Source organism: Onthophagus taurus, chromosome 1 (assembly GCF_036711975.1).
Source record: "Onthophagus taurus isolate NC chromosome 1, IU_Otau_3.0, whole genome shotgun sequence".
Classification (NCBI taxonomy): domain Eukaryota; kingdom Metazoa; phylum Arthropoda; class Insecta; order Coleoptera; family Scarabaeidae; genus Onthophagus; species Onthophagus taurus.
This window is the reverse complement of record NC_091966.1, coordinates 41242819-41531176: the sequence shown is the minus strand read 5'-3', so window position 1 is coordinate 41531176 and position 288358 is coordinate 41242819. Positions and strand designations below refer to the sequence as shown.

Below are 288358 nucleotides of genomic sequence, written 5' to 3'. Positions count from 1 at the left end.
ATTTTCGATTTAAAATTTATTTTTCTATCTGGAAACGACCTTGGATATTCTGAAAAAGTGATCTCAACGAATTAGGAGGTGAAGAAATAAAAATTAACCTGAAAAATCGAAATTCTAATTTGCATTTTCGAATGGTTTATATTAACAATTAACTTTAAATAAAAGCGAATAAGTTAGGCTTGTAAAAAAATGATTTTTAAATCGAAACTAAAGAATAACATTTTTTCATATTCACCTTCATTTTTGAGATATTCGCCTTGAAAGTTTTAATTTTTACAAAAACACACTAACATTGATTACTTTAAAAGAGAATATCTCAAGAATGAAAAACAATGGGGTAAAATGTTACTGTTTATTTTCGATTTAAAATTTATGTTTCTATCTGAAAACCACCTTGGATATTCTGAAAAAATCTTCTCAACGAATTACGAGGTAAAGAAAAAAAAATTAACCTGAAAAATCGATATTTTGATTTGCATTTTCGAATTGTTCTTATTAACAATTATCTTTAAACAAAAATAAATCAGTTAGTCGTGTAAAAAAATTATTTTTAAATCGAAACTAAAGAATAAAATTTTTTCATATTCACCTTCATTTTTGAGATATTCGCCTTGAAAGTTTTAATTTTTGCAAAAAACACCAACATTGATTACTTTAAAAGAGAATATCTGAAGAATGAAAAAGAATGGGGTAAAATGTTACTCTTTATTTTCGATTTAAAATTAATCTTTCTATCTGAAAACGACCTAAGATATTTTGAAAAAGTCTTCTCAACGAAATAAGAGATGAAGAAATAAAAATTAACCTGAAAAATCGAAATTTTGATTTGCATTTTCGAATTGTTCTTATTAACAATTATCTTTAAACCAAAAACGAATAAGTTAGGCTTGTAAAAAAATAAATTCTAAATCGAAATTAAAGAATAACATTTTTTCATATTCACCTTCATTTTTGAGATATTTACCTTAAAAGTTTTAATTTTTACAAAAAATACCAACATTGGTAACTTTTAACAAGAATATCTCAAAAACAAAAGCAAATACGATAAAATGCTACTCTTTATTTTAGATTTAAAATTTAATTTTGTACCTGAAAAATATCTTGGAGATTCTGAAAAAGTCATCTCAAAGAATTAGGTGATAAAGAAATGAACGATAACGTCAAAAATACAAATTTTGTTTTGCTTTTTTGTAATTAAATTCTTTAACAATCAATTTTAAAAATAAGTTAGTTATGTAAAAAATTAATTTTCAAATCGAAATTAAAGAATAACATTTTTTCATATTCATCTTCATTTTTGAGATATTTACCTTAAAAGTTTTAATTTTTACAAAAAATACCAACATTGGTAACTTTTAACAAGAATATCTCAAAAACAAAAGCAAATAGGATAAAATGCTACTCTTTATTTTAGATTTAAAATTTAATTTTGTACCTGAAAAATATCTTGGAGATTCTGAAAAAGTCATCTCAATGAATTAGATGATAAAGAAATAAAAGATAACCTCAAAAATACAAATTCTTTTTTGCTTTTTTGTAATTAAATTCGTTAACAATCAATTTTAAAGAAAAACAAATTAGTTAGTTATGTAAAAAATTAATTTTTAAATCGAAATTAAAGAATAACATTTTTTCATATTCATCTTCATTTTTGAGATATTTACCTTAAAAGTTTTAATTTTTACAAAAAAAACCAACATTGGTAACTTTTAACAAGATTATCTCAAAAACAAAAGCAAATACGATAAAATGCTACTCTTTACTTTCGATTTAAAATTTAATTTTGTACCTGAAAAAGATCTTGGAGATTCTGAAAAAGTCATCTCAATGAATTAGGTGATAAAGAAATAAAAGATAACCTCAAAAATACAAATTTTCTTTTGCTTTTTTGTAATTAAATTCGGTAACAATCAATTTTAAAGAGAAACAAATTAGTTAGTTGTGTAAAAAATTAATTTTTAAATCGAAATTAAAGAGTAGCATTTTTTTATATTCATCTTCATTTTTGAGATATTTACCTTAAAAGATTTAATTTTTACAAAAAATACCAACATTGGTAACTTTTAACAAGAATATCTCAAAAACAAAAGCAAATAGGATAAAATGCCACTCTTTATTTTAGATTTAAAATTTAATTTTGTACCTAAAAAATATCTTGGAGATTCTGAAAAAGTCATCTCAATGAATTAGGTGATAAAGAAATAAAAGATAACCTCAAAAATACAAATTTTCTTTTGCTTTTTTGTAATTAAATTCGTTAACAATCAATTTTAAAGAAAAACAAATTAGTTAGTTATGTAAAAAATTAATTTTCAAATCGAAATTAAAGAGTAGCATTTTTTTATATTCATCTTCATTTTTGAGATATTTACCTTAAAAGTTTTAATTTTTACAAAAAATACCAACATTGGTAACTTTTAAAGGGAATATCTCAAAAATAAAAGCAAATAGGATAAAATGCTACTCTTTATTTTAGATTTAAAATTTAATTTTGTACCTGAAAAAGATCTTGGAGATTCTGAAAAAGTCATCTCAATGAATTAGGTGATAAAGAAATAAAAGATAACCTCAAAAATACAAATTTTCTTTTGCTTTTTTGTAATTAAATTCGTTAACAATCAATTTTAAAGAAAAACAAATTAGTTAGTTATGTAAAAAATTAATTTTCAAATCGAAATTAAAGAGTAGCATTTTTTTATATTCATCTTCATTTTTGAGATATTTACCTTAAAAGTTTTAATTTTTACAAAAAATACCAACATTGGTAACTTTTAAAGGGAATATCTCAAAAATAAAAGCAAATAGGATAAAATGCTACTCTTTATTTTAGATTTAAAATTTAATTTTGTACCTGAAAAAGATCTTGGAGATTCTGAAAAAGTCATCTCAATGAATTAGGTGATAAAGAAATAAAAGATAACCTCAAAAATACAAATTTTCTTTTGCTTTTTTGAAATTAAATTCGGTAACAATCAATTTTAAAGAAAAACAAATTAGTTAGTTATGTAAAAAATTAATTTTCAAATCGAAATTAAAGAATAACATTTTTTCATATTCACCTTCATTTTTGAGATATTTACCTTAAAAGTTTTAATTTTTACAAAAAATACCAACATTGGTAACTTTTAACAAGAATATCTCAAAAACAAAAGCAAATAGGATAAAATGCTACTCTTTATTTTCGATTTAAAATTTAATCTTGTACCTGAAAAATATCTTGGACATTCTGAAAAAGTCATCTCAATGAATTAGGTTATAAAGAAATAAAAGATAACGTCAAAAATACAAATTTTGTTTTGCTTTTTTGTAATTAAATTCGTTAACAATCAATTTTAAAGAAAAACAAATAAGTTAGTTTTGTAAAAAATTAATTTTCAAATCGAAATTAAAGAATAACATTTTTTCATATTCATCTTCATTTTTGAGATATTTACCTTAAAATTTTAATTTTTACAAAAAATACCAACATTGGTAACTTTTAACAAGAATATCTCAAAAACAAAAGCAAATAGGATAAAATGCTACTCTTTATTTTCGATTTAAAATTTAATTTTGTACCTGAAAAAGATCTTGGAGATTCTGAAAAAGTCATCTCAATGAATTAGGTGATAAAGAAATAAAAGATAACGTCAAAAATACAAATTTTGTTTTGCTTTTTTGTAATTAAATTCGTTAGCAATCAATTTTAAAGAAAAACAAATTAGTTAGTTATGTAAAAAGTTAATTTTCAAATCGAAATTAAAGAATAACATTTTTTCATATTCATCTTCATTCTTGAGATATTTACCTTAAAAGTTTTAATTTTTACAAAAAATACCAACATTGGTAACTTTTAACAAGAATATCTCAAAAACAAAAGCAAATAGGATAAAATGTTACTCTTTATTTTAGATTTAAAATTTAATTTTGTACCTGAAAAAGTCATCTCAATGAAGGCACTTTAGGTCCATAATAAATCAGTCCCCACAACGTAAAAGGGTTTTGATCCTGTGCATGTATACCTAGTTAGAAAACAGAATCAATCAATTTCCTTTCGAGAGTACGCATGTTTACGGAATCTGACCATAGAAAATTTACATAATCCTTTTAAATTTATATTTTCTCGACTCGTTTCCGCTGTCGCGGTTGTCGTTTTCGCGTTGTGCCCGATTCGTTCGTTCCCATCAAATCGACGATTACATATCGACGACGTATGCAAAAGCAAAGACCCAACAGATAAACGTCAAAGCTATTCAACTAGAAAATTTATTACTCATTTTCTTCCAAATTGTGTTTTCCATCAATAACCTCTCCTCGTTATCTTTTCCTATTTAACTGTCTGTCTGTCTACATTGAGCAGTTTTGATGTTTCACGAAAGGGAAAAAAAACTAAAAAGGGGACCAGATCCTATGCATACGTAAATGCGGGAGGGAAAAGGGAAAGGGGGTCGAAAAGGCGACGGCGAAGGAGGCTCAAGGGGGTGCGCCCGGTATTAAAATTCGCTTTGTTTCGAAACTCAATCTCGCGATACGCGAGACTTAAGCGCCAGGCCCGGTCTGCCGCGAAATTTGACGGGCGCCTCGCCCATCTTATATATTTCCAAGATCCGGTTTTAGACTTGGTTGTTACAGAATTTCAAGATTCATTTTAATAAGAAAGAAATGAATATCATTATTAAAATAAACCCCTCTTCACTCTCCACGAATCCATAAACATTTAAAGTTGTATCTAGTTATTTTAAGTCTTGGTATGTGTTGTTCAATTTACCCAGTTAATATCGAAGCGTAATTTCGGCATCTGGATTGTGTTAATGTTACTCAACATAAATGTGTTTGTGTTTTGTGCGGTTCGGGATAAAAAAATTGTAACACAAAACCGTTACAACTAAAACACCAAGAATAAAGTAAATAAATATGGGTTGAAATAAAATAAATTTCGATTTAATTGTTACAAAGTTTTGAAATTCGCCTTTTATTTAGCAAAAAATTATATATCATTTAATTTCATTAATTAATACAAATTGTACAAACTCATCGTAGTAGTACTATTAATACGATAAAATGATCAATGAAATATATTCGAGAATGATATTGTGGCGCCACCTTTAAGTAAATAGATGAATTATTCAAGTTATATGGTGTTATGTATTCAGGGTTGGGCAAAATTTTGGGGTGCGTTCATAAAGTGAAAGCTCGAAAGCTTTATTTAAATAAGAGTTTTTAAATTAATTTAAGTTTATTTCGATTAATTATCAACTTTAAAGGTGAATGTGAATGTTGGTCGTGTAAAAAAATGATTTTTAAATCGAAACTAAAGAATAAAATTTTTTCGTATTCACCTTGAAAGTTGTAATTTTTGCAAAAAACACTAACATTGATTACTTTAAACGAGAATATCTCAAGAATGAGAAATAATGGGGTAAAATGTTACTCTTGATTTTTGATTTAAAATTTATTTTTCTATCTGAAAATGACCTTGGATATTCTGAAAAAGTGATCTCAACGAATTAGGAGGTGAAAAATCAAAAATTGAAATTTTGATTTGTATTTTCGAATGGTTTTTATTAACAATTATCTTTAAACAAAAACGAATAAGTTAGGCTTGTAAAAAAACAATTTTTAAATCGAAACTAAAGAATAAAATTTTTTCATATTCAACTGCATTTTTGAGATATTCACCTTGAAAATTTAAATTTTTGCAAAGAACACTAACATTGATTACTTTAAAAGAGAATATCTCAAGAATGAAAAAGAACGGGGTAAAATGTTACTCTTTATTTTCGATTTAAAATTAATTTTGCTATCAGAAAACGACCTTGGATATTCTGAAAAAGTCTTCTCAACGAATTAAGAGGTGAAGAAATAAAAATTAACCTGAAAAATCGAAATTTTGATTGGCATTTTCGAATTGTTCTTATTAACAATTATCTTTAAACCAAAAACGAATAAGTTAGGCTTGTAAAAAAATAATTTTTAAATCGAAACTAAAGAATAACATTTTTTCATATTCACCTTCATTTTTGAGATATTCGTTTTGAAAGTTTTAATTTTTGCAAAAAAAACACTAAAATTGATTACTTTAAAAGAGAATATCTTAAGAATGAGAAACAATGGGGTAAAATGTTATTCTTTATTTTCGATTTAAAATTTATTTTTCTATCTGAAAACCACCTTGGATATTCTGAAAAAGTCTTCTCAACGAATTAGCAGGTAAAGAAATAAAAATTAACCTGAAAAATCGAAATTTTGATTGGCATTTTCGAATTGTTCTTGTTAACAATTTTCTTTAAACAAAAACGAATACGTTGGGTTTGTAAAGAAATAATTTTTAAATCGAAACTAAAGAACAACATTTTTTCATATTCACCTTCATTCTTGAGATATTTACCTTAAAAGTTTTAATTTTTGTAAAAAATACCAACATTGGTAACTTTTAAAGAGAATATCTCAAGAACGAAAACAAATAGGATAAAATGCTATCCTTTACTTTCGATTTAAAATTTAATTTTATACCTGAAAAAGATTTCGGAAATTCTAAAAAAGTCATCTAAATGAATTAAGGAACAAAGAATAGAAATATAATCTCAAAAATTCAAATTTTGTTTTGCTTTTTTGTAACTAAATTCGTTAACAATCAATTTTAAAGAAAAACAAATAAGTTCGTCGTATAAAAAAATAATTTTTAAATCGAAACTAAAGAACAACATTTTTTCGTATTCACCTTCATTCTTGAGATATTTACCTTAAAAGTTTTAATTTTTGCAAAAAACACCAACGTTGCTAACTTTTAAAAAGAATATCTCAAAAACAAAAGCAAATAGGATAAAATGCTACTCTTTATTTTCGATTTCAAATTTAATTTTGTACCTGAAAAAGATCTTGGATATTGTGAAAAAGTCATCTCAATGAATTAGGGGATCAAGAAATAAAAGATAACCTCAAAAATACAAATTTTGTTTTGCTTTTTTGTAAATAAATTTGTTAACAATCAAATTTAAAGAAAAACAAATAAGTTTGTCGTGTAAAAAATTAATTTTCAAATCGAAACTAAAGAATAACATTTTTTTATTGTCATCTTCATTCTTGAGATATTTACCTTAAAAGTTTTATTTTTTACAAAAAACATCAACATTGGTAACTTTTAAAAAGAATATCTCAAAAACAAAAGCAAATAAGATAAAATGCTATTCTTTATTTTCGATTTAAAATTTAATTTTGTATCTGAAAAAGATCTTAGAGATTCTGAAAAAGTTATCTCAATGAATTAAGAGATAAAGAAATAAAAGATAACCTCAAAAATACAAATTTTGTTTTGCTTTTTTGTAATTAAATTTGTTAACAATCAAATTTAAAGAAAAACAAATAAGTTAGTTATGTAAAAAATTAATTTTCAAATCGAAACTAAAGAATAACATTTTTTTATTTTCATCTTCATTCTTGAGATATTTACCTTAAAATTTTTAATTTTTACAAAAAACACCAACATTGGTAACTTTTAAAGAGAATATCTCAAGAAAGAAAGCAAATAGGACAAAATGCTACTCTTTATTTTCGATTTAAAATTTAATTTTGTATCTGAAAAAGATCTTAGAGATTCTGAAAAAGTCATCCCAATGAATTAAGAGATAAAGAAATAAAAGATAACCTCAAAAATACAAATTTTGTTTTGCTTTTTTGTAATTAAATTTGTTAACAATCAAATTTAAAGAAAAACAAATAAGTTAGTTATGTAAAAAATTAATTTTCAAATCGAAACTAAAGAATAACATTTTTTTATTTTCATCTTCATTCTTGAGATATTTACCTTAAAATTTTTAATTTTTACGAAAAACACCAACATTGGTAACTTTTAAAGAAAATATCTCAAGAACGAGAGCAAATAGGATAAAATGCAACTCTTTACTTTCAATTTTAAATTAATTTTTTAATTTGAAAAAGATCATTGGAGATTTTAAAAATGTAATGTCAACGAATAGGAAATGAAGAAATGAAAGGTATCCTGAAAAATTCTTATTTTTATTTGCGTTTTGAATAGTGCTAATTAACAATTATTTTTAAAGAAAAACGAATAACATAATTGTATGAAAAAACGGTTTTTAAATCGAAACAAAAGAATAACATTTTTTGATATTTATCTTTATTCTTGAGATATTCCCCTTGAATGATTTAATTTTTACAAAAAACATCAACACTGCTAACTTTTAAAGAAAATATCTTGAAAACGAAAGCCAATACGAGAAAATTCGACTGTTTATTTTCGATTTAAAATTTAATTTACTATCCGACAAAAATATTGAAGATTCTGAAAAAGTCTAGTTACAACGATTTCGAAGATAAATAAACAAAAGTTAACCTTAAAATTTAAATTTTAATTCGCTTTTTCGAATGGTACTAATTAACAATCATCTTTAAATAAAAACGAATAAGTTAATCAAGTAGAAAAATAATTTTTAAGTCGAAAATAAAGAATAACATTTTTTCGTATCAATCCTCATTTTTGAGTTAATTGTCTGAAAAGTTTTAATTTCTGTAAAAAGCCTAGCATTGATTGATTTAAAAGGGAATATCTCAAGAATGAAAGTCACTAGGATAAAATGTTACTCTTTATTTTCGATTTAAAACTTAATTTTCTATCAAAAGAAGTTAACATGTTTTGAAAATAACATTTAGACGAATTAAGAAACGAAGAAGAAATCAACGTTAACCTCAAAACATCTTAAGAATCTTAATTTCTGCATGAACAAAAATCACTACGACCAAATATATGCTTGTTCTACTTTGTAAATTTATTTATTTCGATACTTATTTATTTCATCCAAATGTGAAACCTTAAACTATGAAACGATCAATTAATTCCGAGAATACCACATTACCAAAGACATTGATGTCTTGCCACATTTTGCTTGCGCCCATACAAAAAAATATGGAAATATTAATCGATATTCAAATTCATTAATATACTGATTTTGAGCTGTTGATGTAATGCATCGTATTACAGCTTAATAATCTTAAAATGCTTAGTCACCTTCGAGATACTGGTGTCAACAGCAAGTCGTTGAGTGTTAACATGAGCATTTACCGCAACGTATTTATCAATTTTCTTCACTAATTGCGGTTGCTCGGCGACTTCCTTGCTTGAATTTGCTTTGCGAAGCAGCCGTTATGCAAAATTTACGAATATTTATTACAAAAGTATAAAAAATTCCAATGAAGTAATATTTCTTCTTGTGGAATATTTTTGAAAAACTTGGACGTGACCTTCACATAATTTTACAAATAACTTACCTAACAACAAATATGACTGTGATCAGATTTATTGATGACCTTGTAGTGTTACTTTACGACTTGATTTAAAAGTTTTAATCTTACAGCATTTACCAATTTCGTAAGCATATGGTACCAGGTGCAAGCAATTTTACATTTTGCATCAACTAAGCACTTTATTTATCCTAAAATAGTAATAATAAAAATATTGTAAACCATTTTTAATCAATTTCCGTCCATATCAGATCCTTCATCATACGAAATTGTTAGTATCGTCAGTTTTGTGTCGATATGGTACCGAGTTGTAGCGCCTCGGTCGCAAATGACCTTGGCGTTATTAGGCAAAATCGTTTATTTTGCGTCGTTGAAGATCAATTAAATGCTTAGTATTCCAATAAGGTAAAATTATTACTGAAAATATCAAAAATCTTACAATTTTAACCGATTATATGTCCATATCAGATAGATATCAGGTTGTAGCGCCTCTGTTGCAAGCGACCTTGGATTCATAACATGAAATCGTGTAAATCTAATAAACTACTATTTGTTATTGAAAATGTCATAAATTCTATCATGTTAAGAACCTTTGTGTCGATATAGGAATGGAATGTAGCGCCTCGGCCGCAAGCCGTTTTTGCTCAAAGCATTCTGATAAGTAAGTATTTATCGTTAAAAACTTTTAATGAATATTTCAATAACCATCATTGGTAACTTTTAAAGAAAATATCTCAAGAATGAAAAACAATGGGGTAAAATGTTATTCTTTATTTTCGATTTAAAATTTATTTTTCTACCTGAAAAACATCTTGGATATTCCGAAAATTTCATCTCAATGAATTAAGAGATAAAGAAATAAAAGATAACCTCAAAAATTTAAATTTTTTTTTGCTTTTTCTAATTAAATTCATTAACAATCAATTTTAAAGAAAAATGAATAGGTTAGTCGTGTAAAAAAATGATTTTTAAATCGAAACTAAAGAACAACATTTTTTCATATTCATCTTCATTCTTGAGATATTTACCTTAAAAGTTTTATTTTTTGCACAAAACACCAACATTGGTAACTTTTAAAGAAAATATCTCAAGAACGAAAGCAAATAGGATAAAATGTTGCTCCTTATTTTCGATTTTAAATTTATTTTTCTACCTGAAAAACATCTTGGATATTCTGAAAATGTCATCTCAATGAATTAGGGGATAAAGAATTAAAAGATAACCTCAAACATTCAAATTTTGTTTTGCTTTTTCAAATTGAATTCATTAACAATCAATTTTAAAGAAAAACGAATAAGTTAGTCGTGTAAAAAAATGATTTTTAAATCGAAACTAAAGAATAACATTTTTTAATATTCACCTTCATTCTTGAGATATTTACCTTAAAAGTTTTAATTTTTGCAAAAAACACCAACATTGGTAACTTTTAAAGAGAATATCTCAAGAACGAAAGCAAATAGGATAAAATGCTGCTCCTTACTTTCGATTTTAAATTTATTTTTCTACCTGAAAAACATCTTGGATATTCTAAAAATGCCATCTCAATGAATTAGGAGATAAACAAATAAAGGATAACCTCAAAATTTTAAATTTTGTTTTGCTTATTGTAATTGAATTCATTAACAATCAATTTTAACGAAAAACGAATAAGTTATTCGTGTAAAAAAATGATTTTTAAATCGAAATTAAAGAATAACATTTTTTCATATTCACCTTCATTCTTGAGATATTTACCTTAAAAGTTTTAATTTTTGCAAAAAAGACCAACATTGGTAACTTTTAAAGAGAATATCTCAAGAACGAAAGCATATAGGATAAAATGCTGTTCCTTACTTTCGATTTTAAATTTATTTTTCTACCTGAAAAACATCTTGGATATTCTAAAAATGCCATCTCAATGAATTAGGAGATAAACAAATAAAGGATAACCTCAAAATTTTAAATTTTGTTTTGCTTATTGTAATTAAATTCATTAACAATCAATTTTAAAGAAAAATAAATAAGTTATACGTGTAAAAAAATGATTTCTAAATCGAAATTAAAGAATAACATTTTTTCATATTCACCCTCATTCTTGAGATATTTACCTTAAAAGTTTTAATTTTTGCAAAAAACACCAACATTGGTAACTTTTAAAGAGAATATCTCAAGAACGAAAGTAAATAGGATAAAATGCTGCTCCTTACTTTCGATTTTAAATTTATTTTTCTACCTGAAAAACATCTTGGATATTCTAAAAATGCCATCTCAATCAATTAGGGGACAAAGATATAAAAGATAACCTCAAAAATTGTAATTTTGATTTGCTTTTTTAAATTGAATTCATTAACAATCAATTTTAACGAAAGACGAATAAGTTATTCGTGTAAAAAAATGATTTTTAAATCGAAATTAAAGAATAACATTTTTTCATATTCACCTTCATTCTTGAGATATTTACCTTAAAAGTTTGAATTTTTACAAAAAACACCAACATTGGTAACTTTTAAAGAGAATATCTCAAGAACGAAAGCATATAGGATAAAATGCTGTTCCTTACTTTCGATTTTAAATTTATTTTTCTACCTGAAAAATATCTTGTATATTCTAAAAATGCCATCTCAATCAATTAGGGGACAAAGATAAAAAAGATAACCTCAAAAATTCTAATTTTGATTTGCTTTTTCAAATTGACTTAATTAACAATCAATTTTAACGAAAAACGAATAAGTTATTCGTGTAAAAAAATGATTTTTAAATCGAAATTAAAGAATAACATTTTTTCATATTCAGCTTCATTCTTGAGATATTTACCTTGAAAGTTTTAATTTTTACAAAAATGCCCAACATTGGTAACTTTTAAAGAGAATATCTCAAGAACGAAAGCAAATAGGATAAAACGCTACTCCTTACTTTCGATTTTAAATTTATTTTTCTACCTGAAAAACATTCTAAAAATGCCATCTCAATGAATTAGGAGATAAACAAATAAAGGATAACCTCAAAAATTTAAATTTTATTTTGCTTATTGTAATTAAATTCATTAACAATCAATTTTAAAGAAAAATAAATAAGTTATACGTGTAAAAAAATGATTTCTAAATCGAAATTAAAGAATAACATTTCTTCATATTCACCCTCATTCTTGAGATATTTACCTTAAAAGTTTTATTTTTCGCAAAAAACACCAGCAAAGGTAACTTTTAACGAGAATATCTCAAAAATAAAAGCAAATAGGATAAAATGTTACTCTTTATTTTCGATTTAAAATTAATTTTTTAACCTGAAAAAGATCTTGTACAGTCTGAAAAAATCGTCTCAACGAATTAGGTGGTAAAGAAATAAAAGTTAACCGTAAAAATTAAAATTTTGATTCGCTTTTTGGATTGGTACTAATTAACAATCATCATTTAAATGAAAACGGGTAAGTTAATCAAGTAGAAAAATAATTTCTAAATCGAAAATAAAGAATAACATTTTTTCGTATCAATTCTCATTCTTGAGATATTTGTCTTAAAAGTTTGAATTTCTGCAAAAAGTGTTGATATTGATAGATTTAAAGGGGAATATCTCAAAAACGAAAGGCACTAGGATAAAATGACACTCTTTCTCTTAGATTTAAAATTTAATTTTCTACCAAGAAAACAAGCACAAAGCATTCTGATAAGTAAGTATTTATCCTTAAAAACTTTTAATGATTATTTCAATAACCTTACAGCTTTGAAGCAATTTTGTGACCATCTGAAAGCAGATAGCAGCGCCTCGGCACCATACGACCTTGACTTAATCAGACGAAATCGTGCATTTTGTCTCCTTTAAGATCAATTTAATGTTTAGTACTCCAATAAATAGTTATTTAATTTTTTATAACGTTATAAATCGAAATATCTAAAATCCTATAACATTAAACGATTTTCGTTTATATTAGGTTGGTATCAGTTTGGAGCGCTTTGGTTCATACGAAATTCTCTCATTATCTTACGCCATTGAATATTAATTAAGCACTCAGCACTCTAATAAACAAGTATTTGTTTAAAAATGTTAAAAATCCTGGGATTTTAAGCAATTTTGTGTTGATACGACACAGGATTGTAGCGCATCGGCTGCAAGTAACCTTGACTAATTTAGAACTTAAACTAAACTGTATCAGAATTTGAATTTGAACCGATCTCTCTCTCTCTCTCTCTTCAGCCATCAATTGTACACTCCTGGACGAAAGCTTTTTCATACCTTTCCATATTTCTCTGCTTTGAAAACATCTATTTCTCGCAAATCTTTTTATGTCGCCCATCCATCTCCTTGGGTGTTTGCCCGTACAACACTTTGATCATCTAACGTGGTTTTGCAGAAAGCTCGTTCCTGAGCTTTCTGCATGACTTTCATATGATGTTGTTTTCAGCATATCTCGGTTTCTCAGTATGCGTTTTAATTTACCTATGTCAATTGTATTCTGCGCTTTATCTCGGCTGTCTGATTTTCTTTGCCCATCTCGACGACTTGTCTTTGATAAATATATTTCTCTACACTTTCACGAATGTTGCTAACTATTTTTTTTTGTGCCAAAGGTCATCTTTAGCCTTACTCCACTGGCCACTGTATTTAGTTGTGTTAACATATCTGATAGTTCTTACATATTCTTGGTCATTATAACGATATTATCTATCGATGTTAATCACATCTTTAGTTTGATAGTGACTTGAAGTTGTTCAGGTGCACTGAAAAAATCTTCAAGTGCTAAACATTAATTTAATTGGATCTTCCTTTATTTTAACTTGAAATGTGGCGTTGGCATAAATGTGTTTCAGGAGGTTTGTGCATTATGAGTCAGTGCTTGCAGGAATGCATCGGTTTCAAAGTTATGGAATGCTTTCTGGAAGTTTACGAATGCCAGATGTAGAGTTATGTTGTATTCGGTTGCCTTTTCTATCATTGTTCAAATTAACTTAAATATCAACACGTGTAATTTTCGTTTTAAAATGAGTAAAAAACATATTAAAACATTATGTAATGATGGTAAAAGTTGTTGAAAGGAAAAGACAGCATTTTTCAAGGATCTAAAGAAAATTATTAACCAACTTGCGGCACCCACAACTAATTATTCATTCCCTTCACAATGTTAATATGTAATTTAGTTTATGGTAATAACAATATTTCAGAAAAAAATCTAATAATAATAAAAAATATTATAGTATATATTTTGATTTTCTCCTTTAAATGAATAACTGAATTAACGTATTAAACAAAGCGAAGAAACCGACCATTTTGGGTTTGATATGGCATAAAATAAAGTAAATTTATTAGGCGAGTGCCCCATTTAATAACACAGTAAAAGAGGTGGGAGTCTCTCGACATAACAAAACCCGAGCATACCTCAAATAACCGTCGTGGGTTTCACGGTCCCGCGATCCTGAAACGTTCATGTTCGCGTTCTGAACGATTACCGCCACGATAAACACGCCGTTTCGTTCGTTGCAATTGGCCGGATCAGTTATCAGAACTCCCCTTCTGGCTTTATTATTCCACCTATCAGAAACGAATACGTCTTGTTGGGCGAAAAAAAATTTGGATCCTTGAAACCAGATTAGTTCTCTTTCACTTGATTCAAAGACTAGATAATTTATAATTTAACGTACTTAATAGTTATCTCATTTTTTTGCTTATATTAACTTTTTTTGTGATTTTGAAAATGGTCAAAACCGCGTATAAATCATGGTGTCGGTGGAACAAAAACAGGATGTGGGGTTTTAATTACGTTAACCGGCGATAGGGGCAAAGCAAATGCAAGAGAATGCAAAATCCGGGAAAAGAGCGAGAAGAGGGAGTGGATATACAACGAAATGCAACTGAGCGTATGACCAAAAACAATCTGTACATTTACAGACTGTGAAAAAAAAATACAATAATGTTCTGTATAAATTATTTATGATGATTGCGATTAAAAATATTTATCTCAAAAACTAAAAGGAATTTTTAAAATTGGATTGCACCATGATAAAATAGACAATTATATTTATAAGTGGTGAAAATTTCATAACAATATTCCAAGAAATGGATTTTTCACGAATTTTTAGATGTAATGAAGAAAAATTGTTCATTTTGACAAATTACTTAATATTGGTCAAATTAAAAACGTAATAACTCAAAAACTAAAAGTTATTTTTAAACATGAGTATTACCATTAAAAAGGTGACTCTTTTCTTTATAAATTGACTGATATTCAAATCAATTACATGAGAAATAGGTTTTTTTCAAAGATATTCAATAATTGATGATTTCTGAATGCATGATTACAATTAGAGATATTTATCTCTGAAACGGAACGAGATTTTCAAAATTGGTTTTCACCATTACAAAATAGACAGTTTTCTTTATATTTTGTGTAAGTTTCGTAACAAAATTCCGAGAGATGGATTTTTCACGAATTTTTAAATGTAACGAAGAAAAATTATTAATGTTAGCAAACTACAAAAATTCGTTCTATTTAAAAAGAATATAATTCAAAAACTAAAAGTGATTTAAAAAAATGAGTATTACCATTATAAAGGTGACTCTTTTCTTTATAAATCGTCCTACATTCAAACCTATCGCGTGAGATATAGATTTTATACGATTTTGTAAAAAATCATCCTCTAATTGATGATCTTTAAATGCATGATTACGATTAAAGATATCTATCTTTGAAATGAAATGAGATTTTCAAAATTGATTTTCACCATGATAAAATAGACAATTACATTTATATGTGGTGAAAATTTCGTAATAATATTCCCAGAAATGGATTTTTCACGAATTTTTAGATGTAATGAAGAAAAATTGTTCATTTTGACAAATTACTAAATATTGGTCCAATTAAAAAAGTAATAACTCAAAAACTAAAACATGTTTTTAAATATGAGTATCATCATTAAAAAGGTGACTTTTCTTTATAAATTGACTGATATTCAAATCGATTGCATGAGAAACAGATTTTTTCAAAAATGTTCAATAATTGATGATTTTTGAATGCATGATTACAATTAAAGATATTTATCTCCGAAACGGAACGAGATTTTCAAAATTGGTTTTCACCATTACAAAATAGACAGTTTGCTTTATATTTTGTGTAAGTTTCCTAACAAAATTCCGAGAGATCGATTTTTCACGAATTTTTAAATGTAACGTAACGTTAACCTTGATACCACAAAAATTCGTTCTATTTAAAAAGAATATAATTCAAAAACTAAAAATGATTTTTAAAAATAAGTATTACCATTATAAAGGTGACTCTTTTCTTTATAAATCGTCCTACATTCAAACCTATCGCATGAGATATAGATTTTATACGATTTTTTAAAAAAATCATCAATGATGATCTTTAAATGTATGATTACGATTAGAGATATCTATCTCCGAAGCGAAATAAGATTTTCAAAATTGGTTTTTACTATGATAAAATAGATAATTACATTTATATGTGGTGAAAATTTCGTAATAATATTCCAAGAAATGAATTTTACACACATTTTTAGATGGAATGAAGAAAAATTGTTCATTTTGACTAAATATTGGTCAAATTAAAAACGTAATAACTCAAAAACTAAAAGTTATTTTTAAACATGAATATCACCATTAAAAATGTGACCCTTTTCTTTATAAATTGAGTGATATTCAAATCGATTGCATGAGAAACAGATTTTTTTCAAAAATGTTCAATAATTGATGATTTCTGAATGCATGATTACAATTAAAGATATTTATCTCCGAAACGAAATGAGATTTTCAAAATTGGTTTTCACCATTACAAAATAGACAGTTTTCTTTATATTTTGTGTAAGTTTCATAACAAAATTCCGAGAGATCGATTTTTCACGAATTTTTAAATGTAACGTAACGTTAACCTTGATACCACAAAAATTCGTTCTATTTAAAAAGAATATAATTCAAAAACTAAAAATGATTTTTAAAAATAAGTATTACCATTATAAAGGTGACTCTTTTCTTTATAAATCGTCCTACATTCAAACCTATCGCATGAGATATAGATTTTATACGATTTTTTAAAAAATCATCAATAATTGATGATCTTTAAATGTATGATTACGATTAGAGATATCTATCTCCGAAGCGAAATAAGATTTTCAAAATTGGTTTTTACTATGATAAAATAGATAATTACATTTATATGTGGTGAAAATTTCGTAATAATATTCCAAGAAATGAATTTTACACACATTTTTAGATGGAATGAAGAAAAATTGTTCATTTTGACTAAATATTGGTCAAATTAAAAACGTAATAACTCAAAAACTAAAAGTTATTTTTAAACATGAATATCACCATTAAAAATGTGACCCTTTTCTTTATAAATTGAGTGATATTCAAATCGATTGCATGAGAAACAGATTTTTTTCAAAAATGTTCAATAATTGATGATTTCTGAATGCATGATTACAATTAAAGATATTTATCTCCGAAACGAAATGAGATTTTCAAAATTGGTTTTCACCATTACAAAATAGACAGTTTTCTTTATATTTTGTGTAAGTTTCATAACAAAATTCCGAGAGATCGATTTTTCACGAATTTTTAAATGTAACGTAACGTTAACCTTGATACCACAAAAATTCGTTCTATTTAAAAAGAATATAATTCAAAAACTAAAAATGATTTTTAAAAATAAGTATTACCATTATAAAGGTGACTCTTTTCTTTATAAATCGTCCTACATTCAAACCTATCGCATGAGATATAGATTTTATACGATTTTTTAAAAAATCATCAATAATTGATGATCTTTAAATGTATGATTACGATTAGAGATATCTATCTCCGAAGCGAAATAAGATTTTCAAAATTGGTTTTTACTATGATAAAATAGATAATTACATTTATATGTGGTGAAAATTTCGTAATAATATTCCAAGAAATGAATTTTACACACATTTTTAGATGGAATGAAGAAAAATTGTTCATTTTGACTAAATATTGGTCAAATTAAAAACGTAATAACTCAAAAACTAAAAGTTATTTTTAAACATGAATATCACCATTAAAAATGTGACCCTTTTCTTTATAAATTGAGTGATATTCAAATCGATTGCATGAGAAACAGATTTTTTTCAAAAATGTTCAATAATTGATGATTTCTGAATGCATGATTACAATTAAAGATATTTATCTCCGAAACGAAATGAGATTTTCAAAATTGGTTTTCACCATTACAAAATAGACAGTTTTCTTTATATTTTGTGTAAGTTTCATAACAAAATTCCGAGAGATCGATTTTTCACGAATTTTTAAATGTAACGTAACGTTAACCTTCATAAACCACAAAAATTCGCTCTATTTAAAAAAAAATATAATTCAAAAACTAAAAGTGATTTTAAAAAATGTCTATTGCCATTATAAAGGTGACTCTTTTCTTCATATATCGTCTTACATTCAAACCTATCGCGTTAGAAACAAGTGAGATATACGTGAGATAGTAATAGACGATCTTTAAATACATGATTACGATTAAAGATATCTATCTCCGAAACGAATTGAGATTTTCAAAATTGGTTTTTACCATGACAAAATAGACAATTACATTTATATATGGTGAAAATTTCGTAATAAAATTCCAAGAAATGGATTTTACACACATTTTTAGATGAAATGAAGAAAAATTGTTCATTTTGACAAATTACTAAATATTGGTCAAATTGAAAAAGTAATAACTCAAAAACTAAATGATATTTTTAAACATGAGTATCATCATCAAAAAGGTGACTCTTTTCTTTATAAATTGACTGATATTCAAATCAATTGCATGAGAAGTAGATTTTTTTCAAAAATTTTTAATAATTGATGATTTTTGAATGCATGATTACAATTACAGATATTTATCTCCGAAACGAAACGAGATTTTCAAAATTGGTTTTCACCATTATAAAATAGACAGTTTTCTTTATATTTTGTGTAAGTTTCATAACAAAATTCCAAGAGATGGATTTTTCACGAATTTTTAAATGTAACGAAGAAAAATCACTAATCTTGACAAACTACAAAAATTCGTTCTATTTAAAAAAAAATATAATTCAAAAACTAAAAGTGATTTTTAAAAATTTATATTACCATTATAAAGGTGACTCTTTTCTTCATAAATCGTCCTACTTTTAAACCTATCGCGTGAAATATACGTGAGATATACGTGAGATAGTAATAGATAGTAATCTTTAAATGCATGATTACGATTAAAGATATCTATCTCCGAAACGAATTGAAATTTGCAAAATTGGTTTTCACCATGATAAAATAGACAATTACATTTATATGTGGTAAAAATTTCGTAATAATATTCCAAGAAATGGAATTTTACACACATTTTTAGATGGAATGAAGAAAAATTGTGATGAAACCATTACAAAGATGACTTTACTTTATAAGCTCTCTTACTCGAAACTCTCTTACTTGCTGTACATTATTCTTAGCATTGTAGTCTATGATAAATGAGAAGTATGAGTTTTCATCTCCAATTAACCAATTAATAATATTTCCAACACAACCCTTTAATAATTGCTTGAAATCCACCAAATTAGTATTTCCAAGTCCACAAAGTCGGCTTTCACTGCATAGATGACACAAGATTCCAACCATTCGAATCTAAGCTAAGCTACTCGAATCCAATCGAACCTTGTTTTTTTATTATTTGGTCGAATTATGTTGGGTTTCAAATCATTTCGCAGTAGTTGGTATCTTTCTGCCACCTCACTTATGCCTGACTCCTCGCACTTGGGAGTTTCTCGTCATTAGATTTACTATTTATTTTTCACAAACAACAATCATTTTCAATTTTTCAGTATCATTTTCTTCACAAAACCAGCTCATGTCGTTGAAAGTCTCTTCCCAGTCTCTTCTTATTCTGTCCAATCTCCTTCTTCTGTTTCTAGACTCTATTCAGTCTATTTGTTCTATTGCCACTCATTGTTCAATGTCTAGTTCTTTTCAAGCTTTAATATTCTCTTCCCATTCTATTAACATCCTGTACATTCTGTTTCTTCTCCTTCCAGTGTCCATTCAATATATATATTTTTCAATTACCAGTCTCTTTCCGGTTTCCTCGTGTTCTGCCCACTCAACTGCGTCTCATTCCAGTCTCTATTTAGTATCTATATTCTGTTACCAGTCCTCATTCTCTGTATATTTTGTCGTAATTGAGGGTCCATAAGGTGTCACCCACTACCGATGTCTGCGGTACTCTGCAATTCATGGCTGAGGATTCTTCTTATAGGTGTTATGACTGTTACATATTGTAGAACTATCTTAATTTCTCCTCGGAGTATTGAGTTAAAGGTTATTTTGCTTAAGATGATGATATTGAAACTTACGAGATATCCTTGAGTGCTGGAAGTAGATAGTTAGAAGTGTCTCTATTTATATGGTGAATATAAATATATATAATGGTGAACTATATATAATGGTGAACTTAATTATTCCACACTCATTACCTCATAATGTTGTCATCATCCCATCATTAAGCACTTATTAACTCTATTAATGAAGATAAGCTTTTCCGGTTGAGAAGACAACAAAAAAAAAGGTAATCTAAATTCGATCGATATCTTTTTTGCGAATTGACTACAAAAGATTATTTGTAGTTATCAAAACGAAGAAACATCATCAGTCATGTGCAAAGCGGGAATACCAAGAAAAGAAAATTCCAAAACGAAAATAAAAAAACAATCACGCATAATATTGCAATTCATTTTCCCATATCTGGCGGCGTAAATCGTTCGTACACTTGTATACGCCAGCATCTTAACATTCGATCCTAATACCAAAACTGGTTGCAAGAACTTGGTTACATCTCTTGCTAGAATACCAATCGAAAGAAATCGTTAGTTTTTTTAATAAGGATGATATCTGTAAATAGACAACGACATGGATAAATATTAAAACCTAATACCGTCAGTTACCGACGGTAACTGACAGTTTCCACTCAACGAGCTCGTACCTATCGATCGTTATCTATCACAAAAGGTTAATATATCTTTCAATAAATGTCGCAGCTCGACCCAGACGACGACGTTGTCCTGGGCACACCTTTCGCCTAATGACGTGTGGCAATTTATTATTATGCGCTCAAGAACCGTTTAACGCATTGACAAAGAGTTATTAAAAAAGATTTTAAACATCTATATTATTTTTATAGAAAAATGGGTTTAATTTATGAAATTTTCATATCTTATCAAGAACATCAACGAGTGTCCTCTCGTGCTCTTCTCCTCTGTTAATTAATAGCGAGTCACGCTGCATTGCAGGTGCTGGTGGAATTAATCAACTTAATTCCGTGGAACGTCGCACCACTATCTGACGTTGAGATAAGCAGAAACGTCCTCAACTCTAAATTCAAGACGTACAAGAAACGATTCATATAGACTTGGAAATGTTCTTTGAAAAACTAATTAATTAAATAATCAAATCAATTAATACCGGATAATTTCAACGCAATAATCATAAATTAACTCTTAAAAACATCAAAGAAAACAGCGATTATTATTAAATAAATCTTTTTAAGTTCCTTTTGATACGGTCCTGTTGAGTTGGTAAAAATAAAAACCGCAATGGTGTTGATCACTGTTTACATTACACCTGACCCGGTGTTATAAATCACTCATACAATTGTAAAATTTCCATTGTATGTATGTTCTCAAGAAGAGAACCGACGACGGTTTTTAAAAGAAGAGTTTCAGGTTTCTTAATCGTCTCGTACCTTCCGTTCTTGGAATGCAACGAAAAAGGAATCCGCCGTCAATGTAATTAAGTCGTGATTCATCCCGTTATGAATAATTTATTTTAATAATAAAAGAAAAACGCGTCGTACCATTAAAAATTATTATAAATTCAAGAAAATAATGAATATGTTAAATAAATCCCTAAAATTTTAATATTCAAAGGATATCCGTGTTTTAAAAGATGTTATTAATTGAGGATTAAAGGCTTAAGCTTATCATGTTGAGATTATTCTTGCTTACATTGAATATATTTTGGTGAGGATTTAAAGGATTTTTATTAATAATTAAAGTATAATGAAATTCCTAAATATCATAGATGAGCGGTGGCTATGGGCCACCCCACGATACAATTGAGAAAATCCAACGCCCCCGCAATCAACTCTCCATTAAATAATGCACTTCATTTTTGTATCACTATCGGGACAGACTTAATACATGTTTTCTTAATTTATATCCACCCGTTTAGTAAAATTGAAGAATCCATATTTAACATGGCCTCACTGCACGACAAATGTCTCATAATTGGTGACTTCAATCCGAATCCAACCAAAAGGAAACACATAAGACAATTCCTGAATATGTCCAATTTCGTACAAATCACGACTCCTCCCACGTACGTTATGGAAAACAATCCGAACTCTACTCCTGATCTACTGTTCTGCACAAGAAACATCCGCGGTCTAATTACACAGGTAGAAGTTGTTCCGGATTTATGCTCCGATCACTTGGGCATTTTAGTTTATGTCAACGTCACTAAACCTGTTCCGACTTTAATTAAAAACTATAAACTTTGCGACATGGAGACAGTTAACTCAATAATGAAAGACTTCATAGAAGCACATCAGACAATCACAGTTGACACAATTTCAAGGTTTAACAAATGTCTTAAGGAGTCGATAGACAAAGCTAGCCCATCCAGAACCACGAAACACCACAGTTTTCCGCTACCTCCATTTATTATCAGACTCATCAAGGAGAAAAGACGCCTATATCGAGACTTCAGGGTATATGAAGTGCCTGAGTTGAAAAAGAAGTTTAATGAGTTCAACAAAAAGATACAGAAACTAATTCAGCAATACAGAACGGAAAAGTACATGGAAGCCTGTGACAAAATAAAACTGTGTAAAGGAAGAAACTATTGGCACGAAATTCGAAAACTATCAAGATACCAAAAGACACCTGGAACGGAGGAGCTCATTGATCCTACCGATGGCGGTGTGCACTCCAACCCTGAAGAGATTGTCAACATACATGCTGACTACCTGGAAGGTGTATTCACCTTTACCGAGGATGTTTCGTTTTGTCCCCAGAATAAAAACATTATAGATAATTGATTTTTGACACCGTTCGAGACACCCGAAGATGCTCTCATGTTGGAAGACGAATATTTTACTCTTCTTGGACAGGAAAAAGATACCGCTCCCGGTTATGATAACATCACAAGGAAACTGCTGAGGAGTCTAGATCTTAACATCCATGGCTTTATCAGAAAAATAATTAACTTTTACCTTACGACTCAGCATTTCCCGCGCGACTTGTAGACGTCAATTATAACTTGTATTCCCAAGAAGGATTCTTCTCTATCTGATCCAGCCAACTATCGCCCCATCTCACTGCTCCCCGTAATTGGAAAACTCTTCGAGACGCACTTGAAGAACAAGCTGCTGGCTGCGGTATCAAAGAAAATTCCGCCTTACCAATTTGGCTTCCAATCCGGCAAATCAACGTCCCAGCCACTAACTATTCTGGTTTCCAACTTCCAGGCGGCACGTTTTGTAAAACTGAAATCGGCAGCAGTGTTTCTGGACGTCCGAAAGGCCTTTGACTCCGTGTGGCACAAAGGATTGCTATTTAAACTGGATAAGCTAAAAACGTCATACTACCTTCTAACCTTGATAAACCAATTCCTGTCGAATCGCTCCTCCATCGTGAAGTTTAAAAATCACTTTTCCCACAGCTTCTCCGCTCAGCAAGGCCTTCCTCAGAGTTCGCCTATCTCTCCCTCTCTATACAATTTATTCTGCCACGATCTTTACAACGACAACCCAGACGCCTTTAACCTCACTGCATACGCACTACTTTATGCCGACGACACAGCATTGGTCTCGCACAGTAGGGATATCACTTCCTCGGTCCGTAAGCTACAGACGCTCATAAACGAAACGGAAAATTGGTACCGAAAATGGCGCATCCTACTCAATCCCACAAAAACACAATTTTTTGTCCCATTCCTCTCACCCCGCGCTCCCTCTCCCACAATTACAATCCAATCAACGGCAATCTCCGTCTCACCAACCTGCAAGTATCTTGGCATAATACTTGACAGAACGCTTAAGTTTTCCACTCATGCAACCAAGGTGAAGATGAAAGTAAAGACACGCGCCAAACACTTTAAATCTCTCTCGTTCAGCGGTCGCGGAATCTCTACCTCATGTGCCTCGCACATCTACAAGACCATATGCAGGCCCATCATAGAATATGGATCAATACTGCTAAGCAACGCACCAAGAAGAACGAAGTACCACCTGGAAGTAGCGAAAAGATCTGCACTGAGATCCATCACCCGAATTAGGAACCCCCGTAATCCCCTCTTTAACCCTAGCAATGATCTGCTATACCAACTTACCGATATACCCCCTATCCATACCCGTCTTCAATCTTTGTCCGATAAATCCATTCTAAATTTTCCTACCAACGCCTTGCAACACACGCTTATATCGCCTCAATTACTCCACCCTCGCAACAACCCACCTCTTCTCTTCCAAAAACTCCTGGCCGTCAGAGAAGACTGAAGCAAGCCGCCGACTACAAAAATCACGGGCAGAAAGACCTTGGTCGGTAGCCCTATTCTCACCCCTTAACTTTTTTATTTTTGTTGTATATACATATAGATATTTTTATTGTTATTCTTATTTTTTTTTATGTAGTGGGTACAGAATAAAATTTGTTTTCTTCTTCTTCATAGATGTCTAAACATATTGGTTCTAAAGTCAAAATATACAAACAGTTGGAATTAATAACACTTCAATGTAAATATCAAACTATTTTAGACTAATCCCAAATGGAAGTCAACCTGATTATCATTTGGGTGTCTAGATTAATTTAGGTTTCATTTAGGATTGAAGAAAATTTCAAATCAATGCAAAATCTCTCCTAATACAGTTCGCTCACCCCTCCTTTTCTATGATTTTCTTTTATGGCTCATTTCCTAATGGAAGATGACTCACAAAAGAGATTGCAAATTAACATAATTGTGGTTGTGCCTTATTTGCAGATGATAAACAGAGAAAATAGTCATTGAGCAAGTCAGTCCATTTTTGAAATACCAACTCCTTCCAGGTACTGTATTATGATCCTTGCCATGTGTGATCGTGTATATCCTGCATTAACAGAAAACCATTGCCAACAAATCCAGTATAAGACATCACACATGCTCTTCTATGATCTGTGATACGTATCATCGTGTTGTTAATATGCCTCTGTCAACCGTAACGAGAAGAAGCCTCAGAAGAAATTCCTGTCCAAAATATTACTGAATCGCCCCCAAGTCTACGTCTTACGTGAGTTGTAGTAAGTAAAGCTCCTATAGCTGGATTGCAAGCTATCAAACCACATTCAATTAACTTTTGTCGAAATACTTACCGCTGCTTCCTCAAGCTTGCTTCGAAGCATTTCGGATGAAAAAAATCTCTACAATTTTTCCATAAACTTCCCCCGGTCTTTTTTACTACATGGAAACGAGCATATGTGGTACATCTGTTTAAGGTTGAATGTCCTACTTGAAGTGATTTCAAACGGTACAGTATTAGATGTGGTTGAGAATGACCTTGTTGGTTTACTCGACTTCAGCAAGTAATTTAATCCTATTGATCATGGCTTGTCTCGGAATGTATTACTTATTCTGACACTTTTAGGCATAAACTTGGATATCACCTGATGGTTGTAAACTTGCCGATAGAGAATTTGATTTTCATTATGAAGATATACAGATATTATATATTATATTATATTATACAGATATATTTCTAAAAATAATCAAAACTGATTTGAGGATCCTCAAAACAGGATCAAAATCCTATCATATACCATCAAAAGAATTCATATTTACGAAATATTTGCTTAAAAGTAACCAAATGTAAATTTTTTTAATCTAATTCCCACATACTTTCATGCTTTCATCAATAATTGTCTCATTATCTATCATCATGCTCCTTGATATCTCACAATATCTTCTCAATATCGCTTGTGGTATCTTTGGTATTTTGAAATATAATTTGTTATCTCTAAACACCGCCATTACTATCCACGAATATCGTTCTTGATTTAACTCAAAATTGTCTATGGCAGTCAATCTCTTTCATAATGTAATGCCTAATATTTCCCAAACTTAAAGATTTTTAGACTAGAGTCTTTTCATTGTAACTTGTCCTTACTACCTACAATCCTATCAATTTGTGCAGTTACAATAAAATTTTGCTCTTGCAAGTTGGCATTCGGCAAGCGCAAATTTTGATACTTTTTTAATATTAAACTAAACTCCAGACAAGTTCCAGACTATTACAGATTATGATTACAGATTACAGATCTTGCTGCTTGGAATATGGAAAGTGCAATTTTTAAAATTTTTTTAATGTTGTTAAAATGTCAAAAGAATCTTTTCAGTGTCATTCCAAACTTCTTACAACCTAGAATCAAATAATAAAGTAAGTGCGATTAAATACCAATGCTCCACAAAAAATAACGCCGGATCCACTATCATACCGATGCATCTGGAATTCGTGGAGCATTTAAGGTATGTTAGAGACAAAGTAACAGATATGCTCGGAAAATGGCAAACTTATTTTGGAGAAGGTAATGATGCTCAGGTTGTTGAATGGTACGAAAATCTGGGATTCAAGAGGACCTAATCTGAGTTAAAAGTGTTAGGCATCCCGTTGGCAAAATTAATTTCTTGAAGGATCCTTGTGGAAATATCACCAATTATTAATTCAAGTATCCCCTTTTTAATGCAAAAAGCCGTTTTGAAAAATCACTTTTAGTTCTTGAGACATAAATTTGTGAAAGAATCGAAAATTTTTTCAAATTTTTAAATTTTCGCCGATTAAGTTTTAAAAATTCGTATAAAATCCATTTCTTACAATATAAGTATGAACATTTCCCAAAGTGTTAATAAAAGTGTCCCCTTGCCAATGAACCAACCCGTTTTGAAAAATAACTTATAGTTCTTGAGAAAACAGTATTTGAAGTTTTGATAAAACTTTCGATGTTTTACAATGTACATCGATAATTTTCAAAATTCGCTATAAAATTAATTTCTTGAAGGATCCTTGTGGAAATATCACCAATTATTAATTAAAGTATTCCTCTTTTCAATGCAAAAAGCTGTTTTGAAAAATCATTTTTAATTTTTGAGAAAAAAATTTTTGAAATGATCGACAATTTTTTAAAATTTTGCAATTTTCACCGATTAAGTTTTAAAAATTCGTATAAAATTCACCTCTTGGAATATGAGTATGAAAATTTTCCAAACTGTTAATAAAAGTGTCCTCTTTCCAATGAACCAACCCGTTTTGAAAAATAACTTTTAGTTTTTGAGAAAACAATATTTGAAGTTTTGATAAAATTTTCGATGTTGCAACTTTCATCGATAATTTTCAAAATTCCCTACAAAATTAATTTCTTGAAGGATCCTTGTGGAAATATCATAAATTATTAATTAAAGTATCCCCTTTTTAATGCAAAAAGCCGTTTTGAAGAATCACTTGCAGTTCTTGAGAAATAAATTTTTGAAATGATAGTAAATGTTTTCGAATTTTACAATTTTCGCCGATTAAGATTTAAAAATTCGTATTAAATTCATTTCTTGGAATAGGAGTATGAAAATTTCCCAAAGTGTTAATAAAAGTGTCCTCTATCCAATGAACGAACCCGTTTTGAAAAATAACTTTTAGTTTTTGAGAAAACGATATTTGAAGTTTTGATAAAATTTTCGATGTTGCAATTTTCATCGATAATTTTCAAAATTCCCTATAAAATTAATTTCTTGAAGGATACTTGTGGAAATATTACTAATTATTAATTAAAGTATCCTCTTTTCAATGCAAAAAGCTGTTTTGAAAAATTACTTTTAGTTCTTGAGACATAAATTTTTGAAGTAAACGACAATTTTTTCGAATTTTACAATTTTCGTATATTAAGTTTAAAAAAATCGTATTAAATCCATTTCTTGGAATATGAGTATGAAAATTTCCCAAAGTGTTAATAAAAGTGTCCTCTTTCCAATGAACCAACATGTTTTGAAAAATGACTGTCGGTTTTTAAGAAAACAACATTTGAAGTTTTGATAAAATTTTCGATGTTGCAATTTTCATCGATAATTTTCAAAATTCGCTATAAAATTAATTTCTTTAAGGATCCTTGTGGAAATATCGCCAATTATTAATTATAATATCCTCTTTTTAATGCAAAAAGCCGTTTTGAAAAATCACTTGCAGTTCTTGAGAAATAAATTTTTGAAATGATCCATAATTTTTTCGAATTTTACAATTTTCGCCGATTAGGTTTTAAAAATTCGTATAAAATCCATTTCTTAGAATATGAGTATGAAATTTCCTAAAGTGTTAATAAGAGTGTCCTCTTTCCAATGAATCAACACGTTTTGAAAAATAACTTTTAGTTTTTGAGAAAACAATATTTGAAGTTTTGATAAAATTTTCGATGTTGCAACTTTCATCGATAATTTTCAAAATTCGCTATAAAATTAATTTCTTGAAAGATCCTTGTGGAAATATCACCAATTATTAATTAATGTATCCTCTTTTTAATGCAAAAAGCAGTTTTGAAGAATCAATTACAGTTCTTGAGAAATAAATTTTTGAAATGATAGTAAATTTTTTCTAATTTTTCAATTTTCGTCGATTAAGATTTAAAAATTCGTATAAAATCCAGTTCTTGGAATATGAGTATGAAAATTTTCCAAAGTGTTAATAAAAGTATCCTCTTTTCAATGAACCAACACGTTTTGAAAAATAGCTTTTAGTTTTTGAAAAAACAATATTTGAAGTTTTGATAAAATTTTCGATGTTGCAATTTTCATCGATAATTTTCAAAATTCCCTATAAAATTAATTTCTTGAAGGATTCTTGTGGAAATATTACCAATTATTAATTAAAGTATCCTCTTTTTAATGCAAAAAGCCGTTTTGAAAAATCGCTTTTAGTTCTTAAGACATAAATTTTTAAAATAATCAACAATTTTTTCAAATTTTGCAATTTTTGAAAATTAAGTTTTAAAAATTCGTATTAAATCTATTTCTTGGAATATGAGAATGAAAATTTCCCAAAGTGTTAATAATAGTGCCCTCCTTCCAATGAACCAACCCGTTTTGAATAATAATTTTCGGTTTCTTGGAAAACAATATTTGAAGTTTTGATAAAATTTTCGATGTTGCAATTTTCATCGATAATTTTCAAAATTCCCTATAAAATTAATTTCTTGAAGGATTCTTGTGGAAATATCACCAATTATTAATTAAAGTATCCTCTTTTTAATGCAAAAAGCCGTTTTGAAAAATCGCTTTTAGTTCTTAAGACATAAATTTTTAAAATAATCAACAATTTTTTCGAATTTTGTAATTTTTGAAAATTAAGTTTTAAAAATTCGTATTAAATCCATTTCTTGGAATATGAGAATGAAAATTTCCCAAAATGTTAATAAGAGTGTCCTCTTTCCAATGAACCAACACGTTTTGAAAAATAACTTTTAGTTTTTGATAAAACAATATTTGAAGTTTTGATCAAATTTTCGATGTTACAATTTTCATCGATAATTTTGAAAATTCGCTATAAAATTCATTTCTTGAAGGATCCTTGTGGAAATATCACCAATTATTAATTAAAATATCCTCTTTTTAATACAAAAAGACGTTTTGAAAAATCACTTTTAGTTCTCGAGACATACATTTTTGAAATAATCGACAATTTTTTCGAATTTTGTAGTTTTCGCCGATTAAGTTTTAAAAATTCGTATTAAATCCATTTCTTGGAATATGAGTATGAAAATTTCCCAATGTGTTAATAAAAGTGTCCTCTTTCCAATGAACCAACATGTTTTGAAAAATGACTTTCGGTTTTTAAGAAAACAACATTTGAAGTTTTGAAAAAATTTTCGATGTTGCAATTTTCATCGAAAATTTTCTAAATTCTCTATACAATTAATTTCTTGAAAGATCCTTGTGGAAATATCACCAATTATTAATTAAAGTATCCCCTTTTTAATGCAAAAAGCCGTTTTGAAAAATCACTTTTAGTTTAGTTTAATTCGTATTCGGCTTTTCGCAAAATCACTATCCGTTCCATCACTAGTCTTGAAGCATACCACGGTGATACAAGAAGATAACAATTGGAAGAGAAGGAAATCAAAAACCCTAGTTTTTGGCCTTAAAAAATGAATCGTATCCTTAAAACAAGAAGTCGGCGTCTCATTAAATTTTAGTTTATAAATTTTTCAAAATTTAGTGTTTTATCTTCATTATAAATGTTAATTGTTCTCATTTTTAAATATATTTCAATAACGCTTTGTAACCTCAATTTTCGCCACGTGCTCAAGAAAAAATATTTTTATCAGGTAATAACTATAAATACATACTAATAATAGGTAATTTCTTATTATTCAATATTTTTACATTTTACTTTTTATTTTTGTACTTTTAACTAATTTTGTAAATTCCGTAGTTGTGTCTGAAGATGACTCCAAGTCGAAACACGTGTAACACATAAAAATAATAAATTTTCATACGATTCATCTTTTAAGGCCAAAAACTTGGGTTTTTGTTTTCCTTCTCTTCCAATTGATATCATTGCATGTATGTGATATACATTTTGACTGGAGAAGGTATTCTAAGCGTATTTTGCGTGAATATATAGAATCAGAGAGCAGAGAGAAAGTACGACATATGGAGATGAATGCGGGTAAAGATAAAAATTGGTAATAAATAAGTCTTGATATAGTAACTTGATATATTATTTAATATCAAAAAATTAGAAACATCTAGTTTCTAATAAAAAGAAAGGAATAAGTATCCTGAAGAATTCTTTTGGCGTGTAATTTATCGACATTAGTATAAGCTGCCGTGGCTCGTATAACGACTATAATTTGCACGAAGGGTTACCATCAAAAAATTTACTCGAGTTAACGTCGACGGTGTTATTATGTTTCTCGCGAAAATTTTACAGATGTTTCAACCCCGGTGATTATGGTATTAAAAACATATTAACCGCTCCGTTACAATGTAACGTTTACCGACTGATTATTATTATTGTTCAAAGTCAAAATAGATAAGTAAAATATTCCTCGTCCCATTTTTTTTTCGTTGCAGATGGCTAATTTAGAATAGTAAATTAAAAAATGACTCCGGGAAGAAGAAATTTTTGAAAGGGATTATGAGTACGTGTAAAGTGATATTAAAATATCATCGCATACATCATCTGACGTACGGCAAGCCATAAGTCATGCGAGAGCCAGATCTTTGTGGCGGCTTTTCGACGTTAACTGAAAAATGCGCTCAGAAATCTCACGCTGTGCCATAAATACTAATGAACGTTCATGTGCCGCTCCGGTCCGGACGTCATATAGTTTTTTTTTTCTTTTTTTTCGGTCGTTTTTCGACCTGTACCAGACAGCGTACGGCTTACAGCTGACCACTGTATGACAAACCCACCTCCGACAACTGATTTATGGCAACATCATCCGAACGTCCATCGACTCAATAAGATAAAAATTCGAAAATATTCACTAAATAGAAATATTAAAAGTGAATTTTTATTTTCGAATTAAATAGATTTATGTTTTAACATTCTATTAATACACCTCGTCTCTTAAGACAATAAGCAATAATTCAGTTGGGGTAATAGAACGTGGATTGCACCATAAATCTCATAAGGCTGAAGTATTTAAAAAAAAAAAATAAAATAAAATAAAGAACGAAGGCGGGTTGTTTATTTAGAGTTTATAATGTCGTGTAATTTATTTACTACAAGGTAAACCGTTGAAAGATTGTTCCGATCGAAATCGTTAAATGTCAGTGCACAGGAAGGATAATACCAAGTAAAGATAATTCCTATAAAAGCTTATTTTTAATTTAAAATTCAAAAAATAACTTGTGATTACCATTATTATTTTGTAATTGCAAAACATGGTTAATAATAACAATAATGGATTGATAATAGTGTTTTGGTTTACGGAATATATAATAAATAACAAGGTAAATGAGCACTTTTAATTTCTTTTTTGAAACTTAAATGATGTTTTCTATAATGCTAATTGAAACATATAAAAAATTAAGTAACTATGATAATAAAATTAATTTTGTATGACCTGCCTTAACATATTTTAAATTCTAGTTACATATTTATTAAATATGTATTAAAAATTCCAATTATGGGTTGTCATTAAATTGATTTTTTTAACATAATGGTAAGTTAAACCTCTTTTCTGCTGGATGATGTGTTGTCACTATAATTCCAGACTTAATATTAAAGTCCAGACAAGTTCCAGACATTTGTTTTAGTAATAGTACTATTTTAGACATTTCATCAATTTTTGACATTTTTTTAAAGTGTGGGCTCGATTTAGTCTAAATCGAAACTTTTTTCTGCTGGATGATGTCTGAGCATTGTAATTCCAGAAATAATTTTAAATTGTGTAATCTGAGAAGAGTAATTTTAGACATTTGTTTGAAGTATGGTGTCCCCTCAATACAATTCCATATATTTCCTTAAAGTCTGGAGTTTTTCCAGTGTAATTGCAACCTTGTTCTTAGTGTTTGCAATTCTATCAAAGCAAATACAAATATTTTCTTGCTATATCTTCTCAAAATAAATCCTAGTGTCTTTCCATTGTAATTACAAATGTCTCCTCATTATCTAGAATCTTATCAGTACTATTACACATTTTTTCTTGCTGCTTGGAATATAGAAAATGCAATTTTAAACCTTTTTTAAAAGTCTGGAATCCTTTCAGTGCAATTCCATACTTCATTTTTGCCATTAAATTGCTTTTCATCAATTTGACCTCATATGGAAAAATTCACAATTTTTTAACATGCGAGCTTTGCCTACAGCAAGTTGAACCTCTATTCTGCTAGATGATGTGTTGTCACTATAATTCCAGACTTAATATTAAAGTCCAGACACTTGTTTCAGTAATAGTATCTCCTCAGTACTATTTTAGACATTTCATCAATTTTAGACATTTTCTTAAAGTGTGGGCTCGATTTGGTATAAGTCGAACCTTTTTTTTTTGCTGGATGGTGTCTGAGCATTATAATTTCAGAAATAATATTAAATTGTGTAATCTGAGTCAGGAAATGTTACGAAGTGAGAAATCAATGCTCAATAAAGGAAGTGTAGTGTTTGTACTGTTTTTGCAATGAGTTAAATTTCTGTTATGTTTTTAATAATTTGTAAGTAAAATGGATTGTAATCGTGTAAAAATTCTACTTCTTGTACCGGAAGATATGGAGTGGGATCATTTTCATCAGATAGGCTAAATGTCTTTTCAACTATATCAAGTGTCCCCTCTCCCTTATGGACATTTAGGTGAGCTTTACTCTAAAACCATGCATTCATCATCAATTCAATTTGAGGGAAAAATTAGCTGCAAAAAAGACGGAGAAAAAGGAATATGGATAATAAATAAAGGGAAAAAGACTTTTCAAGGTACATAAGAAGGTTTGGCTTCATTGTTTTGGTTGAGGTGTCGTTTAATTCTTCTACAACTCATGGAGAACAGTTAAAGAAATAAAGTTAGATGAATACGAATGAGATAGTTAACTTGCCAAAAAAACAGGGAACAAAGAAAAAAGCAAGTCGTCAGATTACTATTGATGTTGTGGCGGTTAAACCTATGTCATAGAAATGTCAATGGAAATGCAGAGAGGCACTGAAAAGGAAATTAGAGACTAATAAATACAATAAGGCGTAGCTGGAAACAATAAATGAGGTTGGAACAAAATTTCTAAATCATTGGGATCCTAGTAAGGTTCTAAATAATTTTTTTTTAATGATGAATCTGCTAATATTTATGAAATGTACGCATTGTAAAGGAAAGCAAATTTATATAAAATACAGATATATTTAAATATCTAATGAATCCTGATTTAGACAAAAAAGAAATTGTGGACGACCAAAGAAATGAAGCAGGAACCATTAAAACCCGAGTCTGTTTCGAACTTATATTGAAAACTTAGATGGAATGTTAAAGATGGAGCATGATTTCAGCAATAGGGGCAGTTGGCAGTAGTATGAAGAAGTAGTGGAATGGATAGAAAAGATACACTCATTGGTGAGTGCGCAAAATTTGGCGATGGTGACAAGCAAGGCTATGAAGTCGAATAATTCACAAACCTGCGTTTTGGACCAATTATATATTAGTGACGACCCAGTTCCAGTTTCTCTAAGTTTATTTCTTATAAGAATTTTATTGTATACATAAAATTGTATATAATGACATGTTTACATTTTTTTACATCATTGAAATATTATTTGCACCCTCTACCTTCCTCCTCCATTTCCACACCCTCGGTTCCTCGGTCCAATCACCGCCTTATCCATCTCTTGCCCTCATCTCCCTCTCTCAAAATCTGCTTCCTGTCTATACCTCCCACTATCCACACAAAACCCCTATTCTTCCGCGCCACCACCATCCCTTTATCTTCTCACCCCCACAACCCATCTCATCCACCGCTTCCCCTCTCCAAGATCTGCCCTCGGTCCATCTCCTCCTCCCTCAACTCACTGCACCCATTCAACATATACTCCAACGTTTTCCATTCCTCCCTGCACAGCCTACACTACCTCTCCTCATCGGCCATCTAGTATCTGTTAGCTCTCTCCTCGTTTTCACAACGGAACCTCGCCACCAACTTCTTCCCTTCCTCATCTCCTTCCAATAACAAGTATCTAGGCAGCTCCTCCGTAATTATGTCCCTATACCTTCTCTCTTTTATTTGTGTCCTTCTTTCCTGTCTCTGCACATCTCAATCTCTATCTCTCAACTCCCTCCACATCTCCCTACCCACCCTTCGTCTACTATTTATCTCAGTTACCGAATAATCCGCTCTTCTATAATAGTCGTCTCTGTCTCTTTTCTCATATCTGACCTTTCCCTTTCTAATTTTCCTCCAACACTCCCCCAAGATCCTGCAGTTTGGCCTCCCTTCTATTCTTTCTTCATATTTCACTGTCCTCCTGCCCGCCTCCACTCTGACCTTATCCACCTTTACCTTTTCCCTCACTATATACCCCAGTGTTTCTCTCGCCACCCCAAGCACCCATCTCCAATATCTAGCTTACTCGTCCTTCAGCATTCCCTGCTCCTTCCATCCAAACATAATCTTCCTCGTTGCTACATTCCTTCCAAAGACTCTCTCTCCATAACCCTATACTTGTCCCATCACCTTATTCGCCTTTTTTTGCCATAGCTTTCACATACGACTCCTCCCTGTTATCCTCCCTAAACACATACCCCAGGTAAGTATACTCCCTAACCTCCTCGATCTCCTTTCCCTCCCATCTCCAGTTTTCCGTTCTTTTTCTCCCACCCTTATTATTATTATTATTATTGCTGCCGGGCTGAGGAGAGTGGCCCCTCTCGTTACCGCGACCTATAAGATCTATTGTAACTTTAACCCTCCAAAGGTTTAGGGCAAATGTAGGTCCTTAATGAACCTTAGTATTGTCCTGAGGTCTTGAACTTTTATGTCGGTAGGTAACAGGGGAGTTTTACCGAAGATGTTGTGTCTTAAACGGCCTCTGGCGACGCAATTGCACAGTATATGTTCAGCAGTTTCTGACTCGTCGTTGCATAGTCGACAAGTTTGGTCCTCAGCTTGTCCAATGTGGAAGAGGTGGTATTTTAAGGGCGCATGGCCGGTCAGGTAGCCTGAGAGCGTTCTTAGATCCCCTTTGCTGAGGCATAAAACCTCTTTGGTTTTGTTTTGCGACGGAGTCATCATACTCGTCGCTTATCTGTGACCTGGAAGATCTTTCCAGCGTAAGGCTATCTTTGAAACCTCCCAGTTGTTGATTATTTGTTTTAGGTGGCTTTTTTGTAGTCCACAACCAGGTTGGGGTCCAATGAAGGGCGTGTTTGCTGCCTCTTCGGCCTCCCACCCTTACAGAACTTCATCATCTTTGTCTTCTCTACATTCAGTTCCAACCCCTTCCTCCTAAAATATCTTTCCAATGTCTCTACCTCTCACCACCAACTCTCCCATCTGCCCCTTCTACAATCTCTCTTCCAAGTTCGCCGTATACAATGCAGAGTTAGGTTCAGCGGACATACCTGCGTCAGTCCTTTCGTCGTCCAGAACACGTCGCTCAGCTTATCCCCCACTTTTATCCTAGCCCTAGTCTCCATGTATATTTCCTTCATTCTCGCTATTAGGTATTCCGTGATCCCTCTCCTCCCCATCTCTTCCTACAACTTCCCCCTGTTCACCTTATCAAAAGCCGCCTTCAGATCAATAAACAGGGCGTAGTAAACAGAGCTCTCTATCTGCCAGATGCTTCAGCACATACACGTTGTCGATTGAGAGATTTTGCCCATCCGGCAAAATTCCCCCCAACTCCATCTCCTCCTACAGTCTTCCCAGCAGTAGTTTATTTCTTATATTTCCAGCTCCTTTCCAATGACCTATGTGTTCATTTTCTTTCTTCTATGATCAATCTGTTTCTATATTCTTTAGCATAGTGTGTTTCTTCTATTACCAGTCGCTTTCCAGTTCTCTTTTTTCTGTCCAAAAATCTATGATCAGTATCTATTTAATGGCTGCTTTCTATTACCGGTTTTTTCCCAACATCCATCGTTTTTATCTAGTCTCCTTCTTTTGTTTCCAGCTTTTCTTTAGTTTCTATCTTCGGTCTGTTTTCAGTTTCCCAGCTTTCTGCACAATTTAATTTTTCTCTTTCCAGCTTCTGTTCAGTGTCTCTCTTCTATTACCAATCATTTTCTAGTTTCCTTTCTTTCTGCCCGGTTATTGTCTCCTATTATCAATCTCTTTTCAATTTTATTTAGGCCCACTTTTACCACCTCTTGATAAATTTAACTGATGTATTATTAAGCTATTTTATGTGAGACAGTGCATATGCATAGTTGTTATATGAAATTCCTGTATATTTAGAAAATTTAATATCAAGCTTCTCCATGAAGTTAGTTGCAATTCCAATCAATGAGAATTGTTAATTTGGTTGCATAACTTTTTTGATCATTTTATATATGTTATTAGGTAGTACAAAACAATTTTGATTCGATCGTGTTCTCATAACAATTTGCGTGCTATGGAACCTTATTTTTTTTGTCCTTTTCGTTGGAATACGTGTGACGGCGACTATCGGGTTCCTTAATCGGAATCGTGCAGAACGGGGGTGTACCGGTTAGCTTGGAGACTTTGACATTATTCTAAGCTGACGTAACGCCACCAGCACTTTCGAGAGCATACCAATGGGCAACACACACACACATAACATAATAAAACCGCCACGAAACGGAATGTCTATAGAACCAAGTCGTAAATTTAGTTTAACGCTCCCATAACTTTTTTTTTATTTTTAATGTATCGACCACAAAAAAAAATCCTTGAGTATTCAAGCTTTTACGTAATTTTTAGTTTATGCACATTTTTTTTTTTTCAATTTGCATTGGAAAATAAAAACAAAAAAAATTCCTAAAGCGTTAATTTTTTTATACGCTTTGAAAACATTAAAAGAGAATAAAACACTCGTTTTTATACGAGTGTATATCGTGTGGCATCTCCATAAAGATACCATCACCACTTCCTCCATTACCGGCGGCGACCATAGATCAAAAGGACACCAAAAGCGGTGGCGGTGGATGGTGTTACGTGATAATTAGGTTCCTTTTTTAGTTGTACGCGTTGTCTCCCTTGATTTGCATTTATTTTAATTTTACGATCATTTTAATTCGTAACGCATTTTGAATCGTGGGTGCTTTCACAAATTAATTTAAAAAAAACTAACCATAAGAAAATGGAACTGTTACACACTGTCGTTATATTAACATTATTCAGTTTGATTATACATACATACATTGAGTGTCTTTTACATAAGTCGAGAATATAACAAGATTTGCATACGATTTTCGATTAATAGTTAGCTTCTTACGCAAAGCCGGTGGCAACATTAACTGCCTCACTTGAGTCGTAAACATAAATGCAAACGCCTTCGGCGTTGGTTCTTAGATCAACATACACACCTCTGAAGAATTCGAAACATAAATTTTCTTTTAAATAGAACACGAATTAATTTTTCCTCAATTTAAATCATTCCGGTTAGTTATATTAATTTAATGTATTATTGTAATCTATTTTCCCACAGAATATAAATAAATTATTTAAGAAAATGTGTAACGTTCACACCTTATCATTCGGTATCATCGAAAGAAAGAAGCGGTTCTGGTTCTTTGTTCTTGGTACTCTCCCTATATACCAAGACTAAGTACGATCTCATTAGTGAAAGAAAATCGCAGATGAAGATTAAAGTCAACAGACCGAGGGCCGAGCCGTTTACAGCTCGGAACCAATAAATCATCGAGTTCGCAATGCATTAGACCGAACGAACGAACCACAAACAACACAAGTAGCTCCACTCACGGCGAGAGATCCGGCGACGCTAAAACATGGCAAGTGGTTATAAATCCGGGCTATGCAAATCTTGCCAATTAATCGTATGAAAGCGTTATTGTGTCGAGTAGAATGAATTAATAGTGATATAGCGTTTTTTATTTCGCAAACTCTCATTTTTCTTTTGCCTCTCCTCTTTTATTAACTCGTTAATTAGGGCGACCGCGGTGATTTTATAAATGCGATCAGCACACTTATTTATGTTCATTTGTGGCGGAATAATAGCGTTAAAGAGACAGGTGATTTACATTTAAATTAAAAATTAATTAATCCTGTGGTTTTAGATGTATGATGGCAAAAAATTAATCAATGTAGGAGACATTTATGATATTACCATACATCAAATTCAAAAATAACAAATGTAATTCTAATTAATGACAAAGATACGTGAATAATTGTGTCTATAGTAGACGCCACGAGAGCTGGCAGTAAATCATCATTTTCCGCTCTTACAAATGCCATACATAGTTCACAAACCACTAGAGAGTAATGTGTGTTAGAAAGAGATAGCATTAGTTTAATATGTCTGCTGTACAATTCAAATGGCCACGTTGAAAAAGTACGTCTGTTCTTTTAAGGGATGTAACTCTATAATAATAACCTCAAATCGAAACGTCTTGTGAGCGTTGTCATGAATCTGTCAGTGTTTTCACAAGCCGAAAATGTTTTCTTTGAAAGGAAAATCATTAAATAATATTTTTGACAATGTTTGACATATAACCTCCATTACTAACATAACCTACATTTAAATGTACGTGGTGAAATAATCTAAGTCATACGTCCATATCTTGATTCATACCATTTCTAAGCATCTGTCACTGCCAGCTCTCGTGGTTTCTACTATATAAATATTTTCTTATTTATGTACCAAGGTTGTGAAGTTAATGGTGTTTGCTAGTGATGGAATGATGGCCATTATGATTATAATTTCCAGTGCATTTCTGAAGTGATACCCTATATTGCCACATTATTGCGATATTTGAATAAAAATGAAATTACTAAGAAAACTGATAAGATATGTCAACTTATTTGGATCCAAGATACTAAAATGAACTGTTTTGATGCTGATTTAACTAACGAAGCAACTCTAAAAATAGGATCCTTTAATTAATAATAAAGAATTTTGAAAATTATCGATGAAAATTGCAACAAATATTCAAATATTGTTTTCTCAAAAATTAAAAGTTATTTTTCAAAACGTGTTGGTTTATTTTAAAGAGGACATTTTTATTAGCACTTTGGAAAATTTTCACACTCATATTCCAAGAAATCGATTTTATACGAATTTTGGTCCAGGGTAATATTCAGCGATGAATCGAAATTTGATGTATGTGTTGGCGATTACCGTAATAATAAATGCGTAATTCGCAATAAACATGAGGCATTTCATAAAGATTGTTTAAAACGTTGTGTAAAATTTCCGAAGGGAGTAATGATTAGGCCTGGATGACAACATCAGGATCCTGAACGCAACAAAATATCAACAAATACTACAAAACAGCATTAGATTGTTCATTAGACAAAATTGTTGTTAATTGTTTAATCAAATGATATTAATTTGAAAAATTTATTAAAACAAAATAATCTGTTTAATTGTTGTTAATTATATGTATATAAATTCTATTATGTCTCAATATATAGTTGTTAGGGTTCGTATTTCGTACACATCTCGATATTTATGCATCTAAGAGCAAAAGTGTAAAAGAGCAATATTGTTAAGAATAAAGTTTGCAACAACTTTTATACTAAAACTTTTTTTCGAAACCGTTCCGAATCCAACGTTCTACTGACAACAATGTGTAAAAGCAAGATTTCATATAATTTTCACGTTTTCGAATTTTTCTCAATATTCATGCATCTGGTTGTGAGAGCAAATATATAAAAGACCAATATTGTTAAGAATAAAATTCGCTACAACTTTTATACTAAAACTTCTTTTCTAAAACGTTCGAATACCATGCTCTATTATCAATAAGATGTAAAATGACGATTTCATCGAAATCTCAGCTTTTCGAATTTCTTTCGCTGTTTATGCATCTGAGAGTCAAAAAAAGTATTGTTAAGAATACAACTTTTATCTTCTCAGAAAAATTCAACACTTTTACTAATAATATGAAGTACCATGGTCGCTTCGTTGACGATAACTTAATAATCCATGAAGCTCATCATTGAAAAGAGGACAGTCTTATTAACACTTTGGGAAATTTTCACTCATATTCCAAGAAGTGGATTTTATACGAATTTTTAAACCTTAATCGGCAAAAATTGCAAAATTTGAAAAAATTGTCTTTCATTTCAAAATTTATTTCTCAAAAACAAAAGTGATTTTTTAAAACGGCTTTTTGCATTAATATGATGATACTTTAATTAATAATTGATGATATTTCCACAAGGATACTTCAAAAAATTAATTTTATACCGAATTTTGCAAGTTATCGATGAAAATTGCATCATCGAAAATTTTACCAAAACTTGAAATACTGTTTTCTCAAAAACTAAAAGATATTTTTCAAAACGGGTTGGTTCATTGGAAAGAAGACACTTTTATTAACATTTTGGGAAATTTTCATACTCATATTCCAAGAACTGGATTTTATACGAATTTTTAAAACTTAATCGACGAAAATTGCAAAATTCGAAAAAATTGTCGATCATTTCAAAAATTTATTTCTCAAGAACTGAAACAGATTTTTCAAAACGGCTATTTGCATTAAAAAGAGGATAGTTTTATTAATAATTGGTGATATTTCCACAAGGATCCTTCAAGAAATTAATTTTATAGCGAATTTTGCAAGTTAGCGATGAAAATTGCAACATCGAAAATGTTATTAAAACTTCAAATATTATTTTCTTAAAAACTAAAAGCTATTTTTCTAAACGGGTTGGTTCATCGGAAAGAAGACACTTTTATTAACATTTTGGGAAATTTTCATACTCATATTCCAAGAACTGGATTTTATACGAATTTTTAAAACTTAATCGACGAAAATTTCAAAATTCGAAAAAATTGTCGATCATTTCAAAAATTTATTTCTCAAGAACTGAAACAGATTTTTCAAAACGGCTATTTGCATTAAAAAGAGGATAGTTTAATTAATAATTGGCGATATTTCCACAAGGATCCTTCAAGAAATTAATTTTATAGCGAATTTTGAAAGTTAGCGATGAAAATTGCAACATCGAAAATGTTATTAAAACTTCAAATATTATTTTCTTAAAAACTAAAAGCTATTTTTCTAAACGGGTTGGTTCATTGGAAAGAAGACACTTTTATTAACATTTTGAGAGATTTTCATACTCATATTCCAAGAACTGGATTTTATACGAATTTTTAAAACTTAATCGACGAAAATTGCAAAATTCGAAAAAATTGTCGATCATTTCAAAAATTTATTTCTCAAGAACTAAAACAGATTTTTCAAAACGGCTATTTGCATTAAAAAGAGGATAGTTTTATTAATAATTGGTGATATTTCCACAAGGATCCTTCAAGAAATTAATTTTATAGCGAATTTTGAAAGTTAGCGATGAAAATTGCAACATCGAAAATGTTATTAAAACTTCAAATATTATTTTCTTAAAAACTAAAAGCTATTTTTCTAAACGGGTTGGTTCATCGGAAAGAAGACACTTTTATTAACATTTTGGGAAATTTTCATACTCATATTCCAAGAACTGGATTTTATACGAATTTTTAAAACTTAATCGACGAAAATTGCAAAATTCGAAAAAATTGTCGATCATTTCAAAAATTTATTTCTCAAGAACTGAAACAGATTTTTCAAAACGGCTATTTGCATTAAAAAGAGGATAGTTTTATTAATAATTGGTGATATTTCCACAAGGATCCTTCAAGAAATTAATTTTATAGCGAATTTTGCAAGTTAGCGATGAAAATTGCAACATTGAAAATTTTATCAAAACTTCCTATATTGTTTTCTCAAAAACTAAAAGATATTTTTCAAAACGGGTTGGTTTATTGGAAAGAGGACACTTTTATTAACACTTTGGGAGATTTTCATACTCATATTAAAAGAACTGAATTTTATACGATTTTTTAAAACTTAACCGACGAAAATTGCAAAATTCGAAAAAATTGTCGATTATTTCAAGAATTTATCTCTCAAGAACTAAAACTGATTTTTCAAAACGGCATTTTGCATTAAAGAGAGGACACTTTAATTAATAATTGGTGATATTTCCACAAGGATCTTTCAAAAAATGAATTTTATAGCGAATTTTGAAAGTTATCGATGTAAATTGCAACATCGAAAATTTTATCAAAGCTTGAAATGTTGTTTTCTCAAAAACTAAAAGTTATTTTTCAAAACGGATTGTTTCATAGGAAAGATGGCACTTTTATTAACACTTTGGGAAATTTTCATACGCATATTCCAAGAAATGGATTTTATGCGAATTTTTAAAACTTAATAGGTGAAAATTGCAAAATCGAAAAAATTTTCGATCATTTCAAAAATTTATTTCTCAAAAACTAAAAACGATTTTTCGAAATGGCTTGTTGGATTAAAAAGAGAATACTTTAATTAATAATTGGTGATATTTCCACAAGGATCCTTCAAGAAATCAATTTTATAGCGAATTTTGAAAGTTATCGATGAAAATTGCAACATCGAAAATTTTATCAAAACTTCAAATATTGTTTTCTCAAAAACTAAAAGCTATTTTTCAAAATGGGTTGGTTCATTGGAAAGAGGACACTTTTATTGACACTTTGGGAGATTTTCATACTCATATTCGAAGAACTGGATTTTATACGAATTTTTAAAACTTAATCGGTACAAATTGCAAAATTCGAAAAAATTGTCGATCATTTCAAAAATTTATTTCTCAAGAACTGAAAGTGATTTTTCAAAACGGCTTTTTGCATTAAAAAGAGCATACTTTAATTAATAATCGAAAGTGATAACAGCTACAGTTCTGTCAGTAATGAATGTGATGATGAATTACAAGCGAAGAGAAGAAAATTAGACGAAACTGCAACAAGAGATTTTATATATCGTATTGGGATTGTTACAATGAGGTTGCTAATGATAAATAAAGTTGTATTCAATAAAAAAAGTCCTATTGGGGTTGAACTTGATTATTGTCTGCAGTGTCCAACACCTAAAAGGGATACTAATTCCTGTGAAATTCGGCCGGATTTCTACTGTTTATTAAAAGCCTGTAACATTCTTTGGAGGTCAATTTCTGATTCCTCAGAAAACATATCTTGGTAGCGACTGGTGATTTTAGTCAGATCACGATCCAAAGGAATAAATGGAACTGATTTGTCTGCCAAGTTGCGGTAGGGTGTGTTCTACATAGATTTTACCAGGATATTTTGTGCTGAATTATAATTTCCTGCTAAAGAGATTTAAGTATCCCTCTTAGATTTTCCTTACTTTCTAAGAATTGTAAAGATCTCAATAAAAACAGTCTCTAAATCTTGCATTTTGATAGTTTAAGCTATGTTCAAGATCAATTCAGTGATTATTTTAAATGTTCTGTTATACATAATTATTCACAAACGTCAATCTTAACTCTTTATCTTAAACGGTGAACGGTTAAAAACAAAGCGCTTCGTTTCAATTTATACACGTCGGCGATTTCTATCGTTTTAAAATCGTGGTGGAACGTTTCAGCGTGGTGCCTTTGGTCTCTAATCAGCGCGAATATCGACTGATCACGATTCTTCGCTACTCAACTTGAAGCCGCTTATACTTCCTTGCGCAACTCCACGTAAAGATGCATTAAGTACCTTTTATCGGTATGTATAAATAAAACTTCCTTTTTTTAATTCAATTCGAAGACGTTTTCGTTTAGAAAACTAACATTATGCAAAATGTAAGTTTTCTTCGGTGTTGTAACATGATAAGAGAGGATTGTCGTGCGAATAGCATCGTCGTCGTCGTCCGTCGTCGTGGTTGTAGTTTCTAAGTAGCTATGCGTTATATTCTGATCGTACGTCATAGAAAAGCCAAGACGTAAAGAAGTGTCTACTCTAAACCCGGAAAAGAGTCCGGGTTGGCGTTTGCACGCACGGCTCGGCACGAAGGTACTTATGTTGGCGTCGCGAACGAAATAAATGATGGTGCTTTAATCGGTACCGCAATATATACAGGGAAACCATTCCAAATGAAGATGCAACAATTACATTATGTTAGAAAGATAATGAGATAAAACGTTTTGAAAACGTTTCATTCTGTTATACAGTGCGTTTCAAAAATAACGGATAAATTCGATAAAATTATTATAAACAATTTATGAAAAAATCGCTGAAACGGGTCTAAAGATCAGGGACTAAGAACGGAACGAAAACGAGAACGAAAGAACGAAATTAACCGAATAATTTATAAGAACGAAAACGGAAACGAAAACGAAATTTTTATTTTTCGTTCATGATTGAAAACGAAATAAATAATTTCGGTTACCGGTTTTAACCGGTTTAATGACACAATATTTTTGTAACCTACTCCTAGTAGACATATCGGGGATGCAAGGGTTTTCTATTCACAACTTCGTTGAAGAGTCATCTCTAGAGTCAACTTCAACAGAAGATGAAATAGAGCAATTTTTAAAACAAAAAGAAAATATTTCACCGGCGAGACGATAACAACAAACCGCCCAGCAACAAACTTTTTCCTTTATATCTCCACCTACTTCTAGGGCCCATATCTTTGTTATTTAGAAAGATAGCGAAAAACTAAGCACACGGTTGGAAAGCTTGGTCTTTTCTCTATCTTAAACCGAGTTTTCGTCCGCCGATATGTTGATAATAAGAGCAAGAAAAAATAAGAAACGTCGCGCTGCATTCAATTTACCTTAAAATTACCAAACTTCATGGCCTTGTGCAGGCGTTACCAGATGGAAATTCAATAAATGGTTTACATATTCGGAAAGAGCTGACCTTGGACTATCTTATTCCGAGTTTTCGTCCGTCAATATTCGTCGGCGTCTGTAAAAAAAACGGTCCTGAAAAGGAGCCTACAGTTGGCAACAAACTTTACTTTTGTATTTCCATCTATGTACTTTTAGGACGAATACCTTTGTTATTTATAATGCTAGCGGAAAACTAAGCACACGGTTGGAAAGCTTGGTCGTTTCTCTATCTTAAACCGGCTTTTCGTCCGCCGATATGTTGATAATGAGAGCAAGAAAAAATAAGAAACGTCGCGCTGCCACGAATTTTTGCCGCGGCTAAACCACGCTTGGGTCAATAACTCTCTTGTATGACGGGGAGAAAACTCTAAAACTATATTCATCTTATGGGAAATTTTCTGCTCTTTTCATCGGTATATAACACATCTCAATCACACGTTTGCACAATCGTTTATCAGCCCAGCAACAAACTTTTCCCTAGTATTTCCGTCTACTTTTCGGGCTAATATTTTGGTTATCTAGAAAGATAGCGAAAAACTAAGCACACGGTTGGAAAGCTTGGTCGTTTCTCTATCCTAAACCGAGTTTTCGTCCGCCGATAAATAAGAGATATGAGAGCAATAAAAAATAAGAAACGTCGCGCTGCATTCAATTTACCTCAAAATTACCAAACTTCACGGCCTTGTGCAGCCGTTAACAGATGGAAATTCAATAAATGGCTTATATATTTGGAAAGAGCTGACCTTGGACTATCTTATTCCGAGGTTTCGTCCGCCAATATCTATCAGCGTCTGTAAGAAAAACCCACCTGAAAAAGCCCCTACCGATAAAAACACGCAAATATTTCTTGCACTAATAACTTTCCTATTTGACAGGGAGAAAACTTTACAACAATATTCAGCTTATGGGAAATTTCCTGCTCTTTCCAACGATGTGTGACACACCGTGATCACACGTTTGCACAATCCTTTTTTCTGACTATGAACTACCTAAACCACGAATTTTTGCCGCGGCTAAACCACGCTTAGGTCAATAACTAACTCTCTTGTATGACGGGGACAAAACTCTAGAACTATATTCATCTTATGGGAAATTTTCTGCTCTTTCCAACGGTGTCCGACGCACTTCGCTTACGCGTTTGCATACGCGTTTTTTAAATTGATGAACTGAGTTAAAATGCAAAGTTGGTAACGTTACCAGATTCAAAACCATCAAAACACAATTCAACAATTCGAGTCTAAAATCACTCAAATTCTTCCAGATTCTGATAAAATAGGTGTAACATGAAATAATCTTTCCTTTTTGAACAGTTTAACATGTTTCTAAACGTAAAACTAAAACTAGAACTAACACTAGCACTATCACTAGAACTAACACTAGACCTAGAACTAGAAACTTTCGGGTTCGCTTCCAACTTGTTTTCTGAAGAAGGTTGCAACATGGCACCCGAAACGTCAAAAATTTTTTCAAAAAACGCACGGCTCAACCCGAATGTTTCTAGTTCTAGGTCTAGTGTTAGTTGTAGTGATAGTGCTAGTGTTAGTTTTAGTTTTAATAACACCGGCCGTGAAACCCTTCGTACTTATATGTTTTTAAACGGTTTTAAATAAATTAAGAGTGAATGAAAAATTATCAGTCAACATGAAATGAAGTTAGGATTCTCTCTCAGGTAAAACTTTGTTCCAATTTTTCCTTCATCATATAAGAAAGTTAGGTTAAGAAGTGATTGCGTTCTGCTACCTATAGGTTGTCTTTCAGGTGCGTTTCTTTTACAGACGCTGGCAGATATTGACGGCGTCTGTAAATGAAAATTCGAAATAAGACAGGCCAAGGTTAGCTCTTTTCGAATATGTAAACCATTTGTTGAATTTCCTTCTAATAAGGGCTACAAATTTTTCGCTATTTTTCTAGATAACGAAAATATTGGACCGATAAGTAGACGGAAATACAAGGGGAAAGTTTGTTGCTGGGCTGAAAAACGATTGTGCAAACGTGTGATTGAGATGTGTTATATACCGTTGAAAAGAGCAGAAAATTTCCCATAAGATGAATATAGTTCTAGAGTTTTCTCCACGTCATATAAGAGAGTTATTCACCCAAGCGTGGTTTAGCCGCGGCAAAAATTCGTGGCAGCGCGACTTTTCTTATTTTTTTTTGCTCTCATTATCAACATATCGGCGGAGGAAAATAGCGGTTTAAGATAGAGAAAAGACCAAGCTTTCCAACCGTGTGCTTAGTTTTTCGCTATCTTTCTAAATAACAAAGATATGGGCCCTAGAAGTAGGTGGAAATATAAACGAAAAAGTTTGTTGCTGGGCGGTTTGTTGCTATCGTCTCGCCGGTAAATATTTCTTCAAAATCTCATAATACAGCAGATATTCGATGGTTGTTAGATCGTTATCATGAAGAACCGCGCGAAAAGCGAGATACGTCTTAAAATATTGGGCAGCAAAAGAAACGTCATCAAATGAATTGTATAACGTTGCAAAACAAATTATTGGTTTACCTATGACACAAGTGAGTGTTGAACGAGCATTTTCAGCACTGAAATATATTTTAAATTGTCAAAGGACGAATTTAAAAGAAAATTTATTGGAAGATGTCTTGCTTCTTAGATTAAATAGTTACAATTAATTTTTATATAAATATATTCATATACAGGGTGTATCTGAATGACTGCAACAAACTTCAAGGGGTGATTCTTTAGTGAATTTTAAGGGTACTTTGATATATGAACCATGGGCGACTTCGGCTCCCCTAAGGAGCTACACCCCTCCAAAAATGGCGGAAAATTTTGGTTTAATTCTTTTTTCTCAAAAACCATAAACGTTAGTAAAATGAAATTTGGGGAATATGTTTAACTCATAATAGGGCACGTTTTGACCCTATTTGTACTTTCAACTTTGCATTTTTGCTAAAATTTTTTTTATGCAGATGATAAATACATTAGAAAAATTTTACATAGGTAGATGAAAGTATCCTAAAACTTTTTTGCCTCTCTAAAGTTTTTCCAAAAACGACTAATTTTTGAGAAAAAAAATAATAAAGCAAATACTGCCCGTTAAACAACGGGGTTGTCGATCAAAAGTTGGAATGAAATTTAATGAAAAAATCTTAGTAGGCTTTGCAATCTTTGTCAGAAATATTTTTGACGTTTAAATGTCAGTGCTTTTTTACTATTATTATTGTTTTTCAAATTAATTTTTAAATAAAGTTTTATCACATTTACGCTCGTTCACTCGATGTTTCAAAATTTTAAATAAAACAAATAATAGTAAGAAAACCACTGATATTTAAACGTCAAAAATATTTCTGACAAAGATTGCAAAGCCTACTAAGATTTTTTCATTAAAAATTCATTCCAACTTTCGATTAACAACCCTACAACTTAACAGTTAGTGTTTACTTAATTATTTTTTTTCTCAGAAATTATTAAATTTTCGAAGAACATCAGAGAGACAAAAAAGTTTTACAATAGTTTTATCATTCTAACTAAAATTTTTCCAATGTATTTATGATCTTCATAAAAAAAATTTAGGCATAAATGGAACGGAGGTGGTTGCGTTTAGTAGTTCAGAAGGGTAGGTTGAAAGTACAAATAGGGCCAAAACGTGCCCTATTATGAGTTAAACATATTCCCCAAATTTCATTTTCCTAGCGTCTATGGTTTTTGAGAAAAAAAAATTAAACCAAAATTTTCCGCCATTTTTGAAGGGGTGTAGCTCCTTAGGGGAGTCGAAGTCGCCCATGGTTCACATATCAAAGTACCCTTAAAATTCTCTAAACAATCATCCCTGAAGTTTGTTGCAGTCATTCAGATACACCCTGTATACTAAAATTAATAATTATCCTGTGATTTACTTTAGAATATATCTTTAGTTTAATTAACTAAAACTTTTATTTATTTTGGAATGCTGAATTATTCATATATATTTTTACTATAAAATAAATATGTTAACAATTTTTTTCTCTTATTTTTAATTATAATAACTTTATTTACAAATAACCAAAAATTAACCATGACACAAAATTTTTAAATAAGTAAAAGTTAATTGAAATGAAGCAAGATCAGAGAGAACAGAAACAAATATTATATGAAGCAAAAAAAATCTGTCACTGGTATACCACTAAACTGCATAGCAGTTTGTGCGTGGTTTTCAAGTAACTAAATTTAATGGGAATAAATGAAAGAAACTAAAATAGATTCGTGCCTCTCCAATACAGAAACGGCCCCAAACAATTCATTCTAAATTTTATTTTTAATATTCATAAAAAGCAAAAATGCCATCACCACTTAAAGTGCAGTTGATTGAAATTTTTAACATTTAAGTTTTTAAAAGCATAAATTTTATGTTAGTTATTTTTGTTAAAATTATTGGTAATGATTACATGGCAATATTTGATGTTTGTTTTTTAAATATATGATCGTAGTTAGTAATAAAAAAAAAATAAATGACTGTATTTTGTTGATTGAAAAAATATATATATCGTCGAAAGCTTTTGTAGAGAGAGTTAATTATTACAAGATAAAAGAACCTTTAAATTACCAACAATTAACAGGTTATGGGCCCAGATTCCAGTCGTTAAATTAATAATAATAAATTTCCGTAACCTTAAAAATAAAAAAAAAGGATTAAAACATGATGCAATCGACTAGCAAGACGACCCAAATAGAACAATTAAATGGAGAAAACTATTACAATTGGAAGTTCCGGATGGAAATAATTCTAGAAGAACAAGGGGTTCTACAAATGGTCAAAACAGTAATTGATCAGTCTAAGTTGAATGAAACAGAAAAGAAAAACGACTGCAAAGCGAAGTCGCTAATAGTGCAAAGTGTAGCGGATAGCCAGTTGGAACACTTGCGAGAAAAGGTAACAGCATATGAAATGTGGAAGGCATTGGAAGAATGTTTTCAAAAGAAAGGTTTGCCAGGGCAAATGTTTCTCAAGAAGAAAATGTTGGCAATGAAACTGAAAGAGGGCGAATGCCTAAATAAATTTATAAATCAATTTGAAGAAGTGTTAAGACAATTAAAATCAAGTGGAGCCGTATTGAAACATGAAGATATAATTTGTAATTTATTGATGGCGTTACCCACATCGTTTGCAACAATTGCTACGGTTATTGAAAATTTATCATCCGAAGAATTAAAATATGATTTTGTGAAATCGAAACTGTTATTGGAATATGAAAAACAAAAAATAATAAATAATAAAAATAATTTTGAGAACAGTATAGGAAATAACCAGATGGCATTTATCGCGGACAAATCATGTTACAAATGTGGGAAGCGGGGACATTTTAAAAAGGATTGTTGGTATAATAAAGGAAGGAGCAGTTCCGAGATACGAGGTTCAAACACAGGATACTTCAGGAATCAACGAGGCAGATATATTCGTGGGCAAGCACCTGGAAGGTACTCAAGAGGAAGAGGTTATGGTGATCAAGCGAGAAGTTATTATGTCAATAATGAAGAAAACATTAATAACAAAATGGAAGCTGATAATAAAGTTCCTGATAAAAATGTATGCTTTATGGGGGAATTGGATACAAATAAACAAGCAAGTGGGACGGATTTAAAATTCGTTATAGATTCAGGTTGTACTGATCATTTAGTTAATGATAAGCAGGTATTTAAAAATCTATTAATGTTAAAAAATCCAATTAGAATAGCAGTGGCGAAAAATAATAGTAGTTTAGATGCGGTAGGGATAGGAAATATATCAGCATATAGTGTTATAAATAATGAAAGAATTTTGTGTAACATTAAGAATGTTTTATATGTTCCTAATTTAAGACAAAATCTATTATCGGTTAAAAAGTTAGAATCTGGGGGTATAAAAATAATTTTTGAAAATGCTGAGGCAAAGTTATATAAAAATAACAGATTGATAGGCATAGGTGAACGAAAAAAATTATATGAAATAAATTTTGAAATCATAGAGGGTGAATGTTATAATATTCAAAATGATAATAACGAGTTTATAAAATGGCACCGTAGATTTGCGCACTTAAACTATTTAGGTTTAAGTAAATTAATAAAAGGAAATTATGTCAATGGGATAAATAACAAAATACCAATAGAAGAAATAAATTTTTGTGAACCTTGTATTGCGGGCAAAATGTCTAGACTACCGTTTAGAACACGAGCTAAAAGTAAACGATTGTTAGAGATCATACATACGGATGTTTGTGGTCCTATAACACCAACATCTACTGATGGTCACAGATATTTTGTAACATTTATTGACGACTATTCACATTTTACAATAATTTATATGATAAAACATAAAGGAGAAGTATTTGATAAATTTAAAGAATATTTTCAATTGACTAGGTCAATGTTTGGAATGAGAATATTTAAACTTCGGTGTGATAATGGAGGGGAATATATTTCTAAAGATTTTAAATTGTTTTGCAAAAATGAAGGGATAATATTGGATTATACAATACCATATACACCAGAACATAATGGAGGTGCAGAAAGAATGAACAGAACATTGGCTGAAAGAGCTAGAGCAATAATGTACGAATCTAAAGTACCGAAACAGTTATGGAATGAAGCATTGTTATATGTAACTTACATTCTAAACAGATGTCCAACAGAATCATTAAAAGATAAAGTTACCCCTGCAGAGATATGGTATGGTAACAAACCGGATGTAAGCAACATTAGAGTATTCGGGACTCTAGCGCTAAGTCATATTCCCAAAGGAAAAAGAGATAAGTTTGATTCTAAGGTAGAAAAATGTATAATTGTAGGATTTGCACAAAATGGATATAGATTATGGAACATAAAAGAAAATAAATTAGAAATAGCGAGAGATATCAAAGTTGATGAAAATTGTTTTCCTTATAATAAAGATATTGTAAGAATAAACATAAATGAACATATAAACGGAGGAAACGAGGAGCCGTTAGCAAACGAGTTAAATGAAAGTACTGAAATGAAAAAGGAAAATGTATCAGTTGAAGATGAAATAATAAATGATAGTGGAGAAGAAAGTAATATAAGAAAGAGTAAAAGAGTAAAAAGATTACCAGCATGGCAAAAAGATTATGAGTTATATGTGGCATATGATGCAATGAATTATGTAGAGGAAGTTCCAAAGGAGTATGAAGACATAAAAAAATGTGAAGACAAGTATTATTGGTTAAAAGCTATGGAAAGAGAAATTGATTCAATAGAAAAGAAAGGTACATGGAAAGAAATAGAAAAACCTAAAAATGCGGAAATCTTGAGAGCTAAATGGGTATATACTAAAAAACCAATGGAGGCAAATATAGAAGAACAATATAAAGCTAGACTTGTAGTCAAAGGTTGTGGACAAAGAAAATCATTTGATTATGAAGAAATTTATTCACCTGTAGCAAGGATGTCCTCAATAAGAACAATACTAACAATTGGAAATCAATATGGATTTGTATTTAGACAGTTAGATATAAAAACAGCGTTTTTAAATGGAGAATTAACAGAAAAAATTTATGTATATCCACCAGAAGAAGTAACATGTAAAAGAGGAAATGTTCTAAAGTTAAATAAATCTCTATATGGTCTCAAACAAGCTGCTAAGTGTTGGAATAAGAGAATTAATGATTTTTTAATAAAAATTGGATTTATTAGATCAATTAATGAATATTGTTTATATACTAAAGGCAATGCTGCAGATATTATATTTTTAATTTTATATGTTGATGACATAATTTTGGCTGGAAATAAAATAGATAATGTTGAAAAGTGTATAAAAGATCTGACGAATGAATTTGAATTAAAAGATAAAGGCAATTTGAAATACTTCTTAGGATTAGAGATAGATTATGATATAAAGAAGGGAATATTGAAAATTAGTCAAAGAAATTATTTGTTAAAAATTTTAAAACGTTTTAATTTTGAACACTGCAATTCATGTACAACACCTATAGATCCCAAATTGAAACTAGAAGTTAAAGAAAATGAACATTCAAAACAACCTGTCAGAGAATTAATAGGATGTTTGATGTATTTGATGTTAGGATCAAGACCTGATATAAGTTTTGCTTTGAATTATTTTACAAGATTTCAGGATAAAAATCAAAATGATGTTTGGAAACATATGAAGAGACTGATGCGATATTTGAAAGGAACAGTAGATTTTAAATTAACATACAAAAGAAATGTTGAGGAACTACCATTTAAATGTTATGTGGATTCAGATTGGGCAAGTGATGAGTATGACAGAAAATCAGTTACAGGATATTTGATACAAATATTTGGAAACACTATACTGTGGGTAACAAGGAAACAAAATAGCATAGCAATGTCAACTGCTGAATCAGAATTAATTGCTTTATGCTCAGCAGTACAGGAATGCTTGTGGTTTAGAAAATTATTAAAAGAACTAAATATAAATTATGATTATATCAAGATATTCGAAGATAATCAAGCATGCATTTCAATTATAAAAAATCCTGAAAACAATAAACGCGTGAAGCATATTGACCTGAAATATAATTTTATTCGTAACCATTTAGATAAAGGTGATGTAGTTGTTGAACATGTGAGTTCAAAAAATCAATTAGCTGATATATTGACAAAAGGGACAAATAAGTATGATTTTGAGTTAAATCGTAACAGATTAGGTTTATATTTATGTTAAATATTAAAAGTATGATATTATGATAGTTTATTAAGTTAAGAGAGTGGAGTAATCATTAAGGAGGGGTGTTAAAATTATTGGTAATGATTACATGGCAATATTTGATGTTTGTTTTTTAAATATATGATCGTAGTTAGTAATAAAAAAAAAATAAATGACTGTATTTTGTTGATTGAAAAAATATATAATTCGTCGAAAGCTTTTGTAGAGAGAGTTAATTATTACAAGATAAAAGAACCTTTAAATTACCAACAATTAACAATTTTTGCCAGCTATGATTAAAATTATGACAAATGACTTATTTGTCAAATATAAAAAAAAATTAAAAAAAGCATGTTGGCATACTTTTATTAGAAAAATAGTAAAAAACCGGTTTTAACCGTTATTTCATTTCGGTTCACGAAAACGAAAACGATATTTTTTGGGTGTGAACGAAAAGAACGAAAACGAAATTTTTCGTTTTCGTTCTGATCGGAAACGAACAAAATACTTTTCGTTTTTAGTCCCTGGTTTGAACACCTTGTCACATTTCGATGACCAATAGAATTTAGCGTCCTCCCTGAGTAGACCATAAATAGGTGCCAATTTGCTAGACACATTCGGTAGGAACTTTTGATAATAATTCACCAGTCCCAGAAATGTTCTCACCTCAGATACATTCGTTGGTTTCGGACAGTTTATAATGACTTTTATTTTGTCTTGAGTAGGATAAAGTCCAGTTCTATCAATTTTATGTCCCAAGTACGTTATGGAATCCACAAGAAATTGGCATTTCTCCTTTTTCAAATGTAGTCCATTTTTAGTCCATTTACCTTTAACTTTTGAAATACCATTTCCAAATTATCAAGAAATTTTTCTTTACTCTTTCCTTGGACTAGTATATCGTCGAAAAAAACACACTACCCCGTTCAACTCTTGTAGGATTTGATCCATAATTCGTTATCACACGTTAGGAGCTATTTTTACTCCAAACATTAACCGTTTGACCTTGTATGTTCGTAGATGAGTACTTATTGTCTGCAAAGCTGCACTTTCGTCACTAACTCGCAGATAAGCTTGATTAATATTTAATGTGCTAAAGAATTTTCCTCCACTCATCTTGGCAAATAAATCGTCGATTCTTGGTATAGGATAATTATCATCTTGCAGATTTTCATTTATTGCTACCTTGTAGTCTGCGCAAATTCTCACACGATCATCTTTGTTAACAACAGGAACAATAGGGCTTCCCCAAGCTGAGTATTTTATTTTTTCGATTATTCCTGCGTCCTCCAATCGTTTTAATTCATCTTCTATTTTTCCACGAAGGGCTTATGGTGTAACACAAAAATAGGTGTATCTTCTTATGCTATTTTAAAGTCACACTTAATGTTAGGTATCTCACCCAATTGTGGTTGGAAAATCTCATTATACATCGAAATAAGCGTATTAACGTCTGATTTAACGTTTGATTTACTGTGGATAATGCTGCTCCCGTATCCACCTCCATAGTGCATGGTTTCTTTTCAATTTGTACTATAATCTTGAATTTATCAGAATGATTAATTCCCTGAATTAAATTGACTGTGTTTAAGCAGTTTATTTCCAGTCCTTCATCTGTAATTTCTTTTTCTGTTTCTTCTCCGGTTTCTAACATCTCGCTTTTTCTTGAAACATACCACCGCGACATGACCATCTCTACCACATGCTTTACATTTTAAGTTCTTCTCCTTGCACACTGCAGCGAAATGGGTAGATTTTCTACATCGGAGACATTTTTCTTTTCTCATCTCGTCAAAACTTAAATTGAGTTCTTAAATGAGTATTTATAGTTGGCTTTTTACAATGTTCGCATACGAAATTACAATTTGCACAGAGTCGCTTCAATTCAGGTTGAAAACTTGAAATAGATTCACCTTCTTGTTGTATTCTACATGTAAATTTGTATCCTACTGATATATAACAGATTCTAAATAAATGTGTAACCTTCCAATCACTAAACCGAAGAACGTGATTTACCGCTATTGTCAAGTTTTGAACGTGAATTACTATAAAAGGAATAAGTTCTCATTCGTGAAGTTTAAATTGAAATAAAAACCACCATTTCTCCTTTTGCATCAATCAAGTTGGCATATTCTTGCAAAAGAACAATCACTTCCAATAATTTTCAATTATTCCAACTTTCATTCGTTTGTACCTTCGGGAGATTAAATTTGTAATGTTTATGAATTCAATAATATTATATTTTATATTATAAAGGAACGGTTTCGTGAGAGTGCACTCCATTTATGGACCGGAGAGAAGGGATCGGGTGGCATTCCGTGCCCAACCTCGAACGGAGAATCGGGGCAACGCATAATTTTCTATATATTTACTGATTACTTCTTAAATAACAGTAAAACTTGGACTGGTATTCATCTCCGTGATATAAAGGGTCGTGCAAACGTACTTTTGCGAAACAGTCGGTATGAATTATGAGTTGACGGCGAGACGCAACGGAACTTGTACTTTTTAAAGATTAAAACTCTTGGAAATTAAGTGGTATGCGACTCTGGAATCTTGGTGTTCGTTATTCTTTCACCTCTGGGATCGTGGGATTATAAACCTATGCGAAGTTAGAAATTTTTTCTGACTAAAACGCCAAAATATTGCAAAGATACACGAAAATAACACAAAAATTACTTTTTTTTAAGTGCTCATAACTCGTAAATGAAGTATTTGATTATCAAGAACTATAAATCATTCGAATTGCCATAGTTTCTTCTATCGAAATTACGAAATGCCCGATCTCAATTCATTCCCATTAATCTTGTACAGCCCTTAGAATGAGACCGTGTTCGACCTCGTTAGCCCATAATAACTAAAAACTTAGTTAATATAAGCACGGGTTGTAGCAAATTTTGTTTCTAACAATATTGCTCTTTTACCCTTTTGCTCTCAGATGCTTAAATATCGAGAAAAATTCAAAGTGGTGAAATTTATTTCAAATTGTGGTTTTACAAACTATTATAAAATAAAAGGTCAAAAAATTCCGAAGAAATTAATTTATTTGTTCTTAACTACCGATTTCCGAAAATACTACTTCCGTCTTCAGGTTCGTTGCTATAAAAACATGATTAAAACAACTTAGATTCAAAATTTAACAAACATGGTACCACGTGGTTCAAAAATTTTTGATGTTAAAATGATTCTTTTCTGAAAATTCTCCAAGCATTCTTAACTGTATCAACTACATAAACTTTTAATACTTTTTTTAATATCTTGTATCAACAGCTGTTGAAAAGGAACTGGTATGCGAAATTTTGGACTGGTTTAAAGCGCAAGATTTTCGGGAACAGCTTTAGATTGCGAATTTCAATTTATAAAAGGAATAAATAAACGATATTTGATATTATTACTATATTTAGATAATTCCATTCTGTTTCTATATCTTGTTGTAAACGTTTTGTATAAATGTAACACTATAGCTATTATTAAGACCCAGCTTTATTATGTATTTTATTTCTTTGTTGAAATATTGTTCATTCATGGGGATATTGATGGCTCCGTCTATCATACATCTAAAAACTGCCTCCTTATGATTCTTGCTATTGTAAGAGTTTTTCGGAATGATAACATCGGTTGTAACTTCTGGTGCATTTCTAAAATAATACCCTACATTGCCACATTATTGCGATATTTCAATAAAAATGAAATTAATAAGAAAGCTGATAAGATATGTCAACTTATTTGGATCCAGGGTACAAAATGAACTTTTTGATGCTGATTTAACTCACGAAGCAATTCAAGAAATTAATTTTATAGCGAATTTTGAAAATTATCGATGAAAATTGCAACATCGAAAATTTTATCAAAACTTCAAATGTTGTTTTCTCAAAAACTAAAAGTTATTTTTCAAAACGTGTTGGTTCATTGGAAAAAGCAGACTCTTATTAACACTTTGGGAAATTTTCAAACTCATATTCCAAGAAATAGATTTTATACGAATTATTAAAATTTAATCGACGAAAATTGCAAAATTCGAAAAAATTATCGATTATTTCAAAAATTTATTTCACAAGAAGTAAAAGTAATTTTTCAAAACGACTTTTTGCATTAAAAAGAGGATACTTTAATTAATAATTAGTGATATTTCCACAAGGATCCTTCAAGAAATTAATTTTATAGCGAATTTTTAAAATTATCAATGAAAATTGCAACATCGAAAATTTTATCGAAACTTCAAATATTGTTTTCTCAAAAACTAAAAGTTATTTTTCAAAACGTGTTGGTTCATTGAAAAGAGGACACTCTTATTAACAATTTGGGAAATTTTCATACTCATATTCCAAGAAGTGGATTTTATACGAATTTTAAAAATTTATTTCTCAAAAACTAAAAGTGATTTTTCAAAACGGTTTGTTGCATTAAAAAGAGGATACTTTAATTAATAATTGCTAATACTTCTACAAAGATCCTTCAAGACATGAATTTTATAACGAATTTTGAAAGTTATCGATGAAAATTGCAACATCGAAAATGTTATCAAAACTTCAAATATTGTTTTCTCAAAAACTAAAAGTTATTTTTCAAAACGGGTTGGTTCATTGGAAAGAAGACACTTTTATTAACACTTTGGGGAATTTTCATACCCATATTCCAAGAAATGAATTTTATACGAATTTTTAAAACTTAATCGGCGGAAATTGCAAAATTCTAAAAAATTGTCGATCATTTCAAAAATTTATTTCTCAAAAACTAAAAGCGATTTATCAAAACGGTTTGTTGCATTAAAAAGAGGATACTTTAATTAATAATTGGTAATACTTCCACAAGGATCCTTCAAGAAATGAATTTTATAACGAATTTTGAAAGTTATCGATGAAAATTGCAACATCGAAAATGTTATCAAAACTTCAAATATTGTTTTCTCAAAAACTAAAAGTTATTTTTCAAAACGGGTTGGTTCATCGGAAAGAGGACACTTTTATTAACACTTTGGGAAATTTTCATACTCATATTCCAAGAAATGGATTTTATACGAATTTTTAAAACTTAATCGGCGAAAATTGCAAAATTCGAAAAAAATTTCGATCATTTCAAAAATTTATTTCTCAAAAACTAAAAGGGATATTTTAAAAGGGTTTTTTGCATTAAAAAGAGGATACTTTAATTAATAATTGGTGATACTTCCACAAGGATCATTCACTTTGGGAAATTTTCATACTCATATTCCAAGAAATGGATATTATACTTTATTCTAGTATTATATTCATTGAATAACTGTAGTAACTGTTCATATTGTTATTTCTTCGTGATGATCAACAAATCATCTATATATTTAGCTAGTAGAACTGGTTTTATATTTGCTTTTTCAAGCTGAGTGGTTAGTAGATGATTCATTACTATTCCACTAATATTCACGCTTAAATTTGATCCCATTGGGAGGTCAACAAATTGTTTGTAAAATTTATTGTCGTATTTAAAGTAACTGTTGTATAAACATAACTTTAATCCTTTTATATATAATTTTTTATTCTTAATTGGGGTGTGATTTTCAATTTTATGCCAATGGTATATTTGTAAATAATGATTCGGCATCAAAACTAACTACATCGTAATCACTGACATTTTCAATATTCAAGTTATTTAATTTATTTTTTAACTCAAAATCATTATTATGGTTGAAATCATCCAATGATTTGTTGAAGAATTTCTGTAACGCGCAAGTAGGGCTATTTATGTTGTTAACAATTAGTCTTAATGGTTTGTCATTTTTATGAGCTTTTAATAAGCCACGTATTCTAGGTGTAATGAAATGAGTCGAGGCCAGCCCTAGTTTCTGTATTTTGTCGATGAAACCATATTTCTCAAGTCGTTTTAGATAATCATTTATCTTATTGATTAAGGGTGCACCTGGATCAACACGTGTGGCTCTATATGTGTTTTTATCACTCACCAAAGAATTCATTTTGTTCTCATTATTTTTTATATATTATTGTAATTTGTTTAGACTTGTCAGTTTTTATTAAAATTATATCTTTATGCTTAATGAGAAATCTTCTCATCTTTTAATCCATGAGCAGTGTGTTATTTCCCTGCGAAATTATCCTTATAATATTTGATTGATTTCACCCTGTATATCGAGAAAAGTACGAAATACTGAAAATCAGACAAAATCTTGCTTTTACACATTGCTGTTGGTAGAACACTGGATTCGGAGCGGTTTAGAAAAAAAGTTTTAGTATAAAGTTTGTAGCAAACTTTATTTTTGACAATTTTGTTGGATTTTTGGCCAACAAACGTAGGAATACGAAGGTTTGATTTTAAACGCCATTCTGATTTTATTACAACACAAAGCGCAAATTTTTTCAGAACCATTGGATTTGTCAGTCTATAATAAAGAAAGGTGTCTAGAACTTTGTTCCATTATCATATCTAAATTGAACATTATTGTCGTTCTGGTATATCATCCACCAAATGGAGATAAACAAGAGTTCCTTGATAGGATGGAAAGCATTCTTGATTACCTGACAGAAACTCAACAACACAAAACCATATTTATTATGGGGGACTATAATGTTTGTGTAAATGAAAAATCTAACGTGAGTGATAGATTAATGGCAGTAATGGCTGAATATGGTTTACGACCCGTATTCGACAAACCATCCAGAGTAGGAGGAAAAAGATGCGTTGATAATATCTTTGCACATAAATTTGTGGAAATATATAAAACAGATACAATTAATTTTCATTTGGGGGATCATTTGGCGCAATCGTTGGTATTTTCACTGCCAGCCGGTAAGAAAATACAAAAAATAATCCAGTGCAGAAAAATAAACGAAAAAACCATTTGCAACTTTAAACATTTATTAAAACAATGTGACTGGGGTGCTTTAAATAATAAAAACTTAGATGCTCAGGCAAGCTACACATTTTTTCACACCACATTTACTACAATGAAGCTTTTCCAAAGGTAAGTGTGAGAAAATCTACTGATACCATAAAGATAAAATGGGAAACTGATAAGTACAAAAATTATTTGGATGCCTTGTACACAGTAATTGATGTGATGAACGATGAAAGACACAAAAAGTTATACAAACACCTGAAAGAAGAATATAGAAAGCATGTTGATCAAGCAAAGAGAAGTGCTATAAGTAAATTATATTTATAACTCAGATAATAAAATAGCGACGGCCTGGGAAATAACAAAGAAGGAAACGGGAAAAATAAATTGCAAGAATGAGGAAAACTGCCAAATATGCTGATGATATCAACAACTTTTTATCTAGCACATCAACCATGATTACAAACAGCATTGGAAATCCAAGTATCGATCCAGCCTCTTTCAAAAATCAAGACATTATAAAAATAATAAGATGTTTGAAAATAACAAATACAAAAGATATATATGGAGTGTCAGTAAGGCTACTTAAAGAAATAAACGAATTAATAATAAATCAACTAACGGTGGTTATAAATAAATGCTTGGTTGAAGGAATTTTTCCAGAAGAACTAAAATTTGCCAAAATAGTCCCAATAAAGAAACCTGGAGATCGAAATGACTGTAGTAAATATCGGCCAATTTCTATCTTGCCAACTATGTCAAAAATTATTGAATCGATTATAAAGCAGAAGATTATGACGCATTTAACCGAGGAAAATATTCTAACAAAATATCAATATGGGTTCCAACCTCAAAAATCGACAACTACAGCTCTCCTAAGTGTTCTACAATTGATTCTTGACGGTTTTCATTTTACACAAATTGTTTTCTGCGACTTGACCAAGGCATTTGATCTGGTGGATCATAAAATTTTGATAGAAAAAATAAGTGCGTATGGAATGAAGGGTGGTATAAAAAGATTACTCAGTTCCCACCTTGATCAGAGATACCAACAAGTTCATTGGAAGGGAAAAATATCAAAATGGAATTGTGTCAAGGCTGGTTTACCGCAGGGATCTGTATTGGGACCAATATTGTTTCTGTTGTACATTAATGATTTGCCTGGCAACATTCAAACGCTGATGATACGTCCTTTATAAATTATGGTGGAAATATAACCGATTTAAAACTTAAACCTTCAGAAACATTAAACGATACTAAAAGATGGTTCAAATTTAACAAACTTAAACATAATGAGGAAAAAACCAAGGTGCTGACCTTTTATACAAAAATGAACGATGATGTGACAAATAAATGTGCAAAATTTTTGGGTATTACGTTGTCAGAAACTTTAACCTGGACAGAGCATATTAATGAACTAAAAAAGAAACTAGCAAGTTCGTTGTATTGTTTAAGGGTTGTGACCAAGAATTTATAATAATCGATATCTTTAAACTGCAGAAAAAAACGGTAAGAATTTTAAAGGAATTCAACAATCGGGAAAGCTGTAGAACAATTTTCAAAAAATTAGGAATTTGAACGATACCCAGCTGTTTCATACTAACCTGCTTGACTCATATTCATACTCAGAAACACCTATATACACGAAATGCAGATATACATGACTACCATACCAGACACGGAAATGATATTCAGGTTCCGTACCATAAGATAGAAAAATCCCAGAATTCTTTCAAATATGTTGGCATAAAGTTATACAATCATCCGAAATAAGATCATTAAATAACAATCAATTTAAAATTACTATAAAGAGAATGTTATTGGAAGGCGAGTTCTATTCGGTGCAGGAATTTGTAACTAAATTAGAATCAGGAAATACCAATTATTTGTTTATTTGAAGAGTCTAATAAAGCGATGTTGATATGCGAAATGTTTACATTATGTAATATAAATATTTTTTTTTCTTTTGTATTATATTGACGGGAATAATGTATTATACATGCTTATTCAATAATAGTTATTTATATTACAAGTGGGCTAAAAACATAATTACAGTACGAGTGTGGAGAATGTAATAACACGAGTACTGTAATTATACTCTAGCCCACGTGTGATATACAGCATTTTATCTACGACTGCTAAAAATTACTAAAAAATCAATTTCTTTAAAAAGTCTATTTAATAATAATAATAATAATAATCGCTTTATTGCCTCACAAAAATAAATAAATACAAGAAGAAAAAGTACAAAAAATCGCAAATAAAGAAAAAAGATTATAATATAATAAATACAAAATTAACTTTTAGAGGCAATCTCATGGTGGAGTTCAATTACAGTGAATTGGTCTTCCACTACACCATGTATTACTGTGCAACTCTTTTATACAATTGGCGCATAATACTTAAACTAATACGTATTCTTGAAAGTTCAACATAGTTTAACACATAACCGACTCACCCCCGGCCGCACGGACCACGCACACGCTGCGCTGCCCACGCCCCACAAAATGATCATTGCTTATTGAATAAGTAATCTTTATATTTGTTTTTAAAAAGTTTTAAGGATGTACTACAAAGATGTGCTGGCAAGTGATTAAAGAAATTTGCTATACGGTATGTAAAACATGATTTATAAAATTCTGTCTTATGAGCAGGAGGTGTTAGCCTTCCCCTAAATCTAACATTGATGTTATGTACATCTGAACGGAATGTAAGCTTGCTGTAAAGATAAGGCGGTTTTTCCGTTGCAATAGTATTATAAAATAAGCATGCAGAGTGAGCGAGTCTCCGATTACACATATTTAGCCAGTCTGCTGTATGCAAGTATGGTGATACACTCTCCCATCGACGCAACCCAAACATAAAACGTATACACGAATTTTGAACCTTTTGAATTTTATATTTTAGTACCGAAGTTAAAAAGGGAGAGTAAAGAACATCTCCGTAATTAAAAGTTGACAATACCAAAGAATCGCAAAGCAACCTTTTTGTTTTTAAATTTAAAAAGGATCTTTGGGAGTACAAACATTTTAACTTAGCATAAGCTTTTCGCAGACAGCTGTTAACATGGTTACTGAAAGTAAGTCGCTCATCAATAAGCACACCCAAGTTCCTCACCACCCCCTTCAATTCGAGCCTCTCTCCCCCAACACACACCCCAACTCTACCCCGTACCCGCTCTTTCACTTTCGTTGGACCAAAGAGTATAATTTCTGTTTTTTTTGGATTTATAATTAAGTTGTGACGCCGAGATAGTCCAATTATAGCCTCTAAATCCTGATTTAACTTTCGACATGCATCGTCGACTTCATCAGGAGAAAAAGATATACTCAACTGAGTATCATCGGCGTAGAAATGTGGTTGACTGTATTGTATGCAACTTATGAAATTGGCTGTGTATAGTGTGTATAGCAAAGGCGACAAGACTGAACCTTGCGGGCATCCGCATCTTGTAGGAATAAACTCCGATCTAACCCCGTCCATTTTCACCGCTTGTTGTCTCCCCGAGACAAAATCCGTAACTAGAGCCGTCGAAGAATCATCCAGACCATGATACTTTAGAATTGCCGACAAAACGGTGTGGTTAATACGATCAAAAGCTTTGGAATAATCCAGAAGACAAACTAACGTCAGATTTCCTCTATCAGTCTGTTCAACTATATCGTCAACAATGTTCAAAAGTGCAGTAACACAACTAAATCCAGCACGAAACCCAGATTGAGTTGTCGGTAGTAAATTATTTGAAGATACGAAGTTATTAAGTTGGTTAAACATAACCTTTTCTAAAATCTTGGATAAGACTGGTAGTATACTTATGGGTCGAAGATCTGAGATATTAACAGGTTCACGCACCTTAGGTAGAGGCAAAATTAAAGCTGACTTCCATGGGATAGGGAACTTACCACTAGCAATACACTCATTAACAATATGTGTCAGATACGGAATCAAATGAGGAACTGTCAATTTTATAACTTTTGCGTTTAAATTATCCCAGCCCATTGCGTTATTTCTTATGCCACTTATAATTTGTACGACATCAAGGTCCTTGACAGACTGAAATGAAAACCCGCACGATGGTCTCCCAGCGTTGTTATAGAAACTACAAAGCTCATGATCGATGTTATTGCTTGTAGAGGTAACGGAATTGACAAAAAAGCGGTTAATTTCATCTGGGTGACATAGGTGTAGTGGCACAGCATCAATTGTTTTTTTAGGTATAGCAAATTGTTTCAGTGCCAACCAGGGATTTTTATTAGTGTTAATGGATAGATCTAAATATGCATTTTTTTCTCTGTTGATGGCACCATTTACATAATTGCGCAGGTCCTTATAAAAAACCCACTTCGCCGTGGTATTACATTTTTTAAAGTCTTTCAGAGCTTTATCTCTCAGATTTTGCATTTCAATAATTGTTGGAGTTATCCACGGCGTTGCAGGCCTCTTAAAAGTACACCTTTTCAATGGCGCATGCCTATCAATTATCTCCACTATGCCTTCTGTTAGAAACATAACCTTATCGTCAACATCTATCATATCAAATATGCTATAAAAAGGAAAATGACAAAGATCCAAATAGAAACTCTCATAGTCGAAATCTTTAAAAACCCTAACCACCTTGGAAGTAGGCAGTTTTCTAATTTTTTCCACTTTCAACTTACACCATGTTAAGTCATGGTCTGATAGGTGGTGAACCTGAATTACACCGTATGATTCGATCAGATCAGAGTCAGGGACACATATTAAATCTAAAAGCGCCGAACTAGTAGCAGTTGTTCTGGTTGGGGAATCAATTATTTGTACTAAATCAAACGTATCCAACAATTTAATTAATTCCAACGTTGAAGGACTGTCAATACTTAAGAAATTTATATTAAAGTCGCCCATCATGATTACAACATCATTCATGGGTACTATACGGGATAAAGCCGTTTCAATTTCCGTTAGAAACAAGGTACAATTTAATTTAGGAGGTCTGTAAACCACACCCACAGCGTAGGACTTTTTATTATATTTGAATTTAACCCATAATTGCTCCACATCGCCGTCAACATTAATGAGTGAGCAAGCAGCAGATGCTCTTATGTACAGCGCCACACCCCCGCCCCTGCCAACCCTGTCCCGTCTGTATATATTATAATCATGTATACTCACTAAATCTGAGGTAACTTCGGGAGAGAGCCAGGTTTCCGTTATTCCGACAATATCAAAATCGTTAAGGGTTATTACAGAAGCAACCCCGTCGAGGGCCGGTAACAGCGAGCGCGAGTTTAGGTGAGCCAAGGTGAGTTTCTTACTCGTCATTATTTAGTACACTAATTCTAAGTTGAACAATCAAAAAAAAAAGCAATAATTGCAATATTGTAAACACATAAAAACAAAAAGAATAGAGCAAAAAAAAACCAAATTAATCTAATTTGTAAGTGGGACGTAACTCGCACATTACATGCGTAAAAAGAAACTATGAATGAAAACAATATTAACAACAAAACGATCGAGTACAAAAAAAAAAAAAAATAATAATAATAATGGTATTACTCAAATTCAAATCTATGAATTTCATTCGTTCCATTTACCTTATAGTATAAATTACCTCCCAAAGACCACACATTTCTTTTTCCATGTTTATCACCCAGAGTTTTCAATTGTTGGACCCGACGAGTTGTCAGATCTTCTCGTATAACTATTTTTGAACCCTTCAAATTCCTCTTCTTATGTAAAACTTCAGATTTGAACTTATATGTAGAAAACTTTACGATAACAGCGCGCGGTCGCTTATCGCTTTTTTTGCCGACACGATGACAGACATCAATATAATTAGGTGTAACATTAACCTTTAGTTTGTTTATTAGAATATCGGTAACAGCTGTTTCGATATTCTCGTTCTGTATTTCTGGCATTCCAAAAATTCTAATACTGGTTTTTCTCGAGTATTGTTCAAGTGCGTCGATCTTGTCGTCGACAAGTTTCCTCAAGGACGAGTTTTTCTCATTTAAATCGGATACTTGTTTTTCAAATGTTGCAATCTTTGATTCATACTTATCAATAATACTTGTTATCCTCATTTCCACTATTCCTCCAATTATAGAGGAGATTGAATTAATAAAGGAATCCTTCTTAAATACCTCTAGGATAATTTCTTCCCATTCAGCCAACTGGGATTTAGTAATAACCATTTCAACCACAATTTGCTTCTTGTTCCCTTACTTCACCCCTTCTTAATAGAAGAGTATGACTAAATATAACAATTTCTTTCGAAGCTTAACCGGTAAAAACTTTTACTTTTAAGAGCTACGACACCACACGCGTCTACTCATCCGCCATGCCAAAACAGGAATTTGACATTTATAAAAATATTTTGAAATGATTGTTGATAATTTTGAATTGTCAGTTTCAACAACATGTTGTCTCATCTGGAATAAGTGTTTCGAAATGTAAAAACATAATGTTTATAATAAATAGTATTGCTTCTTTGTAAGTAGATAGCACTTTTTCTTTTGTATGTTGCTCGTTTCAATAAATTAAGTCTGTTCTGATTAGGCTAAAAATGCATTACGTAATGAAACCAGTGCGGTAATGAACTTCATTACGTAACTCAAATCACCTCAAATGAGTGCGGTAATGATGACTTATCCAAGCAGTCGTAAATAAATATTATTATTGCTCTTTCACACTTTTGCTCTCACAATCAGATGCATGAATATCGTGAAAGATTCGTAAAGGTGAAAATTAGATGAAATCTTGTTGTGTTGTTATAAATGTTGTAGAAACGAATCAAAATATCGTTTTTAATTAAAAAATGTATGATAACTTTTAAGAGATATTAGTATAAGATGGGGTGTTGCGCAGGTGGTTTATGTATAAATACGTGGGTTAGCGGCGGCGACAGGTGTGGATCATTTTAATTGATGCCGAGCGATGTGAGCAACCTTTATATGGAAGTGCACATTGCTCGACGGCAGATGACCCATTGGAAATACAGAATAAAAAGTAAAAGAAGGACACCCCCGTCGGGGACACAGCTTATTATATAACGTGCGTACGTTGTATACGTTATTTTCGTGCTAGAGGCACCCGGTGGGCTTCTCATTTAACGGACGTCCATACTTCATTAAGACCTATGAATATGGAAAGTAACATTTCGTTTCATTTCTTCTTTTTTTTATGTAGCACTCGGAGAATATAAAAGTAGTTGTGGACAAAAATTTATTCCATATTAGGGATAACCCACCTTTTATATTTAAATTTTTTGTATATACTCGACTTCAAGACTTATACGAACAAGAATACATTATTATTACGTCAAGTTGGACAGTAATATTTCAACGCCACACGTTGTTCATCGTCACAGGAACTCGTTCGCGAACGTGTTGCAACTGCAAGAGGTCTTTTGTAGTTTGCACGTGCCGCGATCCGGAGATAAACCATAGATGGCTGTCCGGTAATAATAAAAATTGAGCAAGATGTTATAAGATATCATCTCCGGGTGCGCAAAATTCACCTTCATTGGCCATGTCGGGTCTTGGAGAAAAGAAAAATTACCGATCGGTATCTAAATGATTTTTGGGCGAACGCAAAATTTGTTATTCCGTGTTCGCGAAAGGATACAAATGGAGACTCCCCAATAAGAAACGAAGCGAATGGAGGCGTTGCCGAAACGAGAACGAGATGTGCGCAAGATATACAAATGATCTCCTCCTTTTATATACCGAGAAGAAATTGGTCAAGCTTTATTTGTATTTTTTTACCCGGCTATTTCTCTTAAAAGGTGCGAATTAAAAGTAATTAAGATCAATGATTTTACTCGAATCATTTTTTTTTTCTTTCAATTTGAATTTTATCTCAATTTTAGATACATATTTTATTTTTAATAATATTATTTCAGTGTAAAGTTTACGAAGCATAAATCAGTAGTCGCGTAAACATTCGCAATTACCGCTCCACTTCCTCTTTAGTTATCACTTGGCCGAATCTTGGACGATATTCTACTGGTATACGAAAAGGGATAATTAAGCGATGGTTAAAAGGAAGATACGAATTTTCGCCGAGCAATTAATTACCATTTACGAAACGAAACTTCCCCTTCGTTTCTCTTTATAATAATTCAATTTATACATCCGCTACACGATTCTGACAACCATAAATTTTTTTTTCCCAATGATAACATAAAATTAAAACTGTCTAAAGGTATTTTAAAAAAATGTTAAAGAGGTATTTAATTAAAAACTGTCAAATAAATATTACATCTGTTAATTAGCTTAATGTTAATTATGTTGATGTTGATAAAAATGACAGCCTCTATTTCACCTCAATACTTTTTGTCTCATCTTGGTTGTGTTCCATCTCGGTTTTTTGCATCCAATCAAACAAGACTGTGTAAATTTAGCACTACGAACCAAGTATAGACACTAGCTCTATCACTAGAATTAACACTAGACTTAGAAACATTAGGATTTAGCCGCACTTCTCTGAAGACGGCTAAATCCGAAATGTACAACACTGGAAATTTTAATTAACTTAAAAGCGGCAAAACCTAATCCGAGAATTAGATACTGGTTGTAGAAAAGACTTGAAACTGCTAAGAGAAGACTGCATTTGATGGTAATAGACAAAATATTGCTTATATAAGACTACTTACTCTTTGTAGAAGACTAGATACTGTTAGCAAAAGACTAAGAAGCCTGCATCTATTTGCAGTAGATAAAATATTGTTAATTGAAGACTAGGTTCTGCTAATAAAAGACTAAATAGTGCTTGTAAGACTACGTACCACATAGTAAAGAGTACTAATCGCTTGCAGAAGACCACTTACTGCGTATGGTAGACTAGATATTGCATGTAAACAGTTAGATACTGCTTGCAGATGACTAATAGTGCTTGAAAAAGAGTACATACTGATAATAGAAGACTAGACTCAATGAAAAAAGATTAAATACTGCTGGCAGAAATCTGAAAACTTCTGGCAGATCACTAGATATTCTTAATGTAATACTGGATGCTCCTCATAAAACGTCATTGCACGTAAAACACTAAATACTGCCAATGGAACACAAAATTTTACTAATATAAGAGCAGAAATTGCTTGTAGAAGATTATTTATTGCTTCCAGATTATTATATACAGGGTGATAAACATAAGAACCGACACAGAGCAGGGACATGTAGAGGACAATAAATTAAGATGATTTAACGTAATTTTTTACGTGTCTTTTTCATTTCATGTGGAATTTAATTCTAAAATTTTTCTTACTCGTATTATTTTTTAAAAAACTTTGTCGTTTTCATAAAAAACTTAAATAACTAAAGACACGTATTTCGTAATGTTATACGTATTGTACGTCAAACTTGACAAATAGGTTATAAAGTTATTTGACGACAAGGTTTTCTCCATCTTTTCTCCATCACCTTTCATTCTTGAGTTATGATCGATTTTAACACCAAAAGTACCCAATTTTGACATTTTGGGGATTTTCTCTTTATCATCTGAAAATCATTACATCTAAACTAAATTTGTTTATGGATGATGTCTTCTTAGTTGACAATAAACAACTTATTCCTAAAAAACTTTTCTCCATCACCTTTCATCCTTGAGTTATGATCAATTTTAATACTAAAAGTACTCAATTTTGATATCTCGGTGATTTTCTCTTTATCATTAGAAAATCATTATAACTAAACCAAATCTGTTTATGAGTAATGTCCTTTTAGTTCATAATAAACAATTTATTTGAAGTATACTTTTCTCCATCACCTTTAATTTTTGAGTTATGATCTATTTTAATACCAAAAGTACTCAGTTTTAACATTTTGGTGATTTTTTCTTTATCACTAGAAAATCATTATACCTAAACTAAATTTGCTTATGGATGATGTTTTTTTAGTTCATAATAAACAATTTATTCCTAAAAAACTTTTCTCTATCACCTTTCATCCTTGAGTTATGATCAATTTTAATACCAAAAGTACTCAATTTTGATATTTCGATGATTTTCTCTTTTTATCACTAGAAAATCATTATAACTAAACCAAATCTGTTTATGGATGATGTCTTTTTAGTTCATAATAAACAATTTATTTCAAAAAAACTTATCTCCATCACAATTAATTTTTCAGTAATGATCGATTTTGATAACAAAAGTACTCAATTTTGACATTATGGAGATTTTCTCTTTATCATTAGAAAATCATTATAACTAAACCAAATCTGTTTATGAGTAATGTCCTTTTAGTTCATAATAAACAATTTATTTGAAGTATGCTTTTCTCCATCACCTTTAATTTTTGAATTATGATCTATTTTAATACCAAAAGTACTCAGTTTTAACATTTTGGTGATTTTTTCTTTATCACTAGAAAATCATTATACCTAAACTAAATTTGTTTATGGATGATGTTTTTTTTAGTTCATAATAAACAATTTATTCCTAAAAAACTTTTCTCTATCACCTTTCATCCTTGAGTTATGATCAATTTTAATACCAAAAGTACTCAATTTTGATATTTCGATGATTTTCTCTTTTTATCACTAGAAAATCATTATAACTAAACCAAATCTGTTTATGGATGATGTCTTTTTAGTTCATAATAAACAATTTATTTCAAAAAAACTTATCTCCATCACAATTAATTTTTGAGTAATGATCGATTTTGATAACAAAAGTACTCAATTTTGACATTATGGGGATTTTCTCTTTATCATTAGAAAATCATTACATCTAAACAAAATCTTTTTATCAATAATATCTTTTTAGTTCATAATAAACAATTTATTCCTAAAAAACTTTTCGTCATCACCTTTCATTCTTGACTTATGATCGATTTTAAAACCAAAAGTACTTAATTTTGACATTTTGGACATTTTCTCTTTATCACTAGAAAATTATTATGTCTAAACTAAATTGGTTTATGGATGATGTCTTTTTAGCTCATAATAAACAGTTTGTTCCTCAAATTACGTACAATTTCACAGCCGACTACTGAATTTTCGATGATTTTAAGTAGCATTAACAAGATACGCGTCATTAGTTTTTTGAGTTTTTTATGAAAACGACAATGTTTTTTAAAAAATAGTAAGAGTAAAAAAAGTTTTAGAATTAAATTCCACATGAAATGAGGTAATAATGTTTTAAATCCACAAAAAGGTTAAAAAAATCTGCCAAAGTTTAGGGAACCATCACCCTTAATCAACCCTTTGAAATGCCTCAGTTGGTCTCTACTTGCTACCAATTAATACCCTCGGTACACTCATAACGTATACCAAATTTGGTTTTTCTAGCTTAATGTATTACGAAGATATTCAATGTTTTAAAAATTTAAAACCCAACTTTGAAGGCCTATAACTCCTCAGGGGTACAACTTGGTATAGAGATAAGTTGCGAAATCATCTTAATTTATTGTCCTCTACATGTCCCTGCTCTGTGTCGGTTCTTATGTGAATCACCCTGTATAGATAGCAGAAGAGTGGAACTCCTGGCAGAACACTAGAAACTTGTTAGTTCTAGGTTTAGTATTAGTTTTAGTTTTAATTTAATAAAAATATGCAACACTATCACTAGAACTAACATCTGACCTAGAACTAGAAACATTCAGGTTCTAGCTCTAATGTTCGTTGAATAACGTCTCGCAAAACGGCTAAACCTAAATGATTCTACTTCTATGTCTTGTGTTAGTTCTAGTTTTTCATTAGTACAAGTCAGCAAAACAACTAAATTACAAAGTAATCCAATTGGAAAATAAATCAATGAACCTACGCCATCTACAAGGTAACATCAATTCAAAGTAAGTCAATCAAACAAGATAGTAACTCAACCACAAAGTAACACAACCCAACTTTAAAGCTATTCACCTCAAAGTAACAATCCAAAAATAAATCAATAAAACACATAAACGACTCAAACGCGAAGCAACTCAAATATAAAGTATCCCAAAGCAAGTTCCAAAGCGATTTTAAAGCAACACACACCAACTCAATCCAACAAGGTATCATACAGAATATAGCTTCAAACTTACTCAAGTTCGAACTAAGTCAACTGTAATGTATGGAAACTCATCAGCAAGTCAATACCAAAAGCAGTTAATCACAAAGTAAACCAATTTCAAAGTAAATCAAGCCAACCCGAAAGCAATCAAGTAACAAGATAAGTCTACCCAACAGTAAAGCAATTTCCATAGAAAATCAACCATAAAGCAACCCTGTTTCAAACCAACTGATCATCAAAAAAAAATTAACTTCAAAGTAAATGAATGAACACCAGAAGCGACTTAAATAAAAAGTAATTTAAATACAAAGTAAGCCACTCCAATTCCAAAGCATCTCAACGTGAAAGTAATTCAACTTCAAAGTAAACGTTAAAGCAATATAATGATGCAGCAATTCAAGCATATAATAACACACACAACATAACTCTAAAGCTACCCAATTTTAAATTAAGTTAATTAGAATGTAAGCTATCCCCAAGTCGAAGTAAGTCGAGGCTAATACAACTTAACCATGAAGGAGCTTAATTACAAAGTAACCCAAAGCCAAACCAACTTAACTTCAAAATGACTGGATTTCGAATCAAATTCTGATGTAGTTTAATACAACATAATTTAAGTGCAAAGTAATCTATTGCCAAAGCTAATCAAATATAAAATGATCCATTCCAACTCCATTCTAAAGCAACTCCCAAAGCAACTCTAAATCAATATAAAGGAAGGTCCATTTAGATCTTTTTAAATCATATGTTATTTTGACAGTGATCTCTCTTTCCCGTATAACTTTTTTGCCCTTTGCGTCTCCTACGACTTCATCTTCCCACCTTTTATGCGACTTTCCCGCCAGTCTTTTTCCATAAAATTAATTGTTGGTGTATTGGCCCACCTCAATCTTTGCAACTTGTAGAATTCGTAAAGCCGAAAACTACTTTGGTTCTTTTACATAAGTATGATTTTCACAATAAGTTGCTGATCAGAATAGTAATCAAATTTTTTGACAAGCACAGTGAAGTAATAACAAGTATGGGCATTCTATGATTACTTGTTTTAAGTGTGCAAAAAATTAACTCTAATTTTTTTTGACAAACTTTCTTTGCCACACCTAGTTTCAACATATGTACCGCCACGATCTGGTTCCATAAAAGTGGTGGCAATACACCTTCTTAAAAACATCCTCTACTAACAGCTTTACCAAAATTTAGCCTGAATATTTCCAAATCTCTTTGTAACAAAATTTCTGCTCTTCACAAATTTCTTTATCACGCCAGTCAAATGCAGTCGTTTTGTGGTTACTATCTTGCTGAATAGCTATAAAGTAAAGTGTTGAGAAGCTTATCGTTGATGCAATTCATTTTTAAGTCACTTAATCGCTCTGGATTTAAACCCAGAACCCTATTCTCCTTATCTGAAGTAAAACTCAGATTCAGGACTTTTTTAATACTTTTAAAAATTGTTTTCACCGCCTCTTTGAAGTTACTAGGCTTAGCGAGTTGAGGTTACATCATGGATCAGCTTCCACTCGGATTGATTTCACTGATTTAAATTTATCCATATGAGATTTTCATATGGTTTTTCTTGTATATTAAATTGAAAAAAAAAAGTATATTATAATTTATACTATATAGATAGTCAACAATTTTGACATGTTGAGGATTTTCGCTTTCTGCCTAGAATATAATAATATTTGAACTAAGTCTGGTTATGAATTATGTATTTATGGATTATTATAAACAATTTATGTTCAAAATATATTTCTCCATTGGCTTGAATTTTTGCGCTATAATTGCCTTTTTATAACGAAATCTATAAAAATCAACAATTTTGGCATTTTAAGTATTTTTAGTTCATAACTAGAATATAATAATATTTGAGCCAATTTTAGTTATGAATTACGTTTCTTTGTTTCATTATAAACAATTTCCATGTACAATATTTTACTACTTCAGTTTTAATTTTCGAGATATGATCAGGATTAGTAACCTAAATCAACAATTTTTGCAATTTAGAGATTTTCACTTTTTATTTAGAATATAATAATATTTGAGTTAGATCTGGTTATGAATTATGTATTTATGGATCATTATAAACAATTTATGTTAAAAATATATTTCTGTATTGGTTTGAATTTTTCGTAATTGTCTTTTTATGACAAATCTGCAAAAACCAACAATTTTCGCATTTTAGAGATCTTTAGTTTATAACTAGAATATAATAATATTTGAGACAATTCTGGTTATGAATTATATTCTTTTGTTTCGTTATAAACAATTTCTATGTAAAACATTTTACTCCATTACTTTTAATTTTCGAGATATGATCAGGATTAGTAACCTAAATCAACAATTTTGACACTTTTTAGATTTTCACTTTTTATCTAGAATATAATAATATTTGAACTAGATCTGGTTATGAATTATGTATTTATGGATCATTATAAGCAATTTAAATTTAAAATATACTTCTTCATTGGCTTGAATTTTTCGTAATGATTGTCTTTTTATAACAAATCTGCAAAAACGAACAATTTTGGCATTTTATAGATCCTTACTTTATAACTAGAATATAATAATATTTGAGATAATTTTGGTTATGAATTATGTTTCTTTGTTTCCTTATAAACAATTTTTATGTACAACATTTTACTCCATCATTTTTAATTTTCGAGATATGATCAGGATTAGTAACAAAAATCAACAATTTTGACAATTTGGAGATTTTCACTTTCTATTTACAATATAATAATATTTCAGTTAATTCTGGTTATGAATTATGTTTCTTTGTTTCATTATAAACAATTTCTATGTAAAATATTTTACTCCTTCATTTTTAATTTTCGAGATATGATCAGGATTAGCAACCTAAATCAACAATTTTGACATTTTGTAGATTTTCACTTTCTATCTAGAATATAATAATATTTGAGTTAGATCTGGTTATGAATTGTGTGTTTATGGATTATTATAAATAATTTATGTTTAAAATATATTCCTCCATTGGCTTGGATTTTTGCGTTATAATTCCCTTTTTATGACGAAATCTACAAAAACCAACAATTTTAGCATTTTAAAGATTTTTACTTTATAACTAGAATATAATAATATTTGAGATAATTCTGGTTATGAATTATGTTTCGTTGTTTCATTATAAACAATTTCTATGTAAAACATTTCACTCCATCATTTTTAATTTTCGAGATATGATCAGAATTAGTAACCTAAATCAGCAATTTTGACAATTTGGAGATTTTTACTTTTTATTTAGAATATAATAATACTTGAGTTAGATCTGGTTATGAATTATGTATTTATGGATCATTATAAGCAATTTAAATTTAAAATATACTTCTTCATTGGCTTGAATTTTTCGTAATGATTGTGTTTTTATAACAAATTTGCAAAAACCAACAGTTCTCGCATTTTAGAGATCTTTACTTTATAACTAAAATATAGTAATGTTTGAGATAATTCTGGTTATGAATTATATTTCTTTGTATCATTATAAACAATTTTTATGTAAAACATTTCACTCCATCATTTTTAATTTTCGAGATATGATCAGAATTAGTAACCTAAATCAACAATTTTGACAATTTGGAGATTTTCACTTTTTATTTAGAATATAATAATATTTGAGTTAGATCTGATTATGAATTATGTATTTATGCTTCATTATAAACAATTTATATTTAAAATATACTTCTTCATTGGCTTGAATTTTCCGTAATGATTATCTTTTTATAACAAATTTGCAAAAACCAACAATTTTCGCATTTTAGAGATCTTTACTTTATAACTAAAATATAGTAATGTTTGAGATAATTCTGGTTATGAATTATATTTCTTTGTATCATTATAAACAATTTCTATGTAAAACATTTCACTCCATCATTTTTAATTTTCGAGATATGATCAGAATTAGTAACCTAAATCAACAATTTTGACAATTTGGAGATTTTCACTTTTTATTTAGAATATAATAATATTTGAGTTAGATCTGGTTATGAATTATGTATTTATGGATCATTATAAGCAATTTAAATTTAAAATATACTTCTTCATTGGCTTGAATTTTTCGTAATGATTGTCTTTTTATAACAAATCAGCAAAAACCAACAATTTTCGCATTTCAGAGATCTTTACTTTATAACTAGAATATAATAATATTTGAGCCAATTCTAGTTATGAATTATATTTCTTTGTTTCATTATGAACAATTTCTATGTACAATATTTTACTCCTTCATTTTTAATTTTCGAGATATGATTAGGATTAGTAACCTAAATTAACAACTTTGACATTTTATAGATTTTCACTTTCTATCTAAAATATAATAATATTTGAACTAAATCTGGTTATGAATTATGTATTTATGGATCATTATAAACAATTTATGTTAAAAATATATTTCTCCATTGGCTTGAATTTTTAATTATGACTACCTTTTTATAACGAAATCTACAAAAACCATCAATTTTGCAATTTTAAGTAGTTTTACTTTATAACTAGAATATAATAATATTTGAGACAATTCTGGTTAGGAATTATATTTCTTTGTTTCATTATGAACAATTTCTATGTAAAATATTTTTCTCCTTCATTTTTAATTTTCGAAATATGATCAGGATAGTAAACAAAATCAACAATTTTGACATTTTGGAGATAATCATTTTCTATCTAGAATATAATAATATTTGAGCTAGATCTAGTTATGAATTGTGTATTTATGGATCATTATAAACAATTTATGTTGAAAATATATTTCTCCATTGGCTTGAATTTTTCATTATGACTACCTTTTTATAACGAAATTTACAAAAACCAACAATTTTGGCATTTTAAGTATTTTTACTCTATAACTAGAATATAATAATATTTGAGACAATTCTAGTTATGAATTATGTTTCTTTGTTTCATTATGAACAATTTCTATGTAAAATATTTTACTCCTTCATTTTTAATTTTCGAAATATGATCAGGATTAGTAACCAAAATCAACAATTTTGACATTTTGGAGATTTTCATTTTCTATCTACAACATAATAATATTTAAACTTGATCTGATTATGAATTGTATATTTATGGATAATTATAAACAATTTATGTTCAAAATATATTTCTCCATTGGCTTGAATTTTTCATTATGACTGCCTTTTTATAACAAAATCTACAAAAACCATCAATTTTGGCATTTTAAGTATTTTTACTTTATAACTAAAATATAATAATATTTGAGCCAATTATAATTATGAATTATGTTTCTTTGTTTCATTATAAACAATTTCTATGTACAATATTTCACTCCATCATTTTTAATTTTCGAGATATGATCAAGATTAGCAACCTAAATCAACAATTTTGACATTTTGGAAATTTTCACTTTCTATCTAGAATAAAATAATATTTGAACTAAATCTGGTTATGAATTATGTATTTATGGATCATTATAAACAATTTATGTTAAAAATATATTTCTCCATTGGCTTGAATTTTTCATTATGACTCCTTTTTATAACGAAATTTACAAAAACCATCAATTCTGGCATTTTAAATATTTTTACTTTATAACTACAATATAATAATATTTGAGACAATTCTGGTTATAAATTATGTTTCTTTGTTTCATAATAAACAATTTCTATGCAAAACATTTCACTCCATCATTTTTAATTTTCGAGATATTTAGCAACCAAAATCAACAATTTTGACATTTTAAGCTTGATATTTCTTGAGATATTCATACGGTTTTTCTTTTCAATACCTTTATAACTAATTATAATTTATTGTAGTCTTGAGATTTAAGCATCAACATCATCGAGGTTTATTGCCGTAATCACACTTTTTATTATACAACGTACATGGAAGTTTATTTATCACCACTTACTTATTAGCATGAATTTTATTGATATTTTCAATGTAATTTAAAAAAAGGAGTGTTTATATCGGTAGTAAAATGTAATCTAATTGCTAGAATGAGGAAATGAAATAGTAATTCCCGCAGACAATGATTTATGCTTAACTCATCGAAACCGCACGTCCCCATTATCGAAATTAATTACTGGCTCTAGGATAATCGCGGATGGTTAGGTAGTGGTTTAGTAATTGAATCCGGTGAATCATCTCTGCCACGGATAAGATCCCGGTTCGAGCAATTAGCCAAGCGACGGCGGCATACTTTGTTCAATACACTCCCTTCTATGTGCTAAGTATTAACACGTTAATCGGCTTTGTTAATTGGTCGATTGGCGGGCCGCAGGAATTCGGTTCGAAGAAACCAATTCGCTTCCTCTATATATATCTCACTACAATTATCAGCCGACTACTGGTTTAAATTTCTTCGGGTAATTAAATATAACAAGACCGCAAAGTACTAAAATATCATTTCTAAGAACTCGATTTTGTAACATCTTCTTTAAGGACGAAAATTTTTTTTAATCCCATTAAGTTCTCGACGCTTTAAATTCTTAGTTTCCTTTTGCATGTTTTGAAAATTATAGTTCTTCTGCGAAACGTAAACACTTCCCCAACGGCGTAATTTTAGATATATCAGTCACGGGACATCGGACGATAGACGGTGTCGTCAGGTAACTCTTTAGAAAGAGGAAGTACAATTTGCATGTATGAATGTGGGCAAAACGCCATAGAAAATAGCGGTTACCAGTGAGTAACAAGCCGGTGTTTACCTGTTTTTTCCTTCCACTTTATAAATATTCCATGAATAACAGAGTCGAGACCCTGGAGCGACATAGCAACAACAAGCAATCGTGCACTTAGCGACATGCACCAGTCCGGTTCAAAAGCGTTTTTCTCGTATTTCAATAAAAAAAAAATTCTGTTTCACCCATAACTTTAGCAGAATGCACGCATAATGTGGGTGAAAAGGTGTGTTTATATCGCTACCATTTAAATGTGTTTGTACAGCTGCTTATTTAAAAAAAAATTAAATTAACGACTTTTTTATATTTGTTAATGATCAGATTTACATGCTACAATTATAATTAGGTTAAAATAAATCGTTTCATAGAAAATTACTGGTTAAATACATTTTATTATAGGGGTATTATTAATAAGTGGTAAATTTTTCGTAATACCATGTATGAGTATTAATAATAGTAAGTGTAGTTTATTGGATTTTTTTTGAAAGTGAAGTGATCGGCCATTACAATTTTTTCCTTGGTTTCTAAGCGTTTCGTACGGTTTTATACCGCATCGAACGATACCATACCATACCAACCGCGTGCAGAACGCGTCACTCTAGGCATAATGAATATATGCATGACACGCCAAGTATAATAACCGAGCCTTTTAAACAATAGCATGGGCGGGACTTTCGTCGTTGTAGTCGTAGTCGGCGGGGCGTTTTGGAACGCCTTCTGGCCACCGTCACGACGGAAGTAACAACAAAAACTAAGAAGGGAAAAAGAAAATAATACTTTAATAAGAATTCATATAAATAAACATATATTTATTTCGTTAAATTATACGGGTGCCCACGACGAACTGCGTCGATCGATATAGGAGAAACTATGAGTAGTATCTTTCTGAAAATTTGTAGGCGCACTTAAGTCGATATGCCCAACTCACCTAAAATATTTTCAAGACTGTCGCACTTCCGGTTATACCGGAAGTAGACAACAACTTCGTTATTTTAAATGGAACCACCTATATATTATTACATATTTAGATTCTACGTCCGATTTTAATTAACTTTTACTTAAACATCTTATATAAAATTCTTACCCGTTTCTGAAATATTTACAAATTTATGTAAAAAAATTACCTATGCAGGCTTGTATGTTATGTGTATTTCTGCTAACACTGTTAAGTATTTGTTATATCTGATGAAAGGAATTTGAAGAAGAGACTATAGCTTAACTTTTGGTAACTCATATGTTATCCTACTACATACAGGATGTTCAAAAAAAGCTGCCAAATATTTATATAAGAAAAAGCGAAAAACTCAAAAAAATTAAATGGAAACCATATATTTTTTTAATTGTATCTGAATCTACATTAAAAATAAAGGTAACTTTATGTAAGGTTCCCTATATCTAACTATCGCCGTTTCTTTGTAATTTTCGTTTTAAAGAGTTTAAGATTATTCAAAACAATTTTGTGTCAAAGACGGCCATGACTACCGAGAAACAAATGAAGGTAACACAAATGTCATTATATCATTTATAAAATTCACTATGCCCGCACGTTTAAATTATACTAATGAAGATTATCTAAATCTATTTATTATTTATGGAGAATGTAACAAAGTTTTAACAAGAACATGCGATACATTTGCTGCTCGATATCCGCGAAAACGGAAACCATCCCCGAATACCTTAAAACAAATAATTCATAACTTCAACATTTTAAACAATCTCCCGAGAAACAAATGAAAGTATGACAAATTATGTATTAAGTAATTTGTATTTAACGTACTAAGTATGAGAAAACTAACTCTACTTTAATAAATGTTCAAAATTTTTCCCTTGAACTTCTAAACATTTTTCGCATCGCAAGATGACTTGTTGATAGTAGCCTTTCTCAAAAAATCTGGATTTAAGTTATTGAACGCATTTCGCACTCTTTCCATACAATTTTCCTGAGTGGTCAATGTCGTGCTATAAACTTGATTTTTGATAGTACCCCATATAAAGTAATCTAAAACCGACAAATCAGGTGATCTAGGTGGCCACAAGAAAGGTCCATTATTAGCAATCCATTGGCCATTAAATATATTTTCGAGGAAATTGCTAACTAAATAGCCGTTGTGCGGAGACGCTCCATCGTGTTGGTAAAAAATTTGTGTTAATTCAACCAGAGGTAAATTTTCTAAATAATTAGTATCAAAATTTCGTAAAATGTTTAAATATCTTTCGCCTAGAAAAAAATTAATTGCAGCAATTAAAATTAATTGTAAATTATTCGTTATACCAATTATTTCTTAATTATTTACCATTTAGATTTTCCTCATAAAAATGCAACGCTACTACTCTATCGTTTCTTATAGCGCAGTAGACATTGAATTGCCAGCTTCCTTGAAAATTACTCGTCGTAAATTTGTGAGGATTAGAATCACTCCAATAATGCGAATTATGTCTATTAAACAAACCATTTTTGGTAAATTTTGCCTCGTCAGACCAAATAATATTGTCCAAAAATTGATTATTTCCATAGTGTTCAGTTAAAATAAATTCACAAAAATTCACTCTTCTTGCGAAGTCAGTATCTCTTAAATGTTGCACTATGGAAATTGAATACGGATGATACTTATGTTTTTTCAAAATTCTGTGGATTGAGCTTTTGGAAAGTCCAGATTCTTTTGAAACTTGTCTGAGAGATATTGTCGGATATGCATAAATATCCTAAAACAACGATTTCCACATTTTCATTATCTACAATAGGCTTCTTTTTGAGAACTTTTCCTTTTACGGAACCATGTGTCTTGAAGTTATAAATTATTTGTTTCAAGCAAATGTATCGCATGTTCTTGTTAAAACTTTGTTACATTCTCCATAAATAATAAATAGATTTAGATAATCTTCATTAGTATAATTTAAACGTGCGGGCATAGTGAATTTTATAAATGATATAATGACATTTGTGTTACCTTCATTTGTTTCTCGGTAGTCATGGCCGTCTTTGACACAAAATTGTTTTGAATAATCTTAAACTATTTAAAACGAAAATTACAAAGAAACGGCGATAGTTAGATATAGGGAACCTTACATAAAGTTACTTTTATTTTTAATGTAGATTCAGATACAATTAAAAAAATATATGGTCTCCATTTAATTTTTTTGAGTTTTTCGCTTTTTCTTATATAAATATTTGGCAGCTTTTTTTGAACACCCTATATGTAGTAGGACAACATATGAGCTACCAAAAGTTAAGCTATAGTCTCTTCTTCAAATTCCTTTCATCAGATATAACAAATACTTAACAGTGTTAGCAGAAATACACATAACATACAAGCCTGCATAGGTAATTTTTTTACATAAATTTGTAAATATTTCAGAAACGGGTAAGAATTTTATATAAGATGTTTAAGTAAAAGTTAATTAAAATCGGACGTAGAATCTAAATATGTAATAATATATAGGTGGTTCCATTTAAAATAACGAAGTTGTTGTCTACTTCCGGTATAACCGGAAGTGCGACAATCTTGAAAATATTTTAGGTGAGTTGGGCATATCGACATAAGTGCACCTACACATTTTCAGAAAGATACTACTCATAGTTTCTCCTATATCGATCGACGCAGTTCGTCGTGGGACATCCTGTACATATCCAAAATGATAACCAGAAAATCAGAAATTTGGTCGCCACCAAATCAGAAACATCATCCTGATGTAAAAAGATTGCAATTGGGAATAACATCTCATGTATTGAGGTCTCACAAACATATAAATAACACAATACAAATACAAATAACCTAAAGTTTCTCGATAAGGCACTCAAAATCAAAGGCAAGTGGGCGGCAAGTATTTAAAATCTGGAAATAAAGATCACTCTTGATACTATAAGGCCCACTACCGGCGAGACGATAGCAACAAACCGCTCAGCAACAAACTTTTTCCTTTATATTTCCACCTACTTCTAGGGCCCATATCTTCGTTATCTAGAAAGATAGCGAAAAACTAAGCACACGGTTGGAAAGCTTGGTCTTTTCTCTATCATAAATCGTCCGCCGATATGTTGATAATAAGAGCAAGAAAAAATAAGAAACGTCGCGCTGCATTCATTTTACCTCAGAATTACCAAACTTCACGGCCTTGTGCAGCCGTTACCAGATGGAAATTCAATAAATGGTTTACGTATTCGGAAAGAGCTGACCTTGGACTATCTTATTCCGAGTTTTCATCCGTCAATATCCGTCGGCGTCTGTAAAAAAAACGCTCCTGAAAAGGAGCCTACAGTTGGCAACAAACTTTACTTTTGTATTTCCATCTATGTACTTTTCGGACGGATATCTTTGTTATTTATAACGCTAGCGGAAAACTAAGCACACGGTTGGAAAGCTTGGTCGTTTCTCTATCTTATTCCGAGTTTTCGTCCGCCAATATCTATCAGCGTCTGTAAGAAAAACCCACCTGAAAAAGCCCCTACCGATAAAAACACGCAAATATTTCTTGCATCAATAACTTTCCTATTTGACAGGGAGAAAACTCTACAACTATATTCAGCTTATGGGAAATTTCCTGCTCTTTCGCTAGTTTTTAGTTTTGCGCTATCTTTCTAGATAACCAAAATATTGGACCGAAAGTAGACGGAAATACAAGGAGAAAGTTTGTTGCTGGGCTGAAAAACGATTGTGCAAACGTGTGATTGAGATGTGTTATATACCGTTGAAAAGAGCAGAAAATTTCCCATAAGATGAATATAGTTCTAGAGTTTTCTCCCGTCATATAAGAGAGTTATTGACCCAAGCGTGGTTTAGCCGCGGCAAAAATTGGTGGCAGCACGACGTTTCTTATTTTTTTTGCTCTTATTATCAACATATCGGCGCAGGAAAATAGCGGTTTAAGATAGAGAAATGACCAAGCTTTCCAACCGTGTGCTTAGTTTTTCGCTAGCGTTATAAATAACAAAGATATCCGTCCGAAAAGTACATAGATGGAAATACAAAAGTAAAGTTTGTTGCCAACTGTAGGCTCCTTTTCAGGGGCGTTTTTTTGACAGACGCTGACAGATATTGACGGACGAAAACTCGGAATAAGATAGTCCAAGGTCAGCTCTTTTCGAATATGTATACCATTTATTAAATTTCCGTCTGGTAACGGCTGCACAAGGCCGTGAAGTTTGGTAATTTTGAGGTATATTGAATGCAGCGCGACTTTCCTAATTTTTTTCGCGCTCTCATTATCAACATATCGGCGGACGAAAACTCGGTTTAGGATAGAGAAAAGACCAAGCTTTCCAACCGTGTGCTTAGTTTTTCGCTAGCGTTATAAGTAACAAAGATATCCGTCCGAAAAGTAGATGGAAATACAAAGGTAAAGTTTGTTGCCAACTGTAGGCTCTTTTTCAGGAGCGTTTTTTTACAGACGCCGACAGATATTGACGGACGAAAACTCGGAATAAGATAGTCCAAGGTCAGCTCTTTCCGAATATGTAAACCATTTATTGAATTTTCGTCTGGTAACGGCTGCACAAGGCCGTGAAGTTTGGTAATTTTAAGGTAAATTGAATGCAGCGCGACGTTTCTTATTTTTTCTTGCTCTTATTATCAACATATCGGCGGACGAAAACTCGGTTTATGATAGAGAAAAGACCAAGCTTTCCAACCGTGTGCTTAGTTCTTCGCTATCTTTCTAGATAACGAAGATATGGGCCCTAGAAGTAGGTGGAAATATAAAGGAAAAAGTTTGTTGCTGGGCGGTTTGTTGCTATCGTCTAGCCGGTAGGCCCACTTTTACCATCCTCCTGATAAACTATCTAGAGGATAGTTGCCATGGTTACGGCGATTTTAAGCGCACTCGTTGGCTAAGGCTCGTTACTACCATCTTCTAATTAAGCTATCTAAGGGATTATTACCAGTAGTAGTACATGGGTTTATCTATAAGATAAATTTAACTAAAAGATGGTAGTAATGGACCTAAGAGCTGGATTTATCTATCGGATAAATTTATCAAGAGGTGGTTGTTAACTTTAACTAATGGTTAGCGCAAAAGTCGGCTTTTACCACCATATTTACCCCGTTGATAACGCTAACTAACAGTTATTTTCGGTCTATCCTTAACTATCGGTTTGGGGGTCGGGTTAAATATTTACCTCATTGATAAACTCGGTTCAAAGTATTCTTAACCAGATGGCGTAACATAAATCTAACCTAAAATCATAATAAACGCCTCAAAACTCCATAATAGTGATTAAAACGGTGTTATTGTCGTGTTATAACAGTGTTACACAGCGATAGAATAAAAACTCATGGATTTCGAAAGGTTTGAAATTGATTGGCAAGAAATCTTGGAGAAAATTAATTATCTATTTTCTATTCGGGGTGGACGCGTAATAAAAAACAGAATAGACCAATATCAAACTAATGAATTTATTAAAAGATTTCGATTATCAAAGGAATGTGTTTTCACCACATTTTAGCACAAATTGATAATGACATCAAACCACGAGCGAGGAGGTATTATACAGTTTGTCCCCGGATAGGTGAAACGACTCTTATAAAAGGTAAAATTTTTTAGATATTAATTGTCATCTTTTGGGGTTTAGCCCTGCTTTATTAACGACTAATTTTGAACATATTATCGATTATTAAAAAACAAGTGAGCCTTGACAGTGAAAGAAAAACTCTTTTTGTGGCAGGTAAAGTACCTTTTCTGTTTACAGTACGTGAAAGTGTTACTAAGAAGTTTTGTTCAGAATGAAAAACTATGGGCATATGCAAATTTTCGGATTGATCGGCCTACTTTGAAAAAATCCATATCAAACAATTTTATTTCTAACAAAGACTGCCATGGAAAAACAAAATTGCTTTCCTGTCACTGTTAATCTCTCAAACTGTAATTTAGTAAACTTAAAGTGTTTTTTAAACAGAATGTTAACATTACAGGAAAAAGTTTACGTGATTCAGTGTTATGGAACCGGGAAAAAACCGATTATTGCTTTATTTTGTGAAAAATTTCCAAATACTGCAATTAAAAGAAGTACTTGTTGGCGTTTAATCAAAAGATTTCTTACAGCAGGAAGTATTCACTCTAAGAAAAAAAAATTATGATGAAACTGATTAACTATGATCAACTGTTTTCCTTTGTGGGCGAACACACACTTAATTTCTTGTGAATATTTTCAGAACGGTTTGTTTATTTCTCCCTAATAATCTGAATCTCAAAACAAAAAGTCGTAATAAGGTACTATTGACGAAAATAATAAACAATAGGTTTTATCAAAGTAGGCTGATGAAAATTTGCATATGGCCATAACTTTTCATTCTGAATAAAATTTCTTAGTAAGATTTTACCATACTGTAAACAGAAAAGGTACTTTACCTGACACACAAGAAGTTTTAGCTTCAGTATCAACTCACTTGTTTTTTAAAATTTGAAAATATGTTCAAAATTAGTCTTTAATCAAGCAGGCCTGAACCCCAAAAGATGACAGTTAATATCGAAAAAAAATTATATTTTATAAGAGTCATTTCACCTATCCGGGGACACACTGTATATGTATACCACCTAGTTTTTAGCAATAGAAGAATTAATAATTAATTTTTTTTTAGAAATTCTGCAATCCCGGTTTCAAATAGATTATTGCTTACTTTAAGATTTTTTTGCTACAGGCAACATGTTATTGGATGTAGCTGACTTTTGTGAAATCAGCGAATCATTAGCTTCAGGTCAATAATAGAAGATTAGTGGTTATCAATTATTTTCGGAACTTATAAAAATAAACTTTATAATTATAAAAAATAATAAAAAAAAAACCTTATTTACAATAAATATGTACATTATTATTATTTAAATATTGTCAACAAGTATTTAAAAAATAGATTAACTGTCTTTTTCGTTTCTCAATTTTTTTATCTCCACTTCTTTTTTCAATTTTATCACTTCCATCTCTTTCCTTCTCATTTTCTAACATTAATGTTGTTAACTCTAATCTTTTCTTTAATAACTCATTACAGGTATCGTGGACAGCTTTATTGGACACTACACCATATAAAGTAGATCAATTTTTTATAAATACATAGTAGGTTAGTTAGTATTTTGATTGTACTTTTACTTTTCCTTGTTGTTTGCAACACTTAAATGTTATTTTCCACATACTAACGTGGCTATTTTTATTCTCGAGGACATTTTTATGATCCGCCACCAAGTCAAGTAAAAGTGTTATTTCTTCAGGTTAAAAATTTGTCCCCCGAATACGCTTTTCGGGCTGATTTGCGGTTTTTATTTTTTCGTGATCGTTAATTGCCACTAACAGAACTGACAGGGCTGACAGGTTTATGAGAATTACTCACGAATTACCGACCATTACCGACGGACAAAGGAGATAGAAACCTGTAATACCACAGTCATTATAATATTCCCCTAGATTTTTACGTTAACTACTAGATAGCCTATCCAGTAGTTAGATCGAAATGGTAAAAGTCGTTTCGCAGTTAACTAATAGATAAACATTATCAAATAGTTAGACTAACGACCAGTTTAACTAGAGGTGGTAAAAGCGGGCCTAAATGGTTTATCCAGTAACGCTAGAAATAGTACCGGCGCGGCGCACAGTGTTAGCAAGTTTGAAATTACCGGCCATAACGTGATTTTACTAATTTTCAAATTAGTTCAAAAAACATTTGATTAATATTCAGAAACGATTGTAATAGTATATTAAAAAACAAGTTTCGTAAGACACATTTGAAATGCACGAATTCAAGTTGAAAAACGAGTTTTTTAATGAATTAGTGCTTTAAGTCTTATGAAACGTGTTTTTATGCTATTTTTTGTAATTCGCGTTTTTATCCTTTTTTTTTCACAAAAATAAAATAAATTTTGACAATGTAGGGAAATAGGTATGTAGCAGTTGGTAACACCGTAACACTTGAAAATAGAAATTTGAATTGACAATTAGAAACTGTCAAAACACAAAATGTATTCACCTGATAAAAACGTTTCATGTACACCTCCCAAAATAGTAAAGTATTCGATACTAAGAACGTGTTTAAACATCCATAGACAAACATTGTCACATTGATAACTAGAAAAATTAATGACCCAATGTCACCAACTTGAACTGGTTCCATAAAATGTTACTAAAATCTCATTACAGCATGGGATGCTGTAAAGAGTCTCATTACAGCACCCGTTTGAGTACTGTTATAGCTTTCATTACCATCGCGAATTACAAAAAACAGTTTATACCGCTCCGTATACCAAGAATAACTAAATGTTGGTATAAACACTAGAATAAACGTCTTACAACACCGGCGTTACAACATAGCATAAGTAATGGTATACGGCGCAGGATAGCTATACCGTGCAATTCAACGCGAATAGCTTATACTATCTGTTTGACGTTGATTATAATCAATCAGACGTAATAATTATTGTATGAATAATGTTTCTCAAACCCAAATGTTTCTAGTTCTAGATCTAGTATTAATTATATTTATGACCACTGACATTTATATATATTTATACATATCTCGAAAATTAAAAAAGGAAGAAGTAAAATATTTTACATAGAAATTCAAACCAATGGAGAAATATATTTTGAACATAAATTGTTTATAATTATCCATAAATATATAATTCATAACCAGATTTAATTCAAATATTAATATATTCTAGATAGAAAGTGAAAATCTCCAAAATGTCAAAATTGTTGATTTAGGTTACTAATCCTGATCATATCTCGAAAATTAAAAGTGAAGGGGTAAAGTATTTTACATAGAAATTGTTCATAACGAAACAAAGAAACATAATTCATAACCGGAATTATCTCAAATATTATTATATTATAGTTATAATGTAAAAATACTTAAAATGCCAAAATTGTTAGTTTTTGTAGATTTCGTTATAAAAAGGCAATTAGAAAATGAACGTTCATTACTTGCAACGGTTATTGGTAGAGTAATAAATGGAATAAAAACAGATACAGCTTCAGTAAAACTAGAACTTAAATCGGAATATTTTACTAGAACTAGTTCTAATGATTCCTTAATAGTTTTCAAATTAAATAATTCAAATTCAAAGGTTTTTTTGAACAGAACGAGCTGAAGAGCAAAATCGTTGTGATATTTTTCTTGAAGGCAATTTGCGTTTGCTATAATTTGTGTGTCGCTTTAATGACTTAGGTCTATTACTACCATCTTTTAGTTAAATTTATCTTATAGATAAACCCATCTACTAGCCAATCAGAGCGCGTAAAATAGCCGTAACCGTGATAATAATCTCTTAGATAGCTTAACCAACAGATGGTAGTAACGAGTCTTAGTATTTGAGGATGAAGAAATGAAAAAAGTTTGCACACTTCCGATAATTCAGCAAATCGGGATTCAAGTTGCTAAACGACTATATCCACAATTCGAGAGAAAACAGTAACTCTAAAAATTTTCTGTAAAAATGTATAATGGTATTTACTTTACGCATCACTGCCTGTTATAGTTATAGTTATAGTTAGCCTTTTTATACTTCTTTTATCTTCATTAATAGTGGTTCAAAACCCAAACCCTCGCCCCCCCCCTCTCCGCGGGGGCGTGGTTACGCCCCTAGAATTTGTTAGTTCTAGTTTTACACTAGTACTGTTATTAATAATTGACTATCTTCACAAAGCAAAAAATATATTATATGATGACCAAGTTAATTCAAGCCAATTAGACATTGGCTTGAATTTTTCTTTATGATTGCCTTTTTATAACAAAATCTACAAAAATTAACAATTTTGGCATTTTAAGTATTTTTACTTTCTAACTAGAATATAATAATATTTGAGCCAATTCTGGTTATGAATTACGTTTCTTTGTTTCATTATGAACAATTTTTATGTAAAATATTTTCCTCTTTCATTTTTAATATTTGAAATATGATCAGGATTAGTAACCAAAGTTAACAATTTTGATATTTTAGAGATTTTTACTTTCTATCTAGAATATATTAATATTTGAATTAAATCTGGTTATGAATTATATATTTATGGATCATTATAAACAATTTATGTTAAAAATATATTTCTCCATTACCTTGAATTTTTCTTTATGACTGCCTTTTTATTACAAAATCTACAAAAACCAACAATTTCGGCATTTTAAGTATTTTTACTTTATAACTAGAATATAATAATATTTCAACCAATTCTGTTTATGAATTATATTTCTTTGTTTCATTATGAACAATTTCTATGTAAAACAGTTTACTCCATCATTTTTAATTTTCGAGATATGATTAGGAGTTGTAACAAAAACCATCAATTTTGATGTTTTGGGAATTTCCACTTTCTAACTAAAATATAATAATATTCGAACAAGATATGGTTATGAATTATCTTTCTTTGTTTCATTATAAACAATTTCTATGCAAAATATTTTACTCCATCATTCTTAATTTTCGAGATATAACCACGTGTAACAACCAAAATTAACAATTTTGATATTTTGGGGATTTTCACTTTCTAACTAGAATATAATAATATTTGAGCTAGAGCTGGTGATAAATTATGTTTCTTTGTTTCATTATAAACAATTTCTATGTAAAATATTTTACTCTATCATCTTGAATTTTTCAAAATATCATCAGGAATAGTAACAAAAACCAACAATTTTGATGTTTTGGGGATTTTTACTTTCTAACTAGAATATAATAATATTTGAGCTAGAGCTGGTGATAAATTATGTTTCTTTGTTTCATTATAAACAATTTTTATGTAAAATATTTTATTCTATCATTTTGAATTTTTTAAATATCATCAGGAATAATAACAAAAACCAACAATTTTGATGTTTTGGGAATTTTCACTTTCTAACTAGAATATAATAATATTTGGGATAATTCTGTTGATAAATTATGTTTCTTTGTTTCATTATAAACAATTTCTATGTAAAATATTTTACTCTATCATTTTGAATTTTTGAAATATTATCGGGAATAGTAACAAAAACCAACAATTTTGATGTTTTGGGTATTTTCACTTTCTAACTAGAATATAATAATATTTGAACTATAGCTGGTGATAAATTATGTTTCTTTGTTTCATTATAAACAATTTCTATGTAAAATATTTTACTCTATCATTTTGAATTTTTGAAATATCATCAGGAATAATAACAAAAACCAACAATTTTGATGTTTTGGGGATTTTCACTTTCTAACTAGAATATAATAATATTTGAGCTAAAGCAGGTGATAAATTATGTTTCTTTATTTCATTATAAACAATTCCTACGGAAAATATTTTACTCTATCATCTTGAATTTTTGAAATATGATCAGGATTAGTAACAAAAACCAACAATTTTGATATTTTGGGAATTTCCATTTTCTAACTAGAATATAATAGTATTTGAGACAATTCTGGTTATGAATTATGTTTCTTTGTTTCATTATAAACAATTTCTATATAAAATATTTACTCTATCATCTTGAATTTTTGAAATATCATCAGGAATAGTAACAAAAGCCAACAATTTTGATGTTTTGGGGATTTTGACTTTCTAATTAGAATATAATAATATCTGAGCTAGAGCTGGTGATAAATTATGTTTCTTTGTTTCATTATAAACAATTTCTATGTAAAACATTTTACTCTATCATCTTAAATTTTTGAAATATCATCAGGAATAGTAACAAAAACCAACAATTTTGATGTTTTGGGGATTTTCACTTTCTCACTAGAAAATAATAACAGTTGAGCTAGATCTGATTATGAATCATGCTTTTTTACTTCATTATAAATAATTTCTATGCAGAACATGTTATTCCATACTTCTTAATTTTCGAGATACAATCAGGATTAGTAGCAAAAATCATCAATTTTAACATTTTGGGGATTTTCACTTTCTAACTAGAGTATAATAATATTCGAACAAGATATGGTTATGAATTATCTTTCTTTGTTTCATTATAAACAATTTCTATGTAAAATATTTTACTCTATCATTTTGAATTTTTGAAATATCATCAGGAATAATAACAAAAACCAACAATTTTGATGTTTTGGGGATTTTCACTTTCTAACTAGAATATAATAATATTTGAGCTAAAGTTGGTGATAAATTATGTTTCTTTGTTTCATTATAAACAATTTCTATGTAAAATATTTTACTCTATAATTTTGAATTTTTGAAATATGATAAGGAATAGCAACAAAAATCAACAATTTTAATGTTTTGGGGATTTTCACCTTTTATTTAGAATATAATAATATTTGAGCTAGAACTGGTGATAAATTATGTTTCTTTGTTTCATTATAAACAATTTTTATGTAAAATATTTTACTCTATCATTTTGAATTTTTGAAATATCATCAGGAATAATAACAAAAACCAACAATTTTGATGTTTTGGGGATTTTCACTTTCTAACTAAAATATAATAATATTTGAGATAAAGCTGGTGATAAATTATGTTTCTTTGTTTCATTATAAACAATTTTTATGTAAAATATTTTACTCTATCATTTTGAATTTTTTAAATATCATCAGGAATAATAACAAAAACCAACAATTTTGATGTTTTGGGGATTTTCACTTTCTAACTAGAATATAATAATATTTGAGCTAGAGCTGGTGATAAATTATGTTTCTTTGTTTCATTATAAACAATTTTTATGTAAAATATTTTACTCTATCATTTTGAATTTTTGAAATATCATCAGGAATAATAACAAAAACCAACAATTTTGATGTTTTGGGGATTTTCACTTTCTAACTAAAATATAATAATATTTGAGATAAAGCTGGTGATAAATTATGTTTCTTTGTTTCATTATAAACAATTTTTATGTAAAATATTTTACTCTATCATCTTGAATTTTTCAAAATATCATCAGGAATAGTAACAAAAACCAACAATTTTGATGTTTTGGGGATTTTTACTTTCTAACTAGAATATAATAATATTTGAGCTAGAGCTGGTGATAAATTATGTTTCTTTGTTTCATTATAAACAATTTTTATGTAAAATATTTTATTCTATCATTTTGAATTTTTTAAATATCATCAGGAATAATAACAAAAACCAACAATTTTGATGTTTTGGGAATTTTCACTTTCTAACTAGAATATAATAATATTTGGGATAATTCTGTTGATAAATTATGTTTCTTTGTTTCATTATAAACAATTTCTATGTAAAATATTTTACTCTATCATTTTGAATTTTTGAAATATTATCGGGAATAGTAACAAAAACCAACAATTTTGATGTTTTGGGGATTTTCACTTTCTAACTAAAATATAATAATATTTGAGATAAAGCTGGTGATAAATTATGTTTCTTTGTTTCATTATAAACAATTTTTATGTAAAATATTTTACTCTATCATTTTGAATTTTTGAAATATCATCAGGAATAATAACAAAAACCAACAATTTTGATGTTTTGGGGATTTTCACTTTCTAACTAGAATATAATAATATTTGAGCTAGAGCTGGTGATAAATTATGTTTCTTTGTTTCATTATAAACAATTTTTATGTAAAATATTTTACTCTATCATTTTGAATTTTTGAAATATGATAAGGAATAGTAACAAAAATCAACAATTTTGATGTTTTGGGGATTTTCACCTTTTATTTAGAATATAATAATATTTGAGCTAGAACTGGTGATAAATTATGTTTCTTTGTTTCATTATAAACAATTTCTATGTAAAATATTTTACTCTATCACCTTGAATTTTTGAAATATCATCAGGAATAATAACAAAAACCAACAATTTTGATATTTTGGGGATTTTCACTTTCTCACTAGAATATAATAATATTTGAGCTAAAGTTGGTGATAAATTATGTTTCTTTGTTTCATTATAAACAATTTTTATGTAAAATATTTTACTCCATCATTTTGAATTTTTGAAATATCATCAGGAATAATAACAAAAACCAACAATTTTGATGTTTTGGGGATTTTCTCTTTCTCACTAGAAGATAATAACAGTTGAGCTAGATCTGATTATGAATCATGCTTTTTTACTTCATTATAAATAATTTTTATGAAGAACATATTATTCCATACTTCTTAATTTTCGAGATACAATCAGGATTAGTAGCAAAAATCATCAATTTTAACATTTTGGGGATTTTCACTTTCTAACTAGAGTATAATAATATTCGAACAAGATATGTTTATGAATTATGTTTCTTTGTTTCATTATAAACAATTTCTATGCAAAATATTTTACTCTTTGGGTGATTTTCACTTTCTATCTAGAATATAACAATATTTGAGCTGTATTTGATTATGAATTACATTTCTTTATTTCATTTTAAGTAATTTTTATCTAAAATATTTTACTCCATCATTTTTAATTTTCCAGATTAGTAACCAAAATCAACAATTTTGACAGAATTAAACGAAGAATATCGCCATGTAATAGCTTTTCCGCCAATTTATCTAGTATCCATTGGATACTAGAAACAGCCATTAATTCTGATTTTAAGATCATGAATCTCAGTTAAAGACGAAGTTCTCCTCCTTTAATGGGTTGTTACAAATCCTAGCTAAGATTACAATGAAGTTGCTTCAAGGATGCAAGAACGCTTTTCATTGAGAAATGTTTAAAAATTTACATATTTTGATTTTACTCCAATTGAATTGATATAGAAATAGTACGAGGAAGTCGAAATGGAATCGTTCTGGTTGAGTATTCCCATGAGATATGGAATAATAAGTTGGTTTTGACGCAATAAAAAGACGTGGGAACGGTTTTAAACGTATTCCGAGTTGTATTACATTACAAGTGGCCAGTGATATTGCAGACCTAGATAATGCCCGGCGGTGGACGCGCGCTCGTTATTAATTAAAATTGATGACCTCGTGAAATTAACACGCCCGAAGTGACCCGATAATTAATCGCCCCCGTTAACATGCTGCAAAAGCGCGTCGGCGCCAGCAAAATACTGTAATTCTAACGCTTCGAGCCACTTTTCCCAAGAAATATTAACATTAATTAAATTTACACATACACATTTATCAAACATTATTTTCTGAAATTAAATTTACTACTCGGATCGGCGTAAAAATGTCACTGTCTTACGTTCACTTTCAATTTTCAAAGTTTCTTGTAAAACCTACGTTTGGCATTTAAATCTATTGTCCACCTCCATTGTTCGCGCAAAGCGGTTCGGTGTCAATTATAAGAGATACGACAAAACGAAGAGTTTTAGTTAGCAGGAGGTACTAAATCAACCGAGACGACAGCTACACCTATTGTGTTGCAATCTTATCTCCTGGTAAATTAATTAAGGAGCAATCTGCCAATGGAGCCGGCTTGTACTATGCTAATGAACTCCGTGTACACGATTAACTATTATCGGAGCGAAATTGCCAAAAAGAAAATTTATTTTGACCTTACGTTTAAATTTAACTGTAAATTCGGTTGGTCGACTTCAAAAGGTGGAAAGATGTCGTCGACAGTTTCTTGGCAGATACACAAAGACCTTTTCCGACGCGAGGACACCGCCTGGTTATTAAGAAGGCGATTTGTTGCCTTTATTACCCGGCTGGTTCACATAATTTCAGACTAACAACTTAATACGAACGCTTGGTTAATGCGTTTTGTCAAAGGGTTGCAATTTAGCCCTTAACGATCGTTATATTTATATCTTTCTGAATCATTTTATCGTCATGATTAACACTACAAAAATTTCTTTTTGTTGCAATTCTTCTTGTGATCCATTAGTATTTCGTTCACGCTCGGTCCGTTCAAACGCATCAATTATTAACTCGGACAGTGCATTTAATCGCGATCCATTATCGTTTTGACAGCTGTTATCAATCAACGCGCCGAACGGGTACAATAGACGGGCGTAGCAAGACTTGTTTATAGCGGTTGCGACAAGCTGAAGAGGAAACCGCAATGGTCCGCAAAGGGAGGAAGAAGAAGAAGAAGAACGCCCGGCGAAACGGTTCGCGATCTAATTGATTGTTGGCATGTGATTTATTGTCTAATGAAGAACGAAACGGGCGCACGTTTGTGAACGAAGATCGTCGATGCTGCAGGACTAGATAATTATCTTATCCTACTGCTGCTGGTGTACCCTCTTCCTCTTCAAGAATGTCGCCTGCCATGTTATTGATTGGTCTGTGTCCACTTGGTCGATTGATGCAGGAGATTGCGGTTTATTTATACCGAACACAGGAGGTCTTATAACTTATACAACACGATCAGGATTTGTGCACCAACAATTTCACTCTTGTCATCGTTTTTAAAAAAAAAAGATAATCTTTTATTTATTTTAAATATAATGTAAACAAGTAAATTGATGGGTATCGATACATTTAAAAGAGAAATGAAGAGGTAACATCGGTTGAAAATCAACTAGGGACACATCCGCCTACCCTTATCAGATAATTACCCTTATTACCACCGGTTCCAGTCCGGATGCCGCGAAATCTATTAATTATTCGAGGACCGGACAGGTGATCTATATATCAATCATGCGGCTTTCGCCCGGACGATGCGAAACATTTATGACCTAAGACTGCGCCCAGTTTCGCCTTAACCTAGAACTCGGAATGCTCCACTCAATCCGTCATAATTATACTAATCAAACGCCCAAACTATCATTAGATAGCAACGTTTTGTATAATCGACAGTTGATGGATCGCGATTGGTTCGGTGGAACCCGTTCACTTTTATTAGATATATTATAATCGATTATTACTATTATTATTGCTACTTTTCACCTGTGTCGAAATTCCATCTTGTTGCTGCGCATACATTCACTTTAATAAATCAAAAATAATACGAAATTTAACTTTATTAACTTATATCTACTGTATTTTTAAGAATCATGATATGATATGTATGTTAAATTATAGTTTAAAGTTTCTAGTTCATGATATGATATAAAAATTATATGATAATATTATTAAAATTTCTAGGGAAAAGTTATTTAAGGAGAAATTGTCAAATTTATAAATAGAAATAACACAAAATTTTTAAAACATCATATCAACCGTATTGTTAAGAATCATGATATGATATGTATGTTAAATTATAGCTTAAAGTTTCTAGTTCATGATATGATATAAAAATTATATGATAATATTATTAAAATTTCTAGAAAAAAGTTTTTTAAGGAGAAATTGTCAAATTTATAAATAGAAATAACACAAAATTTTCACAACATCATATCAACCGTATTGTTAAGAATCATGATATGATATGTATGTTAAATTGTAGCTTAAAGTTTCTAGTTCATGATATGATATAAAAATTATATGATAATATTATTAAAATTTCTAGAAAAAAGTTTTTTAAGGAGAAATTGTCAAATTTATAAATAGAAATAACACAAAATTTTCACAACATCATATCAACCGTATTGTTAAGAATCATGATATGATATGTATGTTAAATTATAGCTTTACGTTTCTAGTTCATGATATGATATAAAAATTATATGATAATATTATTAAAATTTCTAGGGAAAGGTTATTTAAGCAGAAACTGTCAAATTTATAAATAGAAATAACACAAAATTTTCAAAACATCATATCAACCGTATTGTTAAGAATCATGATGTGATATGTATGTTAAATTGTAGCTTAAAGTTTCCAGTTCATGATATGATATAAAAATTATATGATAATATTATTAAAATTTCTAGAAATAAGTTTTTTAAGGAGAAATTGTCAAATTTATAAATAGAAATAACACAAAATTTTCACAACATCATATCAACCGTATTGTTAAGAATCATGATATGATATGTATGTTAAATTATAGCTTTACATTTCTAGTTCATGATATGATATAAAAATTATATGATAATATTATTAAAATTTCTAGGGAAAAGTTATTTAAGCAGAAACTGTCAAATTTATAAATAGAAATAACACAAAATTTTCAAAACATCATATCAACCGTATTGTTAAGAATCATGATATGATATGTATGTTAAATTGTAGCTTAAAGTTTCTAGTTCATGATATGATATAAAAATTATATGATAATATTATTAAAATTTCTAGAAAAAAGTTTTTTAAGGAGAAATTGTCAAATTTATAAATAGAAATAACACAAAATTTTCACAACATCATATCAACCGTATTGTTAAGAATCATGATATGATATGTATTTTAAATTATAGCTTTACGTTTCTAGTTCATGATATGATATAAAAATTATATGATAATATTATTAAAATTTCTAGGGAAAAGTTATTTAAGCAGAAACTGTCAAATTTATAAATAGAAATAACACAAAACTTTCAAAACATCATATCAACCGTATTGTTAAGAATCATGATATGATATGTATGTTAAATTGTAGCTTAAAGTTTCTAGTTCATGATATGATATAAAAATTATATGATAATATTATTAAAATTTCTAGAAAAAAGTTTTTTAAGGAGAAATTGTCAAATTTATAAATAGAAATAACACAAAATTTTCACAACATCATATCAACCGTATTGTTAAGAATCATGATATAATATATATGTTAAATTATAGCTTAATGATTTTAGCTTATGTTATGATACAGAAACTATATGATAATATTATTAAAATTTCCATGGAAAAGTTGTTCAAGGAGAAATTATCAAATTTATAAATCAAAAATAATACGAAATTTTCAAAGAATCATATCAACCGTATTGTTAAGAATCATGATATGATATGTATGTTAAATTGTAGCTTAAAGTTTCTAGTTCATGATATGATATAAAAATTATATGATAATATTATTAAAATTTCTAGAAATAAGTTTTTTAAGGAGAAATTGTTAAATTTATAAATAGAAATAACACAAAATTTTCACAACATCATATCAACCGTATTTTTAAGAATAATTATATGATATGTGTGTTAAATTGTAGCTTCAAGATTTTAGTTTATGATATGATGTAAAAACTATATGATAATATTATTAAAATTTCCAGGGAAAAGTTGTTAAAGGAGATATTGTCAAATTCATAAATCAAAAATAATACGAAGTTTTCAAAAAATCATATTAACTGTATTTTTAAGAATCATGATATGATATGTATGCTAAATTGTAGCTTAATAATTGTAGTTTATGATATGATATAAAAACTATAAGATAATATGATTGAAATTTCCGGGAAAAGATTATTAAAGAAGACATTGTCAAATTTAAAAATCAAAAATAATACGTAATTTTCAAAAATTCATAACGACTGTAGTTTTAAGAATTATTTTGTGATATAAATATTAAAATGCAGCTTAAAGATTGTATTTTATGATATGATATAAAAATTATATGGTAATATTATTGACATTTCTAGGAAAAAGGAAATTGGCAAATTTATAAATCATAATTAATATGAAATCTTCAAAAAAATCATATCGACTGTATTTTTAAGAATCATAATATGATATATATGTTAAAGTGAAGCCTAAATATTCTAGTTTATGATATGATATAAAAACTATAAGATAATATTATTGAAATTTCCGGGAAAAGATTATTAAAGAAGACATTGTCAAATTTATAAATCAAAAATAATACGAAATTTTCAAAAAATCATAACAACTGTAGTTTTAAGAATTATTTTGTGATATAAATATTAAAATGCAGCTTAAAGGTTGTATTTTATGATATGATATAAAAATTATATGGTAATATTATTGAAATTTCTAGGAAAAAGGAAATTGGCAAATTTATAAATCATAATTAATATGAAATCTTCAAAAAATCATATCGACTGTATTTTTAAGAATCATAATATGATATATATGTTAAAGTGAAGCCTAAACATTCTAGTTTATGATGTGATATAAAAACTATAAGATAATGTTATTGAAATTTCCGGGAAAAGATTATTAAAGAAGACATTGTCAAATTTATAAATACGAAATTTTCAAAAAATCATAACGACTGTAGTTTTAAGAATTATGATGTGATGTTTATATTAAATTACAGCTTAAAGATTCTAGTTTATATGATATAAAAATTATATGATAATATTATTAAAATTTCTAGGGAAAGTTATTTAAGGAGAAATTGTCAAATTTATAAATAGAAATATAACAAAATTTTAAAACATCATATCAAAACCGTATTGTTAAGAATCATGATATGATATGTATGTTAAATTGTAGCTTAAAGTTTCTAGTTCATGATATAATATAAAAATTATATGATAATATGATTAAAATTTCTAGGGAAAAGTTATTTAAGGAGAAATTGTCAAATTTATAAATAGAAATATAACAAAATTTTCAAAACATCATATCAACCGTATTGTTAAGAATCATGATATGATATGTATGTTAAATTGTAGCTTAAAGTTTCTAGTTCATGATGTGATATAAAAACTATATGGTAATATTATTGAAATTTTTAGGAAAAAGGAAATTGACAAATTTATAGATCATAATAAATATGAAATCTTCAAAAAATCATATCGACTGTATTTTTAAGAATCATAATATGATATATATGTTAAATTGAACCCTAAATATTCTAGTTTATGATATGATATAAAAACTATGAGATAATGTTATTGAAATTTCCGGGAAAAGATTATTAAAGAAGACATTGTCAAATTTATAAATCTAAAGTAATACGAAATTTTCAAAAAATCATAACGACTGTAGTTTTAAGAATTATGATGTGATGTTTATATTAAATTACAGCTTAAAAATTCTATTTTATGATATGATATAAAAACTATATGGTAGTATTATTGAAATTTCTAGGAAAAAAGAAATTGGCAAATTTATAAATCATAATAAATAAGAAATTTTCAAAAAATTATATCGACCGAATTTTTAAAAATTTTAATATGACATGTATATTTAATATTAATTTGAAGTTTAAAGTTTTTAGTTTATGATATGATATAAAAAATATAAGACAATATTATTGAAATTTCCGGGAAAACATTATTAAAGAAGAAATTCTCAAATTTATAAATCAAAAATAGGACGAAATTTTCAAAAAATCATATTAACTGTATTTTTAAGAATCATAATATGATATGTATGTGTTAAATTGAAGCTTAAAGATTCTAATTCATGATATCATATAAAAACTATAAAATAATATTATTGAAATTTTCAGGAAAATATCATTAAAGGAGAAATTGTCAAATTTATAAAACAAAATAATACAAAATTTTGAAAAATCATATCAATTGCATTTTTATTATTATTATTATTATTTTTTCTAAAAGATTCTAGTTGAGTTTAAAAATTATTATCTCAAAAACGAATTTAGATTTTAAAGATAGGGTTGGTTCATGATAAAATGCACATTTTCCTCTATAAATTGCTAATATTTCATCAATCTTTGTCAACTTTGCCAAGTTACATTTCCTTTTAAGACGATTTTAAAGTCTGTGGAATATAGATAGCGTGTCATTTGAGGTGATATACTTTACAACTGTAAAATTGCACTACAAAGAGACGATTTTGAATAGTTATTTTTTTGTTCTTTCTTGTTGAGAAATCTTCGTAGAAACCCGGACGTTTGGTACACATTTTCTCGTTATCGCGAAACGCAATTACACGGAGACCCCGTAATTGTCAACGTTTGGAGACATAGTAGACGCGAAGTGAATTATATGTACTGCAACTTCGTTATGGGCCCTCATTCCGCCTTAATGTTTCCGTGTCGTGACGCGAAATTATCGGGTTATTATTTATACTATAGTATAGTAGACCGAGAACGGTACGGTTTACAGTTATGATATCATCTTTGTAATCTTTGCAATGTAATCAGTATGTATGTATAAATAGTATTGTAATAAAACAACAAGCTTCAAGTAGGTAGTTTATAAGATATATTTAGAAGTTGGATCATTTTTATATTGCATCAAGAGTTCTCATTTAATTTTTTTAAGGAAGATTTTACAATCTCTTTCGTGATAGCGATCTCGAAGCAACGTGGTCCGCCGTAGGCAGCAAATCTAACGCAACTTTAGCGATAGTAAACGATGTACCGCAGTCGTAATTCTAATTGCTGCAGCTCAGCACTTTGTGTGTCGAAATATCGGAGTTTATGAGGAGTCGAGCCCCGACGTTTCTGCAATCGTTTCGGCATAATTGTTTTGTAATGAGATAGCGGTCGGCGTAAGTGAAGGTGAGCGTGTTATTGCAAATTCTGCAATTTCTGTTGGTAGGCTAAACTTTTACGAAATTTTCATTTTAATCGTAATATCCAAGATTAGTAACCGTGGAACAAAAACAAAATTCGATTTATGAAAATCAATAGTTATCAATTTAGACATGTTGCGATGAAGTTGTAGAAAAAATTTCAAAATCTTTTTCGAAACCTTTTTCAAAATTGATGTAGTCTAACAATAGTTCATTTTAACCGGTTTTTGGTTTTGTTAAAATTGCCCGTTTTGGGCGTAGTGTTGGAAAAAAGATTTTAGTAAAAGAAGAAATATGGCGTTCGTTTGTCCCGAAAAATGTGAGAGGCGGAAATCGCTCCTTGGACAACTGAAGGACTTGGTGAATAACATCGATGACAAATGTTGTACTCCATGTATACCGTGTCCACCGTGCGTACCACCAGCCCCTCATAATCCCGGTCACGAGGGACCAGTAATTGAAATATACGATCCTTTACCCAAAGCTTGCCTTCCTGTTTGCAGTCCTCCTGGTTGCCCACCACCATGCGGACCGTCTGGAGATTGTCCACCACCTGGTTCGCCGTGCTGCCCACCACCCGGAAAAATGGAACCTGTACCGATGATTTACCCACCTCCTGGACCTCCACCGTGTGTACCCCCTTGTTTACCGATTTGTACTCCGACGCCCCCGCCATGTGTACCAGTTTGCAACCCAAATCCAGAACCACAACCTTGTGTACCATGTAACCCACCGCAAATGATGGTGTGTTATCGATTACCACAGAAAGGTATTGATTTGAAAGGATGCAAATCGAGAGAATTACGAGCCAGTATTTTGTACATGTCTTGCGATTGCATTAAGAGAAATGGATTGCAAGATGATTGCCCCAGATGGGAGTGTCACGGAGCTTGCGAATGCCTAACCTTACCAGATCCGAGTTGTTGTCCCGGGAGATGCGCAATAGTACACCGAGATGGACCATTTGTACATAGGAAGAACGGATTGGAGGAATACCAATGCTATCCTGCTTACGTCAAGATGCCTGGTGGTCCTTCACCATGTTCTCCACCGATTGTACCAGCTCCTGGATGTCCACCAGGCGGTCCATGTGTACCTTTAGTTGCGAAACCGCCTTGCCCACCACCAATTTGTCCCTGTCCACCTCCCGCATTACCAATTGGAAATGTTATCCCTATTATGCCTGGTTGTCCCATGCCATGTTGTCCACCGTGTTGTCCTCCTTGTTAAATGTTAATATGTCACGTATGTCTATTGTAAGTAACTGTGGTGAGATTTATTTGCATTGTGAAGGTGTAACAAACGAAGCCATACCAAAAGTATTTAAAAGATCAATGTCATTGTGTTTTATGTATTGTGGTCAATAAAAAAATAAAGAGGTGTAAAAAATTTATAATTTTGTTTGATTTCGTATTAAATTTGTTATAATTTATAATAAATAATTCTAGTTAAATAATCAAAATATTTCAAAGATTGTGTTGATTAATCTGTTTGATCTTTAATTGTAGCTAAAATTATTTAGGTTGACAAGATTTACTTGATTTCATCGCAGGAATTAAAGTGTTAGTAAAACTTAAAATAAAATCATAAAAATTCTGATTGAGTTCAAAAATTGTTATCTCAAAAACGATTTGATATTTTCAAGGAACAGTAGGTTCATGAAAAAATACATATCTTCCTATATATATCGTTAATATTTCATTAAGATGTCTTAAGAATTCGATTTTTTAAAAACCTTAGGCAAAAATTGTGGTTTTCGCAAAATGACAAAAATCCTGGTTGTGTTAATTAATTATTATCTCAAAAATGAATTGAGATTTTCAACTCCGGTTTTGTTCATGAAAAAGTACACATCTTCCTCTATACCTCGCTAACATTTCATCAAAATATCTTAAGAATTCGATTTTTCATGATTTTTTTAAAAACGTTGAAAAAAATTGTATTTTCGCAAAATGACAAAAATCCTGGTTGTGTTAAATAATTATTATCTCAAAACCGAATTGAAATTTTCAACTCCGGTTTTGTTCATGAAAAAGTACACATCTTCCTCTATACCTCGCTATCATTTCATCAAGATATCTTAAGAATTCGATTTTTCATGATTTTTTTAAGAACGTTGAAAAAAAATTGTATTTTCGTAAAATCACAAAAATTTTAGTTAAGTTCAAAACTTATTATCTCGAAAACGAATAGAGATATTCAAGTACGATTTTCTTTATGAGAAAGTACACATCTTCCTCTATAAATTGTTAATATTTCATGAAGATATCTTAAGAATTCGAATTTTTATAAACCTTAGGTAAGAATTGTGTTATTCGCAAAATGACAAAAATCCTGGTTGAGTTAAATAATTATTATCTCAAAAACGAATTGAGATTTTCAACTCCGGTTTTGTTCATGAAAAAGTACACATCTTCCTCTATAACTCGCTAACATTTCATCAAGATATCTTAAGAATTCGATTTTTCATGATTTTTTTAAGAACGTTGAAAAAAAATTGTATTTTCGTAAAATCACAAAAATTGTATTGGATTTCAAAACTTATTATCTCAAAAACGAATACAGATATTCAAGTACAGTTTTCTTTATGAGAAAGTACACATCTTCCTCTATAAATTGTTAATATTTCATCAAGATATCTTAAGAATTCGATTTTTTATAAACCTTAGGCAAAAATTGTGGTATTCGCAAAATGACAAAAATCCTGGTTGTGTTCAATAATTATTATCTCAAAAACGAATTGAGATTTTCAACTCCGGTTTTGTTCATGAAAAAGTACACATCTTCCTCTATAACTTGCCAACATTTCATCAAGATATCTTAAGAATTCGATTTTTCATGATTTTTTTAAGAACGTTAAAAAAAATTGTATTTTCGTAAAATCACAAAAATTTTAGTGGAGTTCAAAACTTATTATCTCAAAAACGAATAGAGATATTCAAGTACGGTTTTGTTTATGAGAAAGTACACATCTTCCTCTATAAATTGTTAATATTTCATCAAGATATCTTAAGAATTCGATTTTTTATAAACCTTAGGTAAGAATTGTGGTATTCGCAAAATGACACAAATCCTGGTTGTGTTCAATAATTATTATCTCAAAAACGAATTGAGATTTTCAACTCCGGTTTTGTTCATGAAAAAGTACACATCTCCCTCTATAACTCGCTAACATTTCATCAAGATATCTTAAGAATTCGATTATTCATGATTTTTTTAAGAACGTTGAAAAAAAATTGTATTTTCGTAAAATCACAAAAATTTTAGTGGAGTTCAAAACTTATTATCTCAAAAATGAATAGAGATATTCAAGTACGGTTTTCTTTATGAGAAAGTACACATCTTCCTCTATAAATTGTTAATATTTCATCAAGATATCTTAAGAATTCGATTTTTTATAAACCTTAGGCAAAAATTGTGGTATTCGCAAAATGACAAAAATCCTGGTTGTGTTCAATAATTATTATCTCAAAAACGAATTGAGATTTTCAACTCCGGTTTTGTTCATGAAAAAGTACACATCTTCCTCTATAACTCGCTAACATTTCATCAAGATATCTTAAGAATTCGATTTTTCATAATTTTTTTAAGAACGTTGAAAAAAAATTGTATTTTCCTATAATCACAAAAATTTTAGTGAAGTTCAAAACTTATTATCTCAAAAACGAATAGAGATATTCAAGTACGGTTTTCTTTATGAGAAAGTACACATCTTCCTTTATGAATTGTTAATATTTCATTAAGATGTCTTAAGAATTCGATTTTTCACGATTTTTTAAAAATGATTGAAATAAGTTGTTAACCTCGAAAAATCATATAATTTCTGGTTGAGTTCAAATATTATTATCTCAAAAACGAATTGAAATTTTCAACTGCGGTTTTGTTCATGAAAAAGTACACATCTTCCTCTATAAAGCGTTAACATTTCATCAAGATATCTTAAGAATTCGATTTTTCACCATTTTTTAAAAACAACACCAAAAAGTTAACTTCGTGAAATCATAAAAATTCAGCTTATGTTCAAAAATTGTTATCTCAAAAACGAATTGATATTTTCAAGGAAGAGTAGGTTTATGAAAAAATACATATCTTCCTATATATATCGTTAATATTTCATTAAGATGTCTTAAGAATTCGATTTTTTAAAAACCATAGGCAAAAATTGTGCTATTCGCAAAATGACAAAAATCCTGGTTGTGTTCAATAATTATTATCTCAAAAACGAATTGAGATTTTCAACTCCGGTTTTGTTCATGAAAAAGTACACATCTTCCTCTATACCTCGCTAACGTTTCATCAAAATATCTTAAGAATTCGATTTTTCATGATTTTTTTAAGAACGTTGAAAAAAAATTGTATTTTCGTAAAATCACAAAAATTTTAGTGGAGTTCAAAACTTATTATCTCAAAAACGAATAGAGATATTCAAGCACGGTTTTGTTTATGAGAAAGTACACATCTTCCTCTATAAATTGTTAATATTTCATCAAGATATCTTAAGAATTCGATTTTTTATAAACCTTAGGCAAAAATTGTGGTATTCGCAAAATGACAAAAATCCTGGTTGTGTTCAATAATTATTATCTCAAAAACGAATTGAGATTTTCAACTCCGGTTTTGTTCATGAAAAAGTACACATCTTCCTCTATAACTTACTAACATTTCATCAAGATATCTTAAGAATTCGATTTTTCATGATTTTTTTAAGAACGTTGAAAAAAAATTGTATTTTCGTAAAATCACAAAAATTTTAGTGGAGTTCAAAACTTATTATCTCAAAAACGAATAGAGATATTCAAGTACGCTTTTGTTTATGAGAAAGTACACATCTTCCTCTATAAATTGTTAATATTTCATCAAGATATCTTAAGAATTCGATTTTTTATAAACCTTAGGTAAGAATTGTGGTATTCGCAAAATGACACAAATCCTGGTTGTGTTCAATAATTATTATCTCAAAAACGAATTGAGATTTTCAACTCCGGTTTTGTTCATGAAAAAGTACACATCTCCCTCTATAACTCGCTAACATTTCATCAAGATATCTTAAGAATTCGATTATTCATGATTTTTTTAAGAACGTTGAAAAAAAATTGTATTTTCGTAAAATCACAAAAATTTTAGTGGAGTTCAAAACTTATTATCTCAAAAATGAATAGAGATATTCAAGTACGGTTTTCTTTATGAGAAAGTACACATCTTCCTCTATAAATTGTTAATATTTCATCAAGATATCTTAAGAATTCGATTTTTTATAAACCTTAGGTAAGAATTGTGTTATTCGCAAAATGACAAAAATCCTGGTTGAGTTAAATAATTATTATCTCAAAAACGAATTGAGATTTTCAACTCCGGTTTTGTTCATGAAAAAGTACACATCTTCCTCTATAACTCGCTATCATTTCATCAAGGTATCTTAAGAATTCGATTTTTCATGATTTTTTAAAAACGTTGAAAAAAAATTGTATTTTCGTAAAATCACAAAAATTCTAGTGGAGTTCAAAACTTATTATCTCAAAAACGAATAGAGATATTCAAGTACGGTTTTGTTTATGAGAAAGTACACATCTTCCTCTATAAATTGTTAATATTTCATCAAGATATCTTAAGAATTCGATTTTTCACCATTTTTTAAAAACGACACCAAAAAGTTAACTTCGTAAAATCATAAAAATTCAGCTTGTGTCCAAAAATTGTTATCTCAAAAACGAATTGAGATTTTCAACTCCGGTTTTGTTCATGAAAAAGTACACATCTTCCTCTATACCTCGCTAATATTTCATCAAGATATCTTAAGAATTCGATTTTTCATGATTTTTTTAAAAAGGTTGAAAAAAATTGTATTTTCGTAAAATCACAAAAATTTTAGTGGAGTTCAAAACTTATTATCTCAAAAACGAATAGGGATATTCAAGTACGGTTTTGTTTATGAGAAAGTACACATCTTCCTCTATAAATTGTTAATATTTCATCAAGATATCTTAAGAATTCGATTTTTTATAAACCTTAGGCAAAAATTGTGGTATTCGCAAAATGACAAAAATCCTGGTTGTGTTCCATAATTATTATCTCAAAAATGAATTGAGATTTTCAACTCCGGTTTTGTTCATGAAAAAGTACACATCTTCCTCTATAACTCGCTAACATTTCATCAAGATATCTTAAGAATTCGATTTTTCATGATTTTTTTAAGAACGTTGAAAAAAAATTGTATTTTCGTAAAATCACAAAAATTTTAGTTAAGTTCAAAACTTATTATCTCGAAAACGAATAGAGATATTCAAGTACGATTTTCTTTATGAGAAAGTACACATCTTCCTCTATAAATTGTTAATATTTCATGAAGATATCTTAAGAATTCGAATTTTTATAAACCTTAGGTAAGAATTGTGTTATTCGCAAAATGACAAAAATCCTGGTTGAGTTAAATAATTATTATCTCAAAAACGAATTGAGATTTTCAACTCCGGTTTTGTTCATGAAAAAGTACACATCTTCCTCTATAACTCGCTAACATTTCATCAAGATATCTTAAGAATTCGATTTTTCATGATTTTTTTAAGAACGTTGAAAAAAAATTGTATTTTCGTAAAATCACAAAAATTGTATTGGATTTCAAAACTTATTATCTCAAAAACGAATACAGATATTCAAGTACAGTTTTCTTTATGAGAAAGTACACATCTTCCTCTATAAATTGTTAATATTTCATCAAGATATCTTAAGAATTCGATTTTTTATAAACCTTAGGCAAAAATTGTGGTATTCGCAAAATGACAAAAATCCTGGTTGTGTTCAATAATTATTATCTCAAAAACGAATTGAGATTTTCAACTCCGGTTTTGTTCATGAAAAAGTACACATCTTCCTCTATAACTTGCCAACATTTCATCAAGATATCTTAAGAATTCGATTTTTCATGATTTTTTTAAGAACGTTAAAAAAAATTGTATTTTCGTAAAATCACAAAAATTTTAGTGGAGTTCAAAACTTATTATCTCAAAAACGAATAGAGATATTCAAGTACGGTTTTGTTTATGAGAAAGTACACATCTTCCTCTATAAATTGTTAATATTTCATCAAGATATCTTAAGAATTCGATTTTTTATAAACCTTAGGCAAAAATTGTGGTATTCGCAAAATGACAAAAATCCTGGTTGTGTTCAATAATTATTATCTCAAAAACGAATTGAGATTTTCAACCCCGGTTTTGTTCATGAAAAAGTACACATCTTCCTCTATAACTTACTAACATTTCATCAAGATATCTTAAGAATTCGATTTTTCATGATTTTTTTAAGAACGTTGAAAAAAAATTGTATTTTCGTAAAATCACAAAAATTTTAGTGGAGTTCAAAACTTATTATCTCAAAAACGAATAGAGATATTCAAGTACGCTTTTGTTTATGAGAAAGTACACATCTTCCTCTATAAATTGTTAATATTTCATCAAGATATCTTAAGAATTCGATTTTTTATAAACCTTAGGTAAGAATTGTGGTATTCGCAAAATGACACAAATCCTGGTTGTGTTCAATAATTATTATCTCAAAAACGAATTGAGATTTTCAACTCCGGTTTTGTTCATGAAAAAGTACACATCTCCCTCTATAACTCGCTAACATTTCATCAAGATATCTTAAGAATTCGATTATTCATGATTTTTTTAAGAACGTTGAAAAAAAATTGTATTTTCGTAAAATCACAAAAATTTTAGTGGAGTTCAAAACTTATTATCTCAAAAACGAATAGAGATATTCAAGTACGGTTTTCTTTATGCGAAAGTACACATCTTCTTCTATAAATTGTTAATATTTCATCAAGATATCTTCAAAATTCGATTTTCCGCGATTTTTTAAAAACAAGTTGTTAACCTCGTAAAATCATAAAAATTCTGGTCGATTTCAAACATTATTATCTCAAAAACGAATTGAAATTTTTAACAGCGGTTTTGTTCATGAAAAAGTACACATCTTCCTCTATAAATTGTTAACATTTCATCAAGATATCTTAAGAATTCGATTTTTCGCCATTTTTTAAAAACGACACCAAAAAATAACTTCGCAAAATCATAAAAATTCAGGTTGAGTTCAAATATTATCTTAATGAAGTACACGACGACCTCTATAACTCGCTAATTCGTCAAAATATCTTAAGAATTCGAAAAAATTATCTTCATAATAGTAAAAATTCTAGGTGATGGTTTTTTTTAGATCATTTAGATCTAATTTTGATTAAATGATAATCATTCCAATTAATTTATTCTTATTAAAGCATTACATGTTGTTTTATTTTCTTATCCTAACAAAGTAAAATTACATATTTCCCGCCATATACTTATTCATTTCCTGCACATAAATATTTTGCTGGATATATTCCCTAACACTTTCTATCTGCCACTGCCAGTTGTGGTACCAACTCTCAAAACTCTCAACATCCGCAAAAGTTTGCATCTTCTCATTCAACTCATCACTGTACCTTTGAAAGCAATCAATAAAATGTTGATTCTCATAATATTCATGATCGCAATTCCCCGCTTGCGTTTTAAAAACAGTTTCGCTTATATTCGGGGTATTATTCACACTTTTTTCATGATAAGATGAAATAGTGTTATTCTGATTCGAACTCGATTCGGTATTCGAATATGTATCATCATCATAATAATTATTTAAAGATAAATTTTTTGTTTTTCGTTGTTTGGAGGATTTATATCGTTTTTTTGGTGATTTCACAAATGTAATCACCTCCTTGGGGGGTTCTTCATCCAAAACCGGTTCAACATTCAAATCAACCCCAAGAACTTCCGCCCAATTAGGCGCATTAGGTTTAGTGGCATAATCATAACTAAGTTTAAAAATATTTTCAATACTTAATTCTTCAATTTTATTCGAAGCATTTAATATTTGAGATTCATTATAAGCGTCAAAAGACTCGTTCAAGTTTAAAGCTTCTTCAAATTTATTTATGGCTATATTGTTTTCTTCATCAGTAATGTTAACTTCACTTAACATTCCTGCAGTTTTAAAAAGGCTCACATTTTTATTACAAACCTCATCAGGTTCTGGTGGTGAATTAATTTGATTATTTTCGGTTCTTTTCCGCTTTTTTCTTGGATCATTTTCGTTATTAGAGATATTAGAAGGGGTGGTTAATAAGGTTAAAAGTGATTCTAACTCAGGAGTGGCTTCTTCAACTTGATCTGTATTTAATTCTTGTTTTTTATTACTTTTACATTTTTTTGTAACATTCGACGTTTTTAAATCAATAACTGATGATGCCAATTTTCGATTTTCTTCTGCATTATTAACAGCGACCAAACTCTGCTCAAATTCCAACCCCCTACCATCAAAATTGATCAAATCAGACGGTAAATCCCCGTGATTTGGTAACCTAGCAATTAAAAAATTCCCACCAGCTATAGTCCCAAGTAACTTCTTTAAACTTGTTAATTCTTCTTCTGTGGCTATTGTAACACAAATTCCTTTAGCGCCATATCGCCCTGCTCTCCCCATTCGGTGTAAATAAGTATTTGCTTCATAAGGGACGTCGTAATTAATGGTTAAATCAACATTGGAGGCATCAATTCCTCTTGCTGTTAAATCAGTGGATAATAAAATCCTGCATTGTCCCCTTTTTAAAGCCTCCATTGCGAATAATCTTTGACTCTGCTTTTGATCTGCAGAAATATACAAACTATTCCAACCATGGCGATTTAAATGATTACAAACGCTTGCAGCTCTTGTTTGATAATTTGTAAAAACCAAACATTGAGTGAACGAAATTTGGGATAATAACCGAATTAATTCTTTGCTTTTTATATCTAATTGATGAACTATGTTTAAATTTGTTTTAACAACATCAACAAATTGTTTTATTCCAAGTAATAAAGGTGATTCTGTGGAGGGTTCCACCAATGTAGGAGATGACATGCATTGTTCTAAATAATCTTCAGTTTCTTTTGATAAAGTTGCACTTACAGCAATGGTTTGTTTACAAGTTGGTAATTTTGAAGCAATTTCTTCAATATCAGCCCTCCCATTTTGAACAGTGAGCTTATCAACTTCATCCAAAACAAATAATTTCACCTGATTAACATTTAAAACACCAATTTGGATGAGGTGTCGAACTCTTCCAGGTGCCCCAACAGCAATATGACATTTTTGAGCTCTCTTTTTATCCTCCTCAATAGGAAGACCTCCAATAAAACACTCAACAACCAATCCTTTATATTCTGAACCTAAACTTTGAATAACAAGTTGAATTTGAACCGCAATTTCTCTTGTTGGTGCCAATATTAATACTTGAGCACATTTTTTGTTTAATGTTAAAGCTTCTAATGCTATTAAACCAAACACCAAGGTTTTTCCAGTACCAGATTTCGATTTTACAATTAGATCTGCAAAAATTAATTTAGAATCGATTAAATTAAAATGAATTGATTTACCAAATCCACATTTTCCTATGGGAATTGCTTTTAGTTGTATCGGAGATGGAGTGTGATAACCGTGCTTTTCTAATCCAGATAATGTCGCTTCGGATAAAAGTAATGCTTTAAAATTTAACTTTTCCTCGATTATTACATCTTTCGTTCGTTCTTTTTCCTCTAAATTGTGTGCTTTCGACATGATTTCGACTTTTAATTTTTTAACGGACACAAATTCATAACAACATAACCTAGGAATTTTATTTGACAGTTTTCTTTTTAATCACGTTGGTAAACCTGTTTATTAATTTTAATTTAAAAATATTTATTTATTAAATTATAACAATATTTTAATTACATATCGTTTTAAATTAAAGTTGATTGTTCTAAATAATATATAAATATTAGTTGAATCGGCTTTTCTAATCCAGATAATGTCGCTACGAAGCGTTGCCAACCAAATGTCGGTAGAATCAATGGTAAAAAATCGGTAAGTTCAAATACAAAGTTAGAAAGTGTTGTTTGGTAAAAGTTTATAAATGAATTTATATATAGGTATCCCATATCTTCCGCATCTGAAGACCCTTACAAAGTTACCTTGTTGAATGTTTGAATAGATACGAAAATATGAAAATTTGATGAATTTGTTGCGCTTTCAAGTTATTAAAGGTAACACTTGGGAATCGGAGCTTGCTATATGAAAACTTTTATAACAAAAATTGTTGCAAATTTTATTGTTAACAATATTGCTCTCTTGCACTTTTGCTATTAGATACGTCAATATAAGAGATAGATGCGAAAATATGAAAATGTTATGAATTTGTTGCTCTTTCAAGATATTAAAGGTAACACTTGGGAATCGGAGCTTGCTATAAGAAAACTTTTATAACAAAAATTGTTGCAAATTTTATTGTTAACAATATTGCTATCTTGCACTTTTGGTATTAGATGCGTCAATATCGAGGTAGCTGCGAAAATATGAAAATTTGTTGCTCTTTCAAGATATTAAAGGTAACACTTGGGAATCGGAGCGTGCTATACGAAAACTTTTATAACAAAAATTGTTGCAAATTTTATTGTTAACAATGTTGCTCTCTTGCACTTTTGTTCTTAGACACGTCAATATCGAGATAGATACGAAAATATGAAAATTTTATGAATTTGTTGCACTTTCAAGTTATTAAAGGTAACACTTGGGAATCGGAGCTTGCTATAAGAAAACTTTTATAACAAAAATTGTTGCAAATTTTATTGTTAACAATAGTGCTCTCTTGCACTTTTACTCTTAGATACGTCAATATTGAGATAGATACGAAAATATGAAAATTTTATGAATTTGTTGCTCTTTCAAGTTATTAAAGGTGACACTTGAGAATCGGAGCTTGCTATGAGAAAACTTTTATAACAAAAATTGTTGCAAATTTTATTGTTAACAATATTGCTCTCTTCCACCTTTGCTATTAGATGCGTCAATATCGAGATAGATACGAAAATATGAAAATTTGATGAATTTATTGCACTTTCAAGTTATTAAAGGTAACACTTGGGAATCGGAGCTTGCTATACGAAAACTTTTATAACAAAAATTGTTGCAAATTTTATTGTTAACAATATTGCTCTCTTGCACTTTTGCTCTTAGATACGTCAATATCGAGGTAAATACGAAAATTAGATGAATTTGTTGCTCTTTCAAGATATTAAAGGTAACACTTGGGAATCGGAGCTTGCTATAAGAAACCTTTTATAACAAAAATTGTTGCAAATTTTATTGTTAACAATATTGCTCTCTTGCACTGTTGCTCTTAGATACGTCAATATCAAGATAGATACGAAAATATGAAAATTTGATGAATTTGTTGCACTTTCAAGTTATTAAAGGTAACACTTGGGAATCGGAGCATGCTATAAGAAAACTTTTATAACAAAAATTGTTGCAAATTTTATTGTTAACAATATTGCTCTCTTGCACCTTTGCTATTAGATGCGTCAATATCGAGATAGATACGAAAATATGAAAATTTTATGAATTTGTTGCACTTTCAAGATATTAAAGGTAACACTTGGGAATCGGAGCTTGCTATAAGAAAACTTTTATAACAAAAATTGTTGCAAATTTTATTGTTAACAATATTGCTTTCTTGCACTTTTCGTATTAGATGCGTCATTATCGAGGTAGCTGCGAAAATATGAAAATTTGTTGCTCTTTCAAGATATTGAAGGTAACACTTGGGAATCGGAGCGTGCTATACGAAAACTTTTATAACGAAAATTGTTGCAAATTTTATTGTTAACAACATTGTTCTCTTGCACTTTTGCTCTTAGATACGTCAATATCGAGATAGATACGAAAATATGAAAATTTGATGAATTTGTTGCACTTTCAAGTTATTAAAGGTAACACTTGGGAATCGGAGCTTGCTATAAGAAAACTTTTATAACAAAAATTGTTGCAAATTTTATTGTTAACAATATTGCTATCTTGCACTTTTGGTATTAGATGCGTCAATATCGAGGTAGCTGCGAAAATATGAAAATTTGTTGCTCTTTCAAGATATTAAAGGTAACACTTGGGAATCGGAACGTTCTATACGAAAACTTTTATAACAAAAATTGTTGCAAATTTTATTGTTAACAATAGTGCTTTCTTGCACTTTTACTCTTAGATACGTCAATATTGAGATAGATACGAAAATATGAAAATTTTATGAATTTGTTGCTCTTTCAAGTTATTAAAGGTAACACTTGAGAATCGGAGCTTGCTATGAGAAAACTTTTATAACAAAAATTGTTGCAAATTTTATTGTTAACAATATTGCTCTCTTGCACCTTTGCTATTAGATGCGTCAATATCGAGATAAATACGAAAATTTGATGAATTTGTTGCACTTTCAAATTATTAAAGGTAACACTTGGGAATCGGAGCTTGCTATACGAAAACTTTTATAACAAAAATTGTTGCAAATTTTATTGTTAACAATATTGCTCTCTTGCACTTTTGCTCTTAGATACGTCAATATCGAGGTAAATACGAAAATTAGATGAATTTGTTGCTCTTTCAAGATATTAAAGGTAACACTTGGGAATCGGAGCTTGCTATAAGAAAACTTTTATAACAAAAATTGTTGCAAATTTTATTGTTAACAATATTGCTCTCTTGCACTGTTGCTCTTAGATACGTCAATATCGAGTTAGATACGAAAATATGAAAATTTGATGAATTTGTTGCACTTTCAAGTTATTAAAGGTAACACTTGAGAATCGGAGCTTGCTATGAGAAAACTTTTATAACAAAAATTGTTGCAAATTTTATTGTTAACAATATTGCTCTCTTGCACCTTTGCTATTAGATGCGTCAATATCGAGATCGATACGAAAATATGAAAATTTGATGAATTTGTTGCACTTTCAAGTTATTAAAGGTAACACTGGGGAATCGGAGCTTGCTATAAGAAAACTTTTATAACAAAAATTGTTGCAAATTTTATTGTTAACAATATTGCTCTGTTGCACTTTTGCTCTTAGATACGTCAATATCGAGGTAAATACGAAAATTAGATGAATTTGTTGCTCTTTCAAGATATTAAAGGTAACACTTGGGAATCGGAGCTTGCTATAAGAAAACTTTTATAACAAAAATTGTTGCAAATTTTATTGTTAACAATATTGCTCTCTTGCACTGTTGCTCTTAGATACGTCAATATCAAGATAGATACGAAAATATGAAAATTTGATGAATTTATTGCACTTTCAAGTTATTAAAGGTAACACTTGGGAATCGGAGCATGCTATAAGAAAACTTTTATAACAAAAATTGTTGCAAATTTTATTGTTAACAATATTGCTCTCTTGCACTGTTGCTCTTAGATACGTCAATATCAAGATAGATACGAAAATATGAAAATTTGATGAATTTGTTGCACTTTCAAGTTATTAAAGGTAACACTTGGGAATCGGAGCATGCTATAAGAAAACTTTTATAACAAAAATTGTTGCAAATTTTATTGTTAACAATATTGCTCTCTTGCACCTTTGCTATTAGATGCGTCAATATCGAGATAGATACGAAAAAATGAAAATTTGATGAATTTGTTGCTCTTTCAAGTTATTAAAGGTAACACTTGAGAATCGGAGCTTGCTATAAGAAAACTTTTATAACAAAAATTGTTGCAAATTTTATTGTTAACAATATTGCTCTCTTGCACTTTTGGTATTAGATGCGTCAATATCGAGGTAGCTGCGAAAATATGAAAATTAGTTGCTCTTTCAAGATATTAAAGGTAACACTTGGGAATCGGAGCTTGCTATAAGAAAACTTTTATAACAAAAATTGTTGCAAATTTTATTGTTAACAATATTGCTCTCTTGTACCTTTGCTATTAGATGCGTCAATATCGAGATAGATACGAAAATATGAAAATTTTATGAATTTTTTGCTTTTTCAAGTTATTAAAGGTAACACTTGGGAATCGGAGCATGCTATAAGAAAACTTTTATAACAAAAATTGTTGCAAATTTTATTGTTAACAATATTGCTCTCTTGCACTTTTGGTATTAGATGCGTCAATATCGAGGTAGCTGCGAAAATATGAAAATTAGTTGCTCTTTCAAGATATTAAAGGTAACACTTGGGAATCGGAGCTTGCTATAAGAAAACTTTTATAACAAAAATTGTTGCAAATTTTATTGTTAACAATATTGCTCTCTTGTACCTTTGCTATTAGATGCGTCAATATCGAGATAGATACGAAAATATGAAAATTTTATGAATTTTTTGCTTTTTCAAGTTATTAAAGGTAACACTTGGGAATCGGAGCATGCTATAAGAAAACTTTTATAACAAAAATTGTTGCAAATTTTATTGTTAACAATATTGCTCTCTTGCACTTTTGCTATTAGATGCGCCAATATCGAGGTAAATACGAAAATTTGATGAATTTGTTGCTCTTTCAAGTTCTTAAAGGTAATACTTGGGAATCGGAGCATGCTATAAGAAAACTTTTATAACAAAAATTGTTGCAAATTTTATTGTTAACAATATTGCTCTCTTGCACTTTTGCTATTAGATGCGCCAATATCGAGGTAAATACGAAAACATGAAAATTTGATGAATCTGTAGCTTTTTTAATTTATTAAATTGAATCGCAGCGTGTTACAAAGAAACTTTTACAATAAAAGTTGTAGCAAATTTCATTGTTAACAATATTGCTCTCTTGCACATTTGCTCTTAGATACGTCAATATCTATTTTGGCAATATTATATTTTGAACCGTTTTCAAATTAGGCAAGGGGTTTACTTATGACGCGTACTGTATATAACAACGATCTGGCAACGTTGCTCGAGCGACATTGCCATATCGTTGGTATATACTTTTATGCAATATAAGTAAGGTATTTCCATAAGGTACAATTTTTGTTGCAATTCTATTGATTTTAAGTACGATGTGTTTCATAATACTTTGTTAAAATTTTGAAAATCGGTAGATTATCTTCTATATCGATAAATCTACTGATAAATCGGTAGGGTTGGCAACTGTTTTATATATTTGATATTTAGTATTAATATTTAGTAACACTTAAAATAAAAAACACCTAGTCACGATAACCGTTTATTTCATAACCTCTTTCTAAACTCCCTTTACATACTTATATGTCTAAACTAACTTAAATGGTAACACAGTTGCCTATCTACAACATCCCCCTCTTTAGTCTCATTAACGATCTCAATACATTTCAAAGTCTCTAAATCTTTCTGGTAGTCGTCTTTCTCGTTTTGGTACATTGTCTCTTTTTTGTGATTCTATTTTAGTCATATTCGTGTTTTCTTGATTGTTCATTTCACTTGTTTTGACACTATCCTGAATCTCATAATTTGATTTCATCTCTGGTTCATTCATTGATTTTCTCAAAAATTGACTATTTCTTCTAAATATATTATTACTCTCATCCTTCACCAAATATGATCTTGGATATTCTAATTTCTTTTCTATTTGTGCTGGTACCCATTCTTTTTCGTTTCTCATTATGATATAATCTCCTTCTTTAAAATCTAATTTATTTTTTGCTGATTTGTCATATTGTTTTTTATCTTCTTCCCTTTTGTCTTGAATTTGTTTTTTAATGATATCATTATTTTTTAGTTTAGGCATTAGTTGTTTATTCAAAATCGGTAGCTTACTTTTCAAATTTCTAGACATCAAAATCTGAGCAGGAGTTAAACCAATATTTATAATTGGTGTATTCCTATATTCCAGTAAACTGTATTGTAAATCGCTTGTTTTTCTTAGCATGTTCTTAGCAATATGTACCGCTTTCTCAGCTAAACCATTTGAACGTGGATAATGTGGGCTGCTTGTTTTTATTTCAAAGTTCCACATTTCCGCAAATTTCTTATATTTGTATGAATTGTATGGCATGTTATCAGAAACTACAACATCTGGTATTCCATGAGTTGAAAATATTCTTTTCATATTATCTATAACACTATCTGCTGTTTTGTTCGGTAATGATAAAACTTCTAACCATCTAGAGAAATAATCAATAACAACAAGGAACGGTTTTCCTGCAAAATCCAGTATATCTGTTCCCAGTTTCTTAAATGGTCTATTTGGTATTTCATGTGGTATTAACTTTTCTTTTGCATTTTTTGGTAGATATCTTTCACAAATTTTGCACTTTAAAGTATAATTTTCTATATCTCTGTTCATTCTAGGCCAATACATAATTGTTTTTGCTTTTGCAATAGTTCTTGTTACTCCTATGTGTGTCTTATGTAATAACTCCAACATGCTTTGTTTACATTCATTTGGTACTATTAATCTGTCTTCTAAAAATAGTAAACCATTTTCATATGTGATATCGTGTTTGTGTGGCCAATAATATTTTAATTGTTTTGGTAACTTTTTATAAACAGGCCAACAGTTTGTTGTATATTCAATCAATTTCTTAAGATCACAATCATTTTTCACTTCTTCTTGAAATATTTTTCTCTTTTCTTCTGTAATGTTTAAATGCTTTTCTACTGAATGTACTAAATCAAATAGTTCCTTATCATCAACTACAACTTCATCCTTGATATAATTTCTTGATAATAGGTCTGCAATATGTAAGTTCTTTCCAGATGTATATTCAAAATTGAACTGATATTTCAGTAATTTAATCCTCATTTTTTGTAGTCTTGGTGACACAATTTTCGTTATTTCCTTCTTAAATATCCCAATCAATGGTTTATGATCATTTATGATTTTTATTTTTTTGTTATAGACATAGTAATGGAATTTTTGAATTGAAAAACATACGGCGAGCATTTCTTTCTCAATTTGTGAAAATTTACTTTCATTTTCTGTCAAACATCTCGACGCATAACACACTGGTTTTCCGTCTTGCAACAAAGCACTTCCCAATCCTTTACTTGATGCATCACATTGTATCGTTATATCTTTTTCAGGGTCGAAATTTTTTAAGACTGGCTCTGTCGTTAATATTTGTTTTAATTTTGTCAAAGCTGATTCGTGTACTGATAACCAGTTAAATTCAGTATCCTTTTTTAGTAATTCCCTTAAAGGCTCAATGATGTTGCTGTAATTCTTTATAAATCGTCTTAGGTAATTTAACATTCCCATTATTCTTTGCAATTCTTTTATGTTTGTTGGTGCTGCTATTTTATTTATGGCTTTCACTCTATCTATATCCGGTTTTATGCCTTCTTCACTAAAGACGTGTCCTAAATATTTCACTTTATTTATTTTATATTGTATTTTATCAGGGTTAAATTTAATATTTATTTTCTTCGCTCTTTCCATAACCAATTTTAAAATTTTATCATGTGTTTGTAAGTCTTTTGTCGCAATTAGTATATCGTCAAAATATACACAAACATTAGGAATATTTCCAAAATTCTTTTCCACCAACATTTGGAAAAATTCAGGAGCACTGATGATTCCAAAAGGCAATCTATTAAACTTATAACACCCAAAATTAGTCGAAAAGGTTGTCAAATCCTTAGATTTATCCTCCAATTCAACCTGGTAGTACCCATCCTTTAAATCCAATACCGTAAAATATTTCTTCCCAGACAACTTTGAACAAATATCCTCTATAGTTGGAATAGCATAATAATTTCTTTGAATTTCTTTATTTAAGTCTTGTGGGTCTAAACACAATCTTATTGATCCATTCGGTTTTTCAACAATTACTAAATTATTTATCCATTCCCCCGGACTTTCTACTTTACTAATTATTGTTAATTTCTCTAATTCTTGTAACTTTTTCTGTAATCTATTTCTTAATCCTAATGGTACTCTTCTCGGTAACTTTATAATAGCTTCATAATTTGGTTTTAGTACTAATTTACACTTTTCTCTAAATTTACCTAACCCCTTAAAGTTTCCTATGTTTTCTTTTACAAACTTATCTTTTTCACATTTACTATTTTTATATGTAATTTGATCTAATTTTTTAATAAACCCTAAAATTTGTGAACTTTCACACCCTAGCAATGGAGACGAGTCGACATCTACAACAATAAATTTCAAAATTTCCTCTTTTCCTTCTCCTACTTTACATTTAAACTTAACGTAACCAATAGGTTTAACTTTAGTTCCCCCAAATGCTTCTAATGTAATATTTGTATTTTTAATTTCAACATTTACAAAATACCTTTTTAATACTTTCAACGGCAAAATATTTACCTCCGCTGCACTATCTACTTTAAATCTAATTTCTACATTATTTAACAATATTTTTTCATACCAAACATTAACACTATTTATGTCTTTTTTAATACTTATTGTACTTATCCTAAGAGATTCTTCTTCATTACTGCTATTTTCATCTTCATTTACTTCTTTTATCTTCTTCACTCTGCATGATTTTGCAAAATGATTTAGAAATCCACATTGATTACATTTTTTCCCATAGGCTGGACATTCCCTTGGACCATGCTTCTTTTGACATCTTCGGCACAAGAAACTTTTTTCTTCATTTTTCCTTTCTCTATATTTTCCTTTAATATTCTTTTGTTCCTCATTTTTCTTTATTATTTTATTAACTTCAACATTTTTCATATTCTCCACATGAGATTTCGTGATTTCAGCAGTTCGACATTCTATTTCAGCTTTTTCAAGAGTCAAGTCCTCACGACTTAATAACTTTTCTTGCAAACTTTTATTTGATACACCTAGAACAATTCGATCTCTAATCAGAGAATCTTTCTGATCTCCAAATTCGCATGACATTGATAATTTCTTCAATTCCGTAACAAAATGATCGAATGTTTCCATCTCTTCTTGTTTTCTATTAAAAAACTTGAATCTCTCATATATCACGTTTTTTCTCGGACTCGTATAAGCCTCAAAGGCATCTATAACTTTCCTGTATATTTTCCTTTCTTCATCTGATAACCTTAATGTGTTAAATATTTCCACAGCTTCCTCTCCAATAATATTCAAAAGTATAGCAACTTTCACTTCATCTGATTTCCCATCTTTGCCTGTTGCCATCATATAAATTTCGAAATTTTGCTTAAACTTTTTAAAGTTTTGGCTAAGGTTGCCTTCGAGCACTAAGCCACATGGAATTCTTGCGTTTTCCATTTTAAAATTTATTTATAACACTTTATTCTTCTTGAATATATATCTTCTAGTATGACTGCGCCATGTTTTATATATTTGATATTTAGTATTAATATTTAGTAACACTTAAAATAAAAAACACCTAGTCACGATAACCGTTTATTTCATAACCTCTTTCTAAACTCCCTTTACATACTTATATGTCTAAACTAACTTAAATGGTAACACAGTTGCCTATCTACAACAGCAACGCTGTCGCTACGGATAAAAGCAATGCTTTAAAATTTAACTTTTCCTCGATTATTACATTTTTAGTTCGTTCTTTTTCCTCTAAATTGTGTGCTTTCGACTTTTAATTTTTTAACGGGCACAAATTCATAACAACATAACCTAGGAATTTTATTTGACAGATTCTTTTTAATCACGTTGGTAAACCTGTTTATTAATTTTAATTTAAAAATATTTATTTATTAGCTTATAACAAAATTTTAATTATATATCGTTTTAAATTAAAGTCAAAGAAGACATGGATTCTAAATAATTTTCACTATCTTTAGTTAATGTTGCAATTATTTTTTGTTTCTATATTGGTAGTTTTAACGAAATGTCATCAACATTTTGATCAATTTCATCCAAAACTAATAATTTAACTTGATTGACGTTTAAGACACCAATTTCAATTAGATTTCGTACTATTTTTGGTGTTGCAATCGCTATATGACATTTTTGAGCTCTCGTTTTATCCTCTTCAATTGAAAGCTCTCCAATAAAACATTTCACAGCTAAATCTTTATGTTCACAGCTTAAATTTCCAATAACATGTTGAATATGAATAACTAATTCTTTCGTTTGAGCTAATATTAACACTTGAGTACACCTTTTATTTATAATTAAAACTTCCAATGCAATTAAACCATAAACTAAGATTTTTCCAAAAGATGATTTAGATTTTATAATAGACTCTGTAAGATAAAATAAAACTTTGTAATCATTTTTTATGTAATTTTTGATACTTACCATGTTTATCTTTTCTTATTAGAATGTCTTTAAGACTATCTTTTTCTGTAAAATTGTATGATATGGACATGTTTATGGGAAAATTTTGACGTTTTGATTAAATCAGATTTTCTCACTATTTCGAATGGGATTTCCCCGCTCTAAAGAGAGGAAGCAGAAATGGTGTGATATTCAAAATAACGTAATACTTGTACTTTCACTAATTAAGTCTTGCTTACTAATGAACAATTGAGAGTTAGAACACTTTGTTTCTAGGTAACCATTGCTTGAAAAGATAAGGCGTTAAAAGCAAGATTATGATGAAAAATTTAAGGTACTATTATAAATTTAAACTTATTAATTAAAAATAGTAAATATTCAAATATTGATCTTTATTTTTTTGTAATTAAATTACCAGTTTTTACTTAAATAAACAACTTAAATTTTCTATTAATAGCAAATAGTTGCAAATTTGATAAAAAAAGATTTAAAAAAAAAAACATAAAAAACCTATCGAATTCTAGCTACTTAATATCTTACTAAATTAAGTCATTAATATTAAAAACGAATTGATTTATGCGGTTGCACTCATACTTTTAAACATATCCCCTGATAATAAACTATCTAACGCTTTTTGAACTGAAGGATCATTTAATAAAGGTGTCGGCCCAGACGTTGTTGTTGTTGTCGTCGATGTTATCAAGCTCGGTTTTGGAGAATCCGTATTTGGTTTATTTAAAATATTCATAATCCTGTTTTGTAACTCCGCCTCTTTACTATTCGCTTCAACTTCCGGTTGATTAGTCGACTCGACGCCTTCAAAAGTTCTTTGCAACTCTCGACGTTCGTTTAAATACTTTATAATTCGATCGTATTGTAGACAGGTTATTTGTCTATTTTCAGCTAATAAATTAAAAATCATCTAAAAAGAAAATAATAATTGAAAAATAAATTTATGACAAGTAATGTTTTGTATTACTTGAACAGCTTCGGGATGTTTTTCTGTTAAACTCACAGCTGGACCATCAGTTTCAAACTTTTCTCCCCGCATGTAAGCATCGAAATTTCTCGTTATTAAAATCATTGCGTCTTCGATTGGCATATTACGATGCTCTAAAATTAATAAAAATGAATGAAGACATTCTAAAATGATGACAATAATATTATAGAAGTTAGAGATTTGTCTAATAGCAATAATGATAATATGGTATTAGAGATTCTGTCAAATCCTGCTTTAAGCAGTGCTTTTAAAAACGGTGATGATGTGGACATTGTTACAGTGGTTGCTAAAAGCGAAGAAAAGCCTTGTACTATGTCAGAAATACGTCCAAAATCTGTAAAATCTAAAAAGTAAAGGTACTTTGAATAATTACATTGATAAAGCTATTGTTTTTCAAAACGGATATCTTTATTGAAAAGTAAAGATCTTTCTTAATACTTCTACGAAATTTCAATTTAATTTTCCAAGAAATCGATTTTTCCCAAAGTTTTAAATTTTATCGAAAAAAGCCGAAAATCTCAAGAATTGTTGCCAACTTCAAATATTCATAGTTCCGAAACTAGCTGTTATTTTTGAAAACGGATAGCTTTATTGAAAAGTAGACATCTTTTTTAACACTTCTACGAAATTTCAATTTAATATTCCATAAAATCGGTTTTTCTCAACATTTTAAATTTTATCGAAAAAAGCCGAAAATCTCAAGAATTGCTGTCAACTTTAAACATTCATATCTCCGAAACTAGCTGTTATTTTTCAAAACGGATATCTTTATTGAAAAGTAGACATCTTTCTTAACATTTCTACTAAATTTCAATTTAATTTTCCAGGAAATCGATTTTTCCCAACATTTTAAATTTTATCGAAAAAAGGCGACAATCTCAAGAATTGTTGTCAACTTCAAACATTCATATTTCCGAAACAAGCTGTTATTTTTCAAAACGTATATCTTTATTGAAAACTAGACATCTTTCTTAACACTTCTACTAATTTTCAATTTAATTTTCCAAGAAATCGATTTTTTCCAAAGTTTTAAAGTTTATCGAAAAATACTGAAAATTTCAAGAATTGTTGCCAACTTCAAACATTCATATTTCCGAAACTAGCTGTTATTTTTCAAAACGGATATCTTTATTGGAAACTATATATCTTTCTTAACACTTCTACGAATTTTTAACTTAATTTTCCATGCAATCGGTTTTTCTCAACATTTTAAATTTTATCGAAAAAGCCGAAAATCTCAAGAATTGTAAACTTCAAACATTCATATTTCCGAAACTAGCTGTTATTTTTCAAAACGGATATCTTTATTGAAAAGTAGACATCTTTTTTAACATTTCAACGAAATTTCAATTTTATTTTCCAAGAAATCGATTTTTCCCAACGTTTTAAAGTTTATCGAAAATTACTGAAAATCTCAAGAATTGTTGCCAACTTCAAACAATCATATTTCCGAAACTACCTGTTATTTTTCAAAGCGGATAACTTTATTGAAAAGTAGACATGTTTCTTAACACTTCTACGAATTTTCAATTTAATTTTCCATGAAATCGGGTTTTCCCAAGGTTTTAAATTTTATCGAAAAAAGCCGAAAAAGAAGAAAATGCCATTACGCAGACCATTGCTGAGTTCTTTTTTACATGCAATATACCGTTCAAAGCAATTGAGTATAAATACTTTGTTAACATGATTAGAACTCTAAGGCCTGCATACGGAAAGCTGATTCCTAATAGGAAGACTTTAGCAACACGCCTTCTTAATGATATTCACAATAAAATAATATCATCTAGTCATTTTGAAAGTGAAACCGTTGTTTTCATTGATGAATGGAAGAACAGTTCAAATAATACTAAAATAGTGACTTGCAGTTTGAGTACAGTCTATGGTGAGTATACGGGTGTCCCTAAATATCCTTTCAGGACTTTAAGCAGATTTTACCCCCTTGGGGGAGGTGGGGTAGTACTAAAAAAATGTGGCTAAGGAAGGTATGTTATAATGGTAAATAATCACCAAGTTTCATTCTCCTTCCTTTACAATACATTGCAAAAAAAATAAAATCCCAAATCAAAGGGTGATTGACTGTAGGTCCGCGAGGAAGCCTCAGTCGGCTTCCAATTTTCGCCAAGAAATCACTCCTTAAAGTCTTGAGAGGTTATTCAGGGACACCTGTATATTTTTCAATTAAAGCACTTCTTTGGTGATTATATAAGAAACATTTGTAGGCCCACCTGAGAAACATCTCAGAAATTATGTAAACTAATTTCAAAAGCCATTGATTTAGCCAAGGATATGTATAAGACAAAGGTTTATGCTGTGGTGTCAGATAATGTAAGTGCCATGGAAAAAATGGGTATGGATATGAAGCATTCTGCGTGGTATAGCCACACCGCCAATTTATTTCCAAAGGATATATTTGACGTAAATTGCTGAAATAAAGTTACGATGGTTTTAAAAGAATTCAAAAGATCAGACTTGGAGAATGTTTTGGTTGATTAGTTTTAGAATTCAACTTCCATGCGAAACGCAATGATGCACTTATAGGGACAATATATATATATATAGGACAATTTCAAGTGCTTTTTAAAAACCTTCAACACATACGAGTAGCTGCTACTGATGCCATAAGCAGTAAAACATTAAACAAAGTGTTCTATCTATTATCTTTGATCAGGTACCAGTAATCATATCATTTCAAAGTTTCACAAAAAACCAATAAACCACCACCAACATTGATAACTGGTAAACTAAACTGGAAAACTTTTCGTGAAACTCTAGATTATATGCATAACAACGAACTATCAAGAATTAAAACCATAAAATCCGCACTACGAAGATTCCGAGAACTTCCAGTAATATTAACAAATAACCAAGCTGTAGAATGGTCAAATGGATCTGTTAAATATCTTGGAGTATATCTCGATATCAGACTTCACTGAGGTTTTCACATTAATCAAAAACTTAATGAGGCTAATGTGCGATTAAACCAACTATACCCTCTAATAAACCGAAGATCACAATTCAAAATAGCGTGCTCACTTTTACTCTATACGTCACTACTAAGATTCACTCTACATTGTTCACTTATGTCAGTTGTGTATGGTCAAATATCTCAAAAAGTAATCTCCATAAACCACAAACGTTTCAAAATAAAATTCTAAGAATAGCAACAAATGCAACATGGTATATTAGAAACGACCAACTTCATAAGGAACTTAATACTCCAAAAATAATTGATTTTATCAAAAATCTTAGAGAAAAGTTCATTAAAAATTTAAAAAACCACCCTGTATGTGAAAAATGTAGAACAATAATTGTACCGCGTTATGCATCACTTGAATAAGCGACATTTTATCGTTTTTAGAGATTTTCATGCTGTCTGGTAGATAAAGATATCTCAAAAAACCAAAAAGTTCGAACTTTCAACTATTAATTTTGACATATTTGTCAACTTCATAAAAAATCCTTTAAAATGAGTCCAAACTCGACATATTTAACTTTGATATTAATGAAGATACAATCACTTCCGGTTTTAAACGTCAATTTTGACATATTTGTTATCTTCAATAAAAAACCTTTAAAATGAGTCCAAAGATGACGCACTTATCTCAAAAAACAAAAAAGTTTGAATAAAAAACATTAAATCAGAAGTTAGCAACAATCAAGAAAGCAATTTAATTTTGAAATATTAATACCAACCTTAATTTTTGATTTTTTTTTTATTATATTTTTTTATTTAAAAATTAAAGATGTATCAAAATGACATTGACATTTCAAACCGGAAGTTGACCATAACTTCATGTTGTGTTTTTACTCACTTTAAAGGATTTTTAATGAAGATAACAAATATGTCAAAATTGAGGTTGACATTTTACACCTGAAGTTAGTTATCATATAATAGACAAATGAACAACTTCATGGTGTTTTTTCATGATGTATTCTTTATTAAGAAACTTTCAGGTGTTAATGTCAACTTTAATTTTATTATTATATTCATAATCCTTATAAAATAACCTTTAAAATGAGTCCAAACATGACGCACTTATCCCAAAAAAAAAAACAAAAAAGTTTGAATAAAAACCATTAAACCCGAAGTTAGCAACAATGAAGATAGCAATTTAATTTTTAAATATTAATACCAACCTTAATTTTTGATTTTTTTTATTATATTTTTGTTTTTGTGACAAATATTAAGACATTTTATAAAAATTAAGAATATATCAAAATGACGTTGACATTTCAAACCAGAAGTTGCTTATATCTCGAGTAATATTGGAATTAAACGTATCATGTTTGGACTCATTTTAAAGGATTTTTCACGGCGATTACAAATATGTCAAAATTGACGTTGACATTCTTAACCGGAAGTTGACCATCACTTCATTAATATTGAAGATAAGTATGTCGTGTTTGTATTCATTTTAAAGGATTTTTAATGAAGATTACAAATATGTCAAAATTGAGGTTGACATTTTAAACCTGAAGTTAGTTAGTTTAAAAAATCGATTAATAAAAAACGATTTAAAAAAAATTGTCGATTTTTAAGCCACATGATGATTCTTGAATTTTTCCCAAGTTTCTTAATATTCATTTTGTTAAAAAATAGCGTTTTCTAAATTTTAGCCTGTATACTTGTAACACTTCGTCCTTAATTTCATTTTACAACTTTTTAAACGTCAATTTTATAAATTAGTAACTAATAATCTGATTTCGACTTTGATATGTGATCTTTTTTAACAAAACAAAAATATTAAGAAACTTGTTTGTAAAATGGATAAGCGAGAAATAGAGATATGAGAGATGTTAATCTATTTGTAGAGTCTCTGAAGATGGCTAAGGGCCGAAACTAGTTAGATTTAAATTCTATATAAATTAGAAACCAGTTGAAAAGTACAAAATCAAACTCTACATAATTTTCTTCAAACATTTTTACATGAAACATCATTTTGAGTCTAGTATTTGTGATTAAATTTATAAAACATACAGCCATTAACCCCAAATATTTTGTTTACATCTTTTATCTTGTTGATTTTTCTTGCATTTCTAGTTTTAATATTAATTTTGGAAAACTGTAGTATTCTTGTACATTGTTCATTTGTACATTTGTTCCAATTGGGAACAAAAAAAATAATGTTTTTACTAATACTCAACCATATTAAACATAATAAACCAGAAAAATTTTTTTTTTCTCATTTTCAATTTACCTTGAGGGATTCCATGTAATATATTTAAAGTTAAACTTCGATTTTCTTCATTTTGAGGCATTATTAACATTGCATAAAGACAACCTCGACTACATATATTTGCAAGAACTCTTCCAAGTGGGACATCTTCATTTGGAAATAGAAGATCAACAATTAAACCTAAAGATTTTAATCTTTGTTCAATATATTCAGCATACTCCCTAAAAAAAAATTAATTTATTTAAATTTTAGATTAATTTAAATTTGATTTAATTTAATTACGTTAAAGTTTTAGAAACAACAATAATTTCGCAATCATTTTTTTCCGGTGCATCCATTAAAGGAGGTGGCACAAATCCACTCATTGGCTGTTGATATTTATTAGGTTCTTCAAAATAGGGCATTTCCCCAAAATTCCCGGATTGTTTCCAATCATTATTTCGATTATTCCAATGTTTTCGTTTATTTCCTCTTTTATTATTGTTTTGGTTAACTCCTTTTTCATTCATCACTTCTTTATCTTGAATTTGTAATCCTTTTGGAGGAGGTGGAACCATTTCTTCATTTGGTTTATTTATATTTAGTTCTGGAGGTTTTATAATTGGTTGTTCCATTAATGATGGGGGTTGTTGTTGAAATTGTTGTGGAATATTCCCTTGGTTTTGACCAAAAGGTGGTTGACCTCCAAATTGTCCTGGATGTGATCCAGATTGATGTGGACCAATTTGATGTGGTCCACCTTGATGTGGCCCACCTTGATGTGGCCCACCTTGATGAGGTCCACCTTGATGAGGTCCACCTTGATGTGGTCCACCTTGATGTGGTCCACCTTGATGGGGACCAGCTTGATGTGGTCCACCTTGATGGGGACCACCTAGATGTGGTCCACTTTGATGTTGTTGATTTTGCATACCTTGATTTTGTTGTCCCCCTTTATTTTTTCCCTCATAAACTTGTCTAACAATAATTTTTTTGTGATGAAATAAAGTTCCATGTTCCGCGCTAATCGCAGCTTGAGCTTGAGGTTCGTTTTCGAACTGGATGAAAGCAAAGCCTTTTTGTAGGAGCATACCGAGGACTTTTCCATATTGCCGGAATTTTTGGTCCAAATTGTCGGGGACGACCGTTTCGGAGAGATGCCCCACATAAATTCTCGCCGCCGCCGTATTTGGATCTTTCATAAATTGCTTATCAGTCCTGTACATCTTAAAAATGTTATTATTTTCTTAAAACAGAAATGTCAACAAAATCTGTTTATATTGATAGATTAATGAATGCGGTGGTATTTTCGCGAGTGACTCCATCATGCCGGATTGGAAAGTGAGATAGTTTAACACGAAAATTGAAGTAAGACAAGGAAAGAAATATTTCCCATCCATCTTTCATTTCCTTTAGCCATCTAATACAAACCTAACCTAAAAATTGTTGTCGAAAGTGATAAAAAGTGACAAGCACCAGATAATATCAGTTTGTGATTTTAAATTAAAGCAATAGTTAATAAATGTTTATGTTAGGTACTATATTAATAAAGTTATAAACAATTAAGGTTATTAATTATTATTGATGAATTTTGAAATATTTAAAACTTTCCTTCATAGATGTCCCAAACATCGTCTTTGAGACATCTTTGCAACAACACTGAAATTTAAATTGAAAAATCTGTTTTAACGGTGGGAAGACACAAATCCCACGACACCGAATATAGAAATAGCGCCAATTCGAGGAATCATGCAGAAATCTTAACGTAGGGGACGATTTATTTATTTTTAAATTTGTTTATATTGATCGATTAATGAATGTGGTGATATTTTCGTGAGTGACTCCATCATGGCGGATACGAAAGTGAGATAGTTTAATACGAAAGTTGAAGTAAGACAAGGAAACAAATATTTCCCATCCATCTTTCATTTCCTTTAGTTGTCTAATACAAACCTAACCTAAAAATTGTTTTCGAAACTGATAAAAAGTGACATGCACCAGATAGTATCAGTTTGATATTAAATTAAAGCAATAGTTAATAAATGTTTATGTTAGGTACTATATTAATAAAGTTATAAACAATTAAGGTTATTAATTACTATTGATGTATCTTGAAATATTTAAAACTTTCCTTCATAGATGTCCCAAACATCGTATTTGAGAAATCTTTCCAACAACACTGAAATTTAAATTGAAAAATCTATTTTAACGGTGGGAAGACACAAATCCCACGACACCGAATATAGAAATAGCGCCAATTCGAGGAATCATGCAGAAATCTTAACCGTAGGGGACGATTAATTTATTTTTAAATTTGTTTATATTGATCGATTAATGAATGTGGTGATATTTTCGCGAGTGACTCCATCATGGCGGATACGAAAGTGAGATAGTTTAATACGAAAGTTGAAGTAAGACAAGGAAAGAAATATTTCCTATCCATCTTTCATTTCCTTTAGTTGTCTAATACAAATCTAACCTAAAAATTGTTTTCGAAACTGATAAAAAGTGACAGGCACCAGATAGTATCAGTTTGATATTAAATTAAAGCAATAATTAATAAATGTTTATGTTAGGTACTATATTAATAAAGTTATAAACAATTAAGGTTATTAATTATTATTGACGAATTTTAAAATATTTAAAACTTTCCTTCATAGATGTCCCAAACATCGTCTTTGAGAAATCTTTGCAACAACACTGAAATTAAAATTGAAAAATCTGTTTTATCGGTGAGAAGACACAAATCCTACGACATCGAATGTAGAAATAGCGCCAATTCGAGGAATCATGCAGAAATCTTAACCGTAGGGGACGATTTATTTATTTTTAAATTTGTTTATATTGATCGATTAATGAATATGGTGGTATTTTCGCGAGTGACTCCATCATGGCGGATACGAAAGTGAGATAGTTTAACACGAAAGTTGAAGTAAGACAAGGAAAGAAATATTTCCCATCCATCTTTTATTTCCTTTAGTTGTCTAATACAAATCTAACCTAAAAATTGTTTTCGAAACTGATAAAAAGTGACAGGCACCAGATAGTATCAGTTTGATATTAAATTAAAGCAATAATTAATAAATGTTTATGTTAGGTACTATATTAATAAAGCCATAAACAATTAAGGTTATTAATGATTATTGGTGAATCTTGAAATATTTAAAGTTTTCCTTCGTAGATGCCCCAAACATGGTCTTTGAGAAATCTTTGCAACAACACTGAAATTAAAATTGAAAAATCTGTTTTAACGGTGGGAAGACATAAATCCCACGACATCGAATGTAGAAATAGCGCCATTTCGAGGAATCATGCAGAAATCTTAACTGTAGGGGATGATTTATTTATTAAGGCTCATGCGGTATAAAATACTTAGTATTTTTTCAAAAGTTATTTTATTTCATTACTTTCAGAGCCTCAATGGAACATATTTAAACGGCCGTCGGTTGGATAATTTGGAAACTGCTAAATTAACAGACAAAGATTTGTTAAATTTTGGCTTTTTTATACATCCACTTTGTGATCAAACCATAAACCATTATTGTTACACAGTTATAAGCCATCCAATAACTATGGAAATCAACACTAGTCAACAACTCTTAAACATACTTGAAGGTATAGATGAAGGTGAATCATCTGTTAATCAAAATAATGAAGCCAAATCATCACCATTATATTCAAATAAAGATGAAGTGATTTATATTGATGATGATGATGATTTTGAATTATATTCTCAAAGGGCGTTTAATGATAGAATTAAATCAGAACCAGTTGAGTGTATAGAAATTTCTGATTGTGAAAGTGAAGGAGATGTTTATAATTTAGATGGGTTAAAAGCAATGATGGATAATATTGTTTCTGTTAAGCTTGAGATAGATGAAGATGTTAATGAGAATGTTGCAGAACCTTGTGATCAAAATCAAATAGGAGATTCTAATGAAAAACCGAATGAAATAGAAAATTTAAATGAAAAGAATAAAGATATACAATTAAATGGAAAATTTGTTGATAGATCGTTTATTACACCAATGAAACATCCCAAAATCATCATTACTTCACCCCATATTGAAGTGAATGAGAAAAAAAGAAGGAAAAGTGTTGAAGTTAATCACAAAGGAAAGAAACAAAAAGATGAAGAAGATAAAAATAGGAAAACAAGAAGAAAAAGTATGGATGTTGATAAAGTTATTGAAGTGAATGAGAAAGGAAGAAGGAAAAGTGTTGAACTTAATCACAAAGGGAAGAAACAAAATGATGAAGAAGATAAAAAAAGGAAAATGAGAAGAAAAAGTATGGATGTTGATAAAGTTATTGAAGTGAATGAGAAACTAAGAAGGAAATCTGTTGATGTTAATCACAAAGCAAAAAAACAAAAAGTTGAAAATAAAAATTCTAAAACAAGAAGAGAAAGTATGGATGTTGATAAAGTGAATGATGTGATAAGGTCTCTTATTAATGATGTTAATGAGAAGAATAAAAGAAGGAAAAGTGTTGATGATAATTTGAATAATAAGCATAAAAATGGAAAAATTAAATGTGTAGATATAAATAAATTAAGTAATGGATTACAAGAAGTTGCAAAGGATCCAAATCAAAGTAATGGTAATAAAATAGAAATACATTAAAACCTTGATAAAACGGATCTTGTTAGAATAGACTTTGGATATAACAGATAAAATATTTTTAAATCATACTATTAATATTATCTATTTAATACATCCGCATATTTTAATATAAATGTTATCACTCATAGATAGCATCCCACTTGAATTATTTCCCATGTTGCTCTATTCTATTTGTTGCCATATATTTATTCTTGTTCCAAAGCCTACTTTTTCAAAATCTGCACATATAAGTTTTAAACTTGAACGAAATATCAAGTGTGCTTTATTTTTGGAAAGGAAATTTTATGCTCACGTCGAATTTGCAAAATAACATCAATAACCACTAAAATATTGCTTTGAGGGAAAGCTAACTTATTCCATCGAATTCTACATAAAAAGTTGCTTTGGAAATGTTTTCACAAAAATGAAGATTTATTAATAAGAAAAAAGTTATGATGACTTTTCGAAAATACACTTTTTTGAAAAACACGCTGTATCTCTGAAACCGTAAGAGATATCGCGTAGATGCTTAATTAATAGAGATGTAAAAATTTTTTATTAAGATAATTGATTCAAAATCGAAATTGAAACAAATTTTATTTAAAACATTTTTTGATAAAAACAATAATTATTGAGATAATTAATTTTGATAGCATACTATTCAGAGGGAAATTAAAATTTCAAGTTAGCAAAAAATTGTATTAACAAACACTGTTCCTGAAGTAATTCTAAACAAATTTTGTTAACAACATTTTTTGATTAAATCAACAATAAGGATATAACCTCAAAAATATTAATTTTTGTAGTATACTGTTCAGTGGGAAATTAAAATTTCAAGTTAGAAAAAAATTGTGTTAACAAAAATTGTTCCTGAAACAATTCTAAACAAACTTTGTCAACAATTTTTTTTCATTTAATTAATAATTAAGGAGGTAACCTTAAAATAATAATTTTTCCGTATTTATTCATAATTACACGTAGATGCTTAATTAATAAAGATGTAAAAATTTTTTATTAAGATAATTGATTCAAAATCGAAATTGAAACAAATTTTATTTAAAATATTTTTTGATAAAAACAATAATTATCGAGATAATTAATTTTGATAGCATACTATTCAGAGGGAAATTAAAATTTCAAGTTAGCAAAAAATTGTATTAACAAACACTGTTCCTGAAGTAATTCTAAATAAGTTTTGTTAACAACATGTTTTGATTAAATTAACAATATGGATATAACCTCAAAAATAATAATTTTTGTAGTATACTGTTCAGTGGGAAATTAAAATTTCAACTTAGAAAAAAATTGTGTTAACAAAAATTGTTCCTGAAACAATTCTAAACAAATTTTGTCAACAATTTTTTTTTGATTTAATCAATAATTGAGGAGATAACCTCAAAATAATAATTTTTCCGTTTTTACACATAATTACACTTAGATGCTTAATTAATAGAGATGTAAAATTTTTTTATTAACATAATTGATTCAAAATCGAAATTGAAACAAATTTTATTTAAAACATTTTTTGATAAAAACAATAATTATCGAGATAATTTTGATTGCATACTATTCAGAGGGAAATTAAAATTTGAAGTTAGCAAAAAATTGTATTAACAAACACTGTTCCTGAAGTAATTCTAAACAAATTTTGTTAACAACTTTTTTTGATTAAATCAACAATAAGGATATAACCTCAAAAATATTAATTTTTGTAGCATACTGTTCAGTGGGAAATTAAAATTTCAAGTCAGAAAAAAATTGTGTTAACAAAAATTGTTCCTGAAACAATTCTAAACAAACTGTGTCAACAATTTTTTTTGATTTAATCAATAATTAAGGATATAACCTCAAAATAATAATTTTTCCATTTTTACACATAATTACGTTTAGATGCTTAATTAATAGAGATGTAAAATCTTTTTATTAAGATAATTGATTCAAAATCGAAATTGAAACAAATTTTATTTAAAACATTTTTTGATAAAAACAATAATTATCGAGATAATTAATTTTGATAGCGTACTATTCAGAGGGAAATTAAAATTTCAAGTTAGAAAAAAATCGTGTTAACAAAAATTGTTCCTGAAACAATTCTAAACAAACTTTATCAACAATTTTTTTTGATTTAATCAATAATTAAGGAAATAACCTCAAAATAACAATTTTTCTAATCAATAATTAAGAACATAACCTCAAAAAATTTTTTATATATATATTTTTATATATTTTTTATTGAGAAAATTGTTTTAGAATTTAATTTAGAACAACTTTTGTATGAAATTTTCTGCTGAGAACGAGTGGAGGGGGGAAATCGTATCGTTTTGTTACAAAAGTTCCGTGCCCTAAATAAGATATATGAGCTTGCTTAATTGAGCATAACTGATCAAAATTTGGAGCAATCTTTGATAAGGCTGCTCTCATCTCATAATACACCTTACACCAGTGTCACACACTTTGCGGGACACTGGTTCATATGATGTGTAAATCAAGGATGGTATTTTTAGTTTAAATTGTTATTCAGCGCTGATGTATATATAACGGTCTTTTGTCTATAATGAACACTCCCTTTCCCTCCATATTAATCGGTTATATCAAGGTTTTACTGTATGTATTAATAAATAGGAGTAATAATCTTCTTTTTATAGGTTCCCATAAAAATGGTGAATTCAAAGAACCCAGTGAGATAGTAAGAATTCCCAAAAAAATTTCATTCCGTAATCTTGAAAATCCAACTCCATCAACTTCGAATTTAAATTCATTTAAACCTACAAGAAATTCTACAATAACATCATGGGGTGATGTTCCTAAAGACTCTTACCTTGCATTGTTAAAAGATGGAGCAAGAAATTTTATTTACCCCAAAAATAATAATAATATTAAAACTCCACAAAATAATTTATGCAATAAATCCACGAAAATTTATAACGATTCGATGAAAGAGAACTCGATTCAATTAACAAACTTCAACGAGCGCCCGAAAGATCCTCGATTAAATCAAAGAAATAATTCAACGATTAATGACTTACCAACAATTTCTAAAGGAAATCATCCCGTTATAAGCGAATCAACAAATTATCAACGTCGGAATTTACATTCAATTATTAATAAACCTTCGTTCCACATGGTTTTAGCACTCCTTTGTTGGAATGTAGATTGGTTAGAGGAGTGCAAAATAGTACAAAAACCTCCACCAATTATTAAAAATAACATCGTAAAAATGTGCACGCTTTTCAATACCTACAAAGATTATTGCAACGTTGTTAAACCGTTCATTATGTTGGAGTTATGGGATCATTTATGTAGTGGATACACAATGAATGCAACGAAATTTAGGTAAAAAATTAAGAAGAAAAAATATTTTAATTTTATTTTTTTACTTTTAGGAGTAAAAGATTTGTTACGAATATTAACGATGTAACTAAACACGATCGTTACCAAACTTTACGTTGTATAGGTAAAAATGAAGTGTTATTTTAAGCAATTTGATTCAATTTAATTTTTTAGGATATTTAAACGGTCGTGAACAGAAAGATTTTCCTAAAGAAGGCGATATTATTATGACGCATTTAGGAGTTAAACCTCACAACACCACCAAACAAACCGCCTTAAAATGTTTATTTGCTTATGTAGTTTCATGTAAAAAACGGCATTTAAAATCAACTGTTTGTACGAATGAGATTTCATCACAATTCGATATCAATCTTATTATAAAACCATTCCCCGAAGAAATTCTTTTAGCCAAATCCGCAGATGCTATGATTATTACGAATGTAACATCTATTTTGCGGGAATGCAATGCTTTAATGTTATTGGAAAATTCGCAAGTTTTTAAATTACTTCTTAGTCCAATAATGGAAAGTTTTGTTGTTAAACGAAACGAAGAAATTGTTCTTAAAGCAAAGGTTTGATTTATTGTTTAAAAGATTTTATTGTTTTAAATTTGTATTTTTTAGGGATTATCTGAAAAGCAAATGCTCGCTGTACAAGAAGCGTGCACTTTATGTATCGGAAATAGTCCTGGTCTTTACATGATTCAGGGTCCTCCTGGAACTGGAAAGACCACTGTTATCCAGCACATAATTGAAACTTTAGTCCGGCTTAAACCTGACATCAAAATTTTGGTTGTTGCGCCTTCTAATGTTACAGTTGATGGAATTCTTAGAAAATTGAGTAAGTTTTAATTTGGGGGTATGTGATGTTTCAAAGCTAAGTAGTACAAGTATGACGAAAATTTTCAACAATTCATTAAGTATCTTCTTATTATGCAACTTAATTTTAAAACACTACACATTATAGTATATTATTATACGAGCATACAGGGTTAAGTATTATCAATTGCGCTCTCTTCGATTAATATTTTCAGACTTCTAACACTTCCGGTTATACCGGAAATCGCCACCAACTTTATTTTTTTAAATTGAACATCCTGTATATTTTTACAACTTTGGATTTATCTGCTTCCAAGGCTTAATAATAACTTTATTTTTTGCAATTTGATTCAGCCGTTCTCGAGTTATTCGAATCTTTTTAGAAAAATCAGCTCCAGCAGACATTTGTTCAAAAAATCAGAGAACACTAGATTTTTGAGATACCAATTTAGGATTCAGAACATGCTTAAGCAACATGCTGGAGTATGTTTTGGTGCCGAGAACGGCTGTCTAAATCGTTTGGTCATTTTACTATGGCAGGTTAACTTTGAAGTACCATAACTTCATTTTTTTAAATGACACCCCCCATATTTTATTACTTAGTCGTCTTTGGCGTCTCATTTTACATCTTTTATACTCCATATCTCCTATACCTAACATTAATAGTTTGGGAAATAATTAGGGTTTTTTGAAAAATTCTCTATATATCGATATCAACCTAGTGTGCCATGGAAAACAAATGTTTAATGACTTATTGACAAACGTCAAAGTCTGATTTACGTTGTTTGATGCTTGTGAGTCTAAAACCAATTAAAATGGATATTAATAACGTAAATAATGTTTATAGAAATGTCTAAATTCTCAAATTTTTATTTTGCCCAGACCCCGGAAACGTCTAATGACTGGTCTCGCTGAGACATCCTGTATAATACCCTTGTTTATAGATATACATAGTTATCCAACCGGTCGAGTTGGGTTGCTCTAGCTCGTGCTGCCTCTAACGGCAAACGAGAAAAACATCATTTATGAATGAATTGAATAAAATTGGAAATCCAACTTGTAGTAGAAGTTGCATACTCAGAATAAAAGATTAAGTGAACTTATGTAATTGAACACGAAATTGTTTAACATATAAAATATTTAATTACATTAAACATTACATCTAAATATAAAAAAAAAATCTGTCCTTTTTTTATAACAGAGAACCAAAAATTGCCTTGCTAATTAAATGGTGAGTTTTGATTTTTGTTCGTCCTATTGCAGACGTATTAATTCTAGACGTGGAGTATGTAGTATAAACAAAGTTTTTTTGCAACTACTCGAGTTTGGATAAACGATTTCACGTAAACAAATTCGTTCTTTATTATTTCGTCGTTGAGAATTCTTTGGTTAAAATACAAATACGAAAATTAAGAAATATTAATTAGAATCAATTAAATAAATAAAAACGAAGTATGTACCTATTTCTGATTTTATTAACGAGTGTTTCTAAATTGATGTGAAAGATTTCAAGGGATGATTTTTCAGCGAAAATTACGGGGTGTTTTTCATATAACTTTTTGTTCAAAACCCCTTCCCCTCCAAGTTATAGCCCTCTAAAATTAAGGGAAAATCTGCAACTTTCTTGTTAATATCTTTCTTCATTGTTAATTTGACATAACTTCATTTCTTTGACTAATTATAACCAATTTCTGAATTAATTCACTTGAGCCTGTATATTATTTTATTTTTTGGTGATCAAACTAACAATTTTAGGAGAAAATGTCAAGAGACTAAAAGTTGCGTATTGAATTCCACTATTTAAATCAAGTTTTTAAATACATCTTGTAATAACATTTTCGGGTTATAAAAATCGTCAAAAAGTGTCATTTTATTAACAGTTATCTGTCAAATTTCAATCTTCTAAATTCTTCCATAGTGGATTTATTAAATAAAAACAATTTTTTCCCCTAACGTTAGAGTACTGTAACTCGGTGGGGAAGAGGTTTTGAACAAAAACTTATATGAAAGACTGTCCTTAATTTTTGCTGAAAAATCACTCCTTGAAATCTTTCGCATTAATTTAGAAACAGCCTGTATATTAATGAACTTTTTTAAGGTGACTTTATTGTGTTGACTGAACATAATGAAAATCATGAATACATAATAACAAAATACATGGCAAATCCTGCTAACTACTTATAATTGCAAATTATAAATTACTTACTACTTTTGAATGGATGGAAGTTCCTTTAACAAACTGTTACAGATGGTTGAACCATTTTTGAAAAGGCAGGATCGCAATATGAGAGAAAGTACAAGTGTTAGGGAAAGATTAGCCTTAACCCTGAGGTACTTGGCCACAGAAAGAAATTTTGAAGACTTGAAGTTTTCTGTTATAATGTCCCCAGCAACTATGAGCAAGGCTGTAATAGAAACCTGTCAAACCTTTATATATGTTCTACAAGACCAACTGAATGAACTAGATGAACCAACAGTATCTTCATCGTCTTGAACGTCAATAATGTCAGTTAATGGGGCGGTCATTTTCACCACTTATTCACAGGCACACGACTTGAACTGAACTGAGTGTAATGTAGAAAATAAGAATTAAACCTGTTTTCAAATCATCTGGGTTAACCCTTTAACGGTTAGTGGCTTCTATAGAGATCACTTATCAATAAGGTCAAATAGCTGCATTACCACAACTAAATCGTTTCTAAAAACGAAAAAATAATTTGCCCTTTAAAGGGTAAAATAACATATGTTTTTCAGTGTGTTGATGTGTTGAGACATGTTTTGTTATTGTTATAATTAAATAAAAGTAGGTATTTAATTTTGAGTATTGATAGAAATATTGGCGCCAACCCTACACGGTCAATAGTATTGTCAATATCCCCTCCAATTATCAATATTGACGCCCGAAAATCAAAAAATCCGAATTTTTATCAATTCTCCATCAATATTTACCGTCACTAAAATTTTTTACCTTACACTATCAATATTATTATCAATATGCTAAGGTGTTGTCAATATTGATCGTCTAAGAGCTTTAGAAAAGCATACTTAACAAATGAAAAATATTGATGGCGCTTCTAAAATGCAATAAAAATCGTTCAAAATACTTTCCCCCTTTATACGATGAAAGTTTTATGAAACTTTTTTGATAAAATGGATGTTTTATGAGTTATTATTAGGTAGTCTCAATTTCAATGAATTACTCAGCATATTAAATATAGTCTTTTAAACAAACTTCTTAAAAAGATTCAACGCGGTTGGTGTCCTCTTATAAAACCAGTTCATACACCTACTTAAAAAATTTGGCGTCTACAAATCGGTACCTACCGACGAATAGTCTCAACAATTCGGTATTATTCTTGAAGGACACATTATCGATTTTTCTCTGCAAGAAATACTGAAATATATGCAATTTATTTTACGTTTTTCGTAGTAATACGTTAGGGCGCGTATAGTAAAATTTAAATTTTTATGAATGGCGACACATAAGTCACCCTGCCATCTAGGCATCACGACCACGAACTAAATTCTTTGGATAACTATGTATATCTATAAACAAGGATAATACTATACAGGATATAGGGTGCATCAGGTATGAGTAGAAAAAATTTGAGGGGTTATAGGTCCCCTTTTTGTGAATAAAAATTCTTATAACACAATGTCCCATTCTTAAGTTATGATACGATAAAGTTAAGGGTTTGAATGTTTAAGTACTGCTGTATAAAGAATTATACTAAGCAGGCTTTGCTTATCTATACAGGGTGTCTCAAGTAACTGGTTCGTTACAACTTTTTTAGGTTCCAGTATTCGTACAGTTTTCAAATTTTGATAGTATGGGTTGTTCAGTCGGAACTTTCGATCTAAAATATTTTCAAGATGGCTGCCACTTCCGGTCTACCGGAAGTAGACCATAACTTCGTTATTTTAAAGTTATTTATAGTTTTTATTGCACATTTTAATTGTTCGTTAAAAAATATGTTGACTTTTATAAAAGTTATTGGTAGCTAGCCTTTTTCGTTTTCGAGTTATTTTGATTTTAAGGTTTTTTTGGCAAATTTCACCATGCTCTTTAAAACCCTATATCTCAGCCAACGTTCATTCAAAAAAAGCTCTAAATTGGCACGTTTACTCTTCATATGCTCTCAAATAGATTGTCATATATTGTATCAGAGTATCTTATACAGGTGGTCAAAAATTGTATTATCGTTTCTCCATATTCAATGGGGAGAAAGTCGAAAATTTTAAATGGAACGCCCCATATTTTATTAGCCTATCAGGAAGAGAATTCAATTCTCTATAAATTATCTATAAACATTCCCATACCTATTTATCGTAGTTTGCCTCATATTGCGCAATTTATTAAAACATGCACGAAATGCAGGTTTTTTTATTAGAAAGCTATGGAATTTTGATAGTTTTTGGTCCATGTTTGTATTATTGTTGTCATTAGTTACATTTGACGACGTCATTGAACATCATGGTAAATTATTCCAACGCCGATATTTGATTTTAATTACATTTATTATTTACTTTTATCAAAGTCAACCTATTTTTTCACCCACAATTAAACGGTGTAATAAAAACTATAGCATTCCATTTAAAATAGTGGCGCCCATCTTGAAAATATTTTAGTTCTAAAGTTCCGAATGAACAACCCATGCTACCAAAAATTCAAATATCTACGAATAGTGGAACCTGAAAAAGTTCTAACGAACCAGTTAAGTGAGACATCCTCCTGTATAGCTTTAATTTGACACATAAAAGTAATTTTTGAGATATTTTTTTAGAGATTGTTTACTTTATACAAATAAATTTATCACTTCTGTTTTATCACTCTTTAATGTAAAAATTTACAAAAATTTAGGTTTTAATAAACAAACTTGCTTATTGTATTAAAAACAACAAAATTATAAAACTAAAAACAAATTGCAAAGCAAAGTCTACTTAGTATAATTCATTAACCGATAGTACTCAAACTTATGAACCTTATGTTATTATTAATAACTTTATCGTATCATATTTTAAGCAGAATAAAGAATGGGATATTGTGTTATAAGAATTTTTTATTCAGAAAGAGGAGACCTATAACCCCTCAAATTTGTTCTACTCATACCTGATACACCCTGTATAATACTAATGATATTACATTATCCACGACTACTATTGCAATTGATTCCATAAATTTATTTTTTTAAATAAATTTTTGAATAAAGTTTAAACGTCAATGTGACACAAATTCAATGTTACCAACTGTAACCAACTTCACAACAATTTGTCAAAATTAAATGTCAGTTTTATGAAACGTCATGTATTTTTTTACGAAAATTAATTAATTTATGCTTAAATCATACAGAAAAAGGAATTTGTTAACGTTTTTTTAATGTCAAATCTCTAGAAAGTCCTAAAAATTGACGTTTTTGAAATTTCGTATATGCTCGTATAATAATACAGTGCGTTTCAAAAGTAACGGATAAATTCGATAAAATTATTATAAACAATTTATGAAAAAATCGCTGAAGGGTCTAAAGATTTAATTTTTTTGCAATTTTTTGGTGTATATTTTAAATTTTTTTTGCCATTTTTAAACGAGTTATGACGTCATCGAAGTTTTTTTTTTAAATGGAACACCTCATTTTTTATATCGGAATTTGAAAGAGGATTTTTTTTCTGAATTATGTACAATAAATATTAATATCGGTTACATGAGAAAATTTTCGAGAAAAATTAATTTAAAGTTTCTTTAAAATGATATAAAAAATAGTAGTAGCCGTGCGTAACCATGGCAACCAATTTAAAATTTCCAAGTGTCAAAATTCGATTTGAAATAGTTTATTGTGCGTTAATGAGATTATTTTAAACGTTTAATTTTTGATATCTTATTTTCTGTTTGCGTTTTTTTTTCTTTTGATGCGTTTGATACAACAAGCTATTGCTACTTTTGTATCTCAAGTACAATAGTAATAATAAGTAATTTAAATAAATAATTCAATTCAAATTGAATTTTGACACTTCGAAATGTCAAATCAAAACAATTGGTTGCCATGGTTACGCACTGCTACTGCTATTTTTTATATCAAGTAAATGAGAAATAATAAAACTTTAAATTAATTTTTCTCGAAAATTTTCTTATGTAACCGATATTAATATTTATTGTACAGGGTGGTTCAAATTCGATGTCCGAATAGGCTAACTGGGAAACTATAAGAGTTAGAAAAAAAGTAGCTTACATGTCATGATCTCGTTTTTCGAGAAATTGCTAATGCCAAAAGCCTCAAAGCGCTATCGTCTTTTGTTTTTCCCCTAGAGGCCAAAATTGAAAATATCGTAAAACCAGCAAGTGCAATTATCTTGGTTATTATTATAGGTGGAGTATTATAACTAATAGATTATATGGACACTTTTTAACAGAGAATTTAATGACGTAGTCAAAAAAAAAATTTCGGTTTTAGATTTTGAGATATTATGACAATTTTCGTTTTTTTAAATGGAAACAACCCCTAATTATTCGCTTATTAAATTCGTTATTTTTTTCTGATTACAAAAATATGGGGTTAGATAGGTCTATTTCTTATTGTTTTAGAATAAAGCTAAAAATTAACTTTTTTTTAGTGTCGTCAAAGAAATTAAATTTACAGTTTCCTGTAAATTACGGTACTATAACTAAAAACTATTCTACCAAAAATTTATATAAAATTTACTTTATTTTCTAATATGTAACATTCTAACATGTTAAATTTTTCGTAATTTTCGTAATCCATCCTAAAAAAACAGGATTTTTAATTTGACACTTCAGAAAATTTTTGATATATGAGCGCCATCTATCAATAATTTATTAAGTTGTTTAATAGTAATATTAAATATTAATAAAAAATGTGAAATAATGCAATCTATTCCAACTTTTGTGTAAAACAAATATAAATTAAATAGTTCAACAAATGTATTTGATACAAATATCAGAAATATGTTTTTTTTTTAATTTTTGGTTATAATTTAATTAATTAATTACAGGAAACTGTAAATTTAATTTCTTTAACGACACTAAAAAAAGTCTAAAAGAATAAGAAATAGACCTATCTAACCCTAATAAGCGAATAATTAGTGGTTGTTTCCATTTAAAAAAACGAAAATTGTCATGATATCTCAAAATCTAAAACCGAAAAATTTTTTTTGACTACGTCATGAAATTCCCTGTAAAAAAGTGTTCCTATAATGTCTTAGTTATAATACTCCACCTATAATAATAACAAAGATAATTGCACTTCTTGGTTTTACGATATTTTCAGTTTTGGCCTCTAGTTTCCGAGTTAGCCTATTCGGACATCCAATTTGAACCACCTGTACAGGGTGTCCAAATTTCGATGGGTTTGCAGGGTATCTCAGTTATTATGAAAGATAGAAAGTTGCGGTTTTCGCGAACCTGAGCTACTTTTTTGTGAAACTTTCAATGCCGCAAACCAAATTTTCATAGACCTCTTCGTTTTTGATATACAGGTATTTCAAAATTTACGATTTTCAGACTCCCCTCGTATCTCGGCTATCCGGAAACTTAGTAAAAAAGTAAAAACGGGTTCTAATAGATTTTTTCACGTAGAATCCAATGATGCACGTAGAATTTTTCTAGACATTACAGTTTTTGAGTTATAAACACAACTTAGGTTTTTTTAAATGGAACCACTTATATTTTATTTTTTTATTGAACTAGAATTTTTTCAAGCTTTTCAATGATATATAATACTCTATACTTACCTTTATAATTAACCTCGAAATTAAAAAAACCACATTATTTTATAAGTAGGCTATGATAAATTAAGTGATCGCGTTGCTAGGATACCAGGATAAACAAAGAATTTTGAAAATACTATAATATTAATTATTGACTTATTAAAAAAATGTATCTATTAAATTTTGTTTGCTAAAAACGAAAAATTATTAAAAACTAAACATTATGCAAATATGGCTTCAAGTTACAGGAATTGTTCAAAGTTGTTACCATTTTGATGCACACATTGTTCACAAAGTTTAGTAATGCGTTTAATTGCATTTAGAATAGTTATGGGATGTTGCTGTAAATGTGAAAAAGCATCAGTTACAGCAATTTTCAATTCCAATTTTGTTCGATTCTGGGTACTATACAGGGTGGTTCAGTTTTTAATCGGGAAACTTTTCTAGGACGTAGTACTTGCCAAAATAAACAAGTTTTTTATATAAACATAGGGTCGCAACTCTTCTGTTTTTGAGCTATGAGCTGTCAAAGTTGAGCCAAAAATTTACATTTTATCTTTTATTTCGGGTATGAGTAAACCATAGAATTTGAAATTTGGTATGTATGTACTACTGGTTAATATCTTATTTTCAACCATACCTTAAACTTCCCTAGCGCCCTCTAAGGAGATGAAATTCACAGCCCCTTTGATTTTTTTATAACAACTTCTTAACGCCATGGAATATTAACAAAGAAAAATATGGGTTGTAAAGCTTATTCATTACTAGTACTTTTTTCTCTCTTTAGTTTTTTCCTTAAAAATAATAGTTTTAACGTAAAAAAATAAAATATGCTACATTGTACTGTAAAGCGCTGCTATTATTAAAAGAAATTTTTCTTTATAGGTGGCTATGGAAGTTGTGCACTTACTAGGATCTAGTACTAACTAGATAACATCAATTAATTGTGATTTTCATAAGAAAAACCATAAATAAGATTAATGCCTGTCTGAACAAATTACGTTGTTTTAAACAATATTAAAAAATTGATACTCTGGCTTAATAACCGTCAAAAATTATTAATAACCAGCAATAATTATGAGGATTCACTGTAAATGAAACTTACAAGTTCTCAGAGCAAACTTTTAGAATAATTTTGGCTAAACATGGCGGCACATAGCAGTGTATGGCACGATATTTTATTTTTTTACACGGAAACTATTAACTTTAAGGAAAATACTAAAGAGACAAAAAAGTACCACTAAAGAGTGAGCTTTACAACCCATATCTTTTTATGTTCATATTCCATAGCGTTAAAAAGTTGTTATAAAAAAAACAAGGGGGTAGTGAATTTCATCCCCTAAGAGGGCGCTGGGGAAGTTTAAGGTATGGTTGAAAATAAGTTCTTAACCAGTAGTACATACGTACAAAGTTTCAAATTCTACGGTTTACTTGCAGCTGAAATACAAAACAAAATGTAAATTTTTTTCTCAACTTTGATCGCTCATAGCTCGAAAACAAAAGAATTGCGACCCTATGTTTATATAAAAAATTTGTGTTATTTTGGCAAGTACTACATCCTAGTAAAGTTTCCCGATTAAAAACTGAACCACCCTGTATACCCGATTCTTGATATATCCCCATAAAAAGAAGTCCAAAATAGATAAATCAGGTGATCTTGCTGGCCATCGCGTTGGACCATGTGTGCCTATCCACCTACCAGGAAATTCTGCAGTTAGGTAGCGACTCACTAACTGCGCATTATGAACGGGAGCTCCGTCCTGCTGAAAATAAATATTATTTAGCCGAATAAGAGGAATATCATCCAAAATCTCTGGCAAAGCCTCTTGCAAGATGGCCAAATAGCGATTACCGCAAAGGTTTCCTTCAAATATTTTGTAAACAATTCGTGGCCCAATAATTTTGAATTTGGTTGCGCTCTTTCTGGATATCTGAAGTGAAACAATCTGCTAATAAAATGTTATTGCTGATAAATGTTGCATTCTACCTATTTATGTATAATTCAGCAGCTTGATTTACATTTTCATTTGCATGAATGTAACATGCTAGCATGTCATATTTTTCATAATTTTCATAGCGCTCCATTTCAAGAAAAAGATAATTAAGTTAAGTTAATTAAAGGTAATTAAGTAACACACGACTTATTGTTAGCACAAAATTCAAAATTAAGGTTGACAGTAATTAACTATATTTACTTTGTTTATTCCGGTATCCTAGCAACGCGATCACTTAATAGACAACCTAAGCCTTGACGTAACAGAGATGGGCGGAGCTTATATCGACTCCAAACATTTTCATAGCTAAGTGTGTTGCTAACGGTAAATCACCATATGCCATTTTTCAATTAGTGTTAAAATAAAATAAATAAGTGACTTTTTATGACATTTCAAATGACATTTTTATTACGGTTTATCATTAGCAACTGTGGTTAGCGACGAAATTGTTTGGAGTCGATATAAGCTCCGCCCATCTCTGTGACGTCAGGTTAGGCAGTCTGTTTATCATTGCCTACTTATAAAATAATGTATTTTATTCAATTTCGAGGTTAATAAATTATAAAGGTAAGTATAGAGTATTATATATCATTGAAAAGCTTGAAAAAAATCCAGTTCAATAAAAAAATAAAATATAGGTGGTTCCATTTAAAAAAACCTAAGTTGTGTTTATAACTTAAAAACCGTGATGACTAGAAAAATTCTACGTGCACCATTGGATTCTCCGTGAAAAAATCTATTAGAACCCGTTTTTACGTTTTTATTAAGTTTCCGGATAGCCGAGATACGGGAGGTGTCTGAAAATCGTAAATTTTGAAATACTCCCTGTATATCAAAAACGAAGAGGTCTATGAAAATTTGGTTTGCGGCATTATAAGTTTCACAAAAAAGTAGCTCAGGTTCGCGAAAACCGCAACTTTCTATCTTTCATAATAACTGAGATATCCTGCAAACCCATCGAAATTTGGACACCCTGTACATAATTCAGAAAAAAATCCTCTTTTAAATTCGGATATAAAAAGTGGGGTCTTCGATTTAAAAAGATCTTCGATGACGTCATAACTCGTTTAAAAATGGCGGAAAAAAATTAAATCTTTAGACCCGTTTCAGCGATTCGATAAGAATTTATTCGTTACTTTTGAAACGCACTGTATACTATTATAACTTTTTTATTTTTATTTTTATCTGTTTAGCAAAAGACAAAAAACGAGAAGATTTAGTACGGTTAGGAATTTACGAATCAATAGGTTCTGACTTGCATTATTACTTCATTGAAAATATCATAAGAAGAAAAATGACCGAACAGATATTAACAGAACGTCCAGAAGTTCGTTTGGATTTTAACAAATTAAAACAGAGAGCGCTCGATTTACATGCGAAAATCGATGAGATGACGAACCATAAAAAAAACGCTTATCATTTAATAAAAGAATTAAAAAGTATCGACCACCAAATCAATAATTTTGCTCAAGATTATTTCCAAGATGCCCACTATTGGAACACCTTCCATAAAATCCGCAAAGAGATTTTAATGCGTCGAAACATTATTTGCACAACGTTAAATAGTTGCTTTCGTTTAGGGGAGTACGGTTTAAATATAGATTGTTGTATAATTGATGAGGCTAGTCAAAGTAAAGAAACGGAAACTTTAATACCTTTAAGTTTGGGCATTGAAAAAATTGTTTTAATTGGAGATCCAAAACAATTACCGGCCGTAACACTCAGCAAAGTAGGTATTTTTAATTCTCATTATTAATTAATTAATTTAAATTTTATTTTTAGTACGCAAAAGATTTAGGATATGGTCAATCACTTATGTCGCGATTAAAAAAAGCTTTTATATCCGAAACGAAGCAACCAATAACAATGCTTGATTTACAATTTCGAATGCACCCGGAAATTTGTTTATATCCCAGTGAAACTTTTTATGAAGGAATGTTAAAAACGGCATCGATTTGTAATAAACGCGGTGGTTTAGATGGATTGGCTCCTTATTATGTTTTAAATATAAACAAGAATCATCAAGCAAATGAGCGATTAGAAAACGGTTATTATAACGAAACCGAAATTAATTGCGTTGTTAAATTATTAAAGGCAATAAACGATACTATTGGTCATAAAACCGATAAATTTTATACAGTTGGAGTCATAACGCCTTATAATAATCAACGTAAAGATTTATTGGTGGAAATTAAAAAACTAAGGATGCCAAGTATACAAATTACTGTGAATACAGTCGATAGTTTTCAAGGATCAGAAAAAGATATTATTATATTATCCTGTGTTCGACTGAGAGCGAATTCATTTTTAAATGATGAACAACGTTTAAATGTTTCTATAACAAGAGCTAGAAGAGTTCTTTATGTTGTTGGCACAAATCCGTTATTTGATGTAAGATTTTTTTATTTTAATTTTCTTGTATTTTTATAAAATTGCGGGTTAACGCCATCTTTTAAAATCTATTAAAACTTAAAATTAATTAATATACAAAAATATATTTCCATAGAAACAAAGACAAATCTACTTAAATTGTCTCACGTAAAATGCAATATCACTATGTTCCATATTTTTATTGAACTAAAACTAGAACCGACCTAAACTAGAAATATTGAAAGAGTTGAAAACGGCTAAGAAAAAAACTTTCAGGTGTTAATGTCAACCTTAATTTTATTATTATATTCGTAATCCTTATAAAATAACCTTTAAAATGAGTCCAAACATGACGCACTTATCTCAAAAAACAAAAAAGTTAGAATAAAAAACATTAAACCCGAAGTTAGCAACAATGAAGATAGCAATTTAATTTTTAAGTAGTAATACCAACTTTAATTTTTTGTTTTTTTAAGAATATGTCAAAATGACGTTGACAGTTCAAACCGGAAGTTGGCCATAACTCCATTAATATTGAAGATAAGTATGTCGTGTTTGTATTCATTTTAAAGGTTTTTTCATGAAGATTACAAATATGTCAAAATTGAGGTTGACATGTTAAACTTGAAGTTAGTTGCCATATAATAGTGAAATGGACAACTTAATGGTGTTATTTCATGATGTAATCTTCTAGGTCTAGTGTTAGTTCTAGTAATACACTAGCATTATTACTAGAAGTAACACAAAACCTAGAACTAGAATCATTCAGGTTTAGCTGTCTTGAGAGACGTGCGACTAAACCCGAATGTTTCTAGTTCTAGATCTAATATTAATTCTAGTGACAGTGGTAGGTAGCGCTAGTTAAATATAAGATATCACTATGTTCCATATTTTTATTGAACTAAAACTAGAACTGATACTAGACCTAGAAGTAGAAATGTTTCAATATTTCGATGCAAGGCTAAGAAAAAAACTTTCAGGTGTTAATGTCAACTTTAATTTTATTATTATATTCGTAATCTCTATAAAATAACCTTTAAAATGAGTCCAAACATGACGCACTTATCTCAAAAAACAAAAAAGTTTGAAGAAAACACATTAAACCTGAAGTTAGCAACAATGAAGATAGCAATTTAATTTTTAAATATGAATACCAACCTTAATTTTTGATTTTTTTTTCTTATATTTTCGTTTTTGTGGCAAATTTGAAGATATTTTATAAAAATTAAGAATATATCAAAATGACGTCGACATTTCAAACCGGAAGTTGCTTATATCTCGAGTAATAATGGAATTAAACGTATCATATTTTGGGCTGATTTTAAAAGATTTTTTTCGCGACGATTACAAATATGCCAAAATTGACGTTGACGTTTCTAACCGGAAGTTGACCATAACTTCATTAATATTGAAGATAAATATGTCGTGTTTGTATTCATTTTAAAGGTTTTTTAATGAAGATTGCAAATATGTCAAAATTGAGGTTGACATGTTAAACCTGAAGTTAGTTGTCATATAATAGTGAAATGGACAACTTAATGGTGTTATTTCATGATGTAATCTTTATTAAAAAACATTTAAAATGAATCCAAACATGATGCATTTTTCTTAAAACACAAAAAAGAGAATAAAAAACATCGACCTTGAATGTTTTTTGTTCTAGATCTAATGTTAGTTTTACTGACAGTTGTAGGTAGCGCTAGTTGACATATGATATCACTATGTTGCATATTTTTATTGCACTAAAACTAGAGCTAACCCTAGAGCTTGAAATATTGACAGAGTTTCGACGCAAGGCTAAGAAAAAAACTTTTAGGTGTTAATGTCAACTTTAATTTTATTATTATATTCACAATCCTTATAAAATAACCTTTAAAATAAGTCCAAACATGACGCACTTATCTCAAAAAACAAGAAAGTTAGAATAAAAAACGTTAAACCCGAAGTTAGCAACAATGAAGATAGCAATTTAATTTTTAAATATTAATACCAACCTTAATTTTTGATTTTTTTTAATGATATTTTCGTTTTTGTGGCAAATTTGAAGACATTTTATAAAAATTAAGACTATATCAAAATGACGTTGACAGTTCAAACCGGAAGTTGCTTATATCTCGAGTAATATTGGAATTAAACATATCATATTTTGGGCTGATTTTAAAGGATTTTTTTCACGACGATTACAAATATGTCAAAATTGACGTTGACGTTTCTAACCGGAAGTTGACCATAACTTCATTAATATTGAAGATAAATATGTCGTGTTTGTATTCATTTTAAAGGTTTTTTAATGAAGATTGCAAATATGTCAAAATTGAGGTTGACATGTTAAACCTGAAGTTAGTTGTCATATAATAGTGAAATGGACAACTTAATGGTGTTATTTCATGATGTATTCTTTATTAAAAAACCTTTAAAATGAATCCAAACATGATGCATTTTTCTCAAAACACAAAAAAGAGAATAAAAAACATCGACCTTGAATGTTTTTTGTTCTAGATCCAATGTTAGTTTTACTGACAGTTGTAGGTAGCGCTAGTTGACATATGATATCACTATGTTGCATATTTTTATTGCACTAAAACTAGAGCTAATCCTAGAGCTTGAAATATTGACAGAGTTTCGACGCAAGGCTAAGAAAAAAACTTTCAGGTGTTAATGTCAACTTTAATTTTATTATTATATTCACAATCCTTATAAAATAACCTTTAAAATAAGTCCAAAGATGACGCGCTTATCTCAAAAAACAAAAAAGTTAGAATAAAAAACGTTAAACCCGAAGTTAGCAACAATGAAGATAGCAATTTAATTTTTAAATATTAATACCAACCTTAGTTTTTAATTTTTTTATTATATTTTCGTTTTAGTAGCAAATTTTAAGACATTTTATAAAAATTAAGAATATATCAAAATGACGTTGACATTTCAAACCGGAAGTTGCTTATATCTCGAGTAATAATGGAATTAAACGTATCATATTTTGGGCTGATTTTAAAAGATTTTTTTCGCGACGATTACAAATATGTCAAAATTGACGTTGACGTTTCTAACCGGAAGTTGACCATAACTTCATTAATATTGAAGATAAATATGTCGTGTTTGTATTCATTTTAAAGGTTTTTTAATGAAGATTGCAAATATGTCAAAATTGAGGTTGACATGTTAAACCTGAAGTTAGTTGTCATATAATAGTGAAATGGACAACTTAATGGTGTTATTTCGTGATGTAATCTTTATTAAAAAACATTTAAAATGAATCCAAACATGATGCATTTTTCTCAAAACACAAAAAAGAGAATAAAAAACATCGACCTTGAATGTTTTTTGTTCTAGATCTAATGTTAGTTTTACTGACAGTTGTAGGTAGCGCTAGTTGACATATGATATCACTATGTTGCATATTTTTATTGCACTAAAACTAGAGCTAACCCTAGAGCTTGAAATATTGACAGAGTTTCGACGCAAGGCTAAGAAAAAAACTTTTAGGTGTTAATGTCAACTTTAATTTTATTATTATATTCACAATCCTTATAAAATAACCTTTAAAATAAGTCCAAACATGACGCACTTATCTCAAAAAACAAGAAAGTTAGAATAAAAAACGTTAAACCCGAAGTTAGCAACAATGAAGATAGCAATTTAATTTTTAAATATTAATACCAACCTTAATTTTTGATTTTTTTTAATGATATTTTCGTTTTTGTGGCAAATTTGAAGACATTTTATAAAAATTAAGACTATATCAAAATGACGTTGACAGTTCAAACCGGAAGTTGCTTATATCTCGAGTAATATTGGAATTAAACATATCATATTTTGGGCTGATTTTAAAGGATTTTTTTCACGACGATTACAAATATGTCAAAATTGACGTTGACGTTTCTAACCGGAAGTTGACCATAACTTCATTAATATTGAAGATAAATATGTCGTGTTTGTATTCATTTTAAAGGTTTTTTAATGAAGATTGCAAATATGTCAAAATTGAGGTTGACATGTTAAACCTGAAGTTAGTTGTCATATAATAGTGAAATGGACAACTTAATGGTGTTATTTCATGATGTATTCTTTATTAAAAAACCTTTAAAATGAATCCAAACATGATGCATTTTTCTCAAAACACAAAAAAGAGAATAAAAAACATCGACCTTGAATGTTTTTTGTTCTAGATCCAATGTTAGTTTTACTGACAGTTGTAGGTAGCGCTAGTTGACATATGATATCACTATGTTGCATATTTTTATTGCACTAAAACTAGAGCTAATCCTAGAGCTTGAAATATTGACAGAGTTTCGACGCAAGGCTAAGAAAAAAACTTTCAGGTGTTAATGTCAACTTTAATTTTATTATTATATTCACAATCCTTATAAAATAACCTTTAAAATAAGTCCAAAGATGACGCGCTTATCTCAAAAAACAAAAAAGTTAGAATAAAAAACGTTAAACCCGAAGTTAGCAACAATGAAGATAGCAATTTAATTTTTAAATATTAATACCAACCTTAGTTTTTAATTTTTTTATTATATTTTCGTTTTAGTAGCAAATTTTAAGACATTTTATAAAAATTAAGAATATATCAAAATGACGTTGACATTTCAAACCGGAAGTTGCTTATATCTCGAGTAATAATGGAATTAAACGTATCATATTTTGGGCTGATTTTAAAAGATTTTTTTCGCGACGATTACAAATATGTCAAAATTGACGTTGACGTTTCTAACCGGAAGTTGACCATAACTTCATTAATATTGAAGATAAATATGTCGTGTTTGTATTCATTTTAAAGGTTTTTTAATGAAGATTGCAAATATGTCAAAATTGAGGTTGACATGTTAAACCTGAAGTTAGTTGTCATATAATAGTGAAATGGACAACTTAATGGTGTTATTTCATGATGTAATCTTTATTAAAAAACATTTAAAATGAATCCAAACATGATGCATTTTTCTCAAAACACAAAAAAGAGAATAAGAAACATCGACCTTGAATGTTTTTTTGTTCTAGATCTAATGTTAGTTTTACTGACAGTTGTAGGTAGCGCTAGTGAACATAAGATATCACTATGTTGCATATTTTTATTGCACTAAAACTAGAACTAACACTAGACCTAGAACTACAAATATTGAAAGAGTTTCGACGCATTGCTAAGAAAAAACTTTCAGGTGTTAATGGCAACTTTAATTTTATTATTATATTCGCAATCCTTATAAAATAACCTTTAAAATAAGTCCAAACATGACGCACTTATCTCAAAAAACAAAAAACTTAGAATAAAAAACATTAAACCCGAAGTTAGCAACAATGAAGATAGCAATTTAATTTTTAAATATTAATACCAACCTTAATTTTTGATTTTTTTTTATTATATTTTCGTTTTTGTGACAAATTTTAAAACATGTTATAAAAATTAAGAATATATCAAAATGACATTGACATTTCAAACCGGAAGTTGCTTATATCGCGAATAATATTGGAATTAAACGTATCATATTTTGGGCTGATTTTAAAAGATTTGTTCACGACGATTACAAATATGTCAAAATTGACGTTGACCATAACTTCATTAATATTGAAGATAAATATGTCGTGTTTGTATTCATTTTAAAGGTTTTTTAATGAAGATTGCAAATATGTCAAAATTGAGGTTGACATGTTAAACCTGAAGTTAGTTGTCATATATTAGTGAAATGGACAACTTAATGGTGTTATTTCGTGATGTAATCTTTATTAAAAAAACTTTTAAAATGAGTCCAAACATGATACATTTCTCTCAAAACACAAAAAAGAGAACAAAAAACATCGACGTTGAATGTTTTTTTGTTCTAGATCTAATGTTAGTTTTACTGACAGTTGTAGGTAGCGCTAGTTAGCATAAGATATCACTATGTTGCATATTTTTATTGCACTAAAACTAGAACTAACACTAGACCTAGAACTACAAATATTGAAAGAGTTTCGACGCATTGCTAAGAAAAAACTTTCCGGTGTTAATGTCAACTTTAATTTTATTATTATATTCGCAATTCTTATAAAATAACCTTTAAAATAAGTCCAAACATGACGCACTTATCTCAAAAAACAAAAAAGTTAGAATAAAAAACGTTAAACCCGAAGATAGCAACAATGAAGATAGCAATATAATTTTTAAATATTAATACCAACCTTAATTTTTGATTTTTTTTAATGATATTTTCGTTTTTGTGGCAAATTTGAAGACATTTTATAAAAATTAAGAATATATCAAAATGACGTTGACAGTTCAAACCGGAAGTTGCTTATATCTCGAGTAATATTGGAATTAAACGTATCATGTTTGGGCTGATTTTAAAAGATTTTTTCACGACAATTACAAATATGTCAAAATGGACGTTGACATTTTTAACCGGAAGTTGACCATAACTTCTCTAATATTGAAGGTAAATATGTCGTGTTTGTATTCATTTTAAAGGTTTTTTAATGAACATTACAAATATGTCAAAATTGAGGTTGACTACCAATTGTTGTCTGCATACCGTGAAGTCAGACAAACTTACTATCATGCTCTGTTAAGTCTAGTTAGTTCTGGGTCCTATAGCAAACCTTAAACCTGGTGCAGAAAGGCCACAAATGAATAGTGTTGAGAAAAACGGGATTTTCGTTTTCATCTCCCTAAAAATATAAGACTTCTCAGAATAGTCAGGGTCAACCTATTGAAAATTGTTTGGTGCCTGTCCATTTTTATCACGATTATACAGGATGTTTCAAGTCGTGGTATAAATTTAGTCACTAAAACTAGAGATAAAATGATGACGATTCGTGTAAAAATTTTTGAAAAATAATCTAGAGTTTGATTTTGTACTTTTAAACTGGCTTTTATTTTATATATAGAATTTAAGTCTAACCAGTTTCGGCCCTTGGTCATCTTCAGAGACTCTACAAATAGATTAACATTTCTCATTTTATCCATTTTACAAACGAATTTCTTAATATTTCTTTTTGTTTTGTTAAAAAAGATCACATATCAATGTCGAAATTAGATTATTAGTTACTAATTTACAAAATTAAAGTTTAAAAAGTTGTAAAACTTGTATTATATGATAACTAACTTCAGGTTTAAAATGTCAACCTCAATTTTGACATATTTGTAATCTTCATTAAAAATCCTTTAAAATGAGTACAAACACGACATATTTCTCTTCAATATTAATGAAGATATGGTCAACTTCCGGTTAAGAATGTCAACGTCAATTTTGACATATTTGTAATCGTCGTGAAAAATCCTTTAAATTGAGTCCAAACATGATACGTTTAATTCCAATATTACTCGAGATATAAGCAACTTCCGGTTTGAAATGTCAACGTCATTTTGACATATTCTTAATTTTTATAAAATGTCTTAATATTTGTCACAAAAACAAAAATATAATAAAAAAAAATCAAAAATTAAGGTTGGTATTAATATTTAAAAATTAAATTGCTATCTTCATTGTTGCTAACTTCGGGTTTAATGTTTTTTATTCCAACTTTTTTGTTTTTTGAGATAAGTGCGTCATCTTTGGACTCATTTTAAAGGTTTTTTAATGAAGATGACAAATATGTCAAAATAGACGTTGACGTTTCGAACCGGAAGTGATTGTATCTCCATTAATATCAAAGTTAAATATGTCGAGTTTGGACTCATTTTAAAGGATTTTATATGAAGTTGACAAATATGTCAAAATTAAAAGTTGAAAGTTCGAACTTTTTTTTTCACGACTAAACCCGAATGTTTCTAGTTTTCGTTCTAGTTTTAGTGCAATAATAATTTGCAACATAGTGATATGTTATGCTGGAGATGGGAGATGTTAATCTATTTGTAGAGTCAAATAAAAAACATAAACTTTTAATTTTATACTAACATCTAGAAAACGACACTGGCCCGAAATTGTAGGTTCATCTATTTTTTCTATTGTATAATTTCTTGCTGTATCTAAGTCGGTTCTTAGACGTATGATACAAATCGGTCTTGAAATCGTATAACGTGATTGGCGCTTATCCTTTAAAACAAAATAGTATTTTAGGTCTTTCGGTATTCTGCATTTTTTCTAAGATAAGTTGCACTTTTACCTACCAGACAGTATGAAAATCTCTAAAAACGATAAAATGTTGCTTAGTCAAGTGCTGTATAACGCGGTCCAATTATAGGTACCTTACGACTTCAAGGGTGTTCTTCTCGGTCGCCCAAAATAAGTTGATAGCAAAGAAAAACCAGTTTTAAATGACAAATCAAATATACTGTTAGAAACATATCCAGCTTAAAGTAGCTACAAAAAAAATTAGATCTTTAGAGCATTTTGACAAAATTTTCCTCAATGATTACTTAAAAAGAACGCAATGGACAAAGTCTCATTTAGTTAGAACTACTCAATGTTGGATAACCCGCACTTTTATAATAATTTTTTTAAACTACACTCGAGTTAATCAATTGTAACACAACTTTATAACTTAACCAGGATATAATTGATTAACTTGAATGCTTCTACATTTTTGTATCATATACTTGATTACATTGGAATAATCAAACTTTTTTTGCAGACTTGTTCAACGTTAAAAAATTTAAAAGAAAATGCCAAAACCAGAAATTTATACTTGAACTTATCGGATGTAAGCGAAACGATTTTAAAAAGTATCATAGTGAGACGGCCCCAATAATGCCATAACATACCTTGTATTATAATTTTAAATTAAGTTTATTCGGTAATATTTTTCGAAGTAAGTACTAATTTATTTTTTCATTTTGATGTAATATACATATATGTACAGGGTGAATCAAACAATACTTTTCAAAATGAAATATGATTCGCATTAAAAAAATTTTTTGTTGATTTTTTGTATTACCTATTTATTAATATTTTTTTATAGTATCTTTGACTCACTCTGTTAATAATAAAAATACATTTTTTGTTATATTTTTCAAACATCTTTTTTTTTTAAACCTTTTTAATACATGTATGAGGTGTGTAGTTGCAAAACTCACATTCTCCACTTTTGGTCAAAAGTTAGTTATGGGTTCTGCGCAATAAAGTTGTAGCAAAATGAAAAAGGTGCCCACAACGCAGTTTTGATTGATTTTGACGTTTATGTTAGTTTTATAAGTTAGCCAGCAACAATAGATTTATGGCACAATAATAGGTATTATATTCTTAGTTATTGTTTTACTGTTAGTTTAATTCTTTCTGCAATAAATACATTGTTTTGAGATGGAAGTTACAGTTACTCCATGTCAAGAAGGCTGTAAAGCTAAAAAACTGAAAAGAAGTCCAAGTATATGGAAATGCAATCAATAGAAAGCCAGAAGGTTTGTTGGATGTTATTTACATTGTTTTACTTTTATTGTTTTTAGGCATGTTTCCAAGAAATTTCTGGACTACCTCAGTGTTCCCACAAAGGTAGTGCATTTAAGTGTGATAGGTTTTTGATTTATAATACGCTTTTAGATCAAAATATTTTTGGCCAAATCTAAAAATGTGCTTTTGCTAATAAAAGCTAAAGCTAATGCTTTTTACCAGCTACTCTAGGAAGACAAAGATTTATTGATCTTATCATTCGATTTCCAAAAGAACCAGCCTTTTCCCAAGATTCCCGACCAGGCGCCATACTATAGCAGACAAGTCTAGGTTTATAATTTTACCATAGTAAAGGGATGTTCAAAAGGATCTAATGATATCTCTTTTTGTGATTACTCTAGAAACTACTCACCTCACAAATTCTGTTAATATCGGATGGTTGTGCAGGTCAAAATAAAAATTCAACATCATATATCATTGTGACAGTACAGTTCATGGAGAATGGTGGGTACTGCATGTAAAAGATTAAATATTGTTAACGGGAGACTAAATCCTCCTTACAAAAACTAGATACTGCTAGCAGAAGTCTAGATACTGATACAGAAGCTTAGATACTGATGTCAGAAATCTAGATACTGGTGTCAGAAGACTAGATACAAACGCTGCTTGTAGAAAGGTACTTAGTGGTAATAGAAGATTATATACTACTAATGGATTAGATGCCCTTTATGTAACATCTAATATTTCTAGTAGATAAGTAGTTACTTAATACTACTGATGATTACTTGAAAAAAATTAATATTTTCTTCTATATTTTCGTTGTAATTACATTAACTCACATGGTTGACGACCTTTTGTATGTAACGATTGATAATAAAACATGAGATAATAAAACATGATGATTTACATCATCATCAGTGAAATGAAAACCTTTTGTGGAACTTAGCCTGTTCTAAGAGCCTCCTTCATTCTGTTCTGTGCCGCATCTACTAAGAGAAGACTGCATTTGATGGTAGTAGATAAAATATTACTTATATAAGACTACTTAGTGCTTACAAAAGACTAGATACTGCTGGCAGAAGACTAAAGAATGCTAATAGAAGTCTGCATCTGTTTACAGTAGATAAAACATTGCTAATGGAAAACTAGGCTCTGCTAATAAAAGACTTTGTACTACATAATAAAGAGTACTAATCGCTTGCAGAAAACCACTTACTGTTTACCGTTGACTAGATATTGCATGTAAACAGCTAGCTACTCCTTGCAGATGACCAATAGTGCTTGAAAAAGAGCACATACTGATAATAGAAGACTAGACTCAATGAAAAAAGATTAAATATTGCTAGCAGGAGTCTGAAAACTCTTGGCAGAACACTAAATATTCTTAATGTAATATTCGATGCTCCTCATAAGAAGTCATTGTACGTAAAAGACTAAATACTTCCAATGGAAGACAAAATATTGGTAATATAAGAGTAGAAATTGCTTGTAGAGGGGTACTTACTACTTGCAAAAGATTATTTACTGCTTCCAGAAGATTATATACAGCTGGCAGAAGTGTGGAACTGCTGGCAGAACACTAGAAACTTTCTAGTTCTAGGTCTAGTGTTAGTTCTAGTTTTAATTCAATAAAAATATGCAACACAGTGATATCTAATGCTAACCAGCGCTACCTAGCACTGTCACTAGAACTAACATTTGACCTAAAACTAAAAACATACAGGTTTGGCCGTTTTAAGTATATTTAGCCGTATATTTTTCTTGAATGAAAAATAGTACTAACACTAGACCTAGATCTAGAAACATTCAGATTTAGCCGCACGTTTTTCAAGACGGTTAAACCCGAATGATTCTATTTCTAGGTCTTGTATTAATTGTAGCGTTAGAGTAAAACTAGAACTAACATTAGACCGAGAACTAGAAACATTCATTTCATTTTACTCCTCCGAATTAAAAAATAGAGTATAGTTGCAAAAATCACATCCGTCATAAGCAGTTTTTGGGAAATCGCAAAAAAAAATGTAATTATGAAAAATGATATACTGAAAACTTAGTTGAAGATAACCACATTTATGATATTGTAATTTTTTGTTGGGAGAATGTGAGTTTTGCTGCGTGCTTTTGGAAAATGTAAGTTTTGCACCAAACAACTTTGCAGAATGATTTTGTCGCAGAAGAATGACAACAATAGAAGAAAACATTTTTTATTTTAGCAAAAATACGAGCAGCAAAATAACACAAACGTGTAGTTCAGGAATATCCTCTTGAGGCTCACACAAATGATCATTTTCATCAAGTTCGACGTCATTGAAATGTTCAGCTTTATCTAGGACGTGTTTGTGGATATCAAGATTCCAGTCATTTCCATAGTGTTGGGATAGAAGGTTGCTGACTGCTGATGCAGATTTCTATTAGCATTTTTCAGTCTTCTGCCAACAGTATCTATTTTGTCTACTATCATCAAATACAGTCTTCTCTTAGCAGTTTCAAGTCTATTCTACAACCAGTATCTAATTTTCGGGTTAGGTTTTGCCGCTTTTAAGGTAACTAAAATTTCCAGTGTTCAACTGGGTTGTACAGGGTGGTTCAAATTCGATGTCCGAATATGGACACTTTTTTACAGAGTTTTCGGTTTTAGATTTTGAGATATTATGACATTGATATTTTTTAAATAGAAACAACCACTGACTATTCGTTTATTAAATTTGTTATTTTTTCTGATTACAAAAATATAGGGTTTGACAGGTCTATTTCTTATTATAAAAATAAACTTTTTTTTTTAGTGTCGTCACTGTCTTTAAATAGTAATATTTAAAGTAATATTTAAAGACAATGGTGTCGCCAAAGAAATTAAATTTACAGTTTCCTGTAAATTATAATTAAAAAAATATATTTCTGATATTTGAAACAAATACATTTGTTGAACTATTTAATAATTATATTTGTTTTACACAAAAGTTGGAATAGATTGCATTATTTCACATTTTTTATTAATATTTAATATTATTATTAAATGACTTAATTAATTATTGATAGATGGCGATCATATATATATTTTTTAAATTTTTTTTTAATTCAAATAAACAGCAATATTTGTTTTTTAATATGGATTACGAAAATTACGAAAAGTTTAACATCTTTGAATGTTACATATTAGAAAATAAAGTAAATTTTATATACATTTTTAGTAGAATAATTTTTAGTTATAGTACCGTAATTTACAGGAAACTGTAAATTTAATTTCTTTGACGACACCAAAAAAAAAATTTATTTTTAGCTTTATTCTAAAACAATAAGAAATAGACCTATCTAACCCCATATTTTTGTAATCAAACAAAAAATAGCGAATTTAATAATAAATAATTAGTGGTTATTTCCATTTAAAAAAACCAAAATTGTCACAATGTCTCAAAATATAAAACCGAAAATTTTTTTTTGACTACGTCATCAAATTCTCTGTAAAAAACTGTCCATATAATGTCTTAGTTATAATACTCCACCTATAATAATAACCAAGATAATTGCACTTGCTGGTTTTTTTGAACCACCCTGTACAGGCTGGTTCAAATTCGATGTCCGAATAGGCTATCTCGGAAACTATAAGAGTTAGAAAAAAAGTAGCTTACATGTCATGATCTCGTTTTTCGAGATTCTGCTAATGCCAAAAACCTCAAAGCGCTATCGTCTTTTGTTTTTCCCCTAGAGGCCAAAATTGGAAATATCGTAAAACCAGCAAGTGCAATTATCTTCGTTATTATTATAGGTGGAGTATTATAACTAAGACATTATATGGACACTTTTTTACAGAGAATTGGATGACGTAGTCAAAAAAATTTTTTCGGTTTTAGATTTTGAGATATCATCACAATTTTCGTTTTTTTAAATGGAAACAACCACTGATTATTCGCTTATTAAATTCGTTATATTTTTTCTGATTACAAAAATATAGGGTTCGACAGGTCTATTTCTTATTGTTTTAGAATAAAGCCAAAAATAAACTTTTTTTTTAAATTTCCATCTAGTGTCATCGACGAAATTAAATTTACAGTTTCCTGTAAATTATGGTACTATAACTAAAAATTAAAAAAACAAATTTCTGATGTCTGAAACAAATAAATTTGTTGAACTATTTAATTTATATATGTTTTACACAAAAGTTGGAATAGATTGCATTATTTCACATTTTTTATTAATATTTAATATTATTATTAAATGACTTAATAAATTATTGATAGATGGCGCTCATATATTTTTCTTTTGAATTCAAATAAACATAGCAACATTTGTTTGTATTCAAAAAGTGTCACTTTAAAAATCCTGTTTTAAAGATGAATTACGAAAACTTTGAAAAGTTTGACATGTTAGAATGTTACATATTACAAAATAAAAGTAGTGAATTGGCTGCAGAGTTGTATTTTAATAGATACCCGGAAAGAAGGCAGCCAAATGCGAAAATATTTAGTCGTTTAGAAAAAAATTTAAAAACATTCGGTTCTTTTAAAAAGCCTAGACCAAAATCGTATTATAAAGAAAATGAAGACGAAGAAATAAATGTTTTAGCGGCAGTTACAGCAAATTCGTCGATATCAAGCCGCGAAATGGAGAATGATCTTGGTATTTCCAGAAATCGCTGTCTTCGTGTTTTACATAAACACAAGTATAAGCCATACGTTCCTCGAATCATGCATCATTTACGAGATGGTGATACCCAAAGAAGGCTTGAATTTTGCCGTTGGTACGTAGATCAGGTTAATGAAAACCCAGTTTTCAGTAGAGCAATTATCTGGACCGATGAAGCACACATTAGCAGTGCGGGGATATTTAACAGAAATAACCAACATATATGGTCGAACGTTAATCCCCAAAATACCATTGAAAGGCGTACTCAAGGTCGCTTTGGTTTTAACGTATGGGTAGCATTGCTAAATAATGAAGTTTTGGCATATCAAATATACCAAGAAAATTTAAATGCGGAACGGTATTTAAACATATTAACAAACCACATTGAAAGATATGTTGATGGTTTACCTTTACGTGATGCGGAAAAACTATATTTTCAACATGATGGCGCTCCTGCGCATACTGCTAGGCGTATAACTGATTTTTTAAATATTAATTTTGAAGACAACTGGATTGGTTCCAGCGGAAACCATCGGTGACCACCAAGATCACCGGATTTGACGCCACTGGATTTTTTTCTCTGGGGCTACATCAAAAACCAGTTATATTTAATGGATAATGGAAATATAAGAGAATTAAAGATAAATTTTGAGCATTGTCTCAATTCTATTCCAAATATAAGTATATTTAACGCAATAAACAGTGTTAGAAAGCGTTGTGAAATTTGCATCGAAAAAAGAGGAGGTCAATTTGAGCATTTTTTGTAGCATTGTTTTAATAATGTTTGGAAAATAAAATTATTAGTATTTGTTGTTAAATTACTATTTCTTTGCGTTAATAAAATATTTATAAATACTATTTGATCTAACAAAAACAAATAATATATTAAATAATGTCAATCTTATAGATGTGAAAATTTTTAAAAGTTATTCATAAAGTATTAAGAAATGTAGGTATGTAGTAAACCTACAATTTCTAAAATCAGCCACTTAATAATTTATCAAGTTGCTAATAAAATAGTGTGAAGCAATGCAAGTCATTAAATATTTCCGTATTAACAGTTGGTGTAATAAACATAATTATTTGTTTTTAAATACCAGAAGTTATCTTCTTATTTAATTGTTAACTTTTTAGATTTTACCTACCGCCCCGTAATTTACAGGAAACTGTAAATTTAATTTCGCCGATGATACTAGATGGAAATTTTATAAAAAATTTTTATTTTTGGCTTTATTCTAAAACAATAAGAAATAGACCTGTCGAACCCTATATTTTTGTAATCAGAAAAAAATAACGAATTTAATAAGCGAATAATCAGTGCTTGTTTCCATTTAAAAAAACGAAAATTGTGATGATATCTCAAAATCTAAAACCGAAAAAATTTTTTTGACTACGTCATCCAATTCTCTGTAAAAAAGTGTCCATATAATGTCTTAGTTATAATACTCCACCTATAATAATAACGAAGATAATTGCACTTGCTGGTTTTACGATATTTCCAATTTTGGCCTCTAGGGGAAAAACAAAAGACGATAGCGCTATGAGGTTTTCGGCATTAGCAGTTTCTCGAAAAACGAGATCATGACATGTAAGCTACTTTTTGTCTAACTCTTATAGTTTCCGAGATAGCCTATTCGGACAGCGAATTTGAACCACCCTGTACACTAGCACTAGTTCTAGTGGCGGTGGTAGATAGCGCTAGTTAGCATCAGATATTACTGTGTGTTATATTTTTATTAAACGTCTTCAGACGCACGGCTAAACCCGAATGACGATTTTTGCACGACTTTTGCACTATCACTAGAAGTAACACTAGAACTAGAATCATTCGGGTTTAGCCATACTGAGAAACATGCGGCTAAACCCGAATGTTTCTAGACAGCCAGCAACATCTCGAATTTTCCTAGTGTAATTTTTGCTCAAAACTGACCAATAGCAACCCTTCTTTTTGGCGCTTCAATTTGAAAACACTCCTCCGAATTAAAAAATAGAGTATACACACCTCATACATTTTATGGGAATTAATTATTAACAAAAAGCGTTTTTGTGACGTCATCCGGAAACAATTGCAAGTGCGGTGATAATTTATTGGCACGGTTGTCTACGATGTTCAAATCGGAACTGGAACAATGCGCCTACTGCCTTGATCTATGACGCCTAGCGGGCAAATTTTAGAACTATGACGACACGGATACCGAGTTCTATACATAACCTATGACGCGTTTCGATAATGTTTATTTATTTCCAAAGCCGACCGCGCTGTGTTAAGTTAGGCGCAGGATCGCGTGTTGCTCCCTTAAAATAACAAACTATATTTCACCAATTAACTATTTTAAATAAAATTTAAACGATATTTATATCACAATTTTATATATTTGTTTATTTACATAAATACGATTTAATTTAATTAATTTGACATTAAAAAATATATATATAATTAATTTTTTCTCAATTTATATATATAAATATGTTTATATGAAATAATAATTTGTTTATCATTAAAATTTTTGATTAGATTTTATAGATGGCGTTGTTGTTGTTGAGCGTCGCGACGTCGGCGCCGATAAACTGTTCACGGGCGGCTCGTTGTTGGCACATTTTAGTACATTGTCGGAACTTCGCGGGTTTAAACGGTTCCGCGTTTTTCCGATAAATAAAAAAATCTTTTCTCAAAAATGCTACGTACGATTTATTTATTAATTTCTAACAAAAAGAAAATGTGACACAAATTTAATTAACAATTAACAGTGATTTGGTGATTTTAATTAATTGGATACAACAAAAACGTTTTTCTTGTTATTGTTTCTTCACCTTCAAGAACTATTTAAGAATTTATTTTTATTTCAACCGAAAGGTAAATTTCTTATTAATATAGCTTTGATTAATAGGTTTACCGATATTATTCATTTTAATTTAGTGCGCATACAAAAAAATTTACAAATATTTCGTTCGGCCTAAAATAATCTTTGAACAATTTTAACTCTAAACGATAAATTAAATTTATATTACCATGGAGAAGGTAAAAAATAAAACGGTCGTAAACAAAAATTATTACATTATTATATACACGTGCTTTCTGTTTATTATTTACGGCCGAATTCTTTATGTTCTCAAAATTTATTAAACGTAATCGAAGTATTGATGAATTAAAGACGAAATAAAAATTATGCCTGCTTCCTGTTAACATTAACACTTCATTTAAGTGGAACAAATAATCGATTTTTAAATATTTACGTTAAAAGATTTCTTCCTGTTCGAATTTGAAATGTAAGGTTTTCTTTTTTTACTTTATTTTATACTGGGTGAGGCAATATCTTGATCAAATGGGGAATGTAAACATTGAAGAAAATTTTGCTGAATATCCCAAAACGTATAAACATGCATATCTTGAGGACAAAGTAAGATCTTTGAATGTGAGTATGATGCAAAATAACATCGTCAGCTCATTGCTCTTCAATATTTTAATAGACGAAATCATAGAATAAGTGCGTAAAATATAAAACAGTTCCTAAAAGAAAAACTGTAGCAATACATGGAGAAAAGTGCAGATGTAAACTTGAAGTAAAAAACCAGAAGGTAGAGTAAGAAACTACACCAAGTATGGGATTACAGAAGAAGGAAGAATAAAGAAATTCGGGATAAATCTCAGATGGAAAATGTACCTTGGAACGAGCATGTTTCACGAACAGAAAGGAATTTAGCAGAAATTGCAGATCAGCATTCTAAAGATCGCCAAGACGATCTCCAAAAAAATGGAAAGATAGCTGATTGTCCGCATTACAAGATGAAGATAGACGATGAAGTGAAGAATAATTAAATCTTACCAACTTTCACAGGTTCCTTGCCATCTTCGGTTTTGGGAATAGTCTGAAAACTTGGATTTTTGAAATTCTTGGAAAATTCTTATCAAATTTGTATAAATTATTAAATAAAGTCTATTGAACAAGTCCGTTTTGAAATATCATTCTTAGTTCTTGAGATATATTGTATTGAAGCTAATATGCCAACTTTTACCGTTTCTTAGATTACATTTAAAAATTCCTGAAAAACTGATTTCTTGGAAAAATCTTATCAAACTTCTATAAATTACTAAACAAAGTATCTACTTTTTAATGAACAAGTCTGTTTTGAAATATCATTCTTAGTTCTTGAGATATATTGTATTGAAGCTAATATGCCAACTTTTACCGTTTTTTAGATTACATTTAAAATTTCCTGAAAAGTGATTTCTTGGGAAAATCTTATCAAACTTCTATAAATTACTAAACAGAGTATCTACTTTTTAATGAACAAGTCCGTTTTGAAATATCATTCTTAGTTCTTGAGATATATTGTATTGAAGCTAATATGCCAACTTTTACAGTTTCTTAGATGAAATTTAAAAATTCCTGAAAAATTGATTTCTTGGAAAAATCTTATCTAACTTCAATAAATTAATAAACAAAGTATCTACTTTCTAATGAACAAGTCCGTTTTAAAATATCATTCTTAGTTCTTAAGATATATTGTATTGAAGCTAATATGCAACTTTTACAGTTTCTTAGATTACATTTAAAAATTCCTGAAAAACTGATTTCTTGGAAAAATCTCATGAAACTTCTATAAATTACTAAACGAAGTATCTACTTTATATTGAACAAGTCTGTTTTGAAATATCATTCTTAGTTCTTGAGATATATTTTTTTGAAGCTAATATGCCAACTTTTACCGTTTCTTAGATTACATTTAAAAATTCCTGAAAAATTGATTTCTTGCAAAAATCTTATCAAACTTCTATAAATTACTAAACAAAGTATCTACTTTCTAATGAACAAGTCCATTTGAAATATCATTCTTAGTTCTTGAGATATATTGTATTGAAGCTAATCCAGCTTTTACTATTTCTTAGATGAAATTTAAAAATTCCTGAAAAATTGATTTCTTGGAAAAATCTTATCTAACTTCAATAAATTAATAAACAAAGTATCTACTTTCTAATGAACAAGTCCGTTTTAAAATATCATTCTTAGTTCTTAAGATATATTGTATTGAAGCTAATATGCAACTTTTACAGTTTCTTAGATTACATTTAAAAATTCCTGAAAAACTGATTTCTTGGAAAAATCTCATGAAACTTCTATAAATTACTAAACGAAGTATCTACTTTATATTGAATAAGTCTGTTTTGAAATATCATTCTTAGTTCTTGAGATATATTTTTTTGAAGCTAATATGCCAACTTTTACCGTTTCTTAGATTACATTTAAAAATTCCTGAAAAATTGATTTCTTGCAAAAATCTTATCAAACTTCTATAAATTACTAAACAAAGTATCTACTTTCTAATGAACAAGTCCATTTGAAATATCATTCTTAGTTCTTAAGATATATTGTATTGAAGCTAATATGCAACTTTTACAGTTTCTTAGATTACATTTAAAAATTCCTGAAAAACTGATTTCTTGGAAAAATCTCATGAAACTTCTATAAATTACTAAACGAAGTATCTACTTTATATTGAATAAGTCTGTTTTGAAATATCATTCTTAGTTCTTGAGATATATTTTTTTGAAGCTAATATGCCAACTTTTACCGTTTCTTAGATTACATTTAAAAATTCCTGAAAAATTGATTTCTTGCAAAAATCTTATCAAACTTCTATAAATTACTAAACAAAGTATCTACTTTCTAATGAACAAGTCCATTTGAAATATCATTCTTAGTTCTTAAGATATATTGTATTGAAGCTAATATGCAACTTTTACAGTTTCTTAGATTACATTTAAAAATTCCTGAAAAACTGATTTCTTGGAAAAATCTCATGAAACTTCTATAAATTACTAAACGAAGTATCTACTTTATATTGAACAAGTCTGTTTTGAAATATCATTCTTAGTTCTTGAGATATATTTTTTTGAAGCTAATATGCCAACTTTTACCGTTTCTTAGATTACATTTAAAAATTCCTGAAAAATTGATTTCTTGGAAAAATCTTATCTAACTTCAATAAATTAATAAACAAAGTATCTACTTTCTAATGAACAAGTCCGTTTTAAAATATCATTCTTAGTTCTTAAGATATATTGTATTGAAGCTAATATGCAACTTTTACAGTTTCTTAGATTACATTTAAAAATTCCTGAAAAACTGATTTCTTGGAAAAATCTCATGAAACTTCTATAAATTACTAAACGAAGTATCTACTTTATATTGAACAAGTCTGTTTTGAAATATCATTCTTAGTTCTTGAGATATATTTTTTTGAAGCTAATATGCCAACTTTTACCGTTTCTTAGATTACATTTAAAAATTCCTGAAAAATTGATTTCTTGCAAAAATCTTATCAAACTTCTATAAATTACTAAACAAAGTATCTACTTTCTAATGAACAAGTCCATTTGAAATATCATTCTTAGTTCTTAAGATATATTGTATTGAAGCTAATATGCAACTTTTACAGTTTCTTAGATTACATTTAAAAATTCCTGAAAAACTGATTTCTTGGAAAAATCTCATGAAACTTCTATAAATTACTAAACGAAGTATCTACTTTATATTGAATAAGTCTGTTTTGAAATATCATTCTTAGTTCTTGAGATATATTTTTTTGAAGCTAATATGCCAACTTTTACCGTTTCTTAGATTACATTTAAAAATTCCTGAAAAATTGATTTCTTGCAAAAATCTTATCAAACTTCTATAAATTACTAAACAAAGTATCTACTTTCTAATGAACAAGTCCATTTGAAATATCATTCTTAGTTCTTAAGATATATTGTATTGAAGCTAATATGCAACTTTTACAGTTTCTTAGATTACATTTAAAAATTCCTGAAAAACTGATTTCTTGGAAAAATCTCATGAAACTTCTATAAATTACTAAACGAAGTATCTACTTTATATTGAACAAGTCTGTTTTGAAATATCATTCTTAGTTCTTGAGATATATTTTTTTGAAGCTAATATGCCAACTTTTACCGTTTCTTAGATTACATTTAAAAATTCCTGAAAAATTGATTTCTTGGAAAAATCTTATCTAACTTCAATAAATTAATAAACAAAGTATCTACTTTCTAATGAACAAGTCCGTTTTAAAATATCATTCTTAGTTCTTAAGATATATTGTATTGAAGCTAATATGCAACTTTTACAGTTTCTTAGATTACATTTAAAAATTCCTGAAAAACTGATTTCTTGGAAAAATCTCATGAAACTTCTATAAATTACTAAACGAAGTATCTACTTTATATTGAACAAGTCTGTTTTGAAATATCATTCTTAGTTCTTGAGATATATTTTTTTGAAGCTAATATGCCAACTTTTACCGTTTCTTAGATTACATTTAAAAATTCCTGAAAAATTGATTTCTTGCAAAAATCTTATCAAACTTCTATAAATTACTAAACAAAGTATCTACTTTCTAATGAACAAGTCCATTTGAAATATCATTCTTAGTTCTTGAGATATATTGTATTGAAGCTAATCCAGCTTTTACTATTTCTTAGATGAAATTTAAAAATTCCTGAAAAATTGATTTCTTGGAAAAATCTTATCTAACTTCAATAAATTAATAAACAAAGTATCTACTTTCTAATGAACAAGTCCGTTTTAAAATATCATTCTTAGTTCTTAAGATATATTGTATTGAAGCTAATATGCAACTTTTACAGTTTCTTAGATTACATTTAAAAATTCCTGAAAAACTGATTTCTTGGAAAAATCTCATGAAACTTCTATAAATTACTAAACGAAGTATCTACTTTATATTGAATAAGTCTGTTTTGAAATATCATTCTTAGTTCTTGAGATATATTTTTTTGAAGCTAATATGCCAACTTTTACCGTTTCTTAGATTACATTTAAAAATTCCTGAAAAATTGATTTCTTGCAAAAATCTTATCAAACTTCTATAAATTACTAAACAAAGTATCTACTTTCTAATGAACAAGTCCATTTGAAATATCATTCTTAGTTCTTAAGATATATTGTATTGAAGCTAATATGCAACTTTTACAGTTTCTTAGATTACATTTAAAAATTCCTGAAAAACTGATTTCTTGGAAAAATCTCATGAAACTTCTATAAATTACTAAACGAAGTATCTACTTTATATTGAATAAGTCTGTTTTGAAATATCATTCTTAGTTCTTGAGATATATTTTTTTGAAGCTAATATGCCAACTTTTACCGTTTCTTAGATTACATTTAAAAATTCCTGAAAAATTGATTTCTTGCAAAAATCTTATCAAACTTCTATAAATTACTAAACAAAGTATCTACTTTCTAATGAACAAGTCCATTTGAAATATCATTCTTAGTTCTTAAGATATATTGTATTGAAGCTAATATGCAACTTTTACAGTTTCTTAGATTACATTTAAAAATTCCTGAAAAACTGATTTCTTGGAAAAATCTCATGAAACTTCTATAAATTACTAAACGAAGTATCTACTTTATATTGAACAAGTCTGTTTTGAAATATCATTCTTAGTTCTTGAGATATATTTTTTTGAAGCTAATATGCCAACTTTTACCGTTTCTTAGATTACATTTAAAAATTCCTGAAAAATTGATTTCTTGCAAAAATCTTATCAAACTTCTATAAATTACTAAACAAAGTATCTACTTTCTAATGAACAAGTCCATTTGAAATATCATTCTTAGTTCTTAAGATATATTGTATTGAAGCTAATATGCAACTTTTACAGTTTCTTAGATTACATTTAAAAATTCCTGAAAAACTGATTTCTTGGAAAAATCTCATGAAACTTCTATAAATTACTAAACGAAGTATCTACTTTATATTGAACAAGTCTGTTTTGAAATATCATTCTTAGTTCTTGAGATATATTTTTTTGAAGCTAATATGCCAACTTTTACCGTTTCTTAGATTACATTTAAAAATTCCTGAAAAATTGATTTCTTGCAAAAATCTTATCAAACTTCTATAAATTACTAAACAAAGTATCTACTTTCTAATGAACAAGTCCATTTGAAATATCATTCTTAGTTCTTAAGATATATTGTATTGAAGCTAATATGCAACTTTTACAGTTTCTTAGATTACATTTAAAAATTCCTGAAAAACTGATTTCTTGGAAAAATCTCATGAAACTTCTATAAATTACTAAACGAAGTATCTACTTTATATTGAACAAGTCTGTTTTGAAATATCATTCTTAGTTCTTGAGATATATTTTTTTGAAGCTAATATGCCAACTTTTACCGTTTCTTAGATTACATTTAAAAATTCCTGAAAAATTGATTTCTTGCAAAAATCTTATCAAACTTCTATAAATTACTAAACAAAGTATCTACTTTCTAATGAACAAGTCCATTTGAAATATCATTCTTAGTTCTTAAGATATATTGTATTGAAGCTAATATGCAACTTTTACAGTTTCTTAGATTACATTTAAAAATTCCTGAAAAACTGATTTCTTGGAAAAATCTCATGAAACTTCTATAAATTACTAAACGAAGTATCTACTTTATATTGAACAAGTCTGTTTTGAAATATCATTCTTAGTTCTTGAGATATATTTTTTTGAAGCTAATATGCCAACTTTTACCGTTTCTTAGATTACATTTAAAAATTCCTGAAAAATTGATTTCTTGGAAAAATCTTATCTAACTTCAATAAATTAATAAACAAAGTATCTACTTTCTAATGAACAAGTCCGTTTTAAAATATCATTCTTAGTTCTTAAGATATATTGTATTGAAGCTAATATGCAACTTTTACAGTTTCTTAGATTACATTTAAAAATTCCTGAAAAACTGATTTCTTGGAAAAATCTCATGAAACTTCTATAAATTACTAAACGAAGTATCTACTTTATATTGAACAAGTCTGTTTTGAAATATCATTCTTAGTTCTTGAGATATATTTTTTTGAAGCTAATATGCCAACTTTTACCGTTTCTTAGATTACATTTAAAAATTCCTGAAAAATTGATTTCTTGCAAAAATCTTATCAAACTTCTATAAATTACTAAACAAAGTATCTACTTTCTAATGAACAAGTCCATTTGAAATATCATTCTTAGTTCTTGAGATATATTGTATTGAAGCTAATCCAGCTTTTACTATTTCTTAGATGAAATTTAAAAATTCCTGAAAAATTGATTTCTTGGAAAAATCTTATCTAACTTCAATAAATTAATAAACAAAGTATCTACTTTCTAATGAACAAGTCCGTTTTAAAATATCATTCTTAGTTCTTAAGATATATTGTATTGAAGCTAATATGCAACTTTTACAGTTTCTTAGATTACATTTAAAAATTCCTGAAAAACTGATTTCTTGGAAAAATCTCATGAAACTTCTATAAATTACTAAACGAAGTATCTACTTTATATTGAATAAGTCTGTTTTGAAATATCATTCTTAGTTCTTGAGATATATTTTTTTGAAGCTAATATGCCAACTTTTACCGTTTCTTAGATTACATTTAAAAATTCCTGAAAAATTGATTTCTTGCAAAAATCTTATCAAACTTCTATAAATTACTAAACAAAGTATCTACTTTCTAATGAACAAGTCCATTTGAAATATCATTCTTAGTTCTTAAGATATATTGTATTGAAGCTAATATGCAACTTTTACAGTTTCTTAGATTACATTTAAAAATTCCTGAAAAACTGATTTCTTGGAAAAATCTCATGAAACTTCTATAAATTACTAAACGAAGTATCTACTTTATATTGAATAAGTCTGTTTTGAAATATCATTCTTAGTTCTTGAGATATATTTTTTTGAAGCTAATATGCCAACTTTTACCGTTTCTTAGATTACATTTAAAAATTCCTGAAAAATTGATTTCTTGCAAAAATCTTATCAAACTTCTATAAATTACTAAACAAAGTATCTACTTTCTAATGAACAAGTCCATTTGAAATATCATTCTTAGTTCTTAAGATATATTGTATTGAAGCTAATATGCAACTTTTACAGTTTCTTAGATTACATTTAAAAATTCCTGAAAAACTGATTTCTTGGAAAAATCTCATGAAACTTCTATAAATTACTAAACGAAGTATCTACTTTATATTGAACAAGTCTGTTTTGAAATATCATTCTTAGTTCTTGAGATATATTTTTTTGAAGCTAATATGCCAACTTTTACCGTTTCTTAGATTACATTTAAAAATTCCTGAAAAATTGATTTCTTGCAAAAATCTTATCAAACTTCTATAAATTACTAAACAAAGTATCTACTTTCTAATGAACAAGTCCATTTGAAATATCATTCTTAGTTCTTAAGATATATTGTATTGAAGCTAATATGCAACTTTTACAGTTTCTTAGATTACATTTAAAAATTCCTGAAAAACTGATTTCTTGGAAAAATCTCATGAAACTTCTATAAATTACTAAACGAAGTATCTACTTTATATTGAACAAGTCTGTTTTGAAATATCATTCTTAGTTCTTGAGATATATTTTTTTGAAGCTAATATGCCAACTTTTACCGTTTCTTAGATTACATTTAAAAATTCCTGAAAAATTGATTTCTTGCAAAAATCTTATCAAACTTCTATAAATTACTAAACAAAGTATCTACTTTCTAATGAACAAGTCCATTTGAAATATCATTCTTAGTTCTTAAGATATATTGTATTGAAGCTAATATGCAACTTTTACAGTTTCTTAGATTACATTTAAAAATTCCTGAAAAACTGATTTCTTGGAAAAATCTCATGAAACTTCTATAAATTACTAAACGAAGTATCTACTTTATATTGAACAAGTCTGTTTTGAAATATCATTCTTAGTTCTTGAGATATATTTTTTTGAAGCTAATATGCCAACTTTTACCGTTTCTTAGATTACATTTAAAAATTCCTGAAAAATTGATTTCTTGCAAAAATCTTATCAAACTTCTATAAATTACTAAACAAAGTATCTACTTTCTAATGAACAAGTCCATTTGAAATATCATTCTTAGTTCTTAAGATATATTGTATTGAAGCTAATATGCAACTTTTACAGTTTCTTAGATTACATTTAAAAATTCCTGAAAAACTGATTTCTTGGAAAAATCTCATGAAACTTCTATAAATTACTAAACGAAGTATCTACTTTATATTGAACAAGTCTGTTTTGAAATATCATTCTTAGTTCTTGAGATATATTTTTTTGAAGCTAATATGCCAACTTTTACCGTTTCTTAGATTACATTTAAAAATTCCTGAAAAATTGATTTCTTGCAAAAATCTTATCAAACTTCTATAAATTACTAAACAAAGTATCTACTTTCTAATGAACAAGTCCATTTGAAATATCATTCTTAGTTCTTGAGATATATTGTATTGAAGCTAATCCAGCTTTTATTATTTCTTAGATGAAATTTAAAAATTCCTGAAAAATTGACTTCTTGGAAAAATCTTATCAAACTTCAATAAATTAATAAACAAAGTATCTACTTTCTAATGAACAAGTCCGTTTTGAAATATCATTCTTAGTTGTTGAGATATATTGTATTGAAACTAATATGCCAACTTTTACCGTTTATTAGATTAACTTTAAAAATTCCTGAAAAATTGATTTCTTGGAAAAATCTTATCAAACTTCTATAAATTACTAAACAAAGCATCTACTTTCTAATGAACAAATCCGTTTTGAAATATCATTCTTAGTTCTTGAGATATATTGTATTGAAGCTAATATGCCAACTTTTACCGTTTCTTAGATTAAATTTAAAAATTCCTGAAAAATTGATTTCTTGGAAAAATCTTATCAAACTTCTATAAATTACTAAACAAAGCATCTACTTTCTAATGAATAAGTCCATTTTGAAATATCATTCTTGGTTCTTGAGATATATTGTATTGAAGCCAATATGCCAACTTTATCCGTTTCTTAGATTACATTTAAAAATTCCTGAAAAATTGATTTCTTGGAAAAATCTTATCAAACTTCTATAAATTACTAAACAAAGTATCTACTTTCTAATGAACAAGTCCGTTTTGAAATATCATTCTTAGTTGTTGAGATATATTGTATTGAAACTAATATGCCAACTTTTACCGTTTCTTAGATTACATTTAAAAATTCCTGAAAAATTGATTTCTTGCAAAAATCTTATCAAACTTCTATAAATTAATAAACAAAGTATCTACTTTCTGATGAACAAGTCCGTTTTGAAATATCATTCTTAGTTGTTGAGATATATTGTATTGAAACTAATATGCCAACTTTTACCGTTTCTTAGATTACATTTAAAAATTCCTGAAAAATTGATTTCTTGCAAAAATCTTATCAAACTTCTATAAATTACTAAACAAAGTATCTACTTTCTAATGAACAAGTCCATTTGAAATATCATTCTTAGTTCTTAAGATATATTGTATTGAAGCTAATATGCAACTTTTACAGTTTCTTAGATTACATTTAAAAATTCCTGAAAAACTGATTTCTTGGAAAAATCTCATGAAACTTCTATAAATTACTAAACGAAGTATCTACTTTATATTGAACAAGTCTGTTTTGAAATATCATTCTTAGTTCTTGAGATATATTTTTTTGAAGCTAATATGCCAACTTTTACCGTTTCTTAGATTACATTTAAAAATTCCTGAAAAATTGATTTCTTGCAAAAATCTTATCAAACTTCTATAAATTACTAAACAAAGTATCTACTTTCTAATGAACAAGTCCATTTGAAATATCATTCTTAGTTCTTGAGATATATTGTATTGAAGCTAATCCAGCTTTTATTATTTCTTAGATGAAATTTAAAAATTCCTGAAAAATTGACTTCTTGGAAAAATCTTATCAAACTTCAATAAATTAATAAACAAAGTATCTACTTTCTAATGAACAAGTCCGTTTTGAAATATCATTCTTAGTTGTTGAGATATATTGTATTGAAACTAATATGCCAACTTTTACCGTTTATTAGATTAACTTTAAAAATTCCTGAAAAATTGATTTCTTGGAAAAATCTTATCAAACTTCTATAAATTACTAAACAAAGCATCTACTTTCTAATGAACAAATCCGTTTTGAAATATCATTCTTAGTTCTTGAGATATATTGTATTGAAGCTAATATGCCAACTTTTACCGTTTCTTAGATTAAATTTAAAAATTCCTGAAAAATTGATTTCTTGGAAAAATCTTATCAAACTTCTATAAATTACTAAACAAAGCATCTACTTTCTAATGAATAAGTCCATTTTGAAATATCATTCTTGGTTCTTGAGATATATTGTATTGAAGCCAATATGCCAACTTTATCCGTTTCTTAGATTACATTTAAAAATTCCTGAAAAATTGATTTCTTGGAAAAATCTTATCAAACTTCTATAAATTACTAAACAAAGTATCTACTTTCTAATGAACAAGTCCGTTTTGAAATATCATTCTTAGTTGTTGAGATATATTGTATTGAAACTAATATGCCAACTTTTACCGTTTCTTAGATTACATTTAAAAATTCCTGAAAAATTGATTTCTTGCAAAAATCTTATCAAACTTCTATAAATTAATAAACAAAGTATCTACTTTCTGATGAACAAGTCCGTTTTGAAATATCATTCTTAGTTGTTGAGATATATTGTATTGAAACTAATATGCCAACTTTTACCGTTTCTTAGATTACATTTAAAAATTCCTGAAAAATTGATTTCTTGCAAAAATCTTATCAAACTTCAAAAAATTAATAAACAAAGTATCTACTTTCTAATGAACAAGTCCGTTTTGAAATATCATTCTTAGTTGTTGAGATATATTGTATTGAAACTAATATGCCAACTTTTACCGTTTCTTAGATTAACTTTAAAAATTCCTGAAAAATTGATTTCTTGGAAAAATCTTATCAAACTTCTATAAATTACTAAACAAAGCATCTACTTTCTAATGAACAAATCCGTTTTGAAATATCATTCTTAGTTCTTGAGATATATTGTATTGAAGCTAATATGCCAACTTTTACCGTTTATTAGATTAACTTTAAAAATTCCTGAAAAATTGATTTCTTGGAAAAATCTTATCAAACTTCTATAAATTACTAAACAAAGCATCTACTTTCTAATGAACAAATCCGTTTTGAAATATCATTCTTAGTTCTTGAGATATATTGTATTGAAGCTAATATGCCAACTTTTACCGTTTCTTAGATTAAATTTAAAAATTCCTGAAAAATTGATTTCTTGGAAAAATCTTATCAAACTTCTATAAATTACTAAACAAAGCATCTACTTTCTAATGAATAAGTCCATTTTGAAATATCATTCTTGGTTCTTGAGATATATTGTATTGAAGCCAATATGCCAACTTTATCCGTTTCTTAGATTACATTTAAAAATTCCTGAAAAATTGATTTCTTGGAAAAATCTTATCAAACTTCTATAAATTACTAAACAAAGTATCTACTTTCTAATGAACAAGTCCGTTTTGAAATATCATTCTTAGTTGTTGAGATATATTGTATTGAAACTAATATGCCAACTTTTACCGTTTCTTAGATTACATTTAAAAATTCCTGAAAAATTGATTTCTTGCAAAAATCTTATCAAACTTCTATAAATTAATAAACAAAGTATCTACTTTTTAATGAATAAGTCCGTTTTGAAAAATCACTCTTTGTTCTTGAGATATAAATTATTAAATTTAATTAACAAATTTGCTGTTTTTTCGGGTAACTTTAAAAATTCCTGGAAAATTTATTTTTTGGAAAATTGTTATTAAATTATCAGTAATCATTAATTAAAGTGTCTACTTTTCGATGAACCAGTCCGTTTTGAAAAATCTTTTGGGGTTCTTGAGATATAAATTAATAAAGTTAATTAACAATTTTTGCCATTGTTCAGGTAACTTTAAAGATTCCTGGAAAGTTTATTTTTTGGAAAATTGTTACTAAATTACCAGTAATTATTAATTAAAGTGTTTACTTTTCGATGCACGAATCCGTTTTGAAAAATCTGTTGTGGTTCTTGAGATATAAATTAATAAAGTTAATTAACAATTTTTGCCATTGTTAAGGTAAATTTAAAGATTCCTGGAAAATTTATTTTTTGGAAAATTGTTACTAAATTACCAGTAATTATTAATTAATGTGTTTACTTTTCGATGAACCAGTCCGTTTTGAAAAATCTTTTGGGGTTCTTGAGATATAAATTAATAAAGTTAATTAACAATTTTTGAAATTGTTCAGGTAACTTTAAAGATTCCTGGAAAATTTATTTTTTGGAAAATTGTTACTAAATTATCAGTAATTATTAATTAAAGTGTTTATTTTTCGATGAACTAGTCCGTTTTGAAAAATCGTTTGGGGTTCTTGAGATATAAATTAATAAAGTTAATTAACAATTTTTGCCATTGTTCAGGTAACTTTAAAGATTCCTGGAAAATTTATTTTTTGGGAAATTGTTACTAAATTATCAGTAATTATTAATTAAAGAGTCTACTTTTCGATGAACCAGTCCGTTTTGAAAAATCTTTTGGGGTTCTTGAGATATAAATTAATAAAGTTAATTAACAATTTTTGCCATTGTTCAGGTAACTTTAAAGATTCCTGGAAAATTTATTTTTTGGAAAATTGTTACTAAATTATCAGTAATTATTAATTAAAGTGTTTACTTTTCGATGCACGAATCCGTTTTGAAAAATCTGTTGTGGTTCTTGAGATATAAATTAATAAAGTTAATTAACAATTTTTGACATTTCAAGTATTTTCAAAGTATCAATATCAAAATTTAAAAAAATATAATAATAGCATTTATAACAATTAACAACTTTAATAATAATATTCAAAACATGCAATATTAGAATTTTTACGATAAGTAAACCATGCGTGTTTTGCACTTATTAGAAGAAAAAATCAACCTGCTTCGTATTTAAATTTAATTTCCCCGCTTTTTCTTTTTTCCTCCAACTTGCGGTTGTAATCATTTTTTTTGAATAATATCGTTCCTATCTAACGAAATCTAACAAAACGCAACCGGGCGACATTAGTGTTACAAAGTTAAGGTCACGACCCAGAAATGAGTTTTCTTAGATAAAAATGTAAAAGCTATGAATAGCTTTGTTATACGGAGAAAACACACTCGTCAACCAAGAAGGTCGTGAAATCGTACTTGCCAAGTATTTTCGTCATCAACGTTGATTAACACGCTTTTAAGAAAATTATATTTATTAAAATATTTTGAATTTCGATTCAAATATGCTAGCGAAAATAAACGGTACTAGAAAAGCATCGTTATTTTCGAAAACGTACATAAAGAGAAAGCTTCTCCTCTAAATATGCAACGCAATGACAGTTTTATGTGAAAACATTGCCACTTTACGACCAGTTGACTATAAGAACAAAGAACTTTTCCGTTGTAAAATTTTATTTTTATTAATTTTTAACTCTAAAATGTCGACATATTCAAAAACAACATCCGTCTCGTTTATATTTTTATTATTAGCCTCTCTAACACAATAGTAAAGATAGAAAATTTTGGCACTGATAAAAACCGGCACTGTGCGAAATCTAATTTAAGTACTTTGTGTTTGAAATTTTGCCGAGAACAATATCTATTAGCGAAGGTAAGAATGGGATTTATCGATACTCGGTGTTGAAATAGACTCGGCAAAAAAACAAAGCTATTCGTTAAAAGTTTTCGGTTCATTTTATCCTTTTAACTGTTAATTTTTAAACGTTCCTTTTAGAAACACTTTTAAAAGTTCTTTTTTATTTCGTTTTTGATTGATCACCTCTCGTCATAAAAAGAAATGAAAAGATTATTTGCCCACGCGGACGCTATCTGCACCCACGTTATTTTTAATGCCACTTGAGCTAGTTCGAAAATAATATGACCGTGGAAATGAATACTACGCTATTTTCGTTGGCACAAATCTTACAATAAACATTATAACAATCATTGTTCACAAAAAGAGCACTAATATATAAATTTTTAATTCAATGTGGTCTTTCTGTACAAAATCCCATCATTTCGATTCAACGAATTTTTCATCAATTATTAATAAACGCGTCTACTTTCCAATGATCGAAGTGAAGTCTCAATTTGTTCGATTTCCAGCATCTTTAATAATTAAAAAAATCGATTTTTTAGGAAATTGTTACTAAATTTTCACCAATTATTAATAAATGTATATACTTTCCAATGAATTAGTTCGTTTTGAAAAATAACTTTTCATTCTTGAGATACAAGCTATTAAGTGAAGCATCATTTATACCATTTCCAGATATCTTAAAAAATTCCTGAAAAATCGATTTCCTAGGAAATTGTTACTAACTTTTCACGAATTATTAATAAAAGCATCTACTTTCCAATGAACTAGTCCGTTTTAAAAAATCACTTTTCATTTTTGAGATACACGCTATTGAAGTTAAGTATCAATTTATACCATATCCAGACATCTTTAAAAATTCCTGAAAAATCGATTTCTTCGGAAATTGTTACTAAATGTTCACCAATTATTAATAAAAGCATTTACTTTCCAATGAACTAGTCCGTTTTAAAAAATCACTTTTCATTTTTGAGATACAAGCTATCGAAGTTAAGTATCAATTTATACCATATTCAGACATTTTAAAAAATTCCTGAAAAATCGATTTCCTAGGAAATTGTTACTAACTTTTCACCAATTATTAATAAAAGCATCTACTTTCCAATGAACTAGTCCGTTTTGAAAAATCACTTTTCGTTCTTGAGATACAAGCTATCGAAGTTAAGTATCGATTTATACCATTTCCAGACATCTTCAAAAATTCCTGAAAAATCGATTTCTTAGGAAATTGTTACTAATTTTTCACCAATTATTAATGAAAGTGTCTACTTACCAGTAAACTAGTCCGTTTTGAAAAATCACTTTTCGTTCTTGAGATACAAGCTATTGAAGTTAAATATCAATTTATACCATATCCAGACATCTTCAAAAATTCCTGAAAAATCGATTTTTTAGGAAATTGTTACTAACTTTTCACCAATGATTAATAAAAGCATCTACTTTCTAATGAACTAGTCCGTTTCGAAAAATCATTTTTCGTTCTTGAGATACAAGGTATCGAAGTTAAGTATCAATTTATACCATTTCTAAACATCTTTAAAAATTCCTGAAAAATCGATTTCTTAGGAAATTGTTACTAACTATTCACCAATTATTAATAAATGCATCTAGTTTCCAATGAACTAATCCGTTTAAAAAATTACTTTTTGTTCTTGAGATACAAGTTATCGAAGTTAATTATCTATTTATACCATTTCCAGACATCTTTAATAATTCCTGAAAAATCGATTTCTTAGGAAATTGTTACCAACTTTTCACCAATTATTAATAAATGCATCTACTTTCCAATGAACTAATCCGTTTTGAAAAATTACTTTTTGTTCTTGAGATACAAGTTATCGAAGTTAATTATCAATTTATACCATTTCCAGACATCTTTAATAATTCTTGAAAAATCGATTTTTTAGGAAATTGTTACTAACTTTTCACCAATTATTAATAAATGCATCTACTTTCCAATGAACTAGTCCGTTTTGAAAAATCACTTTTCGTTCTTGAGATACAAGGTATCGAAGTTAAGTATCAATTTAAACGATTTCCTGACATCTTTAATAATTCCTGAAAAATCGATTTTTTAGGAAATTGCTACTAAATTTTCACCAATTATTATAAAAGCATCTACTTTCCAATGAACTAGTCCGTTTTGAAAAATCACTTTTCGTTCTTGAGATATAAGCTATAAAAATTAAGTATTAATTTAAACCATTTCCAGGCATCTTTAATAATTCCTGAAAAATCGATTTTTTAGGAAATTGTTACTAAATTTTCACCAATTATTAATAAAAGCATCTACTTTCCAATGAACTAGTCCGTTTTGAAAAATCACTTTTCGTTCTTGAGATACAAGCTATCGAAATTATGTATCAATTTAAACCATTTCCAGGCATCTTTAATAATTCCTGAAAAATCGATTTTTTAGAAAATTCTTACTAACTTTTCACCAATTATTAATGAAAGTGTCTACTTTCTAATAAACTAGCCCGTTTTGAAGAATCACTTTTCGTTCTTGAGATACACGGTATCGAAGTTAAGTTTCAATTTATACGATTTCCAGCATCTTAAATAATTCCTGAAAATTCGATTTCTTACGAAATTGTTACTAACTTTTCACCAATTATTAATAAAAGCATCTACTTTCCAAAGGACTAGTCCGTTTTGAAAAATCACTTTTCGTTCTTGAGATACAAGCTATTGAAGTTAAGTATCAATTTATACCATATCCAGAGATCTTCAAAAATTCCTGAAAAATCGATTTCTTAGGAAATTATTATTAACTTTTCACCAATTATTAAGGAAAGTGTCTACTTTCCAGTAAACTAGTCCGATTTGAAAAATCACTTTTCGTTCTTGAGATACAATCTATCGAAGTTAAGTATCGATTTATACCATTTCCAGACATGTTTAATAATTCCTGAAAAATCGATTTCTTAGCAAATTGTTACTAAATTTTCAGCAATTAATAATAAATGCGTCTTCTTTCCAATCAACTAGTCCGTTTTGAAAAATTACTTTTCTTTCTTGAGATACAAGCTATTGGAGTTAAGTATCAATTTATACCATTTCCAGACATCTTTAATAATTCCTGAAAAATCGATTTCTTAGGAAATTGTTACTAACTTTTCACGAATTATTAATAAAAGCATTTACTTTCTTATGAACTAGTCCGTTTTGAAAAATCACTTTTCATTCTTGAGATACAAGCTATCGAAGTTAAGTATCGATTTATACCATTTCCAGACATCTTTAATAATTCCTGAAAAATCGATTTCTTCGGAAATTGTTACTAACTTTTCACGAATTATTAATAAAAGCATTTACTTTCTTATGAACTAGTCCGTTTTGAAAAAATCGCTTTTCGTTCTTGAGATATAATCTATCGAAGTTAAGTATCAATTTATACCATTTCCAGACATCTTTAATAATTCCTGAAAAATCGATTTCTTAGGAAATTGTTACTAACTTTTCACCAATTATTAACGAAAGTGTATACTTTCCAGTAAACTAGTCCGTTTTCAAAAATCACTTTTCGTTCTTGAGATACAATCTATCGAAGTTAAGTATCGATTTATACCATTTCCAGACATGTTTAATAATTCCAGAAAAATCGATTTCTTAGCAAATTGTTACTAAATTTTCAGCAATTATTAATAATAAATGCGTCTTCTTTCCAATGAACTAGTCCGTTTTGAAAAATTATTTTTCTTTCTTGAGATACAAGCTATTGGAGTTAAGTATCAATTTATACCATTTCCAGACATCTTTAATAATTCCTGAAAAATCGATTTCTTAGGAAATTGTTACTAACTTCTCATCAACTATTAACGAAAGTGTCTACTTTCCAGTAAACTAGTCCGTTTTGAAAAATCACTTTTCGTTCTTGAGATACAATCTATCGAAGTTAAGTATCAATTTATACCATTTCCAGACATCTTTAATAATTCCTGAAAAATCGATTTCTTAGCAAATTGTTACTAAATTTTCAGCAATTAATAATAAATGCGTCTTCTTTCCAATGAACTAGTCCGTTTTGAAAAATTACTTTTCTTTCTTGAGATACAAGCTATTGGAGTTAAGTATCAATTTATATCATTTCCAGACATCTTTAATAATTCCTGAAAAATCGATTTCTTAGAAAATTGTTACTAACTTTTCACCAATTATTGATAAAAGGATCTACTTTCCAATGAACTACTCTGTTTTGAAAAATCACTTTTTGTTCTTGAGATACAAGGTATCGAAGTTAAGTATCAACTTAAACGATTTGCTGACATCTTTAATAATTCCTGAAAAATCGATTTTTTAGGAAATTGTTACTAAATTTTCACCAATTCTTAATGAAAGTATCTATTTTCCAATGAACTAGTCCGTATTGAAAAATCACCTTTCGTTTTTGAGATACAAGCTATTGAATTTAAGTATCGATTTATACCATAACCAGACATCTTTAAAAATTCTTGAAAAATCGATTTCTTCGGAAATTGTTACTAAATGTTCACCAATTATTAATAAAAGCATCTAGTTTCCAATAAACTGGTCCGTTTTGAAAAATCTCTTTTCGTTGTTGAGATACACGGTATCGAAATTAAGTATCGATTTATACCATTTCCAGACATCTTTAATAATTCCTGAAAAATCGATTTCTTAGAAAATTGTTACTAACTTTTCACCAATTATTAATAAAAGTATCTAGTTTCCAATGAACTAGTCCATTTTGAAAAATCACTTTTCGTTCTTGAGATACAAGGTATCAAAGTTAAATATCAATTTATACCATTTCCAGACATCTTTAATAATTCCTGAAAAATTTATTTCTTAGGAAATTGTTACTAACTTTTCACCAATTATTAATGAAAGTGACTACTTTCCAATAAACTAGTCCGTTTTGAAAATACACTTTTCGTTCTTGAGATACAAGTTATCGAAGTTAATTATCAATTTATACCATATTCAGACATCTTAAAAAATTCCTGAAAAATCGATTTCTTAGGAAATTGTTACTAACTTTTGACCAATTATTAATAAAATCATCCACTTTCCAATGAACTAGTCCATTTTGAAAAATCACTTTTCATTATTGTGATATAAGCTATGGAAGTCAAGTATCAATTTATACCATTTCCAGACATCTTTAATAATTCCTGAAAAATCGATTTCTTAGGAAATTGTTACTAACTTTTCACCAATTATTAATAATTGCATCTACTTTCCAATGAACTGGTCCGTTTTGAAACATAACCTTGCGTTCATGAAAATATAAGTTATTGAACTTAATAATTTTTGCAGTATTTTTTGGGGTAACTTTAAAAATTTCTGTAAAATCGATTACTAGAAAAATTATTATGAAATTTGCACCAATTATTAATAAAAGTGTCTACTTTCCATTAATCGAGTCTGTTTTGAAATATCACCTTTCGTTCTTGAGATATGAATTACTGAAGTTATTTAACCATTTTTTTTTTGGACTAAAAATATATTTCATTATTATTTTAAAATTTTTATGATTTCTCCATCAAACGCATCCATAAACGCATCCAATTTTATTACTTTGTATATTTGGTTATGCTCCCGTTCTGGTCCAAATAACCGCGCTTCGATGATTTATAACACAATTTACAATTTATCGTGAACGCGTACGGAAAAATCGCACAATCTCAATATCGTTTCGTTATATCTAATGGCATTTCGATGTCATCGTATGATCAATTTGTGAGCGGTTTCATAATGACGTCGCCGATGTTTGCACAATGTTGAAGGACGAGATTCTATCGATCCATTTCGTAAGTTATGTTACATTTGAATTTCTTGATTTCGTTTTTGTGTGAAATATAAAATTGGTTATGTATTGTCGCGATATTTTCTTTCATAACAACCATTATTATTAATGAGGATGCCATAAATTTTAAAGTTTTCGACGAGAATCTTTCGTTGGAAACAAAATCTTGTCCAAAAAACTTTTAATACCCCCCAGAATTTCTGGTGCCATTCCAACTCGATCAATTACTTTACTTCTCTTTCCTAACCCAAAAATGCACATCACATCCTAACCATCGATCGAAATTTCGCATGCACTAAATTTACCTTCAGAAATCCAATTTAACAAGGTCGTCACGATCAAAAAGTCGAAAGTAAAACTTGAATTAAATTCGAAATATATCCAGGTTTATGTTGTTGCAATTAAATATGTTTCCTGGCAGCGATAAAGTAAGAATGATTACCAAGACCTTGCCCTTTGAAATGCCAACAACGTTTCTCGTTTAAATTCATTGGCACATTAATTTTCTCCGAACCGTTTAATTATCTCGATCCGATTTAAAACGAAATAAACTCCCAAAAATGATAAATCAAAAAACAAAAAAAAAATAATCCCAATTAATCGATGGGATTTAATTAGATTTTAGTAAATAAACAATAATCCAATTTAGATAAGATTATTTCGTAAACATTTCATCAATTCTTTAATTAAGAAACAAATTGGGTTAATTTCCCTCGTTAGCAACTTTCTTAATCGAATGTAAGAATTTTTTATTACCATATGGTTAACCTATTATAGTTAGGGAGAATGTAGGGCACACAAATTACCATACTGTAGATCTTTAACTCGTTCATGTGGTAACGTTTAATTTAATATCGTACATAGGAAAAGCGGCGCCACATGCAACTTTTTAGGGAACACTCAAGAAGCTTTTTTTTTTTAATTATAAACACGTTTGTGACCATTTCGTATTTTTCTCGATATTTATGCATCTGAGGGAAAAAGTGGAAAAGAGCAATATTGTTAAGAATAAAATTTTCTACAACTTTTGTATTAAATCTTTTTTTCTAAAGCGTTCCGAATCCCGTGCGCTAACAACAACAATATGCAAAACCACGATTTTATCTAAATTTCACCTTTTTGAATATTACTCGATATTTATGGATCTGAGAGCAAAAGTGTAAAAGAGCAATATTGTTAAGAATAAAATTTTCTACAACTTTCGTATTAAAACTTTTTTTCTAAAACGTTTAGAACTCCGTGCGCTATTAGCAACAATATGCAAAACCACGATTTCGTCTAAATTTCACCTTTTTGAATATTTCTGGATATTTATGGATCTGAGAGCAAAAGTGTAAAAGAGCAATATTGTTAACAATAAAATTTTCTACAACTTTCGTATTAAAACTTTTTTTCTAAAACGTTCAGAATTCCCTGCGCTACCAACAACAATATGCACAACCACGATTTCGTCTAAATTTCACCTTTTTGAATATTACTCCATATTTATGGATCTGAGAGCAAAAGTGTAAAAGAGCAATATTGTTAAGAATAAAATTTTCTACAACTTTCGTATTAAAACTTTTTTTCTAAAACGTTCAGAATTCCCTGCGCTACCAACAACAATATGCAAAACCACGATTTCGTCTAAATTTCACCTTTTTGAATATTACTCGATATTTATGGATCTGAGAGCAAAAGTGTAAAAGAGCAATATTGTTAAGAATAAAATTTGCTACAACTTTTGTACTAAAACTTTTTTTCTAAAACGTTCCGAATTCCGTGCGCTACCAACCACAATATGCAAAACCACGATTTGGTCTAATTTTCAGCTTTTCTAATTTTTCTCAATATTTATGCATCTGAGAGCAAAAGTGTAAAAGAGCAATATTGTTAAGAATAAAATTTGTTACAACTTTTGTACTAAAACTTTTTTTCTAAGACGTTCCGAATTCCGTGCGCTACCAACCACAATATGCAAAACCACGATTTGGTCTAATTTTCACCTTTTTTAATTTTTCTCAATATTTATGCATCTGAGAGCAAAAGCGTAAAAGAGCAATATTGTTAAGAATAAAATTTGCTACAACTTTTGTACTAAAACTTTTTTTCTAAGACGTTCCGAATTCCGTGCGCTACCAACCACAATATGCAAAACCACGATTTGGTCTAATTTTCACCTTTTCTAATTTTTCTCAATACTTATGCATCTGAGGGAAAAAGTGAAAAAGAGCAATATTGTTAAGAATAAAATTTTCTACAACTTTCGTATTAAAACTTTTTTTCTAAAACGTTTAGAACTCCGTGCGCTACCAGCAACAATATGCAAAACCACGATTTCGTCTAAATATCACCTTTTTGAATATTTCTCGATATTTATGGATCTGAGAGCAAAAGTGTAAAAGAGCAATTTTTATTTTTATTGTTAAGAATAAAGTTTGCTACAATTTTTGTATTAAAACTTTTTTTCTAAAATGTTCTGAATCCCGTGCGCTACCAACAACAATATGTAAAACCACGATTTCGTCTAAATTCCACCTTTTCTAATATTTCTCGATATTTATGCATCTGAGGACAAAAGTGCAAAAGAGCAATATTGTTAAGAATAAAGTTTGCTACAACTTTTATACTAAAACTTTTTTTCTAAAACGTTCAGAATTCCGGGCGCCACCAACAACAACATGTAAAATCACGATTTTGTCTAAATATTACCTTTTTGAATTTTTCTCGATATTTATGGATTTGAGAGCAAAAGTGTAAAAGAGCAATATTGTTAAGAATAAACTTTTCTACAACTTTCGTATTAAAACTTTTTTTCTAAAACGTTTAGAACTCCGTGCGCTACTAGCAACAATATGCAAAACCACGATTTCGTCTAAATTTCACATTTTTGAATATTTCTCAATATTTATGGATCTGAGAGCAAAAGTGTAAAAGAGCAATATTGTTAAGAATAAAATTTACTACAATTTTTATAGTACAACTTCTTTTCTAAAACGTTCCGAATCCTGTGCGCTACCAACAACAATATGTAAAACCACGATTTCGTCTAAATTTTACCTATTTGAATTTTCCTCGATATTTATGGATCTGAGAGCAAAAGTGTAAAAGAGCAATATTGTTAAGAATAAAATTTGCTATAACTTTCGTATTAAAACTTTTTTTCTAAAACGTTTAGAACTCCGTGCGCTACTAGCAACAATATGCAAAACCACGATTTCGTCTAAATTTCACATTTTTGAATATTTCTCAATATTTATGGATCTGAGAGCAAAAGTGTAAAAGAGCAATATTGTTAAGAATAAAATTTACTACAATTTTTATAGTACAACTTCTTTTCTAAAACGTTCCGAATCCTGTGCGCTACCAACAACAATATGTAAAACCACGATTTCGTCTAAATTTTACCTATTTGAATTTTCCTCGATATTTATGGATCTGAGAGCAAAAGTGTAAAAGAGCAATATTGTTAAGAATAAAATTTGCTATAACTTTCGTATTAAAACTTTTTTTCTAAAACGTTTAGAACTCCGTGCGCTACTAGCAACAATATGCAAAACCACGATTTCGTCTAAATTTCACATTTTTGAATATTTCTCAATATTTATGGATCTGAAAGCAAAAGTGTAAAAGAGCAATATTGTTAAGAATAAAATTTACTACAATTTTTATAGTACAACTTCTTTTCTAAAACGTTCCGAATCCTGTGCGCTACCAAACACATTATGTAAAACCACGATTTCGTCGAAATTTTACCTTTTCGAATTTTCCTCGATATTTATTCATCTGCGAGCAAAAGTGTAAAAGAGCAATATTGTTAAGAATAAAATTTGCTATAACTTTCGTATTAAAACTTTTTTTCTAAAACGTTTAGAACTCCGGGCGCTACCAACAACAATATGCAAAACCACGATTTCGTCTAAATTTCACCTTTTTGAATATTTCTCGATATTTATGGATCTGAGAGCAAAAGTGTAAAAGAGCAATATTGTTAAGAATAAAATTTTCTACAACTTTCGTATTAAAACTTTTTTTCTAAAACGTTCAGAATTCCCTGCGCTACCACCAACAATATGCAAAACCACGATTTCGTCTAAATTTCACCTTTTTGAATATTTCTGGATATTTATGGATCTGAGAGCAAAAGTGTAAAAGAGCAATATTGTTAAGAATAAAATTTTCTACAACTTTCGTATTAAAACTTTTTTTCTAAAACGTTCAGAATTCCCTGCGCTACCACCAACAATATGCAAAACCACGATTTCGTCTAAATTTCACCTTTTTGAATATTTCTGGATATTTATGGATCTGAGAGCAAAAGTGTAAAAGAGCAATATTGTTAACAATAAAATTTTCTACAACTTTCGTATTAAAACTTTTTTTCTAAAACGTTCAGAATTCCCTGCGCTACCAACAACAATATGCAAAACCACGATTTCGTCTAAATTTCACCTTTTTGAATATTTCTCGATATTTATGGATCTGAGAGCAAAAGTGTAAAAGAGCAATATTGTTAAGAATAAAATTTTCTACAACTTTCGTATTAAAACTTTTTTTCTAAAACGTTCAGAATTCCCTGCGCTACCACCAACAATATGCAAAACCACGATTTCGTCTAAATTTCACCTTTTTGAATATTACTCCATATTTATGGATCTGAGAGCAAAAGTGTAAAAGAGCAATATTGTTAAGAATAAAATTTTCTACAACTTTCGTATTAAAACTTTTTTTCTAAAACGTTTAGAACTCCGTGCGCTACTAGCAACAATATGCAAAACCACGATTTCGTCTAAATTTCACCTTTTTGAATATTTCTCGATATTTATGGATCTAAGAGCAAAAGTGTAAAAGAGCAATATTGTTAAGAATAAAATTTTCTACAACTTTCGTATTAAAACTTTTTTTCTAAAACGTTTAGAACTCCGTGCGCTACCAACAACAATATGCAAAACCACGATTTCGTCTAAATTTCACCTTTTTGAATATTACTCCATATTTATGGATCTGAGAGCAAAAGTGTAAAAGAGCAATATTGTTAAGAATAAAATTTTCTACAACTTTCGTATTAAAATTTTTTTTCTAAAACGTTTAGAACTCCGTGCGCTACTAGCAACAATATGCAAAACCACGATTTCGTCTAAATTTCACCTTTTTGAATATTTCTCGATATTTATGGATCTAAGAGCAAAAGTGTAAAAGAGCAATATTGTTAAGAATAAAATTTTCTACAACTTTCGTATTAAAACTTTTTTTCTAAAACGTTTAGAACTCCGTGCGCTACTAGCAACAATATGCAAAACCACGATTTCGTCTAAATTTCACCTTTTTGAATATTACTCCATATTTATGGATCTGAGAGCAAAAGTGTAAAAGAGCAATATTGTTAAGAATAAAATTTTCTACAACTTTCGTATTAAAACTTTTTTTCTAAAACGTTTAGAACTCCGTGCGCTACTAGCAACAATATGCAAAACCACGATTTCGTCTAAATTTCACCTTTTTGAATATTTCTCGATATTTATGGATCTAAGAGCAAAAGTGTAAAAGAGCAATATTGTTAAGAATAAAATTTTCTACAACTTTCGTATTAAAACTTTTTTTCTAAAACGTTTAGAACTCCGTGCGCTACTAGCAACAATATGCAAAACCACGATTTCGTCTAAATTTCACCTTTTTGAATATTACTCCATATTTATGGATCTGAGAGCAAAAGTGTAAAAGAGCAATATTGTTAAGAATAAAATTTTCTACAACTTTCGTATTAAAACTTTTTTTCTAAAACGTTTAGAACTCCGTGCGCTACTAGCAACAATATGCAAAACCACGATTTCGTCTAAATTTCACCTTTTTGAATATTTCTCGATATTTATGGATCTAAGAGCAAAAGTGTAAAAGAGCAATATTGTTAAGAATTAAATTTGCTACAACTTTTGTACTAAACGTTTTTTTCTAAAACTTTCCGAATCCTGTGCGCTACCAACAACAATATGTAATACCACGATTCTGTCTAATTTTCACCTTTTCGAATTTTCCTCAATATTTATATATCTGAGAGCAAAAGTGTAAAAGAGCAATATTGTTAAGAACAAAATTTTCTACAACTTTTATACTAAAACTTTTTTTCCAAAACGTGCTTAAAGATTAAATTAATTCTTTTTTATTGTTTTTCTTATTTCGTATTGAATGATTAAGCTTAAATCGAATCAAATAAAATCCTATCTAATAGGGGGTGAATAAAATTGGTGGCTAATTTCGCATAGGTGTTTTATAAATTAAAAACAAATATAACTGCTGTTTATTTAAAGACATAATTTGAAGAAAACGTTGACAATTTTGGGCACAAGAAGAGAGAGAGGTTTTGAACATTTGCCAGTGCTTAGGTGATGTGCTTTAAAACGGATGTGTTTTGGTACTTTACATACGCGGGTTTGTGTTAACAAATCGGTTGTTGCCATCGTGAAACTAAAGTTCTATTTATATTAAAGTTAAAGAGCGATCGAACGGTTCGTTTTAAAGGTAAATAAAAACAGATTAAAACGATCTCGGTTTCTACTTTACACATATATATCTTTTTTTGAATGGCCTTTAAAATTTGTAGCGGAGAAAACGGGAATCAATGCAGCTATACTACTTTAAACCGGCTGAAAATCGTATAAATCGACGATTTACAAGCACGCAGTCGCGTGGGATGAAGTATTATTAGCAACACTGGTGGTCAAGTTGTTCCGTATCAGCTGTTCTTTGGACAGTTAATTAACTTTTACAACTTTAACGTTTTAGTTAAATTAGATTTTAATTAAAATGTCTAAATTTAGTTGATTTGAGACCAAATCGGCACAATTAATCATTGAAATGTATCTGATATGGATATAGCGAGAAATGGATAAGAAAAAGTTGAGGAAAGGTGATTTCTTTTTTGGTGTGGAATTTTCTTGGATTCCATCCAACTCGGTTATGACTCAGATGTATTTCAAGGGATGAATATCAATATTTTTGTAGATTTGGATTCTCCAAATTTCTTTCTTCAACGACATTCTAAAAACATAAGTTCAAATTTAATTTCTGCCATAAAGATTTTGAGACTTCGTCTAGAGTTAAGTGTTGAATTAAACAGTTTTGTCACTTTTAAAAATGCTAAATCGTTATCAATAAGAAAGTAGATGTACTTAAACATGAATAAGTTATGTAATATTTTTGTTTCATTCATACAATTTTATTATTTACGTTGCAATTCAAGATAAAGTCAGGATTAAAGTTACAAAATATAATTCGGTGATGAAAGTTTCAAAATAAAAAGTCGGGATTAATCACCTTTCAAAAACACTCTCAAATCTAATCGGTTTTAATCAATTTCGTTTGAATCGCAATCGTTTTCATGGAACCTGAATCTAAAATGACCAATGGTAAACGATTTTCCAGAACATGATACATAGTTTTTCGTAGAACCTGAACTGGATTTTGTTCGAAATTGATTTATAATTAACAAATTTTCGATGTAAAATAATTTGTTTTACTACGAAATCTACATTTAATTTATAAACAATTTGTTTGGTTTCATTTATAAATCAATTTTATTAATTTGATCGATTCAACAAATTCGATAATTCAATACGCCTAAAAAGGGGAATATTTATAACTCAGCTAAACTAATAATATCTCCTAAATTAATTGAGATATTCAAAAATTGTTTGCAGCATTAAATTTGTTAATGAATTCTACATAAACTCACCAAATTTGGTATCTTTATCATTACTCACCAGTTAGGAATAAATGTTTAAACCTAACCCTGTAAGAAATGTACATCCAAAAAGGAAAATTTTTTAAGTCAATTAAATAACTAATATCTTCTAAACTAATTGTGACAGTAAGAAATGGCTTACACTACTAAATTTGTTAATTAATTTTACACAAAACTGCCAAATTTGGAATCTTTATCATTTTGCACTCGCTAGAAATATATTTTTAAAACGAACCCTAAAAAAAGTAATAGATTCGAAAAGAAAAATTTTTATAACTCAGCTAAATAAAAAAATCTCCTAAACTATTTGAGATTTTAAAAAATGGCTTGCAGTACTAAATTTGTTAATCAATTCTACATAAACTCACCAAATTTGATATCTTTATCATTACTCATCAATTAGGAATAAATTTTTTGACCTAACCCTGCAAAAAATGTACATCCAAAAATGAAATTTTTTTAACTCAGCTAAATAACTAATATCTCCTAAACTAATTGTGATATTGAGAAATGGCTTACACTACTAAACTTGTTAATCAATTTTACACAAAACTGCCGAATTTGGAATCTCTATCATTTTGCACTCGCTAGAAATAAATTTTTAAACCGAACCCTAAAAAAAGTAGTAGATTCGAAAAGAAAAATTTTTATAACTCAGCTAAATAAAAAAATCTCCTAAACTGTTTGAGATATTGAAAAATGGCTTGCAGTACTAAATTTGTTAATCAATTCTACATAAACTCACCAAATTTGGTATTTTTATCATTACTCATCAATTAGGAATAAATTTTTTGACATAACCCTGCAAAAAATGTAGATCCAAAAAGGAAAATTTTTTAACTCAGCTAAATAACTAATATCTCCTAAACTAATTGTGATATTGAGAAATGGCTTAGACTACTAAATTTGTTAATCAATTTTACACAAAACTGCCAAATTTGGAATCTCTATCATTTTGCACTCGCTAGAAATAAATTTTTAAACCGAACCCTAAAAAAAGTAGTAGATTCGAAAAGAAAAATTTTTATAACTCAGCTAAATAAAAAGATCTCCTAAACTATTTGAGATATTGAAAAATGGCTTGCAGTACTAAATTTGCTAATAAATTCTACATAAACACACCAAATTTGGTATCTTTACCATTACTCACTACTTAGGAATAAAATTTTTGGCTTAACCCTGCAAAAAATGTACATCCAAAAATTAAATTTTTTTAACTCAGCTAAATAACTAATATCTCCTAAACTAATTGTGATATTGAGAAATGGCTTACACTACTAAATTTGTTAATCAATTTTACACGAAACTGCCAAATTTGGAATCTCTATCATTTTGCACTCGCTAGAAATAAATTTTTAAACCGAACCCTAAAAAAAGGAGTAGATTCGAAAAGAAAAATTTTTATACCTTAGCTAAATAAAAAAATCTCTTAAACTATTTGAGATATTGAAAAATGGCTTGCAGTACTAAATTTGTTAATCAATTCTACTTAAACTCACCAAATTTGATGTCTTTATCATTACTCACTACTTAGGAATAAAATTTTTGGCCTAACCCTGCAAAAAATGTACATCCAAAAATGAAATTTTTTTAACTCAGTTAAATAACTAATATCTCCTAAACTAATTGTGATATTGAGAAATGGCTTACACTACTAAATTTGTTAATCAATTTTACACAAAACTGCCAAATTTGGAATCTCTATCATTTTGCACTCGCTAGAAATAAATTTTTAAACCGAACCCTAAAAAAAAGTAGTAGATTCGAAAAGAAAAATTTTTATAACTCAGCTAAATAAAAAGATCTCCTAAACTATTTGAGATATTGAAAAATGGCTTGCAGTACTAAATTTGCTAATAAATTCTACATAAACACACCAAATTTGGTATCTTTACCATTACTCACTACTTAGGAATAAAATTTTTGGCTTAACCCTGCAAAAAATGTACATCCAAAAATTAAATTTTTTTAACTCAGCTAAATAACTAATATCTCCTAAACTAATTGTGATATTGAGAAATGGCTTACACTACTAAATTTGTCAATCAATTTTACAGAAAACTGCCAAATTTGGAATTTCTATCATTTTGCACTCGCTAGAAGTAAATTTTTAAACCGAACCCTAAAAAAAAGTAGTAGATTCGAAAAGAAAAATTTTTATAACTTAGCTAAATAAAAAAATCTCCTAAACTATTTGAGATATTGAAAAATGGCTTGCAGTACTAAATTTATTAATCAATTCTACATAAACTCACCAAATTTGGTATTTTTATCATTACTCATCAGTTAGGAATTTTTTTTTACCTAACCCTGCAAAAAATGTACATCCAAAAATGAAATTTTTTTAACTCAGCTAAATAACTAATATCTCATAAACTAATTGTGATATTGAGAAATGGCTTATATTACTAAATTTGTCAATCAATTTTACACAAAACTGCCAAATTTGGAATCTCTATCATTTTGCACTCGCTAGAAATAAATTTTTAAACCGAACCCTAAAAAAAGTAGTAGATTCGAAAAGAAAAATTTTTATAACTCAGCTAAATAAAAAAATCTCCTAAACTGTTTGAGATATTGAAAAATGGCTTGCAGTACTAAATTTGTTAATCAATTCTACATAAACTCACCAAATTTGGTATTTTTATCATTACTCATCAATTAGGAATAAATTTTTTGACATAACCCTGCAAAAAATGTAGATCCAAAAAGGAAAATTTTTTAACTCAGCTAAATAACTAATATCTCCTAAACTAATTGTGATATTGAGAAATGGCTTAGACTACTAAATTTGTTAATCAATTTTACACAAAACTGCCAAATTTGGAATCTCTATCATTTTGCACTCGCTAGAAATAAATTTTTAAACCGAACCCTAAAAAAAAGTAGTAGATTCGAAAAGAAAAATGTTTATAACTCAGCTAAATAAAAAAATCTCTTAAACTATTTGAGATTTTAAAAAATGGCTTGCAGTACTAAATTTGTTAATCAATTCTACATAAACTCACCAAATTTGATATCTTTATCATTACTCACTAGTTAGGGATAAAATTTTTGGCCTAACTCTGCAAAAAATGTACATCCAAAAATGAAATTTTTTTAACTCAGCTAAATAACTAATATCTCGTAAACTAATTGTTATATTGAGAAATGGCTTACACTACTAAATTTGTTAATTAATTTTACACAAAACTGCCAAATTTGGAATCTCTATCATTTTGCACTCGCTAGAAATATATTTTTAAAATGAACCCTAAAAAAGATAGTAGATTCGAAAAGAAAAATTTTTATACCTTAGCTAAATAAAAAAATCTCCTAAACTATTTGAGATATTGAAAAATGGCTTGCAGTACTAAATTTGTTAATCAATTCTACATAAACTCACCAAATTTGATATCTTTATCATTACTCACTACTTAGGAATAAAATTTTTGGCCTAACCCTGCAAAAAATGTACATCCAAAAATTAAATTTTTTTAACTCAGCTAAATAACTAATATCTCCTAAACTAATTGTGATATTGAGAAATGGCTTACACTACTAAATTTGTTAATCAATTTTACACAAAACTGCCAAATTTGGAATCTCTATCATTTTGCATTCGCTAGAAATATATTTTTAAAACGAACCCTAAAAAAAGGTAGTAGATTCGAAAATAGAAATTTTTATAACTCAGCTAAATAAAAAAATCTCCTAAACTATTTGAGATATTGAAAAATGGCTTGCAGTACTAAATTTGTTAATCAATTCTACATAAACTCACCAAATTTGGTATCTTTATCATTACTCATCAGTTAGGAATAAATTTTTTGATCTAATCTTGCAAAAAATGTACATCGAAAAAGGAAATTTTTTTAACTCAGCTAAATAACTAATATCTCCTAAACTAATTATGATATTGAGAAATGGCTTACACTACTAAATTTGTTAATCAATTTTACACAAAACTGCCAAATTTGGATTCTCTATCATTTTGCACTCGCTAGAAATAAATTTTTAAACCGAACCCTAAAAAAAAGTAGTAGATTCGAAAAGAAAAATTTTTATAACTCAGCTAAATAAAAAAATCTCCTAAACTATTTGAGATATTGAAAAATGGCTAGCAGTACTAAATTTGTTAATCAATTCTACATAAACTCACCAAATTTGGTATCTTTATCATTACTCATCAGTCAGGAATAAATTTTTTGACCTAATCTTGCAAAAAATGTACATCCAAAAATAAATTTTTTTTAACTCAGTTAAATAACTAATATCTCCTAAACTAATTGTGATATTGAGAAACGGCTTACACTACTAAATTTGTTAATTAATTTTAGACAAAACTGCCAAATTTGGAATCTCTATCATTTTGCACTCGCTAGGAATAAAATTTTAAACCTCACCCTAAAAAAAAAGTTGATTCGAAAAAAGAAATTTTTATAACTCAGCTAAATGAAAAAATCTCCTAAACTATTTGAGATATTGAAAAATGGCTTGCAGTACTAAATTTGTTAATCAATTCTACATAAACTCACCAAATTTGGTATCTTCATTAGTACACATTAGCTAGGAATAAATTTTTAAGCTTAACCTTGCAAAAAATGCAGATTCGAGAAGGGTAATTTTTTTAACTCAGCTAAATAAACAATATCTTCTAAACTATTTAAGATCTTGAAAAATGATGTGTACCACTAAATTTGTTGATTAATTCTATACAAATTCACCAAATTTGGTGTCTTTATCATTACTCACCAGTTAGGAATAAATTTTTAAATCCAACCTTGCAAAAAATTTATGTCAAAAAGGGAAAATTTTTTAACTCAGCTAAATAATTAATATCTCCTAAACTAATTGTGATATTGAAAAATGGCTTGCACCATCAAATTTGTGAATCAATTCTACACAAATTCACCAAGTTTGGTATGTCCATTATTACACATTAGCTAGGAATAAATTTTTAAATTTAATCCTGCAAAAAAATTTAGATTGGAAAAGGGTAATTTTTATACTTAGCTAAATAAACAATATCTCCTAAACTATTTATGATAATGAAAAATGATTTGTACCACTAAATTTGTTGATCAATTCTATAGAAATTCGCCAAGTTTGGTATCTTTATTATTGCACATTAGGTAGAAATAAATTTTTAAATCTAACCTTGCAAAAAAGGTTTTTTTAATTTAACTCAGTTAAATAAAAAATATCTCTTAAACTAATTGAGATATTGAAATATGGCTTGCACTATCAAATTTGTGAATCAATTCTACACATATTCACCAAGTTTGGTATGTAAATTATTACACATTAGCTAGGAATAAATTTTTAAACTTAACCCTGCAAAAAATATTGATTGGAAAATGGTAATTTTTATAACTCAGCTAAATAAACAATATCTCCTAAACTATTTAAAATATTCAAAAATGATTTGTACCACTGAATTTGTTGATCAATTCTATACAAATTCACCAACTTTAGTATCTTTATTATTGTGCACTAGCTAGGAATAAATTTTTAAATCTAACTTTACAAAAAATTAAGATTCAAAAATGGAATTTTTTTATCTCCGCTAAATAAATAATATCTCTTAAACTAATTGAGATATTGAAATATGGCTTGCACTACCAAATTAGTGAATCAATTTTACACAAATTCACCAAGTTTTGTATCTCCATGATTACACATTAGCTAGGAATAAAATTTTAAAATTAACCCTGCAAAAAGTGTAGATTCAAAAAAGGTAATTTTTATAACTCAGTTAAATAAACAATATTTCCTAAACTATTTAAGATATTGAAAAATGATTTGCACCACTAAATTTGTTAATCAATTCTATAGAAATTCACCAAGTTTGGTATCTTTATCATTGCACATTAGTTAGAAATAAATTTTTAAATCTAACCTTGCAGAAACTGTTTTTTTTTATTTAACTCAGCTAAATAAATAATATCTCTTAAACTAATTGAGATATTGAAAAATGGTTTGCACTACCAAATTTATGAACCAATTCTTCACAAATTCACTAAGTTTGGTATCTCCATTATCACACATTAGCTAGGAATACATTTTTAAAATTAACCCTGCAAGAAGTGTAGATTCAAAGAAGGTAATTTTTATAACTCAGTTAAATAAACAATATTTCCTAAACTATTTAAGATATTAAAAAATGATTTGTACCACTAAATTTGTTGATCAATATTATACAAATTTACCAAATTTGGTATCTTTATCATTATTCATCGGTTAGGAATAAATTTTTTGACCTAACCCTACAAAAAATGTACATCCAAAATGGAAACATTTTTAACTCATCTGAATAACTAATATTTCCTAAATTAATTGAGATATTGAAAAATGGTTTGCACTACCAAATTTATGAACCAATTCTTCACAAATTCACTAAGTTTGGTATCTCCATTATTACACATTAGCTAAGAACAAATTTTTAAAATTAACCCTGCAAAAAGTGTAAATTCAAAAAAGGTAATTTTTATAACTCAGTTAAATAAACAATATTTCCTAAACTATTTAAGATATTGAAAAATGATTTGCACCACTAAATTTGTTAATCAATTCTACACAAATTCACCAAGTTTAGTATCTTTATCATTACTCGGTAGTTAGGAATAAATGATTAAACCTAACCCTGCAAAAAATGTACAACCAAAAAGTGAAATTTTTTAAGTCAGCTAAATAAATAATATCTCTTAAACTAATTGAGATATTGAAATATGGCTTGCAGTATCAAATTTGTGAATCAATTCTGCACAAATTCACCAAGTTTAATATTTCCATCATTACACACTAGCTAAGAATAAATAATATTAATAATAATATTTTCACAAATTTTTGATCATTCGAATTGAAGAAATAAAAGTGTTCCAACTTTGTGTTTATAATAGAACTTTGCTAATTGAGAGAATGGAAACTCAATTAGCGCACAAAAACGTATTCGGGGCCCTGCCAAAAGTTACAAACTCAATTTTAGTGAGTTTTCGAAATCTATGGGGTACATTTTCAAGTTTAAAAATAAAACGATTTAGATGTTATGGTGAACATCTTTCGGTTGACCCTCCCAATAACTTAACCCTATCATTGTATTTACTTTTTTCTTATAGGGGGAGTGTTCACGACACGAACGACAATAAAACTTTATTGTTTCGTCAAATTAGCTTTCGGATTTGGGTCAGGTTACGAACGATCGATGTTAAGAAGTCGTTGGCACAATAAAAAGAGTACTCACTTTATTTATTTCAATTTTAATTTAAAATGACTCAGCTAATATGATTTATAATTGATATTTATTGTTTCAGCGTCCCCCCAAGGAAATTAACCAATGGAATTAAAAATGCTGTAAGTGAGATCTTGCATTTTATTGCACTTTATTTAGTACAAATAGTAAATGCGTCTCAATCGATCGATTTCCAACGAATTTCTAGCCTGTTTGTTTATTTAAATCGGAAACAAATCTCGTTTTCAGACTCTGTTTAACTCATTTAACGACTTAATTCGTAATTTTAAGCTTTAACACATTTTGAAATCGAATTTTGAATCAAATCAAAAAGGGTTAAATAACGATGAAAGATTTTTTTCTTTGAGATACATGGTTACAAAATAAATTTGTAACCAATTTCATCCTAAAAGCTTACAGAGAGGGCGGAACCCATCGAAAGCTCGCAATGTGTTGCTCGCGATCGAAGCTCGTTCGGTTTGTTTCGATTCAACCCGTAAAAGCTCGGGTGAGGCCGTTCAAGTTGCGAGCTTTTACACACCATCACATCGAGCACGGTCGCCCCATACACAGCTTCCCCCCAAAAAATAAAGCGCGGAATTCTACACACGTAAGCTTTGCGATCGACCGCGAAAGAGCTTTGCCTATTTTTTTTTTTAAAAAAGATTGCTGATCTCGAGCTTTTCACCGGGTTTGTGATCGAATACGCTTATTTGAGTGAATTGATTAGTGACGGAGTAAAATTTTAAAGAAATATCTTAAAGAAAAGTGATTAAAATTGATTTGGGTGGATTTGGTAAAAAATTGCATGATTTGGGGAAAAAATTAATGAATTTTTTTGGTGCCGGAGTTGAGCTTTGGCGAATTTGTTGGTTAAAATGGACGATGATCAAGTCCAAGGGTGTACAGCAAGTTGGCCGGATTCTGAACACCAGGTAATTTTTTAAAAGACTCGAATTAAATCGATTCTGATTCAGATTTCTGCTCAAATGTGGGTTAATTTTAAACGTTGAATTTAAATAATCGCCCATTTCGTATTTATGAAAGCTATGAAATAATTTTTGTGCCAAATTATAGCTTAAATCTTCTCCTTTCGGGAGATATAAAAGTTATTGTTTTAGCATTAAAAATTTTTATTGTAACGATGCGTTTTTGAGGGTCACATAAATTTCTAAAAATCGCTAAAAATTTATTTTTGAAAATTAAGAAATTAGTTTTATATCAAATTAAAGCTTAAACTTCCCTCTTTAAGAAAACATATGATTTGTTACTTCAAATTAAATCAGATTTCGTCAAAAACTCAAAACTTCAAAATTGGGTGTAAACCGAAACAACTTAAAAGATGATGAATTTAAAAAAATCGTCCAAATCATATTTATGAAAGGTAAGAAATAAGTTTTGCACCAAATTAAAGCTTAAATCTTCTTCTTTTAGGAAATATAAAAGTTATTATTTAGCATTAAACAGTTTTTGTTAAAAAAAATTTAATGTAATGATGCGTTTTTGAGGTTTTAAATAAATCACATAAAAAAACGATAAAATTAAAAAAATCGTTGAAGATTTATTTGTGAATATTAAGAAATTATTTTTATATCAAATTAAAGCTTAAACTTCCCTTTTTAAGATAACATATGATTTATTATTTCAAATTAAAACAGATTTTGATAAAAGCTCAAAACTTCAAAATTGGGTGTAAACCGAAACAACTTAAAAGATGATGAATTTAAAAAAATCGTCCAAATCATATTTATGAAAGCTAAGAAATAAGTTTTGCACCAAATTAAAGCTTAAATCTTCCTCTTTCAGGAAATATAAAAGTTATTATTTAGCATTAAACAGTTTTTGTTAAAAAAAATGTAATGTAATGATGTGTTTTTGAGGTTTTAGATGAATCACATAAAAAAAACGATAAAATTAAAGAAATCGCTAAAAATTTATTTTTGTAAATTAAGAAATTACTTTTATATGAAATTAAAGCTTAAACTTCCCTCTTTAAGAAAACATATGATTTATTATTTCAAATTAAATCAGATTTTGTCAAAAACTCAAAACTTCAAAATTGGGTGTAAACCGAAACAACTTAAAAGATGATGAATTTAAAAAAATCGTCCAAATCATATTTATGAAAGCTAAGAAATAAGTTTTGCACCAAATTAAAGCTTAAATCTTCTTCTTTTAGGAAATATAAAAGTTATTATTTAGCATTAAACAGTTTTTGTAAAAAAAAATTTATGTAATGATGTGTTTTTGAGGTTTTAAATAAATCACATAAAATAACGATAAAATTAAAAAAATCGTTGAAGATTTATTTGTGAAAATGAAGAAATTACTTTTATATCAAATTAAAGCTTAAACTTCCCTCTTTAAGAAAACATATGATTTATTATTTCAAATTAAATCAGATTTTGTCAAAAACTCAAAACATCAAAATTGGGTGTAAACCGAAACAACTTAAAAGATGATAAATTTAAAAAAATCGTCCAAATCATATTTATGAAAGCTATGAAATAAGTTTTGCACCAAATTAAAGCTTAAATCTTCTTCTTTTAGGAAATATAAAAGTTATTATTTAGCATTAAACAGTTTTTGTTAAAAAAAATTTTATGTAATGATGTGTTTTTGAGGTTTTAAATAAATCACATAAAAAAACGATAAAATTAAAAAAATCGTTGAAGATTTATTTGTGAAAATTAAGAAATTACTTTTATATCAAATTAAAGCTTAAACTTCCCTTTTTAAGAAAACATGTGATTTATTATTTCAAATTAAATCAGACTTTGTCAAAAACTCAAAACTTCAAAATTGAGTGTAAACCGAAACAACTTAAAAGATGATGAATTTAAAAAAATCGTCCAAATCATATTTATGAAAGCTAAGAAATAAGTTTTGCACCAAATTAAAGCTTAAATCTTCTTCTTTCAGGAAATATAAAAGTTATTATTTAGCATTAAACAGTTTTTGTTAAAAAAAATTTTATGTAATGATGTGTTTTTGAGGTTTTAAATAAATCACATAGAAAAAAACGATAAAATTAAAAAAATCGTTGAAGATTTATTTGTGAAGATTAAGAAATTACTTTTATATCAAATTAAAGCTTAAACTTCCCTTTTTAAGATAACATATGATTTATTATTTCAAATTAAATCAGATTTTGTCAAAAACTCAAAACTTCAAAATTGGGTGTAAACCGAAACAACTTAAAAGATGATGAATTTAAAAAAATCGTCCAAATCATATTTATGAAAGCTAAGAAATAAGTTTTGCACCAAATTAAAGCTTAAATCTTCTTCTTTCAGGAAATATAAAAGTTATTATTTAGCATTAAACAGTTTTTGTTAAAAAAAATTTAATGTAATGATGTGTTTTTGTGGTTTTAGATGAATCACATAAAAAAACGATAAAATTAAAATAATCGTTGAAGATTTATTTGTGAAAATTAAGAAATTACTTTTATATCAAATTAAAGCTTAAACTTCCCTCTTTAAGAAAACATATGATTTATTATTTCAAATTAAAACAGATTTTGTTAAAAACTCAAAACTTCAAAATTGGGTGTAAACCGAAACAATTTAAAACATGATGAATTTAAAAAAATCGTCCAAATCATATTTATGAAATCTAAGAAATAAGTTTTGCACCAAATTAAAGCTTAAATCTTCTTCTTTTAGGAAATATAAAAGTTATTATTTAGCATTAAACAGTTTTTGTTAAAAAAAATTTAATGTAATGATGTGTTTTTGAGGTTTTAAATAAATCACATAAAAAAACGATAAAATTAAAAAAATCGTTGGAGATTTATTTGTGAAAATTAAGAAATTAGTTTTATATCGAATTAAAGCTTAAACTTCCCTTTTTAAGAAAACATATGATTTATTATTTCAAATTAAATCAGATTTTGTCAAATACTCAAAACTTCAAAATTGGGTGTAAATCGAAACAACTTAAAAGATGATGAATTTAAAAAAATCGTCCAAATCATATTTATGAAAGCTAAGAAATAAGTTTTGCACCAAATTAAAGCTTAAATCTTCTTCTTTTAGGAAATAGAAAAGTTATTATTTAGCATTAAACAGTTTTTGTTAAAAGAAATTTAATATAATGATGTGGTTTTGAGGTTTTGAATGAATCACATAAAAAAAACGATAAAATTAAAAAAATCGTTGAAGATTTATTTGTGAAAATGAAGAAATTACTTTTATATCAAATTAAAGCTTAAACTTCCCTTTTTAAGAAAACATATGATTTATTATTTCAAATTAAAACAGATTTTGTTAAAAACTCAAAACTTCAAAATTGGGTGTAAACCCAAACAACTTAAAAGATGATGAATTTAAAAAAATCGTCCAAATCATATTTATGAAAGCTAAGAAATAAGTTTTGCACCAAATTAAAGCTTAAATCTTCTTCTTTTAGGAAATATAAAAGTTATTATTTAGCATTAAACAGTTTTTGTTAAAAAAAATGTAATGTAATGATGTGTTTTTGAGGTTTTAAATAAATCACATAAAAAAAACGATAAAATTAAAAAAATCGTTGAAGATTTATTTGTGAAAATTAAGAAATTACTTTTATATCAAATTAAAGCGTAAACTTCCCTCTTTAAGAAAACATATGATTTATTACTTCAAATTAAATCAGATTTTGTTAAAAACTCAAAACTTCAAAATTGGGTGTAAACCGAAACAACTAAAAGATGATGAATTTAAAAAAATCGTCCAAATCATATTTATGAAAGCTAAGAAATAAGTTTTGCACCAAATTAAAGCTTAAATCTTCTTCTTTTAGGAAATATAAAAGTTATTATTTAGCATTAAACAGTTTTTGTTAAAAAAAATTTTATGTAATGATGTGTTTTTGAGGTTTTAAATAAATCACATAAAAAAACGATAAAATTAAAAAAATCGTTGAAGATTTATTTGTGAAAATTAAGAAATTACTTTTATATCAAATTAAAGCTTAAACTTCCCTTTTTAAGAAAACATGTGATTTATTATTTCAAATTAAATCAGATTTTGTTAAAAACGCAAAACTTCAAAATTGGGTGTAAACCGAAACAACTTAAAAGATGATGAATTTAAAAAAATCGTCCAAATCATATTTATGAAAGCTAAGAAATAAGTTTTGCACCAAATTAAAGCTTAAATCTTCTTCTTTTAGGAAATATAAAAGTTATTATTTAGCATTAAACAGTTTTTGTTAAAAAAAATTTTATGTAATAATGCGTTTTTGAGGTTTTAAATGAATCACATAAAAAAGACGGTAAAATTAAAAAAATCGTTGAAGATTTATTTGTGAATATTAAGAAATTACTTTTATATCAAATTAAAGCTTAAACTTCCCTTTTTAAGAAAACATGATTTATTATTTCAAATTAAAACAGATTTTGTTAAAAACTCAAAACTTCAAAATTGGGTGTAAACCGAAACAACTTAAAAGATGATGAATTTAAAAAAATCGTCCAAATCATATTTATGAAAGCTAAGAAATAAGTTTTGCACCAAATTAAAGCTTAAATCTTCTTCTTTCAGGAAATATAAAAGTTATTATTTAGCATTAAACAGTTTTTGTTAAAAAAAATTTAATGTAATGATGCGTTTTTGAGGTTTTAAATAAATCACATAAAAAAAAACGAGAAAATTATAAAAATCGATGAAGATTTATTTATGAAAATTATACCAAATTAAAGCTTAAAGCTCCCTAATAAAACATATAATTCGTCACTTCAATTTGAAACGAAAATTATCTAAATAATTTTCAAACTAACAACAACATACAAGTGTTAGTAATTAATATTTTACGAACAGTCGATTTTTGTACGTTCCGTTAACCTCATTTAGCTAGTCGACCGTTTTTAAAAATGCATGGGACTTACAAGTATTGTATATTGATCTGTTCTACTACGTAATTTCACGTCTTCAACCGAACCAATAGTACTTTGTGTTTATTACAGGCTTTGTGTTTATAATCGCAAGAATTGCGGATATTTCTAGAGACTTATTATTAGCAATAAAATAGAATTTGCGCTCTCAAAATTGTCATCGACCTTCGAACATTCAACGGCGTTAAATTTAGAAATCGTGAGTTATGCATTTTGTTGTCGATGATGAAGCGTAACTGCCAACATTTTATGTAGGCGGATAACAAATTCAAACTTAAAAACGTTAGTATTAAAGAAGCCTGATTTAATCAGTCTCTTCATATTTCGAATCGATAATATGTCCTTAACTTAATTGAGTTGCTACTTGAAAGATTCTATTTTCAACTTCGACCTTTCTAGGACCTATGCGAAGTTAGTCCCAATTAGGTAGGATTTTACAGGTATAGTTTTTTAATTGTAACAAGAGTACCTATCAATCGATTTTGATGAACAATGTATCAATTGAAAGCTTATTCATTGGCCAATATGAAAATGGAACTGTTACAATTTTTTTCTAAAACGTTCCGAATCCCGTGCTCTACTAATAAAAACCAAACCACGATTTCATCTAATTTTCATATTTCCGAATTTTTCTCGACATTTATGCATCTGAGAGCAAAAATGTAAAGGAGCAATATTGTTAATAATAACCTTTTGTACAATTTTTATACCAACACTTTTTTTCTAGAACGTTCCGAATCGCGTGCACTACCAACAACAAAATGTAAAACCACGATGTCATCTAATTTTCACCTTTTAGAATTTTTCTCGATATTTATGCATGTGATAACAAAAATGTAAAGGAGCATTATTGTTAATGATAACATTTTCTACAACTTTTATACTAAAACTTTTCTTCTAAAACGTATTGAATCCTATGCTCTACCAACACAAGATGTAAAACCACGATTTCATCTAATTTTTACCTTTTTTAATTTTTCTCGATATTTATGCATCTGAGAGCAAAAGTGTAAAAGAGCAATATTGTTAAAAATATAGTTTGCTACAACTTTTACACTAAAACTTTTTTTCTAAAACGTACTGAACCCCATACTCTACCAACACAAGATGTAAAACCACGATTTCATCTAATTTTCACCTTTTGGAATTTTTCTCAATATTTATGCACCTGATAGCAAAAGTGTAAAGGAGCAATATTGTTAATAATAACATTTTCTACAACTTTTATACCAAAGGTTTTTTTCTAAAACGTACTGAATCCTAGCTCTACCAACAATTTCGATTTCATCTAATTTTCATCTTTTCAAATTTTTCTCGATATTTATGCATCTGCGAGTAAAAGTTAATGGACCAATATTGTTAATGATAAAATTTTTAACAACTTTTGTACTAAAACTTTTTTTCTAAATCGTACCCAATCCCGTGCATTAACAACAATAAGATGTAAAGCCATGATTTAATCTAATTTTCACCTTTTCGATTTTTTCTCGATATTTATGCACCTGATAGCAAAAGTGTAAAAGAGCAATATTGTTAATAATAACATTTTCTACAACTTTTATACTAAAACTTTTTTTCTAAAACGTACTGAATCCTATGCTCTACCAACACAAGATGTAAATCCACGATTTCATCTAATTTTCACATTTTCGGATTTTTCTCGATATTTATACATCTGAGAGCAAAAGTGCAAAAGAGCAATATTGTTAAGAATAAAGTTTACTACAACTTTCATGCTAAAACTTTTTTTCTAAAACGTACTGAATCCTATGCTATACCAACAACAAGATGTAAATCCACGATTTCATCTAATTTTCACATTTCGGAATTTTTCTCGATATTTATGCATCTGAGAGCAAAAGTGCAAAAGAGCAATATTGTTAAGAATAAAGTTTACAACAACTTTTATACTAAAACTTTTTTTCTAAAACGTACTGAATCCTATGCTATACCAACAACAAGATGTAAATCCACGATTTCATCTAATTTTCACATTTTGGAATTTTTCTCGATATTTATGCATCTGGGAGCAAAAGTTAAAGGAGCAATATTGTTAAGAATAACATTTTCTACAACTTTTATACTAAAACTTTTTTTCTAAAACGTACTGAATCCTATGCTCTACCAACACAAGATGTAAATCCACGATTTCATCTAATTTTCACATTTTCGGATTTTTCTCGATATTTATACATCTGAGAGCAAAAGTGCAAAAGAGCAATATTGTTAAGAATAAAGTTTACTACAACTTTCATGCTAAAACTTTTTTTCTAAAACGTACTGAATCCTATGCTATACCAACAACAAGATGTAAATCCACGATTTCATCTAATTTTCACATTTCGGAATTTTTCTCGATATTTATGCATCTGAGAGCAAAAGTGCAAAAGAGCAATATTGTTAAGAATAAAGTTTACAACAACTTTTATACTAAAACTTTTTTTCTAAAACGTACTGAATCCTATGCTATACCAACAACAAGATGTAAATCCACGATTTCATCTAATTTTCACATTTTCGGATTTTTCTCGATATTTATACATCTGAGAGCAAAAGTGTAAAAGAGCAATATTGTTAACAATAACATTTTCTACAACTTTTATACTAAAACTTTTTTCTAAAACGCACTGAATCCTATGTTCTACCAACACAAGATGTAAAACCACGATTTCATCTAATTTTCCCATTTTTGGGTTTTTCTCGATATTTATACATTTGAGAGCAAAAGTGCAAAAGAGCAATATTGTTAACAATAACATTTTCTACAACTTTTATACTAAAACTTTTTTTCTAAAACGTACTGAATCCTATGCTATACCAACAACAAGATGTAAATCCACGATTTCATCTAATCTTCACATTTCGGAATTTTTCTCGATATTTATGCATCTGAGAGCAAAAGTGCAAAAGAGCAATATTGTTAAGAATAAAGTTTACAACAACTTTTATACTAAAACTTTTTTTCTAAAACGTACTGAATCCTATGTTATACCAACAACAAGATGTAAATCCACGATTTCATCTAATTTTCACATTTCCGAATTTTTCTCGATATTTATACATTTGAGAGCAAAAGTACAAAAGAGCAATATTGTTAACAATAACATTTTCTACAACTTTTATAATAAAACTTTTTTTCTAAATCGTACTGAATCCTATGCTCTACCAACACAAGATGTAAAACCACGATTTCATCTAATTTTTACATTTTCGGATTTTTATCGATATTTATACATCTGAGAGCAAAAGTGCAAAAGAGCAATATTGTTAAGAATAAAGTTTATAACAACTTTTATACTAAAACTTTTTTTCTAAAACGTACTGAATCCTATGTTATACCAACAACAAGATGTCAATCCACGATTTCATCTAATTTTCACATTTTCGGATTTTTCTCGATATTTATACATCTGAGAGCAAAAGTGCAAAAGAGCAATATTGTTAACAATAACATTTTCTACAACTTTTATACTAAAACTTTTTTTCTAAAACGTCCTGAATTCTATGCTCTACCAACACAAGATGTAAATCCACGATTTCATCTAATTTTCACATTTTCGGATTTTTCTCGATATTTATACATCTGAGAGCAAAAGTGCAAAAGAGCAATATTGTTAACAATAACATTTTCTACAACTTTTATACTAAAACTTTTTTTCTAAAACGTACTGAATCCTATGCTCTACCAACACAAGATGTAAATCCACGATTTCATCTAATTTTCACATTTTAGAATTTTTCTCGATATTTATGCATCTGAGAGCAAAAGTGCAAAAGAGCAATTTTGTTAAGAATAAAGTTTACAACAACTTTTATACTAAAACTTTTTTTCTAAAACGTACTGAATCCTATGCTCTACCAACACAAGATGTAAATCCACGATTTCATCTAATTTTCACATTTTAGAATTTTTCTCGATATTTATACATCTGAGAGCAAAAGTGCAAAAGAGCAATATTGTTAAGAATAAAATTTACAACAACTTTTATACTAAAACTTTTTTTCTAAAACGTACTGAATCCTATGCTCTACCAACACAAGATGTAAATCCACGATTTCATCTAATTCTCACATTTTGGAATTTTTCTCGATATTTATGCATCTGGGAGCAAAAGTGCAAAAGAGCAATATTGTTAAGAATAAAGTTAACAACTTTTATACTAAAACTTTTTTTCTAAAACGTACTGAATCCTAGCTCTACCAACAATTTCGATTTCATCTAATTTTCATCTTTTCAAATTTTTCTCGATATTTATGCATCTGCGAGTAAAAGTTAATGGACCAATATTGTTAATGATAAAATTTTTAACAACTTTTGTACTAAAACTTTTTTTCTAAATCGTACCCAATCCCGTGCATTAACAACAATAAGATGTAAAGCCATGATTTAATCTAATTTTCACCTTTTCGATTTTTTCTCGATATTTATGCACCTGATAGCAAAAGTGTAAAAGAGCAATATTGTTAATAATAACATTTTCTACAACTTTTATACTAAAACTTTTTTTCTAAAACGTCCTGAATTCTATGCTCTACCAACACAAGATGTAAATCCACGATTTCATCTAATTTTCACATTTTCGGATTTTTCTCGATATTTATACATCTGAGAGCAAAAGTGCAAAAGAGCAATATTGTTAAGAATAAAGTTTACTACAACTTTCATGCTAAAACTTTTTTTCTAAAACGTACTGAATCCTATGCTATACCAACAACAAGATGTAAATCCACGATTTCATCTAATTTTCACATTTCGGAATTTTTCTCGATATTTATGCATCTGAGAGCAAAAGTGCAAAAGAGCAATATTGTTAAGAATAAAGTTTACAACAACTTTTATACTAAAACTTTTTTTCTAAAACGTACTGAATCCTATGCTATACCAACAACAAGATGTAAATCCACGATTTCATCTAATTTTCACATTTTGGAATTTTTCTCGATATTTATGCATCTGGGAGCAAAAGTTAAAGGAGCAATATTGTTAAGAATAACATTTTCTACAACTTTTATACTAAAACTTTTTTTCTAAAACGTACTGAATCCTATGCTCTACCAACACAAGATGTAAATCCACGATTTCATCTAATTTTCACATTTTCGGATTTTTCTCGATATTTATACATCTGAGAGCAAAAGTGCAAAAGAGCAATATTGTTAAGAATAAAGTTTACTACAACTTTCATGCTAAAACTTTTTTTCTAAAACGTACTGAATCCTATGCTATACCAACAACAAGATGTAAATCCACGATTTCATCTAATTTTCACATTTCGGAATTTTTCTCGATATTTATGCATCTGAGAGCAAAAGTGCAAAAGAGCAATATTGTTAAGAATAAAGTTTACAACAACTTTTATACTAAAACTTTTTTTCTAAAACGTACTGAATCCTATGCTATACCAACAACAAGATGTAAATCCACGATTTCATCTAATTTTCACATTTTCGGATTTTTCTCGATATTTATACATCTGAGAGCAAAAGTGTAAAAGAGCAATATTGTTAACAATAACATTTTCTACAACTTTTATACTAAAACTTTTTTCTAAAACGCACTGAATCCTATGTTCTACCAACACAAGATGTAAAACCACGATTTCATCTAATTTTCCCATTTTTGGGTTTTTCTCGATATTTATACATTTGAGAGCAAAAGTGCAAAAGAGCAATATTGTTAACAATAACATTTTCTACAACTTTTATACTAAAACTTTTTTTCTAAAACGTACTGAATCCTATGCTATACCAACAACAAGATGTAAATCCACGATTTCATCTAATCTTCACATTTCGGAATTTTTCTCGATATTTATGCATCTGAGAGCAAAAGTGCAAAAGAGCAATATTGTTAAGAATAAAGTTTACAACAACTTTTATACTAAAACTTTTTTTCTAAAACGTACTGAATCCTATGTTATACCAACAACAAGATGTAAATCCACGATTTCATCTAATTTTCACATTTCCGAATTTTTCTCGATATTTATACATTTGAGAGCAAAAGTACAAAAGAGCAATATTGTTAACAATAACATTTTCTACAACTTTTATAATAAAACTTTTTTTCTAAATCGTACTGAATCCTATGCTCTACCAACACAAGATGTAAAACCACGATTTCATCTAATTTTTACATTTTCGGATTTTTATCGATATTTATACATCTGAGAGCAAAAGTGCAAAAGAGCAATATTGTTAAGAATAAAGTTTATAACAACTTTTATACTAAAACTTTTTTTCTAAAACGTACTGAATCCTATGTTATACCAACAACAAGATGTCAATCCACGATTTCATCTAATTTTCACATTTTCGGATTTTTCTCGATATTTATACATCTGAGAGCAAAAGTGCAAAAGAGCAATATTGTTAACAATAACATTTTCTACAACTTTTATACTAAAACTTTTTTTCTAAAACGTCCTGAATTCTATGCTCTACCAACACAAGATGTAAATCCACGATTTCATCTAATTTTCACATTTTCGGATTTTTCTCGATATTTATACATCTGAGAGCAAAAGTGCAAAAGAGCAATATTGTTAACAATAACATTTTCTACAACTTTTATACTAAAACTTTTTTTCTAAAACGTACTGAATCCTATGCTCTACCAACACAAGATGTAAATCCACGATTTCATCTAATTTTCACATTTTAGAATTTTTCTCGATATTTATGCATCTGAGAGCAAAAGTGCAAAAGAGCAATTTTGTTAAGAATAAAGTTTACAACAACTTTTATACTAAAACTTTTTTTCTAAAACGTACTGAATCCTATGCTCTACCAACACAAGATGTAAATCCACGATTTCATCTAATTTTCACATTTTAGAATTTTTCTCGATATTTATACATCTGAGAGCAAAAGTGCAAAAGAGCAATATTGTTAAGAATAAAATTTACAACAACTTTTATACTAAAACTTTTTTTCTAAAACGTACTGAATCCTATGCTCTACCAACACAAGATGTAAATCCACGATTTCATCTAATTCTCACATTTTGGAATTTTTCTCGATATTTATGCATCTGGGAGCAAAAGTGCAAAAGAGCAATATTGTTAAGAATAAAGTTAACAACTTTTATACTAAAACTTTTTTTCTAAAATGTACTGAATCCTATGTTATACCAACAACAGGATGTAAATCCACTATTTCATCTAATTTTCACATTTTCGGTTTTTTCTCGATATTTATACATATGAGAGCAAAAGTGCAAAAGAGCAATATTGTTAAGAATAAAGTTAACAACTTCTATACTAAAACTTTTTTTCTAAAACCTACTGAATCCTATGTTATACCAACAACAAGATGTAAATCCACGATTTCATCTAATTTTTACATTTTCGGATTTTTCTCGATATTTATACATCTGAGAGCAAAAGTGTAAAAGAGCAATATTGTTAATAATAACATTTTCCACAACTTTTATATTAAAACTTTTTTTCTAAAACGTACTGAATCCTATGCTCTACCAACACAAGATGTAAAACCACGATTTCATCTAATTTTCACATTAAATCCACGATATCATGTAATTTTCACATTTCGGAATTTTTCTCGATATTTATGCATCTGAGAGCAAAAGTGCAAAAGAGCAATATTGTTAAGAATAAAGTTAGCAACAACTTTTATACTAAAACTTTTTTTCTAAAACCTACTGAATCCTATGTTATACCAACAACAGGATGTAAATCCAGGATTTCATCTAATTTTCACATTTTCGGTTTTTCCTCGATATTTATGCATCTGGGAGCAAAAGTTAAAGGAGCAATATTGTTAAGAATAAAATTTTCTACAACTTTTATACTAAAACTTTTTTTCTAAAATGTTCATCTTAGATTATTTAAATTAATCGTTTATAAACAACGAGCTAAACACGGTGTCATTCTACGGGCTGTACATTCTTAACAGGAAATAATTGAGATCGGGCATTTTGTGATGTCATAGAAGAAAGTATGGCGAATCGAATGAAGTATAGATGTTGATAATCAAATACATCATTTACGAGTTATGAGCACCGAAAGAAGGTCATTTATTTGTTATTTTCGCGTACTTTTGCAATGTTTTAGCGTTTCAGCAGAATTCGAAAGAGATTTCGAATCGGCGATTTCCATTTTCATTTTGGCAAGGGTTGAAACTTTCGAATAAAATATTGTTCATTGAAATCGGTTCAGTATGTCTTTGTAGGTAAGGTTTTAAGATTTTAAAAATATATACTATTTTTATCAATGAAATGTTAAAATTGGTAGTAGTTGAAGAATGTTATTGACGTAATCCATAAATTTTTATGACTACTAGGTAGTAAAAATATTTATGAGGAAAAGAATTTTTACGAATGATGGGAAAACTCAATTTGAGTTAAAAGAAACTTTACGGTGTATGTTTGAGAAGTTGGAACGACGTAAAGAGGAAGCGAATAAACTATGTTATCGATTCGTCAATTAAAAAATAATATCGGATCGATCGGTGCGGGGTACGCAAGTTACTAAATTTAGGTTAAGATGGATTCAATCTCGACCTCAATTTCGATCAAAACATTTTTCATTTATTTATAATGGAAATATAAATAAGTTAATATTAAAATATAGCACAATATCTGAATACACAATGGAACTCGACAAAACTACGATTTGGAACACGAAGTCTTTTCATTGAAAATGCATGAACGTTTTTCTTGCATCCACTCGGAAGCGCATGAAATTACGTCTCGTTTTTACAAATAAAATAATCTTATTCAAAACGGAATAATTTAAATTAACGATTTATTTAATGTAGCATAACCTGCCAGAACTTCTCCTTCATATTAATATTAAGCAGGAAATCGTGATTTAGATGCCAAATTATAACGTTAGAGTGCCAAATTTCTTTGATGATTCACTTGATATTAGAGGAAGTTGAAGTAACAATCGCATGTAATGTTGCGTTGTCACATTTTGGCGCGTTTAATTTAACCGTAGGCGTTTCACGCCATCTCAAATCTTAATTACACACCAACCACAACTTGTTGAGTTCCTTGATAAAATGCCAACTTTTCAATCTAGCGCCGTCGAACACTTGTTGGTTTCCGGTTAAACTCACTACCCCCAAAGAAAAACGTCTTATTTTGTGTTAATTCAATTTTTATTAAACTAAAATTAGAACTAACACTAGAAACTTTCGGTTTTTGCCGTGCGTCTTTTAATAAAAGGTTTGACGTTTCGGATGCCATGTTGCAACCTTCTTCAGAAACTGGTTCGAAGTGACGTGATCAAAAATCGGTAACTATACAGGGTGTCTCAGCAAGACCGGTCATTAAACGTTTCTGGGGTTCAAAATAAAAATTTGAGAATTCAGACATAAGTATTATCAATTACGTTCTCTTCGTCTAAAATATTTTCAGATTTCTAGCACTTCCGTTTATACCGGAAGTCGCCATCTACTTTTTTTTTTTAAATGGAACACCCTGTATATTTTTACATATTTGGATTTTTCTGTTTTGAAGGTTGATAAATAAGTTTACTTTTTGCAATTTGATTTGGCCGTTCTCGAGTTATTCGAATTTTTCTAGAAAAATCTGCTCCAGCAGACATTTGTTCAAAAAATCATAGAACACTCAATTTTTGAGATATCAGTTTAGGATTCAGAACAAGGTTTGGGAGGGTATATATTGGGTTGGGTTGGGTTGGGTTAGGTTGGGTTGGGTTGGGTTTGAGATTTGAGAGCAAAAGTGTAAAAGAGCAATATTGTTAAGAATAACATTTTCTACAACTTTTAAACTAAAACTTTTTTTCTAAAATGTACTGAATCCCATGCTCTACCAATAACAAGATCTAAAACCACGATTTCATCTAATTTTCACCTTTACGAATTTTTCTCGATATTTATGCATCTGAGAGCAAAAGTGCAAAAGAGCAATATTGTTAAGAATAAAGTTTACAACAACTTTTATACTAAAACTTTTTTTCTAAAATGTACTAAATCCCGTGCTCTACCAATAACAAGATGTAAAACCACGATTTCATCTAATTTTCACCTTTTGGAATTTTTCTCGATATTTATGCATCTGAGAGCAAAAGTTAACGAAGCAATATGGTTGATAATAAAATTTTTTACAACTTTTATAGTAAAACTTTTTTTCTAAAACGTTCCGAATCCTATGCTCTACCAACACAAGATGTAAAACCACGATTTCATCTAATTTTCACATTTTCGAATTTTTCTCGATATTTATACATCTGAGAGCAAAAGTTAAAGGAGCAATATTGTTAATAATAACATTTTCTACAACTTTTATACTAAAACTTATTTTCTAAAACGTACTAAATCCTATGCTATACCAACACAAGATGTAAAACCACGATTTCATCTAATTTTCACTTTTTGGAATTTTTCTCGATATTTATGCATTTGAAGCAAAAGTGTAAAAGAGCAATATTGTTAATAATAACATTTTCTACAACTTTTATACTAAAACTTTTTTTCTAAAATGTTCCGAATACTGTGCTCTACCAATAACAAGATGTAAAACCACAATTTCATCTAATTTTCACCTTTTCGAATTTTTCTCGATATTTATACATCTGAGAGCAAAAGTGTAAAGGAGCAATATTGTTAATAATAACATATTCCACAACTTTTATACTAAAACTTTTTTTCTAAAACGTACTGAATCTTATGCTCTACCAACACAAGATGTAATACCACGATTTCATCAAATTTTCACCTTTTCAAATTTTCCTCAATATTTATGCGTCTGAGAGCAAAAGTGTAAAAGAGCAGTATTGTTAATAATAACATTCTCTACAACTTTTATACTAAAACTTTTTTTCTAAAATGTTCCGAATCCTGTTCTCTACCAATAACAAGATGTAAAACCACAATTTCATCTAATTTTCACCTTTTCGAATTTTTCTCAATATTTATGCATCTGAGAGCAAAAGTGTAAAAGAGCAATATTGTTAACAATAACATTTTGTACAACTTTTATACTAAAACTTTTTTTCCAAAACGTACTGAATCCTATGCTCTATCATCACAAGATGTAAAACCACGATTTCATCTAATTTTCATGTTTTCGAATTTTTGTCGATATTTATGCATCTGAGAGCAAAAGTGTAAAAGAGCAATATTGTTAGCAATAACATTTTCTACAACTTTTATACTAAAACTTTTTTTTTAAAGTGTACTGAATCCCGTCCACTACCAACAACAAGATGTAAATCCACGATTTCATCTAATTTTCACCTTTTTGAATTTTTCTCGATATTTATACATCTGAGAGCATAGGTGTAAAGGAGCAATATTGTTAACAATAACATTTTCTACAACTTTTATACTAAAACTTTTTTTCTAAAACGTACTGAATCCTATGCTCTACCAACACAAGATGTAAAACCACGATTTCATCCAATTTTCACATTTTCGGATTTTTATCAATATTCATACATCTGAGAGCAAAAGTGCAAAAGAGCAATATTGTTAACAATAATATTTTCTACAACTTTTATATTAAAACTTTTTTTCTAAAACGTACTGAATCCTATGCTCTACCAACACAAGATGTAAAACCACGATTTCATCTAATTTTCACATTTTCGGATTTTTATCGATATTTATACATATGAGAGCAAAAGTTGAAAAGAGCAATATTGTTAACAATAATATTTTCTACAACTTTTATACTAAAACTTTTTTTCTAAAACGTACTGAATCCTATGCTCTACCAACACAAGATGTAAAACCACGATTTCATCTAATTTTCACATTTTCGGATTTTTATCGATATTTATACATCTGAGAGCAAAAGTTGAAAAGAGCAATATTGTTAACAATAATATTTTCTACAACTTTTATACTAAAACTTTTTTTCTAAAACGTACTGAATCCTATGCTCTACCAACACAAGATGTAAAACCACGATTTCATCTAATTTTCACATTTTCGGATTTTTATCGATATTTATACATCTGAGAGCAAAAGTTGAAAAGAGCAATATTGTTAACAATAATATTTTCTACAACTTTTATACTAAAACTTTTTTTCTAAAACGTACTGAATCCTATGCTCTACCAACACAAGATGTAAAACCACGATTTCATCTAATTTTCACATTTTCGGATTTTTATCGATATTTATACATCTGAGAGCAAAAGTTGAAAAGAGCAATATTGTTAACAATAATATTTTCTACAACTTTTATACTAAAACTTTTTTTCTAAAACGTACTGAATCCTATGCTCTACCAACACAAGATGTAAAACCACGATTTCATCTAATTTTCACATTTTCGGATTTTTATCGATATTTATACATCTGAGAGCAAAAGTTGAAAAGAGCAATATTGTTAACAATAATATTTTCTACAACTTTTATACTAAAACTTTTTTTCTAAAACGTACTGAATCCTATGCTCTACCAACACAAGATGTAAAACCACGATTTCATCTAATTTTCACATTTTCGGATTTTTATCGATATTTATACATCTGAGAGCAAAAGTTGAAAAGAGCAATATTGTTAACAATAATATTTTTTACAACTTTTATACTAAAACTTTTTTTCTAAAACGTACTGAATCCTATGCTCTACCAACACAAGATGTAAAACCACGATTTCATCTAATTTTCACATTTTCGGATTTTTATCGATATTTATGCATCTGAGAGCAAGAGTGCAAAAGAGCAATATTGTTAAGAATAAAGTTTACAACAACTTTTATACTAAAACTTTTTTCTAAAACGTACTGAATCCTATGTTATACCAACAACAAGATGTAAATCCACGATTTCATAAAATTTTCACATTTCGGAATTTTTCTCGATATTTATGCATCTGAGAGCAAAAGTACAAAAGAGCAATATTGTTAAGAATAAAGTTTACAACAATATTATCAATTAATTATAACTAATTATACTAATTATACAGTATTATCAATTACGTTCTCTTCGTCTAAAATATTTTCAGATTTCTAGCACTTCCGTTTATACCGGAAGTCGCCACCTACTTTATTTTTTTAAATGGAACACTCTGTATATTTTTACATATTTGGATTTTTCTGTTTTGAAGGTTGATAAATAAGTTTATTTTTTGCAATTTGATTTGGTCGTTCTCAAATTATTCGAATTTTTCTAGAAAAATCTGCTCCAGCGGACATTTGTTCAAAAAATCATAGAACACTCGATTTTTGAGATATCAGTTTAGGATTCAGAACATGCTTAAACAACATGATGGAGTATGTTTTGGTGCCGAGAACGGCTGTCTAGAACGTTTGGTCACTTTCCTATGGCACATTAACTTTTCGAAATTTGGAAGTACCATAAGTTAATTTTTTTATGATGTGGACAGAGTGATGAACGAGGGGGTATTATTGGAGCAGCTGTGGGGTAAAAACACTGAGCAAGGGGTTGGGATAGGTTGGCATGACTTCAAGAACGAGGCCAGAATATTGTTCAAGACGGGCAGAAGGGAAAAGGGGGTGGTAAATTATGTTATGGAAGTGTCAGGGAGAGTGAGAAGGGAGATTCCAAGGTTTGGGAGGGTATATATTGGGTTGTCGTCACTGAGAATTGACGATGAAATCTCATAGACGTGAAGAGGTGCTACAGATGCCAGGGTTTCGGACATCTCCAACGTTTCTGCAAATCGGAGATGGTATGTGGGCATTGTGCGGAAAAGGGCCACGAGTTTAAGAACTGTAGGAATAGGGAGAGAGAGGCGGTATGTGCAAACTGCAAAGCCAGGGGGAAGGATGACAGACACGAAACGAGGGATAGAAACTGTGGGGAATATCAGATATTAATTATGACGACATGAAGAGAGGGCAGCAAGGGATTTTATCAAAAAACTAGACGGGGGAGGGGAGAAGCCAGAGAAAAGCGAGGGGTTGAAAATGGTGTTCTGGAATGTAGCGGGTATTACGAATAAGGGAGGGCAGTTCTGGGAATATCTGAAGAGATTTGAGGTGATTTGTATGGTGGAGACCTGGGTTGATGAAGGAAGGTGGGCAAAGATTGAGAGAAAGTTGCCAGAAGGGTATAGATGGGATTGCGTGTTTGCAGAGAGGAGAAGTAAGAGAGAGAAGTAAAAAGACAGATCAGCTGGGGGAGAGAGACGGTGCAGATAGTTACTGTATATAGCAAGTCAATGAAAGAGACGAGAAAGCAATGGAATGAGATGGCGGGGGATGGGACGGAGGAATATATAATAATGGGAGGGGATTTCAATGCTAGAGTGGGCGACGAGGGGGGAAGGGTGGAGATATGGGGAGAGGAGGGACGACGGCGGTCGAAGGATACTGTGCGGAATGGGGAAGGAACAGAAATGCTGAGATGGGGGGAGGAGAACGGATGGGAGATAGTAAATGGAAATAAAGAGGAAGGAGAGCAAGGGGAGTATACTTATATCGGAGCGAGGGGGACATCTGTGATTGATTATGTACTGGTGGATCAGGAAATGTGGGAGAGGGTGGAAAGGTTTAAAGTGGGAGAAGCGGTAGAGTCGGATCACCAACCGTTGGAGGTGGAGGTAAAGGGGGTGGACGGCAGAAGACGAGCGGAACTGGGGAGCAAGTTCATCAGGACAGACTGGTCGGAAGAAGGGGTAGCATTCTACAGGGGAAACCTCGACACTTGGCAACAGAAGATACAAAAGATCAATGGTTTGGAAGAACTTATCCAGGTAGTGCGGGAAGCAACACTGAAAAGGGAGTGTGTACGTAGGGGGGGCAGAGTAGGGAGGAACGACTGGTATGATGGCGAGTGCAAGAAGGCGAAGAGGGAGGTTGAGGCAGTGGAGACGGGGGAAGATAGGGGTGGATAGATATAGGGAGGCCAGGAGAGGATACAGAGAGTTATGCAGTAGAAAGAAAACAGAACTGAGGGAGAAGGAGGCGGCAGAGATTAGAAGGATAACAAGGGAAGGGGAGGTCTGGAGGTATCTGAAAAAGAGAAAGAAGGGTAGGGAGAGGATAACCAGCGAAATACACATGACAGATTGGAAGAGTTACTTTATGGGATTATTGGGAGGGGTTGAAACGAGGCTAACGGGTTTGGGAGGCTATGAGGGAGATGAGGGAGAGGAGATAGCAGAAGAGGAGATGGAAGCAGTGCTTAGGGGATTGAAGAAGGGAAAGGCGCCAGGGGAAGATGGGATCCAGAACGAGGCATGGTTGGAAGCATCAAGGGTGGTGAGAGTGAAGTTGTTGGAGGGGATGAATAGCGTATGGAGAGGGGGTGGGAAGTGGGGGTAATTTGCCCAGTATATAAAAAGGGTAATAAGGGAAGGGTTGAGAACTATAGAGGAATTAACCTACTAGACTCGGCATACAAGGTATACACGAAGATACTGCTGGGAAGACTGGAGGAGGAGATGGAGTTGGGAGGAATTTTGCCGGATGGGCAGGCAGGCTTTCGGAAGGGAAGGGAAGCAATCGACAACGTGTACGTGTTGAATCATCTGGCAGATAGAGAGCTGGATAAGAAGGGAGGGAAATTGTACGCCCTGTTTATAGATTTGAAGGCGGCTTTTGATAAGGTGGATAGGGGAAAGTTGTGGGAGGAGATGGGGAGATCACGGAACACCTAATTGCGAGAGTGAAGGAAATGGCTAGAATAAAAGTGGGAGAGAAGCTGAGCGACGTGTTTTGGACGACGAAGGGATGTCCGCTGAGCCCAAGTCTGTTTGCACTGTATACGGCGGACCTGGAGGATAGATTGGGGAAGGGACAAATGGGAGGGTTGGTGGTGGGAGGTAGAAAGGTGCATATGTTAGCATACGCCGATGACATCGTGGTCGTGGCGAGAGAGGCGGTGGAGATGAAGGATATGATAAAGACATTGGAAAGATATTTTAGGAGGAAGGGGTTGGAAGTGAACGTGGGGAAGACAAAGAACAGAAAACTGGAGATGGGAGGGAAAAGAGATCGAGGAGGTTAGGGAGTATACTTACTTGGGGTATGTGTTCAGGGAGGACAACATGGAGAGGTCGCATGTGATAGCTATGGCAAAAAAGGCGTATAAGGTGATGGGACAAGTATGGGGTTGGGGGAAGAGAGTTTTTGGAAGGAATCTGGCAGCGAGGAAGATTATGTTTGAAGGCCTGGTTAGCAGTGTGATGATGTATGGAGCAGAGGTATGGGGATGGAAAGAGCATTCAATGCTGGAGGACGTACAAGCTAGATACTGGAGATGGGTGCTTGGGGTGGCGAGAGAAACACCGGGGTATATAGTGAGGGGAGAGGTAAAGGTGGATAAGGGCAGAGTGGAGGCGGACAGGAGAGCAGTGAAATATGAAGAAAGAATAGAAGGGACGCCAAACTGCGGGATCTTGGGGGAGTATTGGAGGGAAATTAGAGAGGGAAAGATCAGATATGGGGAAGGAGACAGAGACAATTATTATAGACGAGCGGGCTACTCGGCAACTGAGATAAATAAGAGACGAAGGGTGGGTAGGGAGATGTGGAGTGAGTTGAGAGATAGGGACCGAGATGTGCAGAGACAGGAAAGAAGGACACAAATAAAAGAGGGGAGGTATAACGAAAGGTACAGGGACATAATTACGGAGGGGCTGCCTAGATACTTGTTATTGGAAGGAGATGAGGAAGGGAAGAAGTTGGTGGCTAGGTTCCGTTGTGGAAACGAGGAGAGAGCTAACAGATACTGGATGGCCGATGAGGAGAGGTGATGTAGGCTATGCAGGGAGGAATGGAAAATATGTTGAATGGGTGCAGTGAGTTGAGGGAGGAGGAGTTGGACCGAGGGCAGATCTTAGGAGAGGGGGGAGAGGGGAAACGATGGATGAGAATGGTTGTGGGGGTAAGGAGACAAAGGGAAGGATGAGGGGATGATTGGGCCGAGGAGCCGAGGGTATGGAAATGGAGGAAGAGAGTAGAGGGTGAAAATAATATACTAATAATATATATTAGAATGTATTAAGGGAAAAAAAATTGTAAATATCAAAAACAATAAAATGCTCATTATTAAAAGACGCACGGCAAAACCCGAAAGTTTCTAGTTTTAGTTCTAATTTTAGTTTAATTCACACCGGCCGTGAAAGCCTTCGTACTTATAATTTAATTTTTATTTTTAGATAAGAATGGTTCAAAGAAGTAGTTGTGAAGGTAGCAATGGTGGATGAAGGTTAAAGATCATACCCCCGAGTACCATCGTAACTTGTCCCACTCCTATGGCTAGTACCATGCCGGGGCCGACAACTCCGCTTGTCGGAGAAGGCAGGGAAAGCGGCGATGGTACCGCCGTTCGATGGGATTCCACGGTGGATGCCTCAAACCCTCGTTACCAACCTCAAGGGTACCCACAACAATCACCCCCAATCACCCAAATTTTACCACCATCATTACCCCTTCAACTTCAAAGACCTTACTCGAGATCCATGTCTTCGTTACCACCCGAACCGTTCATGATAATGCGATCAAAAGCGCTTAATCGAAGAGTTTGCATCAACGTTGGAGGGGTTAAACATGAAGTGCTTTGGAGAACTTTAGATCGGTAAGTAATTAAAAAAAAATTACTTATTCAAATTTAATCAATTCTTTTCAGACTTCCTCACACAAGATTAGGAAGGTTACGAGATTGTAACACCCACGAAGCTTTAAGTGAACTTTGCGATGATTATTCGTTGATAGACAACGAATACTTTTTCGATAGGCATCCGAAATCGTTCAGTTCGATTCTGAACTTTTATCGGACTGGGAAGTTGCATCTTGTGGATGAAATGTGCGTGCTCGCGTTTAGTGACGATTTAGAGTATTGGGGTGTCGATGAACTGTACTTGGAGTCTTGTTGCCAACACAAGTATCATCAGAGGAAAGAACACGTCCACGAAGAGATGAGGAAGGAGGCGGAATCGCTTCGGCAAAGGGACGAAGAGGAATTCGGTGATGATAAGTGTTCGCAATATCAGAAATGGTTGTGGGATATGCTTGAGAAACCAACCACATCAATAGCTGCAAGGGTATGTTTTGATTGATTGATTGATTGGTGTTAAAATTAGAAAATTATTGCTCTAACTAACTAATTTTCTAACTTAATCTATGTCATCTTGTTAATTGATTAGGTTCAAAAGTAACAGAACATTACGTTGATTCCAATGATGTGAAATGGTGTTAACCAAAATTGACTTATTACTTAGATTTCAATTTTTGCCATCTCACTTTAGTACAGGTCTTAGTACAATCTATATTAAACTTTAAGTGAGCATTGGCTATTACGGTTGCTTCTTCCAATAATCTTTTGACATGCGTTATTTTCATGTCCATGTCGAGGAACATTCATAGTGCAGAGTTGAAAAAAATATCAAGAGTCACCATAACACATACTTCTTAATGGTTTAGTGACTTTTTCTTGTTTTTCTTACTTCTAGAACTCCTCGTATTGTACTAACTATAGCAAAGCTGATGGAAAAACCAGACCAACCCAACTGGATCCTTTTTTTTGATGTGTAGGGGAGACTCTACTGGCCGAGATGTCATTGGTCACGGTTACGCCACTAAAAGCTCCCCCCATTTCTTTTGTTTTAAGATTTTGAAGCTTCGTTATATGCATTACTGTAGGCTGCTTGCGAAAAAAGCTATTATTTTTTGATTTTTCTCTACTTTACATTAGAGGAAGTCTCTTCCTAGCTCTCTCTCTTTCTGTCATTACGCTCTTTCTCGTTTGCTTTTTCCATAGTTTCCAAGAGATTCTTCACAATGGTCTCAAAGGTTAATTTGTTTAATACTTGCAGTAGCCACTTGCTTGCCTTTTCTCAATTTTCTTTAGGTAGCTTCAAAATGCGCCATGTACAAGAATAGCTTATGTAGCGTGTAGTTGGTATCAGGTTCCTGATCATTCCATTTATGTACAGGATGGTTCAAATTCGATGTCCGAATAGGCTAACTCGGAAACGAGTTAATAAACCAAGATAATTGCACTTGCTGGTTTTACGATATTTTGAATTTTGGCCTCTAGGAGAAAAACAAAAGACGAGGACGCTTTGAGTTTTTTGGCATAGCAGTTTCTCGAAAAACGAGATCATGACATAATAATTACCGATACATTATAATTGCCGAGATAGCCGATTCGAACATCGAATTTGAACCACCTTGTACATCCTTTATAAAATGATTACCTCATCTTGTGTAGTACTTGTCGTCTCTCATGCCATCATCGGTAAATTTCTGCATTGCTAGCTATCTTTTGTTTCCCTCTGGTTTCTCACTTGCGAGTCTTCTCTCACGGGAGCAAGTCATATGGCTTCCGTTGCAGCTGTTCTATATGCGAAGGTGATACAAATTGCTGATTTTCTCGTTCTACTGGCTGAGCCTGGCTGAGTTTTTCGTTTGCCATCTCTAAATACTTGGATTCCCAGATACTTGGCAGATTTTGTGCTGTTTACTAGTATACTGCCGATTCAAATGTGGATGTTTTTCTAGCTTCTTCCTTCCTTCCAATATGACAACCTCAATATTTTTGGGAGCCAGTTTCATTCCCATGTCTTCCTCTGCTATCCTCGCCATGCAATAATCTACTCTGTCTACGTTTTCGGTGTTGCCGCTTACACCATGACCGCAATGTCATCTGCATCAATTTCTCTACTCCTTTCTCGGTTCTTATGCGAAGAACTCTATCGTAGTAGACGCTTCAGAGAAACCCAATCTAATCCAACCCTTTTTTTAACGAGGTTGGGGAAAAATCTGCAAACAGAAAGGCCTTGGGTGCCTTGAGTGTTGGTCGGCCGGGTAGTGTGGGGATGAGGTCTCTCTCCGGAACCGTTTGCACATAACTTCGGAGGTTCCGGTCCATGGTGATAATTCTCACTCACTGTTCTTCTTATCCTTCCCTGAAGATACTCGGGTCCATGCTTTCCTCTAAGCTCTCCCATTCTACTGTTCGTATCATTTTTCTCTTGAGTGCCCCTCTCATCATTTCACATAAGTGGAAACATACTATTCTTTTTAACTATCATTTTGGCCTACATACCCGGCTTGGGGAGGTAGTAAGCCTCTCCTTCATGGATGCTCCTCTCATTCATCGTTACACATAAATTGGGGGAAAACAAAATCTTCTTTGAACTTTTTGGCTCTCATTAATTTACCCAGATACCCGGCTCTGGGAGGCGATATGTCTCCCTCTTTCCTTTTCTCTTCCACTCTAATCTCTCTCATTCTTTTCCAGAGGACTTCTCACTTTCTTCCATCATTCCATGTCTCTTGAGTTGACTAGGCTGGGGTTACTTCCTCTTCTAGGTACTTCCCTCCTTCCTCTCCTTCTCTCTTCTCTTCTTCTCTATTTCCTTCTTTATTATTACCCTTCGCAAGAAACTCATTACCTTCTCTCTTGCTTCCTCGTCTCCTGCCAGTAGTTACGGTGTCAATTGGTCAAATTTGTGGCATTCAAAAAATGTTTTCTTTATATTTTTTATGTATGTTGCAAAAATTCTGTGGATCGTTATGGTTTGTGTTGTATAGTAACCTACTTGTGGCTCTCTTAGTTACCATTCTCTGATGTCCATTATAAAATTGTTTGCCCACCTTGTATATTTGCACCGTCTTTTCTGTCATTTCTCACCCTGTATTGTTCCCAAACCGTTCTATACGCCGATGTTATACTAGTGGAAGTCTTTCTTTCTATTGTTCTTATCATTCCTACATCTTTTTTGGGTTTCATAGCTATCTCCCACGCTGGAGCTACATACAGGGTTATCTCACCATGGTTCTAATCCAACCCAACCCAACTCAACTGAACCCAACCAAACTCAACCCAACTTTTTTTTTTTTGGTGCAGCGGAGGAAAAATGCATTACGCACTCCTGCCTACTGTTGGCGCCTTTCCACGGTGGACTAGATAGTTGTTACAGCTTCGGCTGGGAGTGTGGGGCTACGACAGCCCCTCGACACCCACTAAAACTCTTACTTCGCCCTCTCCTGTGCGGAAATTGACCATCACACAGGCGGCGCCGGCGGTATGTAAACAATACATTCTTCTTTCGGTGGCATCTTTCCTTCTAGTTTACTGGGCATTGAAAAGGTACAGCCATGTATATGTGGACAAACAACTCCATAACTTTTTAAAATTAATCATTTGGCCACGACCCCCTCATTTTCCTCTTCTTCCGCTCTCCTAGTATTGGAATGTTGCTCTCTATCAATCTCGATGATAGGCTCGGGAGGCCAAGCCTACCCCGTATCTTCTCCCACTTTCTTCTTCTCCCATTTCCTTCTCCTCCCTTTCCTTCTCACTTATCACCATCTTTGCAAAGTTTTCCACACTTGTCCAAGAATCCTCGCTCTCCACCATTCTATCGACCATTTCCTCCGGATCAAGTCTTCCGCCAAGTTTCCTCCACATTTCCTCTCTTGCTTCCTTCCATCTTATATGTTTAAATACGGTGTGTCGTACGTCATCGACCTCTGTGTAGTACAAACATACCGGAGAGGCAGCCTTCTTAAATTTATGCAGATATTGTCATACCTGGCCAGTTAATATTTGGGTCAGTTGATAACTCATATCAGTCTTCTAGTCCACGTCGCCCTTTCTGTCTCCCCACGCCATCTCACCTGCCATCTGCTCAATGCCTGCCGTTCCAGCTCACACTTCTCTTCCCCTCTCTCGAATACCTCCGCTCTTTTCCACACCATTAATTCAACAGGTGGTACTCCACCCACCACCTGCAATGCTACTGTGGACACCGTCCTATATACACATGTAGTTTTTATCAGCAATTGTCTTTGGATTCTTGCAAGGGTTGTCGCCAACTTCTTTATTGCACATGCCTTTTTCCAAATTCTGCATCCGTATAGGATTTGGGCGTATACTGTATTCGCTATGATTGTTCTTTTTGACGCGGTGTAACCGATGTAATGCCTAGGTTGTCTTTTGCGCTTTGGTACACACTGCCTTTATAAACGCATCCCATTTCCCATCTCTACTCAACCAGATTCCAAGATATTTAATTGACGGTCGGCTGCTCACAGACACTCTTCCAACTTGGATGTTTACTTCCCTGGAACTCTTTCTACTTCTGAGGAGTACTGCTTCTGTTTTTTTCTGGAGCTACTTCCAATCCGAGATGATCCATTATCTCTTTCATTGCCAACTGCGCTCTCTCTTCCAGCTCCTCTATACTCTGGGTGTCACCACCAGAGCCAAATCGTTGACATAAGCCACCAGTTGCGTCTCTTCCACTTGAAGTTCCACCAGCATTTCATCAAACGCTATATTCCAGAGTAATGGCCCCAGTACGGATCCCTGTGAAACTCCTCTCGTGATTTGGAAGCTCTTCTGACCATAGACCACATGTCTCAGATAGTCCTGTATTGTGTAGACCAGATACTTCGGTACCTGTTTTCTTCGCATAGCCTCAATAATGTTGTTCCATGGTAATGTTCCAAAGGCGTTTCTCACGTCCAGTGTTATTAGCAGATATTTCTTCCTCTTACCACGTCTGTATCTGTCACAGCTCTTCGCAATCCTCAAAACCTCCTCGAAAGCATGAACTTCCGTGAAAATCCTCCTTTTTGATTTAATTCCTCAACTATTCTTTTTTTAAGTATTCTCTCGATAATTTCCCATAGCTGTTAAGTAGGCATAATGGTCGGTACTGTGTATCTTCCCCATTCTTCTTTTGCTTTTCTATCAAGACCAGTCTTCCTTCTTTCCAGAGTTTTGGAAATTTACATGTTTCCAACAGTTCTTGATATGCAGCTGCTATCTTTTCTCCAATTGCCATGACAGTATCTCGTGCGATCTCATTCATTACGCCATTCAAATCCGGTGCCTTTCCCGTTTTCGTGGTTTTGACCGCCTCCTTCATCTCATGCACATCTACTCTTCTTTCAACCCAAGATTTCATTTTCTACCCTTCCAGGGTGTACCAAGTTGCCAAGATTTTTCATTCTTTAACTTTATGCTGGGCGCAATGCAACCCAACCTAAATACAAAAGCTTAATAAAGAATTTTTTGAGGTAATTCTTGTAATAGTCATCCTCAAGCTTCGTAATATATACAGAAAGTTTCAAACACTTTTTAATGTTTATTTTTATTTTCTGAAGAAGAAAACAATATTTATTTGGACTTATATCAAAATTATAACAATAAGAAATACGAAAAGAAATACATATATAAAATAAAATAAATATAAAAAAAGAGTCCAAAAGGGCTACAGACCTTAGTCTTCCTGCCCGTGATTTTGAGTTTGGTTTGGTTGTACTTGGGTCTTCTCAGTTGGGCCTTATTTTTTTAAGAAGTGTGAGCCGTGTTATAGGACAGCGGGTAAGGGAGAGGGGAGTGATGATGAATTTTTTTAGGGCGTTTTTGGGGAAGTTCATAGTTGCTTTAAGGGATAAGGATTGTAGACGGGAGTTTATAGGAGGAATCTTTGTAAGGTCGTACAGGAGTTCGTTGGAAAGGTTGAAAAGTGGGTTGTGAGGGTGTCTAATGCGAGTGATAATTCTCAGGGCTGCTCTCTCTGCTACTTCCAGATGGTACTGTGATCCTCTCGGCGCTTCAGTCATGATTAATGAGGCATATTCGATAATAGGTCGGCATATTGAGGTGTATATGTGAGTAGGGCATTTGGTGGATATCCCTCGGCCTCTATATGAGAGTGAGCGGAAGTGTTTGGCGCGGTTTTTGACTTTCATTTTTACCTTGATGGCGTGGGTAGAGAATTTAAGGGTTCTATCCAAGGTAATGCCGAGGTAGTTACAAGTTGGTGATGCTGTGATAGGAGAAGATTGAATTATTATTGTGGGAGGAGCAACGCGAATAGGGAGGAAGGGGATGAAGAATTGGGTTTTGGAAGGATTTATCAGGATACGCCATTTTCGGTACCATTCCTCTATGTTTTGGATGAGCGTCTGCAGCCTTAGGATTGATGATGGAATGTCTACATCATGTGCGACGAGAGTAGTATCATCGGCATAAAGCAGGGCGTAAGACATCGGATCGAAGACGTCTGGGTTGTCGTTGTAGATGTCATGGCAGTAGACGTTGTACAGTGCTGGCGAGATGAGAAAGCCTTGAGGGAGACCTTGTTGAGCGGTGAAACTGTGAGAGTAGTAGTTCTTCACTTTAACCAATGAGCGGTCTGAAAGAAATTCTTTTAGCAGGTTAAGAAGATAAGATGGGATTTTCAACATAGTCAGCTTGTACAGTAGACCTCTGTGCCATACGGAGTCGAATGCCTTCCGAACATCCAGGAAGACTGCGGCGGATTGTTGTTTTTGGAACCGTGCTACTTGGAAGTTTGAGACAAGCACTGCCAAGGGATGAGATGTAGATCTACCTTGTTGGAATCCAAATTGGTATGACGGAATCCTACTTGCAACAACATCGACCAGCTTGTTCTTCAAGTGCACCTCGAAAAGCTTCCCCATTACGGGTAGCAATGAGATAGGACGGTAGTTCGCAGGGTCGGATAGAGAAGAATCTTTCTTGGGGATACATATGATTATAGAGGTCTTCCAATCTTGTGGGAAATGCTGGGTGGTAAGGCAATAGTTGTAAATTTTTCTTATGTGGGCGTGGATATCAAGATCCAGCTTCCTTAAGATTTCCCTTGAGATGTTGTCGTATCCAGGGGTTGTGTTGGTTCCTCTGTTAAGAAGTGTGAAGTATTCTTCTTCCTGCATGAGAGCATCTTGAGGTGTTTCGGACGAATTGGGAAAGGCGTGTTGGTACCAATTGTCTATTGTGTTTTTGTTGTGAGGGCAGAACAGGGCCTCATTGCTGAAGGAAAACACCCTCTCAAGGTATTCAGCGTGGATGTTTACACGATTTTTTCCGGGCTAGAGTGTGAGCAGCTGTTCGTAGGGTCAATAAGCTCCTGGGTTTCTGGGGACTTTCGGTACCTCGAGAGTTTGCGGACTTCTTGCCAGTAGTTTTTACCCTTGGTTCTGTTGATTTTGTCACAGGCCTCCATGTATTTTTCGCTTCTGAATTGCTGCACTAGTTTTTGGATATTTTTATTAAGCTCGTTAAACATTCTTTTCAGAGCAGGCTCCTCATAGGATCTAAAATCGCGGTAGAGTCGTCTCTTTTCCTTAATCAAACGGAGAATAAATGGTGGCAGAGGAAAATTGTAATGTTTCTTGATGTTGGCAGGGCTCGCTTCATCCACCAAATTAAGCAAGCGTTTATTAAAGGTTGCGATAGACTCGGGTGTAATGACAGGGTTAGATTTCACATATTCTTTTATTGCTGTGTTCACTCTTTCCATATTACAAAGTTTATAGTTTTTGATCAGAGTAGGAGCTACTTTAGGTATTCGAGTGGTTGTATTAACGGAGATCACAAGACCCAGATGGTCAGAGCACAGATCTGGAATGACATTAACAGACGTGATGAGCGGTCTTATGTTGTTTGTGCAGAAGATTAAATCAGGCTTGGAGTTGGGATTATTTGCCATGACAAACGTCGGAGGTGTTACGATGCGCACAAAATTTGACATAGTCACAAATTGACAATTAGACAATTGTCGTACCGTGCAGCCATGTTAAATATTGTTTCTTCTATCTTGCTAAAAGGATGTATATAAACCAACAATATATGTATTCTTTCTGTGCCAATCATAAAAGTAAAATGGAGGGCGTTGTTTAATGGAGAATTTATTCTGGGAGGATTAGCTTTTCCAATTTGTAACGCAGGATCGCCCATAACCAACGCTCCGCCTCTGACACCCCTGTTCACAATATTTCCCAATTCTTGGATCATTGTCCAATCCCTGAAGTTAATTAGCGATTTGGCTTTAGTTTCAACGAACATCGCACCGTGAATGCGGTTTACAGAAATATAGTTGCTGATTAGGTGTTTTTTTGGGACATAGCTGTTAATGTTTGCATACAGTAACTTTATCTTAGTCATTGCTGATCTTGCAAAATCATGGTTTGGGAGCCGTTTATCGGTTCGGTGGGTGAAGGTTTATTTGCGTCTTTTAGGTCAATCATGATTATATACATGTAGCTTCCCGAAAAAGCAACGATTGTATCAATTTGATGATGCTCAATGAATCTACGTTTTAGAGCATTTAAAAGCTCTTGTCGATCCCGCAGCTTGGGAGAGTTGATTTTTGTGATATAACAGGATTATGAATGCGGCTTTCTTAGGTGGTTTTGTTCATGATTTCCTCTGATTTTTTGTTAGCCAATTTAATTCTAACATTGGGGACGCCTTGTATAGGTGCTTTGGGTCGATTTTTGCATATCATAGACCAGGCACTATGGCCTTCAATGCCACAGGACCTACATTTCTCTGGTAGTTGGGAGGTGCATTTGGTGGTGCTGTGTGGACCCAAGCATTTGGATCATTTTACAGGAACATTACATTTATCGGTCGTGTGAGCAAAATCATGGCATTTACTGCATGGAATTGGAGGGCGTTTATCCGAGTTCTGTGTTTGAATATTTTCTGATTTATCATAATCTTTACATCAAAGTGCTCCTATTGCAAAATTAATTTAAGATCATCCCCCAGATACAAACGTTTTATATTTAATACAAGTTCAACACCATAAAAGCCCATTTCTCCACAATGTATCGAAATTTAACTCAAAATAATGAGCTTAACATCGTTTACATCATAGAAACAAATTCCCTAAAACAGAATTCATTGCAATCTAAAACTACATTCTTCAAGGAACCGAAATAAATTCTCATTTCACCGCGTAAGCCTCTACGAGTTGGTTGAGCATCTGCCCCCTGGCAGAAAAGATTACAGTTTCGTCTCCCATCATAACAGATCCTTTTTACTTCTCTTAAGCAGTAAAATGAGACTTTATGTCGTTTCCTTCAGCAATAATCCCAACGTATTTGATTCCAATTTCATACTTATCCCAGTCGAAATTACATCGTTTTTTAAAAAATCTTGAGTGTAATTTGGGTTGCAAAAAGTCCAGGTAATAATTTAAATACATTTATGGAATCAACGTATTGTTCAAATTATAATTTATCATTTATGAGGAGCAATAATTTATTTAAATAAATCATTTTGGAATGTTGCTAATAAGGAACTAATATACAAGATAAAGTGCTTACCGCATGATTTATATATATATAGGCAGTGTAAATTAAACGTTTTCCCTATAAATAAACCTTGATCATCATGTTTTGTAAGATACCTAAATATCTAATGCTGTATGTAGAGCTTGGATTTGAAATAAATCCCAAACATAGCGAATTGTTTATGCATTTATTCAAATAAGAAGGGAACTGCATCGCTCTCTTTCAAGATATGATTTACTGGGTCAAAGTATGAATGAGTAATATTCCTAATTAATTCGAAAAAAAAAACGATACATTTCTTCTTTTTATTACGTTATGATGAAACAAAAAAAAATAATTAATAATAAAAAGTGAAAAGCATGAATCAATTATTTATTGATTTGAAAGTGTGGCTTTTTTTTCTGTGACCTGGCTGATCGAATGACCACGTCAACTTTGTGTGTGCGTCCACTCTCATCAATCATTCTTTTGTAAAGTGGAGAAAATTATTTCTACGAAATACCTACCTACCTACCTGTTGGGGTCATTCGATGAGCTTTATTGAAATTGTGTCAGAGATTGTTTTAGATGTCGTCACCTGTGAAAGTGAAGAGGACGTGCTTAAGGAATTTTTGAAGGCTTATATAAGGCTTTTGAAATCCTCCTCTCTTCTTCTTCATTAAAAACGTTTTTTAGATTCATTTTTTTTTTAAATAGACACAAACAAAAACTGTCTCTAAAAAATTAAAGGCAATGGGCAAACGCGACGACCAACATATATAGCAAAGACAAACCTGTCACGTGGTGTCTCTGGCAATGGACCTCATCTTCCGCTCGATCGTAGACTCGTCACGAATTAGTCTTAATATTCATCATCCCATTTTACTTTTACTTTTTTTTAGTAATAAACGTTGATTTAGTGACACTTAGTCTTCGGTTGAGGGGTTATTTAGGTCTGTTACGATTGACACAAACGGTTTGCGTTCTCTACATCAGCTTCCTATTTCAATTTTCTACTAAAAAATCTATCTCCTTATTCACCATAACAAAAAATTCTTGCTTTGTTGTAAATCACATATTTGTGCTTTTGTGTTTTTTTCGCATTATCCCTAATATCAACTAAAAAAATGCTGTGTTTATACAATTAAAAAATTGTTTATGTATAAATATATTTTGTTTTGTGTGCTTTGTGGTATAATTTTTTTTGTTGCTACAGAAATCTAATATCTTGAATATTATGGTCACATCACGTCGATTTTTTAGTGAACGTAAAAATATTGTGTAAACGTAAAGTTGCTTTATACTATTCTTGCCTTGGCATTGTTTATTATTTTGCAAGTGCTCTGCGATATGTTCTTCCATAAGAACTATATGGGAATATAAATATTTATAAACAAGAAATAATTTTTAAAGAATAACCGAGTTGAAACAGATATTAGATTTTATGTACCTACTTTTATTTTTGTAAGTGTTCTTTTTCTATTTCGAAATTTAAAGATTTATACAAAGTATAGAGGTGTTTCAAATGTTGTTAAATGAAAATATTGTGTTTAAACATTAATGTTTACGAATCCAACAAAATTGAAATTATAGAACTTTATTTAAAAAAATCGTCTGAGCTTTATTTTTTAAGATACAGAAATTATTTTCATATTAAATTAAAGATTAAAGTGTACTCTTTAAGATGATATATATCATTGAGAAAAAATATTTACAATTATGGAGATATAACAAGAAATTTAAGAACTGTATCAGGATAAAAATTACAAATAGTGATAAAAATTCTTTGATTTAAAACAAATCGTCTGAGCTTTATTTTTTAAGATACAGAAATAATTTTCATATTAAATTAAAGATTAAAGTGTACTCTTTAAGATGATATATATCATTGAGAAAAAATATTTACAATTATTGAGATATAACTAGAAATTTAAGAACTGTATCAGGATAAAAATTACAAATTGTGATAAAAATTCATTGATTTAAAAAAATCGTCTTAGCTTTATTTATCAAGACACTTTATTTTCATATCAAATTAAAGCTTAAAGTATATTCTTTAAGATGATGTATATCATCCAGAGAAAATATTTACAATTATTTAGATATAAATAGAAATTGAAGTACTGTATCAGGATAAAAATTACAGATTGTGATAAAAATTCATTGATTTTAAAAAATCGTCTAAGCTTTATTTTTTGAAATACAGAAATAATTTTCATATCAAATTAAAGCTTAAAGTATACTCTTTAAGACGATGTATATCATTCAGAAAAAATATTTACATTTATTGAGATATAAATAGAAACCGAAGAGCTGTATCAGGATAAAAATTACAAATTGTGATAAAAATTCATTGATTTAAAAAAAAAATCGTCTAAGCTTTATTTACTAAGATACATAAATAATTTTCATATCAAATTAAAGATTAAAGTATACCCTTTAAGATGATGTATATCATTCAGAAAAAATATTTACAAATTTTCAGATATAAATAGAAATTGAAGAACTGTATTAGGATAAAAAATTACAAATTGTGATAAAAATTCATTGATTTAAAAAAAATCGTCTTAGCTTTATTTTTAAAGATACAGAAATAATTTTCATATCAAATTATAGATTAAAGTATACTCTTTAAGATGATATATATCATTCAAAAACAATATTTATAATTTTTCAGATATAAATGGAAATTGATGAACTATATCAGGATAAAAATTACAAATTGTGATAAAAATTCATTGATTTTAAAAAATTGTCGGAGCTTTATTTTTTAAGATACAGAAATAATTGTCATATCAAATTAAAGCTTTAAGTATACTCTTTAAGATGATATATATCATTGAGAAAAAATATTTACAATTATTGAGATATAACTAGAAATTGAAGAACTATATCAGGATAAAAATTACAAATTGTGATAAAAATTCATTGATTTAAAAAAGTCGACTGAGCTTTATTTTTTCAGATACAGAAATAATTTTCATATTAAATTAAAGATTAAAGTGTACTCTTTAAGATGATGTATATCATTCAGAAAAAATATTTACTATTATTCATATATAAATAGAAATTGAAGAACTGTATCAGGATAAAAATTACAAATTGTGATAAAAATGTATTGATTTTAAAAAAATCGTCGGAGCTTTATTTTTAAAGATACAGAAATAATTGTCATATCAAATTAAAGCTTTAAGTATACTCTTTAAGATGATGTATGTCATCCAGAGAAAATATTTACATTTTTTTAAGTATAAATAGAAATTGAAGAACTGTATCAGAATAAAATATACAATTTGTGATAAAAATTCATTGATTTTAAAAAATCATCTAAGCTTTATTTTTTAAGATACAGAAATAATTTTTATATCAAATTAAAGCTTAAAGTATACTCTTTCAGATGATGTATATCATTTATAAAAAATATTTAAAATTTTTCAGATATAAATAGAAATTGAAGGACTGTTTCAGGATAAAAATTACAAACTGTGTTAAAAATTCATTGATTTAAAAAAAATCGCATGAGCTTTATTTTTTAAGATATAGAAATAATTTTCATATCAAATTAAAGCTTAAAGTATACTTTTTAAGATGATGTATATCATTCAGAAAAAATATTTACAATATTTCAGATATAAATAGAAATTGAGGAAGTGTATCAGGATAAAAATTACAAATTGTGATAAAAATTGATTGATTTAAAAAAATCGTCTGAGCTTTATTTTTTAAGATACAGAAATAATTGTCATATAAAATTAAAGCTTTAAGTATACTCTTTAAGATGACGTATATCATTCAGAAAAAATATTTGCTATTATTCAGATATAAATAGAAATTGAAGAACTGTATCAGGATAAAAATTATAAATTGTGATAAAAATTCTTTGATTTAAAAAAAATCGTGTAAGATTTATTTTTTAAGATACAGAAATAATTTTTATATCAGATTAAAGCTTAAAGTATACTCTTTAAGATGATGTATAACATTCAGAAAAAATATTTACAATATTTCAGATATAAATAGAAATTGAGGAAGTGTATCAGGATAAAAATTACAAATTGTGATAAAAATTGATTGATTTAAAAAAATCGTCTGAGCTTTATTTTTTAAAATACAGAAATAATTCTCATATCAAATTAAAGATTAAAGTATACTCTTTAAGATTATGTATATCATTCAGAAAAAATATTTCCAATTTTTCAGATATAAATAGAAATTGAAGAACTGTATCAGAATAAAAATTACAAATTGTGATAAAAATTCTTTGATTTTAAAAAAATCGTGTAAGGTTTATTTTTTAAGATACAGAAATAATTTTTATATCAAATTAAAGCTTAAAGTATACTCTTTAAGATGATATATATCATTGAGAAAAAATATTTACAATTATTGAGATATAACTAGAAATTGAAGAACTGTATCAGAATAAAAATTACAAATTGTGATAAAAATTCTTTGATTTTAAAAAAATCGTCAAAGCTTTATTTTTTAAGATACATAAATAATTTTCATATCAGATTAAAGCTTGAAGTATACTCTTTAAGATGATGTATATCATTCAGAAAAAATATTTGCTATTATTCAGATATAAATAGAAATTGAAGAACTGTATCAGGATAAAAATTACAAATTGTGATAAAAATTCATTGATTAAAAAAAATTGTAGGAGCTTTATTTTTTAAGATACAGAAATAATTTTAATATCAAATTAAAGCTTAAAGTATACTCTTTAAGATGATGTATATCGTTCAGAAAAAATATTTATAATCATTCAGATATAAATAGAAATTGAAGAACTGTATTAGGATAAAAATTACAAATTGTGATAAAAATTCGTTGATTTAAAAAAATCGTCTGAGCTTTATTTTTTAAGATACAGAAATAATTTTCATATCAAATTAAAGCTTAAAGTATACTCTTTAAGATGATGTATATCATTCAGAAAAAATATTTACAATTATTCTGATATATAATTAGAAATTGAAGAACTTTATCATGATAAAAATTACAAATTCTGATAAAACTTGATTGATTTAAAAAAATCGTCTAAGCTTTATTTTTTAAGATATAGAAATAATTTTTATATCAAATTAAAGCTCAAAGTATACTCTTTAAGATGATATATATCATTCAGAAAAAATATTTGCTATTATTCAGATACAAATAGAAATTGAAGAACTGTATCAGGATAAAAATTACAAATTGTGACAAAAATTCATTGTTTTTAAAAAATCGTCAAAGCTTTATTTTTTAAGATACAGAAATAATTTTTATACCAAATTAAACCTTAAAGTATACTCTTTAAGATGATGTATACCATTCAGAAAAAATATTTACAATTATTCAGATATAAGTAGAAATTGAAGAACTTTATCATGATAAAAATTACAAATTCTGATAAAACTTGATTGATTTAAAAAAATCGTCTAAGCTTTATTTTTTAAGATACAGAAATAATTTTTATATCAAATTAAAGCTTAAAGTATACTCTTTAAGATGATATATATTATTCAGAAAAAATATTTGCTATTATTCAGATACAAATAGAAATTGAAGAACTGCATCAGGATAAAAATTACAAATTGTGATAAAAATTCATTGTTTTTAAAAAATCGACAAAGCTTTATTTTTTAAGATACAGAAATAATTTTTATATCAAATTAAACCTTAAAGTATACTCTTTAAGATGATGTACACCATTCAGAAAAAATATTCACAATTATTCAGATATAAGTAGAAATTGAAGAACTTTATCATTGATAAAAATTACAAATTCTGATAAAACTTGATTGATTTAAAAAAATCGTCTAAGCTTTATTTTTTAAGATACAGAAATAATTTTTATATCAAATTAAAGCTTAAAGTATACTCTTTAAGATGACATATATCATTCAGAAAAAATATTTGCTATTATTCAGATACAAATAGAAATTGAAGAACTGTATCAGGATAAAAATTACAAATTGTGACAAAAATTCATTGTTTTTAAAAAATCGTCAAAGCTTTATTTTTTAAGATACAGAAATAATTTTTATATCAAATTAAACCTTAAAGTATACTCTTTAAGATGATGTACACCATTCAGAAAAAATATTCACAATTATTCAGATATAAGTAGAAATTGAAGAACTTTATCATGATAAAAATTACAAATTCTGATAAAACTTGATTGATTTAAAAAAATCGTCTAAGCTTTATTTTTTAAGATACAGAAATAATTTTTATATCAAATTAAAGCTTAAAGTATACTCTTTAAGATGATATATATCATTCAGAAAAAATATTTGCTATTATTCAGATACAAATAGAAATTGAAGAACTGTATCAGGATAAAAATTACAAATTGTGATAAAAATTCATTGTTTTTAAAAAATCGACAAAGCTTTATTTTTTAAGATACAGAAATAATTTTTATACCAAATTAAACCTTAAAGTATACTCTTTAAGATGATGTATACCATTCAGAAAAAATATTTACAATTATTCTGATATATAAGTAGAAATTGAAGAACTTTATCATGATAAAAATTACAAATTCTGATAAAACTTGATTGATTTAAAAAAATCGTCTAAGCTTTATTTTTTAAGATATAGAAATAATTTTTATATCAAATTAAAGCTTAAAGTATACTCTTTAAGATGATATATATCATTCAGAAAAAATATTTGCTATTATTCAGATACAAATAGAAATTGAAAAACTGTATCAGGATAAAAATTACAAATTGTGACAAAAATTCATTGTTTTTAAAAAATCGTCAAAGCTTTATTTTTTAAGATACAGAAATAATTTTCATATCAAATTAAAGCTTAAAGTATACTCTTTAAGATGATGTATATCGTTCAGAAAAAATATTTATAATTATTCAGATATAAATAGAAATTGAAGAACTGTATCAGGATAAAAATTACAAATTGTGATTAAAATTCATTGATTTAAAAAAAATCGTCTGAGCTTTATTTTTTAATATACAGAAATAATTTTTGTATCAAATTATAGCTTAAAGTATACTCTTTAACATGATAACAAGTTATAACATTAATTTGTAGTATCTCATTTTAATTTTAAATATTAAAGAATATAACTTACACACATGAGATAAATTAGAAATTAAATACGCACAATCTCATTTACTAGTGTTACTGAAGGTTTATAAGAGTGCGTATTCATTCAGCCCTAAGGATTAAGTGTTTAGAGGCCCAAGTGTATATTCGCGTTACAAACATCCAACAGATAGTCGTAAAGTTCAACTTTCCACCATAAAAACTAACAAGTCGTTTTATTACGTTCCCTCATTTCGATCTAAATCGACTTTCCCTACATTATATTTTCATTTAACGAACTATTTTTGAAACACCAATTTCTTCGAAAAACAAATTGTCACTGAAATGAAAGCTGGATGAATAAAAAAAAATTGGGAATTTCGCTGATTGCTATTTTCAGGTGATAGCCATCGTGTCAATCTTGTTTATCGTCCTATCAACAATCGCGCTGACCCTGAATACGATACCTAGTATGCAGGTGAATGATGAGAAGGGTAATTTTACGGATAATCCCCAATTGGCAATGGTTGAGGTGGTGTGCATCACGTGGTTCTCCTTAGAATACATCCTCAGGTTTAGTGCGTCACCAAACAAGTGGAAATTCTTCAAGGGCGGCTTGAATATTATCGATCTCCTCGCCATTTTGCCTTACTTCGTCTCTTTATTTCTTCTGGAGACAAACAAGAACGCGACCGACCAGTTTCAGGATGTTCGTCGAGTAGTCCAGGTTTTTCGTATAATGAGAATTTTAAGAATTTTGAAACTGGCTCGTCATTCAACCGGGTTACAATCGCTAGGATTTACTCTTCGCAACTCGTACAAAGAGCTCGGTTTGCTCATGCTGTTTTTGGCGATGGGCGTTTTAATTTTTTCAAGTCTCGCCTATTTCGCCGAAAAAGAAGAACAAAATACCAAGTTTATAAGCATTCCGGAAACGTTTTGGTGGGCGGGTATTACGATGACCACGGTAGGTTATGGCGACATTTATCCCACCACTCCCCTCGGGAAGGTTATAGGAAGCGTGTGTTGTATCTGCGGTGTGCTGGTGATCGCGTTGCCCATACCTATTATTGTTAACAATTTTGCCGAATTCTACAAAAATCAAATGCGAAGAGAGAAGGCGCTCAAACGACGCGAGGCCCTTGAACGAGCTAAACGAGAAGGCAGCATAGTTTCCTTTCATCATATCAATCTGAGGGATGCTTTCGCCAAAAGTATGGATCTAATCGATGTTATTGTCGATACAGGTATTATTATTTTTTTGTTCATTTTATGTGATTGTTTGTGTTAAAATCAGTGTTTTTTTCCGAGTTTCTTTTCATTTTCGGTAAGCTTGCATGCGAAAAATTAAAAATTCCATATCAACCGGGGTAGATTAAATTGGGTAAAACAAAAAAAAAGGGATTTCAATCTCGGTTTATTTTTTTCTTTTCGTTTTGAATTTGTTTTTTTGTGTTAATTATTTCCGTTTCAACTCGCTAGAATAAATACAACACAGTTTTGTGTCGAAAATCGTTTTAAAAGCAGGTGAGTTTCACCTAGTCATTTATTTTATCGCAAAAGCTCTTGCAGCCGTAGCACGTATTTTTGATCACACAAAAGAGCAAGACTAACAAGCCTTTTCAATTCACATTTTCCTAGTTTCTACTCATTAAAAACTTTACAAACGACGCGACATTATTATTTATCGTTTCCTTTTGGTATACATTTATAAAGCTTTATTTAAAACTATGTGATTTTTTTAACAAACGGAGAAAATCATTTAAAAATTATCTTTAAAAACATTATTTTGAACTCAGTACCTTCTAATCCAAAGAAACGTGATTGGAAATTGCAATAACTTGAAAAATTGATTGAAAGTACTGATCCTACTGTGTTAACTTTGAACACGATGACTACAGGGTGGTTCAAATTCGATGTCCGAATATTCTATCTCAGAAACTATAAGAGCTAGAAAAAAAGTAGCTTACATGTCTTGATCTCTTTTTTTAAATAAGTTCCAATGTCGAAAACCTCAAAACGCCATCGTCTTTTGTTTTTCCCCTAGAGACCAAAATTGAAAATATCGTAAAACCAGCAAGTGGAATTATCTTGGTTATTATTATAGCTGGAGTATTATAACTAAGACATTATATGGACACTTTTTTACAGAGAATTTGATGACGTAGTCAAAAAAATTTCTAAAATTCTTTTAGTATCTTCCAAGAAATTAAATTTACAGTTTCCTGTAAATTACGGTACTATAATTAAAAATTAAAAAAACATATTTCTGATATTTGAAACAAATATATTTGTTGAACTATTTAATTTATATATGTAATTATTCAAAAGTTGGAATAGATTGCATTATTTCACATTTTTTATTAATATTTAATATTATTCTTAAATGACTTAATACATTATTGATAGATGGCGCTATTTGTTTGTATTAAAAAATTTTCTGATGTGTCACTTTAAAAATCCTGTTTTTGAGATGAATTACGAAAATTTTGAAAAGTTTAACATGTTAGAATGTTACATATTAAAAAAATTATTTGTTTTTAAATACCAGAAGTTATCTTCTTATTTAATTATTAAATTAAAAAGCTAAAAATAAATTTTTTTTAGTGTCGTCAAAGAAATTAAATTTACAGTTTCCTGTAACTATAACTAAAAATTATTCTACTAAAAATTTATATAAAATTTACTTTATTTTTTAATATGTAACATTCTAACATGTTAAACTTTTCGTAATCGATCTTAAAAGAAAATTTTTGAATACAAATGTCATTTACTTTTAATTTTTTTTTAATTTTTATTTAATAATAATATTAAATATTAATAAAAAATGTGAAATAATGCAATCTGTTCCAACTTTTGTGTAAAACAAATATAAATTAAATAGTTCAACAAATATATTCGTTTCAAATATCGTTAATATGTGTTTTTAATTTTTAGTTATAATTTACAGGAAACTGTAAATTTAATTTCTTTGACGACACTAAAAAAAAAGTTTATTTTTAACTTTATTCTAAAACAATAAGAAATAGACCTATCTAACCCCATATTTTTGTAATCAGAAAAAAATAACGAATTTAATAAGCGAATAATCCGTGGTTGTTTCCATTTAAAAAAACGAAAATTGTCATGATATCTCAAAATTTAAAACCGCAAAATTTTCTTTGACTACGTCATCAAATTCTCTGCAAAAAAGTGTCCATATAATGTCTTAATTAAATAATTGCACTTACTGGTTTTACGATATTTTCAATTTTGGCCTCTAGGGGAAAAACAAAAGACGGTAGCGCTTTGAGGTTTTTGGCATTAACAGTTTCTCGAAAAACGAGATCATGACATGTAAGCTACTTTTTTTCTAGCTCTTATAGTTTCCGAGATATTTCGGACATCGAATTTGAACCACCCTGTACATGCAATCCAACGTTGAGCATAAATTCAAAGTTTTGAGAACAGAATTTCACTTGATAAAAATATTTGCACAAACAACTCATCCTAGCAACATTTTCCACATATCATTGGTAAACTAATAGATGAGAAGTTTTCAACCAGCAATGTGCGTTCCACTGTCCATCGCTAAGTGACGCCACACTGCAACTGAGCTAGGCAACCAACAACTTGCACACCCTACAGAACTCTATCCATCGGTCCACCATCCAGTGCTAGGTGGCGCCTCATGAGGTAGGCAATCAACCCCACCAGACCCGCCACGTCATCTTTTCTAAACCTGATATTTAGTTACTTTTCCAATACCAACCTAAATTTAGTAACTTTTTAGCCCCCCAGATTTAAGTTGTTCACTTTCCCTATACTTATAATATTACAGCGTGACGTCACAGTGGGATTATGGGATATTATATTAATTTCCGGAAGCTCTCATTTCTATACTACTCATTTCAACTCACTTTTCTTAAATACATTGTTTTGTACCTTTTCAAAATGGAGATTTCTGAGGAGTTTCTACATAGCAAAATGAAAAAAATCAATAATATGGAAATTATGGGACACGCTACGTTCTACTTTTTCTCAAAATGTAGAAAACCTAAGCAATTGCCAAAGAGATTCGGTGTACTAGGGAGGTTGGGGTTGATTACTAGAGATGATTAGGAATGGCGAATGTAAATTCCATTCTAAATGGCAACTCTAGATAATCCATTGATGACTTTTCTTGATAATGTCTTCACTAAATATGATTTAGCCATGCTTCAGCAATGTTACACAAAGAAGATTATATGAAGTCAAGACTTGAAAACCAGATGTAACGGCCAGGTTACGCAATCCAGGCTAAGTGGACGAACTTTTATATAACAACATAAAAACAATGGCAACAAAAGTGGACAACTTTGGCAATGGCCAAAGAGAATTCGATGTATTAGGGAGGTTGGGGATGATTGCTAGAAAAGATTAGGAATGAGTGAAGTACGAAGAAATGATAGCAGGAAGACCGCATTGCAGGATCCTGGAAGAGTGTTGGAGGGAAATTAAGGAAAGTATGTTACAGGAAAGTGAGATTCGCTAACTGGGATCGACAACAGAAGAGTGGAGAGAGGTGAAATGTGGAGAGAACTGAGAGATAGGGACAGGGACATATAGATGCAGGGAAGAAGGTCACAGATACGGGAAGGTAAATAATAAGGTATGGGGAAATAGTGACAGAGGAATTGCCAAATTATCTGTTGATGGAGTGGGATGATGAAAGGAAGAGATTGGTGGCCAGATTCCGCTGTGGCAATGAGGAGAGAAGGAACAGGTACTGTACGGAAGATATGGAAAGGTAGTGTAGGCTGTGTGGGGATGACTGGGAAACGCTGGAACACATGCTGAGGGGGTGTAGTGGAGTAGGCTACCAATGTTTATTTCAAAAGATTTCAATTGCGGGAAGCGAATGGGTTGTAAGTGTGTAGCAGGGGTGAAGATATACTCCAATATTCTTTGCTTAAGTTTTGAGAACCAAAATGAATAGAGTATAGAGAAACGGTAGAGTGTCAAAAAAGAAGCAAACTGACGGGTACGTTGATACAGATTGATTAATATGTATGGAGAGAAAATGAATTCTAGGATTAGAAGTAAACTCTTTTGGAAGATAAGTTCTCGTGAAGAAATTATACTACTCTCTATGGAATCACGAGGAAGTCCCATTAAAATTTTGTTTTTTGGCCAGTTCATTCCGCCAGGTTGAGGTTGTGTTATTTTAACCTATTTTATTTTGAGTTCTGTTATTTAATTTATTATATTTAGTGATAAACCCTTACAAAATTTGTTGAATTCGCTCTCTCCTCATTACCACACCAAAATCTGGCCACCAATCTCTTCCCTTCCTCACTCCCCTCCTTCAACAAGTATTTTGGAAGATCCAGGTAGGGTTTCATGATTGTTATCATTATAGATGTAGTTATATTAATATTCTCATCATCATGATCAAGTTCCGGGTTTGCAATAGTATAGAAAATAAAATTTAGCAAATGACCGGTTTCTACATTGCAAGCCTGAAATAGCTTCAGTCCAAACCTTTGTCGTTTGGATAGAATGTGTTGTTTGAAAGTCAATCTTCCTTTCCATAAGGTCAGGTTTTTGTCAATACAAATATCTTGAAATAGATGGAATAGGTCACTGAAATTTTCCAAATAAGGTGATGGAGCAGGTCGGAGGATGGGATGAGAGAGTGTTTGGAAGGGACATCAGAAAGAGAAAGATAATGTACGGGGCGGAAGTTTGGGGATGGAAGAGGCAGGATATTCTAGAGGACGTACAGAATCGATACTGGCGGTGGGTTCTGGGTCTGGCGAGGGGAACAGTGAGGGATGAAATGAGGGTGGAGGCGGGCAGAAGAGCAGTTAAATATGAAATGATAGATAGAAGACCATACTGCGGGGTTCTGGGGGAGTGTTGGAAAGAAGATAGGGAGGGGAAGATTAGATATGGTAGCAGAGAGGAGGGAATATTACAAAAGGACGGGTTATTTGGAGGCAGAGATAAACAACAAAAGAAGGGAAGGGATGGTGATGTGGGGGGAGGTAAGCGACAGGAATAGGGTCGTCCAGAGACAAGAGAGAAGAACGCAGATAAGAGAGAAAAGATACAATGAAAGATATTTATCAGAAAATGCTTTCCGGACTTATTGCCATACATTGTGCACATCATGAACTCCTCCCTTTATTTAATATTTTAAGGCGAAGGGGTTGGAGGTAAATGAAGGTGGCACGGAAGAGAGATAGAGCAAGTGAAAGAGTAAGTACCTGGGATATGGATTCGTGGAAAGTAATAAGGTCGGGAGTGCGATGGCAAACAGAGCGAATAGGGTGATGGGACAGGTTTGGGGATGGGGGGAAAGAACTTTTGGGAGGGACGTGGCAAAAAGAAAGGTTATGTTTGATGGCTTGGTAAGGAGCATAATGATGTACGGCGCAGAAGTATGGGGATGGAGATAACAAGGTTTGCTGGAGGATATACAAACACGGTATTGGAGATGGATACTAGGGTTGGCAACGCAGACTCCAGGGTATGTAGTGAGGGAGGAGGTTAAGGTGGATGCAGTAAGGGTGGAGGCTGGGAGAAGAGCAGTGAAGTATGAGGAAATGATAGAAGCAAGACCGCAAGGATCCTGGGAGAGTGCTGGAGGGAAATTAAGGAGAGGAGGCTGATCTATGGGCAAAGAGATAGGGAAGAATATTATAGAAGAGGGGGATATTCACTAACTGGGATTGAAAACAGAAGAGCGGAAAGAGGTGAAATGTGGAGGGAACTGAATGAAGGTCACAGATACGAGAAGGGAGATACAATGAAAAGTATGGGGAGATAGTGACAGAGGAATTGCCAAAGTATTTGTTGATGGAGAATGAGAATGGAATGAGAAGAGGGGGAATAGGTACTGGGCGGTGTAGGCTGTGTGGAGAGGGTTAGGAGATGCTGGAACAAATACTGAGAGGGTGTAGTGAGGCAATGGACAAGAAGCAGATTTTGGGAGAGGAGGGCAAAAGAGGGATGAGGGAGGTGATAGGAGCGAGGAGGCGAAAGTATGGAAAGGGGGAGGAGGGTAGAGAATCTGGAGGTATATATATATATATATATTTGGAAAGGGAAAATTGTAAATATAAACAACAATAAAACAATTATTAATAATACAAGAACGTACCACTACGAAAGCTTTGCTCTACCAAAAACCCAGTTGAAATAGTAGGAAGAGCACTGCCACAGGTTTCCTCACGGGACACTGTAAAGTAAATAAGCACCTTCAAAACATGAAGCTTGCTGACTCCCCTCTCTGTCGAGCCTGTGAACAGGATGACGAGACGGTTAAACTTATCTTGTGTGAGAATGGCCAACCACAGATGACATCAGGAATGTACCTTTAGGAGCTGTCCTAGCCTTTGGTAAATCCTTAGGCTGATTGATGTGACCAGAGTGTGTAATGGGAGGATGCCCAAGGGGCCCAATGGGGCCTAATTGTGTTGTGCGGTTTTGCATGCACTCCCCAATCCATACATACATACATAGTAAAAAGAGCAATTAGTGAAAAACCCTAAATCTAGCACTCAAAGTCCATCAAATAGCACCTGGTAAAGTCGATAATTTCAGGAATACTCTTGGGAGCTTTTTTCTGATAGTGAATTTGATGTTAATGCAAGATTCAATTACTTTTTTGATCGGTTCTTATCAACATTTTATACATCTTATCCTGAGGTTGGAAGGCATTTTAGAGTCCGTGATGTAGGAATCAAATGGTTTGATAACACACTGCGCCAGCTGAGAGATATCTATGACTTGGCTTCTAATCTTTATAATAGTTTTAAAACGGAAAGTCTAAGAGATTCTAGAGCCAGATTGTTATACCGTAACAAAAAAAGCTGAGGCAAAGCGTAAAGCTACAAATAACTAGCTTTAACCAGATTAGTAAACACCTCGTTGTCTTCTTGTGTATTCCCTGATGTCTTAAAAGTTGCATCTGTTGTGCCTATTTTATACCTGTTGTGACCTATTAGTATACTAAAGGCACTGTCTAAAAAATTTGAACGCGTAATTTACAAGCAAATAGTAGCACATGTAGAATCAAATAATATGCTTTTTGAAAACCAATTTGAATTTCGACCTGATCGGAGCACGAAGGATGCAATTATTAAATTTATGAACACCTGTTATGATGCATATGAAAAACGGAAATTCTGTGCTGCATTGTTTTTGGATCTGTCACGCGCTTTTGACAGTGTATCCCATAGTATGCTATTGCATAAACTGAGATATTTCTATCGATTTGATCAGGACAGTGTTGACTTAATCAGATCATATCTGTCGGGCAGATCCCAACAGGTTAAGTGTGAAAATAAAGTGTCTGAGCGACTTCGTGTCACGAGAGGCGTCCCTCAGGGATCCATATCGGGACCTCTCTTGTTTATTCTTTTCTTTAACGAATTTCCTAGGTATTTGCTGGTAACGGGTGTTGAGTTTTCAGACAACTTGATATTTTGACACTACCATCTTTATTTATACTTGAGTGTCTTCTGTACTGTTACGATAACAAAGACAAATACAGCACGCATAGCGACGTGCATAGTTATGGGACCAGAAACCGTGAAAACATTTACGTTGATTTTTGTCGACTGAGTAGAACGCAAAAAAGTGACATATATATTGCACAAATCTTATTTAATAAATTGCCCATGGGCATTAGATCTTTGCAAAAAAATAAATTTAAAAATATCATAAGAGCGTTTTTGTTGAGGTATGCGTTCTATTCAGTTGAGGAATATCTGAAAGACAGGATTGTAATTGAGATTTAATTGTGAATTTACTTATTGTATTAAATTATATATGAAGAGTGTAAGCCCTGGCATATAACACAATAAAACTTATTATTATTATTATAACCGAAGATAACTACCAATATACATTTCTGAAACATAGCACCTTTTATCCACAAGGCACTGGATTAGATAATTGTGATTCAGTTCTATACATCAGGATGCGATTTGACACTGAAGCAATCAAGCTTGCAAAACATGGGCTAACTTCACCTCGTCGAAACATCGTTTGTAACAAATAGTTGTACAGGGTGTCCCAATTTCGATGTCCGCATAGGCTATCTCCGAAACTAAAAGAAATAGAAAAAAAGTAGCTTAGATGTTATGATCTCGTTTTTCGAGAAAATGCTAATGCCGAAAACTCCGAACAGCTATCGTCTTTTGTTTTCGCCCTATCGGCAAAAACTGAAAGTTTTACGAAAACGACAATCGCGAATATCTCACTTATTATCAAAGATGGAGTATTATAAATAAAACATTATATGGGCAACTTTTTACGAAGAATTCAGTGGCGTAGGTAGAATTTTTTTCAAATCTTTTATTTTCGAGATTTGAGACATAACTTTATTTTTTTAAATGGAAACCATAGTTGGCTATGACCTAAAATAATTTGTTATTTTCTTCTAATAACAAATATATATAGTTTGTGGGGTATATTTCTTGTAGTTATTGAATAATGTATGTAATTAAAAGTTAATGTTGTTATGGTGATAACCATACCATGATAGAAAACATTGGGTACGAGAATTAGCAGTTCAACATAACCTAAAACTATGGACAATAATAATATTTTTGAAAATTTTGTGTTATTACAAGAGATAATGGATGATGATGTTGATTTTAAGGCTCATTTCATTTTATACAGTTCTGCCAGTTTTCAAAATTAAAGGGGAGAAACAAAAAATATTAAACTGCTGCATAACAGCGCTGACTTAGCGTATCGTTCAGCTGCGACTGCTAATATAGCAACTCAACAGTTGACACCGGCTGAACGTGCCCATTGTTTCCAATTATTGCCAAAGTTTGCAGTAGTATTTAAAAATTCACTAACAACTCTGGCATTATGTGCTGGTGCTCCGTCATATTGAAAATATATCATTTGAGACTTATTTAATGGCAAATTGTCGACCAAAAGCACAATGTGCTGCCTTGATATATTGAGGTATTACCTGAGTTTAAGTTTTTATGGTAGAGACTATATGCCAACATTCTATTATCTAAAAGGGCACACCATACATTGAACCCCAACCTTCTTTAACCCTTTGTATCCCGGCGGTACTTTAAAGTACCGGTAGTTTTAAACACTCATTTTAAACTGAAGTCATCTATTCGGCGCATTTAGAACTATCGGTACTTTCTACTAAGTTTATACGAAAATATAAGTTTTATTGCAACCTTTTTTTTCTCAATATTTTTCCAATCCAACCCAACAATTATTATACATCATTTTAAAGAGAAAGTTTTGAGCTTTAATTTAGAACAAGTCTCATTCCTTAATTTCAATAAATACGACTTCCAGGAATTTTTAAATTAGCATCTTTTTTGACACTTTTAGTTTATACGAAAATGTAAGTTTTGTTTCAACATTTTTTTTCTCAATATTTTTCCAATCCAACCCAACAATTATTATACATCATTTTAAAGAGAAAGCTTTGAGCTTTAATTTAGAGTAAGTCTCATTCCTTAATTTCAATAAATACGGCTTCCAGGAATTTTTATTTTATCATTTTTCTTGACACTTTTAGGTTGTACAAAAATGTAAGTTTTGTTTCAACATTTTTTTTCTCAATATTTTTCCAATCCAACCCAACAATTATTATATATCATTTTAAAGAGAAAGCTTTGAGCTTTAATTTAGAACAAGTCTCATTAATTAATTACAATAAATACGACTTCCAGGAATTTTTAAATTAGCATATTTTTTGAGACTTTTAGGTTATACGAAAATGTAAGTTTTATTTCAACATTTCTTTTCTTAATATTTTTCCAATCCAACCCAACAATTATTATACATCATTTTAAAGAGAAAGCTTTGAGCTTTAATTTAGAGTAAGTCTCATTCCTTAATTTCAATAAATACGACTTCCAGGAATTTTTAAATTAGCATCTTTTTTGACATTTTTAGGTTATATCAAAATGTAAGTTTAATTTCAACATTTTTTTTCTCAATATTTTTCCAATCCAACCCAACAATTATTATACATCATTTTAAAGAGAAAGCTTTGAGCTTTAATTTAGAATAAGTCTCATTCCTTAATTTCAATAAATACGGCTTCCAGGAATTTTTAATGTAGCATCTTTTTTAACACTTTTAGGATATACGAAAATGTAAGTTTTATATCAATATTTTTTTCACAAACTTTCAAAATTTTTGACTTCTTGGGACACAAAGGGTTAAACACTCAGAGACTTCGTTGGTCCAGATGACATTTTGAACAAACAGCAGATTATTTAATTTTTCTAAATATCATCTACAAAATTCTAATCTTAGCTTGACATCTCCGGCACGTAAATATTGGGGACATATTCGGGAGCAGCGGCTTTTGGGTCAGACGTCTTGTTCAATTTCTCTGCAAGATATTGATGGATTTATCGCAAGTGAAGCCAACACATTGACTTCATCCTCTTACAGGCCATTTTGGTATGTTTTTGCACGTGGTTTGGGGAAGGACCAAAAATCTATTAAATTTTCTGCTAACCGGCTGAAGGTTCTTACATGCGGTTGTCTTCTTATCTGATAACATATAGCATTCCATCATGTTACATTTTCATAATTTTCGAAATTCATTGTAAAGTTTTATTCAGTTTTGTTATACTTTGACACCTAACATGCTGGTGCATCGTACCAGCTCATAATGCCAGAGTTGTTACCGAATTTTTAAATACAAACTTTGGCAATTATTTGATACATTATGTTCCATCATAGTATGTATGGTTATCACCATAGCAACATTAACTTTTAAATACATACATTAGTTTTACATAAAACAAAATGAATTTTTATTAATTATTCAATAACTATAAGAAATATACCCTAAAAACTATATATATTTGTTATCAGAAGAAAATAACATTATTCTAGGTCATAGCCAACTATGGTTTCCATATAAAAAAATAAAGTTACGTCTAAAATCTCGAAAATGAAAGGTGGGAAAAAAATTCTACCTACGCCACTGAATTCTTCGTAAAAAGTTGCCCATATAATGTTATATTTATAATACTCCCTCTTTGATAATAAGTGAGATATTCGCGAATGTCGTTTTTGCAAAATTTTCAGTTTTTGCCGATAGGGCGAAAACAAAAGACGATAGCTGTTCGGAGTTTTCGGCATTAGCATTTTCTCGAAAAACGAGATCATGACATGTAAGCTACTTTTTTTCTATCTCTTTTAGTTTCAGAGATAGCCTATGCGGACATCGAAATTGGGACACCCTGTACTGTAATTATTAAGAGCAGTACAGCTTGACAAATCCATATTGGCCGATCAATTGCGCAGAAGAAGGAGTGTGACAATAATAGACGAAGTTGTAGCATAAGGTTGCAATCAAAAATCATAATATTGAATTATGACATGACATAATCTCCAATATATTAAATACTAAATAAACTTGCTTTTACATTTACGATAATTTTTATACGACATTCAAAGTGTTAAAAAAATCACACGATTCTTTATCTTATTACAATCAATGAAATGATTAATCCTGTTTGATATGGAAGCCTGTTTAGCTGATGTGAAAAAAAAAACAAATCATTAGCACAGTCTTCTTTCGCCTTCTTTATTTCCGCTGGGTTTTAAGTCGATGTCTTCTTTCCCAGGTGACAAGTGTGTCCTGATCGGTGGAAACGAAGACACTCGCAGAAACTCGCAATAAATTTACGCCCCTAATAAATATGAAACCAAAAAAAAAATTAAAATAAAAATTATTTAAATAAAATAGAGACACCCAACACTTTGTTTTCACGCATGAGATTGCTTACTTATCGTATAAAAAAAATAATGAAATAAACCGAACGATGATGCCACCGCAACACATTTTTTTTCATTTGGATTTCGTTTGCGCCACCTCCTCGTTTTTAATTTTAATTTTCGATTGTGTCCCGATGAATTGAATGAAATCACAATGTACTTTTTGTTTAAATTTGTCTTTTTTGGCTTTTCTGTATTTGTTTTTAATAATTTTTTTGCATCGAAATCGTTATGTTCAATATACGAGTTTAATAAAGTGTGTAATAAGTAAGAGAAGGGAAGGCGCAAAAATGCGTTGAATGAAGGCAGCTGTGTGTCTGCTTCCGTTAGGGCACAACTTATCGCACGCGGACGGCAATAGCCAAGAAGAAGGTGAAGTCAGAAATCCATCGCAGGACTACAGAAATTTTGATCAACTTCCGAATAGACATCGAAGAAGTAACTCTTCCCAAATTCCATGTCTTCCAATTGGTGGCGAAGGCGGAGTTCCTCCCGTTGTTCCTGTTTCGCCGTCGTCGCAAAAAAGACTTTTGGATATTGCACCAACTGAAGATCAAATTCAAACTTGTACAGCTTTGGCCCCGATTACTCAAGATGAGACTCAATTAATTCCTAGTACTCCTAAAGGATATATTACTCCAGAGGTAAGATTATTGAAAGGTTTGTATTTTTATTTTATTTTTATTTTCGAAAACACGGTGATTTAAATTTTATTCTTGATCTAAGTGGTGTAATGATGTATAGCGCTGAATTAATCTAATTTTCTAAAAAAGAAAATTAATACAATTAAAATCGTTAAGATTTAATTTTTAGAAAATTAGAATTTTATGATTTAACTTTTTAATTTGAAAAGTGATGTGTTTGCGATATGACTTGCATAAATTGGTGTCGTATGCCCTAATTTTTTTCTTCCAAAAAGATTATTAAAAAATAATTAAAAAAAAAACAAAGCCATCACGTAAATAATAAAAATAATTATTAACATACTCATTTTGCCCGCGCAGAATGTGTTTCTTTTTAATTTCTTTTTTAAATTTAACCTTTTAACTTTCTGTTAATACTCTGCATTACGCGCAAACGAAAATTTGTTTCGATACAAAGATTTAATTTGCTTAAATGTTTTAAATAAAAAAACGATTATCGAGTTATTTTTCATTTGCGTGTTGTTAATGAAAAAATTTCCTTTATCTTTGTATTAAAACTTGTATACAAACCATGTGTATCGATCTGTCTTGTAGGCGGACAGGGTAAAAACTGATCCCAATAACAAGAAGGTCGAGAAGCTAGACGAAATACCTAGCGAATTCGAATGTTGCTTTTGCACTTCAAAGGTAGTATATCCCCTCTTCTTATTAATATCGCATTTAAAATTTCTGTTTCTCTTTATAATTCATCCGACAAGCTTTTTTTCATTCATTATATGCTTTGTGACATTCCAGTTATTTTTTCGTTTTGCCGGGCAAAAAAACAACATCAAATAAACAATTATAAACATACAATCACAAAAGAAAAACAATAAATATATACTCATGTGTATTTTTTGAATTGTTTTAATAAACAAAAAGTTTTATAGGTTTTGTTATAATTAATTAATTAATTAAGTTTATTGCTACCAAATCAGCAATACATTCCACAAACAATTAAATTTTTAGCAATACTACAATTACATATATCACATTACAATACAATACATTTTATTTCCTATCCTACCCCTCCCCATCTCCTCCCCGCATCTCCCTACGCTGCCTTGTCGCCACCACCTCCCTCATCCATTCTCTTCCATCTGCCCCCTCCCCCAGCACCTGCTTCCAGCCGATCACCTCCTCTCTTAGCTCGTCACACTCCCTCAGTAGGTGCTCCAACGACTCCCACTCCCCCCCACATAGCCTACAACCCCTCTCCTCATCTCTCATCCAATACCTATTCGCTCTCTCCTCATTGCCGCATCTGAATCTTGCCACCATCCTCTTCCCCTCCTCATCCCCCTCCACCGACAGGTACTTCGGCAATCCCTCCGTTATTATTTCCTCGTACTTAGGGTTGTACCTGCTCTCCCTTATCTGCCCCCTTCTTTCTTGCCTCTGTACATCTCTATCCCTGCTCTCCAGCTCTTTCCACATCTCAATCCCTTCCCTCCTTCTATCATCTACCGCTTTCACTGAGTACCCCACCCTTCTGAAATATTCCTCCCTCCCTCGTTGCCCGTAACCCCCTTTCCCTGCCTTAATCTCTTTCCAGCACTCCCCCAAAATTTTACATTGAGACCTCCCTTCAATCCTCTCCTCAAAACCTCCACTCTTAACTTATCAACCTTCACCTCTTCTCTGACTATGTACTCCGGCGTCTCTTTTGCCAACCCCAAAACCCATCTCCAATACCTGGCCTGTACGCCTTCCAACAGCCCTTGCTCTTTCCACCCCCAAAGCTCCGCCCCGTACATCATAACACTTCTAATCAAGCACTCGAATATCATCTTCCTTTTTCCTATATCCCTTCCAAATAATCTCTCTCCCCACCCCCAGACTTGCCCCATCACCTTATTCGCCTTCTTTGCCATTGCCCTCACATGCGCGCCTTCCTTGATGTCCTCTCTAAATCTGTACCCCAAATATGTGTACTCCCTCACCTCCTCTATCTCCTTCCCTTCCCACCTCCAGTCTTCGCTCTTCCTTCTACCCCCTTTACAGAACTTCATAACCTTTGTCTTTCCTACATTCACCTCCAGAGCCTTCCCCCTAAAATAACTCTCCAAACTCCGCATCATCGCCTTCATCTCCTTCGCCTCTCTCGCCACTACCACCAAATCGTCCGCGTAAGCCAGTGAATGCACCTTCCTCCTCCCTACAACCACACCTCCCATCTGCCCACCGGTCAATCTGTCTTCCATGTCTGCGGTATACAAGGCAAACAGTGCGGGACTGAGTGGACATCCCTGCCTCAAACCCCTCGTTGTCCAGAACCTATCCGTTAACTCGTCCCCCACCTTTACCCTAGCTATCGTCTCTGCGTATATTTCCCTCACCCTGTTTATTGTCCCACCAGCAATCCCTCTCCTCCTCATCTCCTCCCATAACTTCCCTCTATTCACCTTATCAAACGCTGCCTTTAGATCTATGAATAGGGCGTAAAGCTTCCCTCCCTTCCCTTCCAGCTCTTTATCCACCAAGTGCTTCAATATGTACACGTTATCTATCGCGCCCCTTCCCTTTCTAAATCCTGCCTGTCCGTCCGGTAAGATCCCTTTCTCTTCCATCTCTTCCTCCAACCTCTGCAGCAGCACCTTCGCATATATCTTGTACGCCGAGTCCATTAAGCTAATTCCCCTATAACTTTCCACTACTCCCTTCACTCCCTTCTTGTACAAGGGGCTTATTATCGCCGTCCTCCATCCAATCGGAAACCCTTCCCCTTCCCAAACTTTGTTCAGTGCTTCCAACAACTTTCCCCTCACTTCTCCCGTTGCCTCCAGCCATGCCTCATTCTGGACACCGTCCTCCCCTGGAGCCTTCCCCCTCTTTAGTCCCCCCAACGCCGCCTCCATTTGTTCCCCGGCAATCTCCTCTCCTCTCCGTCCCCCTGTATCTACCTCCCCTACCCGCCTCTCCTCTTCCCCCTCCAGCAGACCCTTGAAGTAATCTCTCCACTCCGTCATTTATATTTCACTGGTTATTTCCTCTCGTACTTTCCTTATTTTGTTTATATATTTCCAAACTTCACCCCCTTGTCTCACCCTTCTGATCTCTTCCGCCTCCCTATCCCTCAATTCTTTCTTTTTTCTTTTGCATATCTCTTTATATCCCCTCAATGCTTCCCTATATTCTTCCGCCCCCACCAACCCTCTCCGCCACTGTCTCAACTTCCTTCTCGCCTCTCTCTTCGCCCCCATACACTCACCATCCCACCATTCGTTCCTGCCTAGCTTTGCACTGCCCCCTCGTACGTACTCTTTCTTCGATATCGCTTCCCCCACCACCCGCGCCAGCTCGTCCACCCCCCTAGACATCTCCACTCTCCGTCGCCACCCTTCCAACTTTTCCCTAAAGTGTTCTATCCCTCTTTCCGACCAGTCAGCCCTTATACTTTTTCTTTCCCGATTCAAACTCCCTCTCCCCCACGCGCCCCTTAGTACCAATTCCAGCGGTTGGTGATCCGATTCTACTGATTCTCCCACCCTGAAGCTTTCCACCCTATCCCACATCTCTTGGTCCACCACCACGTAATCAATTACCGACGCCCCCCTTGCCCCTGTATATGTGTACTCCCCTTCTTCTCCCTCCTCCTTATTGCCGTTCAGTATCTCCCATCCGTTCTTCTCCACCCACATGGTTTTGTTATATATCATCCTAAAAAACTGTCGAAGTTTTCCAATTGCTCTTTAAGAATGTCTTCTGAATCCTCTTTAGCCACTGAATTTATTGCAGCATCAACATGATCGTCATTTTTCAACATTTTGCTATTACATTACGCGATATTTTATCCCAAGCATTGGCAAACAATGGTGTTTTATCTTCAAGCCGAGGTCGCTTGTGGCCGAGGCAGTAGTTGGATCTCAAGTATCTTGCTTGTAGTTCTTTGGCCTCAAGCCACATCAGCTACCATGTTCCACGATTTAGCTTTAGTAGACGATAATTATTTGTATAACAAAGCTGCGATATTTTGTCTTCAAACTGAGGCAGTAATTGGATCTCGTTTTATCTTTAAGTGTCTTCATTGTAGCACTTTGGCCTCAAGGGCTGTCAGCTACTATATTCTATGACCACCAAAAATATATCTGTACTGCCGAAGTACGAAATAGTTATTTATATATCATAGTTGCGGTACTTCATCTTCAAGCCGAGGTCGCTTGCGGCTGAGGCAATACTTGCATCTCGTTTTATATATAAGGATCTTAACTGTAAAGTAGTGGTGAAACGGATATCCGGCAACTAGTTACCAAATATCCGGCTTTAGCCGTCTAAATAAATACATTTTTAATACATTTTCTTATTTAATAAATACACCAGCATAAACAAAAATCACGATCCCTGCATTTAGGAACTCCTGCACAGAATAAAATGTTTTCTGACACAAAATCTTTTTTAAGCTACCTTTAAAAATCCTTCTATTAGAATCTCCTATTAATTCACTCGGCAGCCCAAGCTGTGTTTTGGATAAACGGCAGAAATTGTTATGAATTTTATCCTTATTCCTATTATGATGCTCATGAATATCGGCATGTATCGCAAAATGTCTCCTGTTATCAAAAGCATACAGAGCGCATTCGAAAATAAAAAGTATTACTTAGTATCTCTTTTAGGTGTTGGACACTGCAGATAATAATCAAGTTCAACCCCAATAGGACTTTTTTCATTGAATACAACTTCAATTGAATACTTCTTCATCATCACATTCATTACTAACAGAACTGTTGCTGTTATCACTTTCGATTATTAATTAAAGTATTCTCTTCTTAATGCAAAAAGCCGTTTTGAAAATTCACTTTTAGTTCGTATAAAATCTATTTCTTGGAATATGAGTATGAAAATTTTCCAAAGTGTTAATAAAAGTGTCCTTTTTCCAATGAACTAACCCGTTTTGAAAAATAACTTTTAGTTTTTGAGAAAACAATATTTGAAGTTTTGATAAAATTTTCGATGTTGCAATTTTCAAAATTCGCTATAAAATTAATTTCTTGAAGGATCCTTGTGGAAATATTACCAATTATTAATTAAAGTATTCCCTTTTCAATGCAAAAAGCCGTTTTGATAAATCACTTTTAGTTCTTGAGAAATAAATTTTTGAAATAATCGACAATTTTTTCGAATTTTACAATTTTCTTCGATTAAGTTTTAAAAATTCGTATAAAATCCATTTCTTGGAATATGAGTATAAAAATTTCCCAAAATTGTTAATAAGAGTGCCCTCTTTGCAATGAACCAACCCGTTTTGAAAAATAACTTTTAGTTTTTGAAAAAAACAATATTTGAAGTTTTCATAAAATTTTTGATGTTGCAATTTTTATCGATAATTTTTAAAATTCGCTATAAAATTCATTTCTTGAAGGATCCTTGTGGAAATATCACCAATTATTAATTAAAGTATCCTCTTTTTAATGCAATAAGCCGTTTTGAAAAATCGCTTTTAGTTTTTGAGAAATACATTTTTGAAATGATCGACAATTTTTACGAATTTTGCAATTTTCATCAATCAAGTTTTAAAAATTCGCATAAAATCCATTTCTTGGAATATGAGTATAAAAATTTCCCAAAATTGTTAATAAGAGTGTCCTCTTTCCAATGAACCAACCCGTTTTGAAAAATAACTTTTAGTTTTTGAAAAAACAATATTTGAAGTTTTGATCAAATTTTCGATGTTCCAATTTTCATCGATAATTTTCAAAATTCGCTATAAAATTAATTTTTTGAAGGATCCTTGTGGAAATATCACCAATTATTAATTAAAGTATCCTCTTTTTAATGCAACAAGCCGTTTTGAAAAATCGCTTTTAGTTTTTGAGAAATACATTTTTGAAATGATCGACAATTTTTACGAATTTTGCAATTTTCATCAATCAAGTTTTAAAAATTCGCATAAAATCCATTTCTTGGAATATGAGTATAAAAATTTCCCAAAATTGTTAATAAGAGTGTCCTCTTTCCAATGAACCAACCCGTTTTGAAAAATAACTTTTAGTTTTTGAGAAAACAATATTTGAAGTTTTGATCAAATTTTCGATGTTCCAATTTTCATCGATAATTTTCAAAATTCGCTATAAAATTAATTTTTTGAAGGATCCTTGTGGAAATATCACCAATTATTAATTAAAGTATCCTCTTTTTAATGCAACAAGCCGTTTTGAAAAATCGCTTTTAGTTTTTGAGAAATACATTTTTGAAATGATCGACAATTTTTACGAATTTTGCAATTTTCATCAATCAAGTTTTAAAAATTCGTATAAAATCCATTTCTTGGAATATGAGTATAAAAATTTCCCAAAATTGTTAATAAGAGTGTCCTCTTTCCAATGAACCAACCCGTTTTGAAAAATAACTTTTAGTTTTTGAGAAAACAATATTTGAAGTTTTGATCAAATTTTCGATGTTCCAATTTTCATCGATAATTTTCAAAATTCGCTATAAAATTAATTTTTTGAAGGATCCTTGTGGAAATATCACCAATTATTAATTAAAGTATCCTCTTTTTAATGCAACAAGCCGTTTTGAAAAATCGCTTTTAGTTTTTGAGAAATACATTTTTGAAATGATCGACAATTTTTACGAATTTTGCAATTTTCATCAATCAAGTTTTAAAAATTCGTATAAAATCCATTTCTTGGAATATGAGTATAAAAATTTCCCAAAATTGTTAATAAGAGTGTCCTCTTTCCAATGAACCAACCCGTTTTGAAAAATAACTTTTAGTTTTTGAGAAAACAATATTTGAAGTTTTGATCAAATTTTCGATGTTCCAATTTTCATCGATAATTTTCAAAATTCGCTATAAAATTAATTTTTTGAAGGATCCTTGTGGAAATATCACCAATTATTAATTAAAGTATCCTCTTTTTAATGCAACAAGCCGTTTTGAAAAATCGCTTTTAGTTTTTGAGAAATACATTTTTGAAATGATCGACAATTTTTACGAATTTTGCAATTTTCATCAATCAAGTTTTAAAAATTCGTATAAAATCCATTTCTTGGAATATGAGTATAAAAATTTCCCAAAATTGTTAATAAGAGTGTCCTCTTTCCAATGAACCAACCCGTTTTGAAAAATAACTTTTAGTTTTTGAAAAAAACAATATTTGAAGTTTTCATAAAATTTTTGATGTTGCAATTTTTATCGATAATTTTTAAAATTCGCTATAAAATTCATTTCTTGAAGGATCCTTGTGGAAATATCACCAATTATTAATTAAAGTATCCTCTTTTTAATGCAATAAGCCGTTTTGAAAAATCGCTTTTAGTTTTTGAGAAATACATTTTTGAAATGATCGACAATTTTTACGAATTTTGCAATTTTCATCAATCAAGTTTTAAAAATTCGCATAAAATCCATTTCTTGGAATATGAGTATAAAAATTTCCCAAAATTGTTAATAAGAGTGTCCTCTTTCCAATGAACCAACCCGTTTTGAAAAATAACTTTTAGTTTTTGAAAAAACAATATTTGAAGTTTTGATCAAATTTTCGATGTTCCAATTTTCATCGATAATTTTCAAAATTCGCTATAAAATTAATTTTTTGAAGGATCCTTGTGGAAATATCACCAATTATTAATTAAAGTATCCTCTTTTTAATGCAACAAGCCGTTTTGAAAAATCGCTTTTAGTTTTTGAGAAATACATTTTTGAAATGATCGACAATTTTTACGAATTTTGCAATTTTCATCAATCAAGTTTTAAAAATTCGTATAAAATCCATTTCTTGGAATATGAGTATAAAAATTTCCCAAAATTGTTAATAAGAGTATCCTCTTTCCAATGAACCAACCCGTTTTGAAAAATAACTTTTAGTTTTTGAGAAAACAATATTTGAAGTTTTGATCAAATTTTCGATGTTCCAATTTTCATCGATAATTTTCAAAATTCGCTATAAAATTAATTTTTTGAAGGATCCTTGTGGAAATATCACCAATTATTAATTAAAGTATCCTCTTTTTAATGCAACAAGCCGTTTTGAAAAATCGCTTTTAGTTTTTGAGAAATACATTTTTGAAATGATCGACAATTTTTACGAATTTTGCAATTTTCATCAATCAAGTTTTAAAAATTCGTATAAAATCCATTTCTTGGAATATGAGTATAAAAATTTCCCAAAATTGTTAATAAGAGTGTCCTCTTTCCAATGAACCAACCCGTTTTGAAAAATAACTTTTAGTTTTTGAGAAAACAATATTTGAAGTTTTGATCAAATTTTCGATGTTCCAATTTTCATCGATAATTTTCAAAATTCGCTATAAAATTAATTTTTTGAAGGATCCTTGTGGAAATATCACCAATTATTAATTAAAGTATCCTCTTTTTAATGCAACAAGCCGTTTTGAAAAACCGCTTTTAGTTTTTGAGAAATACATTTTTGAAATGATCCACAATTTTTACGAATTTTGCAATTTTCATCGATCAAGTTTTAAAAATTCGTATAAAATCCATTTCTTGGAATATGAGTATAAAAATTTCCCAAAATTGTTAATAAGAGTGCCCTCTTTGCAATGAACCAACCCGTTTTGAAAAATAACTTTTAGTTTTTGAAAAAAACAATATTTGAAGTTTTCATAAAATTTTTGATGTTGCAATTTTTATCGATAATTTTTAAAATTCGCTATAAAATTCATTTCTTGAAGGATCCTTGTGGAAATATCACCAATTATTAATTAAAGTATCCTCTTTTTAATGCAACAAGCCGTTTTGAAAAATCGTTTTTAGTTTTTGAGAAATACATTTTTGAAATGATCGACAATTTTTACGAATTTTGCAATTTTCATCGATCAAGTTTTAAAAATTCGTATAAAATCCATTTCTTGGAATATGAGTATAAAAATTTCCCAAAATTGTTAATAAGAGTGCCCTCTTTGCAATGAACCAACCCGTTTTGAAAAATAACTTTTAGTTTTTGAGAAAACAATATTTGAAGTTTTGATAAAATTTTCGATGTTGCAATTTTCATCGATAATTTTCAAAATTTAAAATTAATTAAAGTATCCTGTTTTTAGAGTTGCTTCGTTAGTTAAATCAGCATCAAAAAAGTTCATTTTGTATCTTGGATCCAAATAAGTTGCCATATCTTATCAGCTTTCTTATTAATTTCATTTTTATTCAAATATCGCAATAATGTGGCAATGTAGGGTATCACTTCAGAAATTATAACCATAATGGCCGGATAGATATGCCGGATAACGAATATCGGCTTTTCGCAAAATCACTATCCGTTCCATCACTACTATAAAGCTTCGGTTGTAAGTGACCTCAGCTATAATTTTCCACAATCACCAAAAATATATCTTCCCTGATTTAGTATACGATAATTATTTGTATAACAAAGTTGCGATATTATGTCTTCAGGCCGAGGTCGCTTGCGGCCGAGGCAGTAGTTACATCTCGTTTTATCTTTAACTCTCTTGATTATATCGACCTCATGCAACGTCAGCTACAATGTTCCATGGCCACTAAACATATATCTGCACTGCCGTACTACAAAATAGTTACTTATACATATATTATAGTCGATCATAATAACAAACGACCATATTTGGTTTCCCCAGAAGTTCCTTGAACTTGAACTTTGAATATCTCAACAATGGACCATTTTCGGATCTATGTTTATTAGGCTTTTTTTGTCAATTTTTGATCAGAGAATACGCTGGTGAAGTATTGTACAATCGTTGCGGGACATCCTGTATAACAGAAAATATATTAAATAATAGAAGATTGTTCAATTTAACCAGCAAGATTTCCTTGTTCAATTAGTATTGTAACATCTGCAGTAAAGTTCTTGATGTGTATAATACATTCCTTAGTGGTGGAGATGACTATTTTAATTAATAATAGAGGAATATAATACAATAGAATTCTTTTCCAACATAACACATTTATTGTGTGCGCTTCGACCTCTACATAACTCACCCAACTGACTGGCAAAAGAAAATTTAATTTAACGGTTTATACTCCTTCTTCGTCTCGAATTGTTTGCATGATAGTGCGAAGTGCCATTTTCTCAAAAATAAAACCACGTCCAGCCGAGTTCCAACTATCTCTCTCACAATTTTAACATAATTCCTAGACATTGTGAATGGCAAGAACAACTTTGAAAATTTGTTGAATCACTTATCTTCTTAACGTCTTCATGAAATAAGTATGATAGCATAGACGTTTCTGTTGGTTGACGAGTATTCCATTCTTTTAAGTGCGTATAATCCGAAACTGCTAAGTTAATTGTAAAAATTTAGAACCTTCCTTGTCTAATTACCCATAATCTCGCATATACAGTGTGTTAATTAATTATCGTACCCGACGTCATCATTGCAAGTATGCAACCAATATCACAGTATTTTTATTGCAACACGCGATTTACGTATGATGCGTATTGCACTGTGATATTGGTTGCATACATCTTGTTGGATGTTGCAAAAAGACGCTAAAAGTGTCTTAAACGAACTTTTTTGGTTTATAATAAAACAATTCGAAATTACACCTGTATTATTAAAAAATTTAAGAATATATTTTGTTATTGTATCATAAAATTTTCTACACACAACACAGCTAAAATCATCTAAGATTACTTTAGAATTTTATGAATTGCATGTAGCATGGTATTCTTGCTTCTCTTTTTAAATGTGGTTATTCGTATGATTGTTTAGATAGAAACACAATTACTTAAAATAAATTTAAATTACACACTGGTTTACGTTTATTTGTTTTTGTCTATTCAAAAAAAAAAATACGAAGAAAAAAAGCGTTTTGGCTAAAAAAATATTTGAACTATAAAAGTCTTTTGTGTGTCTTTCTCTACTTTTCCTTTTTGGTGTCCAGCAAAAAAAAATCTTAAAAATAATTAAAGTCTGTGTGAACGTTCTTTGCTGCCTAAAGAATTTTAAAAAAGAAACAATGCTGACACAAATAAGAATGGTGCGTTTACAGGATAATAAGCGAGGATGTCACGGAGAATGCATTCCACTCCGAACGAAAAGTGTGTAGAATAAAATCCGATCCAACTTTCAAACAAAAACGACTACAGCAGGTAAGTTTCAAATTAAAAAAAAAAAGTTTTCAGGTTTTAAACGAGATCAATTCGAGAATTAATTAATTATGAAATTAATAAATAAGAAAATGAGGTGATCATAATCAAAATACTTCTAAAAAGCACTAAAAATAGACACACAATTTTCAAAGTTTTCTAAATTAATTAACCCAAAAAAAAAAATTCAAACAAACAAAAAGCTAGTTGGTAGGTATATTTTGAATGCACGCTAGTCCATAGGAAATAGTGTTAAATAACAATACACACTTTTTTCTGCACGCAACAAGATTATGTGATGATCTTCAACGTGTATTTGCGACTAGCCGTTTATTTTTTTCTTTTCTTTCTTGATTGAATGATAACTACATTAGTGCTTTGCTCTATTTTACACGTTTTTTTTTAATTTGAAATGCACGTGACTCACTCGAGTCCATTAAGTAAATTACTCACTTAACTATTATTCTTTTACGTAAATCACAAATACAAATGATCCAATTAAATTAAATTCGTTAAGATCCTATTAGCTTTTATTAAAGTCGTTTTATTTGTGATTATACTAAATTAGATATTTAGATATGATTAAATTAGAACAGAATTATTTTTTATTATAAAAAAAAAATAGTGATTTAATAGGAAAAATTGATTACTTAATGTGTTTATCGGCATAAATTAAAAAAAAATCATTAATTGGTTTTTGAGATTAAGATTTTGGTTACTTTTTATATATACAGTGTGTTAATTAATTATCGTATCCGACGTCATCATTACATGTATGCAACCAATATCACAGTATTTTTATTGCAATACGCGATTTACGTATGATGCGTATTGCACTGTGATATTGGTTGCATACAGAAGAAGAAAACAAATTTTATTCTGTACCCACTACATAAAAAAAAAATAAGAATAACAATAAAAATATCTATATGTATATACAACAAAAATAAAAAAGTGAAGGGGTGAGAATAGGGCTACCGACCAGGGTCTTTCTGCCCGTGATTTTTGTAGTCGGCGGCTTGTTTCAGTCTTCTCTGACGGCCAGGAGTTTTTGGGAGAGAAGGGGTGGATTGTTGCGAGGGTGGAGTAATCGAGGCGATATAAGCGTGTGTTGCAAGGCGTTGGTAGGAAAATTTAGGATGGATTTATCGGACAAGGATTGAAGACGGGTATGGATGGGGGGTATATCGGTAAGTTGGTATAGCAGATCATTGCTAGAGTTAAAGAGGGGATTACGGGGGTTTCTAATTCGGGTGATGGATCTCAGTGCAGATCTTTCCGCTACTTCCAGGTGGTACTTCGTTCTTCTTGGTGCGTTACTTAGCAGTATTGATCCATATTCTATGATGGGCCTGCATATGGTCTTGTAGATGTGCGAGGCACATGAGGTAGAGATTCCGCGACCGCTGAACGAGAGAGATTTAAAGTGTTTGGCGCGTGTCTTTACTTTCATCTTCACCTTGGTTGCATGAGTGGAAAACTTAAGCGTTCTGTCAAGTATTATGCCAAGATACTTGCAGGTTGGTGAGACGGAGATTGCCGTTGATTGGATTGTAATTGTGGGAGAGGGAGCGCGGGGTGAGAGGAATGGGACAAAAAATTGTGTTTTTGTGGGATTGAGTAGCATGCGCCATTTTCAGTACCAATTTTCCGTTTCGTTTATGAGCGTCTGCAGCTTACGGACCGAGGAAGTGATATCCCTACTGTGCGAAACCAATGCTGTGTCGTCGGCATAAAGTAGTGCGTATGCAGTGAGGTTAAAGGCGTCTGGGTTGTCGTTGTAAAGATCGTGGCAGAATAGATTGTTACTCCACGTCTCTATGAGCCACGAGAGGCCACAAATATATCGTGACTACTGTGAGCAGAATGAGTAATATCTTGCCTTAACGTGGCAGAATTGTTTTATTTGAAACGTTTGAAAGGTTCATGAAAAGTCATCCACTCCCACACCAAAGTTTATGATACTAAAGTTATGTCATTTCTAAGACAATGAGACTTAAAGCTTGAAGAGCACTTTTTCTATGTTTATGTATTAGCAGAAGCACTGCATACTATAAAACTACATCGTTCACAACACTGCAGGCCTGCAACTTTAGGAATATTCCTACCGCGGCCGCTTGTGACCGAGGCTCTATCATTACATATATGGATGATGGATGGCATGGTCGGCATAAAGTAGTGCGTATGCAGTGAGGTTAAAGGCGTCTGGGTTGTCGTTGTAAAGATCGTGGCAGAATAGATTGTATAGAGAGCGAGAGATAGGCGAACCCTGAGGAAGGCCTTGCTGAGCGGAGAAGCTGTGGGAGAAGTGATTTTTCAACTTCACGATGGAGGAGCGATTCGACAGGAATTGGTTTATCAGGGTTAGAAGGTAGTATGGCGTTTTTAGCTTATCCAGTTTAAATAGCAATCCTTTGTGCCACACGGAGTCAAAGGCCTTTCGGACGTCCAGAAACACTGCTGCAGATTTCAGTTTTACAAAACGTGCCGCCTGGAAGTTGGAAACCAGAATAGTTAGTGGCTGGGACGTTGATTTGCCGGATTGGAAGCCAAATTGGTAAGGCGGAATTTTCTTTGATACCGCAGCCAGCAGCTTGTTCTTCAAGTGCGTCTCGAAGAGTTTTCCAATTACGGGGAGCAGTGAGATGGGGCGATAGTTGGCTGGATCAGATAGAGAAGAATCCTTCTTGGGAATACAAGTAATAATTGACGTCTTCCAGTCGCGCGGGAAATGCTGAGTCGTAAGGCAAAAGTTAATTATTTTTCTGATAAAGCCATGGATGTTAAGATCTAGACTTCTAAGCAGTTTCCTTGTGATGTTATCATAACCGGGAGCGGTATCTTTTCCCTGTCCAAGAAGAGTAAAATATTCGTCTTCCAACATGAGAGCATCTTCGGGTGTCTCGAACGGTGTCAAAAATGCGGATTCGTACCAATTACCTATAATGTTTTTATTGTGGGGACAAAACGAAACATCCTCGGCAAAGGTGAATACATCTTCCAGGTAGTCAGCGTGTATGTTGACAATCTCTTCAGGGTTGGAGTGCACACCGCCATCGGTAGGATCAATGAGCTCCTCCGTTCCAGGTGTCTTTTGGTATCTTGATAGTTTTCGAATTTCGTGCCAATAGTTTCTTCCTTTACACAGTTTTATTTTGTCACAGGCTTCCATGTACTTTTCCGTTCTGTATTGCTGAATTAGTTTCTGTATCTTTTTGTTGAACTCATTAAACTTCTTTTTCAACTCAGGCACTTCATATACCCTGAAATCTCGATATAAGCGTCTTTTCTCCTTGATGAGTCTGATAATAAATGGAGGTAGCGGAAAACTGTAGTGTTTGGTGGTTCTGGATGGGCTCGCTTTGTCTATCGACTCCTTAAGACATTTGTTAAACCTTGAAATCGTGTCAACTGTGATTGTCTGATGTGCTTCTATGAAGTCTTTCATTATTGAGTTAACTGTCTCCATGTCGCAAAGTTTATAGTTTTTAATTAAAGTCGGAACAGGTTTAGGTACGTTGGGTGTGACGTTGACATAAACTAAAATGCCCAAGTGATCGGAGCATAAATCCGGAACAACTTCTACCTGTGTAATTAGACCGCGGATGTTTCTTGTGCAGAATAGTAGATCAGGAGTAGAGTTCGGATTGTTTTCCATAACGTACGTGGGAGGAGTCGTGATTTGTACGAAATTGGACATATTCAGGAATTGTCTTATGTGTTTCCTTTTGGTTGGATTCGGATTGAAGTCACCAATTATGAGACATTTGTCGTGCAGTGAGGCCATGTTAAATATGGATTCTTCAATTTTACTAAACGGGTGGATATAAATTAAGAAAACATGTATTAAGTCTGTCCCGATAGTGATGCAAAAATGAAGTGCATTATTTAATGGAGAGTTGATTGCGCCCATAGCCACCGCTCCTCCTCTGACTCCTCTATTTATAATATTGCCGTGGTTTTGGATTGACGTCCAGTTTCTAAATGTGATGGAAGACTTCGATGTTGTTTCCACAAACATTGCACAACGGATGTGATTCTCAATGATGTAGTTTCCGATCAGGTGTGATTTCGGGTGGTAGCTGTTGATGTTTGCGTACAATAATTTTATGCTGGTCATTGTTGATCTTGCGGAATCGAGGATTGGTAGCCGTGGATAGATTCTGTAGGAGATGGCTTAGAGGTGTCCTGGAGATCAATCATGATAACGTACATGTAACTTCCAGAGAATGCGACAATCGTATCGATTTGGTAGTTTTCTACAAATTTCCGTTTGAGGGAATTGATAAGCTCTTGACGATCGCGTGGTTTGGATGAGTTAATTTTTGAGAGGTAGGTATCAATAATGTGGTCGTGAATGGTGATTGGTTTATGTATGCGTGTTTCTTTTGTTTTTGTAGAAATTTGGTCAGATTTTTTATTAGCCGATTTTATTCTAACGTTAGGGACTCCTCGTATGGGAGCTGTGGGGCGGTTCTTGCATTTTAGTGACCAGGCACTGTGTCCCTCCAGGCCGCAGGATTTGCATTTCTCCGGTAGCTGTGAGGTGCATTTAGTGGTACTGTGTGGGCCGAGGCATTTTGAGTACTGCACTGTGGCAGTGCATTCTACATACTCATACTCCCGCTTGCAGAAGCTTTTGATAGGAGTCGACACACCCGGAAATTATCCTAAATAAATAATATAAATAATAAATAATATTTTTGGTTGCATACATTTTGTTGAATGTTGCAAAAAGACGCTAAAAGTGTCTTAAACTTTTCTCTCAAGTCTTTTCCATTTTTAATCCTGAAATATTTTGGTTACTTTTATTAATGGTTCCGACAAAATTAATTATTTACAAATATAATTTACCAAAACTTGCATTAATTTCAATATTTAACATTTATCTGATTTATTCCAAACATTCTTTTTCCATTTAACATTTAAGCACTCCTCCCAGAGTTGATACCACTGTGCTATATTCCCGTAAAGACCCTCAAAAAGTGTAATTCACCACACATAATAACATAAAGGCTCCTCCACCGATACTACACCATCAAATTAGAAGCAATGATTAAAAAAAATGTACAGAAAAAATTATCCAACCTTAAACATTTTTCTATAATCATAAGAAATTATGGCTTGGTGCTAACTTGAGCCAAGATGTACCCCAATTCTTATATGGGCCACTAACCTCTATCGCTTTGTTGTGGCATTGCTGAGGTTCAATACATGTCATGTATTGTTGGTTGCAAAAAGTTAGACTCTACATGTTAAAAAAAAGTGATTAACAGTCCAAGTATGTCTTGCTCTGATGATAACTGTTCTTCAGGAGGTTCTCCAAGTGAATTTGTAAATAACTGGATGAGGTGGGTTTAGCTAACGGTAGTTGTACTTGCGATATGTGTGGTACCATACGAGTTGGAAACACTTTTTCAATTCGTTGTACGTAAAGAGTCGTACAAACGCTTTTGAATGCCAAAAATCACTAGCAGTTCTAATTTTGACGATAATAAAGATATAAATTCTCAACGTCGTCAACAAGGACACCCATTATCATTAACGATGATTTTGAAACTGTGAAAAAGCGTGGCAGAACTGCTTCATCAGTTGGATTTGAATCCAAAGATGTTGAGAAAACTCCAAATAACTCTACTCCCGTTACGGATTTTGTTAAACCCCATCCTAAAAAGCGCAAAGGGGAGAATATAGCTAAAGACCACACTGATTCCGAATGTTCAGAACTGTTTGTGGAATTCAATTAGCTGATTTAGACATTTTAATTTGCTCGGTTTATCGGCAAGATGGAGCTAATATGCAATGTGATGATTACCATAAACTATTCTTTATTTTTGCTCCCTCTTGATAGGCGATGACTTTAATGGACACCATACTGCGTTTGGCTCCACTAAGAATAATCATGCTGGTAATGTGCTTTTGAAGTCTATAGATTACCATTCTATACTGTAATGATGGATCTTCTACCCGTACAACTAGGCCGAGGGAGGGTGCCTCTGCTGTCGACGTCACCATTTTATCTAGCGATATAGCTCACAATGTAAAGTGGGAGGTTTTGGAGGACTCCTTTGCTTCTGATCACATTCCTATTTTTATTCAGTATCAATCTTCCGTTTCTTTATCCCAAACAATCTATCCTAAGAGCAAATGGAAAATTACATGATTTTACAAGAACTATCACAGAAAAGTTTGATTCTACAAAAGTTCATCTTATTCTTCAAGATCGTTTCTGTTTTTTATGCAGGCGACCATACAGAAGGACAACCAAAACACCACTGCCTTGGTGGGATGAGGAGTGCCCCATCCTGGATAACTATTTTAAGGTGCAAGAGACTATGGTCTACGTCAAACGATTTCTGAAGGCAAAAAATTATTGCAGTAGTATAAACAGAACTACACCTGCAAAAGAAGTATGGGATATTATTCGAAGATTCTTCACTTTATATCCAGACTGATTCCGAATTACCCATATTTTATCAAAATAATGTAAACCCTAGAGTGCAGATAATGCAAGCTTTTATGCCCGTTGATGAACATGAAGTATCTATAATAATTAATAACATTAAAACTGCAGCGGTGGGTTCTGGTGGTATCTCAGTCTGGATGATTGACTTGTGTACCCCTTTTCTCATTCCTTATATTACTCACGTAATAAACACTGCTATTCATCAATCAGTTTTTCCGGATGCCTGGAAGATGGCTGAAGTAATTGCGTTACCTAAAGTAGCTTCCCCTTCTGCCCTAAGGGATTTTAGACCGATCAGTATCCTAGCAGTAATGTCAAAAATTTTAGAGAGAGTCTTGAAAAGGCAACTTAAAGCACACTGCGAAAGTTATAATTTACTGCCAGATCAACAATCTGCGTTTCGTTCGGGTTTCAGCTACGCAACAGCTTGAACCTTACTGATGAGGTATTTGCTTCTAGAGAGGCCGGGCAAGCCGCACTTTTGTTCACCAAAGCATTTGATACAATAAATCATAATATACTTGCATTTAAACTTCATTATTTTGGTCTTGGAAATCAGGCTGTAATTTTAATAAAGTCATTTTTGTCGGATAAGTCTCAGGTTGTGAAGATTAATAATCAGCTGTGTCTGTTATTTGTGGAGTCCCTCAGGGGTCCATTTTAGGGCATCTGATTTTAACTAAGTTCTTAAGCATTCGCAGATTCACTTGTATGCAGATGATACACAGCTTCTGCTGAATTTTAATCCAAATAATTGGGATGATGCCTGCATAAAATTTAACTCAGATATAGTATTATTTTCTAGTGTTGCTAAACGTCATGAGCTGCATTAAGCACATGCATCTTCTGTTCTTCTGTTTTGTGGTAGTGTCACAAGGAGAGCAATTAATCCTTTGATATCCGGTCAATTGGTGGTGAATGGCGAACCTGTTTCTGATATAAAAATTTTAGGAGTTACATTGGATCATCAGTTGAGGTTTGAGGAGCATATGGCCAGGTGCTTGAGGTTTGGGTATGGCGCCCTCCGTCTCTTGTATACCCATAGGGATGTCTTAAATTAAAAATTATGCTGTGTGATAGCTTGGTTCTAAGCAAATTAAATCACTGCGACGTTGTTTATGGTCCAAATTTAAAGGGCGCGTCGTATCCAGAACCTCCAGAATGGTTGTCTAAGGTTTATTTACGGAATTCGTAAGTATGACCACATGAAGAACAGACGTAAACTGCATGCAACTTGTGTTTATTATAAAACTATTAAATAAATAAGTCAATGGCCTCCTTACTTGCTGCAATACCTATCTTTCAGAAGCTAGGTCCATAATATTAATGTAACAAGGAAAGATGTATTTCCTACCAGATAGTCAAAACGTACAATGATCTACCAGTGAACCATATGTACCTTATTTTCTGGGTTGCCTGGCAATAGATCTTGTCTTATTAGTGAGGATAAGCTGCAAGATTTTCTGAATCGTATTACCTATAGAACGTCTTTTTCCGGGCGTGAAGCATTTTTTGTTGGGCGTTTATAATTAGATGTTGGCTACATCAAGACATTCAAAAGTATGGTGGCTAGATCAAAATAAAATCCTGCCTTGTCATCAATATGGCTTTAGAAAATCGTTTAGTTCGCTGGACGCAGTGGCAGTTTTAGTTACCGAGGTTCAACTTGCTTTTTCAAAAATCAATATTGCGCCAGTTTATTTCTTGATTTGAAAAGCGCATACAATTCGGTAATCCTGGACTTATTGGAGCAAAAGATGAACTTTGTAGGAGTTCCAGCTAAAGTGACACGTAGTATTGTAAACATCTTTCGCGATGGAGATTTATATGTCCGAGATCACAGAGGAAATTTTATCGGTCCTTATTTATCGGTTCTTTTCAATATTTATTTCATCGATTTTCATGAGGGTCTAGGGATTATAGCCAACAACTTCTTTTATCAGGAGATCATGGAACTAAGACCTCCAATCAATAATAATACTTGGTTTATATGCCTCTTAGCATTTAGACACGGTCCAGATGATCCTTAATATATCTTGGTATGTATAATATGAATTATGAAGCTTCCGGAGTAGAATGTCCAGTTTAAACATTATTGGATACAGTGTGTTAATTAATTATCGTACCCGACGTCATCATTGCAAGTATGCAACCAATATCACAGTCCAATACGCATCATACGCAAATCGCGTATTGCAATAAAAATACTGTGATATTGGTTACATACTTGCAATGATGACGTCGGGTACGATAATTAATTAACACACTGTACAATGACTCTAGTCCTTGCTGAACTCACTTTGTTGGGCAATTTTGAATATTATAATCTGCGTCATGCTAAAAAATTTGAAAGCTGTGAAACATATGTTTAAAGAGATAAAAAAGTAAACTGTAATTATTAAAAATGTCAAAAACCAATAACTTTTCTAAATGAAAAATTGACTTAATTTTAATATTTTAATTGAAATCTGATAAGCACATTATTAATATATCAATAAAATACAAAGATTTACAAAATATCATTTTTCTTTTCTTTGACTCCATCATCCAGGGATTCAAAGAATTCGTTGACGCCGAAAACTTAATGCCACTAGCGACGAGCGACTTCCGAAATCCGGTCTGTTTAGAAATGAGAACACTGAAAAATGAACAGAACTTAGTATCATTCGACGATTTCGATTTGAAAACGAAACCATTGGTTTCCTACAGCAACAACAACGTAAATAATAACAATAACAACGGTGATATGGGGAGTATGGACAGTTCGGATACTTTCGCCAGTTGCAACACGCACCCGTTTCATTCTCAAGGTGATCTTACCTCGGATATAGCCGACCCATCTTGCGCTATCGACAGCAATCTTTATGTGAATCCGTTGGATAAGAGTGGTGATAATAGCCCGGTTACTCCAGCACCTCCAACTGGAAGAACTGGGGGATTCAAAAAATCGGCATCCGGTGATACAGCTCTTAGAAGTTTAACGACATCGCCTATGGAGGAGGGTTATCGAGGTTTTGGACCGATCGATAGAGGAAGTCGAGTTAGTTTGAACGATTCTTCGTATCCTCGACAAAGAAGAACAAGATTTCAACAAGTACACAAATTAATATTTAATTTATAATCAAATTTGTATTATTTAATTTATTTTTAGGGTGGAAAACCAAGAACGCGATTTGGCGATGCTTTCGAGCGGGATTCCCAAGAAAGTTTAGAATCGAAAAGACCTTCCAAGAAATCTTCGTTTATGTCTTCCAAATCGTTCGCTTCGGCTACAAGAATCATTAATCAACATTTATTTGGTGTTCAAACTTTAGGTACAAGATCAGGTTTGCACAACATCAACAATAATCCAAATTTATTAAATTTTTTTTTTAATTAGGTAAAAATGGTGGGAGTAAATCTTCATTATCGGTAGACTCGATAGATAGCAGAGCAAGTCCTCAACTTGAACACCACCGAAGATCAAAATCAATCTTAAAAAAATCCGATAGCAGCGGTTACAAATACAATGACCCGGAAAGTGAACGTTTAATATCCGAATTAGACGTAGGTTCGGGAAACGAATATTCGCCGAATAAAAGATTATCTTCTCCTCCGATGCCTCACCGGACGTTGAGTCAAAAACGTGCTAAGAACGCTTCCTCGTCATATCAACAACAGCAACCTCAACAAGAAAATAATGAACGTGCGAAAACGTTGAAATCGTCGTTATTTTTGCTCGATGATATCATTAATAAGGAAAAACAAGGTTATAGCGATCCGGTTATTGATAATAAATTAACGGAAAGTGAGGTGCCACTTTATATCTGTCCACCACCGCCGCCAATGGATGATCACTCACCTACGGAAGAAACGAGGTTGTTGCTTCATACCACGATGATGGTTGGGATTAGTTCGAGACAACCGGGAAATACAATTTCAAAAGGAAATAATTTGGCTTCGTAGCAGTCAAAGGTTGGTATTTGATGAACTGATTAAATATTTGGAGGTTTTTTACAAATTCAGATTTTACTTACTATATTCTTGTTGGGTAATTTAGCAGTATGAGGATAACCAAGACAAATTTTTTTTTGTGTATATCTTATTATGAAAAAAGATAAAGTTAGTTATTAAACAATGTCGCCAAACTCCGTGCTATCATATTGAATTTTTAGTTGTATTGCATGCTGTTCTTAGGATATCATCAGAAATACTAAATTAATTGAATTAACTAAATGATTGCCAAAGAGAAATAAACCGCAAAAGTGTCCAAGATTGTCAAAAATGTTCAAAAATGTCGAAGAGTGTCTGAAGGTGTCTAAAAGTGAGAACACTCTGTAGACAGAGTTTATGACGGAAAATGCAAAATGTAGAATATCAGGTAATTTAGACCAACCGAGGTTCGGTAATTAATATTATATCAACCCGAAACTGGTTTACACATTACACCGCCTGGGCCGCTAATGGCCTCTACTGAACTTAAGGCATACATTGTAAGATACACTGTTGGAAATAATTCACGAGCACACCCTGTATAATCTGAACGCGTGTGTCTAGCGGAATAAAATTTGGTATGGAAGTAGTACTAAAGTAGTGTAACTTACTCTCACATCGAGAGCGGCACAACTCTGCTGGGAGGAGAAACATCAATAGCGAGAGTATCCCCCGGGAGCTTCGCGTACCATCGCTACACGACGTGGCATGGAGTCTATAAGTCGCTATATTGTAGCGAGAGGGATGGCCAATCATGCCACCTCAACTCGCTTCCATAGCTCCTCTTGAAGTCTCCGACCAGTCATGTTCCAAACATGTTAGATTGGATTCAGATCCGGAAAACGAGCTGGCCATGGAAGCATTCGTATACGGTGCTCTTCTACAAAGGTCTGTACAACACGCCCGATGTGCTGTCGTACATTGTCGTGCATGTATAGCAGACATGGGAGCCGCCGAACGTAGGGAAGCACAACGGACCGTAGTACCTCATCTACGTATCGTTGACCCGTCATGGTCTGCTATACACGCAGCAGACGTGTACGTCCACCATATGTAATCGCACAAATACCATAATGCTCGGTTGTCGGTGGATAGGGCGTTCTTGCACACACTGCTCGAGTAGACGATCATCACGGCTCCGACGAACTAAAATTCGCGCAGAGCCGTCCCGGCCGCGGCTGTAGGTACCTATGTCCTACCTCAGAACATTCTCGCCATGCTCGTTGCACTGCCGATAACGACCGCTCGAGACGACGCGCAATTTCACAGAACGATACACCCTCAATATTCATACCCACAAACATTCCTCGCTCAAACTCGCTTAAAGTAACGCGATCGCTCATCCATTGCGCACAGAGTACGATAACAATGTGGTCCCTCACACCACACTAAAAACGACCGGTATTTTCCATCCACTTCGGTCTCCATAGCGACGGAATGTTCCACTTGGAAGCACGGCTCAGTCAACAATGCCGCGACGGAACAACTCGAAACTCGCTGAATACAGTAAACCTTTGTGCTCCGCAAATATTATTAATTTATCTTCACGCGTTCAGATTATATAGGGTGTGCTCGTGAATTATTTCCAACAGTGTATTGCAAAATTAAGTGGAAGTCACGTGCGGTAGAAGCTCTACAATTAATATCATATCGACTCAAAGCTGGTAAAGCCATCATAGCGCCTATCATAGCGGCTAACCTTAATACACAGAATGTAGGATTTCGTTCAATTAAGCTGAAGTCGTTTGCGCCCGAAACTTTATAATTATTATTATTATTGCTGCCGGGCTGAGGAGAGCGGCCCCTCTCGTTACCGCGACCTATAAGATCTATTGTAACCTTAATGAACCTTAGTATTGTCCTGAGGTCTTGAACCTTTATGTCGGTAGGTAACAGGGGAGTTTTACCGAAGACGTTGTGCCTTAGACGGCCTCTGGCGAAGCAATTGCACAGTATATGTTCAGCAGTTTCTGACTCGTCGTTGCATAGTCGACAAGTTTGATCCTCAGCTTGTCCAATGTGGAAAAGGTGGTATTTTAGGGGCACATGGCCGGTCAGGTAGCCTGAGAGCGTTCTTTATCTGAGGCATAAAACCTCTTTGGTTTTGTTTTGCGACGGAGTTATCATACTCTTCGCTTGTCTGTGACCTGGAAGTTCTTTCCAGCGTAAGGCTATCTTTGAAGCCTCCCAGTTGTTGATTGTTTGTTTTAAGTGGCTTTTTTGTAGTCCACATCCAGGTTGGGGTCCAATGAAGGTCGTGTTTGCTGCCTCTTTGGCCAGCTTGTCGGCCTTTTCATTGCCCTCAATGTTGCTGTGACCTGGAACCCACTATAGGGTAACATCATTGCCCCTAGCGAGTTCTCTCAGGTTGTTGGTACACTCTCTGATCAGTGCGGAGCCACACGTGTAGGCCTGAATTGCCTTTAAGGCGGCCCGACTGTCTGTGAAAATGTTTATGGATGCACCTTTTTGTCCTTTCTGTAGGTTCAAAGCGGTGCAGAAGTTTATAGCAAGAACTTGCTGAGCTGAGGGGCAATTTGATGTGACTATTTGGTCCACTGATGCCCATGCCTACTCCAGATCTTACTGTCTTTGAAGCATCGGTGTACCAGGCTAGGGCTCCTCTTTTTAGTTGAGGCCCTCCCTTCGCCCAATCATCCCTGCTACTAAATATGACCTTATACGGTTGGTTGAAATTGTATTCCGTCGGTATGAGGTCCGTTTTAATTTCAATCAGGTGATTTAGACATAGGTCCTTGAGATATCTCTCCTTATTATGCCCGCAAGCGACTTCGGCGATTCTAGGCGAAATTGTTCCTTTTATATCTTTGTAAAAATACAAAGTTTTCTATAAGAAAATATTTAACCTCCCTCTGCCGAGGTCGCTATACGGGCGAGGCAGTAGAACTTACTATACTCTGTTTTTAAACCAGGAGTATTTTAAATTTGTCACCAGATTGACCTTGCACGTGATTGGTTGAATGCGAGGAAGGTTCACACACAGGCAATTTTGATTTTGAATTTGAAGGTTAGGTAATTGATAATTCGACAGTTTCGTGTCATTATTGTATATTTTGTGTTCTTAAACCCTTTATTATATTTTGAAATAAATACACTCATAACTTCAATGTTAATTTGTATGTATAGTGTTGACGATAACAAACGAAAATAAATACAATAATAAGTAAATAAATAAATAATAATTATTAATTTAAATTTACCGCCAAAATATCTAGTGATATTTTTTGGTGATTTTTTCCAGTGTAAATCTGACTTTCGCGTTTACTCCTCCTGGTTTAAAAACAGAGTATAGTTCTAGTGCAAGTGTTAGTTCTACTATCCGTGCAAAAAGTCAAGGCCCCTCACTTTAGAGATCGATATCTTCGTGACCGCTCGATGGAAAAATTGGGGTAAAGTTTACTGTAATCAGTGAACATTTCTGCGTATCACATGTTAATTTGGAAATTTTCGGGTCCGCGATTTTTCTTTTATCACGAGTTAAGTGAAAAAAGTACCCGATTTTTGAAAGTGCCAGCAACCTTGTCTACTTTGCGATTTTTTTTCTCCAAAACTATTTGACGAAAAAAATTCAAATTTGAATTGGTGGTAAACCGATGTGTTCTTAATGTGGGGCATATTTTATTTTTTCGATATTCCATATAGTTTCGCGGAAAATAGCGGATTAGTAGGATGCGGTTATTTCGAAAACCACCTGGCGGATTTCAACGCGGTTTTTACCAAAATATGTCAAATACTGTCGGTTGTCGGATTCCGTTATGAGATTTTCAAAATTAGGACTCCCTAATATTTTAAGAACGATTTAATGGAATTACAAATTAAAGAGAAACAGAAATAAGCTATGCGGGGAGAGAAGGGTTCCGTCCAATCGGAACAGATGATTTGTCCCAGACAGTACGTCGCGCCTTTATCTTACCTACATAAAGAAATACGGCGCGACGTCCTGTCTGGGACGCATCATCTGTTCCGATTGGACGGAAACCCCGTCACCCCGCAGAGCTTATGTCTGTTTCTCTTTAATTTATCATTCCATTAAATCGCTCTTAAAAAATTAGGGAACTCTAATTTTGAAAAACTGACAAGGGAATCCAATAACTGACATTATTTGACATATTTTGGTCAAATCAGCGAGGAAATCCACCCAGCCGTTTTCGACATAACGGCGTCTTACTAAACCGCGATTTTCCGCGAAAATGTATGGAATATCGAAAAAATAAAATATGCCACTCATTAAGAACACACCAGGCTACCACCTGGTCAAAATTCAAATTTTTTCGTACGACAGTTTTCGAGAAAAAAAATTGCAAAGTTAACAAAGTTGCCGGTACCGTAAAAAATCGTGTACGTTTTTCATTTAACTCGCGATAAAAGGAAAATCGTAGAGCCGAAAATTTTCAAATTAACATATGTTACGTAGAAATGTTCAGTGATTACAACAAACTTTGTCGCAATTTTTTTTATCGAGCGGTTGCGAAGATATAGATCTCTAAAGTGAGGGGCCTTGACTTTTTGCACGGATAGTCGTTTTAATTGTTATTCAGCGCTAAGTTATTCAGCGCTAAGTTGTATATTTTTAAATTTCGGGTTTAGCCCTGTGTCTTCAGACGCTGAATGTTAGGTAAGGTTAGTTTTGTTTACAAACATTAATTATACCATGAAGTATTCTTTGGCAATTAGTAATGGCAATTATAGCGTGAAGTTTTCTTTTGTAATGTCAATTATAGCGTGAAGGAATGTTCGGTAAGGTTAGTTTTGTTTACAAACATTAATTATACCATGAAGTTTTCTTTGGAAATTAGTAATGGCAATTATAGCGTGAAGTTTTCTTTTGTAATGTCAATTATAGCGTGAAGGAATGTTCGGTAAGGTTAGTTTTGTTTACAAACATTAATTATACCATGAAGTATTCTTTGGCAATTAGTAATGGCAATTATAGCGTGAAGTTTTCTTTTGTAATGTCAATTATAGCGTGAAGGAATGTTCGGTAAGGTTAGTTTTGTTTACAAACATTAATTATACCATGAAGTTTTCTTTGGCAATTAGTAATGGCAATTATAGCGTGAAGTTTTCTTTTGTAATGTCAATTATAGCGTGAAGGAATGTTCGGTAAGGTTAGTTTTGTTTACAAACATTAATTATACCATGAAGTATTCTTTGGCAATTAGTAATGGCAATTATAGCGTGAAGTTTTCTTTTGTAATGTCAATTAGAGCGTGAAGGAATGTTAGGCAAGGTTAGTTTTGTTTACAAACATTAATTATACCTTGAAGTTTTCTTTGGTTTCTTTGATTTTTCCTAGTGTAAATCTGATTTTCGCGTTTACTCCTCCTGGTTTAAAAACAGAGTATAAAACTGACTATTTCGTATTGATTAATCAGAACTAGCGCTTCGCCCACAAGCGACCTTGTCGATTTGAAGAGAAATCGATCTTTATTAAAGATACAAAGTCTTCTGTAAGAAAACATAACCTCACTCTGTCGAGGTCGCTTGCGAGCGAGGCGCTTGAATCTTCAAAAGATGACGATTTCATGTTGATACATTGCTTCGGCGATTTTTGATGATATCGTTTATTTGATGTTGAATAGATTACACTAAAAAGACCGAAATAAATCAAATAAAAAAAATCTTGACACAAAATTTGACATTTGATGTTTAAAAACTAAATAAGTACCAACCCAAATAAATTAAAATCAAAAATTACCAGAACTTAATAAATAAATTTTTATGATAAAAATAAGAAAATTTCATAACAAATTCTTGTTTGCGTCTGAACTACATCATCAGTTGAAACCATATCAACAAAATTATATCAAATGGAATGAACTAAATGAATCTAAAAGAAGTTATCTTTAAATTTCTAGGAAGCATGTGGGTTCTTAGAGATTTCTTTCAACATCTTCTCTAACATCTGTCAAAATCAACCTTAAGTATCATACCTGATGATGGCGATTTCAAGAGAAATCGTTCTTTATACATCTTTGTAAAGATACAAAGTCTTCTGTAAGAAAGCATAACCTCACTCTGTCGAGGTCGCTTGCGGGCGAGGCGCTTGAATCTTCAAAAGATGACGATTTTAGATGATATCGTTTATTTGATGTTAAATAGATTACACTAAAACGACCGAAATCAATCAAATAAAAAAAAATCTTGACACAAAATTTGACATTTGATGTTTAAACAATAAATAAGTACCAACCTAAATGAATTAAAATCAAAAATTACCAAAACTTAATAAATAAATTTTTTGACGAATCGAAAATTTTATCAAAACTTCAAATATTGTTTTCTCAAAAACTAAAAGATATTTTTCAAAACGTGTTGGTTCATTTGAAAGAGGGCACTTTTATTAATACTTTGGGAAATTTTCATACTCATATTCCAAGAAATGAATTTTATACGAATTTTTAAAATTGCAAAATTCGAAAAAGTTGTCGATTTCAAAACGGCTTGTTGCATTAAAAACAGGATACTTTAATTAATAATTGGTGATATTTCCACAAGAATCCTTCAAGAAATTAATTTTATAGCGAATTTTGAAAATTATCGATGAAAATTGGAACAACGAAAATTTTATCAAAACTTAAAATATAGTTTTCTCAGAAACTAAAAGTTATTTTTCAAAACGGGTTGGTTCATTGGAAAGAGGACACTTTTATTAACACTTTGGGAAATTTTTAAACTCATATTCCAAGAAATGGATTTTATACGAATTTTTAAAACTTAATCGGCGAAAATTACAAAATTCAAAAAAATTGTCGATTATTTCAAAAATGTATTTCTGAAGAACTAAAAGCGATTTTTCAAAACGGATTGTTGCATTAAAAAGAGGATACTTTAATTAATAATTGGTGATATTTCCACAAGGATCCTTCAAGAAATTAATTTTATAGCGAATTTTGAAAATTATCGATGAAAATTGCAACATCGAAAATTTTATCAAAACTTCAAATATTGTTTTCTCAAAAAGTAAAAGTTATTTATCAAAACGTGTTGGTTTATTGGAAAGAGGACACTCTTATTAACAATTTTGGGAAATTTTTATACTCATATTCCAAGAAATACATTTTATACGAATTTTTAAAACTTGATCGATGAAAATTGCCAAATTTGTAAAAATTGTCGATCATTTCAAAAATTTATTTCTCAAAAACTAAAAGCGACTTTTCAAAACGGCTTTTTGCATTAAAAAGAGGATATTTTAATTAATAATTGGTGACATTTCCACAAGGATCCTTCAAGAAATAAATTTTATAGCGAATTTTAAAAATTATCGATAAAAATTGCAACATCGAAAATTTTATCAAAACTTCAAATATTGTTTTCTCAGAAACTAAAAGTTATTTTTCAAAACGTGTTGGTTCATTGGAAAGAGGACACTCTTATTAACAGTTTGGGAAATTTTCATACTCATATTCCAAGAAATGGATTTTATACGAATTTTTAAAACTTAATCGGCGAAAATTGCAAAATTCGAAAAAATTGTCGATTTCAAACATTTTTTTCTCAAAAACTAAAAGCGATTTTTCAAAACGGCTTATTGCATTAAAAAGAGGATACTTTAATTAATAATTGGTGATATTTCCAAAAGGATCGTTCAAGAAATTAATTTTATAGCGAATTTTGAAAATTATTGATGAAAATTGCAACATCGAAAATTTTATCAAAACTTCAAATATTGTTTTCTCAGAAACTAAAAGATATTTTTCAAAACGTGTTGGTTCATTGGAAAAAGGACACTTTTATTAACAATTTGGGAAATTTTCATACTCATATTCCAAGAAATGGATTTTATACAAATTTTTAAAACTTAATCGGCGAAAATTGCAAAATTCGAAAAAATTGTCGATCATTTCAAAAATTTATTTCTCAAAAACTAAAAGCGACTTTTCAAAACGGCTTGTTGCATTAAAAAAAGGATACTTTAATTAATAATTGGTGACATTTCCACAAGGATCCTTCAAGAAATGAATTTTATAGAGAATTTTGAAAATTATTGATGAAAATTGCAACATCGAAATTCGATCTTCAAAATTGTGTATGGCATCATAATTGTCCCTTATTTATCTTAACGTTGTCCTGGTATTCCTCAACATCTTTCTTAAGGTCTATTAACATCAACCTTAACCATCTTGCCTGACAGTTATCAATGATAACTTATCAATCTTATCATTGACTTTCCCAATTTTTCAACATCATTCCTAATATATTTCGATATCATTGTTTATATATCTCGACATAGTCTTTAATATGTACGAATGTTGTCCCTAATATCATCGATATCGTTTATGGCAACAAAATCTGGGCTCCTTTGAGATGTTTCCTATTATCTATCAATACCGTTCTTGATATCCAATCGTTCAGATCTCTAAAATAGGTACCTGGAATTTAATATTTGAAATTTTAATGATTTAATTTTATTATCGACTAATTTTTTTTATTAATTTAATACTCCTAATTATTATTTTCTATTTCAGATTTATTTTGTACATCAAAAAATATCAACGGGGATTCTAACTGAGAAAACAGGGTGGTACTTTTGGTTCATGAAAGTTGCGGTTCCAGCGACGTGACATTAGATGTAGGCGAAAATTACATCTTCAAATCGACAACAACAACAAATAAATAATAAAATCAGAACAAGATAATCTGATTTTAAAAGAAAACATTAAAAATTTTAAAAATTATACGCACTTTTCGCTCGGATTACACACAATAACAAACAAAATCACGATACACACAAAGCTAAAAATAAATCTACAGTAACTTAAGAAAACTATTTAACAAAAAAATAATAAAAAAGGAATTTGTAAATAATACGTAACGATTATACATAAAAAAAACTATATATTTGTTGGCGTATTTGTTTCATGAATGCAATAAGAAGAGGTAATGTTAAAATATTATTATTAATTAGTATTGTTGCTAATTATTGCACGACTATTAAAAAGATTGAGTCAAAAAAGCACTTTTTTTTAGATGTCGTAGTAAAAAAAATTGAATTAATTAATTAATTGAATTAATTAAATAGCAATACGAGTGATGTAGGTATTTATTTTTAGTAGAAATGAACTGATTAAAGAAAAATGGGTCACGCTTGTTTTTGTCTGTGATTATAATTAATTTCATTGTGATGAAAATAAAAGTTAATTAATTTATGGTTAAGAAGAAATGGGAAAAGGGATTTGGTTTAAATTCGTTATACTTAATTGATTCCATGAAGTAATAATAATAATTAAATAATAACTTTTTCTTGCAATATATTTATTAAAGAATAAGAACCAAGTCTTCAACTTACAATTAAAAAATGATACTGAAAGAAATCTGTCCTAAAACAACTATTTTAAATCGTCAATATAAAAAAGAAATAGAACTTTATTTTTAATTTTTCTTTCTTGGACGTTCCTAATGTGTCAATTAATCGTATTAATTATTTATTAAACCGGACAGAAAGAACATTAATTTATCCATTGAGTGCTAATTAAATTGTATTTTTAAATGTTGTATTAAAACTCAACAAGAAAGAATTTTGAGATTATAAATCGGACCAACAAGGGAAATTACTTAAATTATCAAAGAAAATTAACCCATAAAAACGAAAATCATATTTTTCTTGCTTAATTTTCGAATAGATCATAAAATTAGCCGTGTTTTAGGGAATTGAAGAAAAAGTTAACAAAAAAAATTACAGCTTACTGTCAAAATCGCTATTTTCAATGTAACAACAAAAAAAATAATGTAACCTAATGTAATTTGCTTTATTTGAAAACGGCGCCAAAAAACGAGTAATAAATAAATTGTTAAATTTAGAGCGAAGAATCGGGGGAGAAATAAAGAAATAATCAAATAAATTGGTTCTTGCAGTAAAATAAGTGTGATAGAAGCTTAAAAAAAAGGTTATTGTACAAATAAGAGAACTAAAAAGCTTGCATTAAATTAAACTCAACAAAAAAAAAATAATAAATAACTATAAAGACGCATTTTTATTCAAACATTTTATTTTGTACACCATTTAAAAATACACTTAAAAAAAAATATATCAAAAATAAACGGGACACCTGTACATAAAAAAAATTTTTACTTTTTTATCTTGATTGTAAATTTTCTATTTTTCAATGCGGAAAAATTACTAAAAAAAAAAAAGAAAAACGTTTATTTATAAAGTAGAAAAATAGAAAACTCTTTTTGCCTGTATCACTTCATTCCTTGTTTCTAATTCATTATTGAAATATTATTATTATACGATTGTTGATTATTCGTATTGTTTTCTTTGCACTTCATCCTCCCATCTCCTTAACTCACGTTCACTTCGTTTTCATTCGATTATAAACTGTTTTCTTGTAAATAACGCAAAATGTTTAATCACTAAATTAACCTGCAAAAAGTGTAAGACTGCACTCACAACTAATATCGATAATTTTTTAGTGTCATCACTATTAAATTATAATCAAATACTCGCCTATTATTAATTAATTATTAATGATTAATTAATATATCGTTTTAAAACGAATTTTTGTACATACAAAATAAACAACGTCGTTTATTATTATTATTATAATAAAAAATGGGGGAACCTCGCATTTTCCTTTCACGGTTTTATTTTGTTAAATTAAATAAATCAGAGGCTATCAAAATGTAATTGTTAAAATTTAATAAAAATACATGATTGTTCCGCATTTTAGTTTTATTTTTGTTAAAAAATTAAACGACTTTACACAAAATTATAAAGTCTATGGCAGTGGTGGAACAGAAGTGTTTTGATA

At 30.5% G+C, this 288358-nt stretch overlaps 6 protein-coding genes and 1 long non-coding RNA gene across 14 annotated transcripts; 3 read left to right on the top strand and 4 right to left on the bottom strand.

The window, feature by feature from the left end:
• The first annotated feature begins 102794 nt into the window (after positions 1 to 102794).
• On the top strand, positions 102795 to 104086 carry LOC111419466 (uncharacterized). 2 transcript variants are annotated; one of them, XM_023052276.2, is made up of 2 exons: positions 102795 to 103100; positions 103194 to 104086. In XM_023052276.2, exons 1-2 carry the CDS (start codon positions 102985 to 102987, stop codon positions 103918 to 103920), a joined length of 843 nt encoding a protein of 280 aa, XP_022908044.1. In that variant the 5' UTR covers positions 102795 to 102984; the 3' UTR covers positions 103921 to 104086. The 2 variants fall into 2 exon arrangements, with proteins under 2 accessions (XP_022908044.1, XP_022908043.1); XM_023052275.2 differs by having other exon boundaries at positions 102796 to 104086.
• Positions 104087 to 110935: 6849 nt separating this feature from the next.
• Positions 110936 to 113377, bottom strand: LOC111419467 (probable ATP-dependent RNA helicase DDX20). Its single transcript, XM_023052277.2, has 2 exons — positions 113136 to 113377; positions 110936 to 113087 (listed from the first exon to the last, which is right to left on the bottom strand). The coding sequence occupies exons 1-2, from the start codon at positions 113314 to 113316 to the stop codon at positions 111007 to 111009; spliced, it is 2262 nt and encodes a 753-aa protein (XP_022908045.2). The 5' UTR covers positions 113317 to 113377; the 3' UTR covers positions 110936 to 111006.
• Positions 113378 to 123265: 9888 nt separating this feature from the next.
• LOC139429704 (probable ATP-dependent RNA helicase DDX20) lies at positions 123266 to 123770 on the bottom strand. Its single transcript, XM_071195668.1, has 2 exons — positions 123701 to 123770; positions 123266 to 123645 (listed from the first exon to the last, which is right to left on the bottom strand). Exons 1-2 carry the CDS (start codon positions 123768 to 123770, stop codon positions 123266 to 123268), a joined length of 450 nt encoding a protein of 149 aa, XP_071051769.1.
• A 284-nt stretch (positions 123771 to 124054) lies between these two features.
• On the bottom strand, positions 124055 to 131364 carry LOC111419469 (nuclear receptor coactivator protein neosin). Its single transcript, XM_023052278.2, has 4 exons — positions 130139 to 131364; positions 129878 to 130077; positions 124659 to 124792; positions 124055 to 124601 (listed from the first exon to the last, which is right to left on the bottom strand). Exons 1-4 carry the CDS (start codon positions 131059 to 131061, stop codon positions 124254 to 124256), a joined length of 1605 nt encoding a protein of 534 aa, XP_022908046.1. The 5' UTR covers positions 131062 to 131364; the 3' UTR covers positions 124055 to 124253.
• Positions 131365 to 132832: 1468 nt separating this feature from the next.
• Positions 132833 to 159423, top strand: LOC111419472 (probable helicase senataxin). Of its 3 annotated transcripts, none has more exons than XM_071201380.1 (10): positions 132833 to 132964; positions 133017 to 133196; positions 133249 to 134431; positions 137085 to 137772; positions 137823 to 137893; positions 137944 to 138341; positions 138393 to 138609; positions 149494 to 150029; positions 150083 to 150691; positions 159224 to 159423. In XM_071201380.1, the coding sequence occupies exons 2-10, from the start codon at positions 133017 to 133019 to the stop codon at positions 159338 to 159340; spliced, it is 3999 nt and encodes a 1332-aa protein (XP_071057481.1). In that variant the 5' UTR covers positions 132833 to 132964; the 3' UTR covers positions 159341 to 159423. The 3 variants fall into 3 exon arrangements, with proteins under 3 accessions (XP_071057481.1, XP_071057480.1, XP_071057482.1); XM_071201379.1 differs by having other exon boundaries at positions 133249 to 134437; XM_071201381.1 differs by having other exon boundaries at positions 132845 to 132964; positions 133017 to 133163; positions 133249 to 134437.
• A 7780-nt stretch (positions 159424 to 167203) lies between these two features.
• Positions 167204 to 287850, top strand: LOC111416882 (Shaker cognate b). Of its 3 annotated transcripts, none has more exons than XM_071201377.1 (11): positions 167204 to 167449; positions 202878 to 202917; positions 225744 to 226162; positions 226214 to 226628; positions 243074 to 243920; positions 255763 to 256076; positions 256671 to 256763; positions 276160 to 276702; positions 276760 to 276922; positions 276988 to 277562; positions 286073 to 287850. In XM_071201377.1, the coding sequence occupies exons 3-10, from the start codon at positions 225840 to 225842 to the stop codon at positions 277551 to 277553; spliced, it is 3264 nt and encodes a 1087-aa protein (XP_071057478.1). In that variant the 5' UTR covers positions 167204 to 167449; positions 202878 to 202917; positions 225744 to 225839; the 3' UTR covers positions 277554 to 277562; positions 286073 to 287850. The 3 variants fall into 3 exon arrangements, with proteins under 3 accessions (XP_071057478.1, XP_071057477.1, XP_071057479.1); XM_071201376.1 differs by having other exon boundaries at positions 276760 to 276934; XM_071201378.1 differs by lacking the exon at positions 256671 to 256763 and having other exon boundaries at positions 276760 to 276934.
• LOC139432640 (uncharacterized) lies at positions 181966 to 186191 on the bottom strand. 3 transcript variants are annotated; one of them, XR_011642385.1, is made up of 4 exons: positions 185243 to 186191; positions 183536 to 185177; positions 183369 to 183470; positions 181966 to 183299 (listed from the first exon to the last, which is right to left on the bottom strand). It is a non-coding gene; the product is annotated as an uncharacterized lncRNA (long non-coding RNA). The 3 variants fall into 3 exon arrangements; XR_011642386.1 differs by having other exon boundaries at positions 183369 to 184153; positions 184218 to 185177; XR_011642384.1 differs by having other exon boundaries at positions 183369 to 185177.
• Positions 287851 to 288358: the final 508 nt, after the last annotated feature.

Excerpts from the sequence above, each read along its gene's own strand:
- LOC111419467 (XM_023052277.2), bottom strand. The coding sequence starts at position 113,316 with ATGTCGAAAGCACACAATTTAGAGGAAAAAGAACGAACGAAAGATGTA. Across the intron at positions 113,088-113,135 it reads CATAGGAAAATGTGGATTTG|ATCTAATTGTAAAATCGAAA; the intron begins GTAAATCAATTC and ends TAATTTTTGCAG.
- LOC111416882 (XM_071201376.1), top strand. The coding sequence starts at position 225,840 with ATGGCTAGTACCATGCCGGGGCCGACAACTCCGCTTGTCGGAGAAGGC. Across the intron at positions 256,764-276,159 it reads GTTGCTTTTGCACTTCAAAG|GGATTCAAAGAATTCGTTGA; the intron begins GTAGTATATCCC and ends TCCATCATCCAG. Across the intron at positions 276,703-276,759 it reads GAAGAACAAGATTTCAACAA|GGTGGAAAACCAAGAACGCG; the intron begins GTACACAAATTA and ends ATTTATTTTTAG.
- LOC111419472 (XM_071201379.1), top strand. The coding sequence starts at position 133,017 with ATGCCCCAAACATGGTCTTTGAGAAATCTTTGCAACAACACTGAAATT. Across the intron at positions 137,773-137,822 it reads ATGAATGCAACGAAATTTAG|GAGTAAAAGATTTGTTACGA; the intron begins GTAAAAAATTAA and ends TTTTACTTTTAG. Across the intron at positions 138,610-149,493 it reads TGGAATTCTTAGAAAATTGA|CAAAAGACAAAAAACGAGAA; the intron begins GTAAGTTTTAAT and ends TTATCTGTTTAG.
- LOC139429704 (XM_071195668.1), bottom strand. The coding sequence starts at position 123,770 with ATGTCCATATCATACAATTTTACAGAAAAAGATAGTCTTAAAGACATT. Across the intron at positions 123,646-123,700 it reads AATAAGAAAAGATAAACATG|AGTCTATTATAAAATCTAAA; the intron begins GTAAGTATCAAA and ends TTTATCTTACAG.
- LOC111419469 (XM_023052278.2), bottom strand. The coding sequence starts at position 131,061 with ATGTACAGGACTGATAAGCAATTTATGAAAGATCCAAATACGGCGGCG. Across the intron at positions 130,078-130,138 it reads GTTGTTTCTAAAACTTTAAC|GGAGTATGCTGAATATATTG; the intron begins GTAATTAAATTA and ends ATTTTTTTTTAG. Across the intron at positions 124,602-124,658 it reads AACATCCCGAAGCTGTTCAA|ATGATTTTTAATTTATTAGC; the intron begins GTAATACAAAAC and ends TTTTCTTTTTAG.
- LOC111419466 (XM_023052275.2), top strand. The coding sequence starts at position 102,985 with ATGGCGTTCGTTTGTCCCGAAAAATGTGAGAGGCGGAAATCGCTCCTT.